Source organism: Notolabrus celidotus, chromosome 16 (genome assembly GCF_009762535.1).
Source record: "Notolabrus celidotus isolate fNotCel1 chromosome 16, fNotCel1.pri, whole genome shotgun sequence".
In the NCBI taxonomy this organism is placed as follows: Eukaryota; Metazoa; Chordata; class Actinopteri; order Labriformes; family Labridae; genus Notolabrus; species Notolabrus celidotus.
In genome coordinates, this window is record NC_048287.1 from 30,582,486 (window position 1) to 30,865,846 (window position 283,361).

At 41.7% G+C, this 283,361-nt stretch overlaps 16 protein-coding genes and 1 long non-coding RNA gene across 47 annotated transcripts in view; 7 read left to right on the forward strand and 10 right to left on the reverse strand.

Moving 5' to 3' along the window:
• Positions 1–11,370: 11,370 nt before the first annotated feature.
• Positions 11,371–22,874, reverse strand: slc39a7 (solute carrier family 39 member 7). 2 transcript variants are annotated; one of them, XM_034704709.1, is made up of 8 exons: positions 22,713–22,874; positions 18,726–19,138; positions 17,139–17,307; positions 15,659–15,736; positions 15,439–15,567; positions 15,238–15,336; positions 12,906–13,102; positions 11,371–12,826 (listed from the first exon to the last, which is right to left on the reverse strand). In XM_034704709.1, exons 2-8 carry the CDS (start codon positions 19,128–19,130, stop codon positions 12,572–12,574), a joined length of 1,332 nt encoding a protein of 443 aa, XP_034560600.1. In that variant the 5' UTR covers positions 19,131–19,138; positions 22,713–22,874; the 3' UTR covers positions 11,371–12,571. The 2 variants fall into 2 exon arrangements, with proteins under 2 accessions (XP_034560600.1, XP_034560599.1); XM_034704708.1 differs by having other exon boundaries at positions 22,690–22,874.
• Positions 22,875–24,068: 1,194 nt separating this feature from the next.
• Positions 24,069–37,300, reverse strand: LOC117827681. The gene is made up of 3 exons (XR_004634263.1): positions 36,889–37,300; positions 34,662–34,727; positions 24,069–24,112 (listed from the first exon to the last, which is right to left on the reverse strand). It is a non-coding gene; the product is annotated as an uncharacterized LOC117827681 (long non-coding RNA).
• On the forward strand, positions 30,951–35,957 carry LOC117827679 (major histocompatibility complex class I-related gene protein-like). The gene is given in 8 exon segments (XM_034704335.1): positions 30,951–31,038; positions 32,603–32,869; positions 33,710–33,988; positions 34,104–34,332; positions 34,334–34,404; positions 34,646–34,747; positions 35,452–35,469; positions 35,566–35,957. Coding segments are annotated over 8 exon segments (1,038 nt in total). The 5' UTR covers positions 30,951–30,989; the 3' UTR covers positions 35,589–35,957.
• A 73-nt stretch (positions 37,301–37,373) lies between the features above and the next one.
• Positions 37,374–112,174, forward strand: LOC117827673 (major histocompatibility complex class I-related gene protein-like). 3 transcript variants are annotated; one of them, XM_034704318.1, is made up of 7 exons: positions 37,374–37,466; positions 107,522–107,788; positions 108,335–108,613; positions 108,729–109,031; positions 111,368–111,475; positions 111,572–111,589; positions 111,677–112,174. In XM_034704318.1, the coding sequence occupies exons 1-7, from the start codon at positions 37,412–37,414 to the stop codon at positions 111,730–111,732; spliced, it is 1,086 nt and encodes a 361-aa protein (XP_034560209.1). In that variant the 5' UTR covers positions 37,374–37,411; the 3' UTR covers positions 111,733–112,174. The 3 variants fall into 3 exon arrangements, with proteins under 3 accessions (XP_034560209.1, XP_034560211.1, XP_034560210.1); XM_034704319.1 differs by lacking the exon at positions 37,374–37,466 and adding an exon at positions 105,726–105,891; XM_034704320.1 differs by lacking the exons at positions 107,522–107,788; positions 108,335–108,613; positions 108,729–109,031; ... (1 more) ...; positions 111,572–111,589; positions 111,677–112,174 and adding exons at positions 41,983–42,249; positions 42,705–42,983; positions 43,099–43,401; positions 43,688–43,795; positions 43,891–44,061 and having other exon boundaries at positions 37,380–37,466.
• Positions 47,487–53,606, forward strand: LOC117827677 (major histocompatibility complex class I-related gene protein-like). The gene is made up of 7 exons (XM_034704332.1): positions 47,487–47,662; positions 50,562–50,828; positions 51,367–51,645; positions 51,761–52,063; positions 52,299–52,406; positions 53,101–53,118; positions 53,215–53,606. Exons 1-7 carry the CDS (start codon positions 47,614–47,616, stop codon positions 53,235–53,237), a joined length of 1,047 nt encoding a protein of 348 aa, XP_034560223.1. The 5' UTR covers positions 47,487–47,613; the 3' UTR covers positions 53,238–53,606.
• On the forward strand, positions 54,630–60,939 carry LOC117827676 (major histocompatibility complex class I-related gene protein-like). The gene is made up of 7 exons (XM_034704331.1): positions 54,630–54,761; positions 56,676–56,942; positions 59,446–59,724; positions 59,840–60,142; positions 60,384–60,485; positions 60,614–60,631; positions 60,728–60,939. The coding sequence occupies exons 1-7, from the start codon at positions 54,707–54,709 to the stop codon at positions 60,748–60,750; spliced, it is 1,047 nt and encodes a 348-aa protein (XP_034560222.1). The 5' UTR covers positions 54,630–54,706; the 3' UTR covers positions 60,751–60,939.
• LOC117827678 (major histocompatibility complex class I-related gene protein-like) lies at positions 63,235–68,850 on the reverse strand. Of its 2 annotated transcripts, none has more exons than XM_034704333.1 (7): positions 68,771–68,850; positions 66,506–66,772; positions 65,315–65,593; positions 64,935–65,237; positions 64,592–64,718; positions 63,646–63,663; positions 63,235–63,549 (listed from the first exon to the last, which is right to left on the reverse strand). In XM_034704333.1, exons 1-6 carry the CDS (start codon positions 68,817–68,819, stop codon positions 63,648–63,650), a joined length of 1,041 nt encoding a protein of 346 aa, XP_034560224.1. In that variant the 5' UTR covers positions 68,820–68,850; the 3' UTR covers positions 63,235–63,549; positions 63,646–63,647. The 2 variants fall into 2 exon arrangements, with proteins under 2 accessions (XP_034560224.1, XP_034560225.1); XM_034704334.1 differs by having other exon boundaries at positions 64,592–64,699; positions 68,771–68,834.
• LOC117827675 (major histocompatibility complex class I-related gene protein-like) lies at positions 69,714–101,917 on the reverse strand. Of its 4 annotated transcripts, none has more exons than XM_034704328.1 (7): positions 101,761–101,917; positions 72,642–72,908; positions 71,839–72,117; positions 71,421–71,723; positions 71,078–71,185; positions 70,123–70,140; positions 69,714–70,028 (listed from the first exon to the last, which is right to left on the reverse strand). In XM_034704328.1, exons 1-7 carry the CDS (start codon positions 101,807–101,809, stop codon positions 69,976–69,978), a joined length of 1,077 nt encoding a protein of 358 aa, XP_034560219.1. In that variant the 5' UTR covers positions 101,810–101,917; the 3' UTR covers positions 69,714–69,975. The 4 variants fall into 4 exon arrangements, with proteins under 4 accessions (XP_034560219.1, XP_034560220.1, XP_034560217.1 ...); XM_034704329.1 differs by lacking the exon at positions 101,761–101,917 and adding an exon at positions 75,968–76,144 and having other exon boundaries at positions 71,078–71,179; XM_034704326.1 differs by lacking the exon at positions 101,761–101,917 and adding an exon at positions 75,968–76,144.
• Positions 77,487–90,434, reverse strand: LOC117827674 (major histocompatibility complex class I-related gene protein-like). 5 transcript variants are annotated; one of them, XM_034704323.1, is made up of 7 exons: positions 90,328–90,422; positions 80,829–81,095; positions 79,638–79,916; positions 79,266–79,568; positions 78,923–79,024; positions 77,974–77,991; positions 77,487–77,877 (listed from the first exon to the last, which is right to left on the reverse strand). In XM_034704323.1, exons 1-7 carry the CDS (start codon positions 90,380–90,382, stop codon positions 77,825–77,827), a joined length of 1,077 nt encoding a protein of 358 aa, XP_034560214.1. In that variant the 5' UTR covers positions 90,383–90,422; the 3' UTR covers positions 77,487–77,824. The 5 variants fall into 5 exon arrangements, with proteins under 5 accessions (XP_034560214.1, XP_034560212.1, XP_034560213.1 ...); XM_034704321.1 differs by having other exon boundaries at positions 78,923–79,030; positions 90,328–90,418; XM_034704322.1 differs by lacking the exon at positions 90,328–90,422 and adding an exon at positions 83,100–83,163 and having other exon boundaries at positions 78,923–79,030.
• LOC117827672 (major histocompatibility complex class I-related gene protein-like) lies at positions 84,005–103,939 on the reverse strand. Of its 4 annotated transcripts, XR_004634260.1 has the most exons (8): positions 103,740–103,938; positions 99,424–99,690; positions 97,840–98,118; positions 97,422–97,724; positions 97,079–97,180; positions 93,442–93,459; positions 93,203–93,345; positions 91,483–91,730 (listed from the first exon to the last, which is right to left on the reverse strand). XR_004634260.1 is itself a non-coding variant. In XM_034704315.1 (7 exons), exons 1-7 carry the CDS (start codon positions 103,909–103,911, stop codon positions 84,303–84,305), a joined length of 1,200 nt encoding a protein of 399 aa, XP_034560206.1. In that variant the 5' UTR covers positions 103,912–103,939; the 3' UTR covers positions 84,005–84,302. The 4 variants fall into 4 exon arrangements, 3 of the variants coding, with proteins under 3 accessions (XP_034560206.1, XP_034560208.1, XP_034560207.1); XM_034704315.1 differs by lacking the exons at positions 91,483–91,730; positions 93,203–93,345 and adding an exon at positions 84,005–84,355 and having other exon boundaries at positions 97,079–97,186; positions 103,740–103,939; XM_034704317.1 differs by lacking the exons at positions 91,483–91,730; positions 93,203–93,345 and adding an exon at positions 84,005–84,355 and having other exon boundaries at positions 97,079–97,205; positions 103,740–103,939.
• A 4,056-nt stretch (positions 112,175–116,230) lies between the features above and the next one.
• Positions 116,231–135,541, forward strand: iffo1a (intermediate filament family orphan 1a). 2 transcript variants are annotated; one of them, XM_034704083.1, is made up of 10 exons: positions 116,239–117,751; positions 126,350–126,410; positions 127,326–127,421; positions 127,545–127,685; positions 127,768–127,949; positions 128,065–128,182; positions 131,665–131,766; positions 132,189–132,319; positions 132,415–132,593; positions 134,726–135,541. In XM_034704083.1, exons 1-9 carry the CDS (start codon positions 116,796–116,798, stop codon positions 132,566–132,568), a joined length of 1,941 nt encoding a protein of 646 aa, XP_034559974.1. In that variant the 5' UTR covers positions 116,239–116,795; the 3' UTR covers positions 132,569–132,593; positions 134,726–135,541. The 2 variants fall into 2 exon arrangements, with proteins under 2 accessions (XP_034559972.1, XP_034559974.1); XM_034704081.1 differs by having other exon boundaries at positions 116,231–117,751; positions 132,415–135,541.
• Positions 135,542–138,374: 2,833 nt separating this feature from the next.
• Positions 138,375–147,309, forward strand: LOC117828142 (vesicle-associated membrane protein 1-like). Its single transcript, XM_034705145.1, has 5 exons — positions 138,375–138,398; positions 141,610–141,721; positions 141,843–142,001; positions 145,801–145,852; positions 146,039–147,309. Coding segments are annotated over exons 1-5 (342 nt in total). The 5' UTR covers positions 138,375–138,396; the 3' UTR covers positions 146,056–147,309.
• Positions 147,310–148,661: 1,352 nt separating this feature from the next.
• Positions 148,662–184,342, reverse strand: LOC117827751 (chromodomain-helicase-DNA-binding protein 4-like). 6 transcript variants are annotated; one of them, XM_034704490.1, is made up of 41 exons: positions 184,021–184,339; positions 183,410–183,567; positions 179,399–179,508; positions 178,485–178,724; positions 173,945–174,063; positions 173,519–173,808; positions 172,114–172,244; positions 171,850–172,000; positions 171,068–171,237; positions 170,154–170,399; positions 169,640–169,843; positions 169,345–169,553; positions 168,087–168,218; positions 167,892–167,991; positions 167,604–167,795; positions 165,491–165,691; positions 165,252–165,389; positions 164,959–165,080; positions 162,378–162,551; positions 162,143–162,284; positions 161,923–162,054; positions 161,710–161,827; positions 161,497–161,621; positions 160,006–160,098; positions 159,743–159,908; positions 159,470–159,639; positions 159,181–159,370; positions 158,972–159,061; positions 157,376–157,467; positions 157,153–157,286; positions 156,875–157,019; positions 155,210–155,363; positions 154,989–155,101; positions 153,124–153,397; positions 152,966–153,031; positions 152,656–152,877; positions 152,463–152,571; positions 152,205–152,337; positions 150,730–150,925; positions 149,085–149,260; positions 148,662–148,992 (listed from the first exon to the last, which is right to left on the reverse strand). In XM_034704490.1, exons 2-41 carry the CDS (start codon positions 183,468–183,470, stop codon positions 148,978–148,980), a joined length of 6,045 nt encoding a protein of 2,014 aa, XP_034560381.1. In that variant the 5' UTR covers positions 183,471–183,567; positions 184,021–184,339; the 3' UTR covers positions 148,662–148,977. The 6 variants fall into 6 exon arrangements, with proteins under 6 accessions (XP_034560381.1, XP_034560387.1, XP_034560382.1 ...); XM_034704491.1 differs by having other exon boundaries at positions 148,671–148,992; positions 171,068–171,234; positions 184,021–184,342; XM_034704492.1 differs by having other exon boundaries at positions 148,671–148,992; positions 171,862–172,000; positions 184,021–184,338.
• Positions 182,878–267,993, forward strand: LOC117827752 (gamma-enolase). 9 transcript variants are annotated; one of them, XM_034704500.1, is made up of 15 exons: positions 182,878–183,208; positions 185,931–186,064; positions 227,765–227,854; positions 253,409–253,494; positions 255,291–255,386; positions 256,965–257,023; positions 257,574–257,643; positions 258,133–258,266; positions 259,508–259,599; positions 259,762–259,892; positions 259,982–260,179; positions 260,258–260,459; positions 264,062–264,170; positions 264,314–264,372; positions 266,992–267,955. In XM_034704500.1, exons 4-15 carry the CDS (start codon positions 253,410–253,412, stop codon positions 267,059–267,061), a joined length of 1,305 nt encoding a protein of 434 aa, XP_034560391.1. In that variant the 5' UTR covers positions 182,878–183,208; positions 185,931–186,064; positions 227,765–227,854; position 253,409; the 3' UTR covers positions 267,062–267,955. The 9 variants fall into 9 exon arrangements, with proteins under 9 accessions (XP_034560391.1, XP_034560390.1, XP_034560392.1 ...); XM_034704499.1 differs by having other exon boundaries at positions 182,878–183,145; XM_034704501.1 differs by having other exon boundaries at positions 182,878–183,145; positions 185,931–186,052.
• On the reverse strand, positions 209,420–227,881 carry LOC117827753 (cell division control protein 42 homolog). The gene is made up of 7 exons (XM_034704507.1): positions 227,750–227,881; positions 224,774–224,878; positions 215,775–215,847; positions 215,550–215,659; positions 212,736–212,933; positions 212,517–212,648; positions 209,420–209,637 (listed from the first exon to the last, which is right to left on the reverse strand). The coding sequence occupies exons 2-6, from the start codon at positions 224,876–224,878 to the stop codon at positions 212,559–212,561; spliced, it is 576 nt and encodes a 191-aa protein (XP_034560398.1). The 5' UTR covers positions 227,750–227,881; the 3' UTR covers positions 209,420–209,637; positions 212,517–212,558.
• Positions 267,994–270,194: 2,201 nt separating the features above from the next.
• tpi1a (triosephosphate isomerase 1a) lies at positions 270,195–278,770 on the reverse strand. Of its 2 annotated transcripts, none has more exons than XM_034705661.1 (7): positions 278,493–278,770; positions 276,641–276,764; positions 276,388–276,487; positions 273,522–273,639; positions 272,880–272,965; positions 272,700–272,787; positions 270,195–270,891 (listed from the first exon to the last, which is right to left on the reverse strand). In XM_034705661.1, exons 1-7 carry the CDS (start codon positions 278,602–278,604, stop codon positions 270,773–270,775), a joined length of 747 nt encoding a protein of 248 aa, XP_034561552.1. In that variant the 5' UTR covers positions 278,605–278,770; the 3' UTR covers positions 270,195–270,772. The 2 variants fall into 2 exon arrangements, with proteins under 2 accessions (XP_034561552.1, XP_034561553.1); XM_034705662.1 differs by lacking the exon at positions 278,493–278,770 and adding an exon at positions 278,239–278,351.
• Positions 278,771–282,204: 3,434 nt separating this feature from the next.
• Positions 282,205–283,361, reverse strand: part of gnb3b (guanine nucleotide binding protein (G protein), beta polypeptide 3b) — a 13,362-nt gene continuing 12,205 nt past the window's right edge. For both annotated transcript variants that reach the window (XM_034704200.1, XM_034704201.1), the window contains exon 9: positions 282,205–283,329. In XM_034704200.1, coding sequence (XP_034560091.1) covers positions 283,223–283,329 — 107 coding nt within the window. In that variant the 3' untranslated portion in view covers positions 282,205–283,222. The remainder of the gene's footprint in view (positions 283,330–283,361) is intronic.

Genomic DNA, 283,361 nt, shown 5'->3' on the forward strand with positions numbered 1-283,361 from the left:
GCAGAAGAGGAGCCTGAACAGGTCTGATGAGTACCTGCGGTAAATAAAGGAGGTATTTGTACTTTTTTCTTTCCCAGCAGAACCTGCACTTAAAGCACCCTAAAGAAAACAGTAAACCCTCTTACACTGTCTTATATAACCCTCAAGTTTAAACAGAGGCCCTCTCTCTGCGTGCTGCACATCGCTGAACGCGGCTCGAGTACAGTCATGGACAAAAGTTTTGAGAATGACACAACTATTAATTTTCACAAAGTCTGCTGTTTCAGTTTTTATAATGGCAATTTGCATATACTCCAGAATGTTATGAGGAGTGATCAGCTCAACTGCAATTAATTGCAAGTCCCTCTTTGCCTTGAAAATGAACTTTATCACCAAAAACACATTTCCACTGCATTTCAGCCCTGCCACAAAAGGACCAGCTAACATCATTTCAATGACACACAGGTGTCACAGATTAACACAGGTGTGGGTGTTGATGAGGACAAGGCTTGCGATCAATCTGTCATGATTGAGTGACTGGACACTTTAAAAGGAAGATGGTGCATGACACCATTGTTCCTCATCTGTTAGCCATGGTTACCTGCAAGGAAACACGTGCAGCCATCATTGCATTGCACAAAAAGGGCCTAACAGGGAAGTTTATAGCAGCGAGTAGGATTGCACCTCAGTCAACCGTCTATCCAATTATCAAGAACTTCAAGGAGAGAGGTTCAATTGTTGCCAAACAGGCTCCAGGGCGCCCAAGAAAGTCCAGCAAGCGCCAGGACCGTCTCCTGAAGGTGTTACAGCTGCGGGATCGGGCCACCACCAGTGCAGAGCTTGCTCAGGAATGGCAGCAGGCAGGTGTGAGTGCATCTGCACGCACAGTGAGGCCATACTTTTGGAGGAAGGCCTGGTGTCAAGCAGGGCAGCAAAGAAGCCACTTCTCTCCAGTAAAAACATCAGGGACAGACTGATATTCTGCAGAAGGTACAGGGACTGGACTGCTGAGGACTGGGGTAAAGTCATTTTCTCTGATGAATCCCCTTTCCGATTGTTTGGGGCATCTGGAGGAAGGCTTGTTCGGAGAAGACGAGGTGAGCGCTACCATCAGTCCTGTCTCTTGCCAACAGTGAAGCATCCTGAGACCATTCATGTGTGGGGTTGCTTTTCGGTCAAGGGAGTGGGCTCTCTCACAATCTTGCCTAAAAACACAGCCATGAATAAAGAATGGTATCAGAACGTCCTCCGAGAGCAACTTCTCCCAACCATCCAAGGGCAGTTTGGTGATGAAGAATGCCTTTTCCAGCATGATGGAGCACCTTGCCATAAAGCAAAAGTCATAACAAAATGGCTCGGGGAACAAAACATTAAGAGTTTGAAACTCCCAGATCTTAATCCCATTGAGAACTTGTGGTCAATCCTCAAGAGGCGGGTGGACAATCAAAAACCCACAAATTCTGACAAACTCCAAGCATTGATTATGCAAGAATGGACTGCCATCAGTCAGGATTTGGTCCAGAAGTTGATTGACAGCAAGAAGGGTCAACACTGCAAATATTGACTTATTGCATGAATTCTGTGTAATTCTCAATAAAAGCTTTTGATACTTATGAAATGCTTCTAATTGTATTTCATTATACCATAGAAACATGACAAAAACACCTAAAAACCCTGAAGCAGCAGACTTTGTGAAAATGTAATATTTGTGTCATTCTTAAAACTTTTGGCCATGACTGTAGAGCTTTGAGTCAATCAGCATTGAGGCGTCTATACTGATGACAGCTGAGAATGCTATAAAAAACAAACATGTAGGTCGAGTCGGTCTTCTTTGTGCTTCAGCAGGTCACGTGCGCCAGTTTATAGAGTGTGTTGCCATATGATCAAAACCTCACAGGTGTGTTTGCGTAGATTGGATGGACTTGTATGTGCTCTGCAAAATGGAGGTGACCAAAAAGGTGACAAAAATGTGTTCCTGACTCTGTTTTTAAAAACACAGTCAGCCTCATGTTTGAGATATTTGTGCTGAAAGAAAGGATGAGCGCTCAGTGGAGAAACCCTCTAATGAGAGGTTTAGCAGCCTATCACGTGACTCCTGATGTCCCCCAAAGCCTGAGATAGAAAGGACAGATGGGGGCCAGCACCTGGACCCTAGCAGCCACCAACACACAACAAGAAGAGTCTGCAGCTAGATATTAGAAGGCAGAGGAGGCAGAGCCAAGATGCCGGTCTAGGCTGCATGCTCTACCTCCCCCCTACTGAATATTTCCTTAAGGCAGAAACCTCCAGCAGGACCAGACTCATGTTAGACACACATCTGCTGAGACCGTGTTGGAGAGAGGGATAGAAGGAGATGAAGAGAGAGAGAGAGATGATAGTGGGGAGACGGATAGTAGTAGTTGTAGCAGCTGGAGTCTGGCACGTCCACAGCAGCAGAGATCTAGAGGAACCTACGAGACAAGGGAGCTCAGGGACTCCAGAAAGGTCTAAGAAAAGAGAGAAGAGAGGGAGACCAGAAGAAAGAAAAAGAGGAGAATAAATGGTGAAGGAATGACAGAAGGAAAGGACGGGATAAGAAAAGGAGACAAAGAAGGAAAGAGAGAAAGAAAGAAAGAAAGAAAGGAAAAAGGAATAAAAGAAAGAAAAAAAGAAAGAAAGGAATAACAGAAAGAAGAAGAAAGAAAGAAAGAAGAAAGAAAGAAAGAAAGAAAGAAAGAAAGAAAGAAAGAAAGAAAGAAAGAAGAAGAAAGGAAAAGGAATAAAAGAAAGAAAGGAAGGAAGGAAAGAGAAGGAATGAAAGAAAGAAAGAAAGAAAGAAAGAAAGAAAGAAAGAAAGAAAGAAAGAAAGAAAGAAAGAAGGAAAGAGAAGGAAGGAAGTAAGGAAAGATAAGGAAGGAAAGAAATGAAGGAAAGAAAGAAAGAAAGAAAGAAAGAAAGACAGAAACACCCAAAAAAGGAATCTACAGCAGAGATCCAGAGGAACCTACGAGACAAGGGAGCTCAGGGACTCCAGAAAGGTCTATGGTTAGTAACTTTAATGGGACAGGAAGAGTTAAAGTAAGAGACAGGCAGAGAGAGGAGAGAGAGGGAAAGACAGGATCCCAGTGTGTCAGTCTAAGCCTATAGCAGCATAACTAAGACCTGGTCCAAGCCTGATCCAGCTCTAACTATAAGCTTTATCAAAAAGGAAAGTTTGAAGCCTACTCTTAAAAGTAGAGAGGGTGTCTGCCTCCCGGACCCTGACTGGTAGATGATTCCAAAGGAGAGGGGCCTGATAACTGAAGGCTCTACCTCCCATACTACTTTTAGAGACTCTAGTACTTTGGAGTTCCTTTATTTTATTTTATTTTTATTATTATAATCATTTTATTTTGTTTTATTATTTTATAATATGTTTTTTCTATTTCATTTAATTAATTTATTATTATTATTATTTGTTTTTTATATATATATGTATATATGTATATATGTCTGTGTCGTTGTGTCTTTCTGTGAAGCACTTTAGAAATAGTTCTGTCGCTCTGAGGCAGGATATGTCTGATTTGATAATTATGGTGTCTACCTGGGGACACCTAAGACCTGAATCTTGAACTAGGAAATTCCTTTTTTGTGTCCTTTTTTAAGAAGAATAACAGCTGACTGTGTTTCGAATACGGGAAGGATAGAAGCTGGTGTAAACAAACGGAAAGCAGTGGACCAGAGTGTCACCTCATGTCTCCAGAACAGAAACCCTCAGTGATATAACCTTGATGTTTCTCTGAATTGTGTCATTTCCCTGAAGAGGAGGGCGTGTTCAGAAGCTCACAGGAGTGCTCGGGGGAGTTTTAAAAAATGACACACACACACACACAGAAACCTTCATCTGTTCCACTTTCTGTCTGAGCTCATCAAATAACCAGGAGGAGCATTATGTAAGTAATCCCGCCGTGTCATCTTTAAGCTGACAAGGAAGTGAACCCACATGAAAAAAAAAAACCCAGACCACTTAAACACACAGCCTCACTGCACCTGAGGCATTCTAACAGCTGCTGCATCTGCACCTGAACATACCGCACCTGTCATCAGGTGTGATGGATCATGTTGGCAGGGAAGACTTCATCAGGGAAATTAATTTATATCAAACATGGGCGTGAAAGTGACCTTTGAATTCAGCTCATCAGGAGGAGTTTATTTTAATTTGATTTCTGTTAAGTGCTCCATTATTTTGTGCTTCTCACAGTCCAACCTTCTTTTTGCTCCAAAGTGAAACCTCAGATTCTCTTTGAGGACAAGTTAAAGTGAAGTTTCATTTCTAACACTAAAAAGTCTTTAAAATACAAATAAAAGGACAGCAGGATAAAGAACTGTAACTCTTTTAACAGATTTTAAAAAATTAACTGAAGTTAAAGTCTTGTTTTGATCACTTACTTCTGTCTTCATTGCACTTGTTATTTAGTTCAGTCCATTTCATTGGCCCGAAAATGTTAAAAAATTATTTCAGGTGTTTTAAGCAACACTTTTACCAAATAGGATTAGAGCTACTTAAAAAAAAATATATTTGTAAGGCAGGCAAGCAAACAACCTGTAATTTATTTCTAATTTGTGAGATTTAAGTCAGAATTTTAATTCAGAATTTCCTTTCAATATTTAGATTTTTTCCCTCATAATTCAGAGATTACAGTTTAAAATAAAATGTTAAAAATAAAAATTCAAATGAATATTTTTTTTCTGAGCTTTTTCTCTTCTGACTTTAATCTCCCAATTCAATTTTCTTTCATAGATTTAAAGTTAGTTGTGACATGCATGTTCAAAATAATAATAATAATAATAATAATAATAATAATAATGACTAATCCTTTAGTTTAGATTTTAAAAGTGCTTTAATAATGACATTAAACTCCAAATTCTAGCCTAAGTCTTAGACTTAAAATTATTTTTTTTTTTAAATTGGACCTTTTGAAAAAAATTTTTAGCTGCCCTAGTTATCTTCCATAGATTTTCAAGTTTGTTGTGTCATGCATGATACAACATAATATTAATAATAATAATAATAATAATAATAATAATAATAATAATAATAATAATAATAATAATAATAATCCTTCAGTTTAAATTTAAAAGTGCTCTAATAACTGACATTAAACTCAAAATTCTGAGAAAAAAAATCTCCAAATTCTGACTTTAAAAATGTTAAAAAATTGGACCTTAAAATAATTGGGTTTTTTTTGTGGCCTTAATCCTCTTGCATATATTTTAGAGTTTGTTGTGTCATGCATGTCAAAATAATAATAATAATAATAATAATAATAATAATAATAATGATTAATCCTTCAGTTTAGATTTTAAATGTGCTCTAATAACTGACATTAAACTCCAAATTCTGAGAAAAAATCTCCAAATTCTTAAGTTTTGGAATTAAAAAAAAATTCAATTAAAAAAAATTGGACCTTAAAAAAATATTTTCAGCAGCCCTAGTTATCTTCCATAGATTTTAGAGTTTGTTGTGTCATGCATGATAAAACATAATAATAACAATAATAATAATAATAATTAACCCACAGTTTAAATTTTAAAAATGCTTTAATAACTTAAATCTCTGAATTCTGAGGAAAATAAATTAAAATGTAAATTATCTCAGATTCTCAAAATTACACCTTACATTTTTTCTCTCTCCTCTTAGTTTTTTTTTTTTTTTTTAGTGGCCCTAATCGTCTTCAGTAGTTTCAGAGTTTGTTCATTTATTCTAAAGTCTTTTATTTTGTGAAAGAGTTTTTAAAGGTCTTTTAATTCCAGTTATCTTCCATTTAAAGTATTTTATTGTTTTGTGGTCTTTGAAGGTTTTACATTTGGCTGTTCAGCACTTTGGTCTTTTTCACTTGCTGTCAGATGACATTTCAAACAGTTTGGGTTTGGAGTATTATTTGTCTTTAAAAGCACTTTGTAAACTCTGCTTTTAAAGTTGTTATTTAAAGCATCTTTCAGTCTGACTAAGTATAAAACTTAATGTTTTTACTGATGACGTTAAAGCACATGAGTTTGCTGTGTTCTTTTAAAGTACTGAAAGAAAACACGTCAATCATTCAAAGTCAGACCGGCTCTCCTTTTTTAGCTTCTTTAATCTTCCTAATTCAACTTCCCTAAACATGAATTAAATTACCTTGTTAGGTTAGTTCCATTGTGATGCCGAAGTGTCCTCCTATGAGTCAGTTCAACTAATCTAATAATAAGAGCTGGTCAGTGAAATCATTTTGTACTTTAAAGTAGCTTTAAGTCACGTTTGAAGTGTGTGTGTGAGTCGAGCCCGAAGGTACACAACAACCAAAAAACAAAACAAAGGTCTGAATCAGTGAAGTCTTTTAAATCAGTTTTTTTAAACCCATTTTAACATTTTTAATTTAAATAAGTATCATTTTTAAAGAAGGTTTTTAATCCAGGTCTGTCCTGATCTCTGATTGGCTCCTGGTTCCTCTCAGAGTTTCCTTTTTTTCACACTTTTAAAGATTTTTAATGTTCTTTATCTTCTATTTTAAAATTGGTTGGACATTACTTTGATCACATTTTCTTAAACTCTGCTTTTTAAGTTCCCTCCTGATCACATTCTGCGTTGAGCTCAAAGTTACACAACAGAAAAGGTGACACAGCAGCTGAGTTTCTTCAGGTGGGGCCTTTCATGCTGTTCATCATATATCAGACAAAGCAGCGTGATGAGTCGGCAGCTTCTTATGAGACAGAAACAAATTAAAAAACAGGCCGCTGCAAGAATGTGAAAATGTTAACCTAAGCTTATGTTCATCCTCAAACTGCTCGTTGTGTTTTAATGTGTGGTGTTTGTGCTTTTTATGCACATTTTGTTCCTTTCACTCGCCTCTTTTTCCCTCCTTAATCTTTTAATTAAAACAAACAAACATTGATGTTTTTCCTTTTCTTTAGTTTGGCTTTCTTGCTTCTGTGTCTGTCAGTAAAAGCGCTCAGCACACTTTTAAAGTTGCTTTCGGTCACGTTTGAAGCCTCTCAAGTCCGGCCTAAAGATGCATAACGGAGGCACCATGGGAGCCAATCAGCAGCTCAGGTTTTCTGATGGCGGGCCGTGCTTGATCATCCAAAATTGGGACTTAAGTCTGAAGGCTGACAGAATCAGTGCAATCTTTAAAGTTGATTGTTTTAAACCCATATTTGTAGATTTTCTCCTCCCTAAGTGTTTCTTTTAAAGTAGGTTTTTAAAAGCTTTGGCTTCCAGCTCTTCATGAGAGTCACTTTCTTTTATTTATCTGATGGATATCTCTGTCTGTAAACACTGTTGCACAATGTCCATCCCTTCAGTGTAATCTCCTGACTCTGCTGACTGTAGCAGGAAGTATTCGGCCATGCGCCGAGAGTTGACGCTAGCCACAGCAGCAGCGATTAAGAAAACAATAAGACTCTGGGTGTGATTTGTCTTGGCATGTATCAGGTATTTGTTGTTGTATCCATCTGTAATATAATCCATCTGTTTTTATAACATCTGAACACCTGCAGACTGTGGGATCTCCAGCTCCCTCTTGTGGTCATGTTTGGTAACAGCAGCTTAAAAAAATGTCACCTTTGTGTTCCATGAAACAAGAAAACAAGCTTCAGATTCACACAGAATGTGTCTTTAGGGGATGGAATGGAACAGAATATAATAGAATGGAATGAAAAGGAATGGAGTGGAGTGGGGTGGAATAGAGCAGAATGGATTGGAATTGAGTTGGATGGAATGAAAGGGAATAGAATGAAATGGAAGACAGTTGAATGGAATGAAAGGGAATAGAATGGAATGTAATAGTCTTGATTTAAAGGGAATAGAGTAGAGATTAATGAAATGGAATGGAATGGAATAGAATAGAATAGTGCAGAATGGAATAGAATAGAATAGAATAGAATAGAGTGGAATGGAATGGATTTGAATGGAATAAATGGAACCGAATGGAAGAGAGGGAAATGGAATTAAAGGGAAGAGAATGGAGATTAATGAAATGGAATAGAATGGAATAGAATAGAGTGGAATGGAATTGAATGAAAGGGAATGGAATGGAAGAGAATGGAATGGAATTAAAGGGAATAGAATGGAGATTAAAGAAATGGAATAGAATAGAATAGAGCGGAATGGAACAGAATGGAATAGACTGGAATTGGAAGAAAGGGAATAGATGGAATGGAAGAGAGTGGAATGGAATGAAAGGGAATAGAATGGAGAGAATGAAATGTAATAGAAAAGTATGGAATAGAATAGAATAGAATAGAATAGAATAGAATAGAATAGAATAGAATAGAATAGAGCAGAATGGAATTGAATGAAAGGGAATGGAATGGAAGAGAATGGAATGGAATTAAAGGGAATAGAATGGAGATTAATGAAATGTAATAGAATAGAATAGAATAGTGTGGAACGGAACGGATCAGAGTGGAATTGAATTTAAGGGAATAGAATGGAATAAAATGAAAGGGAAAAGAGTAGAGTTGAATAGAATGGAATAGAGCAGAGTAGAAAAAAGCAGTATGGAATGAAAAGGAATAGAATGGGATTGAATAAAAGGGAATGGAATTTTAGTGACTGTGTCTTCAATATAAAAGTACTTAAAAATAATCCCTTCAAACTGTGCAGCTTGGTCTCAGCTCTTCCACTTTAACCTTTATTTATTAGCTGTGAGCGTGTGAATATAAATGCATGCACTGTGTGGGTGCTATATCTTTAGAGGCCACAACATTAACTTTTAATTCTGATGATTGTAAAAAATACAAACACTCATTATTTCTCCAAAACAAACAGACATGAGAGGAAGCACAGTGTTTTTAAACCTGTTTGTCACTTCATTTGTCAGGTAGAATTATTGTAATTGCTGAACCGTAATAAGAATCAATGAAGGGGAATGTTATCGGATCAAATGCTGTTCATAAAATGTGCATGTTTGCCAACAACGGCCTCAGACAGTTCTTTGTAAATGTCTGAGAGCATTACCAGACAGACTCTGGGTGTAATTTGTCTTGGCATGTATCAGGTATCAGCTGTCAGACTTCTGTTGTGTTTTTGTAATCCATCTGTAATATAATCCATCTGTTTTTATTACATCTGAACACCTGCAGACTGACGGATCTTCAGCTCCCTCTTGTGGTCATGTTTGATAACAGCAGCTTAAAAAACTGTCACCTTTGTGTTCCATGAAACAAGAAAACAAGCTTCAGATTCACACAGGATGTGTCTTTAGAAGATGGAATGGAGCAGAATATAATAGAATGGAATGAAAAGGAATGGAGTGGAGTGGGGTGGAATAGAGCAGAATGGATTGGAATTGAGTTGGATGGAATGAAAGGGAATAGAATGAAATGGAAGACAGTTGAATGGAATGAAAGGGAATAGAATGGAATGGAATAGTCTTGATTTAAAGGGAATAGAGTAGAGATTAATGAAATGGAATGGAATGGAATAGAATAGAATAGTGCAGAATGGAATAGAATAGAGTGGAATGGAATGGATTTGAATGGAATAAATGGAACCGAATGGAAGAGAGGGAAATGGAATTAATGGGAAGAGAATGGAGATTAATGAAATGGAATAGAATGGAATAGAATAGAGCGGAATGGAATTGAATGAAAGGGAATGGAATGGAAGGGAATGGAATGGAGATTAATGAAATGGAATAGAATAGAATAGAATAGTGTGGAACGGAATAGAGTGGAATTGAATTTAAGGGAATAGAATGGAAAAACATGAAAGGGAAAAGAGTAGAGTTGAATAGAATGGAATAGAGCAGAGTAGAAAAAAGTGGTATGGAATGAAAAGGAATAGAATGGGATTGAATAAAAGGGAATGGAATTTTAGTGACTGTCTTCAATATAAAAGTACTTAAAAATAATCCCTTCAAACTGTGCAGCTTGGTCTCAGCTCTTCCACTTTAACCTTTATTTATTAGCTGTGAGCGTGTGAATATAAATGCATGCACTGTGTGGGTGCTATATCTTTAGAGGCCACAACATTAACTTTTAATTCAGATGATTGTAAAAAATACTAACAATCATAATTTCTCCAAAACAAACAGACATGAGAGGAAGCACAGTGTTTTTAAACCTGTTTGTCACTTCATTTGTCTGGTAGAATTATTGTAATTGCTGAACTGTAATAAGAATCAATGAAGGGGAATGTTATCGGATCAAATGATGTTCATAAAATGTGCATGTTTGCCAACGACGGCCTCAGGCTGATCTTTTTAAATGTCTGAGAGCATTACCAGACAGACTCTGGGTGTAATTTGTCTTGGCATGTATCAGGTATCAGCTGTCAGACTTCTGTTGTGTTTTTGTAATCCATCTGTAATATAATCCATCTGTTTTTATTACATCTGAACACCTGCAGACTGACGGATCTCCGGCTCCCTCTTGTGGTCATGTTTGGTGACAGCAGCTTATAAACTGTCACCTTTGTGTTCCATGAAACAAGAAAACAAGCTTCAGATTCACACAGGATGTGTCTTTAGGGAATGGAAAAGAGTAGAAATAAGCGGAATAAAATGATATGGAATGAAATTGAGCAGAATGGATTGGAATTGAGTTGGATGGAATGACAGGTAATAAAATGGAATGGAGTTCAATGGAAGAGATTAGAATGGAATGAAAGGGAATAGAGTGGAAGGGAATGAAAAGGAATAGAATGGAATGAAAGGGAATAAAGTGGAATGAAAGTGAGTAGAGTGGAAAAGAGTGGAATGGAATGAAAGGGAACAGAATGGAGTGAAATGGAATAACTTGGAAAGGAATGGAAGGGCATGGAATGGAATAGAGTTCAATGGAAGAGATTAGAATGGAATGAAAGGGAATACAGTGGAATGAAAGTGAGTAGAGTGGAATAGAGTGGAATGGAATGAAAGGGAAAAGAGTGGAATAGAGTGGAATGGAATTAAAGGGAAAAGAGAGGAATAGAGTGGAATGGAATAAAGGGAACAGAATGGAGTGAAATGGAATAACTTCGAAAGGAATGGAAGGGCATGGGATGGAATAGAGTTCAATGGAAGAGATTAGAATGGAATGAAAGGGAATAGAGTGGAACGGAATGAAAGGGAATAAAGTGGAATGGAATGAAAGGGAATAGAGTGGAAAGGAATGAAAGGGAATAGAATGTAATAAAAGTGAATAACGTTGAAAGGAACGGAAGGGCATGGAATGGAATAGAGTTCAATTGAACAGATTAGATTTGAATGGAATAACTGTCTTTAATTTAAAAGTGCTTAAAAATAATCCCTTCAAACTGTGCAGCTTGGTCTCAGCTCTTCCACTTTAACCTTTATGTATTAGCTTTGAGTGTGTGAAGATAAATGCATGCACTGTGTGTGTGTGGGTGTGTGGGTGTTCAACACGACTTCTCCCGTCATGAAAATTTGAATGATTTGAGAGGAAACAGGATGCCGTTTCTGACACATCTTTAGAGGCCACAACATTAACTTTTATTCTGTGGATTGTAAAAATACTAACATTCATTATTTTTCTCCAAAACAAACAGACGTGAGAGGAAGCACAGTGTTTTTAAACCAGGGCCCTGTTTGTCTACGTGTGTGAATGTAATCAGGTAGAAAAATTGGCGTAATTGAAGAACCGTTATGGCGAATCCATGAAGGGGAATGTTATCGGATCAAATGCTGTTTGATACATAAATGTGTATGTTTTGCCGCCGACATTCTCAAATGATGTCTAAGGACATTAGCAGACAGACTCTTGCAGAAAAGACCTTCCTGTCAGAGAACTTTCCCTTTTTTTAAAAACAGGTTTCATGGAGGGAGTCTGGAGGTTTGGAGGAAAGCAGTGTTCTGGCTGTTTCTGGTTTCAGGATCCTCTACGAAGTTTGGATAACGTGAGACTGGAAGAGATAAAGTCATGGACTTGAGTCTGGAATGTTTGCACGGAACGATTAAGTTGCAGCATCTAAAGCTTGTTTCAGCGCTGCGGGCTGAAAGCACGTCCAACTATTCAGCCTCATTATGTAAAGACTAGACAGGGCCGAGGTTTAAAATCATCTGCGCTTCACCTGAGAGAAATCAAACTGAACAGGAGGAAACCTTGACGTCTTCCCTGCTCTTGCACCGTAACCGCTCTGAAATGTCGTTTTTTAAAGAGCCAGCATCGGACGAAGCGATCAGAAATACGCAGTGGAGCCTGTCTTGTGATGGGACAGGCTCTCTGTTTAAAGCTGCAGTGACACGAAGCAGAAAGATCCTCCAGCAGAAGCGGAGGGAGAGTGAATTTTTTTGGAGCAGAATTAGTGAAAGATGTCATCCCCTGTCCCGTCCAGGAAACGACACGGCAGTCCTCAAAAAACGTTACCCACAGGTTGTTTCTGTCCAGTCTCTCCTGCTGAGTCGTTTTTAGGAGCTGATAAACAAACAAATACAAATGAAGTGTGCCGCTAAAAAAAAACACAAGACAACAAATATATCCTTTTGTAGGTGGTGTTCGTCCTGAAACACAATCAATAATAAAAAAAAACAAGAGAGCACACCCCGGACTATTTCATCCAGCTGAACCCTGAACAACCGTCTCTGACCTTTAACCTTTCTCCCTTCCTCGTCTGATTTTAAGAGCAGCTTCTTCTTCCCCGCTCCGCTGCGTCTCACTCGTACTCGGCGATCAGCACCATCATGCTGACTCCGAACAGCAGGGCCAGGATCTCCATCAGAGACTGTCCGAAGCTGGAGCGGCCCGCCAACAGTTCCGGGAGCACGGTCACCGTCGCGATGTAAACGAACCCGCCGGCGGTGAACGGGAGGATCCAGGCGGTCGCTGCGGCACCGACGCCCTCGGCCAATAAGGAGCAAGCTGTGCCGGCGAGCGCTCCCAGGGCTGTGAGCAGCTGCAGACACATCGCCTGACGGGACAGAGGATGAGGTCAGAACAGATTATTTCATTCCAGTCTTGTGCAAAACAGCGTGTGAGGACTCGGCTACCTTCTTTTTGGTGCAGCCGGACTGGACCAGGATGGCGAAGTCTCCGATCTCGTGTGGGACCTCGTGCAGAAGGATGGTCAGGGTGGTGACGGTGCCGACTGCTGGACTAACCAGGAACGACGCTCCGATGGCGAGGCCGTCGGTGAAATTATGTGTGAAGTCAGCTGCCAGGTTCAGGTAACCCGACACCTTGATGTCTGCGTTAGCGGAGGAGAAGAGAAGAAGGAGGTTAGACAGTAAACAAGGTCATTAACACCTCAGATCAAAGGTGACACAGGACTTTGACAGGATGATAGCACTCAAAGAACACACTGTATTCACCCATCCTATTGTCTTAAAGGACTATTCGTGTCTGTTTGATGATTGACACGTCGCTCTGATCATTGAGTCTTCCAGCAGCACTCGCATACCTGAGCTGACACGAGCGACTGAAGTGAAGCCAAAACAACAACCGCAGCAGCTCACTCTCACCCAGCGTGTAAACAAGACACTGGATCAAAAGACAACGCGACTTCACTCAGGTCCAAAGACGTGAGCTGTTAATCTGGACCTCACATATGAGTCAGCACTCAGCAGCAGCTTGACTGGAGAGTCAAAGATCACACATCAGTCAAAGGGGGAGGAGCGCTCTGTGGGAGTTTAGTTTGAGGGCACACATGTTAAACTTCAGGAGCAGAGATCCACTTTAAATGAAAATGCTTGGTGCAGTCAAGGAGGTGAAGGCATACAAACATCTGTAACCATTAAACTTCTAACTCTTACTATAAGAGCAGGATGTGACCTCATGTTCCTCAGTATGAGTCAGTTTATTCATTTTCATTCTCTCTACAGACTCTTTCATTAAAAAACTTCCACAACAGACCTGGAACAGTTCAGTGATCATGAGGCTTTCTACAAATATATTACACTCCATTCAGGGCGATTGCATTCCATTCCCTTCCACTGTGTTCCATTCCACTCTATTGCATATCATTCCCCTCCAATCCACTATATTCCATTCTACGCTATACATTCCACTCCATGCAAATCCATTCCCTTACATTCCACTCTATTCCATCCCACTCTATTCCCTTACATTCCACACTATACCACTCCACACCATTCCCTTCCTCTCCATACAATTCCACTCTATTCCCTTCCACTCTATTCCCTTCCACTCTATTGCCTTCCACTCTGTTCCCTTCCATTCTATTGCCTTCCACTCTGTTCCCTTCCACTCTGTTCCCTTCCACACTATTCCATTCCACTCTGTTCCCTTCCACACTATTCCATTCCACACAATACCATTCCACTCTATTCCCTTCCCTTCCACACTATTCTTTTCCACACTATTCCCTTCCACACTATTCCCTTCCACACTATTCCATTCCACTCTATTCCCTTCCACGCTATTCCATTCCACGCTATTCTATTCCACGCTATTCCATTCCACGCTATTCCCTTTCACTCTATTCCATTCCACGCTATTCCCTTTCACTCTATTCCATTCCACGCTATTCCCTTCCACACTATTCCCTTCCACACTATTCCATTCCACTCTATTCCCTTCCACGCTATTCCATTCCACACTATTCCCTTCCACTCTATTCCATTCCACGCTATTCCCTTTCAATCTATTCCATTCCACACTATTCCCTTCCACTCTATTCCATTCCACACAATTCCCTTCCACACTATTCCATTCCACACAATTCCCTTCCACACTATTCCCTTCCACTCTATTCCCTTCCATTCTACTCTATTTCGTTCCACACTATGCCATTCTACTCTATTCCATTCCACTCTATTCCCTTCCACTCTGTTCCATTCCACTCTATTCCCTTCCACTCTATTCCATTCCACACTATTCCCTTCCATTCCACACAATACCATTCCACTCTATTCCCTTCCCTTCCACACTATTCTTTTCCACACTATTCCCTTCCACACTATTCCCTTCCACACTATTCCATTCCACTCTATTCCCTTCCACGCTATTCCATTCACTCTATTCCATTCCACACTATTCCCTTCCACTCTATTCGATTCCATTCTATTCCCTTCCATTCTACTCTATTTCGTTCCACACAATTCCATTCTACTCTATTCCCTTCCATTCCACATTATTCTTTTCCACACTATTCCCTTCCACTCTATTCCCTTCCACTCTATTCCCTTCCACTCTATTCCCTTCCACTCTATTGAGATTGAATCACTAAGAAACACTACGTCATCATCAAGCCTCATCCACACATGGATCAAATCTAAGCAATTCAATAACTGTCCAGCAGAGGGAGCTGTGAGCTCATCAGTTTGTAATCAGCTGAGAGTCAGTGATGAAGGAACAGCTCACCTGTGCTCTGCTCCTCCTTCTTTGGCTCCTTCTCATCTTTGCTTTCTTTCTTCTCTTCCTTTTCTTCTTCTCCGTCGCTGTCCTTCGCTTTAGGAGCATCTGAGAACAAAATCAAATCAGGTCACGGGTGCAGAGGTCGACAGATTTCAGAGAGTTTTAATGTGAATGACTTTTGATTGAATTGGCTGTGAGGACTCGTACCGTGTGAGTGTCCGTGTGAGTGTCCGTGTCCTCCCTTCACCAGACGCACAAACTTCTCTACAACCAGGAAGGCGATGATCCCGCCGAGCACCCACAGACCCACTGACATCATGTGACCGTGGGCGGCTCCTAGAGGACAGAGGGAGCGTGTTAGAGGTGTGACTAAAAGATACATTTCTATTTGCGTCTTTCGTCAGTTTTAAAATCAGTAGCTGTGTACCGTGAGAGTGTCCGTGGTCATGTGACTCCTCACTCTCATGTGAGTGTCCGTGCTCCTCTTCATGGTGAGAGTGCGGCTCTGTGGAGAACAAACACAACACAGACATGAGGGGCAGTGAGCGGAGTTATCTCAATGTTGCATTAAAGCTGCTGAAAGAGTAGCTGTAGGTTATCACATGTGGTGTTTATTCTTTTTATTTTTCTGTTTGTTTTTTTATTATCATTTTCCTTTTGTATTGATTTATTTTTTTAATATTAAAACATTTTTTTATTGTATTTTCACTTTTATTATTTTCTTCTCTATTAATTAGTTTTTTATTTTAAATCATTATTTATTACTATTTTCTATTGTTATATCCATTAACTAATTAAATCAAACAAAAATCACAACTTTATCATTTTTTCCTTTTGTATTTATTTATTATAATATTAGCCTATTTATTTTATTGTAATTCTTTTTTTTCTCTCTATTTGTTTATTTAAATAATTATCATTATTCATTATTATTTTGAAACATGAAGCACTTTATTTACTTATCTACTTTTTTGTTTTCTTTTTCAAAAAAACATAATTTTATTATTATCATTTTCTTCCTTTTGTATTTATTTATTATAATATTAGCCTACTTATGTTATTGTATATTATATCTTCTCTCTATTTATTTATTTTAAACATTATTATTTATTATTATTTCTATTGTTTTTTTTTCCACTTAGTAATTTATTTACTTATCTACTTTTTTGTTTTCTTATAAAAAAAATCAACACTTTATCATTTTTTTCCTTTTGTGTTTATTTATGTATTATAATATTAACCCTTTTACTTTTTTGTTTATTGTTTTTTTCTGTATTTATTTATTAATTTTAACTTCTTTTTTTTTTCCATTAAGTAAATTATTTACTTATCTACTTTTTTGCTTTCTTATACAAAAAACATCACTTTATCATTTTTTTCCCTTTTGTATTTATTTATTTATTCATTTATTATAATATTAACCTATTTATTTTATTGTACATAATTTTTTTTTTTTCATCTATTTCTTTATTTTAATTATTAATATTACTTATTATTTGTATTGTTCTTTTTCATTAACTCATTTATTAACTGATCTACTTTTATACTCTGAGAGTTTGCATCTCTGGCTGCAAGCTGGAGACAGACTGTGGTGCAGATTAGGATATAAATCCATAGTTTGATGCAAATTCAAAGTATTCTCTGTGATCCATCTTTTGAGATGTTAATTACCAAGTACTTATTAAAAAAAACTAAGATCATTCCCACTGAACGGTGATTATCTGCAACAAGAGAAACATCTCAGACTCTCAGTATCCACTTTTCAAACTACTCGTTCTTATTGAGAAAAATGAGCGTGTCAGCAAAATAACTGGTTCTTAAAAAGTCTGAACTAATAAATACAGATCAGACCGAACACACACACACATCGAGTGAAAGTGTGGGATGTTCCTGGATCTACTTCCTACCCAGAGCGTGAGGTATGAGGTGCAGGAAGGCGTCCCCCAGCAGTCCGCCTGACGCGAAGCTGAGCAGCACCTTGAGCAGGTTCTGGTGCTGGTCGCTGTTGGACTGAACGGGGATCAGAAACAGGATGAGGAAAGGCGCCGCGCTGATCAGCAGGGTCGCTCCGATAGCCTGCAGAGATGGAGGGATGGAGGGAGAAGGAAATATGAATGTTAAAAACTGCAGTTCCTCAGGGCGCCATTAGCCAAGCAATTTAAGTGTCCGCCCATGACGTTGCAGTCCTTGTGGTAGCGGTCGCTGGTTCGACTCCCGGCCTGCATGTCTTCACCTGCTCTCCACTCCCTTCATTTCAAGTCTCTCTAAAGGCAAAAATACCCCAAAAACATAACTTTTTAAAAAAACTGCAGTTCCTGAAGTGTCCACTAGAGGCTGGCTGCAGAAGCACTGAAGCCACATACACACCCATTGACAAAAGCTGATCTTTAAAACAAGAATAAAGCTGTTTACATCCGACTTTCCGACTGGTTTTGGTCTGAATCAGTGAAATATTTTTATAACTCGTCACTTTTTAAGATATCAAACTTACGAGTTTCGCATAATTAGGTGCTTAGCTGACTTGACTGACACTGTAGCTTTCAAATAAGGGGCTAAAAGCTGTCTCAACTTCCCCTCTTTACCTCTGAGGTCAACAGAAAGTGTGGTTGAGTCTGCATTTTCAATATGCAGATCATTTCCTGTCTGAGGTCCTGTTTGAACCTGCCACTAAAATCCAAACTAGGTGATTGGATTACAAGAGGAACTCTTCACATAAATGGCAAATTCAACCATCTGTTTCTGAAGCGCTGTTTTGAAGCCAATGGTCGGCGGGTGCCATATTGGAAATGCTGAACTCAACATAACTTCGTCCGAGCTAGTGTGAGGTAAAGAGGCGGGCCTTTAGCCTCCTCACTAACAGCTACAGGGTGCCTGCCTCTTAATCAAGTCAGGCATGTCCTTATTTGGGCAAAACTCGTAAGTTTAGTATCTTACAATAAATTCACCCCCATACAGCGTGAGCTGAGAGAGAAATGAGCTCTTCAGACCTGAACGTTTTTTTGAACCAGGCTGTAAACATGTTTATTTCTGCTGTAAAGATCGTCTTCTTTGAATGGGTGTGTATGTGGTTTCCTGTGTTTCTGCAGCCAGCCTCAAGTGGACGCTCGATGAACTGCAGTTTTTAGCACTTCTGCATGGGCTTCATATTTTCAGACTGGAGGTTGCTGCTTGGATTTAAGACATGATTTGTGATCCAGAGATAGGACGAGGGCGCGGTTTATCAGAGTTTGTAATAATGCAACACAGGAATGACACAAAGACGATCTGTGTGATAACAAAACAAGTCTTATCTGATTCATATGACATCAGTTAAAAACATCCTTTCCCTTTCTGCCTCATTGCATCCTGTCAGTCTGCTCCTGTTATCATGCTTTCATTGTTACAGTCTGATGAAGGCGGATGATGCTCTGCTGTAATTTGCATACAGAGCAGCGAGAGATGGTGATGATGCGATGTGTAAACGTGTGTGTACAAGGCGCCAGATGTGACCTCACCTGCATCCACAGCTGCAGCGTGTCCCTCTTCACCTTCTCTTCTCCGTGCGAGTGCTCGTGAACACTCTCCTCTCTTTTCACTCGGATGAAATCATCCTGATGAGCGTGTCCGTGATCGTGAGAGTGGGCGTGTCCGTGATCGTGAGAGTGGGCGTGTCCGTGATGCTCCTCCTCTTCCTCCAACGGCAGGTTCGCCTCAGCGCTCCACTTGCTCGCCCCGTGGAACATCCTCTCATCGTCTCCGCCGTGGGAATGGGCGTGTCCGTGATGATGGTGGCCGTGGTCGTGGTGGCCGTGGGAGTGGGCGTGTCCGTGGTCCCCGTGGGAGTGGCTGTGACCGGTTGATGGGTGGGAGGCTAACAGGAGTAGTGCAGATGTGAGCACCAGCAGACGTAAACAGCCCATGATGTCGTCTGTGAGGAAGAAAAGAGCGATTCAGTTAAACTCTAAGACACTGAAGAAGTCGTCACGCTCCAGCACGTCACATTTTAAACATTATTTTGGTCATTATTTCATAAAGTTTGGGACTTTTATCTCGCACAAGTTGTTTCCAGAAAGATTATTTGAAGCCTCAGCTCTGCCCAGACATTTTCCTGACACGGGACTTCCACCAGATCTGTGTCCGGTCCGTCTCCGACCCGCTGCAGTCCAGCTCCATGTCTCTCGGCCGTCAACACCCACCAGTTGTGTTTTCAGAACGCAGCACGGAGCAGGACCTCCGGACAGCCGGAGTCATGTGACAGAGGTTCTCCTGCAGTAATCACCGAATCAAGGATTCTCCTCCTCCTCCTCCCCTCATCCATGTTGTCTTTCTGGTCCTCTGAAAACCTCTGACCTGTTGACTCCAGGCCTGGCTCCACTCATCATGACGGTTTGTTGTTGTAGTTAAGTGAAATACGATCTAGTGATAACACAGTGTTTTATTCTGAAAATTAACCGGATGTTTTCATGATAAATATCTTAAAATCAACAAAATGTTCAAGAAATATTTTTAAAAATCACCTTTTGTTTATTTTTTGTGACTAAATTTATGAACCATAAAGACAGAACCTTGTTTTTTTAGCACCAGGCCTTAAAAAGTAACATTTAACACAGAGTCTAATGGGGTCTTACTCACTTCTGGAGTCTGCCTCAAGTGGACACTCGAGGTACTGCAGGTTGTTTAGTGCTTCAGCATGAGCTTTATTTTTCAACACCAGAAGGAGGAGAAAGAAAAAGATGATGGAGGAAAACAGGATAAAGGTAGGGTGGGGGAAACTAGGGATGAAGTTGAAGGAAAGGAGGAAGGGAGAAAGAGAGGAAGCAAGGTAGGGAAAGTGAGGGAGAAAGGTAGCGATGTAGGAAAGAAGAGATGGAACTCTTCCTCTTCCCTCCCTTTTCATTCCCTTCCTCTCCTGTCCAACTTTCTACGCTCACACTTTCCCCAGCTTTTGTCTCATAATCCTCACCCATTTATTTACCTCCCTCCTCTCTCCTTCCCTCCCTCCTCTTAGAGTGTTTTATTCTGAAAATTAACCGGATGTTTTCATTTTGTTTTGGTGAAACCTGACTTCCTGTCCCGCTCCATCTGCTCTGTTGAGATTGATGCGTCGTGCTCCGGCATCCGGCATCAATAGACGCAGCCGGAACGCAACGGAGCGGATCCAGTGGAAGTTAACACATTGACTAGAATAGAAACTTATCAGATCGGGTGCTGTGATGGATCGGACACGGGTCTGGTGGAATTTGGCCGCCAGTTACCAGTTCAAACATATCCCGCTCAGTGTGAAGATTTTGTCGTCACATGAAGGGCCTGGTGAGTCTCCTAAAGCTGGCCGTGACACCATAAGCATGTTGCAAAGTTTTAAGCTACAAACTGCACACATAAAGAGCTAACATTCCCACCTGAGGAAGTTCAATAAAGGGTTATTCCAACACAATAAAAGAAGTGACTCATCAGCATCATGAGTTCTGTAGGAAGAGGCTGGTGCATCATTTTTTTTTTAGCATGCTTTCACTTTTTTCACTTTTTCACTTCCACAATATTTCACATTCTGTCTCAGAGCGACGCAGAAAAACAAGTTTGTTACTTCCAGGTTAGATTACTGGAATTCCCTTTTTTATCAGGCGGCCCCAACAAGTCTCTAAAGACTGCAGCTCGAGTACTGACAAGAACTAGGAAGTGAGAGCACATCTCTCCCGAGTTAGCTTCTCTACAAGGAATACAATTTAAAATCCTTCTTCTGACCTACAAAGCTCTTAATAATCAGACACCTTTGTATCTTAAAGAGCTCATAGTGCCCTATTACCCCTCTACAACACTACGCTCCCAACATGCAGGCCTGCTCATCGTACCTCAAGTCTCTAAAAGTAGTATGGGAGGTAGAGCCTTCAGTTATCAGGCCCCTCTCCTTTGGAATCATCTACCAGTCAGGGTCCGGGAGGCAGACACCCTCTCCACTTTTAAGAGTAGGCTTCAAACTTTCCTTTTTGATAAAGCTTATAGTTAGAGCTGGATCAGGCTTGGACCAGGTCTTAGTTATGCTGCTATAGGCTTAGACTGACTCACTGGGATCCTGTCTTTCCCTCTCTCTCCTCTCTCTGCCTGTCTCTCACTTTAACTCTTCCTGTCCCATTAAAGTTACTAACCATAGACCTTTCTGGAGTCCCTGAGCTCCCTTGTCATTCATTTTTTCTTTTATTACTTTATTTCTTTCTTTCAATCTTTTTTCCTTTCTTTCTTCACTTCTCTCTTTTTATTCTTTCTTTCTTTTATTCCTTTTTCCTTTCTTTCTATCTTCTTTCCATGTTTCTTCATCCTTTATGTCTCCTTTTCTTACCCCATGTTTTCCTTCTGTCATTCTTTTACCATTTACTCTCCTCTTTTTCTTTCTTCTAGTCTCCCTCTCTTCTCTCTTTTCTTAGACCTTTCTGGAGTCCCTGAGCTCCCTTGTCATTCATTCTTTCTTTTCTTCCTTTATTCCTGTCTCTCTTTCTTTTTTACTTCATTCTTTCTTTCTTCACTTCTCTCTTTTTATTCTTTCTCACCCCGTATTTTCCTTCTGTCATTCTTTTACCATTTATCCTCCTCTTTTTCTTTCTTCTGGTCTCCCTCTCTTTTCATAGACCTTTCTGGAGTCCCTGAGCTCCCTTGTCTCGTAAGTTCCTCTGGATCTCTGCTGCTGTGGACGTGCCAGACTCCAGCTGCTACAACTACTACTATCCGTCTCCCCACTATCATCTCTCTCTCTCTCTTCATCTCCCTCTATCCCTCTCTCCAACACGGTCAAAGCAGATGTGTGTCTAACATGAGTCTGGTCCTGCTGGAGGTTTCTGCCTGTTAAAGGAAGTTTGTCCTTGCCACTGTAACTTGCTAAATGCTGCAAAGTGCTCTGCTCATGGTGGATTAAGATGTGATCAGACTGAGTCCTGTCTGGAAGATGGGACTGGATCTGATCCTGACTTGATGCTGGGTCTTTGATGATACTGTGAAAGCTATTTAGATCAAACATTAAAGCATGATGTGCATTCAAAATCATGCTTATATGCCCATGTTTGCTTCCTTACCTGTCCAGCCTTTAAGATTAACTGAGTGCATTAGTACACATTGTACTGCACCCTCACTTAAGCATGCTTACAGTCACTTTTAATGATTATAACTCCAGGGAAGATGTCTTTATTGGCTTATTTAACACTTAATTTGAGTTTGACACAGCTTTATCCGGTTTGTTTATATTTTTCATGCAGCTTCACACATCCAGTGTGAATGCTAAATGCAGATAATCTCTTAACATGTGAAAGTTTCCTCTTTAATCTCACAGTAAACAGTGAAAACCTGCTCTTCAAACATTAGCCAGTGATCCTTTAGAGTCACTAAGTTGTTCAGAAAGCTGCAGGAGCCTGCTAGCTAGCATGCACACAACAAGCTAACGTGTTGCTGCAGCTTCGTCTTTAAATCCCATTTAAACACATTAAAGATACTTACAAGTGAATGTGAGGGGTCAGTACCTGTCTGTTCCCTGGATGTCTCTCTGTCCTGTGTGCTGTAGTGTTAGGAAACCTCTGATATTTCTCTCTGCGTTGATGTTTCTGCTGGTAAGACGTGGCATTTACTCAACTCACCGAAATCTCGCGAGAACTCATTCCCATTCGACGAGAGTGTCTCCTCCCCTTGCTCCCTTTTCTGTATTTATCACATTAAACTACCAGTTCATGTGCGACAAATCACACATATGAAGATGTGAGGGTGATTTTATAACGTTTTGATAAGTTTGCACGCATAAATGCTTTTGAAAGTGATCATTTGTGGTTGTGTAAAGTGGACAAAGGAGGAATGATAAGCAGTCTGATGAGATATCGCGAGATTATGTGAGTTCTCTGTGACTCAACACTAAAGGTAGTTTAGAGAGGAGCATCCTGGAGGAGAGCAGGATCTGACTTTGAATGCAAACAGAGAACAATGAGGTGTTGTCTGGTTATATAACTGTGTATGGGAGGAACATAGATGTAATAGATGTTATTCTTTATATTCAGTTTATTAGTTGAACATATTTTTAAAATTAATTATGAAATAGTTGTCTTCAGAATCAGAGTCAGAAATACTTTATTCAAAGCTCCTGTGAGGAGTTTTGAACTGGCTGAGAAACAGACTGAAAATAATACCGATGCCTCTTTATGACCTTCAATAGCAAACGAGACCATCAGCAGCAACACTGACACCTTCTCTGTTGTCATTTTTAACGCCTGAAACCGCCCTGAGGGGTAGGTGTCAGACCAGATGATGGACATCTTCCTTCAGAAACAGCCTTTATTTGACTGTTTTCATGGACAAGAATCACATTGCCTGATAAAGTTGACTGTTAAAAGACAACAGGATGAGTTTTTTGTTCGAAACACTACTTTTGTATGTATAGGACAAGAGATAAGAGGTATCACTTTGTCCACAAGGGGGCGCCAGAATTGATACAAAACAAAAGTTCCTCACAGCAGCTTTAAGATAAGATAAGATAAGATATTACTTTATTGGGGGGGGGGGGATATAAGTACAATCAAGAAGAAGTTTCAATAAGTAAAATAAAATAAAACAAGATAAGATAAGATAAGTAAAAATAAGAATAGATAAATAAAGCTAGAATACAATTTAGGTATATCAAGGTTCAAAGGTTTTTATTGTCAATTTTCACTGTATATTCGAGACATACAGGAAAAACGAGATGCTGTATCTCTCTTCCAGCTTTTACATATCTGAAATTTGGGGCACTGGTGGCCTAGCGGTCTAAGCGCCCCTCATACAGAGGCTACAGTCCTCGTCGCAGGGGTCGCCGGTTTGATTCCCAGACGGTCAACCATTTCCTGCATGTCTTCCCCCACTCTGTACTCCCCACATTTCCTGTCTCTCTTCAGCTGTCCTATAAAATAAAAAGGCAAAAAGACAAAAAAAAAAAAGATATATATATATATAACTTAAATATCTGAAATTTAAATATAAAATATAATAAAATACAGTTCTATAAAAACATCCTATGTACACAGTGCAGGTAGTGCAGTTTAAAAATGGACAATGAAAATGAAATAGATAACAGTGCAAATGATATTAAGGTGCAGACAGTATTCGAGATAAGTAAATGATTAAGTAAACGGTTAATGTGCAAAAAGCAGCTGAGGTAGAGTCCTTGTGTGTGTGTGTGTGTGTGTGTGTGTGTGTGTGTGTGTGTGTGTGTGTGTGTGTGTGTGTGTGTGTGTGTGTGTTTGTGTGTGTGTGTGTGTGAGAGAGAGAGAGAGATATTTAGTAGTAGTATATATATATTTGTACAATAGCACACTCCCTTAAAGTTGTTAAATGTTAAATCTTAATGTTCAATGTTTAATCTAATTGTCAAATATATTAAATCTAACTGTGTAATGTTAAATCTGAATGTTAAATTTTAAATCTAACTGTGTAATGTAACAGCTCAATGTTAAATGTAAAATCTAAATGTTAAATTTAAGTTAAGTTCTACTTCCTGCTCTTGAGGAGTGCAGACGCTTTTTTGCTTGCTCTTGCTTATGCTTGCATTCTTTTCATTTTAACTCTTTTTTCTTCACTGAGAGACTACAAGCAGTCACTCCAGGATACTTAGAAACCACTGGGACTATAATTTACTGTCGACAAAGTAAACAACTGCCTTATCTCGACATTTTATCGAAACTGCAAACGTGGCCTACTGATCGGCAAAAGCCTGTTAGCAGCTAAGCTAACTGGAACCAAAATGCCTCCTTTCACTGTGGACGATTTTCAGAAGATCCTTCAGAAAATTGCTGTGCTGGAAACAAAGATGCATCGGATAGAAGTGAATGTGGAAGTGAATGGACTATGCGGGAATGACACCACTCTTCCATGGGGTCAGAGCAGCAGACATGTACCTGCTAACACACGGCTAGTTAGCCCAAACAATGACACTCCAAAACAGGAGGACTGTGCAGTTGGGACCAGCTGGAACACTCTTGGCGCTAGGCCTAAAGATAAAACGTTTCCCACGGACATGAGAGAACGGATAACAGGCAGAGCCAAGCGCCCTGAGATTTCTGATGCGACTGGCTGGCCTGCACTCTCATCCAGAAGGAGTGCCGCCTCAACCCCCCTACCAAGGAGGAAACAGCCATGGACAGCAGTAAAAAGTACTAGTAAGAGCAAACCTGTAGAAGAAACAAAGATACATTTAGAGAACAGATTTGCACCACTTTCACAAGATCCTGACTCTCCATCCCAGGACCTGAGAAACCCTGTGTCCTCGAAGACCAAGGGAAGGTACGAGACCAAATCTATAAGCAAAAGGCCGCAGAGGGAGCTGACGACTGGGCCTGAAACACTGATCGTGGGCGATGGTGCCGTGAAAGAGGTCAGTAGCCTCTGTGGCAAGAGAAACACCAAAGTCCTCTGCTTCACCAACGATTCGGTCTCTGACATTTCAGACAAAATTCTGGACATTGTTGCTGACCACACAACGGTGAAATCACTCATTCTTCACACTGGGGCCTTGGATGTTGTGAAGCAACAATCTGAGGTATTGAAACAAGATTTTACTGATCTGCTGCGCAAAGTCAGATCTGTTGATACTGTGGTGTTTATCAGTGGCCCTCTACCGACTGTCCGAAGAGGGGACGAGAGATTCAGCAGGCTGTTGATTTTGAACAAATGGCTCAAAGCTACATGTGCTGCTCAATCAGTGAACTTTATTGACAATTTTAATATTTTCTGGGAACGCAGACACCTTTTTAAGGCAGATGGATTTTGCCTCAACAAGTCAGGAGTAAGATTGTTCACTTCCAACCTATTTTACTCTGTGTATCACACACCAGCTTCCCTGGCCAAGGACAAGAGACAAGACAAAACAAAACAGAAGATAAGACCACATTCTGGAGGAAAACGACTGAGATCGCTGAGCCAGGAGGAGTCTTCATCGCCGCCACCTTCACCCCCCCAAGAGGAGCGTCCTCCAGTGCCGCCAACTTCAACCCCCCAACGAGAGGAGCGTCCTAGATTGCGGCCATCTTCACCCCCCCAACAAGAGGAGTGGCCTCCACTGCGGCCATCTTCCACCCCCCAACAAGAGGAGTGGCCTCCACTGCGGCCATCTTCACCCCCCCAACAAGAGGAGTGGCCTCCACTGCGGCCATCTTCCACCCCCCAACAAGAGGAGTGGCCTCCACTCCCAACAGGAGGAGATTTCTATTCTTCACCACCCCAAACACCAGCCAACTCCCCGCCCTCTCCAGTCACTCTCTCTCCCTCCTCCCCCCTCCTGGATTTTACGGATGAGATGAAAAGCTTGTCAATGTTGGAATCAAGCTTACACCCCGTCCAAATCCCATATTCTCTCCCCTAAATCTACCCCATCGCCCAGCCCCCAGCCCACCACCGTGCCCGAAACCACCATCACAGAAACTTCACAAAGCCCCTTCACCTCCTCAGAATCATCATCATCATAACAATTCTAACTGATATGGGCCGGGTCCAGGCTTCAAAGCTGATATCATTAATGTTTTCAACCAGGAAAAGCCGGGGCCCTGTGGAATTCAGGTAGCCTCCTCAATTCCTCTGTTGACAGGAAATAGAAAAAGGGTAAATCTGCTAAGAAACAGAAGATACTCGACTAAATCTGCCAACTTATTAAATTTAGCTCCACTTCCTCGTCAGCCACAAACAGCTGTAAAAAATAACACAACTGGTTTTAACTCACTAAACTTAGCTTTATTAAATATCAGGTCTCTGGGAGGCAAATCTTTTTTAATAAATGATTTTATTATTAAACACAATCTTAATTTTATGTTTTTAACAGAGACTTGGTTAGACCAAGATAACAGTGCAGCTGTACACATTGAATCATGCCCTCCAAACTTCTCTTTTGTGAGTGAGACTAGAACGCATAAAAAAGGAGGAGGTGTTAGTATAATTTTTAATGAGTTATTCAAATGCAAGCAGGTGTTTTATGGAAATTTCACTTCTTTTGAATATGTGGCTCTTCAGTTAAATACATCCTCTCGGTCTATATTTCTTAATATTTACAGACCACCTAAATACTGTACTGATTTCTTTGATAACCTTGTTGAACTACTGTCTCTTATCTGCACTGACTTTGATTCTGTTTTAATTGTTGGTGATTTTAACATCCATGTTGACAAACCTGAGGACAGAGTGACTGAAGAACTGTGTTATGTCCTTGACAACTTTGGACTCACTCAGCATGTGACGCAGCCCACACACAACAGGGGCCACATCCTAGACTTGGTTATCTCCAAGGGTCTAAACATTTCCAAGGTTCTTGTATCTGATGTTGCTCTCTCTGATCACTGCTGTGTTTTCTTTGAAAGTGATTTATCTGTGAACACTAATGTTCAAACTGAGGTTATCTCAAAACGTTACATTACTGAAAGTACCAGTGATATATTTATTCAGGCTTTCTCTTCCATAACCCCCCTCTCTAGGTTCTCTGCAAATGAACTTGTAGAAGATTTCACTTTAAAAATTACAAACATTATTGATTCCATTGCACCAACTAAATTAAAAGTGGTCTCCAATAAGAAAAAATCGCCTTGGAGGAATACCATGCAGGTCAAACATGAAAAAAAGGAATGTCGAAAAGCTGAGCGCAGGTGGCGTAAAACAAAGCTTCAGGTTCATTATGACATTTATAAAGAAAGACTTCACATGTTTAATCTAGAACTGAAAAAGTCAAGGCAGACCTTCTTCTCAGACATTATCTCCAAAAACAAAGATAATGCACGCGCCCTGTTTGCTACAGTCGACAGGCTAACAAACCCCCCTGTGCCAGTGGCCTCTGAACACTTATCTACCAAGGCCTGCAATGAATTTGCATTCTTCTTCACTGCCAAAATTCAGAAAATCAGACAAGCAGTCAGCACTACTGTACGAGGTACTGGGAATGTGTTATCTGTGTGTCCACCAAAAAACAACTCAATCACTATGACACAATTTAATCCAATAAATTACAAAAACCTACAAGATATAATACAGCATTTGAAATCCTCATCCTGCTGCCTTGACATTCTACCATCACCATTTTTCAAAAAGGTTTCAGACTGCATGACCTCGGATCTGCTTCAAATTGTCAACATGTCTCTTCTTACAGGTGTCTTCCCCCAGGCCATGAAAACAGCAGTAATTAAACCCCTCCTGAAGAAGAACAATTTAGATGCATCAGAAATGAACAACTATAGGCCGATATCAAACCTCCCTTTTTTAAGTAAAATTATTGAAAAAGCTGTTTTTCAACAACTGAACAATTATCTAATGATAAATGACTGTTTTGATGTCTTCCAATCAGGATTCCGATCACATCACAGCACAGAGACCGCTCTAGTCAAGGTCCTCAATGATATTCATTTAAACACAGACAACGGCAAAATCTCAGTTTTGGTATCACTTGATCTTAGTGCTGCTTTTGACACAGTTGACCACAAGATACTACTAGACAGACTTGAAAACTGGGTGGGAATCTCTGGTGCAGTACTAAATTGGCTTAAGTCCTATTTAAATGACCGGGACTATTTTGTGTCTATAGGTAAATACACATCTGAGCGGATGAAAATCGTATGTGGAGTACCTCAAGGATCCATTCTGGGGCCTCTACTATTCAACATCTACATGCTCCCCTTAGGTCAGATAATAAGAAACAACCAAATAAAATACCATAGCTATGCAGATGACACACACATTTACATCACCATATCACCAGGGGATTATAGTCCCATACAAACACTGAGTAAATGCATTGAACAAATCAATGACTGGACGAGCCAGAACTTTCTTCAGTTAAACAAAGAAAAAACTGAAATGATTGTTTTTGGAGCCAAGGAAGAAAGGTTAAAGGTTACTGCTCAGCTCCAATCTGCAATGATGAAATGTTCAAACCAAGCCAGAAACCTTGGTGTAGTCATAGACTCAGACCTTAATTTCAGCAGCCACATTAAGACAATTACAAAGTCAGCCTACTATCACCTTAAGAATATATCAAGGATTAAAGGACTTATGTCTCAGCAGGATGCAGGAAAACTCGTCCATGCATTTATCTTTAGCAGACTAGACTACTGTAACGGGGTCTTTACAGGACTCCCTAAAAAGTCCATCAGACGGCTGCAGCTCATACAGAATGCTGCTGCTCGAGTCCTAACAAGGACCAAAAAAGTAGACCACATTACTCCAGTTCTTAGATCTCTACACTGGCTTCCTGTCTGTCAGAGAATAGACTTTAAAATCCTGCTGATGGTTTATAAAGCACTGAATGGTTTAGGCCCAAAATACATTGCTGATCTGCTACTACTTTATGAACCACCTCGACCTCTGAGATCATCAGGTACTGGTCTGCTTTCAGTTCCTAGAGTCAGAACGAAACATGGTGAAGCAGCGTTTAGTCATTATGCACCACATATCTGGAACAAGCTCCCTGAAAGCTGTAGGTCTGCTCAAACTCTCACCTCTTTTAAATCAAAGATTAAGACTTTTTTATTTACCTCTGCCTTCCTATCTTAGATTATTTTAACTCACTTTAAACTAACATTTTAATGTAATTTTTAATATATTTCTAATTTTCCTTTTCTTTTCTGTTTTATCATATTTGTCATTTTAATTATGTTCTTTTATGCTTGTCTGAATGTCTCCAATGCTTTTAATGTGTTAATGTAAAGCACATTGAGTTGCCCTCGTGTATGAAATGCGCTATACAAATAAAGCTGCCTTGCCTTGCCTTGCCTAAATCTAAATGTTTAAAGTTAAATCTAATGTTGAATTTTAAATGTTGAATTTTAAATGTAAAATCTGAATGTTCAATGTTAAATCTTAATGTAAAATATAAAATTTAAGTGTTAAATGTTAAATCTAAATATACTTACCACAACATAATGACAACTGAAAAAGATATCAAATATTGCTCTAAATGCGATTAAAAAGTGACTTTTAATATATTCAAGAGAGTTTTATTTTCAATGTGTACAACTTTACAAATGGCGCTCCATACCTCATTGTTACATATATTATTATATTATTCATGACAAGGTGTGTGGCAGTTTTATTCCAAACTCCAAACTGTCTGAATCTGGACTGACTGTGTTTGACATATTTGATGTGTAGAAAACATTTCCTTTGTTTACATTAGATTCAAACAAAATCAGGAAAGTCAGGACTCAAGCTTGAGTCCAGGACTCAAATATCACCACACGGCCATCCATTGACAACAGGCAAATAGAGCTGATTACAGACCAACAGCTACCATGCACCCATCTGTCCATCAACTCAGACACACCCCTTAATCACACACATCTTATGTGGATTCCACAGCGCTTGGACCCTGCCTCAAGTGGGCTCTTAAGGAACTGCAGTACTTTTGCACTTTCACATTAGCTTCCTTGTTAGCCCCTAAAGTTTCCACTTTTGATGCACACATGAGTAAATCACATTGTTACCCCTCCTGTCTCCAGGACTCCAGGTCTTAAAGCGTTAGAAAAAGAGATGCTTGCACAAAGTCAAAGTTTTACACAGTAAATAAAAAACATGAGCGACATTAGAATGCAGAGAAAGCTTCCAGCATTCTGTTGCAGAACAGCATGAATAGTTGGTTTGAACTCAAGTCCCGCCTCTGCTGAGAAGGAAATGAGACAATCACAGGTAAGAATTTGGGGCGGTCCTTTCATATATGGAGACAGAATATTGCATTTGGCAGCATTTGGTGTTTTTCAGCATTTGCATTTTGAGGACCGGACTCACCTCACAGAGGAAAAAAAAACAACAACATGAAGGTTTTATTTGTGTTGCTCCTGTTCTGTCCTGCTGCATCTACAGGTAAGAGCACAATGTTATTCTTTCTGACACTTCCTGTTCCTTGTTTTTGTTATTGCCTTATTTTTGCCCTCACTTTGAGGATAACCTGCACTCCATTAAATCATACTGAAAATGTTGTGTTTCTGGGACTACATTCAAACCATAAGATGCAATCCACCCAACTTTGGTAGAAGTAAAACAGCAGTGAAGCGACCTTAGAGTGAGAGAAACTATGTAATAAAAGAATGATCATACAGAAAGTGTAATGTAAGCCCAGTTCAAACAGTGTAATGCAAAGGGGGCAGGGGGTTATGTGGATTAAAGTCCTGACTAGGTGAGCAAGGGTGTTTCATATTTTTCCACAGTGTCAACAGGCAGAGGTGAAATGTGCCGGACTCCTAGAACTGATTTGATTTGACCTTTGTGATGAGGTTTTCTCTGGTGTTGCTTTTGCTGTTGAGGTTATGAACTGTTCTGACCAATCAAAATCAAGTATTCAACACAGATGGTTAACAAGTATTATTAATTAATAACAACTATGACACATGCATTATTGTTCTTTCTTTAAAGTGAAAAAAAAATCAAAATTTCGAGTTTATTCCCAAGAAAGTCACAATTATGGCTTTGTTCTCAGAATTCTAGAATTCCAGGATTAAAGAAAGAGTTCTGTTTTTTTCTAAGAATTCTAGAATCCTGGCGTTAGGGTAAGAATTATGCCTTTTGTTTAGTTCTAGAATTCTTAGAGAAAGTCAGAACTCTTTCTTTAATCTCAGAATTCTAGAATTCTTAGAAAAACTCAGAGTTCTTGTAAATAGTCAGAATATTTGACTGAATCATCAGAAAAATGAAAAGAAAGAAAAATGGGTTGGCCTGGCTTCCTTTTTTTTTTTTTTTTTTTCAGTGGCTCTAATCCTTTTCGATACTTCCTTAAAAAAGTTTGCAGTTTTTCCAGCAGGGTTCAGTTTTAGTAAAGACGCAATGTTGAAGTAAATATAAAAATAGAACATCAAGAGATATTCTTTTATGAGACATATATGTATATTTGAAGGTTGACACCAACAACACATTTGAAAACAGTTGGCACAGGTGCATGTTTACATTGTTTCTCCCTCATCTTTTAACAACATTCCAGCTCCACATTAATCAAGTTTTTTCATCTCATTTCCTCGTGTGTCCTGTCTCGTGTTTATCTTTAATCTCGCCTTTATCTCTATTTTTAAGTTTGGTTACTTCCTCCTTTATTTTGAGAGTGTTGAACCCTTCTGTGCCTGTTCACCTTTGACCCTTGTGTCAGTGGTCCAGCCTTGGTCCTCCTCTTGTTTGCCCTTGAGTTTTCACCACTTTAGTAATGTTTCTGTTGCCTGCACTGTTCTGACTTCCTGTGCGCTGACCTTTGGCTTGCTTGTACAGTCTTTGAACTTTGAAATGTTCTTGGGTCCAATAACTCAGTTCAGTGCTCCAAAGGAGTCCAGTTTCTGGAGTTATTAAAGTGAAATGCTGGATGGGATTTCAGGATGGTCTCATTATTATGTCATTCTTTGCAAATATCTGCTGTTTCCACTTAAAGCCTCTCTTTTTCTCACAGTGAGACACTCGCTGAAATATCTTGACACTGCGTCGTCAGCAATCCAAGACTTTCCAGAGTTTGTGGCGACCGCGGTGATTGATGGAATCCAAATTGGATACTGTGACAGTAACATGAAGACAGCAAAGGCCTCACTGGACTTTGCTAAAGAGTTAATAAAGATTTATCCAGAATACCTGAAGATGTATAGTCAAGACTGTGTTGCTTTGTCACAAATCTTCAAAGCCAAGATTCACCATCTAAAGGAAGTCTTCAACCAAACAGAAGGTAATAAATGTTTTTTTCATATTCATCTTTTAGTGCTTATTATTATATTATTAGCTCAGCCACTTGGTTACCACTGTAACTGTATCATCTGTTAACATCCTATATTTATACTGACTTGACTTGATGTCATTTATGATTCTTTGTTTTGTTTTTTGTACTGTTGAACATATGTTGTTGTTTTTAATTCTGACATGCCAAACAAATTCTGGCAAAGCGATAGGGTCTCCTTTGTTGCATTTTTTGTTTCATTACTTTCCAAATGTTTTCAAAGGGTGACAAGTCAGGACTGCAGGTAGACCAGTTCAGCATCTGGACTCTTCTACTACAGAGCCATGCTGTTGTAACACGTGCAGAATGTGGTTTGGCGTTGTCTTCCTGAAGACGTCATCGTCTGTATGGCAGCATATGAAGCTCCTAAACTTGTATATATTGTTCAGCATTAATGGAGCCTTCACAGATGTGGACGCTACCCATGCCATGGACTCTTATGATCCCCATACCATTAGGGGCGCTGTCCAGTGGGCAGCCCAGGACAGAGCTGACCTTCTTCACCAGTCTGTTCAGCTTCTTCCTATCAGCAGCAGAGATGCTACTTCCCCAGCAGACCACTCCAAAGAAGATGGCTGATGCCACCACAGAGTCAAAGAAGGACTTCAGAAGAGCCCCCCTCCACACCAAAAGACCTGAGTCTCCTGAGTAGAAAGAGTCTGCTTTGTCCCTTCTTGTACAGCGCATTTGAGTTGTCTGACCAGTCCAGTTTATTGTTCAGGTGAACACCCAGGTACTTGTAAGATTTCACAATCTCAATGTCCGTTCCCTCTCCGTCTCTCCCTCTCTCAGGTGTCCACGTTCTTCAGCGCTTAAATAGCTGTGAGTGGGATGACGACACTCAAAAGGCTGTTGGTTTTGACCGGTATGGTTATGATGGAGAGGACTTAATAACATTGGACCTGCAGACGTTGACATGGCTTTCTCCAGAGCACCACATGTCCGCCAGCCAACTTGCATGGGAAACCAATAAAGCTCATATAAGACATAAAATTAATGGCTTCACAGCCGTATGCTCCAAGATGCTGGAAACTTTTGTGCAACATGCAGCGTTCCTTCTGCAGAGAATAGGTAGAATTACACGACCAGATGTACAGATTCATTTTCTGTTTGTCGTACAAAATTCAAATGAAATTAAAACAATATTTTTGTTGCACTTTGTGGATTTTTTTCTGCCTCCCTCCAGACCTCCCCTCAGTATCTCTCCTCCAGAAGTCTCCCTCCTCTCCAGTCACCTGCCACGCTACAGGTTTCTACCCTGACGGAGCCGTGATGTTCTGGAGGAAAGATGGAGAGGAGCTTTTTGAGAACGTGGACCACGGAGAGATCCTCCCCAACAATGATGGAAGCTTCCAGATCAGTGTGAAGCTGAACATTACCTCAGTGAAACCTGAAGACTGGAGGAAGTACGAATGTGTTTCAGCTCTCCGGTGTTAAGGACGATATCGTCACCAAACTGGAGGAAGCAGCGATCAGAAGCAACGAAGGTAAAACTGAATTAGTCTTTAAAAATGGAGGAGATACTGACGTTTATATTAGTTCAGTTCAGTTTTCCCTCCTCGGTGATTGTGTGCCCCACCCTGATTAGTTTCATCTGTGTGTAAACTGAATTGTGATAATTATTCCAGGATTTGCCCATTGAAAAACCTTCCAGTACCATGCAGTGTACAGAAAGGGTTGAAACACTGTGAATGTTCTCATAGTTATGAGGTTGGGTTTTAGTTCCAGGTTCTGGGTTTCCTACCGGTCCGGTCACTGGAGTCATTGTAGGACTGCTGCTCCTGTCAGTCTGCATTGCTGGACTTCTAATCTGGAGGAAGAACAAACATGGTGAGGAACTTTTTCTTTTAACGTCTTGATGATTTCAGGATCAAGTCAATTAATCAATCTTTATTTATGTAGCGCCAAATCACAACAAACCTTATCTCAAGACGCTTTTACAAACAGAGCAGGTCTAGACCAGGTCTATTATCAACAAGGACCCAACATGAAGACCGGATAAGATCCAGTCCCATCTTACAGACAGGACTCAGTCTGATCTCATCTTAATCCACCATGAGCAGAGCACTTTGCAGCATTTAGCAAGTTACAGTGGCAAGGACAAACTTCCTTTAACAGGCAGAAACCTCCAGCAGGACCAGACTCATGTTAGACACACATCTGCTGAGACCGAGTTGGAGAGAGGGATAGAGGGAGATGAAGAGAGAGAGAGAGAGAGAGAGAGAGAGAGAGAGAGAGAAGATAGTGGGGAGACGGATAGTAGTAGTTGTAGCAGCTGGAGTCTGGTACATCCAGACTAGGAGGACGTCTACAGCAGCGACTCAGAGGAACCTACGAGACAAGGGAGCTCAGGGACTCCAGAGAGGTCTATGGTTAGTAACTTTAATGGGACAGGAAGAGTTAAAGTAAGTGATAGGGGGTCTGGAGGTGGGATCACGTCCCATCCTACATATTTTGTCTGGTACTGTATTTATTTTTTAGTTGAGTCCATTCTATGAAAGTGCTGACTTTGATATTTCTCACTTGAATTTCAGGGTTCCAGCTCGTTAACGGTGAGTAATATCCTGGTCACTATAAAGCCTAAATATCCTGCATTATATCCACAGTATGTTTAAAAATGTCTCTTTATCTGCTGCTTGTCTTCATAGGGTGGGCAAGGATCATCAGATGAGGAAGCTGAACTCCAGAGAGTGAGGAGCTAAGAACAACAGATTTAAACACTAACACAATAACATGTCTTCCCATTAGAGCTGGAGCACTAATACTGCAGGTTACCTTTAGCTTAGCATCAGGTGTCTTTGTAGAACTGTTGACTGTTGTGATATCTCCATGTTACATTGTTTGTCATTTTCTATGCACTCAAAAAAAGGAATGAGGTGAGTTATGTATTCTGTCTGTCAAAGCACTTTGTTAACCCTTGTTTTAAAGTTGTTATGTAAATAAAGTAATATTGTTGATTATGAACTGCCAGTTAACTGAAGTAACATGTTAAGATGATTTCTTAAAGACTTTTAATGACAAATAAATGTATTAAAGTCAATATTTTCTGTGTGGATGTTACCTTGTCCAGGATTCTCTCATTAAAGAGTTCTCAAAGGGACTTCCTGGTTCAGTTAAAGTTAAAATATATCATATTGTACCGTATCATTTGAGGCAACTTATCAGGTATTATATCATATCATATTGGGTGTCAGGTAATGCTGGTAAGACGTGGCATTGCTCCAGTGAACTCATCAAAATCCTGTTGGAAGGAATCCCATTCAAAGTGAGGGTCTCCCTCCGTGCTCCCTCTTCAGTTAAAACAACATGTAGTCCAAGTAAACTCCAAGGTAAGTTAACCCAAATACCTTGTAACCCCACTTATATTTTCATGAGGACCTTTACCTCTCCCAGTCGTTTGAAAATCAGGGAGTGACTTCATGCATGGCAAGTGGAAACAGAGCTCCCTGAGCATAAATGAGTAAAGAAAGGAGCCCAAAGTGTTTTGCATCTTCTGTCAAGAGCCCTGCGCACTCTCACCCTTTTTGATAAAGCTTATAGTTGGAGCTGGCTCAGGCTTTGACCAGCTCTTTGTTATGCTGCTATAGGCTTAGACTGCTGGGGGAATTGGCACACTGACACACTGGGATCCTTCCTGTCCCATTAAAGTTACTAACCATAGACCTTTCTGGAGTCCCTGAGCTCCCTTGTCTCGTAGGTTTGTTCTTCTCATATCAAAAACTTGTCAAACATTGCTTTTACAAAACTGGGACCACTTTCCAACCATAGTAAAGTAAGCTGCGAGCTACAACCTGATTTTGATTAGTACGTGCTGTCCTGCAAACTGGGTACTTCATGGTGAACTCTTTACACAGCAGGCTGTGACTTGCTGCAGGGGGACTGTCAACAAAGTGCCTGATAAAAAAAAGCAACAAAAGTAATAAATAGTTTCACCCTGGATGGGTTTTGAAAGTCAACAAAACTCTACTCACTCTTCTCCTGTCCTCCAGTGGCAAATTGTTGCACTGCAGAAACTGATCAGTGTCTGTTTCTGTTGGTTGACATTGTCAGGTTCCAGAATCGTCACAGCAGAGTCAAGGAACACACGGACAACTTTTTCAGCTTTTAGCTCGCTTTTGCAAAAGGGAAGACTGATCCAATGTTCACCACAAAGCGTGGTCGATCATCTTCAAAGTCTCCTCTGTTGCTCAGCTGTTTCATTGAAAGCATAGGCGTGATCGTATTACAAAGGGCGTGATAATATTTCATTGGGTTTGCCCAAAAGTCAGTCACAAGTTGCTGGGCAGAATCACCTTGAAGATGTTTCTCTCAATGTGCTGCTACCTCTTATCATATCCTGAAAGAACACAAAGTGCTGGCTGATGATAAGAAGTTTGCACAGTTCTCACAGACATGGTACGTTGCACTTGGCAGTGAGTAACAGACACGCCCCACATATCAAGGAGACCTTCAGAGCAGCTGGCTGTGTGCTCAGGGCTTACTAACGGAAACACCATGATGAATGTATTGTTCTTCCTGTTCCTCCTGCGCTGTCATGTCGCAACTACAGGTAAGTCTACCTCACTTCCTGTTACTCTTGATCCTGTTAAAACATGTACAAATGTTTTTTGTGTGGCACGCACTTTATGAATTATACTTTCACTTTCACTTTTTAAAGTCTAATTAAACTTGCACTGCAATAGGGACTCTCTTCTTGACATGCAGACACACAAAAGAGGGGGGGGGGGGGTTCCTTAAAAGCTTTTGGAGTGACCCCCACAGATGGTCACAGATCATACACAAACCAGATATAATCCCCCACCATCATGGTAAAGTGGGATGAACTTCTGCTTTATGTTTGTATGCATGTTATTATCAATAGGGCAGAAGTAGATATTGATCAAAAAAATGTTTTGACCAATGTATACCTCGGTAATGATGTCAGCGTTTCCTAAAATCTCTATTTATGCTGTCCACAGTAATGCAGGGGGAAAATTCCACTTTTGTAGATGATTTTAAAAACCTCAGTTTTCAGTGGCCCGTGTGGACATACGGCCAACACGGCGAGAAAAGTAACATTTTCAAAATATAAATGTGGATTTTAGGGCGCTGTTGATAAAGTTGTGCACACTGTAAATAACAGCAACAGTGTTCTACATTTAACTCCAAAACTTCTTTGAAAATATCACAACTCGTTTTTAAGTGAAGTTTTTATCACATTTAGAGCAATATTTGTAACCCTGTTCATATTTATTTTCCTCAGGGGTTCAGTTTTAGAAAAGAAGCAATGCTTAAATAAATATAAAAACAGAACATAAAGATACAGTCCCCTCCAAAAGTATTGGAACAGTGAGGCCAAATCCCTTATTTTTGCTGTAGACTGGAAACATTTGAGTTTGACACCAAAAGATGAACATGAGACAAGAGATCAACATTTCAGCTTTTATTTCCAGGTATTTCCATCTGGATCTGATACACAACTTAGAAGATAGAACTTTTTGTAAAGGAACACCACATTTTTAGAAGAGCAAAACTATTGGAACAGATACACTTAAAATACATTAAAGTGAATAAGACTTAATATTTTGTTGCAAAGCCTTTGCTTGCAATATTGCAAGCTCTTTATTTAACCAGATAAGAGACTCATTGGCTGTTTCCGAAACGGCCTGCTACATACTACTTACTAATGTAGTAGGCAGTAGGTATTGCCTACTATATACTGCATTTGAATTTAGTATGTAGTATGACTGTTCTGTTCGATCTGTCATGCAGCATGCTGAGCCAGACTTCGCTGGATTTCCGGTTTCAGAAAGCGGAAGTAAACAACGGCGAAGCCGATAAATAAAATGCTTATTTAGCATCCATTTATGATTTAAAAAGTTAGGAAGTGGTTTATATGTAATTTGATAACTTTCACAGCACCCAAAAACGGATTTCCTCCCGTCAAAAAATGAGGAAAAAGAAAAAGCAGAACGAGCGCTGTGCATTATGGGAAACAGTACGCGAGGCAGACTGGTCTGATGCATACTGTGAAATTTTCCCGAATCAGTAGACATCCGGGGAGTTTTGGCATACTGCAGATTTTGCTCTTGTTCACATACTACTTACTACATACTGAATTTTGGACATATCAGTACGTACTGCTAGTATAGTAGGCGATTTCGGAAACAGCCATTGAGATTTAAAACCTCTTTTTCATGAGTGACCTGGCCAAGACGGCAGCACAAAATAGGTTACAACCAAGCGGCAACCTCCGGTCTAAAAATATGAGTCCAATGCGGAAGTGTTAAAAGCTGCAGTTCATCGAGGATCCGCTTGAGGCTGGCTCCGGAAGTACCGGAAGTCACATACACATGAATGGGGAAAAGACGATCTTTGCAGCATTAATAAACATGTTTACAGCCTGGTACAAAAGATGAGTGTAGTCTGAATAGCTAATTTCTAGATGTCCTCTCACTGTGAGGGGGGTGAATTTTTTTCTAATTCGGTAATTTAGAAGATATTGAGATTACTAGTCTTCCAATCAGAGGCACAGCTGCCTGTGGGAACACTGCAGCTGTTGGCTAGGAGGCTCAAAGCCCGCCTCTTTACGTCACACTGGCTCGACAGAAGCAATATGGCTGCCGCAGCCGATTGGTCTCAAAACAGCTCTTCAGAAACAGATGGGTGACGTCACGGATACTACGTCCATATTTTATACAGTCTATGGTTACAACACACAAGGACACAAAACAACACAAGTAGAATACGGTCACAGTTTCACAACTTTGATAGAAGTAAAACAGCAGTGAAGCGACCTTAAAGGCCCTGTGAGGAGTTTTGAACTGGCTGAGAAACAGACTGAAAATGATACTGATGCCTCTTTATGACCTTCAATAGCAAGCGAGACCATCAGCAGCAACACTGACACCTTCTCTGTTGTCATTCTTAATGCCTGAAACCGTCCTGAGGGGGTAGGTGTCAGACCAGATGATGGACGTCTGGCTTCAGAAACAGCCTTTCTTTGACTGTTTTCATGAAAATAATTACATTGCCTGATAAAGTTGACTGTTAAAAGACAACAGGATGAGTTTTTTGTTGAAAACACTACTTTTGCATGTTTAGGACAAGAGATAAGAGGTTTCACTTTGTCCACAAGGGGGCGCCAGAATCTATACAAAACAAAAGTTCCTCACAGCAGCTTTAAAGTGAGAGAAACTATGTAATAAAAGAATGATCATACAGAAAGTGTAATGTAACATAATGAGCCCAGTTCAAACAGTGTAACGCAGTGAGCCGTCTTTTGCAAAACCCCGGTCAAGCCAGAAAAATGATGCGTGACTACACAGGGAATTACGGTACGGCTGCTGAGAGCGACCAAAATTACAGAAAAAGTAATAGTTCTCTATATTTTAAGATGATTGAAGTTTTTGAGAAGATTAAGTTTACTTCTGCTCAAATTGCACGCTTTGATATTTTACTCATTTTCATTATTTTATTTTAAAAACTCTGGGAGACAAAGATCTTTCAGTGGATTATTGTTCCTCATGTCCCTGGCTGTCACCCTGAAATTGTCCATCAATAATCCATTGAAAGATCTTAGTCACCTCTCCCAGATTTTTCAAAATAAAATAATGAAAATGAATAAAATATCAAAGCGTCTCAGTGCAATTTGAGCAGAATTTAACATTATTTTTCTCAAATATTATACAGTAAAATCTGCTTTCTGAAAGTCTGAAACTTTTCAGAGTGACAGCCAGGGACTTGTCACCTCTCCCTGATTTCTAAAAATAAAATTATCAATATGACAAAAATATCAAAGCGTGCAATTTGAGCAGAGTTTAACATTAATCTTCTCAAAAACTTCAATCATCTTAAAATATAGAGAACTATTACTTTTTTTGTAATTATTTTCTTTTCTTTTACTGTTCCAAAATAACGATTAAAATTAAAGGTGACATATCATGCAAAATTGACTTTTTAATGGTTCTCTACCTGAAATATGTGTCCCTGTCTACAAACCCCCCGAAAATGAAAAGAATCCATTCTGCCCCTGTTCTGATTTCTCCACCTTTCTGTAAATGTGTGCTGAAACCAGCCGTTTCAGTTTTCAGTGTTTTTCATACGTCACAACACCATTCGGTCTGTAACAGGAAGTCAGAGCTCGGAGCTTGTTCAGCCCATAGACTGTATAAAATACAACTCAACCCCTCCTCCGTTTTTCATTCCCTGCACACATGTGTGCTAACAAGGAGCTTAGGAGGGTGGCATGCTAGTTGTAGGCTGTCTTAATAAACACAAAGGTCGGTTTTACTCCCCACGTCTGCAGATTTGAAGATCTAGTGGAGGATTTTTATTTTTCATGAAAAAGTGCTAGCGCTAGTTAGCATAGCCGCATAGCTACATGTTTGTAGCTGTAGCTGTGTACGAAGACACACGTCGACATACTGACAAATAAAACAACAAGAAACACTAAATCTGTGACCAATGGTTCAGAAAGGTCCTGCTGCAGGCGACTCTCCGTCAGGATCAGATTCTGGATCAGATTCAGAGGGTTGAAGTAACGCGGGTCTGTGAGCAGCCGTGTATATTCAGCCAACATGTAAACATTAGATCAATGTGCCGGAGAGCCGAGGCCACACCCACTTCCTGAGGGGGCGTGGTCAGAGAGAAAACAGCCTGTTCTGAGGAGGACTGAAGAAGAGGGTTTTTCAGGCAGACCAAAATCTGATTTCAAAGTGTTTTTTATGAGCAATAAACTTTAAAGACATGTTTTGGGGACCTCTTAGACCAATATATTTTGATGAAAAAAGCGTGATCTGTCACCTTTAATAGATTTTTTTTTTTTTTTTTTGATTAAAGATATTACAAAAATCGACGAGAGACAGAAATGAATCTTGAAGACATTCTCTTTATAATTTTGTTATACAGTGGCACAGTCCATCATGTGAGATGGCAGGTTTTCCATGTAGTCCAGATAGGGTTGCCACATCTTATAAAAAGTTTTACTCCTATTTCTCAGGCTGTAAGTTATCTTCTCTAGTGGAACACATTTATTAATGTAAAATATCTGCTGTTTCCACTTAAAGCATCTCTTTTTCTCACAGTGACACACTCGCTGAAACATCGTCTCACTGCGTCATCAGCAATCCAAGAGTTTCCAGAGTTTGTGGCCACCGCGGTGCTCGATGGAGTCCAAATTGGATACTGTGACAGCAACACGAAGACAGCAGAGGCCTCAGTGGACTTTGCTAAAGAAGTAATAAAGATCAATCCAGATTACCTGAAGTTGTATACTCAAGATTGCCTTGCTTTGACACAAATCTTCAAAGCCAGGATTCACAATCTAAAGGAAGTCTTCAAACAAACTGAAGGTAATACTTTCTTTCATATTCACCTTTTAATGCTTATTACCAAGTGAGCTCAGCCACTAGGAGTTAGGAGTTAAATGTTACACATGTTTATAAATGGTTTCCTCTTTGCATGGTTCAGTTTCAACCTGCATTTGTGAGTGCAGCCACAAAATGTTCCACTCACACTTTTTTGTGTAAACTTGCACAACACTGCTGTCAACAGTCACCATTACTGAAGACTCCTCCTGGTTGTTTCGCAGCTCAGATCTGGCCATGCAGGTTGAAGAATAGTTTTTAGATTGGAATGGAATTTGATTTTCTCCAGCTGCAGTTGCTCATCTGGTTACTTTCATCAACACTGATCAGATGATTCACTGTGCCAACCTATCAGGTGGATCAGTGTGTCTCTGTGGTAATAACCACCAACTGTGCTGGTACGTCACTGATCCTGTCCTCTCTGTCTCTCCCTCTCTCAGGTGTCCACGTTCTTCAGCGCTTAAATGGCTGGGAGTGGGATGACGTCACTGGAAAGACTGTTGCTTTTGTCCGGTATGGTTATGATGGAGAGGACTTAATAACTTTGGACCAGCAGAAGATGACATGGATTGCTCCAAAGCACCACATGTCTGTCAGGCAACTTGGATGGGATACTAATACAGATCATATAAGACATGATATTGATAGCTTCACAGCCATATTCTCCATGTTGCTGAAAACTTTTGTGCAACATGGAGCGTTCGTTCTGCAGAGAATAGGTAGAATTACACGACCAGATTCACAGATTCATTTTCTGTTTGTCGTACAAAATTCAAATGAAATTAAAACAATATTTTTGTTTCACTTTGTGGATTTTTTTCTGCCTCCCTCCAGACCTCCCCTCAGTGTCTCTCCTCCAGAAGTCTCCCTCCTCTCCAGTCACCTGCCACGCTACAGGTTTCTACCCTGACAGAGCCGTGATGTTCTGGAGGAAAGATGGAGAGGAGCTTTTTGAGAGCGTGGACCACGGAGAGATCCTCCCCAACAATGATGGGAGCTTCCATATCAGTGAGGAGCTGAACATTACCTCAGTGAAACCTGAAGACTGGAGGAGGTACGAATGTGTGTTTCAGCTCTCCGGTGTTAAGGACGATATCGTCACCAAACTGGAGGAAGCAGCGATCAGAAGCAACAAAGGTAAAACTGAATTAGTTTTGGATAGTTGAGGAGAAACTGACAGAAGAATGTATAAAAAGTGCATGTTGGATGTGTGTTGTTCAAAATAGTTTGTTTTAAAACTCTCCTTCAGAGGCCTTAAGTTTGGCATTCTGACTGTCACCATCTTGATTTTTGCTCATTTTAAAATTGACGGCAGCAATAACGTTTCCAAAGATGACAGACACACATCTAAAACATGTTGAAACACTGTGAATGAACTCAAAGGGTGGAGGTTATATATCATAGTTATGAGGTTGGGTTTTAGTTCCAGGTTCTGGGTTTCCTACCGGTCCGGTCACTGGAGTTCTTGTAGGACTGCTGCTCCTGTCAGTCTGCATCGCTGGACTCCTAATCTGGAGGAAGAACAAACATGGTGAGGAAGTATCTGCATATTTTGTCTGGCACTTGTAGTTAAGTTCAGTCTCTGAAAGTGAAGCTCACATTTGGTATTTCTCACTTGAATTTCAGGGTTCAAGCCCGCTGGAGAGAGCGAGGAGTCGATAAACTGAGAGCAGATTTTCTCAAGCTGATGAAAAGTGGAGAGAACTGATGTAACTGAATATTGATCCAAGATGCTCACACTAAAACATGGGTCACGTTATAAGATAAGATAAGATAAGATAAGATGAGATGAGATAAGATGAGATAAGATCAGATGAGATAAGATAAGATGAGATAAGATAAGATGAGATAAGATGAGATAAGATAAGATGAGATGAGATAAGATAAGATAAGATCAGATGAGATGAGATAAGATGAGATAAGATGAGATAAGATCAGATAAGATCAGATAAGATCAGATAAGGTGAGATAACATGAGATGAGATGAGATGAGATGAGATAAGATCAAATAAGACAAGATGAGATAAGATGAGATAAGATGAGATAAGATGGGATAAGATAAGATAAGATGAGATAAGATAAGATGAGATAAGATAAGATGAGATGAGATTAGATGAGATAGGATGAGATAAGATGAGAAAAGATAAGATAAAATGACATGAGATGAGATAAGATAAGATATACTTTATTGGTCTCCCGCTGGGGGAAATTTCTTTTGTTACAGCAGCTTACAACACGGGACAGGGGAATACAACAATTTACTAACATAGTTAAAAAATATATAATAACAGTAATAATAGCAATGACAAGGGTAAAATATAATAAAATAAAAATAAAATAAAAATAAAATAAAGTAAAAATAAAATAAAATAAAGTAAAAATAAAATAAAATATGGCAACTATTACAGATATATGTACACTTCTATCTGATAAAAAGATAGGTAAGTTATTGCAGGATAAAAAATGTTTATTTCATTTTAAAAAGGGATAGCACCATGTAACATGATTTACACCAGTGGTTCTCAAAGTGGGGTCCTGGGACCCCTGGGGGTCCGTGAAATAATTATAATACATTTCTAATAAATTATAAAATTGTGCTGTGTCATTAAAAACAGCATGTATACAGATGAGGGCCATTTGCACCAATTAAACCAGCATTTTGTGCCCATAGAGCGAGGAATACAGTACATCTGCCAGAAAACACAGATGGTGAACCTGACCACAACTTCAGAGAAAGCGCAGAAGGCGTCTTATTTAGTGGCTCGAAGGGATATGTGAGTCTTGCTACTGTTAATTTTCTAAAAGCTTTTAAGATCAATTACTTGAAAAGTATAAATGCTGTCATGTTGAGTCCACAAGGAATGAAATGACCCTCTGTTTTAAAGTATACAAGCGGGATTTACATGATTCAAATTGAAGTGTTATCTGTTTATCACTATGGTACAAGTATGAAGGATTTACATTGATATGTTTTACAATACAAATAGTTCCAAGGGCAGCTAAGAGTGCAAATGGAAGTAAGCATGTGCTTAATCCATGTTACAATTATGAGGGGGTCCTTGGAAGACGTTCTCACCTGTAAGGGGTCCCTGGCCCCAAAAAGTTTGAGAACCCCTGATTTACACATTCAAAAAGGGTGCGCTTCAGTAAGTGTCCATTGGAGGGCAACATCTGCAGGAGTTTATATTATGTCACATTAAGCAGGTTTGTTATAGGTAGATATTCATGTGATGTGTGATTAAGACATCAACAGTTCATACTTAGAGCTGTTGTTTTTTTTTCAGATTTTATTAGTTGTTGGTTTTTTTAAGTTATATTTTGGGGGCTTTTACACCTTCTATTCATAGAGGAGAGGTCAGTGGATAGTGTAGGAAACAGGGAGAGAGTGGGGGAATGACATGCGGGGAATGGGCGCGCAACCACTGATTTGATACTTTTAACTTGTTATACAGTACTGTTTGTTTGTTTGATTGTTTGTGTGTGTGTGTGTGTGCGTGTGGGTGGGTGGGTGTGTGTGTGTGTGTGGGTGGGTGGGTGTGTGTGTGTGTGTGTGGGTGGGTGGGTGTGTGAGCAACGTTTTTACAATGTGATGTTTTAATTGTGACCTGCCAAGGGACTGCAGATGTAAATTAGCTTTAAGCTAACTCTGGTACAATGCATCAGATGGTGACATTTATGTTAAATATTGTACATGGTCCCTTTACAAATAAATAAACTTAACCAGCAGGCCAAGGGCCCAGCGCCCTGAAATGTATTATTTTTAACAGCCACTCAAGACACACAAAAACAGACAAAAATTAAACGAAAAAAAAGAAAATATTTTTTTTAAAAACAGTAAATTAATTATAAATAAATAAATACATATAATAGAAAATATATATTTAAAGGAATTAACTAAAATTAAAAAAAAAATAAAAACAGTAAATATCATACACATTCCCATTCACACAGGAGCACATGTACACATATTAAAGAAAAATAAATAATATATAAATAAAATAAAATTAAGAGGGGGGGGCTGTATTGGTTCTCAACACCTTTAAACATAAGACAAAGACACAAGTTAGAAAAGGGGTTTCTACATCCTATGGGTTCTCCTTAAAGGCTGTTAATATAAAGGAGACATTATTCCCACTTTCAGTAGTATTTGTTTATATTCAAGAAATCTGTTCACACTGGCAGATGGTGTGTGAGATGACTTCCACCATACTTAGAAATGTGAATATATGAATGACAGACTACTAAATTCCAAAAATAGGCTGCTTTAAAAGACAGAAAATGTTAAAGGCCCTGTGAGGAGTTTTGAACTGGCTGAGAAACAAACTGAAAATGATACCAATGCCTCTTTAAGACCTTCAATAGCAAACAAGACCATCAGCAGCAACACTGACACCTTCTCTGTTGTCATTTTTAAAGCCTGAAACCGCCCTGAGGGGGTAGGTGTCAGACCAGATGATGGACATCTTGCTTCAGAAACAGCCTTTATTTGACTGTTTTCATGAAAATAATCACATTGCCTCATAAAGTTGACTGTTAAAAGACAACAGGATGAGGTTTTTCTTGAAAACACTACTTTTGCATGTAAAGGACAAGAGATAAGAGGTATCACTTTGTCCACAAGGGGGCGCCAGAACCGATACAAAACAAAAGTTCCTCACAGCAGCTTTAAGTAGATAATAAATACATTTTTGTCATGTACATTATTCAGGATGAGGGTCAAAAAAAAAGAAGCTTTTTCCTGCTTCTGTTGTTAAAACTTTGCTCATGGTGTGTTTGTTCTGCGTAAATAATAATGGAAAGTCTTCTTTTTGTACAGAGTCTCAGATAACATGTTTGGATTTGACGCTTCAATAAAGATGGATTGATTCATTATTGTTTACTCTCAATAAGTTATTTTCTCAACATAGAAATCCATACAGTTTGCACAGCCTCATGTTCAAATACAATTAATCCCATTATGGGTTCAGTGGTGTTGTTTTTCATTTAAATACTCTCTCTTTTATGTCAGTAGTGACAGCAAACGTTTCGGATAATGTTCCTTTTTCAGGATGAGTTTTTTCTTGAAAACACTACTTTTGCATGTTTAGGACAAGAGATAAGAGGTATCACTTTGTTGCAGAACAGCACAAATAGTTGGTTTGAACTCAAGTCCCGCCTCTGCTGAGAAGGAAATGAGACAATCACAGGTAAGAATTTGGGGCGGTCCTTTCATATGTGGAGACAGAATATTGCATTTGGTGTTTTTCAGCATTTGCATTTTGAGGACCGGACTCACCTCACAGAGGAAAAAAATAACATCAAGATATACATTTGTAGCACTTCAGCCCTGAACTTATTTTTCAGAACAGCATGAAGGTTTTATTTGTGTTGCTCCTGTTCTGTCCTGCTGCATCTACAGGTAAGAGCACAATGTTATTCTTTCTGACACTTCCCATTAATCTGGTTTTTGTTATTGCTTTCTTTTTGCTGTCACTTTGAGGATAACCTGCACTCCATTAAATCACACTGAAAATGTTGTGTTTCTGGGACTACATTCAAACCATAAGCTGCAATCCACCCAACTTTGGTAGAAGTAAAACAGCAGTGAAGCGACCTTAGAGTGAGAGAAACTATGTAATGAAAGAATGATCATACAGAAAGTGTAATGTAACATAATAAGCCCAGTTCAAACAGTGTAAGGCAAAGGGGGCAGGGGGTTATGTGGATTAGAGTCCTGACAAGGTGAGCAAGGGTGTTTCATATTTTTCCACAGTGTCAACAGGCAGAGGGGAAATGTGCCGGACTCCTAGAACTGATTTGACCTTTGTGATGAGGTTGTCTCTGGTGTTGCTTTTGCTGTTGAGGTTATGAACTGTTCTGACCAATCAAAATCAAGTATTCAACACAGATGGTTAACAAGTATTATTAATTAATAACAACTATGACACATGCATTATTGTTCTTTCTTTAAAGTGAGAAAAAAGTCAGAATTTCGAGTTTATTCCCAAGAAAGTCACAATTGTGACTTTGTTCTCAGAATTCTAGAATTCCAGGATTAAAGAAAGAGTTCTGTTTTTTTCTAAGAATTCTAGAATCCTGGCGTTAGGGTAAGAATTATGCCTTTTGTTTAGTTCTAGAATTCTTAGAAAAACTCAGAGTTCTTGTAAATAGTCAGAATATTTGACTGAATCATCAGAAAAATGAAAAGAAAGAAAAATGGGTTGGCCTGGCTTCCTTTTTTTTTTTTTTTTTCAGTGGCTCTAATGCTTTTCGATACTTCCTTAAAAAAGTTTGCAGTTTTTCCAGCAGGGTTCAGTTTTAGTAAAGACGCAATGTTGAAGTAAATATAAAAATAGAACATCAAGAGATATTCTTTTATGAGACATATATGTATATTTGAAGGTTGACACCAACAACACATTTGAAAACAGTTGGCACAGGTGCATGTTTACATTGTTTCTCCCTCATCTTTTAACAACATTCCAGCTCCACATTAATCAAGTTTTTTCATCTCATTTCCTCGTGTGTCCTGTCTCGTGTTTATCTTTAATCTCGCCTTTATCTCTATTTTTAAGTTTGGTTACTTCCTCCTTTATTTTGAGAGTGTTGAACCCTTCTGTGCCTGTTAACCTTTGACCCTTGTGTCAGTGGTCCAGCCTTGGTCCTCCTCTTGTTTGCCCTTGAGTTTTCAACACTTTAGTAATGTTGCTGTTGCCTGCACTGTTCTGACTTCCTGTGCGCTGACCTTTGGCTTGATTGTACAGTCTTTGAACTTTGAAATGTTATTGGGTCCAATTACTGAGTTCAGTGCTCCAAAGGAGTCCAGTTTCTGGAGTTATGAAAGTGAAATGCTGGATGGGATTTCAGGATGGTCTCTTTTACCATATTTTTTTTATCATAATGCACCAAATGTTTTCAACGGGAGACAAGTCAGGACTATAGGCAGCACCTGGACTCTCTCATGGTATCTTCCCAGATATGTAAGCTATTGGTTTATTATGCATCCCGATATACCTTCACAGATGCTGGCTTTTGAACTGTGCACTGATACAAGCCAGATAGGCTGGTCCCTCTCCTCTTTGGAGCGGAGGATGTAGCATCTATGATTTCCAAAATATCCATTTTTGATTCAGCGATGAGTTTTAGAAGTGATTTTGAGCCTATGCAGTAACTCCCACAACAGAGTCATGTCTGTTTTTAATGTCAAAGTCTATCAAGTCCAAAACAGGCTCCCCTCAAGGCTGGGTCCTTTCTCCCCTGCTGTTTATCATGTACACAGACAGCTGCAGAGCTTCTCAAGAGGGCCAGTATCTGGTTAAATTCTCAGATGACACTGCTCTGTTGTCCCTTCTTCAGGCTTTGTCATCCTTTGTCCATTGGTGTGAAAAAAAAAATCTTAGATCTTAATGTGAATAAGACCAAGGAGCTTATCATTGACTTTAGAAAAGACTGCCCAAAACCCAAAGCCAGCATTATCAACGGAGGTGAGGTCCACATTGTGGACTCGTACAAATACCTTGGCACACTGTTCAACTCCGAATTAAAATTCAAGGAAAACACAGAGCTGATTTTAAAACGTGGGCAACAGAGGATACACCTGATGCTCAACCTCAATTCTTTTAGAGTCTCAGAGAACATTTGATCCAGTTTTTATCACTCTTTTATTGAAAGTCTTTGAACCTTTTCTTTTATCTGCTGGTTTCATGGTCTCTCTTTGAAAGACAAGAACAGTCTGAACTATATTGTTAAAGTCTGCTCTGAAATGATTGGTGTACAGCAGCAAGATCTGGGTTCCCTTTGGAGGCACGGCGTCGCCAATAAAGCTAAAGGGATAATAGGCCGACCTGGACACATCATGGCCAAGGAGTTCTCTCTAACGCCCTCAGGGTGGCGCTATCTCGCTCCTCTTAGAAAAACAAACATACTCAAAATCTTTTCTTCCTTCTTCCATCAGACTTCTAAATACTGACAGCAGTTTTTAACAGCTTGTAACAGATTGTTTATGTGAAGTTGTGAAGTTGTGTATTTAAAAGGAGGTTTTTAGTATTTATTCCATGCTACTGTGATTTAAAAAAAAAAAGTTATTTTAGTCTATCTTCATTTATTCTTTTACTCTTTATGACAAGCCCCATCTTGCACTGTTGTTGTCACTGACATGTTGCCTGTTGAGTGTTGTTTGCCTGTTTATTAGTGTTTGTGTTGTTTATTGACAAGTCGGTACATTGCAAACTAAATTGCCCTCTGGGATTAATAAAGTTATCTGAATCTGAATCTGAAATATCTGCTGTTTCCACTTAAAGCATCTCTTTTTCTCACAGTGACACACTCGCTGAAATTGCTTGGCACTGCATCGTCAGCAATTCAAGACTTTCCAGAGTTTGTGGCCACCGCGGTGATTGATGAAATACAGATGGGATACTGTGACAGCAACATGAAGACAGCAGAGGCCACACATGACTTTGCTAAAGAATTCGTAAAGATCAATCCAGATTACCTGAAGTTGTATACTCAAGAATGCCTTGCTTTGGCACAAATCTCCAAAGCCAAGATTCACAAGCTAAAGGAAGTCTTCAACCAAACTGAAGGTAATACTTTTTATCATATTCACCTTTTAATGCTTATTACCAAGTGAGCTCAGCCACTAGGAGTTAAATGTTACACATGTTTATAAATGGTTTCCTCTTTGCATGGTTCAGTTTCAACCTGCATTTGTGAGTGCAGCCACAAAATGTGCTTTTTAGGGGATTTTGAGGCCATGCAGTGATTTCCACTACAGAGTCACATCTGTTTTTAATGGAATGAGTTCCACTCACACTTTTTTGTGTAAACTTGCACAACACTGCTGTCAACAGTCACCATTACTGAAGACTCCTCCTGGTTGTTTCGCAGCTCAGATCTTGCCTTGCAGGTTGAAGATTAGTTTGTACAAGGGAATGGAATTAGATTTTCTCCAGCTGCAGTTGCTCATCTGGTTACTTTCATCATCACTGATCAGATGATTCACTGTGCCAACCTATCGGGTGGATCAGTGTGTCTCTGTAGATTGGATGTGATTCAGTCTGTTCATAACCAGCTGTGCTGGTACGTCACTGATCCTGTCCTCTCTGTCTCTCCCTCTCTCAGGTGTCCACGTTCTTCAGCGCTTAAATAGCTGTGAGTTGGACGACGTCACTAGAGAGACTGTTGGTTTTGACCAGTATGGATATGATGGAGAGGACTTAATAACTTTGGACCTACAGACGTCGACATGGATTTCTCCAAAGCACCACATGTCTGCCAGCCAACTTGGATGGGAAACTGATAAAGCTAAAGTAAACCATAGTATGAATGGCTTCAGAGCCGTACGCTCAAGGTTGCTGGAAACATTTGTGAAACATGCAGCGTTCCTTCTGCAGAGAATAGGTAGAATTACACGACCAGATGCACAGATTCATTTTCTGTTTGTCGTACAAAATTCAAATTAAATTAAAACAATATTTTTGTTGCACTTTGTGGATTTTTTTCTGCCTCCCTCCAGACCTCCCCTCAGTGTCTCTCCTCCAGAAGTCTCCCTCCTCTCCAGTCACCTGCCACGCTACAGGTTTCTACCCTGACGGAGCCGTGATGTTCTGGAGGAAAGATGGAGAGGAGCTTTTTGAGGACGTGGACCACGGAGAGATCCTCCCCAACAATGATGGAAGCTTCCAGATCAGTGTGAAGCTGAACATTACCTCAGTGAAACCTGAAGACTGGAGGAAGTACGAATGTGTGTTTCAGCTCTCCGGTGTTAAGGACGATATCGTCACCAAACTGGAGGAAGCAGCGATCAGAAGCAACGAAGGTAAAACTGAATTAGTCTTTAAAAATGGAGGAGATACTGACGTTTATATTAGTTCAGTTCAGTTTTCCCTCCTCGGTGATTGTGTGCCCCACCCTGATTAGTTTCATCTGTGTGTAAACTGAATTGTGATAATTATTCCAGGACTTGCCCATTGAAAAACCTTCCAGTACCATGCAGTGTACAGAAAGGGTTGAAACACTGTGAATGTTCTCATAGTTATGAGGTTGGGTTTTAGTTCCAGGTTCTGGGTTTCCTACCGGTCCGGTCACTGGAGTCATTCTAGGACTGCTGCTCCTGTCAGTCTGCATTGCTGGACTTCTAATCTGGAGGAAGAACAAACATGGTGAGGAACTTTTTTTTTTTAAACGTCTTGATGATTTCAGGATCAAGTCAATCAATCAATCTTTATTTATGTGGCGCCAAATCACAACAAACCTTATCTCAAGATGCTTTTACAAACAGAGCCGGTCTAGACCAGGTCTATTATCAACAAGGACCCAACATCAAGACAGGATAAGATCCAGTCCCATTTTACAGACAGGACTCAGTCTGATCTCATCTTAATCCACCATGAGCAGAGCACTTTGCAGCATTTAGCAAGTTACAGTGGCAAGGACAAACTTCCTTTAACAGGCAGAAACCTCCAGCAGGACCAGACTCATGTTAGACACACATCTGCTGAGACCGTGTTGGAGAGAGGGATAGAGGGAGATGAAGAGAGAGAGAGAGAGAGAGAGAGAGATGATAGTGGGGAGACGGATAGTAGTAGTTGTAGCAGCTGGAGTCTGGTACATCCAGACTAAGAGGACGTCTACAGCAGCGACTCAGAGGAACCTACGAGACAAGGGAGCTCAGGGACTCCAGAGAGGTCTATGGTTAGTAACTTTAATGGGACAGGAAGAGTTAAAGTGAGTGATGGGGGGTCTGGAGGTGGGATCACGTCCCATCCTACATATTTTGTCTGGTACTGTATTTATTTTTTAGTTGAGTCCATTCTATGAAAGTGCTGACTTTGATATTTCTCACTTGAATTTCAGGGTTCCAGCTTGCTAACGGTGAGTAATATCCTGGTCACTATAAAGCCTAAATATCCTGCATTATATCCACAGTATGTTTAAAAATGTCTCTTTATCTGCTGCTTGTCTTCATAGGGGGGGCAAGGATCATCAGATGAGGAAGCTGAACTCCAGAGAGTGAGGAGCAAAGAACAACAGATTTAAACACTAACACAATAACATGTCTTTCCATTAGAGCTGGAGCACTAATACTGCAGGTTACCTTTAGCTTAGCATCAGGTGTCTTTGTAGAACTGTTGACTGTTGTGATATCTCCATGTTACATTGTTTGTCATTTTCTATGCACTCAAAAAAAGGAATGAGGTGAGTTATGTATTCTGTCTGTCAAAGCACTTTGTTAACCCTTGTTTTAAAGTTGTTATGTAAATAAAGTAATATTGTTGATTATGAACTGCCAGTTAACTGAAGTAACATGTTAAGATGATTTCTTAAAGACTTTTAATGACAAATAAATGTATTAAAGTCAATATTTTCTGTGTGGATGTTACCTTGTCCAGGATTCTCTCATTAAAGAGTTCTCAAAGGGACTTCCTGGTTGAGTTAAAGTTAAAATATATCATATTGTACCGTATCATTTGAGGCAACTTATCAGGTATTATATCATATCATATTGGGTGTCAGGTAATGCTGGTAAGACGTGGCATTGCTCCAGTGAACTCATCAAAATCATGTTGGAAGGAATCCCATTCAAAGTGAGCGTCTCCCTCCGTGCTCCCTCTTCAATTAAAACAACATGTAGTCCAAGTAAACTCCAAGGTAAGTTAACCCAAATACCTTGTAACCCCACTTATATTTTCATGAGGACCTTTAGCTCTCCCAGTTGTTTGAAAATCAGGGAGTGACTTCATGCATGGCAAGTGGAAACAGAGCTCCCTGAGCATAAATGGTTGAAGAAAGGAGCCCAAAGTGTTTTGCATCTTCTGTCAAGAGCCCTGCGCACTCTCACCCTTTTTGATAAAGCTTATAGTTGGAGCTGGCTCAGGCTTTGACCAGCTCTTTGTTATGCTGCTATAGGCTTAGACTGCTAGGGGAACTGGCACACTGACTCACTGGGATCCTTCCTGTCCCATTAAAGTTACTAACCATAGACCTTTCTGGAGTCCCTGAGCTCCCTTGTCTCGTAGGTTTGTTCTTCTCATATCAAAAACTTGTCAAACATTGCTTTTACAAAACTGGGACCACTTTCCAACCATAGTAAAGTAAGCTGCGAGCTACAACCTGATTTTTATTAGTACGTGCTGTCCTGCAAACTGGGTACTTCATGGTGAACTCTTTACACAGCAGGCTGTGACTTGCTGCAGGGGGACTGTCAACAAAGTGCCTGATAAAAAAAAAAAAAAAAAATAATAAATAGTTTCACCCTGGATGGGATTTGAAAGTCAACAAAACTCTACTCACTCTTCTCCTGTCCTCCAGTGGCAAATTGTTGCACTGCAGAAACTGATCAGTGTCTGTCTCTGTTGACATGGTACGTTGCACTTGGCAGTGAGTAACAGACACGCCCCACATATCAAGGAAACCTTCAGAGCAGCTGGCTGTGTGCTCAGGGCTTACTAACGGAAACACCATGATGAATGTAATATTCTTCCTCTTGCTCCTGCGCTGTCATGTCGCAACTTCAGGTAAATCTTCCTCACTTCCTGTTACTCTTGATCCTGTTTAAACATGTACAAATGTTTTTTTGTGGGACTCTCTTCTTGACACACAGACACACAAAATGGGGAAGCTACGTTAAAACTTTTTGGAGCAACACCCACAGATGGTCACAGATCATACACAAACCAGATATAACCCCCCACCGTCATGGTAAAGTGGGATGAACTTCTGCTTTAGGTTTTTATATTTTATACAGTCTATGGTTTGTATGCATTGGTGGTGCAACGGATCATCGTTGATCCGTGATCCTTACGGTTGCCTCTACACGGTTCAGCACAGACGTGGTCCGCGGATTGGTTGATGAAAAAATAAAAGTTCCCCGTGTTCACGTGGTGACCGCATGTTCAATCCACACCCACTGGAGTGCAATTTTTAACTCTCACTTTCATGTATGGAACAGTTCACATATTAGCATTTTGCCAGCTGTAGGACCCTAGAATCCATGAAAACGGTGTGTTCCAAGTTTGCTGCTCAAAGAAAAGTGGACGGTGAAAATCAGAGATTGAAAGAAGAATGGAGTGAAACTTTTGAAGTTGCTCTGCTCCTTCACTTGCCATGCCATGAAATGCAGTGAATGAGGCAGGACTGGGCCCACAGATAGGGTGCTTTGCACATGCAGTAAAGTTTGAGTTGAATGTTGTTTTTATTTAATGGGCAAAAGTTTACAAGTGTTTTACAAAATAAATGGAGGACAAAGTTATATTTGTCTTGTCTTCTTCCTTTTTTTTTTTTTTTTGCTGATTCTAAAAATGATCCGATCCGTGACTCATAACCGTGATACGATCCAAACAGTGAGTTTTTTGATCCGCTGCACCCCTTGTATGCATGTTATTATCAATAGGGCACCTACAGAGTTCAGGGATGGTTGATATAACTAGCAGAAATACCCAGTGAGCAAGTTTAGAATAGCATGGAACAATTTACAACTACTAGGAAGTAGATATTGATCAAAAAAATGTATACCTCGGTAATGATGTCAGCGTTTCCCAAAATCTCTATTTATGCTGTCCACAGTAATGCAGGAAAAAAAATCCACTTTTGTATTTGATTTTAAAAACCTCAGTTTTCAGTGGCCCATGTGGACATACGGTCAACACGGCGAGAAAAGTAACATTTTCAAAATATAAATGTGGATTTTAGGGCGCTGTTGGTAAAGTTGTGCACACTGTAAATAACAGCAACAGTGTTCTACATTTAACTCCAAAACTTCTTTGAAAATATCACAACGCGTTTTTAAGTTAAGTTTTTATCACATTTAGAGCAATGTTTGTAACCCTGTTCATATTTATTTTCCTCAGGGGTTCAGTTTTAGAAAAGAAGCAATGCTTAAATAAATATAAAAACAGAACATCAAGATATATTCTGTTATGAGACATATATGCATATTTGTAGTTTGAAAAGCTTGTTTTTCATCCCCTCGTCTTTTAACAACACTCCAGCTCCACAAGTTGTGTCATCTCCCTTCCTCGTGTTTATTTTGATTCTCTATTAAGTTTGGTTACTTCCTCCTTCCTTACTTTTCCTGCTCCCTCGATCACCTCAGAGTGTTGAACCCTTCTGTGCCTGTTCACCTTTGACCCTTGTGTCAGTGGTCCAGCCTTGGTCCTCCTCTTGTTTGCCCTTGAGTTTTCACCACTTTAGTAATGTTGCTGTTGCCTGCACTGTTCTGACTTCCTGTGCGCTGACCTTTGGCTTGATTGTACAGTCTTTGAACTTTGAAATGTTCTTGGGTCCAATAACTCAGTTCAGTGCTCCAAAGGAGTCCAGTTTCTGGAGTTTTGAAAGTGAAATGCTGGATGGGATTTCAGGATGGTCTCATTATTATGTCATTCTTTGCAAATATCTGCTGTTTCCACTTAAAGCCTCTCTTTTTCTCACAGTGAGACACTCGCTGGAATATCTTGTCACTGCGTCGTCACCAATCCAAGACTTTCCAGAGTTTGTGGCCATCGCGGTGGTTGATGGAGTCCAAATTGGATATTGTGACAGCATCACCAAGACAGGAACACCTACACAGGACTTTGTTAAAGAGTTAATAAAGGTTCATCCAGAATACCTGAAGATGTATACTCAATTTTGCCTTGCTTGGATACAAATCTTCAAAGCACAGATTCACCATCTAAAGGAAGTCTTCAACCAAACAGAAGGTAATAAATGTTGTTTTCATATTCATCTTTTAATGCTTATTATTATATTATTAGCTCAGCCACTTGGTTACCACTGTAACTGTATCATCTGTTAACATCCTATATTCATACTGACTTGACTTGATGTCATTTATGATTCTTTGTTTTGTTTTTCGTATTGTTGAACATATGTTGTTGTTTTTAATTCTGACATGCCAAACAAATTCTGGCAAAGCGATAGGGTCTCCTTTGTTGCATTTTTTGTTTCATTACTTTCCAAATGTTTTCAAAGGGTGACAGGTCAGGACTGCAGGTAGACCAGTTCAGCATCTGGACTCTTCTACTACAGAGCCATGCTGTTGTAACACGTGCAGAATGTGGTTTGGCATTGTCTTCCTGAAGACGTCATCGTCTGGATGGCAGCATATGTTGCTCCTAAACTTCAATATATTGTCCAGCATTAATGGAGCCTTCACGGATGTGGACGCTACCCATGCCATGGACTCTTATGATCCCCATACCATCAGGGGCGCTAGCTCTGAACTGTGAGCTGATAACATGCCGGGTGGGCCCTTTCCTCTTTAGAGCGGAGGACACAGCGTCCATGATTTCCAAAAGGAATGTCAGATTTTGATTCATCAGACCACAGGACAGTTTCCCACTTCCCCTGAGTCCATCTTAAACTGGATCAGGTCCAGAGAAGTCTCTGTGGTCCTGGATCAGGTTTATATATGACTTCCTCTTTGCATGGTTCAGTTTTAACCTGCATTTGTGGATGCAGCAACAAAATGTGCTTACTAGGCGATTTGAGGCCATGCAGTGAATTCCATTATAGAGTCAGGTCTGTTTTTAATGCAGTGACTTCCACTACAGAATCATCCATCCATTCATCTTCCTCCGCTTATCCGGGTCGCGGGGGCAGCAGTCTCAGCAGGGAAGACAACCCTCTCTCAGCCACTTCCACCAGCTCTTCTGGGAGAATACCGAGGCATTCCCAGGCCAGCTGAGAGATATAATCTCACCAGCGTGTCCTGGTACTTCCCCTTAGCCTCCTCCCAGACAGACATGCCTGAAACACCTCCCCAGGGAGACGTCCGGGAGGCATCCTGACCAGTTGCCCGAACCACCTCATCTGGCTCCTATCAATGCGGGAGGAGCAGCGGCTCTACTTTGAGTCTGAGCTCCTGACCCTCTCCCTAAGGCTGAGCCCAGACGCCCTGCAGAGAAAGCTCATTTCGGCCGCTTGTATTCGTGATCTTGTTCTTTTGGTCACTACCCACAGCTCGTGACCACAGGTGAGGGTTGGAACGTAGATTGACCGGTAAATTGAGAGCTTTGCCTTCTGGCTCAGCTCTCTCTTCACCACGACAGACCGGTACAGCGCCCACATCACCTCAGACACCGCCCCGATCTGTCTGTCAATCGTGCGCTCCCTCTCCCCCTCACTTGTGAACAAGACCCCGAGATACTTAAACTCCTCTGCTAAGGGTAAAAATTCTCCTCCGACCCGGAAAGGGCAAACCATCCTTTTCCGACTGAGCACCATGGCCTCAGACTTGGAGGTGCTGATCCACTGTTCCACGGCCAGGACGAAAACCGCATTGTTCCTCCTGCATCTGAGGTTCAACCAACAGCCGGACTCTACTCTCCAGCACCCTGGAGTAAACCTTCCCAGGGAGGTTGAGGAGTGTGATCCCCCTATAGTTGGAACACACCCTCTGGTCCCCCTTCTAAAAAAGGGGAACCACCACCCCCATCTGCCACTCCAGAGGCACTGTCCCCAATGTCCATGCAATGTTCCAGAGGCGTGTCAACCAGGACAGCCCTACAACATCCAGAGCCTTGAGGAACTCAGGGCCTTGCCGCTTTGGAGTTTTTTAACTGCCTCAGCGACCTCGGCCCCAGTGATGAACGAGCCCACCTCAGAGTCTCTGCTTCCTCCTCGGAATGCATGCTGGTGGAATTGAGGAGATCCTCGAAGTATTCCTTCCACCGCCTGACTACACTCTCAGTCGAGTTCAGCAGCTCCCCATCCACGCTGTAAACAGTGTGAACAAAGGGCCTCTTCCCCTCCTAAGCTGTAAGATCAGTTTGCCAGAATTTCTTCTCCCACGACAGAAAGTCTTGTTCCATGGCCTCACCAAACTTCTCCCATGCCTGAGTTTTTGCCTCTGTGACTGGGCGGCGGATTGCTTGGTCCGCCGGTACCTGCCAGCTGCTTCCAGAGAGCTGAGGAGCTATAAGCAAGCCAACACCTGCCCTCTGCCTCTCACCTGGTGCAACTCCAGAGTCTGTGGGAACTGAACTTCGAGCTAGCTAATTTTTTTGTGTGAACTTGCACAACACCGCTGTCAACAGCCACCATTACTGAAGACTCCTGTTTGTTCTGCAGCTTAGATCTGGCCTTGCAGGTTGAAGAATAGTTTGTACATAGGAATGGAATTTGATTTTCTCCAGCTGCAGTTGCTCATCTGGTTACTTTCATCAACACTGATCCTGTCCTCTCTGTCTCTCCCTCTCTCAGGTGTCCACGTTCTTCAGTACTTAATTGACTGTGAGGGGGACGACGACACTCCAAAGGCTGTTGGTTTTGTCCGGTATGGTTATGATGGAGAGGACTTAATGACATTGGACCTGCAGAAGATGACATGGATTTCTCCAAAGCACCACATGTCCGCCAGCCAACTTGGATGGGATACCAATACAGCTCATATAAGACATGTTGTGTATGGCTTCACAGCGGTATGCTCCATGTCGCTGGAAACGATTGTGCAACATGCAGCGTTCCTTCTGCAGAGAATAGGTAGAATTACACGACCAGATGTACAGATTCATTTTCTGTTTGTCGTACAAAATTCAAATGAAATTAAAACAATATTTTTGTTTCACTTTGTGGATTTTTTTCTGCCTCCCTCCAGACCTCCCCTCAGTATCTCTCCTCCAGAAGTCTCCCTCCTCTCCAGTCACCTGCCACGCTACAGGTTTCTACCCTGACGGAGCCGTGATGTTCTGGAGGAAAGACGGAGAGAAGCTTTTTGAGGACGTGGACCACGGAGAGATCCTCCCCAACAATGATGGAAGCTTCCAGATCAGTGTGAAGCTGAACATTACCTCAGTGAAACCTGAAGACTGGAGGAGGTACGAATGTGTGTTTCGGCTCTCCGGTGTTAAGGACGATATCGTCACCAAACTGGAGGAAGCAGCGATCAGAAGCAACGAAGGTAAAACTGAATTAGTCTTTAAAAATGGAGGAGATACTGACGTTTATATTAGTTCAGTTCAGTTTTCCCTCCTCGGTGATTGTGTGCCCCACCCTGATTAGTTTCATCTGTGTGTAAACTGAATTGTGATAATTATTCCAGGACTTGCCCATTGAAAAACCTTCCAGTACCATGCAGTGTACAGAAAGGGTTGAAACACTGTGAATGTTCTCATAGTTATGAGGTTGGGTTTTGGTTCCAGGCTTTGGGTTTCCTACCGGTCCGGTCACTGGAGTCATTGTAGGACTGCTGCTCCTGTCAGTCAGCATCGCTGGACTTCTAATCTGGAGGAAGAACAAACATGGTGAGGAACTTCTTTTTAAACATGGGATCACGTCCCATCCTACATATTTTGTCTGGTACTGTATTTATTTTTTAGTTGAGTCCATTCTATGAAAGTGCTGACTTTGATATTTCTCACTTGAATTTCAGGGTTCCAGCTCGCTAACTGTGAGTAATATCCTGGTCACTATAAAGCCTAAATATCCTGCATTATATCCACAGTATGTTTAAAAATGTCTCTTTATCTGCTGCTTGTCTTCATAGGGGGGGCAAGGATCATCAGATGAGGAAGCTGAACTCCAGGGAGTGAGGAGCTAACTGTTGACTGTTGTGATATCTCCATGTTACGTTGTTTGTCATTTTCTATGCACTCAAAAAAAGGAATGAGGTGAGTTATGTATTCTGTCTGTCAAAGCACTTTGTTAACCCTTGTTTTAAAGTTGTTATGTAAATAAAGTAATATTGTTGATTATGAACTGCCAGTTAACTGAAGTAACATGTTAAGATGATTTCTTAAAGACTTTTAATGACAAATAAATGTATTAAAGTCAATATTTTCTGTGTGCATGTTACATATATTATTATACTATTCATTACAAGGTGTGTGGCAATTTTATTCCAAACTCCAAACTGTCTGAATCTGGACTGACTGTGTTTGACATTTTTGATGTGTAGAAAACATTTCCTTTGTTTACATTAGATTCAAACAAAATCATGAAAGTCAGGACTCAAGCTTGAGTCCAGGACTCAAATATTACAACACGGCCATCCACTGACAACAAGCAAATAGAGCTGATTACAGGCCAACAGCTACCATGCACCCATCTGTCCGTCAACTCAGACACACCCCTTAATCACACACATTCATGCATCAAGAGGGGTTTAAACATTTTGTAACATTGGATCTTATGTGGATTCCACAGCGCTTGGAGCCTGCCTCAAGTGGGCTCTTAAGGAACTGCAGTACTTTTGCACTTTCACATTAGCTTCCTTGTTAGCCCCTAAAGTTGCCACTTTTGATGCACACATGAGTAAATCACATTGTTACCCCTCCTGTCTCCAGGACTCCAGGTCTTAAAGTGTTAGAAAAAGAGATGCTTGCACAAAGTCAAAGTTTTACACAGTAAATAAAAAACATGAGCGACATTAGAATGCAGAGAAAGCTTCCAGCATTCTGTTGCAGAACAGCATGAATAGTTGGTTTGAACTCAAGTCCCGCCTCTGCTGAGAAGGAAATGAGACAATCACAGGTAAGAATTTGGGGCGGTCCTTTCATTTGTGGAGACAGAATATTGCAACAGGTGTTGTATCGAGCTCTGTTTCCTCGTCGAGATTTGTTTCCCCTAGTCCCGCCCCCGTCCGACATGTCCCGAAGGTCGAAGGAAGGGCGCCTTCACAAAAAGCTCGCCCCCCTAGCTGGTGTGCTCTTACCACAGAGGACCTGTGGAGAGAGCTGAGGTTCAAAACTGACTTTTTTAGAGTTTTATCTGAAGATGTTTTATTGTAGAAGGGAAATCCACATTTCATGACTGTCTAGTTCTATTTTTAAACTGGGACACCAGCACATATGTTTGTGTTTCTATGTCTTTATTAACACAACCAACAACTCTTATTTCTATCAATAAAAAATGTTAGATTTGTGAGAGACTTTTAATTTTGAATATAATGGACATTTGGAAGAAAGTGTGCTCACTCATTTATAGGCTAAATATAAATTGCTATTTTATCATATCTGTCTTAAATCCAGCTCCATTATAGCAGGTAAAGCACATCCTGACTGCATGGAATATGAAACTATACTGCTGAAACTATTTATTATTTTTGTTGTTTTTTTTTATCAGGCACTTTGTTGACAGTCCCCCTGCAGCAAGTCACAGCCTGCTGTGGAAAGAGTTCACCATGAAGTACCCAGTTTGCAGGACAGCAAGTACTAATAAAAATCAGGTTGTAGCTCGCAGCTTACTTTACTATGGTTGGAAAGTGGTCCCAGTTTTGTAAAAGCAATGTTTGACAAGTTTTTGATATGAGAAGAACAAACCTACGAGACAAGGGAGCTCAGGGACTCCAGAAAGGTCTATGGTTAGTAACTTTAATGGGACAGGAAGGATCCCAGTGTGTCAGTGTGCCAGTTCCCCCAGCAGTCTAAGCCTATAGCAGCATAACAAAGAGCTGGTCAAAGCCTGAGCCAGCTCCAACTATAAGCTTTATCAAAAAGGGTGAGAGTGCGCAGGGCTCTTGACAGAAGATGCAAAACACTTTGGGCTCCTTTCTTTACCCATTTATGCTCAGGGAGCTCTGTTTCCACTTGCCATGCATGAAGTCACTCCCTGATTTTCAAACAACTGGGAGAGCTAAAGGTCCTCATGAAAATATAAGTGGGGTTACAAGGTATTTGGGTTAACTTACCTTGGAGTTTACTTGGACTACATGTTGTTTTAACTGAAGAGGGAGCACGGAGGGAGACGCTCACTTTGAATGGGATTCCTTCCAACAGGATTTTGATGAGTTCACTGGAGCAATGCCACGTCTTACCAGCATTACCTGACACCCAATATGATATGATATAATACCTGATAAGTTGCCTCAAATGATACGGTACAATATGATATATTTTAACTTTAACTCAACCAGGAAGTCCCTTTGAGAACTCTTTAATGAGAGAATCCTGGACAAGGTAACATCCACACAGAAAATATTGACTTTAATACATTTATTTGTCATTAAAAGTCTTTAAGAAATCCTCTTAACATGTTACTTCAGTTAACTGGCAGTTCATAATCAACAATATTACTTTATTTACATAACAACTTTAAAACAAGGGTTAACAAAGTGCTTTGACAGACAGAATACATAACTCACCTCATTCCTTTTTTTGAGTGCATAGAAAATGACAAACAACGTAACATGGAGATATCACAACAGTCAACAGTTCTACAGAGACACCTGATGCTAAGCTAAAGGTAACCTGCAGTATTAGTGCTCCAGCTCTAATGGGAAGACATGTTATTGTGTTAGTGTTTAAATCTGTTGTTCTTAGCTCCTCACTCTCTGGAGTTCAGCTTCCTCATCTGATGATCCTTACCTCCCTATGAAGACAAGCAGCAGATAAAGAGACATTTTTAAACATACTGTGGATATAATGCAGGATATTTAGGCTTTATAGTGACCAGGATATTACTCACTGTTAGCGAGCTGGAACCCTGAAATTCAAGTGAGAAATATCAAAGTCAGCACTTTCATAGAATGGACTCAACTAAAAATAAATACAGTACCAGACAAAATATGTAGGATGGGACGTGATCCCACCTCCAGACCCCCCATCACTTACTTTAACTCTTCCTGTCCCATTAAAGTTACTAACCATAGACCTCTCTGGAGTCCCTGAGCTCCCTTGTCTCGTAGGTTCCTCTGAGTCGCTGCTGTTGATTGCTTTTTCATTCTTTCTTTACTTCTTTCATTCATTCCTTCTGTTCTTCTCTTTTGTTCTTTTTTCCTTTCTGTCTATCTTCTTTCCATGTTTCTTCATCCTTTATGTCTCCTTTTCTTACCCCATGCTTTCCTTCTGTCATTCTTTTACCATTTATCCTCCTCTTTTTCTTTCTTCTGGTCTCCCTCTCTTTTCATAGACCTTTCTGGAGTCCCTGAGCTCCCTTGTCTTGTAGGTTCCTCTGGATCTCTGCTGCTGTGGATGTACCAGACTCCAGCTGCTACTACTACTACTTCTATCCATCTCCCCACTATCATCTCTCTCTCTCTCTCTTCATCTCCCTCTATCCCTCTCTCCAACACGGTCTCAGCAGATGTGTGTCTAACATGAGTCTGGTCCTGCTGGAGGTTTCTGCCTGTTAAAGGAAGTTTGTCCTTGCCACTGTAACTTGCTAAATGCTGCAAAGTGCTCTGCTCATGGTGGATTAAGATGAGATCAGACTGAGTCCTGTCTGGAAGATGGGACTGGATCTGATCCTGTCTTGATGTTGGGTCCTTGTTGATAATAGACCTGGTCTAGACCTGTTCTGTTTGTAAAAGCGTCTTGAGATAACGTTTGTTGTGATTTGGCGCTACATAAATAAAGATTGATTGATTGACTTGATCCTGAAATCATCAAGACGTTAAAAGAAAGTTCCTCACCATGTTTGTTCTTCCTCCAGATTAGAAGTCCAGTGATGCAGACTGACAGGAGCAGCAGTCCTACAATGACTCCAGTGACCGGACCGGTAGGAAACCCAGAACCTGGAACTAAAACCCAACCTCATAACTATGAGAACATTCACAGTGTTTCAACCCTTTCTGTACACTGCATGGTACTGGAAGGTTTTTCAATGGGCAAGTCCTGGAATAATTATCACAATTCAGTTTACACACAGATGAAACTAATCAGGGTGGGGCACACAATCACCGAGGAGGGAAAACTGAACTGAACTAATATAAACGTCAGTATCTCCTCCATTTTTAAAGACTAATTCAGTTTTACCTTCGTTGCTTCTGATCGCTGCTTCCTCCAGTTTGGTGACGATATCGTCCTTAACACCGGAGAGCTGAAACACACATTCGTACCTCCTCCAGTCTTCAGGTTTCACTGAGGTAATGATCAGCTTCACACTGATCTGGAAGCTTCCATCATTGTTGGGGAGGATCTCTCCGTGGTCCACGTTCTCAAAAAGCTCCTCTCCATCTTTCCTCCAGAACATCACGGCTCCGTCAGGGTAGAAACCTGTAGCGTGGCAGGTGACTGGAGAGGAGGGAGACTTCTGGAGGAGAGACACTGAGGGGAGGTCTGGAGGGAGGCAGTAAAAATTAAATTTTGTACAACAAACAGAAAATGAATCTGTGAATCTGGTCGTGTAATTCTACCTATTCTCTGCAGAAGGAGCGCTCCATGTTGCACAAACGTTTCCAGCAACCTGGAGCATACATCTGTGTAGCCATCAATTTTATGTTTTACTTTAGCTTCATCAGTGTCCAATGCAAGTTGCCTGGCAGACATGTGGTGCTTTGGAGAAATCCATGTCATCTTCTGCAGGTCCAATATTATTAAGTCCTCTCCATCATAACCATACCGGTAAAAACCAACAGTCTTTCCAGTGACGTCATCCAACTCACAGCTATTTAAGCGCTGAAGAACGTGGACACCTGAGAGAGGGAGAGACAGAGAGGACAGGATCAGTGACGTACCAGCACAGTTGGTTATGAACAGAATGAATCACATCTAATCCACAGAGACACACTGATCCACCCGATAGGTTGGCACAGTGAATCATCTGATCAGTGATGATGAAAGTAACCAGATGAGCAACTGCAGCTGGAGAAAATCAAATTCCATTCCTATCTACAAACTATTCTTCAACCTGCAAGGCCAGATCTGAGCTGCGAAACAACCAGGAGGAGTCTTCAGTAATGGTGACTGTTGACAGCAGTGTTGTGCAAGTTCACACAAAAAAGTAGTAGTGGAACTCATTCCATTAAAAACAGTTCAGTCAGACAACTCACGTTTACTTAATAAGTTTATTGCAGCATACAGTATTGTGTTTGGCGTGTGGGCTCCGAATTTCATTACTCCTCGTAGATTATTTAAATGCAGACATTAGGAGCAATGAGAGAGGACTAACCCCCTCGGAGCCCGCAGGTGGAAGCCTGGGAGGAGGTGGGGACAAACTTCACACAGCACTGAGCAGAACAGCAGGAGCACTGCAAGCATAGGCAGAGACAGGAGGCTTGCCGTTTAAATAGACCGCCGAATGAGGATGTTGAGATCAGCTGATGGAGAGGTGGTGACGTGTCAGTATGATGAGCGTGGCTCGAGTTGTCTGCCTGAACTAGCTTGCAGGCGGCGCTCCATATGTGACTCTGTAGTGGAAATCACTGCATGACCTCAAAATCCCCTAAAAAGCACATTTTGTGGCTGCACTCACAAATGCAGGTTGAAACTGAACCATGCAAAGAGGAAACCATTTATAAACATGTGTAACATTTAACTCCTAACTCCTAGTGGCTGAGCTCACTTGGTAATAAGCATTAAAAGGTGAATATGAAAAAAAGTATTACCTTCAGTTTGTTTGAAGACTTCCTTTAGATTGTGAATCCTGGCTTTGAAGATTTGTGTCGAAGCAAGGCATTTTTGAGTATACATCTCCAGGTAAACTGGATTGATCTTTATTAACTCTTTAGCAAAGTCCACTGAGGGCTCTGCTGTCTTCGTGTTGCTGTCAAAGTATCCAATTTGGACTCCATCGACCACCGCAGTGGCCACAAACTCTGGAAAGTCTTGGATTGCTGACGACGCAGTGACAAGATATTTCAGCGAGTGTGTCACTGTGAGAAAAAGAGATGCTTTAAGTGGAAACAGCAGATATTTGCAAAGAATGTCATAATAATCATTGGATCCAGAGATTTGTTTGCTGGGCCACCTTGCTAATTTGAATTTCAAAGATAGCTATGCTATCAAGCTCATACAAATCTTAATGATCATTGCCAAAAAATGCACTGCCTTAAAATGGAAATCAAATGTGGACATTCCTGTCGGACTCTGGCTCTCTGACATTAATAAATGTGTTCCACTAGAGAAGATAACTTACAGCCTGAGAAATAGGAGTAAAACATTTTATAAGATATGGCAACCCTATCTGGACTACATGGAAAACCTGCCATCTCACATGATGGACTGTGCCACTGTATAACAAAATTATAAAGAGAATGTCTTCAAGATTCATTTCTGTCTCTTGTCTATTTTTGTAATATCTTTTTTTTATTTATTTATTTATTTTTTCTATTGATTTTATTCGTTATTTTGGAACAGAAAAAGAAAAGAAAATAATTACAAAAAAAAGTAATAGTTCTCTATATTTTAAGATGATTGAAGTTTTTGAGAAGATTAATGTTAAACTCTGCTCAAATTGCACGCTTTGATATTTTTGTCATATTGATCATTTTATTTTTAGAAATCAGGGAGAGGTGACAAGTCCCTGGCTGTCACTCTGAAAACTTTCAGACTTTCAGAAAGCAGATTTTACTGTATAATATTTGAGAAAAATAATGTTAAATTCTGCTCAAATTGCACTGAGACGCTTTGATATTTTACTCATTTTCATTATTTTATTTTGAAAAATCTGGGAGAGGTAACAAAGATCTTTCAATGGATTATTGATGGACAATTTTAGGGTGACAGCCAGGGACATGAGGAACAATAATCCACTGAAAGATCTTTGTCTCCCAGAGTTTGTTAAACAAAATAATGAAAATGAGTAAAATATCAAAGCGTGCAATTTGAGCAGAAGTAAACTTAATCTTCTCAAAAACTTCAATCATCTTAAAATATAGAGAACTATTACTTTTTCTGTAATTTTGGTCGCTCTCAGCAGCCGTACCGTAATTCCCTGTGTAGTCACGCATCATTTTTCTGGCTTGACCGGGGTTTTGCAAAAGACGGCTCACTGCGTTACACTGTTTGAACTGGGCTTATTATGTTACATTACACTTTCTGTATGATCATTCTTTTATTACATAGTTTCTCTCACTTTAAAGCTGCTGTGAGGAACTTTTGTTTTGTATAGATTCTGGCGCCCCCTTGTGGACAAAGTGAAACCTCTTATCTCTTGTCCTAAACATGCAAAAGTAGTGTTTTCAACAAAAACCTCATCCTGTTGTCTTTTAACAGTCAACTTTATCAGGCAATGTAATTATTTTCCATGAAAACAGTCAAAGAAAGGCTGTTTCTGAAGGAAGATGTCCATCATCTGGTCTGACACCTACCCCCTCAGGGCGGTTTCAGGTGTTAAAAATGACAACAGAGAAGGTGTCAGTGTTGCTGCTGATGGTCTCGCTTGCTATTGAAGGTCATAAAGAGGCATCAGTATCATTTTCAGTCTGTTTCTCAGCCAGTTCAAAACTCCTCACAGGGCCTTTAAGGTCGCTTCACTGCTGTTTTACTTCTATCAAAGTTGGGTGGATTGCAACTTTTGGTTTGACTCATAAAAGACAGAGAAACAAGCTCCATTGGATCTTGTGATTGCACTGTGTAATCATGTAACCATGTGAAACTGTGACCGTATTCTACTTGTGTTGTTTTGTGTCCTTGTGTGTTGTAACCTATTTTGTGCTGCCGTCTTGGCCAGGTCACTCTTGAAAAAGAGGTTTTAAATCTCAATGAGTCTCTTACCTGGTTAAATAAATAAAGAATGTAGTCCCAGAAACACAACATTTTCAGTATGATTTAATGGAGTGCAGGTTATCCTCAAAGAGAGGGCAAAAAGAAAGCAATAACAAAAACCAGATGAACAGGAAGTGTCAGAAAGAATAACATTGTGCTCTTACCTGTAGATGCAGCAGGACAGAACAGGAGCAACACAAATAAAACCTTCATGTTGTTGTTTTTTTTCCTCTGTGAGGTGAGTCCGGTACTCAAAATGCAAATGCTGAAAAACACCAAATGCTGCCAAATGCAATATTCTGTCTCCACAAATGAAAGGACCGCCCCAAATTCGTACCTGTGATTGTCTCATTTCCTTCTCAGCAGAGGCGGGACTTGAGTTCAAACCAACTATTCATGCTGTTCTGCAACAGAATGCTGGAAGCTTTCTCTGCATTCTAATGTCGCTCATGTTTTTTATTTACTGGGTAAAACTTTGACTCTGTGCAAGCATCTCTTTTTCTAAGACTTTAAGACCTGGAGTCCTGGAGACAGGAGGGGTAACAATGTGATTTACTCATGTGTGCATCAAAAGTGGAAACTTTAGGGGCTAACAAGGAAGCTAATGTGAAAGTGCAAAAGTACTGCAGTTCCTTAAGAGCCCACTTGAGGCAGGGTCCAAGCGCTGTGGAATCCACATAAGATCCAATGTTACAAAATGTTAAAACCCCTCTTGATGCATGAATGTGTGTGATTAAGGGGTGTGTCTGAGTTGATGGACAGATGGGTGCATGGTAGCTGTTGGCCTGTAATCAGCTCTATTTGCCTGTTGTCAGTGGATGGCCGTGTTGTAATATTTGAGTCCTGGACTCAAGCTTGAGTCCTGACTTTCATGATTTTGTTTGAATCTAATGTAAACAAAGGAAATGTTTTCTACACATCAAAAATGTCAAACACAGTCAGTCCAGATTCAGTGTGTAGTGTGGAATAAAACAGCCACACACCTTGTAATGAATAATATAATAATATATGTAACATCCACACAGAAAATATTGACTTTAATACATTTATTTGTCATTAAAAGTCTTTAAGAAATCCTCTTAACATGTTACTTCAGTTAACTGGCAGTTCATAATCAACAATATTACTTTATTTACATAACAACTTTAAAACAAGGGTTAACAAAGTGCTTTGACAGACAGAATACATAACTCACCTCATTCCTTTTTTTGAGTGCATAGAAAATGACAAACAACGAAACATGGAGATATCACAACAGTCAACAGTTCTACAAAGATACCTGATGCTAAGCTAAAGGTAACCTGCAGTATTAGTGCTCCAGCTCTAATGGGAAGACATGTTATTGTGTTAGTGTTTAAATCTGTTGTTCTTAGCTCCTCACTCTCTGGAGTTCAGCTTCCTCATCTGATGATCCTTGCTCCCCTGAAGACAAGCAGCAGATAAAGAGACATTTTTAAACATACTGTGGATATAATGCAGGATATTTAGGCTTTATAGTGACCAGAATATTACTCACCGTTAGCGAGCTGGAACCCTGAAATTCAAGTGAGAAATATCAAAGTCAGCACTTTCATAGAATGGACTCAACTAAAAAATAAATACAGTACCAGATAAAATATGTAGGATGGGACGTGATCCCACCTCCAGACCCCCATCACTTACTTTAACTCTTCCTGTCCCATTAAAGTTACTAACCATAGACCTCTCTGGAGTCCCTGAGCCCCCTTGTCGCTTAGGTTCCTCTGGATCTCTGCTGTTTATTGCTTTTTCATTCTTTCTTTACTTCTTTCATTCATTCCTTCTGTTCTTCTCTTTTATTCTTTATTCCTTTCTGTCTATCTTCTTTCCATGTTTCTTCATCCTTTATGTCTCCTTTTCTTACCCCATACTTTCCTTCTGTCATTCTTTTACCATTTATCCTCCTCTTTTTCTTTCTTCTGGTCTCCCTCTCTTCTCTCTTTTCATAGACCTTTCTGGAGTCCCTGAGCTCCCTTGTCTCGTAGGTTCCTCTGGATCTCTGCTGCTGTGGATGTACCAGACTCCAGCTGCTACTACTACTACTTCTATCCATCTCCCCACTATCATCTCTCTCTCTCTCTCTTCATCTCCCTCTATCCCTCTCTCCAACACGGTCTCAGCAGATGTGTGTCTAACATGAGTCTGGTCCTGCTGGAGGTTTCTGCCTGTTAAAGGAAGTTTGTCCTTGCCACTGTAACTTGCTAAATGCTGCAAAGTGCTCTGCTCATGGTGGATTAAGATGAGGTCAGACTGAGTCCTGTCTGTAAGATGGGACTGGATCTTATCCGGTCTTGATGTTGGGTCCTTGTTGATAATAGACCTGGTCTAGACCGGCTCTGTTTGTAAAAGCGTCTTGAGATAAGGTTTGTTGTGATTTGGTGCTACATAAATAAAGATTGATTGATTGACTTGATCCTGAAATCATCAAGACGTTAAAAGAAAAAGTTCCTCACCATGTTTGTTCTTCCTCCAGATTAGAAGTCCAGCGATGCAGACTGACAGGAGCAGCAGTCCTACAATGACTCCAGTGACCGGACCGGTAGGAAACCCAGAACCTGGAACTAAAACCCAACCTCATAACTATGAGAACATTCACAGTGTTTCAACCCTTTCTGTACACTGCATGGTACTGGAAGGTTTTTCAATGGGCAAGTCCTGGAATAATTATCACAATTCAGTTTACACACAGATGAAACTAATCAGGGTGGGGCACACAATCACCGAGGAGGGAAAACTGAACTGAACTAATATAAACGTCAGTATCTCCTCCATTTTTAAAGACTAATTCAGTTTTACCTTCGTTGCTTCTGATCGCTGCTTCCTCCAGTTTGGTGACGATATCGTCCTTAACACCGGAGAGCTGAAACACACATTCGTACCTCCTCCAGTCTTCAGGTTTCACTGAGGTAATGTTCAGCTCCTCACTGATCTGGAAGCTTCCATCATTGTTGGGGAGGATCTCTCCGTGGTCCACGTTCTCAAAAAGCTCCTCTCCATCTTTCCTCCAGAACATCACGGCCCCGTCAGGGTAGAAACCTGTAGCGTGGCAGGTGACTGGAGAGGAGGGAGACTTCTGGAGGAGAGACACTGAGGGGAGGTCTGGAGGGAGGCAGAAAAAAATCCACAAAGTGCAACAAAAATATTGTTTTAATTTCATTTGAATTTTGTACGACAAACAGAAAATGAATCTGTGCATCTGGTCGTGTAATTCTACCTATTCTCTGCAGAAGGAACGCTCCAGGTTGCACAAACGTTTTCAGCAAGCTGGAGCATACGGCTGTGAAGCTATCAATTTTATGTTTTACTTTAGCTTTATTAGTTTCCCATGCAAGTTGCCTGGCAGACATGTGGTGCTTTGGAGAAATCCATGTCAACGTCTGAAGGTCCAAAGTTATTAAGTCCTCTCCATCATAACCATACCGATAAAAACCAACAGCCTTTCCAGTGTCGTCGTCCCACTCACAGCTATTTAAGCGCTGAAGAATGTGGACACCTGAGAGAGGGAGAGACAGAGAGGACAGGATCAGTGACGTACCAGCACAGTTGGTGGTTATTACCACAGAGACACACGGATCCACCTGATAGGTTGGCACAGTGAATCATCTGATCAGTGATGATGAAAGTAACCAGATGAGCAACTGCAGCTGGAGAAAATCAAATTCCATTCCCTTGTACAAACTATTCTTCAACCTGCAAGGCAAGATCTGAGCTGCAGAACAAACAGGAGTCTTCAGTAATGGTGACTGTTGACAGCAGTGTTGTGCAAGTTTACACAAAAAAGTGTGAGTGGAACTCATTCCATTAAAAACAGATGTGACTCTGTAGTGGAAATCACTGCATGGCCTCAAAATCACCTAAAAAGCACATTTTGTGGCTGCACTCACAAATGCAGGTTGAAACTGAACCATGCAAAGAGGAAACCATTTATAAACATGTGTAACATTTAACTCCTAACTCCTAGTGGCTGAGCTCACTTGGTAATAAGCATTAAAAGGTGAATATGAAAAAAAGTATTACCTTCAGTTTGTTTGAAGACTTCCTTTAGCTTGTGAATCCTGGCTCTGAAGATTTGTGTTGAAGCAAGGCCTTCGTGCATATAGAACTTCTGGTAATCTGGATTGATCTTCACGAATTCTCTAGCAAAGTCCACTGAGGGCTCTGCTGTCTTTGTGTTGCTGTCAAAGTATCCAATTTGGACTCCATCGAGCACCGCAGTGGCCACAAACTCTGGAAAGTCTTGGATTGCTGACGACGCAGTGAGACGATATTTCAGCGAGTGTGTCACTGTGAGAAAAAGAGATGCTTTAAGTGGAAACAGCAGATATTTGCTAAGAATGTCATAATAATCATTGGATCCAGAGATTTGTTTGCTGGGCCACCTTGCTTATTTTAATTTCAAAGATAGCTATGCTATCAAGCTCATACAAATCTTAATGATCATTGCCAAAAAATGCACTGCCTTAAAATGGAAATCAAATGTGGACTTTCCTGTCGGACTCTGGCTCTCTGACATTAATAAATGTTACAGCCTGAGAAATAGGAGTAAAACATTTTATAAGATATGGCAACCCTATCTGGACTACATGGAAAACCTGCCATCTCACATGATGGACTGTGCCACTTTATAACAAAATTATAAAGAGAATGTCTTCAAGATTCATTTCTCTCTCGTCTATTTTTGTAATATCTTTTTTTATTTATTTATTTATTTTTTCTATTGATTTTAATCGTTATTTTGGAACAGAAAAAGAAAAGAAAAAATTACAAAAAAATAATAGTTCTCTATATTTTAAGATGATTGAAATTTTTGAGAAGATTAATGTTAAATTCTGCTCAAATTGCACGCTTTGATATTTTTGTCATATTGATAATTTTATTTTTAGAAATCAGGGAGAGGTGACAAGTCCCTGGTTGTCACTCTGAAATTTCTCAGCAGATTTTACTGTACAGTTTCAGAGAAAAATAATGTTAAATTCTGCTCAAATTGCACTGAGACCCTTTGATATTTTACTCATTTTCATTATTTTGTTTTGAAAAATCTGGGAGAGGTGACAAAAATCTTTCAATGGATTATTGATGGACAATTTCAGGGTGACAGCCAGGGACATGAGGAACAATAATCCACTGAAAGATCTTTGTCTCCCAGAGTTTTTAAAATAAAATAATGAAAATGAGTAAAATATCAAAGCGTGCAATTTGAGCAGAAGTAAACTTAATCTTCTCAAAAATTTCAATCATCTTAAAATATAGAGAACTATTACTTTTTCTGTAATTTTTTTTAATTTCACTTTCATATTCAATAATAAATGTTGGAACTACGCCGCTGCTTTCCTCCTTTTTGGTCGCTCTCAGCAGCCGTACCGTAATTCCCTGTGTAGTCGCGCATCATTTTTCGAGCGGCGGCTGGCTGGACCAGAGGGGCATACTACGAAGCCGGATTTGCGGTTATCGAGGTAACTTCAGGGTTAACTCTGGATTTTCAGACTACGAAGGTGGTTCCCGTTTTACCAGGGTATATAACCATGGTTACTCATGCTGAACTCCTAACCTGTATTAAATATAAAACTGAGCGTGCTTATCACTTTAAATCATGATACCGTCAGGACTGCAGCTGAAATATTACATCTAAAACTGTCACACACGAGACAAGATTAAATCAGAGAGAGAGATCACTGTCAGGGAATAAACACAGTCATTATAGTCAGATATATCTAATGATGAATAAACAGAGTTATTATAGTCAGATATATCTAATGATCAATAAACAGAGTTATTATAGTCAGATATATCTAATGATCAATAAACAGAGTTATTATAGTCCGATATATCTAATGGTTAATAAACAGAGTTATTATAGTCATATATATCTAATGATTAATAAACAGAGTTATTATAGTCAGATATATCTAATGATTAATAAACAGAGTTATTATAGTCATATATATCTAATGATTAATAAACAGTCATTATAGTCAGATATATCTAATGATTATTAAACAGTTATTATAGTCAGATATATCTAATGATGAATAAACAGTTATTATAGTCAGATATATCTAATGATTAATAAACAGTCATTATAGTCAGATATATCTAATGATTATTAAACAGTTATTATAGTCAGATATATCTAATGATGAATAAACAGAGTTATTATAGTCAGATATATCTAATGGTTAATAAACAGAGTTATTATAGTCAGATATATCTAATGATGAATAAACAGAGTTATTATAGTCAGATATATCTAATGGTTAATAAACAGAGTTATTATAGTCAGATATATCTAATGGTTAATAAACAGAGTTATTATAGTCAGATATATCTAATGGTTAATAAACAGAGTTATTATAGTCAGATATATCTAATGATGAATAAACAGAGTTATTATAGTCAGATATATCTAATGATGAATAAACAGAGTTATTATAGTCAGATATATCTAATGGTTAATAAACAGAGTTATTATAGTCATATATATCTAATGGTTAATAAACAGAGTTATTATAGTCAGATATATCTAATGATGAATAAACAGAGTTATTATAGTCAGATATATCTAATGATGAATAAACAGAGTTATTATAGTCAGATATATCTAATGGTTAATAAACAGAGTTATTATAGTCAGATATATCTAATGATGAGAAATTAAGACGTCATTTGCGCATTCAAACAGTTGTTCTCTAATCCCTCAGTTCTTCCTTCATGTTTCAAACTCAGCTGTGTTGAAGTTAATCTGGATTATAAATTTAACTTCTTAATTTTTTCTAATATCAGTGCAGTGTTTGAAGAATATGTGGATGTGCTGGCGGCAGACTGTCCGTGTCTGTGATTGGTCACATGTTGCCTTCTCCGCCCCGTTCATGTGAACGCGCTCAGGGTAATTCTGGATTGACTCATCATGTTGATAACCAGCTTCGTGTGATAGATTAGCCTGATCTCCTTTGTCAGGTTCAGTGAAGCCGGATCAGGAGAAGATATCTGGGATATAATGAACTCACTTCGTAGTCTACCCCTCTGGGTTTTGCAAAAGACGGCTCACTTGACCGCAGTCCCCCTTTGCGTTACACTGTTTGAACTGGGCTTATTATGTTGGATTACACTTTCTGTATGATCATTCTTTCATTACATAGTTTCTCTCACTCTAAGGTCGCTTCACTGCTGTTTTACTTCTACCAAAGTTGGGTGGATTGCAGCTTATGGTTTGACTGTAGTCCCAGAAACACAACATTTTCAGTATTATTTAATGGAGTGCAGGTTATCCTCAAAGTGACGGCAAAAATAAAACAAACAAAAACAAGGAACAGGAAGTGTCAGAAAGAATACCATTGTGCTCTCACCTGTAGATGCAGCAGGACAGAACAGGAGCAACACAAATAAAACCTTCATGCTGTTCTGAAAAATAAGTTCAGGGCTGAAGTGCTACAAATGTATATTTTGATGGTTTTTCTTTCCCTCTGTGAGGTGAGACAGGTGTACAGGTGTTGTATCGAGCTCTGTTTCCTCGTGGAGATGCGTTTCCCCTGGTCCCGCCCCCGTCCGAAAAGGAAGCGCGCGTTCACAAAAGGCGCGCCCCCGAGCTGTTGTGCTCGTGCCACAGAGGACCTGTGGAGAGAGCTGAGGTTCAAAACTGACTTTTTTAGAGTTTTATCTGAAGATGTTTTCTTGTAGAAGGGAAATCCAAATTTCATGACTGTCTAGTTCTATTTTTAAACTGGGACACCAGCACATATGTTTGTGTTTCTCTGTCTTTATTAACACAACCAACTACTGTTATTTATATCAATACAAAATGTTAGATTTGTGAGAGACTTTTCATTTTGAATATAATGGACATTTGGAAGAAAGTGTGCTCATTCATTTATAGGCTAAATATAAATTGCTATTTTATCATATCTGTCTTAAATCCAGCTCCATTATAGCAGGTAAAGCACATCCTGACTGCTTGGAATATGAAACTATACTGCTGAAACTATTTATTATTTTTGTTGTTTTTTTTCATCAGGCACTTTGTTGACAGTCCCCCTGCAGCAAGTCACAGCCTGCTGTGTAAAGAGTTCACCATGAAGTACCCAGTTTGCAGGACAGCAAGTACTAATAAAAATCAGGTTGTAGCTCGCAGCTTACTTTACTATGGTTGGAAAGTGGTCCCAGTTTTGCAAAAGCAATGTTTGACAAGTTTTTGATATGAGAAGAACAAACCTACGAGACAAGGGAGCTCAGGGACTCCAGAAAGGTCTATGGTTAGTAACTTTAATGGGACAGGAAGGATCCCTGTGTGTCAGTGTGCCAGTTCCCCCAGCAGTCTAAGCCTATAGCAGCATAACAAAGAGCTGGTCAAAGCCTGAGCCAGCTCCAACTATAAGCTTTATCAAAAAGGGTGAGAGTGCGCAGGGCTCTTGACAGAAAATGCAAAACACTTTGGGCTCCTTTCTTCACCCATTTATGCTCAGGGAGCTCTGTTTCCACTTGCCATGCATGAAGTCACTCCCTGATTTTCAAACAACTGGGAGAGCTAAAGGTCCTCATGAAAATATAAGTGGGGTTACAAGGTATTTGGGTTAACTTACCTTGGAGTTTACTTGGACTACATGTTGTTTTAACTGAAGAGGGAGCACGGAGGGAGACGCTCATTTTGAATGGGATTCCTTCCAACAGGATTTTGATGAGTTCACTGGAGCAATGCCACGTCTTACCAGCATTACCTGACACCCAATATGATATGATATAATACCTGATAAGTTGCCTCAAATGATACGGTACAATATGATATATTATAACTTTAACTCAACCAGGAAGTCCCTTTGAGAACTCTTTAATGAGAGAATCCTGGACAAGGTAACATCCACACAGAAAATATTGACTTTAATACATTTATTTGTCATTAAAAGTCTTTAAGAAATCATCTTAACATGTTACTTCAGTTAACTGGCAGTTCATAATCAACAATATTACTTTATTTACATAACAACTTTAAAACAAGGGTTAACAAAGTGCTTTGACAGACAGAATACATAACTCACCTCATTCCTTTTTTTGAGTGCATAGAAAATGACAAACAACGAAACATGGAGATATCACAACAGTCAACAGTTCTACAAAGATACCTGATGCTAAGCTAAAGGTAACCTGCAGTATTAGTGCTCCAGCTCTAATGGGAAGACATGTTATTGTGTTAGTGTTTAAATCTGTTGTTCTTAGCTCCTCACTCTCTGGAGTTCAGCTTCCTCATCTGATGATCTTGCCCCCCCTATGAAGACAAGCAGCAGATAAAGAGACATTTTTAAACATACTGTGGATATAATGCAGGATATTTAGGCTTTATAGTGACCACGATATTACTCACCGTTAACGAGCTGGAACCCTGAAATTCAAGTGAGAAATATCAAAGTCAGCACTTTCATAGAATGGACTCAACTAAAAAATAAATACAGTACCAGACAAAATATGTAGGATGGGACGTGATCCCACCTCCAGACCCCCCATCACTTACTTTAACTCTTCCTGTCCCATTAAAGTTACTAACCATAGACCTCTCTGGAGTCCCTGAGCTCCCTTGTCGCTTAGGTTCCTCTGGATCTCAGCTGTTGATTGCTTTTTCATTCTTTCTTTACTTCTTTCATTCATTCCTTCTGTTCTTCTCTTTTATTCTTTATTCCTTTCTGTCTATCTTCTTTCCATGTTTCTTCATCCTTTATGTCTCCTTTTCTTACCCCATACTTTCCTTCTGTCATTCTTTTACCATTTATCCTCCTCTTTTTCTTTCTTCTGGTCTCCCTCTCTTTTCATAGACCTTTCTGGAGTCCCTGAGCTCCCTTGTCTCGTAGGTTCCTCTGGATCTCTGCTGCTGTGGATGTACCAGACTCCAGCTGCTACTACTACTACTTCTATCCATCTCCCCACTATCATCTCTCTCTCTCTCTCTTCATCTCCCTCTATCCCTCTCTCCAACACGGTCTCAGCAGATGTGTGTCTAACATGAGTCTGGTCCTGCTGGAGGTTTCTGCCTGTTAAAGGAAGTTTGTCCTTGCCACTGTAACTTGCTAAATGCTGCAAAGTGCTCTGCTCATGGTGGATTAAGATGAGATCAGACTGAGTCCTGTCTGGAAGATGGGACTGGATCTGATCCTGTCTTGATGTTGGGTCCTTGTTGATAATAGACCTGGTCTAGACCTGTTCTGTTTGTAAAAGTGTCTTGAGTTAACGTTTGTTGTGATTTGGCGCTACATAAATAAAGATTGATTGATTGACTTGATCCTGAAATCATCAAGACGTTAAAAGAAAAAGTTCCTCACCATGTTTGTTCTTCCTCCAGATTAGAAGTCCAGTGATGCAGACTGACAGGAGCAGCAGTCCTACAATGACTCCAGTGACCGGACCGGTAGGAAACCCAGAACCTGGAACTAAAACCCAACCTCATAACTATGAGAACATTCACAGTGTTTCAACCCTTTCTGTACACTGCATGGTACTGGAAGGTTTTTCAATGGGCAAGTCCTGGAATAATTATCACAATTCAGTTTACACACAGATGAAACTAATCAGGGTGGGGCACACAATCACTGAGGAGGGAAAACTGAACTGAACTAATATAAACGTCAGTATCTCCTCCATTTTTAAAGACTAATTCAGTTTTACCTTCGTTGCTTCTGATCGCTGCTTCCTCCAGTTTGGTGACGATATCGTCCTTAACACCGGAGAGCTGAAACACACATTCGTACCTCCTCCAGTCTTCAGGTTTCACTGAGGTAATGTTCAGCTTCACACTGATCTGGAAGCTTCCATCATTGTTGGGGAGGATCTCTCCGTGGTCCACGTTCTCAAAAAGCTCCTCTCCGTCTTTCCTCCAGAACATCACGGCTCTGTCAGGGTAGAAACCTGTAGCGTGGCAGGTGACTGGAGAGGAGGGAGACTTCTGGAGGAGAGACACTGAGGGGAGGTCTGGAGGGAGGCAGTAAAAATTAAATTTTGTACAACAAACAGAAAATGAATCTGGTCGTGTAATTCTACCTATTCTCTGCAGAAGGAGCGCTCCATGTTGCACAAACGTTTCCAGCAACCTGGAGCATACATCTGTGTAGCCATCAATTTTATGTTTTACTTTAGCTTCATCAGTGTCCAATGCAAGTTGCCTGGCAGACATGTGGTGCTTTGGAGAAATCCATGTCATCTTCTGCAGGTCCAATGTTATTAAGTCCTCTCCATCATAACCATACCGGTAAAAACCAACAGTCTTTCCAGTGACGTCGTCCAACTCACAGCTATTTAAGCGCTGAAGAACGTGGACACCTGAGAGAGGGAGAGACAGAGAGGACAGGATCAGTGACGTACCAGCACAGTTGGTTATGAACAGAATGAATCACATCTAATCCACAGAGACACACTGATCCACCCGATAGGTTGGCACAGTGAATCATCTGATCAGTGATGATGAAAGTAACCAGATGAGCAACTACAGCTGGAGAAAATCAAATTCCATTCCCTTGTACAAACTATTCTTCAACCTGCAAGGCCAGATCTAAGCTGCAGAACAACCAGGAGGAGTCTTCAGTAATGGTGACTGTTGACAGCAGTGTTGTGCAAGTTCACACAAAAAAGTAGTAGTGGAACTCATTCCATTAAAAACAGTTCAGTCAGACAACTCACGTTTACTTAATAAGTTTATTGCAGCATACAGTATTGTGTTTGGCGTGTGGGCTCCGAATTTCATTACTCCTCGTAGATTATTTAAATGCAGACATTAGGAGCAATGAGAGAGGACTAACCCCCTCGGAGCCCGCAGGTGGAAGCCTGGGAGGAGGTGGGGACAAACTTCACACAGCACTGAGCAGAACAGCAGGAGCACTGCAAGCAGAGGCAGAGACAGGAGGCTTGCCGTTTAAATAGACCGCCGAATGAGGATGTTGAGATCAGCTGATGGAGAGGTGGTGACGTGTCAGTATGATGAGCGTGGCTCGAGTTGTCTGCCTGAACTAGCTTGCAGGCGGCGCTCCATATGTGACTCTGTAGTGGAAATCACTGCATGACCTCAAAATCACCTAAAAAGCACATTTTGTGGCTGCACTCACAAATGCAGGTTGAAACTGAACCATGCAAAGAGGAAACCATTTATAAACATGTGTAACATTTAACTCCTAACTCCTAGTGGCTGAGCTCACTTGGTAATAAGCATTAAAAGGTGAATATGAAAGAAAGTATTACCTTCAGTTTGTTTGAAGACTTCCTTTAGATTGTGAATCCTGGCTCTGAAGATTTGTGTCGAAGCAAGGCATTTTTGAGTATACAACTTCAGGTAATCTGGATTGATCTTTATTAACTCTTTAGCAAAGTCCACTGAGGCCTCTGCTGTCTTTGTGTTGCTGTCAAAGTATCCAATTTGGACTCCATCGACCACCGCGGTGGCCACAAACTCTGGAAAGTCTTGGATTGCTGACGACGCAGTGACAAGATATTTCAGCGAGTGTGTCACTGTGAGAAAAAGAGATGCTTTAAGTGGAAACAGCAGATATTTGCAAAGAATGTCATAATAATCATTGGATCCAGAGATTTGTTTGCTGGGCCACCTTGCTAATTTTAATTTCAAAGATAGCTATGCTATCAAGCTCATACAAATCTTAATGATCATTGCCAAAAAATGCACTGCCTTAAAATGGAAATCAAATGTGGACTTTCCTGTCGGACTCTGGCTCTCTGACATTAATAAATGTGTTCCACTAGAGAAGATAACTTACAGCCTGAGAAATAGGAGTAAAACATTTTATAAGATATGGCAACCCTATCTGGACTACATGGAAAACCTGCCATCTCACATGATGGACTGTGCCACTGTATAACAAAATTATAAAGAGAATGTCTTCAAGATTCATTTCTGTCTCTCGTCTATTTTTGTAATATATATATATTTTTAATTATTATTCTCATTTTTTTCTATTGATTTTATTCGTTATTTTGGAACAGAAAAAGAAAAGAAAATAATTACAAAAAAAAGTAATAGTTCTCTATATTTTAAGATGATTGAAGTTTTTGAGAAGATTAATGTTAAACTCTGCTCAAATTGCACGCTTTGATATTTTTGTCATATTGATCATTTTATTTTTAGAAATCAGGGAGAGGTGACAAGTCCCTGGCTGTCACTCTGAAAACTTTCAGACTTTCAGAAAGCAGATTTTACTGTATAATATTTGAGAAAAATAATGTTAAATTCTGCTCAAATTGCACTGAGACGCTTTGATATTTTACTCATTTTCATTATTTTATTTTGAAAAATTCCGGAGAGGTGACAAAAATCTTTCAATGGATTATTCATGGACAAATTTAGGGTGACAGCCAGGGACATGAGGAACAATAATCCACTGAAAGATATTTGTCTCCCAGAGTTTTTAAAATAAAATAATGAAAATGAGTAAAATATCAAAGCGTGCAATTTTGAGCAGAAGTAAACTGAATCTTCTCAAAAACTTCAATCATCTTAAAATATAGAGAACTATTACTTTTTCTGTAATTTTGGTCGCTCTCAGCAGCCGTACCGTAATTCCCTGTGTAGTCACGCATCATTTTTCTGGCTTGACCGGGGTTTTGCAAAAGACGGCTCACTGCGTTACACTGTTTGAACTGGGCTTATTATGTTACATTACACTTTCTGTATGATCATTCTTTTATTACATAGTTTCTCTCACTTTAAAGCTGCTGTGAGGAACTTTTGTTTTGTATAGATTCTGGCGCCCCCTTGTGGACAAAGTGAAACCTCTTATCTCTTGTCCTAAACATGCAAAAGTAGTGTTTTCAACAAAAAACTCATCCTGTTGTCTTTTAACAGTCAACTTTATCAGGCAATGTAATTATTTTCCATGAAAACAGTCAAATAAAGGCTGTTTCTGAAGGAAGATGTCCATCATCTGGTCTGACACCTACCCCCTCAGGGCGGATTCAGGCTTTAAAAATGACAACAGAGAAGGTGTCAGTGTTGCTGCTGATGGTCTCGCTTGCTATTGAAGGTCATAAAGAGGCATCAGTATCATTTTCAGTCTGTTTCTCAGCCAGTTCAAAACTCCTCACAGGGCCTTTAAGGTCGCTTCACTGCTGTTTTACTTCTATCAAAGTTGGGTGGATTGCAACTTTTGGTTTGACTCATAAAAGACAGAGAAACAAGCTCCATTGGATCTTGTGATTGCACTGTGTAATCATGTAACCATGTGAAACTGTGACCGTATTCTACTTGTGTTGTTTTGTGTCCTTGTGTGTTGTAACCTATTTTGTGCTGCCGTCTTGGCCAGGTCACTCTTGAAAAAGAGGTTTTAAATCTCAATGAGTCTCTTACCTGGTTAAATAAATAAAGAATGTAGTCCCAGAAACACAACATTTTCAGTATGATTTAATGGAGTGCAGGTTATCCTCAAAGAGAGGGCAAAAAGAAAGCAATAACAAAAACCAGATGAACAGGAAGTGTCAGAAAGAATAACATTGTGCTCTTACCTGTAGATGCAGCAGGACAGAACAGGAGCAACACAAATAAAACCTTCATGTTGTTGGTTTTTTTTCCTCTGTGAGGTGAGTCCGGTACTCAAAATGCAAATGCTGAAAAACACCAAATGCTGCCAAATGCAATATTCTGTCTCCACAAATGAAAGGACTGCCCCAAATTCTTACCTGTGATTGGCTCATTTCCTTCTCAGCAGAGGCGGGACTTGAGTTCAAACCAACTATTCGTGCTGTTCTGCAACAGAATGCTGGAAGCTTTCTCTGCATTCTAATGTCGCTCATGTTTTTTATTTACTGTGTAAAACTTTGACTTTGTGCAAGCATCTCTTTTTCTAACGCTTTAAGACCTGGAGTCCTGGAGACAGGAGGGGTAACAATGTGATTTACTCATGTGTGCATCAAAAGTGGAAACTTTAGGGGCTAACAAGGAAGCTAATGTGAAAGTGCAAAAGTACTGCAGTTCCTTAAGAGCCCACTTGAGGCAGGGTCCAAGCGCTGTGGAATCCACATAAGATCCAATGTTACAAAATGTTAAAACCCCTCTTGATGCATGAATGTGTGTGATTAAGGGGTGTGTCTGAGTTGACGGACAGATGGGTGCATGGTAGCTGTTGGCCTGTAATCAGCTCTATTTGCCTGTTGTCAGTGGATGGCCGTGTTGTAATATTTGAGTCCTGGACTCAAGCTTGAGTCCTGACTTTCATGATTTTGTTTGAATCTAATGTAAACAAAGGAAATGTTTTCTACACATCAAAAATGTCAAACACAGTCAGTCCAGATTCAGTGTGTAGTGTGGAATAAAACAGCCACACACCTTGTAATGAATAATATAATAATATATGTAACATCCACACAGAAAATATTGACTTTAATACATTTATTTGTCATTAAAAGTCTTTAAGAAATCCTCTTAACATGTTACTTCAGTTAACTGGCAGTTCATAATCAACAATATTACTTTATTTACATAACTTTAAAACAAGGGTTAACAAAGTGCTTTGACAGACAGAATACATAACTCACCTCATTCCTTTTTTTGAGTGCATAGAAAATGACAAACAACGAAACATGGAGATATCACAACAGTCAACAGTTCTACAAAGATACCTGATGCTAAGCTAAAGGTAACCTGCAGTATTAGTGCTCCAGCTCTAATGGGAAGACATGTTATTGTGTTAGTGTTTAAATCTGTTGTTCTTAGCTCCTCACTCTCTGGAGTTCAGCTTCCTCATCTGATGATCCTTGCTCCCCTGAAGACAAGCAGCAGATAAAGAGACATTTTTAAACATACTGTGGATATAATGCAGGATATTTAGGCTTTATAGTGACCAGGATATTACTCACCGTTAACGAGCTGGAACCCTGAAATTCAAGTGAGAAATATCAAAGTCAGCACTTTCATAGAATGGACTCAACTAAAAAATAAATACAGTACCAGATAAAATATGTAGGATGGGACGTGATCCCACCTCCAGACCCCCATCACTTACTTTAACTCTTCCTGTCCCATTAAAGTTACTAACCATAGACCTCTCTGGAGTCCCTGAGCCCCCTTGTCGCTTAGGTTCCTCTGGATCTCTGCTGTTTATTGCTTTTTCATTCTTTCTTTACTTCTTTCATTCATTCCTTCTGTTCTTCTCTTTTGTTCTTTTTTCCTTTCTGTCTATCTTCTTTCCATGTTTCTTCATCCTTTATGTCTCCTTTTCTTACCCCATGCTTTCCTTCTGTCATTCTTTTACCATTTATCCTCCTCTTTTTCTTTCTTCTGGTCTCCCTCTCTTTTCATAGACCTTTCTGGAGTCCCTGAGCTCCCTTGTCTCGTAGGTTCCTCTGGATCTCTGCTGCTGTGGATGTACCAGACTCCAGCTGCTACTACTACTACTTCTATCCATCTCCCCACTATCATCTCTCTCTCTCTCTCTTCATCTCCCTCTATCCCTCTCTCCAACACGGTCTCAGCAGATGTGTGTCTAACATGAGTCTGGTCCTGCTGGAGGTTTCTGCCTGTTAAAGGAAGTTTGTCCTTGCCACTGTAACTTGCTAAATGCTGCAAAGTGCTCTGCTCATGGTGGATTAAGATGAGATCAGACTGAGTCCTGTCTGGAAGATGGGACTGGATCTGATCCTGTCTTGATGTTGGGTCCTTGTTGATAATAGACCTGGTCTAGACCTGTTCTGTTTGTAAAAGCGTCTTGAGATAACGTTTGTTGTGATTTGGCGCTACATAAATAAAGATTGATTGATTGACTTGATCCTGAAATCATCAAGACATTAAAAGAAAAAGTTCCTCACCATGTTTGTTCTTCCTCCAGATTAGAAGTCCAGCGATGCTGACTGACAGGAGCAGCAGTCCTACAATGACTCCAGTGACCGGACCGGTAGGAAACCCAGAACCTGGAACTAAAACCCAACCTCATAACTATGAGAACATTCACAGTGTTTCAACCCTTTCTGTACACTGCATGGTACTGGAAGGTTTTTCAATGGGCAAGTCCTGGAATAATTATCACAATTCAGTTTACACACAGATGAAACTAATCAGGGTGGGGCACACAATCACTGAGGAGGGAAAACTGAACTGAACTAATATAAACGTCAGTATCTCCTCCATTTTTAAAGACTAATTCAGTTTTACCTTCGTTGCTTCTGATCGCTGCTTCCTCCAGTTTGGTGACGATATCGTCCTTAACACCGGAGAGCTGAAACACACATTCGTACCTCCTCCAGTCTTCAGGTTTCACTGAGGTAATGTTCAGCTTCACACTGATCTGGAAGCTTCCATCATTGTTGGGGAGGATCTCTCCGTGGTCCACGTCCTCAAAAAGTTCCTCTCCATCTTTCCTCCAGAACATCACGGCTCCGTCAGGGTAGAAACCTGTAGCGTGGCAGGTGACTGGAGAGGAGGGAGACTTCTGGAGGAGAGACACTGAGGGGAGGTCTGGAGGGAGGCAGAAAAAAATCCACAAAGTGCAAAAAAAATATTGTTTTAATTTCATTTGAATTTTGTACGACAAACAGAAAATGAATCTGTACATCTGGTCGTGTAATTCTACCTATTCTCTGCAGAAGGAACGCTCCATGTTGCACAAACATTTCCAGCGACCTGGAGCATACGGCTGTGAAGCTATACACATCATGTCTTATATGATCTGTATTAATATCCCATCCAAGTTGGCTGGCGGACATGTGGTGCTTTGGAGAAATCCATGTCATCTTCTGCAGGTCCAAAGTTATTAAGTCCGCTCCATCATAACCATACCGGACAAAACCAACAGCCTTTGGAGTGTCGTCGTCCCCCTCACAGCCATGTAAGTGCTGAAGAACGTGGACACCTGAGAGAGGGAGAGACAGATTATGAACAGATTGAATCACATCTAAACCACAGAGACACACTGATCCACTGGATAGGTTGGCACAGTGAATCATCTGATCAGTGTTGATGAAAGTAACCAGATGAGCAACTGCAGCTGGAGAAAATCAAATTCCATTCCTATGTACAAACTAATCTTCAACCTGCATGGCCAGATCTAAGCTGCAGAACAAGCAGGTGGAGTCTTCAGTAATGGTGGCTGTTGACAGCGGTGTTGTACAAGTTTACACAAAAAAATTAGCTAGCTCAAAGTTCAGTTCCCACAGACTCACCTGGTGCAACTCCAGTTGCACCAGGTGAGAGGCGGAGGGCAGGTGTTGGCTTGCTTATAGCTCCTCAGCTCTCTGGAAGCAGCTGGCAGGTACCGGTGGACCAAGCGACCCGCCGCCCAGTCAGGGAGGCAAAAACTTGGGCGTGGGAGAAGTTTGGTGAGGCCATGGAACAAGACTTTCTGTCATGGAAGAAGAAATTCTGGCAAACTGATCTTACAGCTTAGGAGGGGAAGAGGCCCTTTGTTCACACTGTTTACAGCGTGGATGGGGATCTGCTGAACTCGACTGAGAGTGTAGTCAGGCGGTGGAAGGAATACTTCGAGGATCTCCTCAATTCCACCAGCATGCATTCCGAGCAGGAAGCAGAGCCGGGGGACTCTGAGGTGGGCTTGTTCATCACTGGGGCCGAGGTCGCTGAGGCAGTTAAAGCTAGGGTTGGCAGTCTCGGAAAACTAGCATGAATTTGAATGTAGCATTTCCTCAGGACTCCGTCTAACCCCTCCCCTCCTCCCTCAGAGCTCCTCCAAAACGACGCCCCCGCTCACATGCACGAGCGCCGCTGACTTGCGACCATATGATGGCGACTGATTCAAAACCGGTCCTCACCAAAACATTATCATAGTGAAAGTTAAAAACACAAACAAACATGGCTGCTGTTAGTACTCACAACTGTCATTCTAGCATTATCCAGTTGTCATGGTGACACGATATCAGGAGAAAAGTTATAACACATATATAACACTGTAACAGCTCTACTGTTTGTTAAACCTGTTCAGTGTAGATATTCTTAATTCCTACAGTGTTGACGGTCAGTGAAGGCATCAGGAGAGGTGTAGAGTGTGTGAGCGGGAGAGAGGAGAGACAAGAGGAGAAGTTCTTCATTCATTCAAACTTTGATTGTTGTTTTGTTGGTTGTCGTGATCACGGCCGACAGTGACCGGTTATTAAAACTCAACGTGTTCACGAATCGGCTCGTCATCCCTACAGCGTCCGGACAGACGCTACAGTACATATATATTTTCTGTAGGACTTACTAAATGTCATTCATTCTTCTGCTTGTCAGAGCCCCGTGGTGAGAGCTTTTTAGACTCTGATCCGGACTACAGTCCTGAGCAAAGCACCTCATCGGGTCAGAGGGGACAGGCCCGAGGTTGAGCGAGAGGGGCAGTCAGTAGAGTCAGGGGAAGCAGAGGCAGGGGACTGGAAGTGAACGCCGGGGAAATGTACGTGCAGGAGGAGGGCAGAACGGCAGGAAGGGATTTGAATGGTTTAAAATTTTGGGTCCCAAAAAACGGTGATTGGTTGGTGTTTTCCCAGGTTTACTCCGGCTGTAGATAGCAGCTTTTCTTCACTCTTTTTTAAGAACACATTATGTATTGATTGCCATCAGGACATAAAGATCATTTTAACCAGTATGACAAAAAGTGGATCTAAATCTGACGACCAACCCCAGCTTTAAACAACTCCAAAGCAGCAAGGCCACCCTGAGTTCCTCAAGGCTCTGGATGTTGTAGGGCTGTCCTGGTTGACACGCCTCTGGAACATTGCATGGACACTGTGGACAGTGCCTCTGGAGTGGTTCCCCTTTTTTAGAAGGGGGACCAGAGGGTGTGTTCCAACTATAGGGGGATCACACTCCTCAGCCTCCCTGGGAAGGTTTACTCCAGGGTGCTGGAGAGGAGAGTCAAAAAAGGAGACCCTATCGCTTTGCCAGAATTTGTTTGGCATGTCAGAATTAAAAACAACAACATATGTTCAACAATACGAAAAACAAAACAAAGAATCATAAATGACATCACAAGTCAAGTCAGTATAAATATAGGATGTTAACAGATGATACAGTTACAGTGGTAACCAAGTGGCTGAGCTAATAATATAATAATAAGCATTAAAAGGTGAATATGAAAAAAACATTATTACCTTCTGTTTGGTTGAAGACTTCCTTTAGCTTGTGAATCTGTGCTTTGAAGATTTGTGACAAAGCAACGCATTCTTGATTATACATCTTCAGGTATTCTGAATAAATCTTTATTAATTCTTTAGGAAAGTCCAGTGTAGGTTTTGCTGTCTTGGTGTTGCTGTCACAGTATCCAACTTGGACTCCATCAACCACCGCGGTGGCCACAAACTCTGGAAAGTCTTGGATTGCTGACGACGCAGTGACAAGATACTTCAGCGAGTGTCTCACTGTGAGAAAAAGAGAGGCTTTAAGTGGAAACAGCAGATATTTGCAAAGAATGACATAATAATGAGACCATCCTGAAATCCCATCCAGCATTTCACTTTCAAAACTCCAGAAACTGGACTCCTTTGGAGCACTGACTGAGTAATTGGACCCAAGAACATTTCAAAGTTCAAAGACTGTACAATCAAGCCAAAGGTCAGCGCACAGGAAGTCAGAACAGTGCAGGCAACAGAAACATTACTGAAGTGGTGAAAACTCAAGGGCAAACAAGAGGAGGACCAAGGCTGGACCACTGACACAAGGGTCAAAGGTGAACAGGCACAGAAGGGTTCAACACTCTGAGGTGATCGAGGGAGCAGGAAAAGAAAGGAAGGAGGAAGTAACCAAACTTAAAAATAGAGAATCAAAATAAACACGAGACAGGACACGAGGAAGGGAGATGACACAACTTGTGGAGCTGGAGTGTTGTTAAAAGACGAGGGGATGAAAAACAAGCTTTTCAAACGTGTTGTTGGCATCAAACTACAAATATGCATATATGTCTCATAACAGAATATATCTTTATGTTCTGTTTCTATATTTATTTAAGCATTGCTTCTTTTCTAAAACTGAACCCCTGAGGAAAATAAATATGAACAGGGTTACAAACATTGCTCTAAATGTGATAAAAACTTAACTTAAAAACACATTGTGATATTTTCAAAGAAGTTTTGGAGTTAAATGTAGAACACTGTTGCTGTTATTTACAGTGTACACAACTTTACAAACAGCGCCCTAAAATCCACATTTATATTTTGAAAATGTTACTTTTCTCGCCGTGTTGACCGTATGTCCACGCGGGCCACTGAAAACTGAGGTTTTTAAAATCATCTACAAAAGTGGATTTTTCCCCCTGCATTACTGTGGACAGCATAAATAGAGATTTTAGGAAACGCTGACATCATTACCGAGGTATACATTGGTCAACACATTTTTTTGATCAATATCTACTTCCTAGTAGTTGTAAATTGTTCCATGATATTCTAAACTTGCTCACTGGGTATTTCTGCTAGTTATATCAACCATCCCTGAACTCTGTAGTTGCCCTATTGATAATAACATGCATACAAACATAAAGCAGAAGTTCATTCCACTTTACCATGACGGTGGGGGATTATATCTGGTTTGTGTATGATCTGTGACCATCTGTGGGGGTCGCTCCAAAAGCTTTTAAGGACCCCCCCCCCCCCTCTTTTGTGTGTATGTGTGTCAAGAAGAGAGTCCCTATTGCAGTGCAAGTTTAATTAGACTTAAAAAAGTGAAAGTGAAAGAATAATTCAAAAAGTGCGTGCCACACAAAAACATTTGAACATGTTTTAATAGGATCAAGAGTAACAGGAAGTGAGGTAGACTTACCTGTAGTTGCAACATGACAGCGCAGGAGGAACAGGAAGAATATTACATTTATCATGGTGTTTCCGTTAGTAAGCCCTGAGCACACAGCCAGCTGCTCTGAAGGTTTCCTTGATATGTGGGGCGTGTCTGTTACTCACTGCCAAGTGCAACGTACCATGTCAACAGAGACAGACACTGGTCAGTTTCTGCAGTGCAACAATTTGCCACTGGAGGACAGGAGAAGAGTGAGTAGAGTTTTGTTGACTTTCAAAAACCATCCAGGGTGAAACTATTTATTACTTTTGTTGCTTTTTTTTATCAGGCACTTTGTTGACAGTCCCCCTGCAGCAAGTCACAGCCTGCTGTGTAAAGAGTTCACCATGAAGTACCCAGTTTGCAGGACAGCACGTACTAATAAAAATCAGGTTGTAGCTCGCAGCTTACTTTACTATGGTTGGAAAGTGGTCCCAGTTTTGTAAAAGCAATGTTTGACAAGTTTTTGATATGAGAAGAACAAACCTACGAGACAAGGGAGCTCAGGGACTCCAGAAAGGTCTATGGTTAGTAACTTTAATGGGACAGGAAGGATCCCAGTGTGTCAGTGTGCCAGTTCCCCCAGCAGTCTAAGCCTATAGCAGCATAACAAAGAGCTGGTCAAAGCCTGAGCCAGCTCCAACTATAAGCTTTATCAAAAAGGGTGAGAGTGCGCAGGGCTCTTGACAGAAGATGCAAAACACTTTGGGCTCCTTTCTTCACCCATTTATGCTCAGGGAGCTCTGTTTCCACTTGCCATGCATGAAGTCACTCCCTGATTTTCAAACAACTGGGAGAGCTAAAGGTCCTCATGAAAATATAAGTGGGGTTACAAGGTATTTGGGTTAACTTACCTTGGAGTTTACTTGGACTACATGTTGTTTTAACTGAAGAGGGAGCACGGAGGGAGACGCTCACTTTGAATGGGATTCCTTCCAACAGGATTTCGATGAGTTCACTGGAGCAATGCCACGTCTTACCAGCATTACCTGACACCCAATATGATATGATATAATACCTGATAAGTTGCCTCAAATGATACGGTACAATATGATATATTTTAACTTTAACTCAACCAGGAAGTCCCTTTGAGAACTCTTTAATGAGAGAATCCTGGACAAGGTAACATCCACACAGAAAATATTGACTTTAATACATTTATTTGTCATTAAAAGTCTTTAAGAAATCATCTTAACATGTTACTTCAGTTAACTGGCAGTTCATAATCAACAATATTACTTTATTTACATAACAACTTTAAAACAAGGGTTAACAAAGTGCTTTGACAGACAGAATACATAACTCACCTCATTCCTTTTTTTGAGTGCATAGAAAATGACAAACAACGTAACATGGAGATATCACAACAGTCAACAGTTCTACAAAGATACCCCACTGCTCTTCTCCCTCTACACCAATGACTGCACCTCAGGGGACCCCTCGGTGAAACTCCTGAAGTTCGCAGACGACACCACCGTCATCGGTCTCATCCAGGACGGAGACGAGTCTGCTCACAGACAGGAGGTGGAACAGCTGGCTCTCTGGTGTAGTCAGAACCATCTGGAGCTGAACCCGCTCAAGACGGTAGAGATGACAGTGGACTTCAGGAGAAGCCACCCTCCACTCCCCCCCTCACCATCCTGAACAGAACTGTGTCTACTGTGGACTCTTTCAGGTTCCTGGGATCCACTATCTCCCGGGACCTGAGGTGTGGACCTCCCACATAGACACAATCAGAAAAAAGGCCCAGCAGAGGATGTACTTCCTGCGTCAGCTCAGGAAGTTCAACCAGCCCCAGGAGCTGCTGATCATGTTCTACACCTCCATCATCCAGTCTGTTCTGTGCACCTCCATCACTGTCTGGTTTGGCTCTGCAACCAAACTAGACAAACATAGACTGCAACGGACTATAAGGACTGCAGAAAAAATCATCGGTGTCCACCTGCCCCCTATACAGGACTTGTACCGGTCCCGGGCCAGGAAACGGGCAGGTAGCATCACCGCTGACCCCTCACACCCTGGACACAAATTCTTCAAACTCCTCTCCTCCGGCAGGAGCTACAGATCACTGTGCGCCAAAACAACCCGCCATAAGAACAGTTTCTTCCCCCAGGCTGTCACTCTGATGAACACTAAACCAGAACAGTGTCATACCTGTTGGATCAATACTCTCTGTAAATATACAATGCAACAATTCTCCAAGCAGAATTCCATATTTCTATTTATTTTATTATTTAAAGCTGCTGTGAGGAACTTTTGATTTGTATTGATTTTGGCGCCCCCTGTGGACAAAGTGATACCTCTTATCTCTTGTCCTGTACATGCAAAAGTAGTGTTTTGTACAAAAACATTATCCTGTTGTCTTCAGACAATCACATTTATCACACAATTTGATTATTTTCCATGAAAACTGTCAATAAATGCTGTTTCTAAAGTGAGATGTCCATCATCCAGTCTGACACCTACCCCCTCACAGTGGTTTCAAGCACTAATAACGTCAACAGAGCAGGCATCAGTTTTGTTGCTGATGGTCTTGTTTGCTCTTAAAGGTTATGAAGAGGCATCAGTATCAGTTTCAGTCTGTTTCTCAGCCAGTTCAAAACTCCTCACAGTGCCTTTAACTATTATTTTTATAATGTAATACTCACCACTGCACTATCATATTATTTTAGCCTGTACATATTAGTCAAGCCTTTTTGTTGTTCTTTTGCATTTATAGCTGATGTTATTATTATTATATTATTTTTATTTGTAGGTCTTATTCTTATGCCTTGTACAAAGAGAGCACAGTTTACCAAAGTCAAGTTCCTTGTGTGTTCAAGCATACCTGGCCAATAAAGCTGATTCTGATTCTGAAAGATACCTGATGCTAAGCTAAAGGTAACGTGCAGTATTAGTGCTCCAGCTCTAATGGGAAGACATGTTATTGTGTTAGTGTTTAAATCTGCTGTTCTTTGCTCCTCACTCTCTGGAGTTCAGCTTCCTCATCTGATGATCTTGCCCCCCCTATGAAGACAAGCAGCAGATAAAGAGACATTTTTAAACATACTGTGGATATAATGCAGGATATTTAGGCTTTATAGTGACCAGGATATTACTCACCGTTAGCGAGCTGGAACCCTGAAATTCAAGTGAGAAATATCAAAGTCAGCACTTTCATAGAATGGACTCAACTAAAAAATAAATACAGTACCAGACAAAATACGTAGGATGGGACGTGATCCCACCTCCAGACCCCCCATCACTTACTTTAACTCTTCCTGTCCCATTAAAGTTACTAACCATAGACCTCTCTGGAGTCTCTGAGCTCCCTTGTCTCGTAGGTTCCTCTGAGTCGCTGCTGTAGACGTCCTCCTAGTCTGGATGTACCAGACTCCAGCTGCTATGGACGTGCTGGACTCCGGCGGCAACAACTACTACTAATTAGTATCATCTCCCTCTATCCCTCTCTCCAACACGGTCTGAGCAGACCAGAGTCTGGTCCTGCTGGAGGTTTGTTAAAGGTTCCTCTGGATCTCTGCCGTAGAATGCCTGCTGCTGTCTCACCACTATCCTCTCTCTCTCCCTCTCTCTCTCTCTCTCTCTCTCTCTCTCTCTCTCTCTCTCTCTCTCTCTCTCTCTCTCTCGTGTGCATGCGTGAGTGTTTGCTGAGTGAGTGGTGTGTCGGTGAGTGTTTGGGAGCTGTATGTGAGTTTTTCAAACTTTGTTTTCTTGGTTTCTTGCTCTTGCTGTGTAGTTCATGTGTTTGTGCGTCACTTCTCTCTCATCGTTTGTTGCCTCAGTTGTTTGTTTGTTTTCTCGCTGTGTGTTTCTGGGCGGCCATGGCGGCCCGTGGCGTACCCGGGTTCGAGCAGCTGACTCGCCGGCACGGCATCAAGCTCTCTCCAGCTGTCGGTGTGTCGGTGGAGGAGTGTAGCCTGGCTGTGGGAGCTGTTGTGGGTTACAGCAGTGTGAGGTCTGCCTCTAGGATGAACAGTGCGGTCGTTATTTTCTTAGACAGCACTGAGAAAGTGAACCAGATGATTGAAGCCGGAGTCGTGATCCAGGGATCTCTGACCCCGGTCTTGTCTTTAGTGAACCCCGCTAAGAAAGTAGTTCTCTCCAATGTGCCCCCGTTTTTGAAAAATGAGCTGCTGGAGAAGGAGCTGGCCCGACACGGGCAGCTCGTGTCCCCGCTCAGGATGACTCCTCTGGGATGTAAATCAGCGCATCTGAAACATGTGGTCTCGTTCAGGAGACAGGTCTTCATGATCCTGAAAAGGGGGCAGGAGGAACTGAATCTAGTGTTCAGTTTCCGTATTGATGACTTTAATTACACTGTTCATGTCTCCACTGATAATTTAAAATGTTTTGGATGCGGAGCTGAGGGGCAGCTGGTCCGCGCATGCCCAGAGAGGACCGGCGGCCGTCGGGCTGCAGGCCACCCGCAGGTGCAGCGCACAGCGACGCGCGCACAGACACACAAGCAGAAACACACACTGAAACACACACCAGGCAGGACACACACACAGACACACACGCAGACAAACACACTGAAACACACACCATGCAGTACACACACACACAGGCATGCAGGAGTGTGTGGACAGGGTGAATGGTGGTGTGAATGATGCTCCTTCTGAAGCCTCTGTCAGTGATCAGATTCAGCAGGAGGAGTTCAAGGGGTTCTTTGGGCTGCGAGCTTGGTCTGATTTTTCTAGATTAAGAAAAGGCTTTTGTCCGGGTTGAGCACAGGTACCTGTGGCACACGCTGCAGGCTTTTGGGTTCAGCTCTGGTCTCATAGCCCAGATCCGGGTCTTGTACAGTGGTATTGAGAGTGTACTGAAGGTCAATGGGGGGTTGAGTGCTCCGTTTAGCGTCCAAAGGGGGGTCAGGCAGGGCTGCTCTTTGTCGGGGATGCTTTATTCCCTGGCCTTAGAGCCACTCCTCCACAGACTCAGAGCTCGTTTGTCTGGAGTCTCGCTCCCTGGCTGTGTTGGTGTTTTCAGAATTTGTGCCTACGCTGACGATGTTGTTGTTTTTGTGAACAACCAACATGATGTCGACGTGTTGAACGGTGAACACCTTCAGCCGGCTCTCCTCTGCCAGGGTGAACTGGAGGAAGAGCGAGGCCTTGGCAGTGGGGGACGGACTCAGCCGGTGCGTCTTGCCTGGAGGCCTTGTGTGGCGGAGAGGTGGCCTCAAGTACCTCGGGGTCTATCTCAGTGACGAGACCTTCACCTCCAGGAACTGGGACGGTCTTCTGGAGCGGATTGAAGGTCGCTTTAAAAGGTGGAGGTGGATTCTACCAAAGCTGTCTTTTAAGGGTCGGATCCTGATAGTAAACAATCTGGTGTCCTCCATGCTGTGGCACCGACTGGCATGCACGGACCCTCCGGCGAACCTGCTCTCCAGGGTGTAGGCTGTCCTGGTGGATTTTTTCTAGGATCGGCTTCATTGGGTCCCTCAGAGTGTCCTATTCCTGTCCAAGGAGGAAGGGGGACAGGGTCTCGTCCATGTAGCTAGCAGAGGGGCGGCCTTCAGGCTCCAATACATACAGCGGTTGCTGTACGGACCTGCGAACCTGGTCTGGGGACCTGTGGCTCGGGCCATACTGGAGCGGTGTGGTGGTCTGGGGCTGGGGCTGGCGGATTCGTTATTCCTGATGGATTTAAACGGCTGCGGACTGGATCCCCTCCCGGGGTTCTATAAAGGACTGTTCAAAGTATGGGGGCTTTTCTGTAAGGAGAGGCTGGTGGGCCTGGACTCATTGTTCTGGCTGCTGAGGGAGACGGTGTTTCACTGTTTCCTGGAGTGTGTCCGGCTGGGTCCTCTGTTCTGTTTTTTGGCCCGCTTGTTTGTCCTGTTCGATGAGGTGTTCTCTCGGCAGGTGTTCATCCTTTGGCGCAGGTACGGAAAGCGAGACAAGGTGAAGGGTCAGCTGATGAACTTTCTGTTGGGTCAGGCTAAGCTGGCCATTTATGTGAGCAGGAGGGACCGGCTGGAGCGCTCTGAGGACGTGGATCCTCAGGTCCTGTTTGTGAGGATGGTGCAGGTCAGGCTGAGGACCGATTTTAGGTACTTCAGTCTGACCCATGGCCTGGATGAGTTCACACACCTGTGGGGTCTCAAAGAGGTGCTGTGCACTGTGGAGAACCAGGAGCTGGTGTTTGGGAACATCCTGTGCTGAGCATGTGTTTCTTTATGTGTTGTGTCTTGGTGATCTCGGTGAGCTCATGATCTCTGTTTGTTCTTTTTGCCAAATGAGACAATAAAAGGAGTTTGAAAAATCAAAATCAAAATCTTTCTCTCTCCCTCTCTCTCTCTCTCTCTCTCTCTCTCTCTCTCTCTATCTCTATCTCTCTCTATCCCTCTCTATCCCTCTCTCTCCATCTCCCTCTATCCCTCTCTCTAACATGGTCTCAGCAGATGTGTGTCTAACATGAGTCTGGTCCTGCTGGAGGTTTCTGCCTGTTAAAGGAAGTTTGTCCTTGCCACTGTAACTTGCTAAATGCTGCAAAGTGCTCTGCTCATGGTGGATTAAGATGAGATCAGACTGAGTCCTGTCTGGAAGATGGGACTGGATCTGACCCTGTCTTGATGTTGGGTCCTTGTTGATAATAGACCTGGTCTAGACCTGCTCTGTTTGTAAAAGCGTCTTGAGATAAGGTTTGTTGTGATTTGGCGCTGCATAAATAAAGATTGATTGATTGACTTGATCCTGAAATCATCAAGACGTTAAAAGAAAAAGTTCCTCACCATGTTTGTTCTTCCTCCAGATTAGAAGTCCAGCGATGCTGACTGACAGGAGCAGCAGTCCTACAATGACTCCAGTGACCGGACCGGTAGGAAACCCAGAACCTGGAACCAAAACCCAACCTCATAACTATGAGAACATTCACAGTGTTTCAACCCTTTCTGTACACTGCATGGTACTGGAAGGTTTTTCAATGGGCAAGTCCTGGAATAATTATCACAATTCAGTTTACACACAGATGAAACTAATCAGGGTGGGGCACACAATCACCGAGGAGGGAAAACTGAACTGAACTAATATAAACGTCAGTATCTCCTCCATTTTTAAAGACTAATTCAGTTTTACCTTTGTTGCTTCTGATCGCTGCTTCCTCCAGTTTGGTGACGATATCGTCCTTAACAACGGAGAGCCGAAACACACATTCGTACCTCCTCCAGTCTTCAGGTTTCACTGAGGTAATGTTCAGTTTCTCACTGATCTGGAAGCTTCCATCATTGTTGGGGAGGATCTCTCCGTGGTCCACGTCCTCAAAAAGCTTCTCTCCATCTTTCCTCCAGAACATCACGGCTCCGTCAGGGTAGAAACCTGTAGCGTGGCAGGTGACTGGAGAGGAGGGAGACTTCTGGAGGAGAGACACTGAGGGGAGGTCTGGAGGGAGGCAGAAAAAAATCCACAAAGTGCAACAAAAATATTGTTTTAATTTCATTTGAATTTTGTACGACAAACAGAAAATGAATCTGTGAATCTGGTCGTGTAATTCTACCTATTCTCTGCAGAAAGAGCGCTGCATGTTGCACAAACGTTTCCAGCAACCTGGAGCATCTGGCTGTGAAGCCATTAACAATATGTTTTATTGTAGCTTTATTAGTTTCCCATCCAAGTTGGCTGACAGATATGTTGTGCTTTGGACAAACCCATCTCAACATCTGCAGGTCCAATGTTGTGAAGTCCTCTCCATCATAACCATACCAGTAAAAACCAACAGCCTTTCTAGTGACGTCATCCCACTCACAGCGTTTAAATTGCTGAAGAATGTGGACACCTGAGAGAGGGAGAGACAGAGAGGACAGGAACAGTGACGTACCAGCACAGTTGGTTATGAACAGATGGAATGTTTCATGTTTTTAAAAAAGTACTTCTTCACCTTTCTTCGACCAGATAGTATTTTTTATTTTTATTTAGAACTTTTGGATTTGTGTTTAGGTTTATATTATTTATTGTCCTTACTGTCTTGTTAAGTACCAGTGTTCCATTCAACACTTCAAATTCCTTGTGTGTGCAACAGTGTTGGGGTAGTTACTCAGAAAAAGTAATGCATTACAAATTACTAGTTACTTTTTTAGAAAAGTAATATATTACTTTACTTAGTTATGTTATGACTGTCCTGAATGTAGAAAAGTAGAGGACCCAAAGTTATATTAATATATGCTAGAAATATTAATAAGTAAAATTGCAACACAATTATAGATGCTGGCATCTATCACAATTTTAAACGAGGAGACCTTTTAAGAAAAAAAGCCATGCATATGGGAAATGACATTAACTCTGATTTAACAGGCCCAACACTCGTATGCAGTAGCTCAGGTAGGTTAGAGGGCTCCGCGGGGGGGCGCGCATGAAAAGGGGGCGTTTGATTTGTTATTCTGTACTCCCCTTATTTACACAGTCTATGGTCCTCCTGTAAGGCAGGTAGGTGAAGAGCTTAAAATAACCCATGTAACGAGATCATTATTTGATTAGTAACAGTAATGTAATTACTACATGAGCAAGAATAAGGCGTTACATTACTGCGTTATCCCCAACACTGCTTGGCAATAAAGCTTTCTTGAATCTTGAATCACATCTAAACCACAGAGACACACTGATCCACCCGATAGGTTGGCACAGTGAATCATCTGATCAGTGACCATGAAAGTAACCAGATGAGCAACTGCAGCTGGAGAAAATCAAATTCCATTCCTATGTACAAACTAATCTTTAACCTGCAAGGCTAGATCTGAGCTGCAGAACAAACAGGAGGAGGAGAACTCTTCAGTAATGGTGGCTGTTGACAGCAGTGTTGTACAAGTTCACACAAAAAAGAGGAACTCATTCCATTAAAAACAGATGTGACTCTGTAGTGGAAATCACTGCATGGCCAGAATTGTGTTTGGCATGTCAAAATGAAAAACAACAACATATGTTCAACAGTACGAAAAACAAAACAAAGAATCATAAATGACATCAAGTCAAGTCAGTATAAATATAGGATGTTAACAGATGATACAGTTACTGTGGTAACCAAGTGGCTGAGCTAATAATATAATAATAAGCACTAAAAGGTGAATATGAAAAAAACATTTATTACCTTCTGTTTGTTTGAAGACTTCCTTTATCTTGTGAATCTTGGCTTTGAAGATTTGTGACAAAGCAATGCAATCTTGAGTATACATCTTCAGGTAATGTGGATTGATCTCCATGACTTCTTTGGCCAAGTCGTGTGAGGCCTTTGCTGTCTTCGTGTTGCTGTCACAGTATACAACTTGGACTCCATCGACCTCCACGGTGGCCACAAACTCTGGAAAGTCTTGGATTGATGACGACGCAGTGCCAAGATATTGCAGCGAGTGTGTCACTGTGAGAAAAAGAGATGCTTTAAGTGGAAACAGCAGATATTTGGATACAGGTCACATTATAGACAGTAATGTGAACATGTCAGTGACAACAACAGTGCAAGATGGGGCTTGTCATAAAGAGTAAAAGAATAAATGAAGATAGGCTAAAATAATTTTTTTTTTTAAATCACAGTAGCATGGAATAAATACTAAAAACCACCTTTTACATACACAATAAAAACTGCTGTCAGCATTTGGAAGTCTGATGGAAGAAGGAAGAAAAGAATTTGAGTATGTTTGTTTTTCTAAGAGGAGCAAGATAGCGCCGCCCTGAGGGCGTTAGAGAGAACTCATTGGCCATGATGTTTCCAGGTCAGCCTATTATCCCTTTAGCTTTACTGGCGAAGCAGTCCCTCCAAAGGGAACCCAGATCTTGCTGCTGTACACCAATCATTTCAGAGCAGACTTTAACAATACAGTTCAGACTGTTCTTGTCTTTCAAAGAGAGACCATGAAACCAGCACATAAAAGAAAAGGTTCAAAGACTTTCAATAAAAGGGTGATAAAAACTTGATCAAATGTTCTCTGAGACTCTAAAAGAATTGATGTTGAGCATCAGGTGTATCCTCTGTAGCCCACGTTTTAAAATCAGCTCTGTGTTTTCCTTGGATTTTAATTTGGAGTTGAACAGTGTGCCAAGGTATTTGTACGAGTCCACAATGTGGACCTCACCTCTGTTGATAATGCTGGCTTTGGGTTTTGGGCAGTCTTTTCTAAAGTCAATGATAAGCTCCTTGGTCTTATTCACATTAAGATCTAAGATTTTTTTTTCACACCAATGGACAAAGGATGACAAAGCCTGAAGAAGGGACAACAGAGCAGTGACATCTGAGAATTTAACCAGATACTGGCCCTCTTGAGAAGCTCTGCAGCGGTCTGTGTACATGATAAACAGCAGGGGAGAAAGGACCCAGCCTTGAGGGGAGCCTGTTTTGGACTTGATAGACTTTGACATTAAAAACAGACATAACTCTGTTGTGGGAGTTACTGCATAGGCTCAAAATCACTTCTAAAACTCATCGCTGAATCAAAAATGGATATTTTGGAAATCATAGACGCTACATCCTCCGCTCCAAAGAGGAGAGGGACCAGCCTATCTGGCTTGTATCAGTGCACAGTTCAAAAGCCAGCATCTGTGAAGGTATGGGGATGCATCCTGACCATCCTGAAATCCCATCCAGCATATCACTTTCATAACTCCAGAAACTGGACTCCTTTGGAGCACTGAACTGAGTTATTGGACCCAATAACATTTCAAAGTTCAAAGACTGTACAATCAAGCCAAAGGTCAGCGCACAGGAAGTCAGAACAGTGCAGGCAACAGAAACATTACTGAAGTGGTGAAAACTCAAGGGCAAACAAGAGGAGGACCAAGGCTGGACCACTGACACAAGGGTCAAAGGTGAACAGGCACAGAAGGGTTCAACACTCTGAGGTGATCAAGGGAGCAGGAAAAGTAAGGAAGCGGTCTTGTCTCACCCTGTTGGGATTCTTTTTCCCATAACAACCTGCTAAACATACATTATCCTTTACTTAACCATCTGTGTTGAATACTTGATTTTGATTGGTCAGAATAGTTCATAACCTCAACAGCAAAAGCAACACCAGAGACAACCTCATCACAAAGGTCAAACCAGTTCTAGGAGTCCGGCACATTTCACCTCTGCCTGTTGACACTGTGGAAAAATATGAAACACCCTTGCTCACCTTGTCAGGACTTTAATCCACATAACCCCCTGCCCCCTTTGCCTTACACTGTTTGAACTGGGCTTATTATGTTACATTACACTTTCTGTATGATCATTCTTTTATTACATAGTTTCTCTCACTCTAAGGTCGCTTCACTGCTGTTTTACTTCTACCAAAGTTGGGTGGATTGCAGCTTATGGTTTGAATGTAGTCCCAGAAACACAACATTTTCAGTATGATTTAATGGAGTGCAGGTTATCCTCAAAGTGAGGGCAAAAATAAGGCAATAACAAAATCCAGATTAATGGGAAGTGTCAGAAAGAACAACATTGTGCTCTTACCTGTAGATGCAGCAGGACAGAACAGGAGCAACACAAATAAAACCTTCATGCTGTTCTGAAAAATAAGTTCAGGGCTGAAGTGCTACAAATGTATATCTTGATGTTATTTTTTTCCTCTGTGAGGTGAGTCCGGTCCTCAAAATGCAAATGCTGAAAAACACCAAATGCTGCCAAAAGCAATATTCTGTCTCCACAAATGAAAGGACCGCCCCAAATTCTTTCTGTGATTGTCTCATTTCCTTCTCAGCAGAGGCGGGACTTGAGTTCAAACCAACTATTCATGCTGTTCTGCAACAGAATGCTGGAAGCTTTCTCTGCATTCTAATGTCGCTCATGTTTTTATTTACTGTGTAAAACTTTGACTCTGTGCAAGCATCAGTTTCTCTCTAAACTACCTTTAGTGTTGAGTCACAGAGAACTTACTTAATCAGACTGCTTCTCATTATCATCATCTTAATCTAAATGTTAAATATATACTTAACGTTTATATTTATATTTAACATTTATATTTAACCTTTAGATTTAACGTTGAAAATTTAGATTTAACAATTATATTTAGATTTAACATTTATATTTATATTTAACATTTAGATTTAAATTTAACATTTAGATTTAGATTTGACATTTAGATTTAGATTAAGATTTAACTATTAAGATTTTATTTTGGTATTTCCGCTAGGCAGCAGTGTTAATCTGCATATCAGCTAAATATTTAGGATTACAGAGCAACATCTAACATTTATATTTATATTTAAGATTTATATTTATATTTAACATTTATATTTCTATATAACATTTAGATGTATATTTAGCATTTAGATTTATATTTAACATTTATATTTAACATTTAGATGTATATTTAGCATTTATATTTATATTTAACATTTAGATTTATATTTAACATTTAGATTTATATATAACATTTAGATTTATATTTAACATTTAGATTTATATTAAACATTTATATTTATATTTAACATTTAGATGTAAATTTAGCATTTATATTTATATTTAACATTTATATTTATATTTAACATTTATATTTATATATAACATTCAGATGTATATTTAACATTTATATTTATATTTAACATTTATATTTAACAATTATTTATATATAACATTCAGATGTATATTTAGCATTTATATTTATATTTAACATTTAAATTTATATTTAACATTTATATTTATATATAACATTTAGATGTATTTTTAGCATTTATATTTATATTCAACATTTATATTTACATTTAACATTTATTTTTAACATTTATATTTATATTTAACATTTAGATGTATATTTAGCATTTATATTTATATTTAACATTTATATTTATATTTAACATTTATATTTAACATTTATATTTATATTTAACATTTAGATGTATATTTAGAATTTAGATTATATTTAACATTCATATTTATATTTAACATTTATATTTATATTTAGCATTTGGATTTAACAATTAATTTAACTTATTATATTTTTCACAACAAAATTAAACGTGAAGATGATCACAATTATTCCTCTAAATGTGATAAAAAAAAAAAGTGACTTTTAAAAATTCTCTCTACATTTTTCTTCACAGGTAGTTTTTTATTTTTACTTCAGTCTGACTGTGTTGCTCAAAACTCTGTCTCTTCTAACAGCTGTGTTGTTCAAATGAAAGCTGCCTCGGTAGTGGGGCGTCGTCTCGTGCTGCATTCACTGCAGTCGGTAATTCACAGAAGTGTCCGATGAGGCCTAACTTTTCTTTGAATTAAATCCTGTCAACAGGGGTGTCAAGGCTTTGTTTTAGGGTGGCACATGCCACCTAGATCCGCCCCTGTGTCTGTGTGTCAAGAAGAGAGTCCCTATTGCAGTGCAAGTTTAGTGAGACCGCAACAAGTGAAAGTGAAAGTATAATTCATAAAGTGCGTGACACACAAAATACATGTTTTAACAGGATCAAGAGTAACAGGAAGTGAGGAAGACTTACCTGTAGTTACAACATGACAGCGCAGGAGCAACAGGAAGAATATTACATTCATCATGGTGTTTCCGTTAGTAAGCCCTGAGCACACAGCCAGCTGCTCTGAAGGTCTCCTTGGTATGTGGGATGTGCCTTCCTCACAGAGATGTGTTTCCCCTAGTCCCGTCCAGTTCGACATGTCCCAAAGGAGGCTCACACATGTTTCAAATTCATACTGCTGACTGCAGGGGGAACAGTATCTGACAGTAATATTCCAAGCTGTCAGGATGTGCTTTACCTGTTTTAAATGGTCAAATTTAATGACATCAGCCTGAAAATCACAGGACTTATCTGTTGTGGGGAAAGAAGTCAGTAGTATGAATTTGAAAGATGTGTGAGCCTCCTTTCCTATGGAACAGAGGGGGAACAGTATCTGACAGTAATATTCCAAGTCCTGTGATTTTCAGGCTGATGTCATTAAATTTGACCATTTAAAACAGGGGGAACACATCCTGACAGCTTGATTAATGTCAGACACCGTTCCCCCTCTGTTCCATAGGAGAGGAGGCTCACACATATGGGGCGCCGTTTGTAAAGTTGTGCACACTGAAAATAACATTTCTCCATGTTTAGCTCCAAAACGTCATAAAAATGTTCAGTGAATTTTAAAAGTCACTTTTTTTTTAAATCACATTTAGAGGAATATTTATGATCTTCACATTTAAGTTTGTTGTGAAAAATATATTAAGTTAAAATAATTGTTAAATCCAAATGCTAAATATAAATCTAAATGTTAAATCTAAATCTAAATATTAAATATAAATCTAAATGTTAAAAATTAATCTAAATGTAAAATCTAAATATTAAATATAAATCTAAATGTTAAAAATAAATCTAAATCTTAAAAATAAATCAAAATGTTAAATCTAAATCTAAATGTTAAATCTAAATATTAAATATAAATATTAAATATAAATATAAATTTTAAAAATAAATCTAAATGTTAAATCTAAATATTAAATATAAATCTAAATGTTAAATCTAAATATTAAATCTAAATATAAATGTTGAAAATAAATCTGAATTTTAAAAATAAATCTTAATGTTAAATGTAAATATTAAAATAAATCTAAATGTTAAATATAAATATAAATGTTAAAAATAAATCTAAATGTTAAAAATAAATCTAAATGTTAAAAATAAATCTAAATTTTAAATCTAAATATTAAATATTAAATCTAAATGTTAAAAATAAATCTAAATGTAAAAAATAAATCTAAATGTTAAATATAAATCTAAATGTTAAAAATAAATCTAAATTTTAAATCTAAATATTAAATATTAAATCTAAATGTTAAAAATAAATCTAAATGTAAAAAATAAATCTAAATGTTAAATATAAATATAAATGTTAAAAATAAATCTAAATGTTAAAAATAAATCTAAATGTTAAAAATAAATCTAAATTTTAAATCTAAATGTTAAATATTAAATCTAAATGTTAAAAATAAATCTAAATGTTAAAAATAAATCTAAATGTTAAATCTAAATCTAAATGTTAAATCTACATCTAAATATTAAATATAAATATAAATATTAAATATTAAATATAAATGTTAAATATAAGAAGATCACAAATATTCCTCTAAATGTGATAAAAAAGTGATTTTTATAACGTTTTGAGCTAAATGTGGAAAAATGTTGCTGTTATTTTCAGTGTGTACAACTTTACAAACGGAGCCCCATACACACCTTTCAAATTCATACTACTGACTTCTTTCCCCATAACAGAGAAGTCCTGTGATTTTCAGGCTGATGTCATTAAATTTGACCATTTAAAACAGGGGGAGCGCATCCTGACAGTTATATTCCAAGCTGTCAGGATGTTCATTACCTGCTGTAATGGAGCTGGATTTAAGACAGATATGATAAAGGTGCCTCTGTGGCACGAGCACAGCTCGGGGGGTGAGCTTTTTGTGAACGCGCTCTTCCTTTTCGGACGGGGGGCGGGACAAGGGGAAACACATCTCCACGAGGAAACAGAACTCCAGACTCACCTCACAGAGGAAAAAAAAACATCAAAATATACATTTGTAGCACTTCAGCCCTGAACTTATTTTTCAGAACAGCATGAAGGTTTTATTTGTGTTGCTCCTGTTCTGTCCTGCTGCATCTACAGGTAAGAGCACAATGTTGTTCTTTCTGACACTTCCTGTTCATCTGGTTTTTGTTATTGCTTTATTTTTTGCCCTCTCTTTGAGGATAACCTGCACTCCATTAAATCATACTGAAAATGTTGTGTTTCTGGGACTACATTCTTTATTTATTTATCCAGGTAAGAGACTCATTCAGATTTAAAACCTCTTTTTCAAGAGTGGCCTGGCCAAGACGGCAGCACAAAATAGGTTACAACACACAAGCACACAAAAAAACACAAGTAGAAAACGGTCACAGTTTCACATGGTTACATGATTACACAGTGCAATCACAAGATCCAATGGAGCTTGTTTCTCTGTCTTTTATGAGTCAAACCAAAAGTTGCAATCCACCCAACTTTGATAGAAGTAAAACAGCAGTGAAGCGACCTTAGAGTGAGAGAAACTATGTAATAAAAGAATGATCATACAGAAAGTGTAATGTAACATAATAAGCCCAGTTCAAACAGAGTAACGCTAAGGGGGACTGCGGTCAAGTGAGCCGTCTTTTGCAAAACCCCGGTCAAGCCAGAAAATGATGCGTGACTACACAGGGAATTACGGTACGGCTGCTGAGAGCGACCAAAATTACAGAAAAAGTAATAGTTCTCTATATTTTAAGATGATTGAAGTTTTTGAGAAGATTAAGTTTACTTCAGCTCAAATTGCACGCTTTGATATTTTACTCATTTTCATTATTTTATTTTAAAACTCTGGGTGACAAAGATCTTTCAGTGGATTACTGTTCCTCATGTCCCTGGCTGTCACCCTGAAATTGTCCATCAATAATCCATTGAAAGATCTTTGTTACCTCTCCCAGATTTTTCAAAATAAAATAATGAAAATGAGTAAAATATCAAAGCGTCTCAGTGCAATTTGAGCAGAATTTAACATTATTTTTCTCTAAAATTATACAGTAAAATCTGCTTTCTGAAAGTCTGAAAGTTTTCAGAGTGACAGCCAGGGACTTGTCACCTCTCCCTGATTTCTAAAAATAAAATGATCAATATGACAAAAATATCAAAGCGTGCAATTTGAGCAGAGTTTAACATTAATCTTCTCAAAAACTTCAATCATCTTAAAATATAGAGAACTATTACTTTTTTTTGTAATTATTTTCTTTTCTTTTTCTGTTCCAAAATAACGATTAAAATCAATAGAAAAAATAAATAAATAAATAAAAAAAAGATATTACAAAAATAGACGAGAGACAGAAATGAATCTTGAAGACATTCTCTTTATAATTTTGTTATACAGTGGCACAGTCCATCATGTGAGATGGCAGGTTTTCCATGTAGTCCAGATAGGGTTGCCACATCTTATAAAATGTTTTACTCCTATTTCTCAGGCTGTAAGTTATCTTCTCTAGTGGAACACATTTATTAATGTCAGAGAGCCAGAGTCCGACAGGAAAGTCCACATTTGATTTCCATTTTAAGGCAGTGCATTTTTTGGCAATGATCATTAAGATTTGTATGAGCTTGATAGCATAGCTATCTTTGAAATTAAAATAAGCAAGGTGGCCCAGCAAACAAATCTCTGGATCCAATGATTATTATGACATTCTTTGCAAATATCTGCTGTTTCCACTTAAAGCATCTCTTTTTCTCACAGTGACACACTCGCTGAAATATCTTGTCACTGCGTCGTCAGCAATCCAAGACTTTCCAGAGTTTGTGGCCACCGCGGTGGTCGATGGAGTCCAAATTGGATACTTTGACAGCAACAAGAAGACAGCAGAGGCCTCAGTGGACTTTGCTAAAGAATTAATGAAGATCAATCCAGTTTACCTGAAGTTGTATACTCAAAAATGCCTTGCTTCGACACAAATCTTCAGAGCCAGGATTCACAATCTAAAGGAAGTCTTCAACCAAACCGAAGGTAATCAATTTTTTTCATATTCACCTTTTAATGCTTATTACCAAGTGAGCTCAGCCACTAGGAGTTAGGAGTTAAATGTTACACATGTTTATAAATGGTTTCCTCTTTGCATGGTTCAGTTTCAACCTGCATTTGTGAGTGCAGCCACAAAATGTGCTTTTTAGGTGATTTTGAGGTCATGCAGTGATTTCCACTACAGAGTCACATCTGTTTTTAATGGAATGAGTTCCACTCACACTTTTTTGTGTAAACTTGCACAACACTGCTGTCATCAGTCACCATTACTGAAGACTCCTCCTGGTTGTTTCGCAGCTCAGATCTGGCCTTGCAGGTTGAAGAATAGTTTGTAGATTGGAATGGAATTTGATTTTCTCCAGCTGCAGTTGCTCATCTGGTTACTTTCATCATCACTGATCAGATGATTCACTGTGCCAACCTATCGGGTGGATCAGTGTGTCTCTGTGGATTGGATGTGATTCAGTCTATTCATAACCAACTGTGCTGGTACGTCACTGATCCTGTCCTCTCTGTCTCTCCCTCTCTCAGGTGTCCACATTCTTCAGCGCTTAAATGGCTGTGAGTTGGACGACGTCACTGGAAAGGCTGTTTGTTTTTTCCGGTATGTTTATGATGGACAGGACTTAATAACATTGGACCTGCAGAAGATGACATGGATTTCTCCAAAGCACCACATGTCTGCCAGGCAACTTGTATTGGAAACTGATGAAGCTAAAGTAAAACATAAAATTGATGACTTCACAGCCGTATGCTCCATGTTGCTGAAAACGTTTGTGCAACATGGAGCGCTCCTTCTGCAGAGAATAGGTAGAATTACACGACCAGATGTACAGATTCATTTTCTGTTTGTCGTACAAAATTCAAATGAAATTAAAACAATATTTTTGTTGCACTTTGTGGATTTTTTTCTGCCTCCCTCCAGACCTCCCCTCAGTGTCTCTCCTCCAGAAGTCTCCCTCCTCTCCAGTCACCTGCCACGCTACAGGTTTCTACCCTGACAGAGCCGTGATGTTCTGGAGGAAAGACGGAGAGGAGCTTTTTGAGAACGTGGACCACGGAGAGATCCTCCCCAACAATGATGGAAGCTTCCAGATCAGTGAGGAGCTGAACATTACCTCAGTGAAACCTGAAGACTGGAGGAGGTACGAATGTGTGTTCCAGCTCTCCGGTGTTAAGGACGATATCGTCACCAAACTGGAGGAAGCAGCGATCAGAAGCAACAAAGGTAAAACTGAATTAGTTTTGGATGGTTGAGGAGAAACTGACAGAAGAATGTATAAAAAGTGCATGTTGGATGTGCCTTGCTCAAAATTGTTTGTTTTGAAACAGTCAGAGGCCTTAAAGGCCCTGTGAGGAGTTTTGAACTGGCTGAGAAACAAACTGAAAATGATACCAATGCCTCTTTATGACCTTCAATAGCAAACAAGACCATCAGCAGCAACACTGACACCTTCTCTGTTGTCATTTTTAACGCCTGAAACCGCCCTGAGGGGGTAGGTGTCAGACCAGATGATGGACATCTTGCTTCAGAAACAGCCTTTATTTGACTGTTTTCATGAAAATAATCACATTGCCTGATAAAGTTGACTGTTAAAAGTCAACAGGATGAGGTTTTTCTTGAAAACACTACTTTTGCATGTAAAGGACAAGAGAAAAGAGGTATCACTTTGTCCACAAGGGGGCGCCAGAACCGATACAAAACAAAAGTTCCTCACAGCAGCTTTAAGTTTGGCATTCTGACTGTCACAATCTTGATTTTTTTTTTTTCATTTTAAATTTCACGCCAGCAACAGTTGAAAAAAGTTGAGACAGGGACAGGAAAACATTTAAAAGTTTCTGGAGGAACATCTCCCAAGTATTTAGGTCAGTTTGCAGCAAATTAGAGACTGCCTGAGCAAATGGTTCAATCTCTGTACAAAAGAGACAAGGCCCAAACCAATACTGTGTGGTTATGACCTTCAAGCTCCCAGGTGGCACTGCATTAAAAACAGACATGACTCTGTAGTGGTAGTTGCCTGTGAACACAGTTTGTTGCTGCGTCCATAAATGCAGGTTAAGACTTTACCAGGCAAAAAGGAAACCATGTATAAACATGATCCAGAAACATCAGAGACTTCTCTGAGCCCCAGCTTGTTTAAGATGGACTGAGGCAAAGTGGAAAACTTTCCCATGAGCTGACAAATGGTCTTATTTTAATTCACTGTGCAGCACTTTGGTAAACTTCATTGTTTTTTTTAAATGTGCTGTATAAATAAAGTAGATTGGACTGGAAATCAAATTTTGACATTCTTTTTGGAAGTCTTGGAAGCCGAATCCAATGCTCTCAAAAGGAGCGCAACCAGCTCTAAAGCCAGTATCCTTGATGGTATAGAGATGCATAAGTGACCATCTCATAAATTATGCATCTCTTGCCATTTATGTGTTTTGTACATCAGTTTCAGATATTCACAATCCAGGATAAACATTTTAAATACCAGCAACAGACTCCTTCCTCAAAAAAAGTTTGGAAACGTTTTAGCGGTCAATTAGTTCTCCCTTTAGTAATACCAGCTGGTATTATATTTTATATCGTTGGAAAGCCTGATAAGTCACCTTCTCCTGTCGGTATTCACTCTTGCTTCGAGCTTCAAGTGCTGCCAGGTGTGTGCCAGTCACAGGTGTATGACTGGCACCTGATATCTCCAGAATCTGGGACCTAACTCCATCCTCCATGTGCAAAAGGTTGCACTGAATTGCATCTGCAACCCTTTATTTTGAAGGATCAAAAGGATGTTCAATATTATATCTGCAGATGACTTTTATTTTGAAGGGACAAAAACAGGATTCACAGAGGCCCACCTGCACATCCCCTCAGTCAGTGATGCAGCCAGGGGGCATCTCTCTTTTCTCCTCACCTTCATCCTATTCCCTTCCCATCCCTTTTCACAGTTTTGAGTGCGTCCATAAGATTAAACCACCACACACCTTCACTTTCATATTCACCATCATAAGTAAAAATCAACGTCAAAGAAAATAAAAGGAGTGGAAACCAAAAGAGAGTGTGTCGCCATCGAATATCTTTTCATCCACAACATCCATGTTCTGACCGGACAAACTGTGACGCTTGCAACCCTACAGATAAAATCACCAGCAAGTAGTTCATCTCCCTGAGGTCTAAAGTGTGGCATCTGGTACACCACCGCCTCTTTTACACTCCAGGATGACAACGCTCTCCCCCCACAGAGCCAGGATCATCACAAACTACCCCCAGAGTTTGGGAGGCGAGAGGATGGAATGGCCCACCAGCAGTCCAGATCTCAACCCCACCGAACACATGTGGGATCAGCTTGTGTGTGCTGTACGAGCTATAGTGACCAACATGACCACCTCGTTGTAAAGATGACTAATCAGGCTTTCCAATGATATATAATACAACATCTGTTGGTGTTATTAAAGGGGAGTAGTAAATGACCAAAATAATGTTTCCAAAGATGACAGACACACATCTAAAACATGATGAAACACTGTGAATGAACTCAAAGGGTGGAGGTTATATATCATAGTTATGAGGTTGGGTTTTAGTTCCAGGTTCGGGGTTTCCTACTGGTCCGGTCATTGGAGTTCTTGCAGGACTGCTGCTCCTGTCAGTCTGCATCGCTGGACTCCTAATCTGGAGGAAGAACAAACATGGTGAGGAAGTATCTGCATATTTTGTCTGGCACTTGTAGTTAAGTTCAGTCTCTGAAAAGTGAAGCTCACATTTGGTATTTCTCACTTGAATTTCAGGGTTCCAGCCCGCTAACAGTGAGTAAAATCATGGTCACTATAAAGATTAAATATCCTGCATTATATCCACGCCACGGTACGGCAAAAAATGTCTTGTCTTCATAGGAGAGCAAGGATCATCAGAGGGGGAGGCTGAACTCCAGAGAGCGATGAGTCGATAAACTGAGAGCAGATTTTCTCAAACTGATGAGAAGTGGAGAGAACTGATGTAACTGAATATTGAACCAAGATGTTCACAATTCTTAAAACATGGGTCACATTTGTTTATTTCATTTTTGTCATTTAGTTTACTTGTTTTGTTTGTTTGTTTGTTTTTTCTTTTCATTTTCTGTGTATTGGTTACTAATGTGTATTATGTTTGTCCTGTAGGACCCCCTTGAAAATGAGATGATACATCTCAAGGGGTTATTCCTAATAAAATATTTCCTAGTTTTAAAAAGGGATAGCACCATGTAACATGATTTAGACACATTTAAAAAGGGTGTGCTTCAGTAAGTGTCCATTGGAGGGCAACAGCAGCTCTGCTCCACATCTCCAGGTGTTTATTTCCTGTCACACTAAGCAGGTGCGTTATTGTGAAGTACAAAATATTCATATGATGTGTGATTAAGACATCGAGAGTTCATACTAACGAATCTAACGAGTAAATATCATACACATTCCTTTTCACACAGGAGCACATGTACACATATTACAGAAAAATAATACATATATAAATAAAATAAAGAGGGGGGGCTGTATTGGTTTTCCATCCATCCATCCATTATCTTGACCGCTTATCCCGTTAGGGGTCACGGAGGGCTGGAGCCTATCCCAGCTGGCTTCGGGCGGAAGGCAGGGTACACCCTGGACAGGTCGCCAACCTATCACAGGGCTAACACAGAGATACAGACAACCATTCATGCACACACTCACACCTACGTGGCAATTTAGAGTGATTAATCAACCTGAGCATGTTTTCGGACCGTGGGAGGAAGCTGGAGAACCCGGAGAGAACCCACGCATGCACAGGGAGAACATGCAAACTCCACACAGAAAGGCACCCGCCCGGCCGGGGATTTGAACCAGGAACCTTCTAGCTGTGAGGCAACAGCGCAACCCACTGCACCACCGTGCAGCCCTGTATTGGTTTTCAACACCTTTAAACATAAGACAAAGGTTAGAAAAGGGGCTTCTACATCCTATGGGATCTCCTTAAGGGCTGTTAATATAGAAATTCCCCAAATAGGCAGCTTTAAAAGACAGAAAATGTTAAGTAGATAAATACATTTTTGTTATGTACATTATTTAGGATGAGGGACAAAAAAAAAAAAGCTTTTTCCTGCTTCTGTTGTTAAAACTTTCCTCATGGTGTGTTGGTTCTTTGTAAATAAGAAAGTCTTCTTTTTGTACAGAGTCTTAGATAACATGTTTGGATTTGACGCTTCAATAAAGATGGATTGATTCATTATTGTTTACTCTCAATAAGTTCATTTCTCCACATAGAAATCCATACAGTTTGCACAGCCTCATGTTCAAATACAATTAATCCCATTATGGGTTCAGTGGTGTTGTTTTTCATTTAAATACTCTCTCTTATATGTCAGTTGTGATAGCAAACGTTTCGGATAATGTTCCTTTTTCAGGATTACACAAGTAAAGGAAGTTAAAGGTGACATATAACGCTCTTTTTCATCAACATATATTGGTCTAAGAGGTCCCCAAAACATGTCTTTAAAGTTTATTGCTCATAAAAACACTTTGAAATCAGATTCTGGTCTGCCTGTAAACCCCTCTTTTTCAGCCCTGCTCAGAACAGGCTGTTTTCTGTGTCTGTGCCTTTAAATGTGAATGAGCTCTCTGACCACGCCCCCTCAGGAAGTGGGTGTGGCCTTGGCTCTCCAGCACGTTGATCTAATGTTTACATGTTGGCTGAATATACACGGCTGCTCACAGACCCGCGTTACTTCAACCCTCTGAATCTGATCCAGAATCTGATCCTGACGGAGAGGCGCCTGCAGCAGGACCTTTCTGAACCATTGGTCACAGATTTAGTGTTTCTTGTTGTTTTATTTGTCAGTATGTCGACGTGTGTCTTGGTACACAGCTACCAACATGTAGCTATGTGGCTATGCTAACTAGCGCTAGCACTTTTCCATGAAAAATAAAAATCATCCACTAGATCTTCAAATCTGCAGACGTGGGGAGTAAAACCGACCTTTGTGTTTATTAAGACAGCCTACAACTAGCATGCCTCCCTCCTAAGCTCCTTGTTAGCACACACGTGTGCAGGGAATGAAAAACGGAGGAGGGGTTGAGTTGTATTTTATACAGTCTATGGGCTGAACAAGCTCCGAGCTCTGACTTCCTGTTACAGACCGGATGGCGTTGTGACGTATGAAAAACACTGAAAACTGAAACAGCTCGTTTCACCCATAGACTGTATAAAATATGGACGTAGTATCCGTGACGTCACCCATCTGTTCCTGAGAGCTGTTTTGAAGCCAATCGACGGCGGCAGCCATATTGGAAATGCAGAACTCAAGTGTGACGTAGTGTGAGCCTCTTAGCCAACAGCTATGTGTTCCCGACCGGGAGTCAAGTGAGTCATGTCCTTATTTGGGCAAAAACTCGTAATCTTAATATCTTCTGAACCGTCACGTTAGAAATAAATTCACCCCCGTACAGTGTGTGCCGATAGAGAGATTAGCTTCATAGGGCCAAGCCGTTTTTTGAACCAGGCTGTAAACATGTTTATTAATGCTGCAAAGATCCTCTTTTTCCCATTCATGTCTATGTGGTTTCCTGTGTTTCTGCAGCCAGCCTCAAGTGGATTCTCAATGTATTGCAGTTTATAACACTTCCATATTGGCTTCACTGTTAGAGACTGGAGGTTGCCGCTTGGTTTCAGCCAGGGGTGTCGCCAGACCCCCTTTACTGGGGCACGTGCCTCATTATAAGTGAGCTGTGCCCCAGTATCAGGGGCGGACTGGCCATCGGAAGTAAAAGGAAAAGACTTTAGGCGCTGTTGTTGATGTGTTGCACCCACCGCATTGTTTCCCATACATTCATTAATTCCTAAACAAGTGAAGTCCCACTAACCCCCAGCACTGCTTTGGGTTAAAAAAAAAACCATCATTAAATTCACAATGGTTTGAAAGCTTTCCCTGGTTCTAATATTCTGTGAACAGAGATGCAGCTTTTTGTTTCTCATGTAGGATGTTTGGTAAACACATGAAACATGACACATGTGTGAGCACTGGTTTCACTAACTAGAAAAAAACTCTGGATCTCTTTAGAGGGCATGAGAAAACACCTGCCCATAAAGTGTGTGTGTGTGTGTGTGCGTGTGTGTGTGTGTGTGTGTCAATCAATCAATCAATCAATCAATCTTTATTTGTATAGCGCCAAATCACAACAAATGTTATCTCAAGACGCTTTTACAAACATAGGAGGTCTAGACCACTCTATGTCAAATTATGAACAGAGACCCAACACCAAGACAGGGTAAGACTCAGTCTGACCCCACCTTAATCCATCATGAGCATTGCACATCGCAGTATTTAGCTAGTTACAGTGGTGAGGAAAAACTTCCTTTTAACAGGCAGAAACCTCCAGCAGGACCAGACTCATGTTAGACAGCCATCATGCCTCGACCGAGTTGGGTCTGGAAAGACAGATAGAGGGGAGTAAGAGAGAGAGGTGATAGTGATGAGACGAGTAGTAGAAGCTGTTGCCGCTGGAGTCCAGCACGTCCGTATCAGCTGGAGTCCAGATCGTCCACAGCAGGAGGACGTCTACGGCAGCTCAGAGGAATCTACGAGACAATGGAGCTCAGGGACTCCAGAAAGGTCTATGGTTAGTAACTTTAATGGGACAGGCAGAGTTAAAGTAAGTGATGAGGGGGTTGGGGGGAAGAAGGTGAGCTAGGATCCCAGTGTGTCAGTGTGCCAGTTCCCCCGGCAGTCTAGGCCTATAGCAGCATGACAAAAGCTGGTCCAAGCCTGCAGCTTAACTATAAGCTTTATCAAAAAGGAAAGTTTTAAGTCTACTCTTAAAAGTGGAGAGGGTGTCTGCCTCCCGGACCCTGACTGGTAGATGATTCCAAAGGAGAGGGGCCTGATAACTGAATGCTCTACCTCCCATACTACTTTTAGAGATTTTAGGTACAACTAGCAAGCCTGCATGTTGGGAGCGTAGTTCTAGAGGGGTAATAGGGCACGATGAGCTCTTTAAGATACGAGGGTGCCTGATTTTTAAGGGCTTTGTAGGTTAAAAGAAGGATTTTAAATTCTATTCTACATTTTATTGGGAGCCAGTGTAGAGAAGCTAACACTGGAGAAATGTGCTCCCTCTTCCTAGTGTGTGTGAGGAATAGTAGGGGACCTGTGCCCCAGTAGAGCTTTATGCCTAGCAACGCCCCTGGTTTCAGCACACATTTACAGAAAGGTGGAGAAATCAGAACAGGGGCAGAATGGATTCTTGTCATTTTCAGGGTGTTTGTAGACAGGGACACATAATTCAGGTAGAGAACCATTAAAAAGTCAATTTTGCATGATATATCAGTGTCACCTGTAATACTTCTTTTGCACAAGTGCGCCTCTCCTCTGATCACTACAGCAGCTCAGACAGACTTCCCTCTGCGCTCCTTCTACAGTCATTACGGTAACCAGCCGCCGCAGTTTGTCACTTCTGTTTATTCCTCAGCTCTGCAGCAGCGCAGCTCGACTCTCCCCTCGGACTCACTTCACCTGATAATCTGGTGCCAAAGTTACCATACACTGCTCTGACTGCCAGGTACGCTGTTTAAACCGTCCTCACAGCTTCAGGGATTTTATCAGGAGTTTATTCTAAGGCTTAGAATAAACATTTTGACTGCGCGCGTCTCTGCTGAGATCTCTCGACTAGGAATTTGTGCTGCGTGAAAGTAACCTCGGTGATCTAATTGTGCTGCAGTGTGAGAGTTTACAGAGACCTTGTAGAGATTGTGTTTTTATTCACCTGCACGCTTCCTTGCTGGGATTTATCACTGGAGATTCAGTGTTTTTGCTGCAGTTCTAGGCCCTGAAAGCATCCTTTAACCCGCCTTATCTCACTGAAGCAAACAGCTCAGTCTCAAAGAGTCCATCATCTGGAGAAGTCTGCAGGAGGACTACAGATCCGGGGCTGCTGCGCCTGATTTTGGTTAGGGGGAATCATCAAATTTGAATTATCTATCGAGCTGAACACACAGAAGTCTGGGTTCATGCCGGATTTCGAGCATTTCAGATTTTCCTACTCGAGCATGAATCCGGTCCTGGGGGAGAGCGGTTTTCTGGCCCCTCAGCAGCACCACCAGATGACAGGCCAGACCGACTCCGTCATCCCGGAACCCGGCTACTTCCTGGGGGATCACGGCGGGTTCGGGCCGGATGGATTGTCGGGACTGGATCTGGGCTCCCTCCCACCTTCAGGCCTCGCGTACCTGCACCTGAACGCACCCCTGCACCGCGTCCCCCCTGCGGCCACGGCGCTGCGTAACGACCTGGGATCCAACATCAGCGTCCTGAAGACCCTGAACCTGCGCTTCCGGTGCTTCTTAGCCAAAGTGCACGAGCTGGAGCGCAGGAACAAGGTGCTGGAGAAGCAGCTGCAGCAGGCTCTGGAAGACAACTGTGGAGGGGAGGGACACCAGAAGCCGCAGACCAAAGATATGGGGGTCCAGACTGGATTTATTGGGCCTATCCCTCCCAGACCAGGCCTCATCCCGCTCCATAACGCCAACAACTCAGCCTACCTGCCTGGAGGCCTCCTCTCTCCCACCCTGAACCCTCCTCCTCCTCTCTATGACAACAAATACCTGAACCCCATGACAGACTCCAACTCCAACCTCACCTCTTTGGGGTTCTCCATCAGCCCGGCTTTGAGTCCAACAGACCCGACTAAAACCATCACCAACATCAACGAGAAGTTCTCCTCCAACATTGGGACCAACACCAACACCCCTCCTCCGCCCCCACGCTTCCTACCTGGTACCATTTGGTCCTTCAACCACACCCGCAGGTTTGGCACTGGGAAGGAGTCGTGCGTCACGGGCCCAGGGGTCTCCTGGACGCACCCGGATGGAGTCGGGGTGCAGATCGACACCATCACACCTGAGATCCGGGCTCTGTACAACGTGCTGGCGAAGGTGAAGAGGGAGCGGGACGAGTACAAGAGGAGGTAAGAGATGTTATCAATCATCTTTAATCAAATGTGCGTTCAGTTTTAGAGGACTCAGACCTCTTTACCTCTTTAGTGGGATTGAAGTTTGCAGCAGAATCCCTGCAAGGTGGATCAGTCTTGTATGGGAGGGTACCAAAAACTGTTTTCCTGTAAAGGTTATGAGGTCAGGGTGATCCAAAGTTTACTCCACTTTCCTCTTGAGTCATCTGAAAGGCAGAACTCCTCGTCCACATGGTGTTTTGGCTCTGAAGGTTTTATTATTGATCTCTGTTAAAAGCTGAAACCTGAGAGTTCGCGGCGCTCATTGATTTGAATGTATAACCTCACAAGGATTGAACCTGAATGTCTCTGCTTGAGCTCGGTCATCGAAGTTAGTGCTGCAAATCTTCACACTGACACATTTCTGGCACGGTCACCTTCCAGGGTTTTTAAAATTCTGGTTCAACACCCCACTGCAGTTGCACTCCATGAGCATCCAGTACTTTGCTTTGACTGCATGTGCATGAATACATTTCAGCTGCATCATCTTATATCCATAAAGCAGAAGCAGCCATATCTGCAAAACTGAAGCTAGAGACACACTGCATCATCCAGCGGATCAGGATGAGCTTCAGGCCTAAATTAAACTGCAGACAGCAAACACACATCTCACACAAGTATCTCAAACCCAAACTGAACTCATACTGGATTAAAAGAAACAGTCTGAGCATGTGTGCCTCCTTAAAGGAGGGCCTACTCTGGGATTTTGAGCCTCTACTCTCTTGTCAAACACATCAAACTTGTTCTCCTTCTTTTAAAAACAGAGATTTTTTCAAGCAAACAAATGCAGCACGCTTTTCTAAGATGTAATGTGGTGGATGATTTTGATTTGGAAACCTGCACTCAGCTTTTGGAGCTTCTGTGAATCCTGCACAAAATTGCAGAGCACATAAAAGAGAAAGTATGTCGTAATGTCTTGAACCCGCATCTCGTCTCCAGCGTTTGTTGTCTCGGCGTGCAAATTTCAGCAATCGACCCGCTCCACACTGACGCTCATTATCACACGTTCACCCTCTGCTGCTCTCGGCTCTAAAAACCCCTGAGCTCACACTTTGTGCTGCTGAGACAGGACGACGCTCCCGGTGGAGGCGAACTGTCAGTCACAAATCGATTTCAGGAGCGGCAGGATGTTTCACTGAACGGCAGCAGCTCACACTCTGTGACTCTCTGACCTGTGTGTCGCCCAACCGTTTAAATGAACGCTGCACTAAACTGCATTCAGGGTTTGAATCGTCTGAAGGAGTGACGGTGAGTTTTATTGATGTGCACCAAGAATAAGGCCTGAAACATGAACCCAATGTTTGAAGATACTTTAAAGACTTTTCTTTCTACTGTCTCACAAAGAAGAGACAATCTAATCTCACATCCTTCTTCTTAGAAAACATCATGCTGGTGTTTTCCTCACTGGTCTTCTTTGTAGAGTTGCTCAGTAGGAGGTTTAGGTTGTTTTTTAAATCATGTTGTTTGGTGCATCTTGTTCGGTTCCTTGATTTTGATGCAAAACAAAAAAAAATGCATGCTTGTGAATCCATCAGAGAGCTTGATTCGATGATGAGCTGAAGTTAAGTGCCTCATTTCCTCTAATTTTCTAGCTCTGCATGAAAATGTAGAATCTGAGGGGCAGGGATGGACTTCAGTGTCCAGAGTCTCTCATTTCTGTTAACAGAAGTTGGATCATCCACATGTGTTTGTGTGTTACTCATAATAACAGACATTGTGTGGAGAGCAAGATAAGCGGGCGCAATCCACTCCCATGAAATCTGGAACCAATCGGCAGTCAGCAACTTGCATTCTAGCCGTCAGCTCTCAACTCCATCTCTGTTCCTGTTTCTTAAGTTTTGAGTCAAACTGTGAACATTTACTCAGCTTACTTGGCATCCATTTTTCTTTTGTTTTCCACTTCCTGTATGATCCATAAATGGACGTAGTATACATGACGTCACCCGTCTGTCCTGCTGAACTCAACCTAACCTTGTCCAAGCTAGTGTGAGGTAAAGAGGCGGGGCTTTAGCCTTTACGCTAACAGCTACAGCGTGCCCTCCTGTCAATCAAGCCAGCCACGCCCTTATTTGGGCAAAGCTCGTACATTTAATATCTTTCAAATTAAGGAGTTATAAAAAAAATTCAACCCCGTCCAGTGTGTGTGATAGAGAAATGAGCTCTTCAGACTACACTAATTTTTTGAACCAGGCTCTAAACATGTTAATTCTGCTGTAAAGATCGTCTCCTTTGAATGGGTGTGTATGTGGTTTCCTGTGTTTCTGCAGCCAGCCTCTAGTGGACGCTCGATGAACTGCAGTTTTTAACACGTCTGCATTAGCTTCATATTTTAACATGGGAGGTTGCAGCTTGGTCCATACATGATTTGGTGCATGTCTCTCTCCCCTCATGTTCTGTATCTCTCGGGCTGTCCTACCAAAATAAAAGCCCCAAGCGCATCAAGCTCTGCCCCTATTTTGTAAGCGCTTGCTGAGGTGACTTTGCAAAGATTAAAAGATCTGCGAATCACAGCACAGCATGCTTATTTTATTTTGGAGATGAGTTTATTGAGGGAAATAGTTTCATCCATCCATCCATTATCTTGACCGCTTATCCTGTTAGGGGTCACAGGGGGGGCTGGAGCCTATCCTAGCTGGCTTCGGGCGGAAGGCAGGGTACACCCTGGACAGGTCGCAAACCTATCACAGGGTTAAAACAGAGAGACAGACAACCATTCACGCACACACTCACACCTATGGGCAATTTTAGAGTGATCAATCAACCTGATGAGCATGTTTTTGGACTGTGGGAGGAAGCCGAAGTACCCATGCAAAGGGGAGAACATGCAAACTCCACACAGAAAGGCACCTGGGATTCGAACCAGGAACCTTCTAACTGTGAGGCAACAGCGCTACCCACTGCACCACAGTGTAATAGTTTCATGAATCATAAATGCGCTGCAGGACAATGAAGGAAACACGTTTGGCTTGTGTTTTTGATCTTGGCAACCCCGCCCCTCGCCCCTGTCGTTTGCGGTTCGCGGTTCTAGACCAGCAAAGAGTTGGAGCCGCTCTGGAACCGGTTTTCCCATCCAGGAGCCGTTTCACTTTAAGTGGAAACACGAAAAACCAGGTCTCAATTGAGCACCGGCTCCGCACCGGCCCTGAAACTGCCTCGGTTGAAAAGGGGGTATGAGGAAACCGTTAAAGGAGAACTTGAAACACTCCCTGGATCCAGCAGCTGCTCTCCATCACACCTCTACTCTGCAGACCCGGTTAACAAGAGGAGGTTTATCTGACACTGAATGTTCGTCTGCCTGCAGGGAGGAAGTGTCAGGGGGAAACTTTAACGTGTTGTTTTCACCTCGCACACTCACTCCTTCCCCATCTGGTCCCCCCCCCCCTCTCTCTCTCTCTCTCTCTCTCTCTCTCTCTCTGGCTCTCTCTGGCTCTCTCTCTCTCTCCTCCTGCTCCTCCCAGCTGGGGAGTTTTGCTCTGGTACCTGCAATGCAGCACAGGCCTGTGACCGCCAGCAGTGATGTCACCCAGTGTGCCGCCTCTCCTCTCCATTTTACCTCTCACCCTCTGCCTCCCTGCCTCACTCATATAATCGCTCTTTCTCTCTTTAATGCGCTCTCTTTCCTTCCCTCTCTCCCTCTCTCTCTCTCTGTCTCTCTCTCTCTCTCTCTCTTTCTGAATTGTTTCCTGCTGACTCCTCGTTCATCTCTGCCCTTCTGCCTGCACAGTTTCACCCTCCAATCCGTCACACGTGCAGCAGCAGCTTCTGCAGACTTCATCGCCATCATGTCCATCCCCTTAACCTCACACCCCGCTTTAGAGTTCTCTCTCTTTCTTCATCCCTTCTTCACGGTTAAACCTACATGCATTCATCTGCAGCAGAAGCAACATCCCTCTCTCTGGGGAGGATTCTCCAACAGATGATGAACCTGCCTGCAGGTATTTGCCTCTGAGACTTCGGCCTCAGGAGGAGTGATGATTGTGGATTAAAAACCCTGGCAGGTTTTTATCCCTAAGGTGACGGACTGTTTGAGGTCAGGGTTCCACGCAGGCCGGTCAACTTCTTCACACCAGACTAGGAAAAACATCCTGATGGAGACACAAACAGAGGAGGCTGAAACACTCTCTCACTAATGTCCTCCCTCTCATTTTACCAACGTCACCTCTTAATGCATGCACTGAGGCTGCAGTGACTCATACTGAGGTGTGAGATAGAAAGTGACATCATCACCTTGTATTAAGAACCAAAGAGGCCGCTCTGGCTGCTCGATGCAGGTGCTTTAAGTCTGCTGAATCAGCAATGTTTTAAAGAGGACACACAGCTGGCTCTGCGCTCGGGCTGCAGACGACAGAACTCGTCATACTTGCCGGTTATTTCCCCAAACGGAGATTGATTCCCTCCGTTCCAGGCAGCACACTTTTCAAATCAATACTTAAATCTGGAGTTCAAGAAGTGAGTCCAAGAACGATGAATATTTAATAACAGTGAAATGAGGAAAGGAGAACTGTTTAGAGGCTGTTTTTCTGTTGCGTAATGATCAGGTTTTAAAGTCTGATGGCGACGAAGAGACACATATTTAAACTTTTATGAATGAAGACAAAAGTTATTCTCTGCTGGATGAAAATGGGAGGAGTCACACTTCAATTGAACCTAACTTTCAGTCAGCATAGAATATTATATAAAGCAATAAGTAAAAAAAAAAGTAATAATTCCATCCATTCATCCATCCATCCATCTTCTTCTGCTTAGCTGGGTCCGGGTCTTTGGGGCAGCAGCCTCAGCAGCGAAGCCCAGACACCCCTCTCTCAGCCACTTCCACCAGCTCCTCTGGGAGGATACCAAGGAGCTCCCAGGCCAGCTGAGAGACATAGTCTCACCAGCGTGTCCTGGGCCTTCCCTGTGTCCTCCTCCCAGTCGGACATGCCCGAAACACCTCCCCAGGGAGACGTCCAGGAGGCATCCTGACCAGATGCCCGAACCACCTCATCTGTCACCTCTGGATCCGGAGGAGCAGCGGCTCTACTTTGAGTCTGAGCTCCTGACCCTCTCTCTAAGGCTGAGCCCAGACACCTTGCAGAGAAAGCTCATTTCGGCCGTCAGCTATAGCCGACTGCAAAGAAGCAAGAAACCTTCTATTAATGGATTCAAAGTGTGAAAAAACGGACAGGTTATTGGATTTAACTGTTCTGGATCCTTGAAATGAAGGGATTCCAGCCTCTGGTTTAGCACTTGGAACCCAGGTACAGTTCACCATCAAGTCAGAAAAGCCTGAAGTTGCCAAAACATGATTCTATCCTCACATTAAGGATTAGAGATTTTTAAATCAATACCAGGATTGGCAGATACCAAAGCCCAGGTATCGATATCGGGACCTAAAAAGTAGGATCAGTGCATCCCTAATTTACACCAACAAACAAAAGTAAACCCCTCATGATTCTCAGCACTAGTCTTCCTCCTTGTACCTCATTAAAAATCATTTCTTTACACTTCTTCTTGAACTGAATTATGTTCAGACGTTGCTGCAGACTGTTCCACAGTTTTACTCCACAGACTGAAATACAAAAACTTCTCCTTGTGGTCCGAACACTCACCATCTTTAATCTGAACTCCCCTCTGAAGTTATAACCCCCCCTCTCTTACAAGGAATAATCAGATTGTTAAAGTGTATTCTAATTCTAATTAGTTATTTGATGAGATGAAAAAGCACAAAGCATCATTATGGACAGCTCTGTTGATGAATGAGTGACTTCAGGAGAGCTACTTGCTGCTTCAACATGCAGCTGTTATGCAATGCATGAATCCAGTCAGTCTCTGCAGAGCCACGTGTTGAGACTGACAACAAGGACATCAGTTTCTCTCAGTGACACGCTCCTCTCTGCCGTCTCCATGTCTCTGTGTCTCTGATATCAAACCCATTGCCTCCTCATACGTGATTCACATTTGATGTTTCTCAGCGTAGTTGACGATTCTGTTCACACGGACGCCATTTGATCCGAGGTCGTCCTCCAGGCAGAGACATGATGTCATTATTAGAGCTGAGTCTGGCTGCTGTGAAGGACACAAAGGAGACAAAGATGGACGGACTCCAGAACAGCTGAGATGATTTGGTGTTGGTGTTTTAAAAAAAGGGGATGAATTTGGTTCACAGCCACATGTTTGCAGAGCGTGCAGGACAGGATGTAAGAGCGGGGGGGGGGGGGGGGGGGGGTTTAATAACCTTAGAGGAAGTGTCTGGCAGCAAAAGATGTTGTAACTCAATCAAAGGGGATTTCCTCGTTAGGACATTTCATCAGAGTCAATTTAAAAGGTTAAGCTCTATGTTTGCACAGCTTCAATCAGTCCATGCTTAACCTTGACACCTTCAGCTGTACTCATTCTGCCCTGAGCTGAATCTGAAGCATGCTGCCTGTTCAGATCAAAGTACTGCAGTTTAAGATGTTCTTTTCTAAATGTTTTTAAAATATGGGAAGAAGAAGGTAATGGTATTGGTACTGGTTGATTTTAGCTTCTGGATTAGAATGTCTCACTTCATGGCCCCTCTGCTGCCACCTGCTGGATGGTGGTGGTGTTTCATATCTTTGGGGTGCATTTTTCCTGCACCCCAAAAAGCTCCTATCTCTTGTACTACAGAGAAGCAAAATTGAATTTGCAATGTACACCAGAAACACACTACCAATCCTTGACTTTAGGTATGTTAGGCACACTTTTTATCTACAGTTTTATTGCTGCTTATATATTTAACCCACTAACTTTGTAACATCTATCTAGGGACTTTTGAAAATCTTGCCCAAACTGCAACTCATTCAAAATGCTGCTGCCAGTTTAAACACTTCAGAAGAAAACAGATCACATAACTCCACTTCTTAAAACTCTGCACTCTCTGTTTCTTTTAGATTTTAAATGTATTTGACTTGTTTTTACAATGTTACAACGTTACAATGTCATTTAGCAGACGCTTTTATCCAAAGCGACGTACATACAAGAACAAGAACAACACAAGCAAAGATCTAGACAAGAGGAAACAAGATCAGTAAGAGTAACAAAGAGCTTCAAGTCCATTTGGGTGCAGGTACTGCCAAGCAGTGTAAAGGCAATGCACAAAAGTAAATAAGGAACATCTACAATGAAGCAACCAAACCATTTAAGACCTTCCATTATCATCATCATCAACAATTAACATCACCACAATAATGACCAAAGTACCAAGTGCTGGGTCACTCCAGACCTGAACACAGATTCCCAGAGTAGAGCAGGACAGTGTGAGTCAACTGTAGCTGGAAGACATGATCTGCCACTGGGGACAACAGTGGAGAACAGTCTAGCTAAGTGCATAGTGCTTCCTAAAGAGCTGGGTCTTTAGCTGTCTTTTGAAAGTAGAGAGGGACTCTGCAGATCGAATGGAGTTGGACAATTCATTCCACCATTTAGGGGCAACAGAAGAGAAGAGTCCAGCTAGTGATTTTTTTTAGGCCTTATGTGCTGGAAGCACTAGGCGCTTTTCAGAGGCTGAGCGTAGCGGGCGAGAAGGGGTGCAGTAGACCTGGATGAGGGGTTCCAGGTAAACTGGAGCAGTTTTGGTGACTGCTTTGTAAGTCATGATTTGATGTTTTGTATCTGATGTGAGCTGCAACTGGAAGACAGTGTAGTGAGATGAGCAGGGGAGTGGCATGAGCTGTAAAGATCCCCCATACATTACAGATCTCCTGTCATTTTATGTTCCATGATCACTGAGGTCCTCAAATGCTTCACTTTTAGTCCCTAACAAAGGGGAGAGAGCTTTCTGTTTTCATGCCCCTGAACTCTGAACTCTGAACTCTCTGCATCCGGACATTAAAAGGGCGAGCTCTCTGGGTTTTTGGTATGGGGCCTAATGGGGATTGAGTCACTGTTTGGGGCAGCCTCAAGTGGCCAAACGAGGAACTGCAGTTTTTTGTGTGTGCTTCATTTTTTGGGCTCATGTGGCTGAAAATAAGAGGTTTACCTTCTATCACAGTCACTCTGCATGTGTTTCTTTCTCACACTTCTGTATCACAATGTGAAGCTCTTTGTCCTGCAGTGAGAGCTCAGCCTCCACTTCTCCACCTCTCCTCCTCTCCGTGTTTATTTCCGTCTCCTCTCCACAGAGACTCTCTGAGTGAAGCAGTGTGCTCCTTGTCCTCTGCATGCATGGTTTGGTCTTATGTAACACCTGCTGAGTAATACGAGCGCTGGCTGGAGGAGCTTTGATGCTGCGCTGTGTAGGTCAGTCAGGTGAACACGGTTTGTCTTTAAAGCTGCAGAGAGGACGGTCAGGAAGCAGGGCTTAACACGGCCTGCAAAATCCCTTACACATTTCACCTGACCTGAAAATCACATGAGAACACCAATACTCTGTTGCATCTCTTAAAAAGAGGGTGAAAAGACAGGTGCATGAGAAACATCGGTTGCCTTTGCATCCGTCTGTTTGATATCATGCAGTACGATCATCTTTATTTGTTCTTCTGCTGCAGAGTGCTGACTGTCTGCATATTTCTGCATAATAACATCCCTGCTGTGTGTGTTTGTGTTTGTGTTTTGCAGATGGGAGGAGGAGTACACGGCCAGAATGGACCTGCAGGAGAAAGTGGCCGAGCTGGAGGAGGTAAAGTCACGTCTGCAAAGGTGTTTTTTAAGATGCAGTCTGCTTTAAACTGGAACTACGGTCCACCTGCATAATGTAGGCTGCGTCTCTGTGCTTCAGTTTGACATGACAGATAATCTGAGGAGTTGAAACCATGAGATCTTTTCTCTTTCATGTTTATTTGATGCTCTCTCCAACTTCTCCTCCACAAAGTCCATCACAAGCTCCGGTCCAGAAAACTTGAGATCCTCCTTCCTTTATATGACAGAAGGGAAGCCTCACCAGGCCGCTGTACAATATGATTTCTAACTTAAGATATGTTTCCTCTTGACTCTTGGGCGAGGTGGTTCTCCATCTCTTGGCTTAGCATGCAAGGTGCGGTGAGCTCGGTCCAGCATCAGCCTCTCCTCAAGTCTGAGTAGGTCCTGCAGGAGGTGTGCATTGAAATCCATAGGGCGAGGGCCCTCCAAGCCTTTGGGAAGACCCACCTGGGGATTGTTATTCCATGTAGTGCGTCCCTCTAGGTCCTGACACTTCTTAGACAGACTGCAGTAACAGTAGCTTGGAGGCTAGTTACTTGGTTGTCAACCTTCCCGGGACAAACAACGATGGGGGCACAGGAACCTTTTAAATCCGGGTACAGTAGTTCTGGGGGCTAAAAGACCCTGGAGCTCTTGGTTGAAATGCACCTATAGAGGACATATAACAGCTTAAATCCAGACTTGAGATCCCCAGTAAACTATTTTGCTGGTTAAAATTTGAGAAAAGTCTCTGAATATAGATTAAAAGTGACATTCTCAGGGAGAGACCAAGAGGCACGTCTACATCCTCTGCGTCCCCTCATCCAAACTGAGGTTTATTTGATGCTGTGTGGAGGGAGGGATCTGCAGCTGCACCTTCAGTATGTCACCTCATGTGTGTGTGTGTGTTCTGCAGGACCTCCAGGAGAGCGAGGTGTGTCAGGATGAGCTGGCTCTGAGAGTGAAGCAGCTGAAGGCCGAGCTGGTGCTCTTTAAAGGACTCGTCAGCAACGTGAGTCTGCTTTCCTGTCCCAGCGAGTTCCAGTCTCCAGTGAAGATGATCTAATCTTCATCACAGTTTGAAATAAAGTTAGCTGAGGGGATTCAGTGAAAGACCTCTCTCTGTGCCCTTCAGAACCTGTCAGACCTGGACAGTAAGATCCAGGAGAAGGCCATGAAGGTGGACATGGACATCTGCCGCCGCATCGACATCACGGCCCGCCTCTGCGACGTGGCCCAGCAGAGGAACTGCGAGGACATGATCCACATGTTCCAGGTACGCCTGAGTCTGTTTCAAACGTCCACGACGGACTAACTCATCCAGCTCCGCTTTGATAACTCCGCCTCCTTCCCTGCAGGTGGCCACACCCCCTTCCACTCTGAGCGGCCGCACCAGGAAGCAGAGCGGGCAGTCGGCGAAGGGGGACGGAGATGAACTGAGCATGTCTGAGAGCGAAGGAGGCGGGGCTAAAGAGGAGGAGTCGTGCAGCACGTCGGCCAATCAGATCAACGAGCAGATGCAGAGGATGCTGAATCACCTGTAGGTGTTTGAACCGACAGAGATGTGTAGAGATGATGAGTCTCATGAGTGTGTGTGTGTGTGTGTGTAACTGTGTGTAACTGTGTGCGTGTGTGTGTGTGTGTGTGTTGTCCAGGAGGGAGTGTGAGTTTGAGGACGACTGTGACAGTCTGGCCTGGGAGGAAACAGAAGAAACTCTTCTGCTGTGGGAGGATTTTCCAGGATACCCACTGGGAGTGGAGACACAGGGAGAGGTGGGCACACACACACACACACACACAAACACACACGCACACACACTCTTATAACTACACGGATAGTAGTAGTTGTAGCAGCTGGAGTCTGGCACGTCCACAACAGCAGAGATCCAACCTACGAGACAAGGGAGCTCAGGGACTCCAGAAAGGTCTATGGTTAGTAACTTTAATGGGACAGGAAGAATTAAAGTGAGTGATGGGGAGAGACAGGATCCTAGTGAGTCAGTCTAAGCCTCTAGCAGCATGGTCCAAGCCTGATCCAGCTCTAACTATAAGCTTTATCAAAAAGGAAAGTTTGAAGCCTACTCTTAAAAGTAGAGAGGGTCCCTGCCTCCCGGACCCTGACTGGTAGATGATTCCAAAGGAGAGGGGCCTGATAACTGAAGGCTCTACATCCCATACTACTTTTAGAGACTTAGGGTATAAGGGAGATGAAGAGAGAGAGATATGATAGTGGTGAGACAGCAGCTCAGGGACTCCAGAAAGGTCTATGGTTAGTAACTTTAATGAGACAGGGAGAGTTAAAGGAAGAGGAAGGTCAGAGAGAGGGAGAGAGGGAAAGATAGTCTAAGCCTCTAGCAGCATAACTAAGAGCTGGTCCAAGCTTGATCCAGCTCTAACTATAAGCTTTATCAAAAAGGAAAGTTTGAAGCCTACTCTTAAAAGTAGAGAGGGTCCCTGCCTCCCGGACCCTGACTGGTAGATGATTCCAAAGGAGAGGGGCCTGATAACTGAAGGCTCTACCTCCCATACTACTTTTAGAGACTTAGGGTATGAGGGAGGTGAAGAGAGAGAGATATGTTAGTGGTGAGACAGCAGCGGGCCTTCTAGGGCAGAGATCCAGAGGAACCTACTGGACAAGGGAGCTCAGGGACTCCAGAAAGGTCTATGGTTAGTAACTTTAATGGGACAGGAAGAGTTAAAGTTAGAGATAGGCTGAGAGAGGAGAGAGAAGGAAAGATGGTCTAAGCCTATAGCAGCATAACTAAGAGCTGGTCCAAGCCTGATCCAGCTCTAACTTTAAGCTTCATCAAAAAGGAAAGTTTGAAGTCTACTCTTAAAAGTAGAGAGGGTGTCTGCCTCCCGGACCCTGACTGGTAGATGATTCCAAAGGAGAGGGGCCTGATAGCTGAAGGCTCTACCTCCCATACTGTGTCTGACTCTCTCTCTCCTGTACGTGGTATTTTAAAGACGTGAGATCAGATATCAGGAGAAGTTGAACCTTCAGATCTCTCGACCCAGGTCTCATATTTGTGTCCCACTGACCGGCCTGCTGCAGGATCTCTGGCTCCAGCAGGTGGATGATGTTTGTTGTTCTATGTGGATCTATCTCTGCTGACCTGTAAGCTGACTTTAACGAATTAATCCAGAGAGGTTAACGGGCCGCTTAGATAAGAGCTGAAGGAGACGCCTGAACAGATTACAGACTTTCCCACACACGGACGGTGACGGGGAACTCTTATTTTAGACGCTCAGACCTCAATCTTTCAGGACTGAGGGAACAAACTGTGCCTGATCAACACGTCCGTCACTCCTTTAGTTTAACCACAGGTTCGGTCAAATATCAACAGGTTACAGAAGCAGGATTACAGAGACGAGGGAACTGAGTTACTGGAGAAGGTTTGGTTTTGACGGGGATTTTCACAATAAGATGCAGAAACAAAGATTTTTAATTATTAAAGCTCCTGTTAACACCTAACACAGAATAACAGGGACACTCACATGGAGGCAGATATTTAATGTTGTGTTATGGACACATTTGTATGAATGGACTTTAAATCCTAAAGCTTGTTGGGTTTACATTATGTCTGTTAAATTTTGTAACTTTTTAAAGTAAAATTCAATTCATGACATTCTTAACTCATAGAGGCCTAATGTTAAATCAATCAATCAATCAGACTTAATTTGAAAAGCACTTTTCATTTAATGATATTGCAACACAAAGTACTGTACATAAAAATAATAAAAACAGAATAAATTAAAAATACAAAAAAAGAAGTAATGTTAAGAACATCATTTATATATATGAAAATAATAATAATAATAATAATGATAATAATAATAATAATAATAGTAATAATAAATAAAAAATAGAATAACAATAATATACAAAATAAAAATATAGTAATCATCTTGATAATTATAATAATGACAAAATAAAAATAAAGGAAAATAAAATAAGTTGCTGACAAACGCTGTCATGATTTCTTAATGAGGAAACACTGGATGAAAAATAAAATGTTAAAACTCAACACAGGAAATTAAACTCGCCAAAATAAAATAAATTAATGAGATAATAAAAAACTAAAATATTAAACCAGAATCAGTAAAAAAGACTAAGATACTACACTGAAAGTAAAACAGAGTAAAATTTTAAAATGCTGAGAGTTCATCTGTTAAAATCCTAAAATGATAAGATCTAATTAATAACTGAATAAATAATAAAATAATTCACAATAGATTACAATATAAATACAAATTCAAAAATAACTGAATAGATAATATAAATGAGTCTATACTAATTTAAAATAAGACGGTACATATTTTAAAACTTGACTGATAATAAATAAATAAAGTAAGACTCAGTTAAAGAGAGAATAAAAAAGTTGGTCTTGAGTTTGTTCTTTAAATGTTGATGCTCTGTGCAGGCCTCAGATCTTCAGGTAGGCTGGTCCACAGACCTGGGCCATCATGACCATGAGTCTTTGTTCTTACTTTTGGTCCACTAAAAAGTCCACTACCCAAAGACCTATATTTCTCTTTATTTAAACTTGAAAATCATTGAGGGCAAGCCCTCATTTACAATGACGACGAGTATATAAAAGAAACATTAAAATGCATGACAAGCAAAATAAAAGATATAACCCTAAAAGAATGATGATCAATTAAAAACAGACGACAGTTAAAAGTAATGTTACAACCATTGAAAAAATAATGTTACACAAAGTTAGTGAAAACAGGTACAATCAGAGGTTAAACATTTTAAAACTAATGATTTAAAATGATTAAAAGAAACCAGTGCATTTATTTTTAAAGTGCTTTGCAGGGAGTTCCATGCAGATGGTGCAAATACGCAAAAGGCAGATTTTCCCAGCTCAGAATTAACTCTGGGAACCTGGAGAGTGAGCCAACCAGTTGATATGGTATGTTTTGCCCCAGAAGACCAAACTAGCATCGAAGATAAATATGACGGTAGCATTCCAATAAGTGCTTTATAAATAAACAAGTAAAAATGCAAATCACGTCTTTCTGCCAGAGAAGACCATCCCACCTTTTGGTAAAGTATGCAATGATGAGTGCTGTAACTATCACCAGTAATAAAACGTAGGGCTCTCACAGGCTCACACAACACCAATAAAATAATCTTAAAATGTATTCTAAAGATAAATATAAAACATCTTCCAGCAGTGTTAGAAACAGCTCATTAAAGCCATGCAGACATAGTTTAGTCTTATTGTCTCTGTGTGTGTTTTGTGCAGCTGCAGCAGCAGGAGGAGTCCATCGAGGAGGTGATTAAAGACACAGAGTGTCTGTTCAAGACCAGAGAGAAGGAGTACCAGGAGACCATCGACCAGATCGAGGTGAGGCTGCAGCATCGTACATCAATCAATAATGGAGCTTCAGTTAAAGAGCTGCTTTCATATGAATCAAATGCAATTCAAAGTGTTTCAAAGTGATCGGAAAATATCAAAAATCAAATGTATAATGACCTAAAATAACACAGAAATTGATTTAATTATTTTTAAAATTTACATGAATCAACAACAAAAATTTACATTTAAGAAATAATTAAATTAAAGATAAAACATGATTATTTTAAAAATAAGATACATATTTAAAATATGTAAAAATTTATAATTAGATAATAAAAAATAAAGAGTTAGAAATAAAATCTTAAAATAGAATATTTAAATAAATACAAAGTGATATTAAACTCTTAATAATAAGAATCATAAAGGTGTGATAGTGTTTAAATCGTGTATGTATTGGTGTTGTCTGTCAGCTGGAGCTGGCCACAGCAAAGAGCGACATGAACCGTCACCTGCATGAGTACATGGAGATGTGCTCCATGAAGAGGGGGCTGGACGTGCAGATGGAGACGTGCAGGAGGCTCATCACGCAGAGCGGCGACAGGTGAGCGACGAGGCAAGGCGAGGTGAGGCAAGGAGGAGCGCCTTGAAGCTGAGGTGGTGCACGGTGGTGACTTCTCCTCTGTCCCTGCTCTGCAGGAAGTCCACCTCTCTCATCACGCTGACCGTGGACGACTCCGACAGCGAGGAGAAGGAGAGGAGGAAACCGGCGCTCCCTGCTGACTCTGATAGCAGAGAGACGTACCGTGACGCCAACGCCGCCATCCCCCCGTTCACCTGGAGGAAACCCTAACACACACTTCCACACACACATGCTGGTACTTCACCCTCCACCTGTAGAACAAAAAATAAGACGTCTGTAGATGAATCAGAGTCAATGATAGTCTTCATCAAATATTCTTCTTTTCTTGCAAAGCTTTAAGAGCCTCAGAAGGTTTAAATCTTCCCCTGTTGAGTCAACACTGCCCTCTGGTGGTCTTTAGCTGCAACTGCACCTCAGTGAAGGTCAAACAGAGAAAAAAGCACTGACAAAAAACTACTTCCTGTTTTTATTTTGCACACTGACCTTCCTGTTTAATGCAGGATTTGATAATTTGCACATATTCTGTTATATTAACCTCTCAGCTGCAGGTTCACACCCGAGCTCAGAGAGGCAGACACGCACAAAGAAAGAGTTTGCACATGAACTGTTCAGATGTAACAGTTTAACGTCTTCTTTTTAGCTTATTTTATTCTGTAACTTGTTACCCTGCAGTTTGCAGCAGCTTCAATTTAAAGTTGAGATCTTTAAACACAATTTAAAGTAAAGATTTACAACCATCAAAGCCCAGCTTGCCTTAAGAAGAAATCAAACACACACCAGTTTGAAGAGCAGTTCATTGAATGCATCTTCACCTGTTACATTTCCTTGCTTCCTCTTTGCCCTTCAAAATAAAAGAACCTGCAAAAATAAGCAAACCACAGATGGACGGCTGCAGCTTGATTTTAATGATTGATCATAAAAGCAGTGCTAATAGTTTTCCAGAGCCCGAGCCTTCTCTTATATATTCTGTCAGAAGTCAAAGATGTAACGTTTCCCACCACAGAAGATAAAGAGGAGCGGGAACGTGTGAAGAATAAAGCATGTTGGCTTCAAATCAGCGTTTCATCATCAAAACTACTATAAAGGAAATTTTGCAGGTTTTTAATTCTTCATGTAAAGAATCTCAGAGCTGTTTTATTTTGTTACTCTTAAGAATAACAGGGATGTGAAGGAGCCTCTGAAGTCCTCCAGAGATCATCATTCTTATCTTGTGTCCCAACAAACTTTATCCTCAGACTCTTTCCAAACAGAGCCGGTCTAGACCGTACTCTATATTCTATTATTAACAAAGACCCAACATCAAGACCAGGATCAGATCCAGTCCCATCTTACAGACAGGACTCAGTCTGATCTCATCTTAATCCACCATGAGCAGAGCACTTTGCAGCATTTAGCAAGTTACAGTGGCAAGGACAAACTTCCTTTAACAGGCAGAAACCTCCAGCAGGACCAGACTCATGTTAGACACACATCTGCTGAGACCATGTTGGAGAGAGGGATAGAGGGAGATGAAGAGAGAGAGTGAGATGATACTGGGGAGACGGATAGTAGTAGTTGTAGCAGCTGGAGTCTGGCACGTCCACAGCAGCAGAGATCCAGAGGAACCTACGGGACAAGGGAGCTCAGGGACTCCAGAAAGGTCTAAGAAAAGAGAGAAGAGAGGGAGACCAGAAGAAAGGAAAAGAGGAGAATAAATGGTGAAAGAATGACAGAAGGAAAGGACGGGATACGAAAAGGAGACAAAGAAGGAAAGAGAGAAAGAAAGAAAGACAGAAACAAAGAAAGGATGAATAACAGACCCCAAAAAGGGATCTACTGCAGAAATCCAGAGGAACCTACAAGACAAGGGAGCTCAGGGACTCCAGAAAGGTCTATGGTTAGTAACTTTAATGGGACAGGAAGAGTTAAAGGGAAAGACAGGATCCCAGTGTGTCAGTCTAAGCCTATAGCAGCATAACTAAGACCTGGTCCAAGCCTGATCCAGCTCTAACTATAAGCTTTATCAAAAAGGAAAGTTTGAAGCCTACTCTTAAAAGTAGAGAGGGTGTCTGCCTCCCGGACCCTGAATGGTACATGATTCCAAAGGAGAGGGGCCTGATAACTGAAGGCTCTACCTCCCATACTACTTTTAGATACTTCAGGTACGATGAGCAGGCCTGCATGCTGGGAGTGTAGTGTTCTAGAGGGGTAATAGGGGGTACAACGACCAATGTCCCCCAACCCCCAAAGGATGGATGTGCAGCACAAGACAAAAATGATCACCTTATGGGACTCCTGCGGCCTCGTAGCCACTGAAAAATAAAATGTGTATAAAGCTTATATTCTGTGATAATGGCATTTCTATCCCTTCTTCCATCTCTTCTGTAGATATTCGTTTAAAAGAAGTTGAGCCTGATTCTAAAAAAAAGATGGCAGCAACACAACAGAGACGAGGGGCTCCTTTATTTTGAAGAAGTATAAATCCTATTTTAAGAGAGCTTTATTCTGAAACCTGTACAGTTTGTAAAGGCTGAATATTGTATTTAATGTACATAACAAGGCTGTGATAACGCTGTACCATCCATGCTCCTGTGAGTCAAGCTGAGAACAATGCTACATGATTCCTATTTCATGCTGTCTGTTTAGTTGTAGCTTCGTAAAGGCTTCCGGGGTCAAAGGTCGTCCTCCTGTGGATGAAAGCAGAGATTTAAAGTGTAAATAAGACGGAGAGAGTTGTTTTTTTTATTTAGTGTGTGTAGGTTTTCTCTCTTTGTTGACATGCTACGGTGATTGTTTCTCACAGTTCATGTCTTCAAACACATCTTTATATAAATGAATGTCTGCTTAATCAATAACCCGTCGTATCATCACAAGAACCGCTTCTTTAGAGGAACGCTTTGAGTCCTGAAGTCTACGTCTCTGAGCGGATTCAAACTCTTAAAAACGCCTCTTTCCATGATTCATAATCGTTCCTACAGTCCGCTCAGAGAGGAGGCGGAGTCAAGTCCTTCCTTTAATGTCATGAAGAAACAAAACAACTGCAAGTGTACAATATAGACAATAATAGACCGTCATCACTCCGCTCATCAAACTGTATGCTCTACTGGAACTGTTGAGATCTATATTATCAGAATGTAAATATAACCTGTGAGAGAAGAAGAAGAACTGTAAAGTGACTGAAGCAGAATAAAGACGATGAAAGAGTCTCTGTTGTTGTGAGTTTGTTCTTTACTGAGACTCAGCTGGGACATCGAGACCAGGATCAGATCCAGTCCTATCTTCCAGACAGGACTCAGTCTGATCTCATCTTAATCCACCATGAGCAGAGCACTTTGCAGCATTTAGCAAGTTACAGTGGCAAGGACAAACTTCCTTTAACAGGCAGAAACCTCCAGCAGGACCAGACTCATGTTAGACACACATCTGCTGAGACCGTGTTGGAGAGAGGGATAGAGGGAGATGAAGAGAGAGAGAGATGATAGTGGGGAGACGGATAGTAGTAGTTGTAGCAGCTGGAGTCTGGCACGTCCACAGCAGCAGAGATCCAGAGGAACCTACGAGACAAGGGAGCTCAGGGACTCCAGAAAGGTCTAAGAAAAGAGAGAAGAGAGGGAGACCAGAAGAAAGAAAAAGAGGAGAAGAAATGGTAAAAGAATGACAGAAGGAAAATACGGGGTGAGAAAGAATAAAAAGAGAGAAGTGAAGAAAGAAAGGAAAAAGGAATAGCAGAAAGAAAGAATGAAAAGAGAGAAGTAAATAAATAATGAATGAAGTAAAAAAAGAAAGAAAGACAGGAATAAAGGAATAAAAGAAAGAATGAATGACAAGGGAGCTCAGGGACTCCAGAAAGGTCTAAGAAAAGAGAAAAGAGAGGGAGAGGAGAAGAAAGAAAAAGAGGAGAATAAATGGGGAGAGAATGACAGAAGGACAGGACGGGATAAGAAAAGGAGACAAAGAAGTAAAGAAAGAAAGAAAAAGAGAAAGGAAAAAGGAATAAAAGTCATAGAAAGATAGGAAAGAAAGAAAGAAAGGAATAGCAGAAAGAAAGAAAGAGAGAAGTGAAGGAAGAAAGAAAGACAGAAGGAAAAAAAGGGTAAAACGGAAGAAAGAAAGAAGGAAAGAAAGAAAGACAATACGGTGTAAGAAAATGAGACAAAGGATGAAGAAACATGGAGAGAAAAAAAGACAGAAAGAAAGAAAGGAAGAAAGATTGAAAGAAAGAAAGAAAGAAAGAAAGGATTAAAAGAAAGGCCCAAAAAGGGAATTAACAGCAGCAGAGATCCAGAGGAACCTACGAGACAAGGGAGCTCAGGGACTCCAGAAAGGTCTATGGTTAGTAACTTTAATGGGACAGGAAGAATTAAAGTAAGAGACAGGCAGAGAGAGGAGAGAGAGGGTGTCTGCCTCCTGGACCCTGACTGGTAGATGATTCCAAAGGAGAGGGGTCTGATAACTGAAGGCTCTACCTCCCATACTACTTTTAGAGACTTTAGGTACGACGAGCAGGCCTGCATGTTGGGTTATTTTAGGGCTCAGCAAAGGCTGGCCTGTGTGGAGGGTCTCAGACCAGCTCTCTGTTGCATGGGTCTGATCCCAAGCCTGAAGAGTGTTACCTCAAAGGGATAGTTCAAGCTTGTGGTGATGAGACATGCCGAGCTTCTAACTGCACACTTTGTTTTTGTTTAGTTAACAGGCTCTCCTGCTGCTTTTACTGAACCACAGTCGTTATTATTCATGGTGGATCCACAATGACTCATAATTGTCTCTCTGTACTTTCACTCTTTAGATAATATGAATCATTAGAGCCGCTCTGTCACAGAAATGCTGCTCGTCTCGTCACAGATGAAAAACATCCCACATGAGTACGTTTGTCTTTGTGTGTATTGATCACAAACACTAATTACTTGCATGTATTTCGATTAGTCTCACTTCAGTAACTTCCTGCTCCTGGGTAATGATCAGACATTCGTTTTTTCCTCTTACAGCTCAGCAGGACTCGCTGAAGGGGGGGGTAGAGCAGAAAAACAAACAGCTTCACAGTAAAAATCGATGAAGAGGAACAAAGACAGAAACAGCAGAAGAAGAAAGAAGCTGTGGAGGGTTAAAGAGCTGCTGCCTCAGCATATTGAAGAAAAACGCGGACTGTCCCTTTAAATTACTACTTTTAATAATGACCTCTGAGCCAATAAGAAATATGTTCAAACTATAAACTCAACCTTCCCACCCATGTCTGTATGGGATAGTTTGAGTGGGAGGTTGAAGTTGATTCACCTGAGCAGGTAACCAATATTAACTGGATACAAATGCGCATGCGTGGTGTCTCCAGTCCTATTTGAAGGAGCAGTGTGTTGATATGAAGGACGGACAACAACTTATTAAAGGCACGACGTGAGGGGGCGGGGCCAGTGTGACGCAGATGGTGTTATTTTATTATTAATCCTCGCAGCTGATCTTTATTGTAGTTTTGTAGTTTTTTGGGGGTTTGACAAGAAGAAGAAGAAGAAGAAGAAGAAGAAGAAGAAGAAGAAGAAGAAGAAGAAGAGGAAAGGGTGAAGTCATCCTTCATTTATATTCAACTGGGCTCTCTCTCTCTCTCTCTCTCTCTCTCTCTCTCTCGTTCTCTCTCTTTCTCTCTCTATCTATTTTTCTCTCTCTCTATTTCTCTCTCTCTCTTTATCTCAATCTCTCTCTCTCTCTCTCTCTCTCTTTATCTCAATCTCTCTCTCTCTCTCTCTCTCTCTTTATCTCAATCTCTCTCTCTCTCTCTCTCTCTCTCTATCTCTCTCTCTCTCTTTATCTCAATCTCTCTCTCTCTCTCTCTCTTTATCTCTCTCTCTCTCTCTCTTTATCTCTCTCTCTCTCCCTCCCCCCCTCTCCTCTCTCTCTCTCTCTCTCTCTCTCTCTCTCTCTCTCTCTCTCTCCCTCCCCCCTCTCCTCTCTCTCTCTCTCTCTCTCTCTCTTTCTCTCTCTCTCTCTGTCCGCTCTCTCTCTCTCTCTCTCTCTCTCTCTCTCTCTCTCTCTCTCAGACTCAGGATTATCTCCATCATCCTGCCGCCGAGATGTGAGTACTCCGAGCATTTTTTACATTTTCTACCTTTAAAAACTCCTTTTCTACAGAATATATATAATAAAAAACATGAATTTATGATCCTCATGCTGTAATTTAAACAAATATTTCACTTCATGTACCTTCAGGTGACTAAAACAGCTTACTTCTCATGTTTCTTCAACTAAAAGTGTTTTTTTTTTCATGTTAAATTCAGTTTTTAATTCAAATTTATGGATACAGTCTGGAAAATTCTGATTTGCAGTTGCAGGAATATCACAATGAGTCACAGACTGACTCACCTAAACTCTCCTTTAACACTGTGACTCCTTTAACTCTTTATGTATCATTACTCATCCTGCAGGGAGTCATACATATAAAGCTGAAATGACTCTTAAATCTAAAAAACACCTGAAGGAAGTTTTTAAAAAGAAATGCAACATTTTACAGAGATGATTTCATTTGATTTATTTGCTCTCGTTGGGGGAGGAGGGGGGGTTGAGGTATAATCGCGTGCATGTTTATCTCCCTCCATGTCCAGCCTCTCTGTCTGCTGCACTAATCTTTCTCCATTTTCTGGAACAGCAGCCTGAGAGTGAGAGCAGAGAGGCAGGAGGAGGGAAGTGTGTTTGAGGCATGAAGCCACCTGATGTGTGTGTGTGTTAGAGTCCATCAGAAACAGGTCTGGGTTTATTCAGTTAAAGTGTGAGGCTTTGATTTATGATTTATGGAGGAGGCCAAAGTTTGATGAGTCATGTTTCTATTATTGAATTTTGCTTTTTAATATTCCTGGTGTAGGAGCAGTTCATGCTTTAGAGAGTCACTGACAATGACAAAGATTCACATTCATGTTGAGAGTGGAAGAAAAACAACAATTAGTTTAACTAGATTTGTATTATATGAAGTCTTTAAAGGTCTGTGAGGAGTTCTTACTTTGTTGTTCAACAGATTTAAAAAGATATAGATGCCGTACGATGCACAGCAAAAAAATCACTATTACCCCTTTTCAACCGAGGCAGTTTTAGGTTCCGGTTCAGAGCCAGTGCTCAATTGAGAACTGGTTTTTCATGCTTCGACTGCGAGTGAACCAGCTCCCGGCGATCACTGCAATGCCTTCCTCATCGGGACCCCCATCAAAAATCTCCACAAACTCCAACTAATCCAGAACACCGCAGCAAGGATCTTACTCAGAGTCAGAAGACACGAACACATCACCCCAGTACTTCGCACACTTCACTGACTTCCCCTCACTGCAAGAATCAACTGCAAAATCCCACTCATCACCCATCAGTGCATCTATGCAAACCCCCCCACCATACCTCAAAGAACTCCTCACCCAGCAAACCCCAACCCAGAACTCATGCACTCCACATCAGAACCTCCTCCACCCTCCCAGAACCAAGCTCCGGACCATGGGAGATCTGGCCTTTTGTGCTGCTGCTGCTGCTGCACCACGTCTGTGGAACCCCCTGTCCAGCCACCTCAGGACCCCACAGACCATGGATGCTTTTAAAAAACACTTAAAGACCCTAAAGCTATCTTTAAGTACTGCTTTTTTAAGAAATGTTCAAGTCTGTTTTTACTGTGTGCCTGTAGCTTCTTTGAGATTTCTGGAAATGAAAAGTGCGTTATAAATATCATAAAAATCATAAAACTGGTTCCAGAGCGACTCCAACTCTTTGCTGGTCTAGAACCACGAACCACGAACCGCTTAAGGCAGGGGCGAGGGGCGGAGTTGCCGTGATCAAAAACACAAACCAAACGTGTTTCCTCCATCATCCTGCAGCAGAAAAAAAACAGACTAATAGATTCCAAGGCAGAGCAGCGGTCAGCCGAGGAGACAAGCTACCGTTGTCCGCCACTGTTGTTGTTGTTGTGAGGGAAAGTTCGTGCTAGCGCTGCTGGGAAAGGCGGTCACATAAATCTGACGTCATGACGTGCCTCTTCCACGGGCACGAGCTGGTTTCCAAGTTCAACCAGCTCAGAACCAGCCCGGAAATACAACCCGGTTCACGTTGGTCGAAAAGAGGTACATGAGAGAAACGTGACTGTTACGGCCAAATTCCACCAGATCCATGTCCGGTCCGTCCCCGATCCATCACAGCACCGGATCTGATCGGTTTCTATTCTAGTCAATGTGTTAACTTCCACTGGATCCGCTCCGTTGTGTTCCGGCTGCGTCTCTGATCCGGCAGGTCTGAGTCCTCCGGATCAGATACACTTCAAGACTTCTGTTTTTGCCGGATGCCGGAGCACGACGCATCAATCATCAACAGAGCAGATGGAGCGGGACAGGAAGTCAGGTTTCACCAAAATAAAATGAAAACATCCGGTTAATTTTCAGAATAAAACACTCTGTGTTATCACCAGATCGTATTTCACTTAACAACAACAACAAACCAAAGTCATGATGAGCGGAGCCAGGCCTGGAGTCAACAGGTCAGAGGTTTTCAGAGGACCAGAAAGACAACATGGATGAGGAGAGGAGGAGGAGGAGAATCCTTGATTCAGTGATTACCGCGGGAAAACCTCGGTCACATGACTCCAGCTGTCCGACAGGTCCTACTCTGTGCTGCGTTCTGAAAACACAACCAGTGGGTGTTGACGGACGAGACGGGTTTAGTATCGTGAACACGACAAGATCAGAAGAATGATGCGATGCACTGCTTTGTCCACAGGGGGCGCCAAAGTCAACACAAACCACAACTTCCTGAGGGCGGCTTTAATGTGCATCATTTATTTGTGGTTTATTTACTCACATGTCGAATCTGTAAAGATGCAGAAAATATAATATCATAGCATCATAATATGAAGGTGTTTCAATCCTGCAGAGAAGTTGTACAGTGTAGAGGGAAAAAGAGAGATTGATGCTGTTTCTGAAAACTTTGAGACAATGTGCACAAGGGGCACAAACAAGATCTTAAACCCACAGGTATCATAAGAGACAGCTCTCTTTTTAAATCTGAACAATAATTCATCCAAAAAAGGGCTGAAGTGAAACCAGAACTATAGTGGTTGTGCATGTCTTAACGCTCGGTCAGATCCTTGTTGTTTCAACTCTTTTGTCCTTGAAGAAAAAGACTTTTCAGACTCAGGAAACTTAAAGAGCATCAAGTAATTATCTGTGCAAGTCTTCCTGATGCTGCCTTTTTTTTTTGCTGCCGCTTCAGGGTGCAAAATAATAATCTAAATGCTCAGTGTTCACATCCCCTCTCTGTGTTCGCAGGTCCACTCCAGATAATCAGGGAGGTGCCTCAGAAGATGGGGGCCCGGCAGCTCCGGCCCCAAACCTGACCAGCAACAGGCGGCTGCAGCAGACTCAGGCGCAGGTGGACGAGGTGAGGTAACTTTGAGCTCTCAGTGGACCCCGTTGGTTTTTGTAACAGCTGCATGTTTTTCACTGCTCCTCCGAAAGACCTGAAGGTCTGAGATAGTCAAAGTCTCCGCTCTCTCCATCAGGTGGTGGACATCATGCGCGTGAACGTGGACAAAGTCCTGGAGAGGGATCAGAAGCTGTCGGAGCTGGACGACCGAGCCGACGCCCTGCAGGCCGGAGCCTCGCAGTTTGAGAGCAGCGCCGCCAAACTCAAGAACAAGTACTGGTGGAAAAACTGCAAGGTGGGCGTGTTTCCCTTCAGGTATCAGTCCTCACATGAAACCTGCAGTGAGGCAGTCAGTCAGTGTGCAGGCTTCTTGTGGTGCTGTCAGAGTTTGTAAAGGTGGGTCCCAGTTTATGTGCTGCTGGGGATCTGGGAACTTTGGAATTCACCAAAATGGCACAAAAATGGCATTTCCTGTTCTTAGCTTCTGTACCTGGCAGATCAAATATCGTCACAGTTTGAATAACGACTCTTCCTTTTACCTTGTTGATGTTTTTGAACATGGAAGGTAAAATTAAATCCCACAGCTGATAAATATCACTTAGAGGGTTTCAAGATGTGAAATAATCTGACACCTGATACTCAAAGAGGCTGAGAATACTTAATTAAAGCTAACTTTAAAGGTGACATATCACGCAAAATGGACTTTTTAATGAAAAATACAACTCAACCCCTCCTTCGTTTTTCAACAAGGAGCTTAGGAGGGAGGCATGCTAGTTGTAGGCTGTCTTAATAAACACAAAGGTCGGTTTGACTCCCCACGTCTGCAGATTTGAAGATCTAGTGGATGATTTTTATTTCTCATGGGAAAGTGCTAGCGCTAGTTAGCATAGCCACATAGCTACATGTTGGTAGCTGTGTACCAAGACACACGTCGACATGCTGACAAATAAAACAACAAGAAACACTAAATCTGTGACCAATGGTTCAGAAAGGTCCTGCTGCAGGCGCCTCTCCGTCAGGATCAGATTCTGGATCAGATTCAGAGGGTTGAAGTAACGCGGGTCTGTGAGCATCCGTGTATATTCAGCCAACATGTAAACATTAGATCAACTTGCTGGAGAGCTGAGGCCACACCCACTTCCTGAGGGGGCGTGGTCAGAGAGCTCATTCTCATTTAAAGGCACAGACACAGAAAACAGCCTGTTCTGAGCAGGGCTGAAAAAGAGGGGTTTACAGGCAGACCAGAATCTGATTTCAAAGTGTTTTTTTGAGCAATAAACTTTAAAGACGTGTTTTGGGGACCTCTTAGACCAATATATTTTGATGAAAAAGAGCAGAATATGTCACCTTTAATACTTCGTAAAACTGAAATTGTTGAGTTGTGTGAAAGTTCGTCCTTGTCGGAGGCAACTTGAACGCAGAAATTAGCTGTAGACTCCAAAAATAGTTTAGTACTCCACTTATGAGTACGTTAATTTCTGCCGTAAAGTCGGATATGTTAGTATGAGGCTAATGGGGGTTGGCTCACCTTTGGGACCAGCCTCTAGTGGGCATTTGAGGAACTGCAGTTTTGGGACTTTTTCTCATTAGCTCTGGATGACTTTTCTAGGCACTTTATTTTCAATGCTTTAGTAATATTTTGTGATTTTTGATGCTGTTACTTTTGTTTGTTTACGTTTGTTACCGTTACATTTATTTTAAGCAAACTCACTCAGACTGCAGAGTGAAGGCAGCCGCCATTTTTATCATCTCTCTGTCCGCTGTTCATCCACTTATCATACAACCGACCTCGACAGAGACTATCCATTTTTATCCCAGTGTCTCTTCTCTCAGTGCCCCCCCCCCCCCCCCCCCCCGGCCTTTGATTGACAGGTTTCACATCGTCCAATCAGAAGCAGCCGTGCAGAGAGGCAGGGAGGATTACATTAGAGGAGAGACAGAGACCAGGAAGTCAGAGAGAGAGAGAGGGAGAGAAATCCCAATCTGGATTACAGTGTCGGTCAGGGATTAAAGAGCCAGCTGTGATTTGTGATGTAACTCCGCCCACCTCCAAATACACATATGTGTTTGTATGTCTATACTTGTGAGGTCCTTCTCACCATAAAACCACCTAAGTTGCACTTTTCAGGTGGTTTTTTTTTGGAATGTGTGTTTTTAAGACTTAATTTAACACACACTCTTTATTTTAAACCAGCTGCTGCACCGAATACTGATAAGAACAACAAATGTGGATTACTCCGCCGCTGAAAATCATGCTTGATGCTGCATTGAAGGAAAATTCAATATGACAAACATCCTTTCAGGAAAAGAACAGAGTCGTCTTTAAATCTGAGAGTGTGTCAGGGAATTATGGACAATAAGACAGAGAGAGAGAGAGAGAGAGAGAGAGAGAGAGAGAGAGAGAGATAGAGAGAGAGAGAGAGAGAGAGAGATCAGAATAAGTCTGATGCTTTAATTTGTTGTCACACAAAAAAATCTCACGATCAATTCACAAACATCTGGTTCTGCCTGTCTCTCTCTCTCTCTCTCTCTCTCTCTCTCTCTCTCTCTCTCTCTCTCTCTCTCTCTCTCTCTCTCTCTCTCTCTCTCTCTCTCTCTCTCTCTCTCTCTCTCTCTCTCTCTCTCTCTCTGTTGGCATTAATCTCTCTCGCCCTCCCCCACCGTCAGAGGTGATGTGATTTCCTGTCTGTCAGCAGCTCTGACTCTCATTTCATCATGTGGATTTATTTATGGAGTATTTAGTCAACACATACACACACACACACACACACACAGACACACACACAGACACACACACACACACACACACACACACACACACACACACACAGATTAAGCAAATTTTAAGGTGCTTTTTTTTAAATGAGTAAGAACCAAAACGGAGCATACTTCGACTTCCTGACTTGTTTTTTTAAATATTAAATATTATACTTTGTATTTTTTCATATATTTATCTATCCTTTGAAGTGTTTTGATCCTTTATGTTGTCGTGCTGCAACAAAGGAGACCTAAACTAAAGATTGAGACTTTAGAAGAACAGAATAGAAGAATATATCTTTATTGTCATTGTACATTAAACATAAACAACACACACACACACACACACACACACACACACACACACACACACACACAAGATAAATAATAATAAATAAAAACAAAAGACACATCCAGCATTCAACAGTCAGACATTCATTGATCAAAAGATTGCACAGTCCCATTTTATATTGCATTATTTAGCATTTAGTGACAGTTTAGTGATAAAACTGTTTGTCCTTGTCTGTAATGTCCTGTATCTCCTGCCTGAGGGCAGCAGTTCAAACAGGTAATGTCCCGGGTGTGTTTGGTCCCTGAGGATGTTTTTTGCTCTCTTGAGGCATCGTGACCTCTAAAGTTCATCCAGGCAAGGGGAGAGGGCAGCCCATGATTTTTGAGTCGGTAGTGATGATGACCCTCTAGAGCGTTCTCCTCTCTGCACAGACAGTACGACCAACTCATGAGGAAATCTTTACTGAGAGAAGGGAGGGACGTCTGATTAATTTGTAACCAGTCGCCCCCTGCTGGTCATTTGAAGGAGTGCAGCATCTCTATGTCAACTTCTTAACACTGGATGAAGATGAAGAACGTACTTTATTAATCCCCAGGGGGAAATTCAATTTTTTCACTCATATTATTTTTTGGTCATGCTACACACAGATTTTGGTATATACATACAATGCACACACACATGCAGTGGACATGCACTTAGAGAGATGTCAGAGTGAGGATGCTGCCATCAACCAGCACACCCCAAGCAGTTGGGGGTTCGGTGCCTTGCTCAAGGGCACCTCGGCAGTGCCCAGGCAAGTGAACCAGCACCTCTCCAGCCACCAGTCCACTTGCCAAACTTCATCCATACTGGGACTCGAACCGGCGACCCTTCGGTTCCCAAGTCAAGTCCTGACTGAGCTACTGCCGCCCCTTCACATTTAGAGTCACTGATTCGTCCTGTTTGTGTTTCTTTATGTTGATTTCATCATAAAAAGTGATCTGACTTCATGTTTCAACTTTTTCCAGTTTCTGTCCTGACGTTCAGTTTTGTGTTCTTCCTCCAGATGATGATCATGATGGCCATTATAGGTGTTATATGTGTCGGAGTCGTTTTCTGTAAGTAATCAAACACTTCAAATCAAATCACAAATGTTTGCAAAGGCATGCTTTAAAATGAATTCACCTCAGAGGCGATTAAGTTGAAGAGGTTTGGATTTGATCAGGAGATTCGAGTAACTCTTCACTTTCTTGGATCACTTTATTCTGAAACGTTCCCTCCACGCCTCTGCTCTTCCTCCTCAGTGTACTTCTTCTACTGAGCTGCTCTTCACAGTCGGATGGATGCACGAGTCGCAGGACAAGCACCACCACGCCAAATCCAGCCTCTCCTCCTCCTTCACCTCCTGCCCTTCATCCGTCTTCCTCAGAAGCCTCCCTGCATGGCATGTGAAGAGCTCCAGTCAGTGCCTCCTCTTCCTCTCTCTGCTCCTCTGTGTCCAGTTGGGAAATATTCATGTATATGTTCTTATATTTGACTTGTTGGGTGCATCAGATCTGTTTCTGCATCACGACATTTTAACACAGTGGGGTGAATTTGAAGTTAAAAGGAAAGGAGAGTTGATGCACTTCTACTTCCTGGTTCTGATTTTATTGCCCTTCTTTAAAAATGTCTGACAAGAAATGAACATAAACCTTTTTTTCTGCTGCAGGTTGAAAAGATGAAGTTTGTATGGCTTTATTGTGCATGATGTTTAACATGATGTTATGAAAGGATTGGTGCACGTGAAGTCAGAAGGCATGAATTAATAAGCCATAAATACTCCAAAGTAAAGACCCAATGAGTTAGACTTCTGAGGGGAGGTTTAAAGTAGAAGAAAATGAACATACGACACAAGATGAGCAATTTTCTATCAGTTTTAATTTACATATTCATGTAGAATAAGATTTAAAACCAGGTTCTTGAAGTTGTCGTTGCAGTTTTTGCTCCTGAACAAGCAGGAATAAGTTTGGTGTCGAGTCTGCTGCACAAACACGGAGTCACTTTCCTGCAAACATTCAGACTTTATATTAAATATTGTGCATCAAGAGTTACTCTGCAGATTGAATCATTAGTCAAGCATCACCTCTCCTCACCTGGGTCCATCACTTCCCGTTGTTCCCCTCTCATCCTCTCATCCTGCTGTATGTACATGTAATCATACAGGAACTGCGCCCCCTGGCTGTCAGCGTTGGTACTGCTGGATGCCGCTCTCTTGAGGAATAGGAACTCTCCCTGTATAAATATAATCTGTTCTTGTGTGTCCAGCCTCAGTCTGAGTTCATGTGAATCTCCTCTCTGTGTTTTTAATGTCTCGTGATCCGACCTCTCGTCTTGTGTTTTCTGTGTAACGCTTGAATGTGACTCATCTGTATAAAGAGATTTATGAGTGTGTGTGTGTGTGTGTGTGTGGATATCTAACATGAGATTGTATATATTAAAGGTTTCATTATTTAAAGTGGAAGTAAAAAGTGGTTAAATTGACTTTGAGCATGGATCTAGCCGAGGGGACCCTGGAATGAAAATGAGAAACATTTCGTTTGACATTTAAAAGTTGCAGACGTGTTTGTTCTGATCTAATAAATTCATGTTTGCAAAGGAAATGTTGTGCCTTGTTTCTTATTCAGATGATTTCATAATATCTCACATTTGCAAACAGATTATAATCTGTAGATCTCTGCCTTGATAGATAGGAATTAGCTTTCATAGTATAGTTTCGTAGTATGGGAGGTAGAGCCTTCAGTTATCAGGCACCTCTCTCCTTTGGAATCATCTACCAGTCAGGGTCCAGGAGGCAGACACCCTCTCTACTTTTAAGAGTAGGCTTCAAACTTTCCTTTTTGATAAAGCTTTTAATTAGAGCTGGATCAGGCTTGGGCCAGGTCTTAGTTATGCTGCTATAGGCTTAGACTGACACACTGGGATCCTGTCTTTCCCTCTCTCTCCTCTCTCTGCCTGTCTCTTCCTTTAACTCTTCCTGTCCCATTAAAGTTACTAACCATAGACCTTTCTGGAGTCCCTGAGCTCCCTTGTCTCGTAGGTTCCTCTGGATCTCTGCTGTAGATTCATTTTTGGGGTCTTTCTTTCTTTCTTTCTTTCTTTCTTTCTTTCTTTCATTCATTCTTTTATTCCTTTTCCTTTCTGTCTTTCTTTCTTCCTTCACTTCTCTCTTCCTTTCTTTCTTTTATTCATTTTTCCTTTCCTTCTTCATCCTTTGTCTCCTTTTCTTATCCCGTCCTTTCCTTCTGTCATTCTTTTACCATTTATTCTCCTCTTTTTCTTTCTTCTGGTCTCCCTCTCTTCTCTCTTTTCTTAGACCTTTCTGGAGTCCCTGAGCTCCCTTGTCTCGTCGGTTCCTCTGGATCTCTGCGGTAGATCTCTTTTTTGGGTCTGTCTTTCTTTCTTTCTTTTATTCCTTTTTCATTTCTGTCTTTCTTTCTTCCTTCTTTTACTTCTCTCTTTCTTTCTTTCTATTATTCCTTTCTTTCTTTCATTCCTATCTTTCTTTTATTCCATTCATCCTTTCTTTCATTCCTTTCTTTCTTCATCCTTTATGTCTCCTTTTCTCCTCCCCTCCTTTCCTTCTGTCATTCCTTTACCATTTATTCTCCTCTTTTTCTTTCTTCTGGTCTCCCTCTCTTCTCTCTTTTCTTAGACCTTTCTGGAGTCCCTGAGCTCCCTTGTCTTGTAGGTTCCTCTGGATCTCTGCTGTAGATCTCTTTTTGGGTCTTTCATTCTTTCTTTCTTTCATTCCTTTGTTTTTTTTTCTTTCTTTCTGTCTTTCATTCTTTCATTCATTCATTCATTCTAAATACTTTCTTCATCCTTTCTGTCTCCTTTTCTTATGGCATGTGTGTGTGTAATTTTTCTGAACTGACAAAAGACAACTTCTTTATTACATTTTTTATTTAGGTCCCAAAAAACCATCATAATAACATTATATCAATAATATTAATACAGAACTTGAAAAAAGGAGGAAAAAAATAAAATAGCTTTTCTGTCCACCGCCTCAAACGTGGGGAAGGGATTCGATCCTCCAGAAAAACTCTGTAAAGTCTGTTGTAGGGGGGGAACAAAGTGAACTGGGCGTGACTTCGAACTGGAGCACGCTGTCCGTCATTCTGCTGTGATCCAATCAGGAATGTCGAGGTGAGGCGAGGGGGGGAGGGGGGCGGGGGTTCGAGGTAAGGAGCAGAGTTTGTGTCTACTGCTGCGACATCTGGAGGAAGAGGGAGGAGAGAAAGGGAGTCAAGTCTCTGACGCTGTACATCGTTTTTAAAAACGTTAGAGGATAACATCACACGTCTGTACCTGTTGTGTCTGTGCCTGCGTCTGTGTCTCGGGGCCTCGGCTCGCCAGCCGGCTCAGGATGTTCCTCTCAGACATTTGGAGCCGCACGGCAACTGGCGGTATCCGGGCGATGGTGGCCGGGAGGCGAGTCACGTCAGCCTTCATGTCGCTCAGCAGCTCCTCCAACTGCTTCAGCACTGAGAGGAAGAAACAGAGAGGCAAAGAGTGTTAAACACTACAATCATGTGCTCACTAAAGGTTTGTTTCAGACTTTAAAACAGACTCAGGATGGTTTATTTATAGGGGTGTAACGATTCATCTGCTACATTGATGTATCCATTTATACTCCTATGATCCGACTACATCCATCTGTGCTCGGCAAGTTGGCCTTCCGGCGACATATATCGATCTGACATCGTTTTAAAAGGTAATAAATCGACTGTATGGATGCTAGGAAATAACACATCTGATTTAAGCTCAGCAGACTTTATATGGATGTGGGTTTTTTGCACTTTTAATGATAAAATATCAATATATATTGGTCTAAGAGGTCCCCAAAACATGTCTTTAAAGTTTATTGCTCATAAAAACACTTTGAAATCAGATTCTGGTCTGCCTGTGAACCCCTCTTTTTCAGCCCTGCTCAGAACAGGCTGTTTTCTGTGTCTGTGCCTTTAAATGAGAATGAGCTCTCTGACCACGCCCCCTCAGGAAGTGGATGTGGCCTCGGCTCTCCAGCACGTTGATCTAATGTTTACATGTTGGCTGAATATACACGGCTGCTCACAGACCCGCGTTACTTCAACCCTCTGAATCTGATCCAGAATCTGATCCTGACGGAGAGGCGCCTGCAGCAGGACCTTTCTGAACCATTGGTCACAGATTTAGTGTTTCTTGTTGTTTTATTTGTCAGTATGTCAACGTGTGTCTTGGTACACAGCTACCAACATGTAGCTATGTGGCTATGCTAACTAGCGCTAGCACTTTTCCATGATAAATAAAAATCATCCACTAGATCTTCAAATCTGCAGACGTGGGGAGTAAAACCGACCTTTGTGTTTATTAAGACAGCCTACAACTAGCATGCCTCCCTCCTAAGCTCCTTGTTAGCACACGTGTGTGCAGGGAATGAAAAACAGAGGAGGGGTTGAGTTGTATTTTATACAGTCTATGGGCTGAACAAGCTCCGAGCTCTGACTTCCTGTTACAGACCGGATGGCGTTGTGACGTATGAAAAACACTGCAAACTGAAACGGCTGGTTTCAGCACACATTTACAGAAAGGTGGAGAAATCAGAACAGGGGCAGAATGGATTCTTTTACTTTTCAGGGGGTTTGTAGACAGGGACACAGATCTCAGGTAGAGAACCATTAAAAAGTCCATTTTGCATGATATGTCACTTTAGATATACATATTTGCAAAATTAGCTTCTTGATCAACTTAGCAGTGAATAAAAATGAGACAGAATGTTTTATTTGTCTTTAAAGTTTGACCTTAAGCATCAGAACAGAATAAAGGGATCTCACTGTGATAAAAAAAAACTCCCTGTGATGAGACTAAGCGTCTCTAAAAAGCTTTTAAAAAACGAAACTAAAACAAAGAAGGAAGCCGAGAATGTTAAAATCTGAATCTCATTCGACAGTGATGAAATGAAAAAGCGCCTCACCTTTGTGCAGGACGGCGTTGGCCGGTTTGTTCCCCGACATGGACTCCTTGCTGAGGTGCTGGTGGGACTCGGCCAGACACTCGACCTCGCTGAAGCGCGTGTTCAGGGCCATGGAGGGGTGGGAGGGGTCCTCGGACATGTTGAGGTAGGCGGCGCGGCGCAGCTGCTCCTCGATCACCAGAGCCTGCTCCAACAGCTGGAGGACGGAGGGAGGACAGTTAACTCACTGAACAGCTTCACTGACCTACAAAGCTCTTAATGATCAGACACCTTCATATCTTAAAGAGCTCATAGTGACCTATTACCCCTCTAGAACACTACGCTCCCAACATGCAGGACTACTTAAGTCTCTAAAAGTAGTATGGGAGGTGAAGCCTTCAGTTATCAGACCCCTCTCTTTTAGAATCATCTACCAGTCAGGGTCCAGGAGGCAGACACCCTCTCTACTTTTAAGAGTAGGCTTCAAACTTTCCTTTTTGATAAAGTTTATAGTTAGAGCTGGATCAGGCTTGGACCAGGTCTTAGTTATGCTGCTATAGGCTTAGACTGACACACTGGGATCCTGTCTTTCCCTCTCTCTCCTCTCTCTGCCTGTCTCTCACTTTAACTCTTCCTGTCCCATTAAAGTTACTAACCATAGACCTTTCTGGAGTCCCTGAGCTCCCTTGTCCCGTAGGTTCCTCTGGATCTCTGCTGTAGATTCCTTTTTTGGGTCTTTCTTTCTTTCTTTCTTTCTGTCTTTCCTTATTCCTTACATTCTGTCCCTTCTTTCATTCCTTCTTTCTTCCTTCACTTCTCTCTTTCTTTCTTTTATTCCTTTTTCCCTCTTTTCTTTCTTCCTTCACTTCTTTCTTTCTGTCCATTCCTTTATTTTATTTATTTTCTGTTCTCTTTCTCTTTCATTCCTTCTTTCCTTCCTTCTTTATTTCATTCCTTCTTTTCCTTTATTTTCTGTTCTTTCATTCCTATCGTTCATTTATTCCTTTCTTTCTTTCTTCACTTCTTTCTTTCTTTCTTTCTTTCCATGTTTCTTCATCCTTTATGTCTCCTTTTCTCCTCCCCTCCTTTCCTTCTGTCATTCTTTCACCATTTCTTCTCCTCTTTTTCTTTCTTCTTGTCTCCCTCTCTTCTCTCTTTTCTTAGACCTTTCTGGAGTCCCTGAGCTCCCTTGTCTCGTAGGTTCCTCTGGATCTCTGCTGCTGTGGACGTGCCAGACTCCAGCTGCTACAACTACTACTATCCGTCTCCCCTCTATCATCTCTCTCTCTCTTCATCTCCCTCTATCCCTCTCTCCAACACGGTCTCAGCAGATGTGTGTCTAACATGAGTCTGGTCCTGCTGGAGGTTTCTGCCTGTTAAAGGAAGTTTGTCCTTGCCACTGTAACTTGCTAAATGCTGAGCCCGAGCACAGAGTACGGTCTAGACCTGCTCTGTTTGGAAAGAGTCTTGGGATTTGTTGATGGACCCGCTCCTACCTTGAACCTCCGGGCGAGGAACTTGTTCTTGATTTCCAGGAAGTTCCCTCGGTTCATCTCTCCTTTAAAGGGCTCGTTGAGGATGGCGAACTTGGCGTCGTTCTGGATGTCCTGCCAGCGAGCGTATCCGTGTCTGAGAGGGGAGCGAGGTCAAGGGGAACGAACGGTAGGAGGGCGATACACACACGTCACATAACACTTCACTCAAACACACACGCAGCGAGGAGTGTGAGCAAATCACAGGCGAGGAAAGGATACTGTATGATGCCTGCCAGCAGCCAGTAGTCGTGGCGGCGGTGCCAGATCTCGTTGGTCTTCTTGGTGACGTTGGCGGCGCGCTCCTCGTTCTGCCACAGGGAGTGAAGCTCTGATGGAGAGAGGAGAAGGATGTTGATGCAGCTCTTCTGTTACATCAGTGTGTCTTTGATTGTGTGTGTGTGTGTGTGTGTACCTGTGAATCCTCCGTCTGCGATGTTGAACATGAATCGTGTCTTGGCCTTCTTCTTCTCCTCGCTGATGGTGGCTACAGCGTTGGCGGTGGGCGTGGCGGCAGCAGTAGCAGCAGTTGCGGTAGCGGTGGCAGCAGAGGCTCCGCCCTCTTTGCTGCTGTCTCCGTTCTGCAGTTTGGTCGCCTCCTCCGGTTTCGGCGCCTCCTTCTCCTCCTTCAGATCTGCTGCTCGGGCGTGAAAAAGAGAGACTTTTAGAAAACTGGTGGCGTGAAGGACGAAGACTGAAACTTTGAGAGCGAGGTGTTTGTTTACCTTTCTTTTCCTCTGCTGGAGGAGTGGTGTCCATCTTTTCTGTCTTCTCTTCTTTCTTTTCTTCAGCTGCAGAGAAAGAAGGACCAAATAATCAGATCTATTCTTCACCAAAACTGATCCAACAAAACAAACGGAGGAAACATGAAGAGATGATTTACCTTTGACCTCGGCCTCCTCCGCTTTGACCTCTGACCCCTCCGTCTTCTCCTCTACGGGCGACTTGGTTTCCTCTCCTTCCTCTGGACTCTTCTTCTCCTCCTCCTCTTTCTCTTTCTCTCCCTCCTTCTTCTCCTCCTTCTCACCCTCCTTCTCCTTAGCGCTCTCAGCCTCTCCGTTGCTGGGTTTGTCCGTCTCCATCGGCTCCTCTCCGTTCTTCTTGCTCTCGGCCTCGGCGGGCGGACTCTTCTCGTCGTCGTCCGGGATGGCGATCACCTGGAGGAGAATCAAAGGGTTAAATGAAACATGAGAAAGCAGTGACAGCAGCTGAAAGCTTTCACTAATCATGCTTTAAGGAGCCAAAGTGACTGGACGATTAAAAACACCTGAAGGTGCATTTCAACCAAGAGTTCTGGGTCTTTTAGACCCCTGAACTAAAAGGTTCCTGTGCCCCCATTGTTGTCTGTGTTTTTTTTTCTCTTTCTTTCCTTCTTTCTTTCATTCTTTGTCCTTTCTTTCTTTCCCATTCATTCCTTCCCTTTTTCTTTCATTCCTTTTTGCTTTCTTTCTTTCTTTCTTCCTTTCTTTATTTCCTTCTTTCATTCCTTTTTCCTTTCTTTCCTTCTTCCTTTCTTTCTTTCATTCCTTTTTCCTTTCTTTCCTTCTTCCTTTCTTTCTTTCATTCATTCCTTTTTCCTTTCTTTCATTCCTTCTTCCTTTCTTTCTTACTTTCCATTCATTCCTTCCTTCCCTTTTTCTTTCATTCCTTTTTCCTTTCTTTCTTTCTTCCTTTCTTTATTTCCTTCTTTCATTCCTTTTTCCTTTCATTCTTTTTTTCTTTCCCATCCATCACAGATGACACCATAGAAGCAGACGGACAGGCAGGTATCATTATGAGCAACACAACAGTTAGCCTGTTAGCATGAAGAGACTCAGCTGGTCTGTTTTAGATGGTGCTATATTTCATCACAGATGGATTCACTGAATCAACACGTGAGAGGAGATAAGCGCGAGTAGCAAAGACGTTTCAACACGCTTTAAAATCCTTTTGAACTCAAAAAGCCGTGGCAGAGATCGGCCGGTGTTTTGGTTTAAACAGCGACCCTGTTAACCGGAGACTCTCAGCCGTATGCATCCCTCATAAACGTCTTTAGAAGATCATTACATATCTGATGAGGATATTTTGAAATCTTAATAAAAACTAAACTAGTTTGCATTCCCAGGAACTCCCTCTGTGTTTCAACAGCTGTGTAAACTCCACAAACACTGACACGTTCAGCTGAAGGTCTCCAGTTTACAGGGTCACTTTTAAAACCGGAACACCGGGAGGAGAGACGCATTCACGGTGGGCTGAGAGAAGACTACTGTTACAAGCTGCTAAATCAAGAGAATCACAGCTTCTTCTTTTGAAAAGTACACACACATACAACAAAGATAGAACAAATAAAAACTAATGACAGAAAGAGAAATCAAGAGAATCACAGATGTGTGTGATGTTATTGTGGACGGAGGGAGGAATAAAAACACTGCAGTTAATCTACCAATCAGACACGTTCAGCATTGCAGGCCCTGCCCCTCAAAAGCCCAGGGACCTTTGAAAAGTACTACCCCCCCTAGCAGGGGCTTTTTAGGGGGGAGATTATCTACCCCTGAACTAAATTTAGACCCTGGGTCCACCGGTCGCCTTGAGGTTAAAGAAGGAGAATTATTTTCAAGATGCCCGCTCACTTCAGATTTGATCCACCTCTCTCTACAAACAAAGACTCCTCTCTGTCAGAGACGTGTGAACAAGCTTTGGAAAGTTTGAGGGTCAGAGTGAGATCTGAGTCCTCCTTTTATGTGACGAGTGTTGTCTCTGTGTCCTTACCTCACTGCTGGCCTTCGCTGGCTCCTTGCCGTTCTTCTCCACCGTCTCGCCCTCCTTCTTCACCTCCTTCTCTCCGTCCTTTGCCGCCTCATCGTTCTTCAAGGACTCGTCCACTGCAAGCAAACATTCAATTATTACTCTGTTCTAAAAGGAAACATCTCCAGTGAAATGTGCGGCCCTGAACGTACGTGCGTGCGTGTGTGAGTGTGTGTGTGTGTTACCTGGAGCAGGAGTGTTGGGTTGTGTGTCTGCGGGGGTTCCAGTGGACGGGGTCTTTCCAGGGGATTCGGGCTGAGCTGCGGCCTTCTTGTTCTCCTCCACCACGGCCATCCACGACAACGACCACTGACCGTTCACGTGCTCGAACTCCTGAACCTGAAGAACACAAAGAAAGCATAAAAACACAATCCTGACATCTGAGGTGATTGTTATTGGCCCCAAACACCTCAGAGAGACTTCCAGCACCTCTGCTAGGAATCTAGGAGTCCTATTTGATCAAGATTTATCCTTCAACTCTCAAATTCAGCAAATCTCAAAGTCAGCCTATTTTCACTTGCGCAATATTTCTAAAATTAGACACTTCCTGTCTCAGAGCGACGCAGAAAAACTAGTCCATGCATTTGTTCCCTCCAGGTTAGATTACTGTAACTCCCTCTTATCAGGCTGCCCCAATAAGTCTCCAAAGACTCTTCAGCTAGTTCAAAACGCTGCAGCTCGAGTCCTGACTAGAACTAGGAAGAGAGAGCACATCTCTCCAGTGTTAGCTTCTCTACACTGACTCCCAATAAAATGTAGAATAGAATTTAAAATCCTTCTTTTAACCTACAAAGCCCTTAAAAATCAGACACCCTCGTATCTTAAAGAGCTCATAGTGCCCTATTACACCTCTAGAACTCTACGCTCCCAACATGCAGGCCTGCTCATCGTACCTAAAGTCTCTAAAAGTAGTATGGGAGGTAGAGGCTTCAGTTATCAGGCCCCTCTCCTTTGGAATCATCTACCAGTCAGGGTCCGGGAGGCAGACACCCTCTCTACTTTTAAGAGTAGGCTTCAAACTTTCCTTTTTGATAAAGCTTATAGTTAGAGCTGGATCAGGCTTGGACCAGGTCTTAGTTATGCTGCTATAGGCTTAGACTGACACACTGGGATCCTGTCTTTCCCTCTCTCTCCTCTCTCTGCCTGTCTCTTACTTTAACTCTTCCTGTCCCATTAAAGTTACTAACCATAGACCTTTCTGGAGTCCCTGAGCTCCCTTGTCTCGTAGATTCCTCTGAGCTGCCGTAGACGTCCTCCTGATACGGACGTGCTGGACTCCAGCGGCAACAGCTCTACGACTCGTCTCATCACTATCACTTCTCTCTCTTACTCCCCTCTATCTGTCTTTCCAGACCCAACTCAGTCGAGGCATGATGGCTGTCTAACATGAGTCTGGTCCTGCTGGAGGTTTCTGCCTGTTAAAGGAATTTTGTCCTCTCCGCTGTAACTAGCTAAATACTGCAAGGTGCAATGCTCATGATGGATTAAGGTGGGGTCAGACTGAGTCTTACCCTGTCTTGAAGTTGGGTCATAATTTGACAGAGTGGTCTAGACCTGCTCTGTTTGTAAAAGCGTCCTGAGATAACGTTTGTTGTGATTTGGCGCTATACAACTAAAGGTTGATTGATTGATTGATTGATGATCTCCACACGACACAGAACGTGAGACTCAAACTGAATGAAGGTTATTTTACAAAATTAGACGAGCTGCAGATCGATGTAGGGACAAAAATGTAAAATCAGCAGTGTTACATTTTTCTTTTTAAAAGGGGGAGCCTTCATTTCCTCTTGGTTTTCTCTCCTCAGATGAATTCACGTTCAGAAACTCAAAGACAAAGCTGCGTTCGTTACCTTCTTACGGATGAGCGACATGACGCCGATACGCGTGAGGACGTGCTGTCGGGACAATCCTTCTCTGGGGACGCCGTCAGCGAAAGTCTCCGCTCCGTCGGCTCCGGGCTCACAGAGGTGACGCATGAACAGAGAGACGTACGCCCTGACAGAGAGAGGAGAGCGGAGAGCGAGGGGAAGAGGTTAGAGACGACTACAACAAACATCCTGCAGCATCTCCTTTCTTAAAGAGCAACATGAACATTTAAAGACTTCATAGTTAGTCAGATTTTCCTTACTTGAACTCTTTCTCAGATTTCCCTCGCAGGTCTCGGACGAGCCACTGAGTGGTGAAGGCGTCTTGCGGAGGCATCCCGTAACGCATCACGGCGTTCAGGAAGGCCTTCCTCTGCCGGGAGTTGAAACCCAACACCTGAGAAACACAGAAGAAGAGTTGAGTTTTGAGTTACAGAAACTAAAAAACACGATGATTCTTCTGAGGAGTCTGAAGCTGCAGCTCACCTCGATGTTGCCTCCCACCCTGGCCAGCAGGGGGGGCAGTGGTTTGTCTTTGTCGTTCCTGAGGCCCCTCCTGTTCGGCCTGCGAGAGTTTGCTGCAGAGGAGAAACACACGAGATGATGAGGGAGACGTTTTCAACTTTTCTGTTTCGAAACACGCAATTAAAGCATCTACGTCTTCAACTTTAAAGACTCTGGAACCCAAATCAACAAAAACCTTCTACCTATGATATGATATGATGATTTCAGACCATATGTAAATATTAAAAACAATGTACAAATATTAAAAATCAACATCGATCTATTTTTCCAAATATGTTCAATTCAAGTTCACACTGGACCGGTCCACTAACTTTCCCCAGGACCGGTCCACTAACTTCCCCCAGGACCAGTCCAATAACTTCCCCCAGGACCAGTCCAATAACTTCCCCCAGGACCGGTTCAATAACTTCCCCCAGGACCAGTCCAATAACTTCCCCCAGGACCGGTTCAATAACTTCCCCCAGGACCGGTTCAATAACTTCCCCCAGGACCAGTCCAATAACTTCCCCCAGGACCGGTTCAATAACTTCCCCCAGGACCGGTTCAATAACTTCCCCCAGGACCAGTCCAATAACTTCCCCCAGGACCGGTTCAATAACTTCCCCCAGGACCGCTTCACTTACTTCCCCCAGGACCGGTTCACTAACTTCCCCCAGGACCGGTTCACTAACTTTCCCCAGGACCGGTTCACTAACTTTCCCCAGGACCGGTTCACTAACTTTCCCCAGGACCGGTCCACTAACTTCCCCCAGGACCGGTTCACTAACTTTCCCCAGGACCGCTTCACTAACTTTCCCCAGGACCGGTCCACTAACTATCCCCAGGACCGGTCCACTAACTTTCCCCAGGACCGGTTCACCAACTATCCCTAGGACTGGTTCACCAACTATCCCCAGGACTGGTTCACTAACTTCCTCCAGGACCAGTTCACTAACTATCCCCAGGACCGGTTCACCAACTATCCCTAGGACTGGTTCACAAACTATCCCCAGGACTGGTTCACCAACTATCCCCAGGACTGGTTCACCAACTATCCCTAGGACTGGTTCACAAACTATCCCCAGGACCAGTTCACTAACTATCCCCAGGACCGGTTCACCAACTATCCCCAGGACTGGTTCACCAACTATCCCTAGGACTGGTTCACAAACTATCCCCAGGACCGGTTCACCAACTATCCCTAGGACTGGTTCACAAACTATCCCCAGGACCAGTTCACTAACTATCCCCAGGACCGGTTCACCAACTATCCCTAGGACTGGTTCACAAACTATCCCCAGGACCGGTTCACCAACTATCCCCAGGACTGGTTCACCAACTATCCCCAGGACTGGTTCACCAACTATCCCCAGGACTGGTTCACCAACTGTCCCGAGGGCTGGTTCACCAACTATCCCCAGGACTGGTTCACTAACTTCCTACAGGACCGGTTCACTAACTTCCCCCAGGACTGGTTCACTAACTATCCCCAGGACCGGTTCACTAACTATCCCCAGGACTGGTTCACTACCTGACCAGAGGCTTTAAAGTTCTCCACAGAACCAAAACGTTCCTCACCTTCTGATCGCTCATCAAAGTCTTCATCTCCTTCCTCGGATGCCACGGAGTAATCTGATTGGCCGTCAGACTGGTCGTCCTGCCAGTCAGCTGTGAATGGTAAAACAAAGACCCAGGTTTTAACTCACAGATTCCAGAGAGCTGCTGTGTCCCGTGACTCCTCCAGCAGTGGATCATATTTTCGGGTGTGATATGTGATAAAAAGTCACCTCTTCTCTCCCCTCTGTCCTCCTGGGAGCCGTCGTTGTAGTTGACCTGTTTGCGGATACGCTTGCCTTTGCCGAGGTTTCGAGCCAGGTCCTCCTGCTGCTGCTCGTAGTGATGACGCAGCAGCTTCTCCCAGTAGTCCGGATCCACGCTCTCCTCCTGCTTGATGATCTCACGCTGCACCTCCTCCTCCTGAGATAGAGAGAGAGGAGAGGAGAGGATGCTTTGTGTTAAAAATGAATCCACACACACACACAGAGAAGAGGAAAACAAGAAGACTCCTCAGCTCACCTCCTCCTCCTCGTCTTTCACCACGTACTGAGCCACCTTGAAGGAGCTCAGGTACTCGTTCATGCTCTGCAGCTCCGTGTCGTCCGTGGCGTCCTGGTTCCTGTCCAGCAGACGGTCGATGGCCTTGTCGTCGTAGTGAATGATGCTGCTGTCCTCCTCCTTGTTCTCACCTGCACACGGGTTTTCATTTTGTTAGCAAAACTTATAACAATAAATGAGACTAAATCTAAAATCTCACACACATCTTTAAAAGGAACTGAAATCGTTTCTCACCTTTCATGCCTGCGAGTTTCCATCTCTGTCGTTCCTCGTCCTTGAAGAGCGCCTCTGTACCAAACTTGAGGATGTCGTCCAGCTCTTGTTTGGACATTGAGCCCGTCTTGGATCCGAGGCCGGGTCGGACCACCAAGTGAGTCAGCATCATCTTTTTCTTTGCGACCTGAAGGGAGACGGACCGATGGAGGGATCAGGTTATGTTTCCAGTCAGGCATGATCTTGGTTCAGTCGAGTCTCTTATATAAAGCTTGTGATCTTACCTGAGTGATCCTCTCCTCCACTGAGGCCTTGGTGACGAAGCGGTAGATCATCACCTTCCTGTTCTGACCGATACGATGAGCTCTGCTGAAGGCCTGAAGACAGAGGACGAGAGTTTAGATAACAACTTTAACACAGTTTATGAAGAAACTGAGACTTTTGAGGTTTCAAAAGTGCATTAAAAAGATTCTTAATGTGGACCAGACACCAGAAACTTTATAAGATGATATAAAACATGACAGTTAGACTCCAGGCAGCTTAGACCGAGGAGTTTCAGGAGCAGAAGAGTCTTAACTTCTACAAAACTAGATTCTCAGACCTCTCATAGCGCCCTATTACCCCTCTAGAACACTACGCTCCCAACATGCAGGACTACTTAAGTCTCTAAAAGTAGAATGGGAGGTAGAGCCTTCAGTTATCAGGCACCTCTCCTTTGGAATCATCTACCAGTCAGGGTCCGGGAGGCAGACACCCTCTCTACTTTTAAGAGTAGGCTTTAAACTTTCCTTTTTGATAAAGTTTATAGTTAGAACTGGATCAGGCTTGGACCAGGTCTTAGTTATGCTGCTATAGGCTTAGACTGACACCCTGGGATCCTGTCTTTCCCTCTCTCTCCTCTCTCTGCCTGTCTCTTACTTTAACTCTTCCTGTCCCATTAAAGTTACTAACCATAGACCTTTCTGGAGTCCCTGAGCTCCCTTGTCTCGTAGGTTCCTCTGGATCTCTGCTGTAGATTCCTTTTTTGGGGTCTGTTATTCATCCTTTCTTTCGTTCTTTCTTTCTGTCTTTTATTCTTTCCTTCCTTCCTTTCATTCATCCTATCTTTTCTTCTCTCTTTCTTTCTTTCCTTCCTTTTTCTTTCTTTTAAGCTTTCCTTCCTTCCTTTCATTCATTCATCCTTTCTTTTTCTTTCTTTCTTTCCTTCCTTCCTTTCTTTTTTCATTCCTTCTTTCTTTCTCTCATTCCTTTTCCCTTTCATTCCTTTCTTTCTTTCTTTCTTTCATTCCTTCCTTCTCTCTTTGTTCTTTCCATATTCCTTCATCCTTTATGTCTCCTTTTCTTATCCCGTCCTTTCCTTCTATCCTTTCCTTCACCATGTCTTCTCCTCTTTTTCTTTCTTCTGGTCTCCCTCTCTTTTCTCTTTTCTTAGACCTTTCTGGAGTCCCTGAGCTCCCTTGTCTCGTAGGTTCCTCTGGATCTCTGCTGCTGTGGACATGCCAGACTCCAGCTGCTACAACTACTACTATCCGTCTCCCCACTATCATCTCTCTCTCTCTTCATCTCCCTCTATCCCTCTCTCCAACACGGTCTCAGCAGATGTGTGTCTAACATGAGTCTGGTCCTGCTGGAGGTTTCTGCCTGTTAAAGGAAGTTTGTCCTTGCCACTGTAACTTGCTAAATGCTGCAAAGTGCTCTGCTCATGGTGGATTAAGATGAGGTCAGACTGAGTCCTGTCTGTAAGAGGGGACCGGATCTTATCCTGGGTCTTTTACCTGGATGTCGTTGTGAGGGTTCCAGTCAGAGTCGTAGATGACGACGGTGTCGGCGGTGGCCAGATTGATACCCAGACCTCCGGCTCGTGTCGACAGCAGGAAGGCAAACTGCTGAGCGCCCGGAGCTGAGGGACGGAGAGAACAAGATTTGAGTTTTGGAAGACAGGAAGGAGAGATAGAGACAGTGAAACAGAAAGCTGACGCGAGTCTCACCGTTGAAGCGATCGATGGCTTCCTGTCTCATCCCTCCAGTGATTCCTCCGTCGATCCTCTCGTATTTGTAGCCCTCATTCTCAAGGAAGTCCTCCAGCAAGTCCAACATCTTTGTCATCTGCAGCCCGAACACAGAGGAGAGAAGATTTACATGAAGGAGGAGAAGGTTTTCAGGCCAGCAGAGTCTGACTGACTGACTGACGCGTCTCTGACCTGAGAGAAGACGAGCACTCTGTGTCCTCCGTCCTTCAGCTTCCTCATCATCTTCTGAAGTAAACACAGTTTCCCAGCAGCCTTTGTGAGGGCGCTGCCATCGTACATCCCGTTGGGCATCTTTGGAGCTTCCTACAAGGAGAAGAAGAAGAAGATCAAACGTTAGGATTGGTGCAAACTGTGACGTCTGCAGAGAAACCTTTAAGGAGGTTAAACTCACTATAGCAGCCGCGGGGAAGAGGTAGGGGTGGTTGCAGCATTTCTTGAGGTCCATGACGACGTTGAGCAGAGAAACCTGGTTTCCTCCTCCTTTGGTGTTCAGAGCCTCAAAGTTTTTCGTCAGGATGAACTTGTAGTACTTCCTGCAGAGAGAGAAAGTGACGCACATTAACCTTCTTTCTTTCTGTCTTACACCTTCATAACTCATCCTCTCTCTCTCTATCCTAGCGACCTACTTCTGCATGGGGCTGAGCTCCACTCGGACGATGAGCTCCGTCTTGGAGGGCATGTGTTTGAAGACGTCGGCCTTCAGCCTCCTGAGCATGTGCGGACCCAGCATGTCATGCAGCTTCTTGATCTGGTCCTCCTTAGCAATGTCGGCGAACTCCTCCAGGAAAATCTCCAGTTTGCTGCAAACAGACGGACAGGTGAGCATTTCAACTCAACACAGATATACAGGATGCTGCTCCTGGAGGCCTCCTGATTCCTGCAACATGCAACCTGCAGCATCACATCTATCTCCTGACATGTGTAGATTTAATTAAAGAGGATGTGTTGGCTACAAAACAAGCTGTGGTACTGCTTTTCTTCAGCCCAGATTTAAAACAACGGTGAGGAAGATAACTTGAGTTTGCAGGAATCAAAATTCCTTCAGAGAAAAGAAGAGAGCTTTTCAGAGAATCAGGCTCCTGATGCATCCTGTTTTCTTTCTGTTTTCCATGTCCAGTCCTTTAATGGCCCTCTCACACCATGCCGATTTAGTCAGTGTTAGCAGACGTATCAAAACGCCTTTAAATGCTGACATACGCTGGTGTTCTTTTCAGTTTTGGGCGTATACATATTCATAACTTATGCCTGACTATAGTCCACTCGTGCAAAAAGACAGACTTTGCCACAACAATCTATCCATCTTTAAATAATTCATGTAGTCGATCAGATATCGGTATCAGGGTTTTAAAATCGTCAACATTTCACTCTTTTAACACTTTTGCTTTTGTAATATCCTAAGTTACCACCATGTCTGATTCTCTTGATTCAAATAAATATGCCATGAACGCAAAACACAGCTCAGCATTGCACTTTTACGACGGTCCCTGAATGCACCTGCAGTGACAGTCAGCTGACGGCACTCTTTGATGACGAGGAGTTGATCCAAACTTACTAAATGTGTCTGATGTTTCACCAAACTAGATTAAATCAAGCTCTAGATCTGAGCTTTTTACAGTGAGAGCGGCAACAACGGCAAACCTCAAATATTAAACAGACGTCCCCCGGTTGTGTCTTTGTCACTAACGCACACCAGGGAGTAAAGATCCTCAATGAAGAGGAGACTGGTTCAAACAGGACACCTGCTGCAGGTAGAGACTAAGCTAACACTGAGCCCCTCAGATAATAACTCAGCTTGTCACAGGAATGCATAGCTTTAATTTAAAAAATTAGACGCACAGCCGAGGGACAATATATGAATTGATAATGTCCGACGGTCCTTCTTAAGTTTTCATCTGAGTTTGTATCATCAGTGATGCACTTTAACTCGTCATAGTCTCGTCTTCGTCTTGAAAAACCGAGTTGTTGATGAACATTTATCGTATTAGAACTCTGCCATGCGATACAGAGAGCAGATGATCATAATGACATCCCATCATGTAAATAAGATAAACAACATAAGGATATTTAGTCTGTTTAATAAAGAACAAGTTTAAGACCTGATCTATAAGAGAGGTAACACTGAATTACTTCTGCTGTGATCTGGCGCTGTATAGAAAATAAAATTTACTGAACTTCCAAGGAGGGCAGGGGGCCGCTGTTGGGGGGGCGCCCCTGGTATAATGGTAGGGGAAACACTGATATGCATGCACAACATTTTTCGACTTACTCGCCGTACTACAACGTATACCAGAGTGCTTCAGCGTGTTCTTAACTTATACAAAACGTATAGCTTATGCGACGTACGCAAGCGTACTCGCCAATTTCTTTATACGCCGGCACACGTTGGCTAAATCGTCAAGGTGTGACAGGGCCATAAGAGTCTTGCAAACGTATTTTACTTTCTTCTTTTCTTTTCTTTTTGTTGAACATTATACCATATACTCTACATACAGTTGGTACACAATGACTGAGTGTTTCTTCTATCTTCTTTTACAAATGCATTACCTTTAACTTAAACATGACACTCATAGACTTCCTCAGTCTTTTACTTTAAATCAAAATAAAGTGACCGTATCTTTTCATGTACAGAAATAAAATTATGCCCAGGACATAGTGGTTATTTACATTCTACCATGTATTTTAACCAGTTTGACTAACAGAATTTTACTATGATGCCAGTGTAGCTAATGTAGTAAAAAGTGAAAAATGAAATAAATAAATGAAATCAAAAGAAACAAAACATTCCAACTTCTGTAGCTATGAACTAGGGTTTCTTCTCCACAATTGACATCTCAGATAAAATCTGACCTAATTGGTTTTATGTACTCCATCCAGTTTTCCCAAATTCTTTTAAATCTATCCGCCTCCAGTCTCAAAGAAAAAGTTAGCTTTTCCATCACATATATATTGTGTATTACCTCAACCCAGTCCTTAACCTTAGGTGCCTCATTTGCCCTCCATTTTCTGGTAATTGCTTTTTTGCTTGCAATCAGCATTATTCTATAAACATATCTATCCCCAAATCTTGTAAAGTTGATGTCCAATTTCCCCAGGTATAATACCTCAAATGTGTGTGGAAGATTCACGTATTTTACTTTCATCTAAATGAACTCTTTTCTCCCCAAACAAGCAACACCAAACCTAATACAACTGTGTGTGTGCACCTACCTGAACCTCTCTGGTGTGAGGAAGTTGAGCAGATGGAAAAGCTCCTCGAGGTTGTTCTGCAGAGGAGTTCCAGTCAGCAGCAGTTTGTGTTGCAGAGGGTAGTTGTTCAGCACGCGGAAAAACTACAGCAGGAGGAGAAGAAGAAGAAGGAGGAGAACAGGTTTATAAGAGCTACAGAAAGTTCAGACCAGTTTCTTTCATGCTTTAATAAAGAAAAAGGACCAATGATTGCGTCGCTGGACTCCTGATCTCATCATCTATCCTGCAGGATTTAGGGTGTCTTTCTGTCATACCTTGGACTGGTTGTTCTTCAGTCTATGGGCCTCGTCCACCACCAGACAGGCCCAGTCTATGGAGCCCAGGATGGCCATGTCGATGGTGATCAGCTCGTAGGATGTCAGCAGGACGTGGAACTTGATGGACGAGTCTTTCTGTTGGAGGAAAACCGACATGAAAGAAGTCAAACCTCTGAGTTCAATCTGGACGTTTGTTCATTCCTCTCCTTCGCTGTCTTCCTCCGCCTGCTCCGCACCTTCATCCTGGACGCCTTCTTCCCGCCTCGGATGGCGTTGTCCTCGAAGGAGAACTCGTTCTCTCGGATGACGGCTCTGCTGTCTTTGTCTCCCACGTACGTCACCACGTACATGTCGGGGGCCCACATCTCGAACTCTCTCTCCCAGTTGATGATGGTGGAGAGCGGGGCGCTGACCAGGAAGGGTCCCTTAGAGTGGCCCTGAAGGTGGAAGGAGAGGAGACGGGTTAGTATGTAAAAACACTCGCCATGTGACGCCTCAAGACCTTCAGACAGCATCACTCTCACATGACAGATCTGGTTTTATTTCTCAGCTGACTCGGACCCAAAAAGCAGCTAAACCATGATCCAAGACTCAAAACTCTCTTCACTTCAGATGTGAAGGATCTGTTTTTGTTTTCTGTTTGAAATGACGTCGAAGGAACTTAAAGAAAGCTCAGACTCAAGGACAGTTTTCCTTCTTTAGGCCAAAGCTTTGTCTACTTCTGATTGTTCCTGCTGCTTTAAAATAAACTCCATGTTTCCACTTTAACATCCTCATGAAGACACATTTACTTCCTGGTTCCTCAACCCTGTGAAGCTTGAGTTGTAGGTGATCTCCTTGCAGCTAAGGACTAACAGTCAGCTGAAGAATTCTTCTGTTATCAAACTTTACAGAGACGCGATACAGGCACAAGAGAATCCCAAAAGGAGGTCTCCTTTAGGCCACAAGAGGAAGCAAACATGCTCACACTCCAGATTGGGTTTGAGATGTTGGGAAACACTCATGACACACTGGGATCCTGTCTCACCCCCTTCCCCCCCAACATTTTTGGAGTCCCTGAGCTCCCTTGTCTCGTAGGTTCCTCTGATCGGCCGTAGACCTCCTTCTGCTGTGGACGTGCCAGACTCCAGCGGCAACATCTTCTACTACTTGTCTCATCACTATCACCTCTATCATCTCTCTCTTCATCTATCCCTCTCTCCAACACGGTCTCAGCAGATGTGTGTCTAACATGAGTCTGGTCCTGCTTGAGGTTTCTGCCTGTTAAAGGAAGTTTGTCCTCTCCACTGTAACTAGCTTAATACTGCGAGGTGCAATGCTCATGGTGGATTAAGGTGGGGTCAGACTGAGTCTTACCCTGTCTTGGTGTTGGGTCTCTGTTCATAATTTCACATAGAGTGGTCTAGACCTGCTCTGTTTGTAAAAGGGTCTTGAGATAACGTATGTTGTGATTTGGTGCTATATAAATAAAGATTGGTTCAGTAAACCTGGTCTTGCTTGTGTCTCCAAAGTGAACTGAAACCTCAATGCTTCACTCAGGAAGTGAACACATCAGACAAAGTGACTCATGCGCTGAAAATCTAGAGGAAGACAGGGTTGAGTTTTTCCACGGTTGTCAATTTGGCGATTCTGCACAGGCACATCAGGGCTCTGCAGGATCAGGTCTGGTCTGCAAAATGTTGCACAGCTGAGCCAATATGGCTTCTACATGGATGGGAGATGATGCATCTTAAGTGCATTGAGGCCGACTACATGAGGACTAAAGAGACGATGAGGCGATGGCTGAAAAATGGCTGAAAAAACAGCTATTTTCTACTTTCATAAACAATTTTTTTGTAATTCTGAGAGAATTTTCTCTCCTTTTTTCTGTATATGATCACAGAGAACTTCTCTAGAGCTTCACTACGTTTTAAAAAGTGTGACTATAACAAGTTAAGAGACAAAAGGAGGAGGCCCTGTGAAGATTTCCTGCTGCTCTCACAGGAAGTGCATTCTGACCTCCAGCCTCTAGGTGGCAGCAGCCTCACACGTGATCTCCCTTCCTGGGGATGTTTACTATTTGAGATCGAACTTAATGTCGTCAGATTTCACCTGACTTATACAAAATGGCTGGATGGCTGCCGGCCAACAGGACTGCAGCAGGAGGAGGAGGAGGAGGAGGAAGAGGAAGAGGAAGAGGAAGGCTGAGCCACTTATATTAAATAAAGGATGGATTCATATTTTTAGGAATACATTAATAAAATAATAAAAGAGGGAAGAAGTAGAAGTCTTATTTAACTTAAAGTGTCTGATCTGAGCTCCTGCAGGACTTCACATAAGAAGAAGCTTCATCATCTCTCTCTCTCTAACCTCTTTATACAGCGAGTAGAGGAAGACCGCCGTCTGCACCGTCTTTCCCAAACCCATCTCGTCGGCCAGGATGGTGTCGGTGCCCTGAGCCCAGGAGAAGCGCAGCCAGTTCAGACCCTCCAGCTGGTAGGGGTGCAGGTTCCCGCCCGTGCTGTCCAGGTAATCCGGCTGACGCTCGAACTTTATCGTCGGCTGGAGACGGAGAAGAGAGACGAGGTGGGTTTTATTTCATTTAGCATCCTTAGAAGAACAAGAGTGGAAAAGCAAGGATTCAAAATTTGAGCTTACATCCACCACGGGGTTCTCTGGAGGTCTATCCGGACGCTTCACTCGTCCCTTCACCTTAATCTTCTTCCCGGGTTTGCCCTCGTCTCCCATCATCAGCTCTCTGAAACACACCAAAAGTTCACACACTCGAACTTCAAAAACACACACACACACACAGCTCAGTGTGAAAAGCTTAATCCGGGGTCTGTATCTCACCTGTGGTTCCAGTACTGCACCTTGTAGACGTCAAACTCCGGGACGTCCATGTCGTCGGCCTCCCAGGTGGCCTGATCGTACGCCAGCTCTCTCCACTTGATCAGGTAGTGGCAGTTGTTCTTCCTGTCCACGCTGGAGAGCACAGAGGAGAGGGAGAGGGGTTCACTTAGACCTGAGGCTGCTGCACGAGTGCATCTTGTCTTCGTCCGGGGGTCAAACAGCTGAACGTCATCATTTAAAAGCATCTAAACCTTCAAATACACCCTTTAAAATATCCAAAGAGAGCAGCTACTAACTGCTGCTCTGATTGGAGGATGGCGTGACAGCAGTAGCAGCTGCAGCAGCCATTGGAAGGCGTTCCTGAACAGGAGCTGCATTTGCACGGCTGCAGGATGATGTAGTTACATGGTTAGAGCTGGCTCAGGCTTGGACCAGCTCTTAGTTATACTGCTATAGGCTTAGACTGTCGGGGGAACTGGAATACTGGGACCCTGTCTTCCCCTCTCTCCCCATCTCTTACTTTAACTCTTCCTGTCCCATTAAACCTTAGACCTTTCTGGAGTCCCTGAGCTCCCTTGTCTCGTAGGTTCCTCTGGATCTCTACCGTAGAGTCCCTTTTTGGGTCTTTCTTTCTTTCTTTCTTTCATTCATTCATTCCTTTCTTTCTTTCTTTCTTTCTTTCCTTTTTCCTTACTTTCTGTCCTTCTTTCCTTTCCTGTTTTCTTTCTTTCCATTGATTGATTGATTGATTTCTTTCTTTCTCTGTCTCCTTTTCTTATCCCATCCTTCCCTTCTTTCATCATTTATTCTCCTCTTTTCCTTTCTTCTGGTCTCCCTCTCTTCTCTCTTTTCTTAGACCTTTCTGGAGTCCCTGAGCTCCCTTGTCCCGTAGGTTCCTCTGGATCTCTGCTGCTGTGGACGTGCCAGACTCCAGCTGCTACAACTACTACTATCCGTCTCCCCACTATCATCTCTCTCTCTCTTCACCTCCCTCTATCCCTCTCTCCAACTCAGTCTCAGCAGATGTGTGTCTAACATGAGTCTGGTCCTGCTGGAGGTTTCTGCCTGTTAAAGGAAGTTTGTCCTTGCCACTGTAACTTGCTAAATGCTGCAAAGTGCTCTGCTCATGGTGGATTAAGATGAGATCAGACTGAGTCCTGTCTGGAAGATGGGACTGGATCTGATCCGGTCTTGATCATCAAACTTCAGCTCTGTGAAGTTCAAAGTGTGTGTGTGTGTTGTGTGTTTGTGTGCTGACCTGTGGTTGATGATGCGGTGGATCATCAGCCACTCCATCTTGATCCCGAAGCGGAGGTATTTCTCGTCCAGCTGAGCGTACATGGGGTCCTTGTTCTTCCTCTTCACGCTCTTGTCCTCCTCTCCCTCGCCGAAGTCGATGGGCGGCGGCTCGTCCATGTCGTTCTTCCTCTGATAGTTCCTGAACATCACCTGACAGTGCAGCTCCAGCTAGACGGGCGAGAGAGGAAGGTTAATACAGAGACTTCAGCGTGTGTGTGTCTGTGAGAGAGAGAGTGTGTGTAGACGACGCCCACCTGGAGCTCGGTGACCCAGGAGCAGTGCCAGTACGACATGTTGGACCACTTGGCGAAGAACTCCCTATCCGGACGTCCGGCCAGTGGGGCGGGATCGGGCTGATCTGCGGGGAGGTCTGGAGGGCGGAGGACGGGTGTGGGAGCGGGGGGGTCTCCCCAACGCCACGTCAGGATCTTCTGGACTTTCCCTTTCATGGAAGGACACTGAGGAGGAGGAGGAGGAGAGAGAGGGAGGGGGAATTCAGACGCTTCCTTTTTCTCTTTCATTTTATGTCGTCTAAAAAAACTTTATCAGATTCTGGATATCAAATTTTAAAGAATAAAACATAATTTATCTTCATGGATAACAAGAGGCAGATCTTTATATTTGAGACGCTGGAAACAGAAACTGTTTGTATGAAAACGTCCTGAAGGAGTGACGCTCCAGTTTCAGCTCTTCTTCTTATCACAACGTGTCTGGTGCATGAGATGTGCTCACAGAGGTGGTGGATGTAACCCCCCCCCGTGGACTCACCGTGCAGCGAGGGCAGATCCACTCTCCGTTGGGGATCTCCGGCAGCGGTGGATTCAGACAGTGGATGTGATAAGACGAGGGGCACGAGTCGCAGCAGAGCAGCTCTCCTCCGTCTTTGCACACCCTGCAGAACTCCATGTGGTGGTCGTCCTCCTCCATCTCCCCGGCCTCCACGTTGTCCTCCTCGACCTCGGCCTCGCCCTCCGAGCCCTCCTCGCGGGCCTCCCACTGGATGCCCTCCTTCTCCTGCAGAGGAGGAAGAATCACACATTTCAGGACCTGTACTTCAGACTTGTTTTACACGGGTGGTTTTGGGGGGAAAGTGAAGCTACAGCAGCGTCTGACGAGCTGCTTCAGAGGCCTGAGAGAGCGTTTGAGATCTGCAAAGTGGCTCTTAGGACGGAGCGGTTTGCTCCATCGCAGACGACACCTGTGGTCAGCTCGGTAGGAGGAAATCTCAGGGTAGGCCTTCTGCCTCGACAGCCGGCTGAATGCTCGGCGACTAAGGATCATGACGAGGACGTTTTAGAGCTTTGATAATGAGCATGTGTGTCTCCTCTCGGCTGAGTCACTGCACACTTTTAAACATCAGATTTAAGACTTTTTCAGACCTTTTTTTAGATTGATTATCCAATTTCTGTGCAGCAGAACAGCCACTAACACCAGCGTGGGATATTTAACACTGCATGCAAAGTTTGAAAGCTTTTCTTGCACATCTTGCAAGTCGCCTGCAATCATAGTTTTTCTCTTATTCAGTGCATTATTTAATCTGGAAGCCAAATTTCCTCCTCCTCCTCTCTTCTGTTTGCACATTGTCCAGAGGTGAAGTCATGTTAGGGTTCAGGGACCTGCAGCCTGGTTTTAGGAGCAAGTTCTACCTCTGAATGATTACTGTTGGTGAGCATTAGTCTTACACAGTGCGGGCAGCTCCACGTCCCCTCTGGTGCCTTCTCCATGTCAGGGTCCAGGCAGACCATGTGGTACGCTCGGGGGCAGGTGTCGCACAGGATGATCTCGCCGCCCTGCTGGCACACCTCGCAGTAGTCCTGGTGGTCGGTCTCATAGCCGTCTCCCTCCTCAGCTTCTGGATCAAAGAGAAAACAAAAAAAAGACATCCACTCGCTCTGTGAGTCATTATCCCCTTCAAGGACAGGCGCAAACCTGATGATCTCACAGCCTAGTTCAAACACATCAACGCAGACTCTTAAAGCAGACCAAAGTGGAGCTAAAACACTTCAAGAAAACGATGCGTTTGAGACTCTGGAGCCAAGAGTTGGTGTATTTCTGCAAACTCTCCAGGCTCACTTATCAGTAACCTCTCTAGCCTCTCACATCAGAGGTTTATCTGAAGGGATCTCCTCCCTGAAGACTCGTTAACCTCTTCAGGTCTGATCCAGGACTCTGCGCACAGAGAGAGAAGACGCAGCAGCAGGAGACGACTCGAGCCGAGATGTCTTCCTGCTAAATTTACCAAACTCTGCTGACTCAGCCGTAGTGACTAATGTGTGTGTGTGTTTGCATACACCCCCCTCATGCTGTGGTGCATTCAAGACTTTCAGTGTTTAACCCTGCCTGCGCTTATTCTAATCCTCAGCTCTGTGTTTGAGAAGCTCTCTGCAGCATCAAACGAGTCCCTGTCACGTGACAGCTGGTGAAATGAACCCGGGGGAAAGGATCGGCGAGAGAGGAGAAGCACCTGAAGGCGCACCTTTCTTCTTCTTGGGTTTGCTCTTGGACGCCTTCTTTTTGCTGCGGCTGCTTCGGCTGTTCGACCCCTCGGAGACGGAGACGCTGTTCATGCTGCCGTCGTCGAAGTCGCTGTCCACGTCGGGCTCGTCCTCCTCGCTCTGCGGGGGGGGGGGAAACACAAAGACACGTTCATGAGTGAAAGCGCTTCACCAACCCGGGAGTGTCTTTAAGTTTGCAAACAAGAGCAGTGAAGCAGGGAACGGGGTCGTACCGAGGAGCGCTTCCGTTTGCTGTTGAAGCCTCCCAGTTTGATTTTGAGAGGAGCTACTTTCTTGGTCTTGGCGTTGTTCTTCTTCTCTTGAGGTTTGGCCGCAGGTTTGGACTTCTTGCGGGCGTTCGGACCTGTGGACACGAAACAGAGGGTTGGGAGGTGAGCCATGCACAGAGGTGAAGAACAGTAAAGGGAGTAGGGGTGACCCCAAATAGTCGAATATTGGACGATTCGTTCTAACGAGCCATAGTGGAATATTTGCATATGAAACGTGGATCATTCCATTCAAACCATGGGGGTGCTCAATGTCTAATTTTACATTATTTTCCTGTTTCCCGTAAAAACAGTGTCTCATATGTGTCTTATATAATTATAGACTTATTGAATGTAATTCTGAGAACAGCTCTTGAAGTGTTAAATCTCCTTAAAGTGGTAATTAAATCTCCCCTGGTAATTAAAGTTGGACTCTCCCATTTAGGTGGACCTGTGGAGCAGACGTACCTCAGCTGGCCTTTAAATCTTTCTATGTTCATGGCAGCTCAAAATGTCAGGAAATAAAACTTCAGTTGATCCTAAAAACTAGTGATGAAGATGAGGAGCAGCTTCATGAAGAGGGCTGTGAGATCAAGGATTACCGGACCACACAAAAACTGTACGGGGCCAAAAGAACCAGGAGGGATACCCCAAAGCTGTCTGAAGCCCCAAAAACAATCCACAGCATCCCATCCACCTCCACACCATCAGAGAGGATATTCTCAAAGACAGGATTTACAGTCAACAAAGACAGGAGCGCACTTCTGCCCGTACACACGATGGTTTTCCTCACGTACAGTTTGAAAAGACTCACGCGGACAAAGACGAGATGAAAGACTGTTTTAAAAGGTTCTGTTAAGAGATTTAAAAACCCTTTAGCTGGTTCAGGTTTGATTTTGAACATTATACAAATGTTTAGCCTTAAGTTGGACAAACTACCCTCTGCAGTGCTGCTCTCTGCTGTGTGAACACTGTTTAAATATCTCCTGATTCCTTACTCTATAGTGGAGCCTTGTTCCATGTTTAACTGATGGTGGCCTTATTTGAGTTTTCTCTCCTTCATCGCCTCGTTGTTTTTGCAACATAGATTTAAAAAATCTAAGTTTTATACTTATAATATTCTGTTGTCCCTTTTACTTTAAGCTATGAGTCTCTTAATTGTAAAGGGTTATGTGTAATATTGTCATGCGGTCACCATCATGCAGACTTTGGGTCAATAAGGAGAAACAACAAACATTCCACTATTCATCCACTACGGGCAAAATCTGATGAATCAGATTCCACTAAGCAAATCCTTAGTCGGGCTCACCCCTAATAAAGGGAGATCCACAAACTGTTTTGACTCTGACTCCTCTAAGCATCCTAGCCGTACCTTTGCCCTCCTTCGTCTTGGCCTTGCGTAGCGGCGGTGGAGGAGGCTCCTGAGGCTCAGGAGCTGGCGGTGCAGCTGCAGGAGCGGGAGCGGCAGCAGCAGCAGCAGGCGGGGCGACCTCGGCCACCATGTTGTCTACGGCTGCGGGGACGTTGGCGGTGGCCAGTGCGGCGTTGGCGGCAGCCGCTCCTCTCAGAGGGTTGTTGGTGCTGAACTCTCGCCACTTTGCTCCCAGGACCATCATCATCTTTGAGACGGCGATCTTGGGGTTCTTTGCGGCGATGAGAGGCCTGAAGGGGGAAGAGGGGAACTCATCAAGCACCCAAACATGTCACATATTTCAAAGTTTGCTCCTCAAACGTCTGGGAGAGGCGAGGAGAAGAGCACATTAACGCCTCTTTGAGTGAGAGTGTGTGTGGCGTCTACCTGACGAACTGGCTGAAGGCCTTGTAGTTGGTCAGAGAGCGGTAGTCCTCCTCGGTGAAGACATGGTCGATGTCCTCCATGCCCCAGTCGTCGAGCAGCTGGGACGAAGACTTCGGCTCCTGCAGGGAACAACAGTTCATTAATGTCAGGAAGAGGAAGAAGACTGAAGGAGAAGATCGCTCTCTCTTTACTCGGTCACCAATCTGACATGCAGGTTGTGCAGAAACGCTGATCTCCTAAAAACACAGCACTGCTCCTTTACTCTCCACCACCTCTACCGGGTGAGCGAGCGCTTATCAATACTAATCTGATCAATCGATCAGTGCGTGGAGCGTGGAGGAGAGGAACCAGATTTAACAGACAAGCTCAGACGTGTGCAAACCTGCTCTGCATTCAATCGATACGCGCTAAAGAGATGACATGTAGGGCGACATGTGGAGCGTTCACAACAACAAACAATCAGCTGATCACTCGCAGACGGAGTGACCGACGTGTGGGACCACGACGGCGACTCACCTGCTCGGGTTCATGCAGAGTTTTATAAAAGCTTTGAGCGTCAGAAATAAAACTCTTTTGTTCCCGTCCTGCCTGCGGACAACGACAGAATATAAACGGGGACGGAGAGTCTTTCATCGGGTGTTGCACAACAATCTGTTCACCACAGTGTTTGGAGAATCTGCAGCAAGAACTCAGTGGTTCACATTTTTTTGATTTCCAGCAGCCTGAAAATAATCTTAAAGTTGTGCTTAATTTTAAAACTTACAAAACAAAGAATCAAAAAAATCTGGATGTGCTCAAGATGAAGAAGCTGCTTTCATTCTGCTCTCATTCAAGGGTTTGTATTTACTGTAATTATTTGAAACACTGTGGATTGATATCAGAGGCATCAAAACTATGAAAGAACATATGTGGAATTATTTAATTCACAAAAAAGTGTTAAACAAATCAGAATATGTTTTAGATTTTAGATTCTGTAAAGTAGCCCCATTTTTCCTTCATGACAGCTGCAACCGCAAAACGTTCATGACAAAAGAAACGCAGATTCATTTTTTGAAGTGGTTTCAGTTCTGCAACTAAAGATCATTTGTGTTGATTTTGGTTGCGGTAACATTCATCTCTTTTGTCATGCATCTGTTAAAAAATGTGCAATTAACAGCAATCTATCGTCTTCTTTTGTCCAGAACTCACATTTATACTGAGAAACTTTCATATTAAAGCCACTTGAATCCCAGAATCATGATTTTTTGTATCATGTTTGGGATTAAAGAGCTGATTATTAACCCTTGCAGCTCCTGTATGAAGCTCACTTTGCAGAGGTCCTGAGATCAGGTCACATGGTGTTTAAATAAATCTTCATTGGGGTGCCATTGGCATAGCGGCAGGGCGTAAAAAAAATTACTTTAGACCTCATCTGCCATTGGCTAGTGACCTCCAAAAATGTGAAATCAAATTCCTGCCACATCTTCCTTGAAACGCTCTTCCCGCCGTGCTTCTTCAAGCAAAGGGAATGAATAGAACTCCAGTAGCTGACGTCACGCTGTTCCCGACGACACAACACAATCACAACACAAGTACGGCGCGCCGCGAGGGTCAAAACAGCCTGATAGTCTGCAGAAATGGGCGAAAGTATGCAAACAAAACCTCACATGCAATACAACATTTTCCATCGGTCACTGGCGGGTGTGTGTTTTTGTTTTACAGGCCAAACTAATCTGCCATTGGCGGGTGTTAAATTTACACCATGCATAGCGGTGTAAGTGCGTGCCCCCATGTACAGAGGCTGTAGCCCTCGTCGCAGAGGTCACGAGTTTGATTCCGGCCTTCACCATTTACTGCATGTCCTCCCCCTCTCTCTACTCCCCACATTTCCTGTCTCTCCCCAGCTGTCCTGTCCACTGAAGGCAGAAATGCCCACAAATATAACTTTAAAAAATAAATAAATGAATCTTCATTCTTAGATGAAGTTTTATTGCTACACATAAAAAAAAACGTTGCGAGTAAAAGCGACTTAGTGAAAGGTAAAAGGCCCTGAAGCAGGTGAGCAGCAGTGATTCTAAACCACTAAGACCAGTTAGAGGTAAAGTGGGCCAGCCTGCGCCTGCACCTTCCTCCTCCTCCTCCTTCAAAAAGCTGCTTCCTCGTTCCGTTGTCTTACAGCCCGAGCTGCAGGCAGGATTGAGGGCGGCTCTGCCGATGAATTAAAACGTGTTTATCTAACCAAAAAAGAAAAAAAAGGGTCAAGAGCGCAGTGCGGAGAGGCGCTAGGCGGGGTTACCATGGCAACAGCATATATGCCTTACAAACCCAGCCCTAACACACACACATACACACACACACACACACACACACAGACACACAGAGACACAGAGACACAGAGAGAGAGAGAGAGGCTTAGACACCCCCACTCCACCCCTTGTATAAGTGTCATTAACCACACGAGGCCCCCTATTGGCCGCCCGGGCTGCGAGTCCAGCAGACGCAGCTCTTTGTTTGAGCGTCAGAGAGAGACAGACGGCAGGTACACGCTTTACACGCTGTACACGGATGGGCTGAAGGCGCTCGACGTGGAGAGACGGCAGAGCTTTCACAAAGTTATAATCAAAGAAGGAGGATATTTCAGAGGAGTCAAAGAGTTACTTCAAATATTTTCTCATTTTAAAAGTACAATTTTTCATTGTTTCTACTGGTGCGTGGTTGTAATACGGTATTCCCGCCAGACGGTGGCTATAGAGCGTCTTAAAGCTGTTTGCTAACCGCATTAAATAACAGAAGAAGAAGAAGAAATGTGAACACACGCTCCACGCTGCGTCACAGAAACACCGACATAAAGGTCGAGAAAGACGCTGAAAGTGCCCGCAACTAGCAGCACCTCGTCCTGCTGCTGGTTAACGTGACTACCACACAAACGGGCTGTTAATGGGACAGGTGTGTGTGTGTGTGTGTGTGTGTGTGTGTGTGTGTGTGTGTGTGTATTTTGGCTTGAAATGCCCATCCCTAGTTTAAACATCTGAACCACAAACACGACTCCCGGCGACTCTGCATCGTGCTCGTCTGCAGAGGATTCAGAGTCTTAAGAGTTCCACTTTTTACACCCAAGAGCCAAAATCAACCTCTCTAAAAGGTGTGTATGTGACTCACAGCCCAAAACAAGGACTCCTCTTTTTATATCAAGACAAAGAAGCTCAAGATAAATGCAAATGTTTGATATTTGGCGAGTAGCTGACGTTAATCAGTTCTGGGGTTCCGCAGGGAGCGCCAAAAGGATCACTGAGGTTCTGCTGTTTTTTTTTGCTTTTTAACCTGAAGTCTTGTCAAGTTTCTGTAAAGAGGTCTAGAAAGTCAATCTATTAGCAGAGGAGACCTTTAGCTTCGAGCTGCGCTAACCTCGGATGATACTATACGTCTAACCACTATCATCTCTCCGTCTTCATCTCCCTCTATCCATCTTTCAAACCCCTAATCCCATTAAAGTTACTAACCATAGACCTTTCTGGAGACCCTGAGCTCCCTTGTCTGGTAGGTTCCTCTGGATCTCTGCCCTAGAAGGCCCACTGCTGTCTCAACACTATCATATCTCTCTCTCTCTTCACCTCCCTCATACCCTAAGTCTCTAAAAGTAGTATGGGAGGTAGAGCCTTCAGTTATCAGGTCCTTCTCCTTTGGAATCATGTACCAGTCAGGGTCCGGGAGGCAGACACCCTCTCTACTTTTAAGAGTAGGCTTCAAACTTTCCTTTTTGATAAAGCTTATAGTTAGAGCTGGATCAGGCTTGGACCAGGTCTTAGTTATGCTGCTATAGGCTTAGACTGACACACTGGGATCCTGTCTTTCCCTCTCTCTGCCTGTCTCTTACTTTAACTCTTCCTGTCCCATTAAAGTTACTAACCATAGATCTTTCTGGAGTCCCTGAGCTCCCTTGTCTCGTAGGTTCCTCTGGATCTCTGCTGTAGATTCCTTTTTTGGGTCTGTCATTCATTCATTCTTTTCTTCTTTCTTTCTTTCTTTCCTTCTTTGTCTCCTTTTCTTATCCCATACTTTCCTTCTGTCATTCTTTCCCCATTTCTTCTCCTCTTTTTCTTTCTTCTGGTCTCCCTCTCTTCTCTCTTTTCTTAGACCTTTCTGGAGTCCCTGAGCTCCCTTGTCTCGTAGGTTCCTCTGGATCTCTGCTGCTTTGGAAGTGCCAGACTCCAGCTGCTACAACTACGACTATCCGTCTCCCCACTATCATCTCTCTCTCTCTTCATCTCCCTCTATCTCTCTCTCCAACACGGTCTCAGCAGACGTGTGTCTAACATGAGTCTGGTCCTGCTGGAGGTTTCTGCCTGTTAAAGGAGGTTTGTCCTCTCCCCTGTAACTTGAGATCAATGAGGCTTCTTGAATTCTCTGGGTCTGAGTTTTTGTAACTGTTTCAGGTCTCAAAGCGTAATCAGAGGCTCACAACGAGTCCTCCATGAAGACCATGATCTACGACATGTTGGTGTTGGGCGATGACGTTGTTGTGTGTTCATGTATGCGTGCTGCGTGCTTCATTTCCCCTCACCATGCCATCGTCGTCATCATCCTCGTCCTCTTCCTCCGGCTCGGGCTCTTTCTTCTTGGAGGACCCCCTCTCGGCTACCGAGCTGCTCCTCTTCTTCTCTTTGCCGCTGCTGCCTCTCTTCTTCTTCTTGCGTCCCGGAGTGTAGTCGCTGCCCTCGCTGTCGGAACGTGGGACGGCTCCTTCCTCCGTCTCCCCCGTGCCGCCCACCTCCATGGGCTCCGGGGAGCTGATGGCGAGCTCCTGGAAACGGTGAGAGAAGACGGATAGAAATCAGGGGATGATGACAGGACAAAGAGATTGATGGATAAAATGAAGCATGGTGTAAACGGACCTGGGGAGGTGGTTCTCTTAGGATCTTAAAATCTGAGTAGCGAGCTTGTTCTTTTCAAACTTCAAGAGGAGTTTTAGATCTCTTAAATCTTACAAGATCGCCCTCCTGTACCCCTCACATTCATCTACTTCTTAAAGCTTCCTTCTTTCATGTGTGACAGGACAGATGAAACAAGAACTGAAACGTGAGGAGTAGAGGAACAGGGAAGACGTCCAGCAAAGGGTCGAGACAGTAAGCCAACAAGTCCATGCATGTTTTTAAAGGCGAGGGTCGAAATTAGCTTCCAAAGAGAAGTGTAAAAACAAACAAACACTTTGGTTTATTCTGTTAAAAGTCTAGCAGGGAAATAAACTGCAGACTTGTTTAGTTTGGACGGGTGTTAGGTGTGTAAACAGAGCTGGATCTGGTTTAGGATACACACCACGACACGGGCGATCTCAACTACGCCCCTGTTTATTAGAGCTAACAGCTGTTGTTCCTACATGAGAGGATAACAAGACAACGTGCCCTCTAAGGTCTGAAATACTGAACCAATCTGGAATGGAGTTGAGGTTTCCTTCAGTTTTTGAGGTGACCACCTTACCTCTCTGCGCGACCGCCTCTTGCTGCCTTTGCTCTCTTTGCTCTTCTTGGCCTTCTTCTTCTTCTTCACCTTCGGAGTATCTGTTTCCGAGATCTCCTCTTCCTCCTCATCTGCAAAATCGGGGGAGAAGAGGACATGTTAGGGTTCAGGTACAACTCAGAGCACGGCGTGGTTTTTATTTTCCAAACAGAGGGCTGTGAAGACAGGATGCATATGAAAAGTGACACCCTTGTTTGTTTACTTCTGAAGGTTTAACATGAACCGACTGTTTTATTAAATTCTGCATTAAGTGGATAACTCAATTACTTGTTTCCTACAGAATCTCAAACACTTGGACGTGCAGAAGTGACGGCCTCAAATGTCTTGTTTGGTGAACGGCTCGCTTTAATGTCAAGTCAGGGAACAAAGGAGTAAACATTTGAAACGATGCATTCACTGACTGCAATCCAATCTAAGAACATGTAATAAAAAAATTAGATATATCAAATCATCTCATCTTCTGACCACTTGTCATTTCTGTGGTTTCAAACACAAGATGGCCTCTTTTCTTGCAGACTGTGATTAGATGACTACAATAAGTGGTTGAAACTGCAACCCTTCAGTCCAACTTCTTGGCACAAAGAGCTTATTAATCTAATTCACTACAGTAAAAATAAAGTGAATGGCAAGCTGCCATGAAGATGCACCTGGTGAGGAGGAAATCTAATGTAATGAGCTTTTTGGGGTCAAATAGAGGAGACCAAGCTGTGTGGCTGTAAATTTGAATATATGGGATAATGTGATGTGAGTCCATGAACTCACAGGAGGTTAAAGATCTTTCTGGCGTCCAAAACTCAATGATGTGAAAGCTAGACTTGGGACTTGAGTTCAGTTTCCATGGTTTTATCATTGCTCTCTCTCTCTTATTCTCCTCTATCCTTCTTTCAAACCCCCCATCTCAGTCTCAGCAGATGTGTGTCTAACATGAGTCTGGTCCTGCTGGAGGTTTCTGCCTGTTAAAGGAAGTTTGTCCTTGCCACTGTAACTTGCTAAATGCTGCAAAGTGCTCTGCTCATGGTGGATTAAGATGAGATCAGACTCTCCTCTGTCTGTCACATTAAAGTTACTGAGTCCCTGAGCTCCCTTGTCTCGTAGATTCCTCTAGATCTATGTCCTAAATGGCCTGCTGCTGTGGACGTACCAGACTCAAGCTGCTACAACTACTATCAGTCTCACTGCTATCATCTCTGTCTCTTCATCTCCCTCTATCCAGTATGGCTGTCTAACATGAGTATGGTCCTGCTCGAGGTCTCTGCCTGTTAAAGGAAGTTTGTCCTTGCCACTGTAACTTACTTCAAGGTGCAATGCAGACTTAGTCCTGTCTGTAAGAGGGGACTGGATCTTAGCCTGTCTTGATGTTGGGTCTTTGTTAATAACAGAACATAGTAGTGTTGTAGTCAAGACCACATTAACCTAGACCAGGACATGTCCAAGACCAGAGTGCACCGGGACCAAGACAAGACCAAGACATTTAGGGATTGAGACCGAGACAAGACCAAGACCATATATATCAAATACTGAGTCCTCCCAGTCCGAGACCGAGACAAGACTGGTTAAAAATGCTTTCGATTCCAAGACGAGACCGAGACCCTTTGTGCCCACCGCCATCAGATTGTTAAACAGTAACGGAGGCCACAGACTGCATCACGCTGACCACCATCATGCTAACAGAGCTAACACCGGACACGAACACCACATTGGAAGGATTTCACCTGCTGTAGGCGGACAGGATACAGGAGAGTAAGACTGAACTAACTGGGGAAGAAGGCCGGCTCAGTCCTGGACCCTGTGGAGGTGGTGGCTGACAGGAGGATTATGGCCCAGCTGTCGTCTCTGATGGACTTTTTTTAATATATATATTCTTGTTGAAATTCTTGTTCTGTACACCTTTTTGTTTGCTGCTGTAACCATTTTTAATACTGGCTGTAATTACTTCTATCTAATCTAAATTCCATTGTAACATTGTATATATCTAAATTATATATTTATTTTTACTTATTTTATTTTACTTATTGACTGCTTTTACTGCTTTTTGCACATTAACCGTTTACTTAATCATTTACTTATCTCGAATACTGTCTGCACCTTCATATCATTTGCACTGTTATCTATTTTCATTGTCCATTTTTTAACTGTCACTGCACTACCTGCACTGTGTACATAGGCTGTTTTTATAAAACTGTATTTTATTATATTTTATTGTATTTTATATTTAAATTTTAGATATTTAAAAGCTGGAAGAGAGAAACAGCATCTGGTTTTTCCTGTATGTCTCGTATATACAGTGAAAATTGACAATAGAAACCTTTGAATCCTTGAAACTTCTTCTTGATTGTACTTATGTCTGGGTTGCTGTAACAACTGAACCCCCCCCTGGGGGATCAATAAAGTAATATCTTATGTTATCTTTATCACACCATATCAACCTGTCACTACCAGTGGCGGAGCCAGACAGTTTGGACTTTGGTGGCCAAACTGGGGCACTGACTGTTGAAGGGGTGGCCAAAACTTAAGAGCTTACCCCAAACCTAAGAGGGTTACTTCCAATAATCACATCTACTTTAACTTCTTTTATAAAATCATTTTATCAATCAATATTACATTTTAGTAGATGGCCCACGTTGACATTAAAAATGTAACGGTACAGAGTGTCAACATTTAAATCTGCTGAACTCTTTAAAGGACTCAAAATGAGGATGATTGTCCAAAGTCAAAGCATCAACAAAAATAATATTCAAATGCAAAGAAACTAGTTTATCTGCAGCTTGTTGAAACACAACAACACAATAGCTGATTTCAGTATAAGTAATGTCTCTGACATCGCAAATAGCCAATCATGTTTAAGAATTTCAGGGTGGCCACAGGGGTGTCCAATCAGTTTTCAGAGGTGGACATGGCCACCCCCTGGCTCCACCACTGGTCACTACTGAATCATTTTTAATACTGCCTGTAATTACTTCTATTTAATCTAAATTCCATTATAACATTGTATATATCTAAATTGTATTCTAGCTTTATTTATTTTTACTTATTTTATTTTACTTCATCTTGATTGTACTTATGTCTGGGTTGCTGTAAAAACTGAATTTCAAACAAAGTAATATCTTATCTTATTTCCAGTCATTATTATTTCTATGAAAACCCTTATTGTTCGATTAATCGCGTCGAAAGTCGAACAAATTGTCCTGCTCGGATGAATAATGACCTTTATTTGTGCGTAGGTGTAAAACAATTATCACGTTTTTGGAGGGTAACCGTTCCTGCATCTATCCTGCTTTTGTTTACATGACTTCACGTGATGTGTGGTTTAATTAAACTTTTACATATTTACGAATAATAAAAAGCAGCTTTAATGTCGACTTTAGCACTCTAAGCTAACTTGTGGGACTATTTGTTCTCACTGTTTTAACATTCGGAGCGCGTGCTCGTCGGATTGATACAAAATGTAACAATGCGTGGTTCGGCTTCACACCAGAAACGGGAGAATATACAACAAAGTTAAGCTAGCAGGAAGATAAAAGACGAGTTTTTACATTTAAATGTGATTATTTTCACTTATTTATTAACTGAAGGCGCCGGCCATGAGGAGGGGGAATGATTCAGAACGTCATCCGCCAGCTTCCAAGCTAACTGGCTGCCTCCATCTTGTCATCGACACGTAAAGAATACACCGGTAGCTGGCTAACGCTAGGCCCCGGGAACATGCCGGTCAGTCGGCGTGACTTTACTACAATGCTTCTACTATCTCCACAACCTCTTATTTTACATTAGGTAACACAGAATGATTCATTTAATGTGTTTAAGAGCAGCGCCTGCGCATTAATAGCAACTTTCCCAACACAGCTGCTAGCATTAGCTTCATTGACTCTTTGCTAATGATTGATATGAATGTCAGAAAACATCTGCTCATGCTAGCACACACAACCAAGCCTGAACGTTTAGCATTCTGCAAGCTAACAAAATGAGTCTTACCGTGCAGTAACCGGTCATCAGGGGCTCCGTAATCATCTCTGTCATCCTCGCTTCCAGACATAGCAAACAAGCAGCAAACTTTCTATTTAGTTAGCTAACAGTTTAGCTAACTAAATAAAGTTATTTATCTGCAGGGTAATCCAGAGTTCTGACCCAGTCTTGAGGTCGGGTGAGAGGTAGTTTGTGTGAGAGAGGGCAGCCGGCCAGGTTTCAACAAGAGGGGGGAATAAGAACAAAAAAGAGAAAACGGAAGTGATTTTTTAAGCAGGAAAAGAAGACCCAGGACATATCAGAGAGAAACACACAGTGTGTATGAGCTTCTCCTTTATCCTCAGACACACACAACTTTATTCATGTGTTAAGATTAGCACCCTGAATCACTCCATCTCTGCTGACATCTTGCCACTATCGTTTGTTCTGTGCTATTAGCATTAGCTTCAGATTGTAGCCTACACTTCAAGAACCGAGCATCACACACTAATCACTAATAACGACATAAATCACCTGCATCACACACTCTTCCTCTCCTACCATCTTTTAACCTGACTCTTCACAAACAATAAAACACACACACACACCAAAAAAAAAAAAAAAAAAATGTAGATACTCACAACTTGATTTTACACAGCTTCCAAAAAACAGCAACTCCAGGCTCACTTTATAAATCAATCAATACTTAGAAGGTTCTTTTTGTTTAAAGCTAACATGTAAATACAATTTAAATATATTTCCGTGTTTTTGTGGCAGCGTGTGTGCACGACGCCGTCTCCTCTTTCTCTCTCCCTCGCACACAACACACACCCCGCGCGCGCGCACACACACACAAAGAGATCAGGGGGCAGGCATCCCATAATATCCCCCCCTCCACACACACACACACATACACACACACGCATACACACACTCCTCAGTCACCCCTCCCCCACTCTGCATAGTTACCTTGCAACGTACAGACCATAATAGTCAACTCACCCCTCCCTCTCCTACAGTCTCTTCCCCATTCCTCCATGCACACACCACCCCCTCGCACCTCCACCCCCTCCCTTAGCAACCATTACCATGGAGACGCCCCCCCCTCCCCCCGCCCATACCCGTGACATCCCATAATAGTAATGAGCGCAGTCACTGACATCCCTCAATGAGCATAACTCCAAAAAGAGAGAGATAGGAGAAAGGAGGAGGAGGAGGAGGAGGAGGAGGGGGGGGGGGGGGAGTCGTCACATGGCAACTGTGTGTGCCACATGACTGCTTAACTTGAGTGTGCATGTTTGCATGTTTGCATGTATGCGCAAGGCACCGCACTGTATATGAGTCTGGCTGCCACAGAGTGCACAGGTTGAAGATGCAGTGCGAGGGGCCCCCACGGCGCCCAAAGGGCCACGAAAAAGTGGGATGACACCCGGTGACCTGAGAGTAGCCCCCCATATGATGCATCCTGGCGTTAAATTCAAGGCGTCTTTATGTACATGACTCGCCAAAAAAACTGCGACCGTCCCGTCAGCGCATGCAGACTGGATGAGTTTAGAGCAAAGTTACAGGAGGGTAAAGTTTTCAAGCACAAGATGAGTGTGAGGTTAAAAAGTCAGGGTACATGCAGGGAAGGGGGTCACAGGGGTCAAACTGTAGTCAAAACCTTGAAGTCTGCAGCCATAACCCCCCCCCCCGCCCCCCCCCCTCAAAACAAGAAACAGGGAGCCCAGAAGTACAAGAGCCAAGCCAACAGCTGAGTTAAGCTGTCTGCACACACACACACACTCGCACACACACACATGGGCTTGCTCCACAGGCTGTTGGAAATGCATTGCAGTCAATGGTGGGAAAAACGTCTGGGTCCTAGACAGTATTTTCCCACCATTGACTGTCAGTACTACATTCAGACTGTGCAGAGAAACGCAGAACTGTGAGTGCCTAGCATGGCGGGGAAGCTTGTGAATGACGTTTAACCACATGGGAAATCAACAGAGTACATGTCGGCTAATGGGGGGCTCGGTATTTGGGGCCTGTGAGGCATCAGAGTGAGTTATTTATTGTTATTGTTGCACTGCAGGACCAATCTGCTCTCCTGATGTTGCTGCTGCTCGAGTTAGAAGACTAAATTCAACAGCTGTTTACCGACTAAAGTTCAGATTATTGCCAAAAGTATGTGGACGGCAACACCTGCACATTAACTACAACCCCCTGAGCCTGATAACATCTCATCCCTTAGATAAGAGATAGAACAACTGGCTGTTAGATGGCATGTTTACATATTTATTTGTTTACTTTGAGGAGGGGGGGCTTTATTTTAGCCTTTTTCATTATGCACAAACAATACAACTTATAGATGAACCGCAAGAGTCCTGCAGAAAAAGTATAGTTATACTAATAAGGTGTCAAAAACTATGTTAATGTAATGTAACAAATGAGATATTGCACGATTCTATACATCCATACATTTTAAGACTACTCAGACTCTGGTTGGCTGACTCACCTTTACATTTTCTGATAATGCTGCATTTCTGTTTTTATTGTTTCTACTTAGAAAGACCTGCAAATGACTCGCAAGTCCAGAGTACAAAGTTTGAGAAGCCAGGTGCAACATCTCAGAACCTGGTGAGGGAGTCATGTCGTGGAACCAAGAGGACTTCTTGAGGTCTGACACAGGTGATTAAAAAGGTATGAGGGCAGTTTAGCTATACAAAACTGTACAGCTGTCGTAGCCTATTTGTAGAATTTGTACTCTAATTTATAATTATTTATTTTGGAGCCCCTGTCACCATACCATATCCTGTATAATATATGGACATAGTATCTGTGACGTCATCCATCTGTTCCTGAAGCGCTGTTTTGAAGCTGTTCGCCAGCCATATTGGATATGCTGAACTCAGCAACTCCGAGCTAGTGTGAGGTAAAGAGGCAGGCCTTTAGCCTTTACGCTAACAGCTACAGGGTGCAAGCCTGTCAATCAAGTCAGGCATGTCCTTATTTGGGCAAACTTCGGAAATACCGAGTTATAAAAAAGTTCGGCCCAGATAGAGAAATTATCTACTCAGACCCAAACTGTTTTTTTGAAACAGGCTGTAAACATGTTTATTTCTGCTGTAAAGATCGTCTTCTTTGAATGGGTGTGTATGTGGTTTCCTGTGTTTCTGCAGCCAGCCTCAAGTGGACACTCGATGAACTGCAATTTTTAGCACTTCCACGTGGGCATCATATTTTAAGACAGGAGGTTGCCGCTTGGTACGTACCCAAGTGGTCTCATTTACGAATGAGAGAAGAAGAGGATCTGAACACATAGCCTTGTTAAAGTAATCGGACACTGGTGTTGGATGAAACACCTTGCTTGCAGTTTGCATTCCAGGTAATCCTGATTAGGGTCAAGGTCAAGGCTCCACACAGGCAACACCCAAACGATGGGAACAATATCGAGCTGGCATTGTTTGCATGTCATGCACACTTAGACATAAATGTTTGCTGTGGCCATGGTATAAGTGCGAAAGGGCTAAAAACTGCAGTTCCTCCAGCGTCCACTTGAGGCTGGCTGCAGAAACACAGGAAACCACATACACACCCATTCAAAGAAGACAATCTTTACAGCAGAAATAAACATGTTTACAGCCTGGTTCAGAAAACTGTTTAGGAGTGAGTAGCTAATCTCTCTTTCGGGGCCAAACTTTTTTATAACTCTGTATTTTACGAAGTTTGCCCAAATAAGGACATGTCTGACTTGATTGACAGACGGGCACCCTGTAGCTGTTAGGGAAAAGGCTAAAGGCCTCTTTACCTCACACTAGCTCGTACAAAGTTAGATTGAGAAAATCTGGTTTGAGAGGAGTCAGCAGAGGCAACAGCTGCTTGTAATTTCCCAAAGTGAGAGCGCTTTATTCATTCATCTTGAAAGACAGATTAATCATCACATCGCAATGCACACAAACAACGTTGCATCATTTCTCCTGTGATACCGGCGAGTTAATTTCCATTGAGTGATTGTCTGGTCATTAAGAGGGTTTCATGAATCAAGTAACAAATTATTCATGTCAGCATATTGTTGCAGTGCCCTGACACTTTGGCTTCTAACCCGCTTCAAGCTGTTCCCCTCTCTCCTCTCCTCTCCCGGGTTCTGTCGAGGCCTCGCTGCCTCTTGGCTTCTTCCCTTACAGTTGACTCTGACTCAGCGCCACCTCGCATTTGGATATTTTTCTTTCTCCTCTGGTCTTTTCTTTGTCCCACTGTTGAGAGCAGCTTCCCTCTTTCCGTCCCGCTCACACTGAGCGCCTTAAAAAAAACCCAACTTCTATCTTTCTGTGTCTGCCCTCTATTTTTGCCTTTTTCTATTTCTCCCTGTGTTTACATCCCCCCCTCCCCCACACTTCTCCTTTCCTTGACTATGGACAGAGTGTTCATGTGTGCATTTGGGGAGGAGGAGGAGGAAGGGGGGGGGGGGGTAGGATGAAGGGGGGGGACATCCCATAATCACCAATCAGAAGGATACTTGGGGCAGTTGTCATAGAAACCTCGTGCACGGCTCTTGACGCCCCTCCCACCCCCACCAGACTTGCAGAATTGCATATCACATAATGATAATAATATCATTTCTGAGGCAAAAAGAAAAAAAGGAAGGAGGAGGTGGGTGAAGAGGGGCGGAGGACTACAGACCATAATAGTGTTCCTGTACTGCAGGTTGCTATGGAGAAAAACAGGGGGGGTGGCAGTCTTGGTGGGGCGATGGGGGGGTTATAGGCAGGGTCAGATTATCATGTAAGTCAAAAAGCATACCATAATGCCTCCGGACCTCCCCCCTCCCTCCCTCCGACTCAGACACCATCTCTGCTCCACCTCTCCTGCCCCGCAGCACACGCTGTGACACTGCACCAGATAACAAAAGTGCAAATGGATTTGATCAGACCCAACATGTCTGCCGCATGAGATAACACAAAGCAGCGTTTGACAGATGGAGGGAATGAAAAAAAAGAGAAAGATTGGATTCCACTGAGGTTGTCCGGATGTCCCAGACGGCTTGAACGAGCGGGTGACGTCGAGTTCAAACCTTCCTCGTGTCCATTTCATCCCCCGTTATCTTTCCCAAACAGTGCCCTCTTTTAAACTTGGTCCATCCAGGACAAGCGTTAAAGTAGGGATTGTTTTGTTGAATCAAACCACATATTTAACCTCCACACAGCCGGACCCCCTGTCCTGTTTGTTCACGGTATGGACCAGTAGTCTGGAAGTGATGTGGGATCACTCACACTGAATGTAAGCGTGGAAACTCGGCTTGTTTGCGGAGGTAGAGGAAGAGGCTGCTTGACCGAGTTCAGACAGATTTCCACCCGGTCTTTTTGAGGTTATTGAACTGAAAGTGGTCTAGTTGCACTGGTGGCCTAGCGGTCTAAGCACCCCACATACAGAGGCTATAGTCCTTGTCACAGATGTCGCCCGTTCGACTTCTGGCTGCGGCAATTTGCTGCAAGTCTTCCCCCTCTCTCTGCTCCCCAATCTTCCTGTCTCTCTTCAGCTGTCCTATCAATAAAGGCAAAACAGCCCCAAAAATATACCTTAAAAAAAAAAATGAAGGCGGTCTTAGTGCAGTCGAGTCATTTTTAAACAAACAAGACATCTGGCAGTGATGTGGAGTTGTTAAAATTAGCTCTTCTGCAGTCATGTTGTGCACAACCAGTGATATTGGCTATCTAACTTTGCCATGCCAAACATCCGTGCATCATTTTGGACTACAAGCCATGGGAACTGGATGTTGACCTAGCTACCTAGCCTAGCATCCCACTACTATGTCACATGATTTGTTGCTTTGGTTGGTTGTAGCCTCCAGTGGTGTTTTGGCTATCCTCATTAGTAACGCTCCTTAAAAATGAAGTGGTTCCAGACTACTTTGCGAGAGCAGACCGCTCTTGAATTGAGGTCTATGTCCCAGTTAAAACAAAAGACTACAGTGTGTTGCAAATCTTTTTACAGCTGTCCGAGAGTGACTCACATTACACAGCTGCAGCACAGCTGACCAACATTAACGACACGCGAGTCATATCACTAGATTAATCGGGAGTTTGACTTGCTAAATGCAAACACATCTGGCAGAAATGACACTGATTGTAAAAGAATTTGGCTCGAGACAAGTGGGTCATATTCAGGCTAAACTCAGACAGGATATCAGATGATAGCTAAGTGCTAATCACAACATGCGGACAATGTCAATGCCAACATGTCCGTCATCGTGGTAGTGTCGTCTAGCTGTTGCACCTCATGTAGGGAGGCTGGTCCTTGTTGCAGCAGTCACTGGTTCAAATCTGAGTTTCCACAAGGTCCCAATTTGGGATCATTTAAAAATCCTCAATCCATCCGAACTTCTACCAAGCTTTCTAACTAGATACAAATTAAAGAATCACAAACGTTATGAAGGTCATCTTCTGTGATGGACGAATGAAAGAAATATCAATGATTTTCCTCCTCATTCAAAAAAAATTTGAAAAAAAAAAAAAATCTGACAAAAAAATACAAATGGATTTTTTTTTTTTTTAATTTTTAAAAAAAAAAATATGAAGAAAAAAAAAATCTGACAAAAAATAAATAAATATATATATATATATATTTTTTTTTTTTTAATTTTGAAAAAAAAAAATTGAAAAAAAAAATTGGGAAAAAATTCCACCATGAGCAGAGCACTTTGCATCATTTAGCAAGTTACAGTGGAAAGAACAAACTTCCTATTGACAGGCAGAAACCTCCAGCAGGACCAGACTCATGTTAGACACACATCTGCTGAGACCGTGTTGGAGAGAGGGATAGAGGGAGGTGAAGAGAGAGAGAGAGATGATAGTGGTGAGACGGATAGTAGTAGTTGTAGCAGCTGGAGTCTGGCACGTCCACAGCAGCAGAGATCTAGAGGAACCTACGAGACAAGGGAGCTCAGGGACTCCAGAAAGGTCTATGGTTAGTAACTTTAAAGTGACAGTAAGAGTTAAAGTTAGAGACAGACAGACAGACAGAGAGAGAGAGGGGGGAGATAGGACTTGGACTTGAAAACTGAAGACTGAGGACTCAACTTGGACTTAAAGTTTGGTGACTTGACTACATCACTGGTACTTGTACTGACTATAAAATAATTTCAACTTTAAGAAGTGGCAGATTTTACATCGGACTTCCACCAGATCTGTGTCCGGTCTGTCTTTGATCCGCTGCGGTCCTGTTCCGTGCTCTATCATTTGTCAACACCCAGAACGGTGCATGGAGCAGGACCACCGGACAGCTGGAGTCATGTGACCGAGGTTTTCCTGCAGTATTCACTGGCTAAAGGATTTTGCTCCTCATTCGAAAAAAATTGAAAAAAAAAAAATTAGAAAAAAAAAAAAATTAGAAAAAAAAATAATCTGACAAAAAAAAAAAAGAAATTTTTTTTTTGAAATTGAAAAAAAAAATTGAAAAAAAATTTTTTTTGAAAGTTTTTTCCTTTTTTTTTAATTTTAAAAATTTGAAAAAAAAAATTTGAAAAAAAATTTTTGGAAAAAATTCCACCATGAGCAGAGCACTTTGCAGCATTTAGCAAGTTACAGTGGCAAGGACAAACTTCCTTTTAACAGGCAGAAACCTCCAGCAGGACCAGACTCATGTTAGACACACATCTGCTGAGACCGTGTTGGAGAGAGGGATAGAGGGAGGTGAAGAGAGAGCGAGATGATAGTGGGGAGATGGATAGTAGTAGTTGTAGCAGCTGGAGTCTGGCACGTCCACAACAGCAGAGATCCAGAGGAACCTACGAGACAAGGGAGCTCAGGGACTTCAAAAAGGTCTATGGTTAGTAACTTTAAAGTGACAGTAAGAGTTAAAGTTAGAGACAGACAGACAGAGGGGGGAGATAGGACTTGGACTTGAAAACTGAAGACTGAGGACTCAACTCGGACTTAAAGTTTGGTGACTTGACTACATCACTGGTACTTGTACTGACTATAAAATAATTCAATGACTATAATATCATTTCAACTTTAAGAAGTGGCAGCTTTTACATCGGACTTCCACCAGATCCGTGTCCGGTCTGTCTCTGATCCGCTGCGGTCCTGTTCTGTGCTCTATCATCCGTCAACACCCAGAAAGCAGCATGGAGCAGGACCACCGGACAGCTGGAGTCATGTGACTGAGGTTTTCCTGCAGTATTCACTGAATCAAGGATTTTCCTCCTCATTCAAAAAAAAAAAAAAAAAAGATTTTGAAAAAAAAAATAATCTGACAAAAAAAAAAAAGAAATTTGAATTTTTTTTGATTTTTTTTTTTTGAAATTGAAAAAAAGAAAAAAAATTGAAAAAAAAAAAATTGAATTTTTTTTTTTGTTTGTTTAATTTTGAAATTTTGAAAACGAAATTTAAAAAAAAAAAATTGAAAAACAATTTTGGGAAAAAATTCCACCATGAGCAGAGCACTTTGCAGCATTTAGCAAGTTACAGTGGCAAGGACAAACTTCCTTTTAACAGGCAGAAACCTCCAGCAGGACCAGACTCATGTTAGACACACATCTGCTGAGACCGAGTTGGAGAGAGGGATAGAGGGAGGTGAAGAGAGAGAGAGAGATGATAGTGGGGAGACGGATAGTAGTTGTTGCAGCTGGAGTCTGGCACGTCCACAACAGCAGAGATCCAGAGGGACTTCAAAAAGGTCTATGGTTAGTAACTTTAATGGGACAGGAAGAGTTAAAGGGAGAGACAGAATCCCAGTATGTCAGTCTAAGCCTATAGCAGCATAACTAAGAGCTGGTCCAAGCCTGATCCAGCTCTAACTATAAGCTTTATCAAAAAGGAAAGTTTGAAGCCTACTCTTAAAAGTAGAGAGGGTGTCTGCCTCCCGGACCCTGACTGGTAGATGATTCCAAAGGAGAGGGGCCTGATAACTGAAGGCTCGACCTCCCATACTACTTTTAGAGACTTTAGGTACGACGAGCAGGCCTGCATGCTGGGAGCGTAGTGTTCTAGAGGGGTAATAGGGCACTATGAGCTCTTTGTAGGTCAGAAGAAGGATTTTAAATAAACAAACTGCCAACAGTTAACCAACTCTTGCTCAACATAAGCGAGGACTCTGCTTTCTCTTTATATCCCTGTAAACGGTCTTCTTTCTGAGTCTCCAGGCGCGTGTAGCTTGATTGCACAGAGATGAAAATCTTTCCAAGCCACCAGTCTGTTGTATTATTTCTCTGGCAGGGTTACAGCACCCTTGTCCCTCCTAGTCACAATCTGACTGGTCCCAGTGCAGACATTGTTGGAACATCAGTCAGCTGGGCCATACGCCAAATTTCCAGTTGTGACATCCCTTTTTTTTTTTTTTTTTACTTGCAGCTTTGATTCAATAACGATCAAGTCTTCGTATCATGTTACGTAAAAACTCCCCTCGAGATCGGATCAGCGGCTAACTGGAGTGAGCGTAATGTTTTAATTAGCACTAAAGGACGTTGCTGAGGATGTACAGCAGTTAAAGAGGGCAAACCCTGCACAGAAACACGTCGGCTGCTGCGTCTCCGCCTCAATAATTTACATTACAGGGGGGGCAGGGAGCGTATTGTGCTCACTGTGCTGCTCACATAGTGAAGTTTTTTGATGAATTCCCAGCTGCCTCTCTGCCTCGGCGTCTTTGTGCTGCCTCCTCTCTGGGGCCTCGCTACCTTCTTGTATGTGACTCACGCCACACCTGAAGATAGATACTATTTCCCTGATATACATCATAGCGTGCGCACGGGAGAGCAGTCATAAAGCTCGTGATGGGTGCACACAAAAACAGACCTAGGCCAGACCAGACCATGGTATCCCCCCCTCCTTCCACCCCCCCTTACACACACACATACATTACTTTATTGCCCCTCCCCCACCTGACAACACAGACATCCCATAATAAGCACCCCCCCCAACAAACCACCACCTCCTCCTTTCTTCGCGGCTTGGCCTGCCACTCCGTAATAATCACACTGCTAATTCTCCTCCTTTCTCTCTCTCTCTCTCTCTTTGGCTCGCTCCCCTCCCTCCCCCCCCCCCCCCCCCCCCCCCCCCCCCCCCCCCCCCCCCCTCTCCGCCATCATCATTTCCTGTCTTATAGGTTCCTGAAGTGCAGAGTACAGTATGTCTCTCCAAACAGCAGCCACTTAAAGAGGCTCAAAATACCCAGCGTTTCCTATCTATGACGTCTCATCGCACTCCATCAACCTGGGTTTCCTCTCTCTCTTTCTCTTTCTCTCTCTCTCTCTCTCTCTCTCTCTCCACCTCCTACACCCACACAGACCGTCAGACTTACAGAAACAAGAAACAGCCTGTTTAATCATCAACCACAGGGAGGAGAGATTGTCTTATTGTCTATTTGCATCAACTGTTGACCACAAAAGCAAACCAAAGATAACTTTGTGCAGATATCAACGAAGCATCCTTTGTCAGGGGTCCCAAGATAAACTTCACAGGATGTTCTTTTTGAAACATTACTCACACTGATGATGATTCATTTGCTTGTTCTCTCAGGTGTATGTCAACTAACTACATCTTGTTGTTCGTAGATTGCCTAATGAGAAAATTTGATGTACTATCGTTAAGAATCTTGTATCTCGTCTGGTCTGTTGTATTTGAAGCAAGCGGCAACCTCCGGTGGAAAAATATGAAGCCAATGCAGAAGTGCTAAAAACTGCAGTTCATCGAGCGTCCACTAGAGGCTGGCTGCAGAAACACCGTAAACCACATACACACCCATTCAAAAAAAAAAGGACCATCTTTGCAGTTTAGGTCTGAAATGCTCATTTCTCTATCGGGAGTGAATTTTATTAGAACTTGTAATTTTCTAAGATATTCAACGTGCAAGTTTTGCCCAGATAAGGACATGCCTGACTTGATTGACAGGCGGGAACCCTGTAGCTGTTCGCGTTAGGGGTGAGCCCGACTAAGGATTCACTCAGTCGAATCTGATTCATCAGATTTTGCCCGTAGTGGATGAATAGTTGAATGTTTGTTGTTTCTCCTTATTGACCCAAAGTCTGCATGATGGTGACCGCATGACAATATTACACATAACCCTTTACAATTAAGAGACTCATAGCTTAAAGTAAAAGGGACAACAGAATATTATAAATATAAAACTTAAATTTTTTAAATCTATATTGCAAAAACAACGAGGTGATGAAGGAGAGAAAACTCAAATAAGGCCACCATCAGTTAAACATGGAACAACGCTCCACTATAGAGAAAGGAATCAGGAGATATTTAAACAGTGTTCACACAGTGGAGGGTAGTTTGTCCAACTTAAGGCTAAACATTTGTATAATGTTCAAAATCAAACCTGAACCAGCTAAAGGGTTTTTAAATCTCTTAACAGAGCCTTTTAAAACAGTCTTTCATCTCGTCTTTGTCCGCTTGAGTCTTTTCAAATTGTACGTGAGGAAAACCATTGTGTGTACGGGCAGAAGTGCGCTCCTTGCTTTGTTGACTGTAAATCCTGTCTTTGAGAATATCCTCTCTGATGGCGTGGAGGTGGATGGGATGCTGTGGATTGTTTTTGAGGCTTCAGACAGCTTTGGGTATCCCTCCTGGTTCTTTTGGCCCCGTACAGTTTTTGTGTGGTCCGGTAATCCTTGATCTCACAGCCCTCTTCATGAAGCTGCTCCTCATCTTCATCACTAGTTTTTAGGATCAACTGAAGTTTTATTTCCTGACATTTTGAGCTGCCATGAACGTAGAAAGATTTAAAGACCAGCTGAGGTACGTCTGCTCCACAGGTCCCCGCTAAATGGGAGAGTCCACCTTTAATTACCAGGGGAGATTTAATTACCACTTTAAGGAGATTTAACACTTCAAGAGCTGTTCTCAGAATTACATTAAATAAGTTTATATTTATATCAAAATAAGATATATGAAACACTGTTTTTACGGGAAACAGTAAAGTAGTGTAAAATTAGACATTGAGCACCCCCATGGTTTGAATGGAATGATCCACGTTTCATATGCAAATATTCGACTATGAGATTGGCAGTCGACTAAGGCTCGTTAGAACAAATCGTCCAATATTCAACTATTTGGGGTCACCCCTAGTTAGCGTAAAGGCTAAAGGCCCGCCTCTTTACCTCACACTAGCTCAGACGGAGTTTGGTTGAGTTCAGCATTTCCAATATGGCGCCCGCCAAGGATTGGCTTGGAAACAGCGCTTCAGGAACAGATGGGTGACGTCACAGAGACTTCATCCATTTATTATACAGGATATGATTTGAGGTCACTTCATTCATTGTGTCAATCCTACTCTGTACGACATTACATTTTTGAACAACACCATAGTAGAGATTAATCCCTTGAGTGATGCACTCCCAAGAGCCCAGCTGATTTAGCCTTTCTATCCAGCTGATCCAGAGTCTGTTGGTCATATCAGTGTCTGCATTGAGAATACTTCTTCTGTGATAAAGTGCCTGGTTTAAAAAAAGCCCTAGATTGGTATTCAAAGTTTACATTTGAATGACATCAGCCATGACCTCAGTGAGTTTTTTACGGCTATTATATTTTATTTATTTATTCGGTCACTCTTCACCTTCTGTCTCATAGACCAGTCTCACCAAACTTGAGATCCACAAATATACAAAATCATTTTTCCCCACTTTTTCCATTTATTTATTACAATTAATTCAATCTTATCCATCATTTTTCCATGTGTCAGCTACTCCTTTTTTCCCATTTAAAGTCCTTCAGGTGGGACTGGGTAAGGGATGGGGTGGGGGGGGGGGGGGACTTGAAAGTAAAGGACAGGTTTGTTGAAGGAAAAGAAAGGGAGGGAGTGATATCCCCCAAGGAGCCTCCCCTTGTGAGGAGTTTTTTTTTTCATAAGCTATGTGAGATTTTTTTTGTTCTGCGTTGTTGCTTCAGGGACAGTGTACACCCATTTAGTTGTACCAGAGTAAGCTAGCAGCTAATTTACATCTGTAGTCCCAGGGCAGGAGACAGAGGGGATGCCTCTGTTAAAAACAAATAGTACATCATTTAAACAGCTACACAATAATACACAACTACTATAAAACAACAGGGATACATTTACATCAAAACTACCAACACAATGATAAAATATAAATAGCTAAAAGCACTACACTATGAAGGTCGTTATATTTAAGTGTGATGAGGACATGACTGGGTTGATTTTAGTCATGATTTCATCCTGGACTTAAATTCAGCAAACCTGCAGCACTCTCTGATTTTACTCAGTAATGAGTTCCAAGAAGTTGTTGCTCTAATAGAGAGGGCTGATTTACCAAATTCAGTGGATCTGTGGTGTATGACACAGTCACCTCTATTTGCTGTCCTAGTTGATCTTCCATTATCTTTACGCAGTGATATAAACTCTTTTAATGGGGGAGCAGCCAGACCATTTATCACTTCACTCTTCAGTTCTCCATCATCTTCAAAACAGTCTTCAGGATCTTCCCAGAAACAGCACAACACTCCTTCTATCATGATCCGCCTCATATTTAATCCCAATCTTAAACAAAGCAGCATTTATCCTCCGGACGCCGTCGATGTGACTTAATCATGTGTTTGCAGATGCATCAAAATGTCAAAGTCACGGCGCAAGGACGTACAGAGCTGTACATACTGATGGCTGAAGAAATCAATGGCAGAGTGGCTGATGGGAAGTCGTTCTGGCATGGAGCGGTGACACTGTGTGATGTCTGCCGTGTGTGGAGTGTGTTGTCAGCGAGTTAGGGAAAAAACTTTTTGTACAGTTTCAGCCAAAGTAAGATTAAGTACCAGTGGTTTGTCCCAATTTTCCATCCCTGGAGATGTCAGAGGTGGTTTTATACGACTTTTAAACGAGGGCCCAAAAACTTCATTTCTTAGAGCTTCAATTCATGAAGTGTGGTATGTTGATTTTACGCTCCTTATTTGACTAATTACATTTACTTCCTTGTTCTTTTCCATTTCTGACCACTTTTTTCCATCTCACAAATGAAGCTGTGACTTTTGATTTGTTTTTGGTGACTGCTGTGTCCCGTTGTGCATATTAAGACTTTGTGGTTTTTTAAATCTACAATACAACAGAGACTTGATTCAGATTCTTCCAGGCTAAAGGTGACTGTTACGCAGAGAGGGGAGGCGACCCGGCGCTATTTCCATCCCAGTTCTTCTTCAGACACTTATCAGACGTTGTTTGATTGAGGTCAGAACATGGAGGGAAAATTAAAGTCAATCAGGGGGACGATGACTTTCAGATATCCGGGGACAAACTAACTCTGTTTGACCTCTAGTATGCTTGGATCAATAAATATGCAAATAGTCTCTAACTGCAAATCTACACTGCCGCTCATCTTTGGCTTGAGGTCATTGTATCTCTCTTCACAACTGAAGGCATAAACCTTGAACTTGATCACCAGCTCTGACACGTTGAAGTGAAAGTGAAACCAGACTTTAAAAAATGACAACACCAGGTCTTTCAGTGATCGTAGGTGTTCCCTTTGTTCCTCGCTGCTTGGACAGACTTATACATTAGTTACCCGCTAAGCCCAAGTCTCTGCCCTGTACAGCATTAAGCCAGAGACATTTAAACCCACAGTCAGCTGTCAAAATGTTAAAAACTTTATTTATATAACACCTGTAAGAACAAATGTTTACAAAGTGCTTTGACAGACAAAGCATGGAAGGATTCAGATGACAGAATAAATCTTTAACAGACAGAGAGAAATTCTAACAATGCAAAAAACAAAATAGAGAATAAAGTGATGAAACAGTATGCCAATAAATCATTCATGTAGAGGTTAAAAAAATGAAAAATAGAAAAAAAAATGAGTAAATAAAGGCATTAAAGGATAATAAGATAATAAAAATAATAATAAAGAGATATATTAACAACATTAAAATAATTAAAAAAAAATAATAAGACATTAATTAGTTAAATGAAATAAATAGATAAATACAAAAAACAGAAAAAATAAAATAAAAATAAGGTATTAGTTAAATAAAAATAATAATAAATAAATAAATACATACACATTTAAATAATCAAATCAAATTTAAATAATTTATTAGTTAAATAAAATAATAGATAAGACATTAAATAATCAAATTAAATAAAAAAACAATGTATTAGTTAAATAAAACACAATAATAAATAAATACATACATAAAAAACAGTCAAATTAAATTTGAATGATTTATTAGTTAAATAAAAAAAATACACAACACATTAAATAATCAAATTAAATGAAAAATAATGTATTAGTCAAATTAAAATAAATAAATAAATACATACATGAAGTATATAATCATATTAAATTAAAAATAATTTATTAGTTAAATAAAATAAATACATAACACATTAAATAATCAAATTAAATTTAAAAAAATGTATTAGTTAAATTAAAAAAATAAATACATACATAAAAAAATAAATAATCAAATAAAATTCAAAATAATTTATTAGTTATAAAAAAAAAAACACAACACATTAAATAATCAAATAAAATTTAAAATAATTTATTAGTTAAATAAAAAAAAAAAACACAACACATTAAATAATCAATTGAAATCATTAACATATTTGGACGATCAGCTTAAATTTGATGTGAACACTGAGAGGGGTCACCAGAGGATTCATGTTTGAAGGAATATGAACTCTTTTTAAGCCAGTCCTGTAATTCTTTGTCATTTTTATCAGTCTTTTTTTGAGAGTCTTTCTTTTTTCTGCTGGTTTCACAGCCGACCATATTATCTGCACAGGGAGATCTCACTTGTCATACTGGTAGCTGATCTCCGGGGACTTCCTGCATGTATTTATTTTCTACAAAGCTTATTATTGTATTTGTATAACTTATTGTGTATATAACAACTGTAATGACTGAATTTCCCCCTGTGGGATAAATAAAGTATTAATGATATTTCCAATTTCAAATCCTGTCTCAAAACACATCTTTTCAAACTCTGCCCTGTACGGTGACCTTGAGCGCTCTGAAAGGCGCCTTTAGATAAAGTGTTTTATTATTATGATTATTATTATTATTATTATGATTGATGTAAGACACGATGGTGGTGGCAAAGTTGTTCTGCTGCTGAGCCAGCAAGATGTCCTTTCATTTTTTCAATAAGGTTCAAACTAAACCTGGACCCAGACATGATCTTTAACCTGTGTGCAGGTTTTACTCGCTCAGATCCTTTAGCTTTATGTTGCCATGTTACCACCACATATTCACTGTTTTAATAACAATGAATAAACCAATAAACCAAGACAACAAACAATACTCTGTTAAATATGACACTTTAAAAAAACAACATGTGATTAAACGGTTCATTGAGTTCCGATCATGTGAGCAGACTTCTGAAAAGAACTTTGAAATCCACCTGAGAGGCCCGCATGCACGCACACACCAGCCGCCATTTTATCTTACCCTCTTACCTTCTCAAAAAACACATGCATGAACTCGCTCACTCCCTCTCATGCACACATTATATGCTCGCACGTCTGCGCAGACACGCACACCCAACCCCCACCCGGTCCTCCGCTCGTCTCACACACACATGCAAACACGCACACACCCTTTCTTTTCCCCCTCCACACACACACACACACACACAGACACACACACCTCCCCCTCACACTCACACACGTAGCCTGCCCCCCCCCCCCCCCCCCCCCCCTCAAGCACACACACACACACACACACACACACACAGGCTCATGCACGCTAACACACACCCACCCTGTTCCCCTCCCCCCTCCCATTCCATACCAGGGCACATCGTGACAAAACAAAGAACACCCCATAATAGTCGGAGTCGCACAGTATGCATGGTAACCAGTTATGTCAGAGATGAAGGCATTGAGTGTGAGTGTGTGTTCGACTGTATATAGGAACACACATACACACACACACACACACACACACAGAAATATACATGCAGCAGTGTGTCTGCAGATAATGCTCACTTCATACATAAATAAACACACACACTGAAGATACACAAAATTACACAGACATTCCACAAACCCACACTCACACACACACACACACACACACACACACACACACACACACACACACACACACACACACACACACATGAGAACATATACACTCACACAAAATTACAGGCTAACTCCAACACATCCAGCCACATGTACACACACAGAAACACACACACACACACACACACACACACACAAAAGTCCATATACATAATGACACTCATGAAAGAAGAACACAGAGAAAAGCACACAACTACACACACACAAAACTACACACAGGGGCGCAAACAAAGACCCCCAAACAAAAAAAAAATGACAGAAGAGCCCCAAACACGAGGCTCAGAGAGGAAACACACAAAAGACTCCAAACATGCATCAGAAACGTGGACACACTAAATAAATGAACAATGTACAGGTTGGCTTCTGTTGTGTTACACACACACACACACACACACACACACACACACACACACACACATGAACGCAACATTTACATCATACACACATTGGGACTTTTAAGATACATCTTCCATCCTTCCTTCTGTCCTTTGTTCTTCCATGTCCCTCTTCCTTCCATCCTTTCTCTGTCCTAAATTCTGGCATCCTTCCATCCTTTCTTCCTTTCATTCTTCCTTATGTCCTTTGTTGTTAAATTTCATTCTTTCTTCCTTCCTTCCGTCCTTTTTTTCTGTCCTTAATTCTGTCCTTCTTCCTCCCTGTCCTTTCTTCCCACCTTCCTCTTCTGTCCTTTCCTCCATCCTTCCTTTCTTTCTTATGTCCTTCCTTTGGTCCTTTTGTCCTACCTTTCTTCACTAATTCCTTCCTTCCGTCCACCCATTCAACCTTCCTTCTGTCCTTTGTCCTTCCATGTCCTTCTGTCTTTTCTTCTGTCCTTCCATTCATTCTTCCTTTCTTCTTTCCATCCTTCCTTAATTCCTTCTCTTCTGTCCTTCTGTCTTTTGTTCTTCCTTTCTTCCTTCCTTCCTCACTCATCCTTCCTTCCTTCCATTCTTCAATCCTTTCTCCTGTCCTTCCTTTCTGTCTTCCCTCAGTTCGTCATTTCTTCTGTCCTTTGTTTCTTCCATCCATTCTTTTGTCCTTCTTCCGTCCTTTCTTCCTCCTGCCTTCTTTCTTTCCTTCAGTTTGTCCTTTCTGCCATTCTTTCTTCTGTCCTTTTTCTACCATTCCTCCATTCGTCCTCCCTTTCTTTCTGCCATACTTCCTTCTGTCCTTTCCTTAATTTCCTCCTTCCTTCCATCCTGTCCTCCATCTTTCATTTCTTCCTTTCTGTTCTTCCTTCCTTCCATCCTTCCTTAATTCCATCTTTCATCCTTCTTTCCTTTTGTCTTTTCTTCTTCGATGTCCTTCTTGCTTCCTTCCTCCCATCCTTTCTTCCTTCTGTCATTCTTCCATCCATCCTCACACATCCTTACATCCTTCCATTCTTCAATCCTTTCTCCTGTCCTTCCTTTCTTTCTTCCCCCAGTTTGTCATTTCTTCTGTCCTCCCTTTCTTCCATCCATTCTTTTGTCCTTCTTCCGTCCTTTCTTCCTCTTGTCCTTCTTTCTTTCCTTCAGTTCTTCTTTTCTTCTTATGTCCTTCCTTCAGTTTGTCCTTTCTACCATTCTTTCTTCTGTCCTTTTTCTACCATTCCTCCATTCGTCCTCCCTTTCTTTCTGCCATACTTCCTTCTGTCCTTTCCTCTATCTTTCATTTCTTCCTTTCTGTTCTTCCTTCCTTCCTTCCATCCTTCCTTAATTCCATCTTTCATCCTTCTTTCCTTCATTCTTTTCTTCTTCGATGTCCTTCTTGCTTCCTTCCTTCCTTCCTTCCTTCCTTCTGTCATTCTTCCATCCATCCTCACACATCCTTACTTCCTTCCATTCTTCAATCCTTTCTCCTGTCCTTCCTTTCTTTTTTCCCCCAGTTCGTCATTTCTTCTGTCCTCCCTTTCTTCCATCCATCCTTTGGTCCTTCTTTCTTTCCTTCAGTTCTTCTTTTCCTCTGTCCTACCTTTCCTCAAACCTTCCTTCTCTCCTTTCCTTAATTTCCTTTGTCCTACAGTTCATCCTTTCTTTTGTCCTTCCTTCTGTCCTTCTATCATTCTTCCCTCCTCCCTCCTTTCTTTCCTCCTTACTTCCTTCTGTACTTTCCTTTATTTCCTCCTTATATCTTTCCATCCCTTCCTCCATCTTTCATTCTTTCTTTCTGTTCTTCTGTCCTATCTATCTATCTATCTATCTATCTATCTATCTATCTATCTATCTATCTATCTATCTATCTATCTATCTATCTATCTATCTATCTATCTATCTAGTCGTGGAGTCGCTCACTACATGTAAACTTGTTTTGTGTATTTTGATTTAAGTTCTTTGTCACTTTTACTAAAGTTCCACTTTCACTGTGGGACTCTGACTCCTGATGGAGGACTGTCACTCTGGTGTCGACACTCATACTGCGGTTTAACATTTTATACTTCTGTCGTCTGTCAGCATGATCATTAAAGTACACACACTGACACACACACTGTTGTCTTCCATGACAATAGTGCTCAGTGTGTTGTTGTGTTTTTGTCTTGTACATTCAGTTATAAACAAATGTTGTATTGTTGTTCTCACGCCACATCATGATCCTCCTCCTCTCTTATGTATCTTTGTTTAGGGTAAATCTGTGTGTGTGTGTGTGTGTGTGTGTGTACATATGTGCACGTGTACACATGTGTATTAGTGCACGTGTGTGTCCTCTGAGCAATGAGGAGACAGAAAAAGGAAGGAAAAAAAAGAGAGAGAGAGAGGTCAGGTTTCTATCCCATGATGCAACTCTTCTCCCCCCCCCCCCTCCTAGCCCCTCCCCTTCTCCTTCTCCTAGCTGGTTGCCCGTGGCAACACACTTATAATGAGGTCAGATGGACATCCAATAATATTCACCAGCCAAACCAGCAAGCAGCGGAGAGCGAGGCGTGTTGGGACAGACAGCAGTCAAGTGTCAGGAGGCTGAATCAGCAACAAGACAAGATGGCCGCCATGTAAACACAATAAGTTGGCTCTGAATCACCAAGTTACACAAAGTTAAAGTGAGGGAGGTTTGGGATCAGCTGGCAAACTCTGGCTCTGCCTGGTGTGTACCTGGGACTTAGGTTAGTCTGGACGTCCAAGGAGCGAGACTTGAGGGTTTAGTCGAGAAATCAAACTCAGAAATTAAGTAAGATTGAGAGTTAGGAAACGTAAACAAATGGATTTCATCGACCAAAACCAATCCAGTTTGAAGCCTTTAAAATCTTTACTTTTTACTCGCTGAGAACAGGAGTTCATTGGACACTCATGAGTCACATGAAGTGATGAAAAACAAGGAAACATCCTTCACTGATTGGCTAAAACTTGAAGAACCAAAAGTAGGGACACTCATTCTGATGATGGTTGAAGAAAGTAAGAGTTTGTCTCTTCTCTCCAGTGGAAAAGAGGTGTAGCTCTGGACGCATCATCTCTAAAGAAATCATCTTTTTTGGCATCAAAGTGTTCGAGTAAACAAAAGTGAATTCTTTCCACCTCTGTCACGACACAAGACACAAAATACATCTGTTTTAAATTAACCCGTTACTCGCAGAGAAGGAAACAGGATCTCACACCAGCCCTGGGTTAGGGGTTAAACTTCACTTCAATGATGTAACCAAGCTTCTCCACGTGTCCGGAGACTGTTGGCTGTTGATTTGATATTACAAGAAGCAAATAAATGGGAACCAAGTGCAACCTGGAATTATAGGGAAGAGACATTAAGAGGAAGCAGTTTAGACCATTGATTACATCATGTGTTCAGTGGCTACTGTCCATGTATGACCAAGGCTTAAATCTGACCTTTGGCCCTTTGCCCGATCCACTGTCTTATCTCTTAATAAAGTCATAAAAAAGCCCCAAATATAATCTTTAAAACAGGGTCATATAGGTAGATGTTGGGGAGTTCTCCATGGAAATTAAAACTGTGCATTATTTCACAAATAATTCAATCAAATTCCAATTTTTAGAACTTAAAAACGTCCTTACAAACTAAATATTTCCTCACGAAGTCTCATCAAGTTCAAGATCTTCTCTTAAGAATTAATTCCAGTCAGATGAGGCGGCATCTGACATTAAATTCAGTCCGATTACAAGTCAAAGAGTGATGATTAATGGGTATTAAAATATTAAATGTTACAGTTTTTCCTCAAGAGATTACTTTGGGTACAAAACAATCAAATTAAAATGAATCAGAACTCCCCTGCTCACTCCTCCAGTCGGTGACGCTACGGTGGCCTTCAAGGACAACATTTAAAACTGACTTGTTTTACAAATATTTGAATCAAAATCTCCTTTTTAGAGCAAGAAAACATCCTTACAATCTAAATATTGTCTCACAAAGTCTCATTCAGTTCAAGATCTTCTCTAAGAATGAATTTCAGTCACATCAGCGCAACAGCTGCCTTTAAATTCTGCCCGATGAAATGAGACATTTGGACCTCAGTGCGGCGTGGCGACAGTGAAAGGATGACGATGATGATTGGGAGATAGAATATGAAATGTCACAGTTTTTCTCAAGTGAGTTCTTTGGGAACAAAACAACCAAACAAAACAAAATAACATAAATAGTAGAATCTAAAACAAGACTCCCTTGCTCACTCCTCTCATTGGTGACGCTACAGCGGCCTTCAAGGGACAAGAAGCTCCTGTACTGCATGATAAGTGTGATCCACCGCTTTTCAAGCTTTTACCATCACAATGTCTTTAAATACAAATTATAGGCATGCAACAACCTCTCTCTTCTTCTTTGTCTTCCAATCACGCCGCCTCTCACTGAATACAAAGACGTGTATGTTGCTAGTTTGGCGTTCTGTGCCGCTGTAGAAACATGGCGGAGCAAGATGGCAGCCTCTATGGATGGGGTGTGCTCCTTATATTAAAGGCTCATTCTAGGTTATCTAACACAGAATATATTCAGGTGATTTTACACTGATTGAAACATATTTCATTCCTTTAAGTAATGCTGAAAATTACACACTGCAGCTTTAATTTTTGTGAATATGATGCATCAGTTCATGATGACAAACACTCTTAAAAATACCAACACTGAGACCTTTGAGCACTTAAGGTTTTTGTGTACTAAAAGTGACTTGAGGTTTGAGGCCTCAATACTCAAAAACCTCAAACCAAGCAGGAAGAAGGAGAGGAAGAGTGAGGCATGATGGGAAAAAAAAAAAGCAAGAGTGTGATTGTGTCTGGTTTTGCGTCTCCATCTGTTGTGTCTCGATCTCTGCCGTCAGTCAGACAAAGGATCCTCCATGCCACGTCGGTCTCCAGGATCCATTTTGAACTGCCAATCAAAGAGAACCCGGGTCATTTACATACTGTATCTGCTGTGGCCTGTCAGAAACTAGTGGGACATCTCCCCCTAGTGTTCACTGTCAAGTACTGCTCCACATTTAGGGAGTCGTGCATGAATGTCTAAAATGCTGGAATAATTGTAGATAAATTATAAAGATGATAAATTATGAGCTGGGGTATGTCGGTGAAATTAATGTACACTTTAAGACGTGATGAAGAGGTGATCTTTTGAAGACCCTCAGGACCAAAACCTCTCACCACAAGACCGGTTTCTTCCCTTCCTGTCATTTTTAAACACTCATCACCATCTGCACCTCTGCATCTCTACTTCTGAGTAGAAATAGGGTCCAAAATTTAACATTTAGCGGTTTCATAAAGCGTAAACCCTGATTTAATGTGTTTCCAATATAAATGTGACTTTTGGTGGAGTTTTTTTTGGGGGGTAATTCTTTATTTTTGTTATTGGAAAGTAGACTGTTGACATATAAGAGAGAGAATAATGTTAATTTCCTCCGCAGTCCTCTGTTTTTTATGATTATTAGAACTATATACAACCTGGAGGAGACGATATGTACAGTCATGGCCAAAAGTTTTGAGAATGACACAACTATTAATTTTCACAAAGTCTGCTGTTTCAGTTTTTATAATGGCAATTTGCATATACTCCAGAATGTTATGAGGAGTGATCAGCTCAACTGCAATTAATTGCAAAGTCCCTCTTTGCCTTGAAAATGAACTTTATCACCAAAAACACATTTCCACTGCATTTCAGCCCTGCCACAAAAGGACCAGCTAACATCATTTCAATGACACACAGGTGTCACACACATTAACACAGGTGTGGGTGTTGATGAGGACAAGGCCAGCGATCAATCTGTCATGATTGAGTGACTGGACACTTTAAAAGGAAGATGGTGCATGACACCATTGTTCCTCATCTGTTAGCCATGGTTACCTGCAAGGAAACACGTGCAGCCATCATTGCATTGCACAAAAAGGGCCTAACAGGGAAGTTTATAGCAGCGAGTAAGATTGCACCTCAGTCAACCGTCTATCCAATTATCAAGAACTTCAAGGAGAGAGGTTCAATTGTTGCCAAACAGGCTCCAGGGTGCCCAAGAAAGTCCAGCAAGCACCAGGACCGTCTCCTGAAGGTGATACAGCTGCGGGATCGGGCCACCACCAGTGCAGAGCTTGCTCAGGAATGGCAGCAGGCAGGTGTGAGTGCATCTGCACGCACAGTGAGGCGAAGACTTTTGGAGGAAGGCCTGGTGTCAAGGAGGGCAGCAAAGAAGCCACTTCTCTCCAGTAAAAACATCAGGGACAGACTGATATTCTGCAGAAGGTACAGGGACTGGACTGCTGAGGACTGGGGTAAAGTCATTTTCTCTGATGAATCCCCTTTCCGATTGTTTGGGGCATCTGGAGGAAGGCTTGTTCGGAGAAGACGAGGTGAGCGCTACCATCAGTCCTGTCTCTTGCCAACAGTGAAGCATCCTGAGACCATTCATGTGTGGGGTTGCTTTTCGGTCAAGGGAGTGGGCTCTCTCACAATCTTGCCTAAAAACACAGCCATGAATAAAGACTGGTACCAGAACGTCCTCCGAGAGCAACTTCTCCCAACCATCCAAGGGCAGTTTGGTGATGAAGAATGCCTTTTCCAGCATGATGGAGCACCTTGCCATAAAGCAAAAGTCATAACAAAATGGCTCGGGGAACAAAACATTAAGATTTTGGGCCCTAGGCCAGGAAACTCCCCAGATCTTAATCCCATTGAGAACTTGTGGTCAATCCTCAAGAGGCGGGTGGACAATCAAAAACCCACAAATTCTGACAAACTCCAAGCATTGATTACGCAAGAATGGACTGCCATCAGTCAGGATTTGGTCCAGAAGTTGATTGACAGCAAGAAGGCTCAACACTGCAAATATTGACTTATTGCATGAATTCTGTGTAATTCTCAATAAAAGCTTTTGATACTTATGAAATGCTTCTAATTGTATTTCATTATACCATAGAAACATCTGACAAAAACACCTAAAAACCCTGAAGCAGCAGACTTTGTGAAAATGTAATACTTATGTCATTCTCAAAACTTTTGGCCATGACTGTATACACTTATTGTGAGCCAGAAACATTTCAGAGAGAGATAAGTGACAGAAAATCACACAGAGAAAACAAATAAACATGTAATTAGCTAAGACAGGACAGCATGACTGGGTCCCTGAGTGGTATCATCCACAAAATCTGTCTGTAGGGGTTTTACATAGTTAGTCCACTTGGTCCAGAGTTTTATGAATACGTCCTTCTGAAGTCGTAAAGAGAAAGTAATCCTTTCCATAACATAAATATCATTTACTATATCGATCCACTCCTGTATTGTGGGAGGTTCAGGAAGCAACCAGCGCCTCGTAATGACTTTTTTACAAGCACAACTCAAAATGGCGAACAGGTATTTATCAACAGGCCTCGCCTGAAAATCTCCTAAAAATACTGCAGTAAATTGTAGGGGCATGTCAATATTAAATATACTTTTTAATATTCTGTTGAACTCTATCCAGAAGGGTCTTAAGACTGGACATTCCCAGAATATATGCCAGTGGTCTGCTTCCTGAAATCCACACAACCTCCAACACTTTGAATCCCCTCCTGTAAAATGAGCTTTCTGCTTCGGTGTGATAAAGAAACGAATCAAACACTTCCATCCAAACTCACCCCAAACATGAGAATTGGTACATTTCCACTGGAGTCTACACACATCTAACCAAACCTCATTTGGCATCAACAAATTACCCTCTTTCTCCCATTTCTCATCAATATATCCTGTGGTTTGTTTCTTTACCATAAATCCCTTATAAAGTTTAGAAATGACTCCTTTATTTGAGTCATTTTGGTAAGACTTGGTGGAGTTTAGCCTTTAATTAAATGTATCTATGGATTGTTTTAGTCTTTGTGGTGTGCATTTTATCCATTCAAACCTGTGTGTATCCTCTCTGCCACCAACACAAATTAATGCAGTAAATTAGAGGTTGTAAAATTGGATGTAACATTTTTGTTTGATGTAGTTTTTCCATGCACGTCCATTCATTTATTTCCAAAAACAGTCCACTGATATTTGTAAGTGTTGTATCATTGTTCACAAGTTAAAACCAGCTTCATGGAAACCTTCTGACTGCCATACAGGACTGGATGGATGACAGTTTCCTTCAGTTGAACACCAAAAAACAGAGGTCCTCATTATCCCCTCCTACAGCCTGTAGTACTCAAAAGCAGAATGTGAATAATCACCTCAATATAGGAAAATAACATGTTTTTGTGAACTCAGATTGAGCCTTTTATATCTACACCATCTTGCACCGGCATGTTTTAACAGTAGCGATCGAACAGGTAGATGAATAACAGCCAATGCACGTTGTTGTATTTAATGAGAGGTCGTCTGAAATATCCTGGATGTATGAAACAGAAGATGAGAGTGGTTGTTTAATGCAAAATAATTTGTACTGATAGAAGGTTTTGATAGTGAAAGGTTGGTAAATGGAGGAGCATCCAGCTTCTTGTCCATCCCTTCTAGTAAGGGTGAGCAAGTGAGCGTCTAAATCCAGAATCTGACTTCTAGATATCCTTGAATACATGCCAAGACCTAATGGATAATAAAGGAGGAAGCAGAAGAGCGAGGAGAGAAAAAAAAAGTAGATCAAGAGTGAAATCAAAGAAATAAAGCCACGTCAGGTTGAAGCAAAAATTCAAGTTTTGTTTTTATTTTTCCAAACACCCACCAGGTCCAACATTCATCTTTCAATACAGAGCACTTTTTCACATCTCTACTTATTGCTCACATGTCTTTGTTTTGCTGCTATTTGAAGCTTCTCATGAGGGTGGTTTATTTCATCAAAGCAGGGGCCGGTGATTCGCTCACGCTGTTGGCACTCAACCGTCAAGTAAAAACATCTAAACAAGAAAAAAACAACTCAAGTTTCAAATCCAAAAAGCTAAAATATTGTTCCCCCGAGACACGAGAAAGCAGAGGAAATATCTTTATATAATACTTGTAAGTTATCCATATATTAACAGAGGACACGGTTAGCTCTGAAACTGAGGAAGAGAAGGATGAGCGAAGTAAAGGTTAAGGAGTAATCTCAGTTTAAAGGTTTGGGTGTTAAAAATGTTAAACCCAGCTGAATGAACCGTTGTTGATTGAGTCTATGTCCACAGGATTTGGTTTGAAGTCTAAAAAACTGATTTACTCAACAAAAAGAAACACAAGAGAACCTTAAAACTGAGCGTAGTTCCTGTGTGTGGCCTCTAGGAGGTGCTATCACACCAATGAGCACTTGAGGTTCAAGGAGAGAAACAGAAATGAAGTCACTGCGGTGGTTATTAAATAGATTTCTAAACCGGATTTTGCCTTCTTGTTCGTGAACTTGAAGAAGACACTGTTACACGTGTGTGTTGCTTTAAGACAGCGCAGTAAGGTCTGTAAACTGAGGCCAGGAGATAAGACCCCTGACTGCATGAAACTCACATCCCTTGACAGAGAAGTTTAAATTTATAGAGTGAAATGAGGAGTTTAATGCAACAACAACAAAAAAAAAATGCAGTTCCTGGAGTGTCCACTAGAGGCTTGCTCCAAACATCACAGAATCCCCTTTAGGTCTCATGTTTAAACCATAGACTGTGTAATAAATGGATGTCACCCATCTGTTTCTGAAGCCAATTGGCGGCGGCAGCCATATTGGAAATGCTGAACACAACCTTACTTCGTCCGAGCTAGTGCGAGGTAAAGAGGCGGACGTTTGGCCTTTTCACTAACAGCTACATGGTGCCCGCCTGTCAATCAAGCCAGCCACGCCCTTATTTGGGCAAAATTCGGAAGTTTAATATCTTGAAAATAACGAGTTATGAAAAAATCCATCCCCCGTACAGTTTGTGCCGAGGCTGTAAACATGTTCACTTCTGATGTAAAGATCGTCTCTTTGAATGGGTGTGTATTTGGTTTTTGGCGTTTCTGCAGCCAGCCTCTAGTGGACGCTTGAGGAACTGCAGTTTTGAGCACTTCCGCATGGGCTATATATATTTTTAGACTGGAGGTTGCCGCTTGATTCAGACTTAAACTGTTATTTGAACCAGGCTGTAAACAAGTTTATTTCTGCTGTAAAGATCGTCTGTGGTTTCCTGTGTTTCTACAGCCAGCCTCTAGTGGACGCTCGAGGAACTGCAGTTTTTAGCACTTCCGCATTGGACTCATATTTTTAGACTGGAGGTTGCCGCTTGATTCAGACTTAAACTGTTTTTTGAACCAGGCTGTAAACATGTTTATTTCTGCTGTAAAGATCGTCTGTGGTTTCCTGTGTTTCTACAGCCAGCCTCAAGTGGACGCTCTAGGAACTGCAGTTTTTAGCACTTGGACTCATATTTTTAGACTGGAGGTTGCCGCTTGATTCAGACTTAAACTGTTTTTTGAACCAGGCTGTAAACATGTTTATTTCTGCTGTAAAGGACCGTCTGTGGTTTCCTGTGTTTCTACAGTCAGCCTCTAGTGGACACTCAAGGAACTGCAGTTCTTAGCACTTGAACTCATATTTTTAGACTGGAGGTTGCCGCTTGATTCAGACCTGAACTGTTTTTTGAACCAGGCTGTAAACATATTTATTTCTGCTGTAAAGATCTTATGTGGTTTCCTGTGTTTCTGCAGCCAGCCTCTAGTGGACGCTCGAGGAACTGCAGTTTTTAGCACTTCCGCGTGGGCTTCATCCTTTAAGACCGGAGGTTGCCGCTTGGTTTAAACGCCCAACCCATGAATTTATTGATGCTCAAATTTGATGTTTCACACCTCAAACACTTGAAGAGAGTCGTTCTGTTTGTGTCCACAGTGAGACGGCAGGAGAGAAAAAGAGGCAGCATAAAAAAGAAGTTCTGCATAATGATGATAAGACATGTTTGAAAAAAGTGACACAGCCAGCTAGTAATATTAAAAAGAAAAGATGATTCATGAACAAACAGCATCACATTCAACAAGGCAAGGATGTGTGTAAGGTGAAGTCTGCGTGTAGGCATGTGCAAATCAGAAGCCGCTCAAGCACCACTGGAAACCAGACTGAAGGGAATGTTCCTTTAAATTCTCTGAATAAAAAGCAGCTCCGTTTTTATTTCAAGGAATGTTTATTTCAGGACGAACTTCCCCTCTTTTTGTTTGTTCAGTCAGACTTAAAGGCGGGCGGCAAATATCACGATACGATAGTGGAAGAAAGCGAGAAAGACTTTGAGAACAATGACCGCGGATGAACGCTTCAGCTTTCTGATTCTGTCGGGGTTTTAGGTGTGACCAGGTTTGAAGACCTGGAGAAGTTTTTAATGGCCGCTAAACATGGAAGTTTTTAAGCGGGGGTATAAGGCTGACGGAGACATTTCTGAAAACTGCAAATTATTTCGCCACACATCGTTAAGATACTCTAACCTGTGCAGGATCTAAAACCTTCCTCAGAAACCGTCTCACACTCATGTTCTTAAATTTGAGTCAGAAGACATTCAAGTCTAAATCCAGATCCCAGCTGTTCTCGGGACTACATCATCTCTTTGTATCTCTCTGTCCCACCCGCCTCCTCCTCCTCCTGGAGTTAAACCCGCCTCCTGGGCGTTGAGGACTGTTGTCCACATGTTAGTCATTTTAAAACGACACGTTAAATGATGAAAATAAAGCCTGTTTTTGTCCAAAAACCACGCCCACATGAAGTCACTACGGCTGAAGGCACTGTTAAAATATGTCGTCCCCCTTTCCTCCCCTCCCTCCCTCGATCCCTCGATCCCATCTGGGTTCATCTCTCCCCCACCTCCACCTCCACCTCTTCCTCTTCCACGCTCTGTTGTGGCGTCTATAGCAGCACGCAGCGTTTCTTGGGTTTGGTGTCTGGAGGCTCCAGAGCAGCCAGGATGGCCTCATCGAACACGTTCTTCAGTCCTTTCTGAGAAACACAGACGGAGAGACGAATGAGAATGTAGTTCAGAATCTATGAAGTGGTCATCCGTATTGACTCCGCCTCCGTGCGTACCTGCGTGAGAGCCGAACACTCCACGTATTTGACGGCCTTCAGCTCCCGGGCCAGCTTCTCGGCAGCCTCGCAGGTCAGAGCTCGCTGCTTGTTCTTGGCCAGCTTCTCCAGAGTGTTGCTGTCATCTCTCAGATCCACCTGAGTCCCGACCAGCAGGTAAGGCGTCCGCGGGCAGTGATGTGTGATCTCTGGCACCCACTGTGGAGAGAAACGGTGAGAGAGGGATGAGGAGTGAACACGTTTTGCCCTAAATCAAAGTCTGTGAAAATGGAGGATAGAAACTGGCAACCGGAGATTGTTGTGTACGTGATCCAACCATAGACTGGATAAAAAAATGGACGTGGTCTCTGTGACGTCACCCATCAGTTTTGAAGCCAATTGGCGGCGGCCATATTGGAAATGTTGAACTCAACCTAACTTTGTCTGAGCTAGTCTGAGGTAAAGAGGCGGGCCTTTAGCCTTATCGCTAAAAGCTACATGGTGCCTGCCTGTCAATCAAGTCAGCTACGCCCTTATTTGGGCAAAACTCGTAAGTTTAGAGTTATAAATAAATTAACCCGGTACAGTGTGTTCCGATAAAGAAATTAGCTATTCAGACCTAAACTGTGTTTTTGAAAAAGGGCTGTGAACATGTTTATTTCTGCTGTAAATATCGTCTCCTTTGAATGGGTGTGTACGTGGTTTCTGCAGTCAGCCTCTAGTGGACGCTCGATGAACTGCAGTTTTCAGCACTTCCGCATGGGCTTCATATTCTAAGACCGGAGGTTACAGCTTGGTTCCAACAAAATATATGAAACACAGAGACTTCATTCTTCTTCCTCTATCTTTTGCATCACAACTTTCGTACATATATATTATTCCGGACATATTGACGCTCAAATACTCGCCTCTAGTTCCTGACATCGTCAAACAAGTAACAGAGAGCACGCAGTGGGAGATGTTGTTGTTGTGTCACTCTGTTTAAACTGATTGAAGATAAAAACCTGGACGGCTTGAGTATGACTTAGCAGAGAAAACTCTGGGTGTACAGATTTTAGGAATATAAGGCATTTAAAGGCGCTCATTGAAATTACATCCTAATAAACCAGAAATAAAAGAGAAATGTACAATAAGTTCTTCTTTTTGGGCTTTTAGCCTTTATTTGATAGGACAGCTGAAGAGAGACAGGAAATGTGGGGAGTAGAGAGTGGGGGAAGACATGCAGGAAATGGTCGACCGGCTGGGAATCTAACTGGCGACCCCTGCGACGAGGACTGTAGCCTCTGTGTGTGGGGCGCTTAGACCGCTAGGCCACCAATAAGCTTTCTTTATTGAGAAAACATTTCATCCATCATTCGACATCTGGAATTGTCTCAGATCTTTGTATTTTTTATACTATGCCATCATTTTATTACACTCTTCAACTATCGTACTTTATTAATGTTCATTAATGTCATATTTTAGCTTGAGTTTTAAAGGTGACATATCATGAGAATTTGACTTTTTAATGGTTCTCTACCTGAAATATGTGTCCCTGTCTACAAACCCCCCGAAAATGAAAAGAATGCATTCTGCCCCTGTTCTGATTTCTCCACCTTTCTGTAAATGTGTGCTGAAACCAGCCGTTTCAGTTTTCAGTGTTTTTCATACGTCACAACGCCATCCGGTCTGTAACAGGAAGTCAGAGCTCGGAGCTTGTTCAGCCCATAGACTGTATAAAATACAACTCAACCCCTCCTCCGTTTTTCATTACCTGCACACATGTGTGCTAACAAGGAGCTTAGGAGGGAGGCATGCTAGTTGTAGGCTGTCTTAATAAACACAAAGGTCGGTTTTACTCCCCACGTCTGCAGATTTGAAGATCTAGTGGATGATTTTTAGTTTTCATGGAAAAGTGCTAGCGCTAGTTAGCATAGCCACATAGCTACATGTTGGTCGCTGTGGACCAAGACACACGTCGACATACTGACGAATAAACAACAAGAAACACTAAATCTGTGACCAATGGTTCAGAAAGGTCCTGCTGCAGGCGCCTCTCCGTCAGGATCAGATTCTGGATCAGATTCAGAGGGTTGAAGTAACGCGGGTCTGTGAGCAGCCGTGTATATTCAGCCAACATGTAAACATAAGATCAACGTGCTGGACAGCCGAGGCCACATCCACTTCCTGAGGGGGCGTGGTCAGAGAGCTCATTCTCATTTAAAGGCACAGACACAGAAAACAGCCTGTTCTGAGCAGGGCTGTAAAAAGAGGGGTTTACAGGCAGACCAGAATCTGATTTCAAAGTGTTTTTATGAGCAATAAACTTTAAAGACATATTTTGGGGACCTCTTAGAACAATATATGTTGATAAAAAAGAGCATGATATGTCACCTTTAAAGGATTATATGTGTTGTTCTTTGGATGAATGCATTTGAAAATACTCCAAGAAACATCTTAATCACAACCGTCCTGCTAATTATCTTGGGACATCCTGTAGTTTTAAAACTTGTCATTTTGTTTTTATGCAAGTACCTGCCTCAGGACTACGGATGAAAATGAGCTATTGTGCTAATTCCAACATATTTGCATATATTAGTGCATTGTCCTAATCAAATCAATTTAAATTATTTAAGTCTTTTTTCTTCTAAATGTCCATCCTTAGTCTTTGTGACATTTAAAAACAAAAAAGGCACAGATGAGTGAGGATGGAAGTTATCAAATCAAAAGCCTTTACTAAACAATCCCTGACATGTTTTCTTTAAAAGAAAGTCTGTGGGTTTCAAACCAGTCTGACTTCTTGTTATCACCTTCACATCTTATCACCTTTAACTCTGACAGAGTGATGAAACTCACCTTCTCTCTGACGTTCTCAAAAGATGAAGGCGATACGACGGAGAAACAGACGAGGAAGACGTCGGTCTGAGGGTAGCTGAGAGGTCGCAGCCTGTCGTAGTCCTCCTGACCTGCAGGGGGAGACAAACCAGAACTTGTTACCTTCAAACAAACTGTGTAAAATTAAATGCTGCCGACAATAACCTTCAAACTGTTTCATCCAACATGAACAGGCGTTATTTTTACCTGCAGTGTCAAACAGTCCCAGAGTGTACGGCTCCCCGCCGATCATCACTGTCACTGCATAGTTATCAAAGACCTGAGGGAGGAGGAAGGAGGAGAAGAACAGAAGTTAAAATGACTTATAAGGACCAGCGTTTCATGACCAGAAACCCTGACATGGATGTAATCCTGAAACCTGGACCTCATTCTGAAACAGTCTTTGGAGAAGTAAAAACAGAAGAGCCAGGGTCGTCTGGAGCTTCATGAAACGCTCTCTCTCTCTGCAAAGGTCTAAATGTTACACTCGCACAAAGACACAGAGCAGCAGGTCTCACAAACTGCAGCTCTTCTAACTCAGCGGAGGTCTGTTGCTCTCAGAGTGACCTTTAAGTTCAAGATGCTACTTCTAATACAAACACACATTTGCCCTTTGCTGGACTAAAGATTTGACGATGAACTCGAAAGGTTAAAGACTCGTTCCAGCGTGGGAAAGAGGTCAAACAAACACAGGGACATTTGTGTTTTTCATATCGCAACATTACAAACATCTTCCCTCTCTCTTATTCGCTCAGGTCAAAGGTCAGAGAGCTCCAACAAGAACAAACATGAAGTGTTGGAGACGATGGTTGTCACATTCGGGTGCACACCTATCAGCTGATTCACGGCAGAAACCCGCTCAAGGCCATAAATGTTTTATGACAGACTCACACCCTGCATCCGTTCTGAACACCTTTAATATGTTTTTAATAACACGTCGCTGCTCCACAGACATGTGCTGCTTAGTGCAACTCGTCAGCTGTGTTTAGTGACCTTTAACGTGTGTGTAGTGGAAAAGAACAACACACTCATTTCATCTTGATATTCTGTTACTAGTTTTTAAGGCGCTGCATGGCCTCACACCAGACTACATCTCAGAGAGGCTTTTAGTGTCTGAAGCAGGAAGTCACCTGAACCTCAGGTTCCTCTCTTTTAGCCGTTCCTCAGAGAATCAATCAATCAAGCTTTATTTATAGAGCTCCTTTCATACAAACTAACAGAGTTCAAAGTGTTTTAGAGTGATTCAAAAAATAAGAAGAATTTAAAAAATAATAATAAAAAAAAAACACAAAAAAACAATAATGACAATAATAATAATGATAATAATAATAATAATAATAATAATAATAATAAAATACAAGTGAATAAATAATAATAATAATAATAAAATACAAGTGAATAAATAATAATAATAATAATAAAATACAAATGAATAAATAATACTAATAAAATAAATACAAATGAATAAATAATACTAATAAAATGAATGCAAATGAATAAATAATAATAATAATAATAATACAAATGAATAAATAATACTAAGAAAATAAATACAAATGAATAAATAATAATAATAATAATAATAAAATGAATGGAAATGAATAAATAATAATAATAATAATAAAATACAAATGAATAAATAATAATAATAATAATAAAATACAAATGAATAAATAATAATAATGATAATAATTAGATACAAATGAATAAATAATAATAATAATAATAAAATAAATGCAAATGAATAAATAATAATAATAATAATAATACAAATGAATAAATAATACTAATAAAATAAATACAAATGAATAAATAATACTAATAAAATAAATACAAATGAATAAATAATAATAATAATAATAATAAAATGAATGCAAATGAATAAATAATAATAATAATAATAAATACAAATGAATAAATAATAATAATAATAAATGCAAATGAATAAATAATAATAATAATAATAATAATAATAATAATAATAATAATTAAATAAATACAAGTGAATAAATAATAATAATAATTATACAATTATATTAATACAAATCTAATATATCATGACTTGTCATATATATTATCATCATGCAATGGTCATGATGGTTTAAGGTGGGGTCAGTCTTACCCTGTCTTGGTGTTGGGTCTCTGTTCATAATTTAACATAGAGTATGGTCTAGACCTGTGTTTGTAAAAGAGTCTTGAGATAACGTTTGTTGTGATTTGGTGCTATATAACTAAAGATTGAGTGATTGATTGATGACTAAACATAAAGTAGAAATGGATATAAAAGTAGAGACTAAATAGAGACCAATGAACACCAAGTGTAATAAAATGAATATAAATAAACAACAAAGGGAAAAAGTTAATAAGTAAATAAAAGATAAAATATGACTAGTTCAGACGATAATAAAAGGTTAAGATAAAAGTCTAAGATAAATAAAATAGCAATGAAAAATAGTCATAAAATAATAAAACATTTAAGCGTTAAAAATAAATAAAACAATAGAATCTTTAAAATAAATATAAATCCAGACTAAATAGATGGGTCTTTAGTTTACGTTTAAAAATCTCAATATCTGTCAGCTCCTATCTGATCCTCTGGTAGTCTGTTCCATCGACTCAGAGCGTAGCAGCTGAAAGCAGCGTCATCAAAAGTTTTTGTTGTGCTCTGAGGAAAACCTAAAAGAGACTACAACAAAAAGTTTTGGTGACGCTGCTTTCAGCTGCTACGCTCTGAGATGATGGAACAGCCTGAGAGGAGCTGACAGAGATATAGAGACTTTTAAAAAGTTAGCTAAAAAAGTATTTATTTAATCTGGCTTTTATGTAGTGATTCTTTTTATAACTTCTTCTAATTGATCATTTTATATTTATTTTAATATTCTATTGTTTTATTTATTTTTATCTCTTCAATTTGTATTATCTTTTATTTATCTTAGACTTTTATCTGTACATTTTTTATTGTCTGAACTCATCATGTTTTATCTTTTTTTACTTGTTTCTTAACTTTTTCCCTTTGTTCTTTATTTAAATACAATTTATAGAAATCAGTGTCATTAGTCTCGACTTCTAAATCCATTTCTGCTTCATGTTCAGTCATTAAATATAAGATTTTTATTTTTCTTATTATTATTTACTATATTATTAAGTATTATTATTAATATTATTGTTTTTACTATTATTCTTTTATTTTATTTATATTTATTTTATTTTTTATCAATCACTTTAAGGCTCTTTGAATTGCATTTGTTTTTTTTATGAGAGGAGCTCTATAAATACATCTTGATTAATTGGTTTCATTTGTTCTTCTGTAGCTATCTGGCACAGGATCTTGATGCATGCTCCAGCTAGCGTGCTAAATAAAGCTCTGATCATGTGTTAACCCGTTTCACAAACCGTGTTACACCACAGTTAGAGAGAGAACGACAGCAAACACGAAGAATCAGAGGCGAGGGCCGGGATTCACAGATCTGCTCCAACTCGTCAAAACGTCAAAGTCAGATCAAGGAGAGAGCCTCAAAGATGAAGCTAATGTAGAACGATCTTAAACCTGCATTTTCCAACCAATCCATTCTTTCACCAGCGTGAGGAAATGTGCAAATGTGCAAATTCAAACATGGACGAATCTGAGATGTAGGTGATATAAATGTATCCAAGAAATCAGCCTTCTGGAGATGTTTAGATTATCATGCAGGTGGAAAAAGGGCCTGTTTTTTTAAAGCACAGAGAGGTCCATAAAAACACGGTTGGACCAGTTTGGTGTGGAGGAGCTGGATCAGTCCGCAGAGAGCTCTGACGTCAACCCATGCTGAACCTCTGAGAGGAGCGAGGTCGTCATGTAGGAGCCAAACCCTCTTATCTAACACAAAAACATGATCTCAGAAATCCTCCTCTTGGCTTTCATTCCCACAAAAACTCTGCGACTTCACGGTCACGTAAAACTCCCCTCAGTGGAGGTGGTTTTTTTGTTTTGCTGCTGTTCAGGTTATCAGACTCTTTGTCAGCCCGTCTCCTCCCTCCTGTTTCATCACTTCTGTACCTTCAGGCTGCTACCACGCACAAAAACACAGTCCCAACACGCCTGCTGGCCTCAGCGGTGTGAGAGTCGGAGAGGGGTCTGAAGCAGAGAGGGAGTGTTTTATTGCCGCTCTCCATGCTTGAATACACAGCGCGGTTACAGCACGTCGACTTGCTCTAGCCTGCAGACACGGGCCGGTTTTAATGAAGCTCAGTATGCACAGACAGGTCTCAGATACACTGGAGGATGTAGCCTGCAGGAGAGGAAGCTGCACGGAGTATTTCAAACATGAAGTCAAGCTGGGTTCACTCCTGTTTCTGTCTAATCTTTATTTAAACAGGCAGACTCTCAGCAGGAGGCGGGGACCACTTGTTGTACGAAATCTCCCACATTTCAAACTGTACACTGAAGTACTCTCATGACACTTCATATTAAATCCTCAAGTATTTAAATCAGGCTGTTGTTGTTTAGCTGAGGGCGTGGACAGGCGATGATGTCATGCTTGTTGACGCGAAAGACTAAGACGTCCTCATACGTGTTTCAGTGATACTGAAACAAGAACAGTCACCATTACTTAACACCCCCCCCCCCCTGCATGCTCCGCCACAGCACTGGATCTGATAGCTTTCAATTCTAGTCATTGTGTTAACTTCCACTGGATCCGCTCCGTTGCGTTCCAGCTAAAGGGTGTTTTTTGATCGCAGGGACTTTACCCCAGAACTATGTGCGTTTTGACCGGTGGACCCAGGGTCTAAATCTCCCCCTAAAAAGCCCCTGCTAGGGGAACAGTACTTTCCAAAAAGCCCTGGGACTTTCGGGGGACAGGGCCTGCAATGCTGAACGTGTCTGATTGGTAGATTAACCGCAGTGTTTTTATTCACTTGATTTCTCTTCCTTTCATTAGTTTTTATTTGTTCTATCTTTTTTGTATGTGTGTGTACTTTTCAAAAGAAGAAGCTGTGATTCTCTTGATTTAGCAGCTTGTAACAGTAGTCTTCTCTCAGCACACCGTGAATGCGTCTCTCCTCCCGGTGTTCCGGTTTTAAAAGTGACCGTGTAAACTGGAGACCTTCAGCTGAACGTGTCAGTGTTTGTGGAGTTTACACAGCTGTTGAAACACAGAGGGAGTTCCTGGGAATGCAAACTAGTTTGGTTTTTATTAAGATTTCAAAATATCCTCATCAGATATTTAATGATCGTCTAAAGACGTTTATGAGGGATGCATCCGGCTGAGAGTCTCCAGTTAACAGGGTCGCTGTTTAAACCAAAACACTGTCCGATCTCTGCCACGGCTTTTTGAGTTCAAAAGGATTTTAAAGCCGTGTTGAAACGTCTTTGCTACTCGCGCTTATCTATTTTCACTTTTTTTCATGATTTTCTGCTTTTGGAGCACAATTTCAAAATTGAAGAAAATGAATTTTTCTACAGGCTCTGGGTCAACTTTTTTGTCAAATTTTTTTTTTCATTTTTTTTTCCCCCCAATTTTTTTTTTTTCAAAAAAAATTTTTTTTTTCAAATTTTTTTTTTGAAAAAAAAAAATTTCAAATTTTTCTTTTTCAAATTTTTCTTATTCAAAAAAAAAATTTAAAATTTTTCTTTTTCAAATTTTTCTTATTCAAAAAAAAAAAATCAATTTTTTTTTTTTTTCAAAATGTTCCATAAACCATTCACAGTCAGTTTTTTCCATCTGTGATGAATGGCATTCGTCTTTGTTTCACTTCCCTCTACTGGTCTGGTGGTGTAGTGCATCTACTTTTTTCTCGCTCCATACGATGCCTGTGCTGGTTCCTCATTGCTCTGGTGGAGTGGTTATATGTCAGTTTAAACAGACACAGCTTACATACAACCTTATCTCATTTAGTAGATCAACACTGACAAACCACATAGTGCTACGAGACAACATCTGTTATCTGTGGTTGTTTACATCCGGGTAGTAGAGCATCGTGACTCATATCCTATGTGGGTTTTGTGTAAAGTACATCCTTTGTTATTTCTTTCACAACTTTTTGCGTCTATGTAGTTTGTTCACTGATATCATCAATCAATCCATACAGCGCCAAATCACAACAAACTTTATCTGAAGACAAACAGAGCAGGTCTAGACCGTACTCTATGTTCTATTATCAACAAAGACCCAACATCAAGACCGGATCAGATCCAGTCCCATCTTACAGACAGGACTCAGTCTGATCTCCACCATGAGCAGAGCACTTTGCAGCATTTAGCAAGTTACAGCGGCAAGGACAAACTTCCTTTAACAGGCAGAAACCTCCAGCAGGACCAGACTCATGTTAGACACACATCTGCTGAGACCGTGTTGGAGAGAGGGGTAGAGGGAGATGAGGAGGGAGAGAGAGAGAGAGAGAGAGAGAGAGAGAGAGAGAGAGAGAGAGAGAGAGAGAGAGAGAGAGAGAGAGAGAGAGAGAGAGAGAGAGAGAGAGGAGAGAGAGGGAGAGAGAGAGAGAGAGAGAGAGAGAGAGAGAGGAGAGAGAGAGAGAGAGAGAGAGAGAGAGATGATAGTGGATAATGCTTAAAGCTTGTGAACACACTGAAAGAAGAACTCCATGACCCCAGAAACTGGAGCATGTGAACGCATCATAACTTCCTCTCTCCTGATTTCTTATTGTCACGTTCATCAGCTGACTGACAGGAAGCAGCTCGACAACACGCAGCAGCACTGTTGTTCCTGCAAACACACGTCTGTATTTTAATGAATAAAGCAAGCCTTCCTGTCATAGTTTAAAGTCACACATAATGAAATTAATAACTGAAGGTGATGAGACGGTTTTCTGGTAAATGCAAACCAAATGTTTAAAAGCGATGATGGGGGGAGGGACGTGTGAGCGACAGACGGTCAGACAGGAAGAGGAAGAAAAAGATTGAGTCAGCACTGTTGGTTCTGCAATCCTCTGATCAAACTGTGCTGACTGCTGACAGAGAGAGAGACAGAGACACTGAGAGAGAGAGGGGGGATAGAAAACAGTAGAGTATTACTCATCAAATTTCACTCAGCAGTCGGTGAAGCGGCCTGTCAGTCAGAGATTTCTGAGATACTTCCAGCAGGACGGTCTGCCTGTCAACAATCACCCGTCAGATGTTTACCCACAGACTCAGAAATCAGAGAATTTGGAAGCGCTTCGTCACGCTGCAGTTTCAACACTTAAAAACCAGCGTACGATCCAAAGGGGACGGAGAGTATTCTCAAATATTCTAACATGCAGGAACACGAAAGAAGCAGAAGCAGCATGTGCACAAACTGCACGCATCTTACAGAGAGCAGTTTCATTTCAAAGTTTCACTGCTTTTGATCCTTCCACTGAGTTTGAAGCGAACACATCAAGAGCACAGACTATAAATAATGGACGTAGCATCCGTGACGTCACCCATCTGTTCCTCCGGTCTAAGAATATGAGTCCAGTGCTGAAGTGTTAAAAACTGCAGTTCATCGAGTGTCCACTAGAGGCTGGCTACAGAAGTACTGGAAACCACATACACACCCATTCAAAGAAGCCGATCTTTACAGCAGAAATAAACATGTTTACAGCCTGGTTCAAAAGACGAGTGTAGTCTGGATAGCTCTTGATCGGCACACAAACCGTACGGGGGGTGAATTTTTTCATAACCTCTCAATTTCAAAGATATTAAGATTACAAGTCTTCCAATGAGAGGCACAGCTGACTTGATTGACAGGCGGGAACACTGTAGCTGTTGGTGAGGAGGCTCAAAGCCCGCCTCTTTACGTCACACTAGCTTGACCGAAGTTATGTTGAGTTCAACATTTCAAATATGCCACCGAAAATTAGCATCAAAACAACATTTCAGAAACAGATGGGTGATGTCACGGATACTACGTCCATTATTTATACAGTCTATGGGCAAAACTTGTAATCTTGATTGTAGACCAAATCAGTTTTTTGAACCAGGCTGTAAACATGTTTATTTCTGCTGTAAAGATCGTCTTCTTTGAATGGGTGTGTATGTGGTTGTCGGTACTTCCCCAGCCAGCCTCAAGTGGACACTCAAGGAACTGCAGTTTTTTAACACTTCTGCATTGGCTTCAATTCTTGGCTTTCAATTCTTGCCGCTTGGCTATGCACCATCACCAAATTAAAAAAACAATTCTCTACCATTCAGACCTTCAGAAAGTCATTCACGCGCTCATCTTCTCAAGACTCGGTTACCTCTTTACCTCACACTAAGCTTGGTTGAGTTCAGGATTTCCAATATGGCTGCCGGCAACGATTGGCTTCAAAACAGCGCTTCAGGAACAGATGGGTGACGTTATGGATACTACGTCCATTATTTATACAGTCTATGCTTTTAACTGGCATGAACAAAGAAACACTCTCCCGCCTCCAAACAATCCAGAACGCAGTAGCTTGACTTCTTACTGTTCCTAGCAGACGGCATCACATCCCCCCAGTCTTAACCTCCCTCCTCTGGTTCCCTGTTAGTTTTAGAATCGATTTTACAGATCACTTTTAAAGCATTTCCGGGTCTGGCTCCAAGCAAGATATTCAAACTTTTACACCCCCTATGAGATGATCTGCAGCCTTAGATCCACGGGTGAGAACCTGCAAAGTCTAGACTTAAATCTAACAGGGACAGAGTACTTTCAGGAGGCCCTTATCTTAATTGTAAGATGTTTTTTAAGGATTTTATTAAATGCAAGGAGAGGAAATGTGACCTTCTGTTTGACTTAGGGAAGGTTTGACATCCTGGGACATCAATTAAATACTTTAAAGGTGTTTGTCACTTCTAGACGCACCAAGGCTAGCTGTTCCCCTCCTGCATCCAGTCTTTTAATGCTAAGCTAAGCTAAATATGTCTTGTCTGTACCTTCACAAGTAGCACAAACATAAGAGCAGAGTCTGTTAGCATTCATATAAAGTGGGTTCATTTGACAGTTCCTTTAAAAGACGACCCTGCAGTCAAATATCTGGAATCTAAGACTTCTACCTCTTCTTTAACGTGTTCAACCAAAGTGTGTTTTTCTCTCTTCGATGTCAGATCTCTCCTTGTGAACAACACAGTCCTTTTGACACACATCACCTCCTGAGTGACATTAAAGAGCCACAGCGCCGCGCCGCTCGCCACTGTACGTTTCCACTTTCATGTCGGCTGTGGTCGCTCTGCTGCAGAGAGTAAAAGTTTCCGTCGGTCGGTTTTATGCTCTCTCAGAGTTACTCACCGTGGGGACGTATTCGGAGGGGAACTTGTTGGTGGTGTAGGAGATGAGCAGGCACGTCTTTCCAACGGCGCCGTCGCCCACCACCACGCACTTTATGGTCTGCATCTGGAGGAAGACGGAGGAAAAGTGGATCAATAACGGACAGATTTATCAGCAGCAGAAACACTTTGTGGTTTGAGCCCTTTAGACGGCGCTCTACTTATGAATTCGGTCTTGCTCAGGGGTTCTACCTGTCAAATCAAGTAACATATAGTGTGCTTGTTGCTGGATTAACGTCAGGTCTCTTCAAATCACACATCTGAGACCTTCTCTTCACGTAAAGTGCATGAGATCACTGAGATTTGGGGATGTTTATATGAAGACTGAGAGACTGAGCGGTCGTGAGCTTTGGGACGGACCAAAATAACTGGATCAGGATTGGATCTGGACATCCAGAGGGAGCTTGGAGCAGATGTGGAACTCCTTTGGATTGTATTAGAAATTCTTGATTGTCCCTAAGGGGTAATTTGGTTTGCATTGAAATAAGTCAGCTAAGGTGGGTCAGGTATTAGGGTTTGGATTCCTCCTGGACACCTCTGGAGGTTTTCCAGGTGTATCCATCAGAGAGGAGGTCTGGAGGATTGAATATGTCATCTAGCCAACGCCTCAGGATCCATCAGAAGGAGCTAGGAAGTGAGTTGACATGCTCAGTCTGACCTGACCCCAGATAAGTGGACTAATGAAGGCCATTTTTCTGCTGGTCTCGTCAGTTTCAGGCAACAAGCAGCGTTCGGCCTGTAGCATCAGGTGGCAGGTAGACTGTGGAACACACTGTTTCCTCCACGCTGTCCCGGAGATCCTGTGACCTCTCAGACACTGAACGGCTAACAAACCCCGGGCTGCCTCTTCATTAAGGAGGACAATGGTAAAGGGTATGGGGCTGCCACTTCATCACTGCCTCTTTGTCCGGAGCTGTTTGGCAGAGGCAGCGCTCAGCTGATGAGTCAGGGGCCAGTTAACTGCTCATCAGCAGAGATGCTGCACCACTTCATTTACTTCAGTTGGGCAAAATGTTGTTTAAAAACCTGCAGTCTGGTTTCTTTTACATGCTGATATTAGCATCTTATGGTGCTGTTTTGTTATCCAAGGCTTTGGGGTGTGCAGTAACTGGTTACTTTGCAGAACAAGGTGAAAAGTCCTTCCTCCCAGAGCCCAAAGTGAACTTTAAATTATTTATTTTGTCAATCCAGGAGTTAAAACATTTGACTTTTTGTTTAAAATATGAGAAAGTGAGCAAATCTTGATGTTTTTACCCATAAAATCCACAAAAAAAGTTAATTAATGATGAAATGACTGGCTTTAATGCATCTTTTTGACCATTTTGCATTGCAATTCTTCATGCAATTAAAAATACATTTTATAGATATATAATTTTAAGCATTTATTGCATTATAAGCATATATTTATGTGATCTAATGCTTTTCAACAGTATATTTTGGTATATAATAACCATAATAACTGAATGATTACCATATTTGCATCTTACTGGTGCTGTTTTGTTATACAAAGCTTTGGCAAAGAGGCGCTGTAACTGGTCACTTTGCATAACAAGGTGAAAATGTAGATTTTTGTAAATGGAAAGCAACATAAAAAATGTAATTAAAGATTGTTACGTCTATAAAATGTTGGAAAATCATTCAAAATAAAAAAGTATTTCCTTCCAGAGCCCAAAGTGAGCTTTAAATGATTTATTTCATTAATCCCGGAGTTAAACAATTTAACTTTTTTGTTTAAAATAAAAGGAAAGTGAGCGAATCTTGATGTTTTTACTTGTAAAATACACAAAAAAAAGGTAATTAATGATGAAAGTACTGGCTTTAATTCATCTTTTTGACCATTTTTTTCATTGCAATTCTTCATGCAATTAAAAATATATTTTGTAGATATATAATTTTAAGCATTTATTAATCTTAAGAAGGAAAGCGCCATCAAAAAAACTAAATTAAAGATTGTTACGCCTATAAAATGTCAGAAAATCATTCAAAATAAAAAAAAATCCTTCCTCCCAGAGCCCAGAGTAATCTTTAAATTATTTACTGTCAATCCAGAAGTTAAAAAAAATTAAATTTTTGTTTAAAATATGAGAAAGTGGGCAAATCTTGATGTTTTTTACTCGTAAAATCCACAAAAAAGGTAATAAATTATTAAAACACTGGTATTTTTTACCTTTTCCCTGCATTTCTTCATGTAATTAATAATTTATTTTATAGATATATAATTATAAGTATTTATTTTGTCTACTACATGTTGCTTTATATTGAAATGACGTCATTATTGCCTATTTAATAACCATAATAACTCTTATTACCCTAACGCCTCTAATACATCCGGGACATTTTCCAAACTGAAGCTTACGGCTCATTTTTATTACTTTTCAGTCACTTCCGCATCCAAAACTGTTGAAATCACTTTAAAACAAACCTAGCCTTCGTCTTAACCTGAAACCAACTTAACACTAAAGTCTTTATCTTTATTTTTAAAGTCATTCCAAGTTGTTGACAACAGCTTTAGAGAACTTTCGCTGCTGCTTGTTGAAAAGTTAACTCGGAGTGAAGCTAGTGAAGCTAGCTGTGTTAGCCGAGTTGGGTCGGGTAGGTGAAGTTACATCCGCCAGACCCCCACCCACAATCCAGAAAAGAGCCTGTGGGGAAACTAAAACAGCGAGGAAACAACAACTCTGTGGACTTTTAGCTCGAACTTAATCTCACAGTTTATCTCCTTTACTGATAAATCATTAAGTTAAGTTTAAACAGAGATTCAAACAGAAGGAAACCGTTTGTTTTGACAGCTGCCGGTTAGCAGAGTTAGCAGATAGCACGCTAACACTCACAGTTTTTAAACTGAAACAACTCAATCCTAAGTTTTCCTCTCCTTCTCTGCTGTTTGTTCTGTGTATGCTGTCTGTAAATCTCAGTTAAAGTCAATGACAGCTCTTACCTCGTCTGTTCTCAGCCGCTGGAGTGCCTGTAATGGTGTGGTGCGTTCAGGTGCTTCCCGTCAGCTCCTCTTCCCTCTGTGCGGAAGTCGGAAATACAGCATATGGTAGGTTCATGTTCCTCTGGTTTCTGTTGTTTTCTATTGTTGTTTACAGGGTGTGTGTGTGTGTGGTGATTTTATGGCTTCATATCGAGTTATAGATGTTCACTTTTTTTTTTCCAAATCTAGATTTAATTATTTGTGTTGTAAAATTCTTTAAATAGTATAACCTTTACATTTAGGCAGCAGGGGCGTGTCCAGACTTTTAATGTTAACAAATATTCAGACCCTTTATCTTCACTTATAGAATAGAATAGAATAGAAAAGATTGTACTATTAAGTTATACAAATAATAATAATGACAACAACAACAACAACAAAAATAATAATAATAATAATAATGGTAAAAGTAAATTAAAATTGAATAAAAATTAAACAAAATTAGATCAAACATTGATGTACATATAGATTAACTACTTCTATAAATAAAAATGAGCATTCATTTATTTTTACATTATTATTCAACCGCTTAAAAAAAGCTACAACAGGGGATTAGGGCCATGAAAAATAAAAAAATAAATTCAATAAAGTGGTAAATGTATTCCCATAAACTTACGACTTTATTTTCCGAGGAGAATAAATTCGTAAATTTAGGAGAATAAAGTCGTAAATTTATTCTTGTAAATTAACAACTTTAATCTCCTAAATTGACGACTTTATTCTCGGAAATTGACGACTTTATTCTCCTAAATTTATGAATTTATTCTCGTAAATTGACGACTTTATTCTCCTGAATTTACGAATTTATTATCGTAAATTGACAACTTTATTCTCCTGACTTTCCGAATTCATTATCGTAAATTGACGACTTTATTCTCCTAAATTCATGAATTTATTCTCCTAAATTGACGACTTTATTCTCCTAAATTTATGAATTTATTCTCGTAAATTGACGACTTTATTCTCCTGAATTTACGAATTTATTATCGTAAATTGACAACTTTATTCTCCTGACTTTCCGAATTCATTATCGTAAATTGACGACTTTATTCTCCTAAATTCATGAATTTATTCTCATAAATTGACGACTTTATTCTCCTAAATTTATGAATTTATTCTCGTAAATTGACGATCTTATTCTCCTAAACTTATGAATTTATTCTCGTAAATTGACGACTTTATTCTCCTAAATTTATGAATTTATTCTCGTAAATTGACGACTTTATTCTCCTGAATTTCCGAATTCATTATCGTAAATTGACAAATCTATTCTCCTAAACTTATGAATTTATTCTCGTAAATTGACGACTTTATTCTCCTAAATTTATGAATTTATTCTCGTAAATTGACGACTTTATTCTCCTGAATTTACGAATTTATTATCGTAAATTGACAACTTTATTCTCCGGAATTTACGAATTCATTATCGTAAATTGACGACTTTATTCTCCTAAATTTATGAATTTATTCTCGTAAATTGATGAATTTATTCTCCTAAATTTACAAATTTATTCTCGTAAATTGACGACTTGATTCTCTTTTTTTAGTGTGGCCCTAATCCTTCTTCATAAAAAGCAACCTTAAAGCAGTTACTTAAAGTATTTCTTCACTCATCCTGACTCTCTGAGGACTACAGACTGTAAGTGCTTCAGTGACCACCAGAGGGCGATAAAGCCCAGACTCTCTGTGGTGTTACAACGATTGGCCTCACAGGAAAACACTAGTTAAATGGAGTGTAATTCATTTAAGGCAGCACTGTTACTATCAGTGAAAAGTATAACTCCTCACAGAAGGTTTAATTTGCTTTAGCACTGACAGTCTGATGGATCTGATGTGTGGATATCATCTAAACATAGCATGTCGTATTTTTAGATGCATGAAAAGCCTTTAAAAGATGATTGTGTGAGCTTTTTTAGATGCTTAATTTTGGCCGCACTAAAAATAAAGGAGAATATTTAGACTCCCGGCTGAGTCAGAGAGTGAGACGCAGGGATGGAGTGATAGAGATCTTCTGTGTGGTGATATTTCTTTCTTTGACCTGGTTGACAGCGGAGAGGTGGAGGTGGAGGTGAAGGCAGGTGGAGGTGAAGGCCGCTCGACCTTCAGTGCAGAAAATGAGATGATTACAATGCACACCGCTCCTCCGCTCCCTCTCTTTCTCACACTTCACAAGCATTTGATCACACTTTGATCTCCCTCGCTGCTCTTTCTTCTTCTTCTTCTTCTTCTTCTTTTAGTTTTTGCCTTCAGGTTTTTTTCCTCTCACTCCCTCTCTCTCTCTCTCTCTCTCTCTCTCTCTCTCTCTCTCTCTCTCTCTCTCTCTCTCTCTCTCTCTCTCTGCGTACGAGTGTGTGTGTCTCTATCAGTCGCTCACCCGTAACTAACCGGGGGGATGGATGTCAAGGACGTTGTGCTGCGTGTCTCCCAAAGATAATCCCATTAAACTCAGGAATTTAATTAAAGATTATCTCACACACTCACACACACACACACACACAGATGTACACACACACACACATATCTATAAACAGTACACCTGAAGGGAGGAAAATCACACAAATACTCAGAGCTTATTCCCAAATTAACAGCCGCCTTTGCAGAGACATTTTATAACACACATAAGTAACACACACACACACACACACACACACAAACACCAAACACACACTGGCTTCACCCCGTTGCCCTGTCAATGTGTATCAGTGTCACCCTCCAGTCGGCTTTAACAACTTCACCAGTCTGTTTACGCCGAGGACTCAGCTCGGCTTCATTCTGGAGTAAACAAAGGAAGAAGACACCAAACTCTAACAAGACCGCGTCGATGTGGAGGAATCTGGGGTTCGAGTAGAGGTCGTATTTATTGGGGAGTTAGATGAACTGTGTTTGGTGCTGATTGAACCACTTCATGAGGTCACATGAGGTCACCTTAGAAGGATAAACAGCCACCCTGCTGACTACAATCAATCAATCTTTATTCTTATAGCACCAAATCCCAACAAACGTTCTCCTCAGACGCTTTCCAAACAGAGCCGGTCTAGACCGGACTCTATGTTCTATTATTAACAAAGACCCAACATCTAGACCGGATCAGATCCAGTCCCATCTTACAGACCGGACTCAGTCTGATCTCATCTTAATCCACCATGAGCAGAGCACTTTGCAGCATTTAGCAAGTTACAGTGGCAAGGACAAACTTCCTTTAACAGGCAGAAACCTCCAGCAGGACCAGACTCATGTTAGACACACATCTGCTGAGACCGAGTTGGAGAGAGGGATAGAGGGAGATGACGAGAGAGAGAGAGAGAGAGAGAGAGAGAGAGAGAAAGGAAAGAGAGAGAGAGAAACGAAAGAGAGAGAGAAAGGAAAGAGAGAGAGAAAGGAAAGATAGAGAGAGAGAGATAAAAGAGAGAGAGAGAGAAAAGAGAGAGAGAGAGAGAGAGAGATGATAGTGGGGAGACTGGAGTCTGGCATGTCCACAGCAGCAGAGATCCAGAGGAACCTACGGGACAAGGGAGCTCAGGGACTCCAGAAAGGTCTATGTTTGGTAACCTTAAAGTGACAGGAAGAGTTAAAGTAAGAGAAAGGCAGACAGAGGGGGTAGATAGGACTTGGACTTGAAAACTGAAGGTTGAGGACTCAACTTGGACTCAAAGTTTGGTGACTTGACTACATCACTGGTACTTGTACTGACTATAGTCATGATACAGATGTTATTCCTGCGTGAAATTATTTCAACTTTAAGAAGTGGCAGCTTTTACATCGGACTTCCACCAGATCTGTGTCCGGTCTGTCTCTGATCCGCTGCAGTCCTGTTCCGTGCTGTCTCATCCGTTAACACCTAGAGAACGCAGCACGGAGCAGAACCGCCGGGCAGCCGGAGTCCTGTGACCGAGGTTTTCCCCGCGGTAATCACTGAATTTAAGGATTCTCCTCCTCCTCTCCTCATCCATGTTGTCTTTCTGGTCCTCTGAAAACCTCTGACCTGTTGACTCCAGGCCTGGCTCCGCTCATAACACAGAGTGTTTTATTTTGAAAATTAACCGGATGTTTTCATTTTGTTTTGGTGAAACCTGACTTCCTGTCCCGCTCCATCTGCTCTGTTGAGACTGATGCGTCGTGCTCTGGCATCCGGCAAAAATAGAAGTCTTGTGTATCTGATCCGGAGGGCTCCGACCTGCCAGGACGCAACGGAGTGGATCCAGTGGAAGTTAACACATTGACTAGAATAGGAACCTATCAGATCAGGAGCAGTGACAGATCAGAGACAGACCGGACACGGGTCTGGCGGAATTTGGCCTTAACAGGGGTTGCTTGGTTTTTGCAGCCAGCCTCAAGTGGACACTTGAGGAACTGCAGATTTTTGCACTTACCATATTTCATCATGTGAGGTTTCCACTTCAGTGAAACATAGACTAAATGTTTTTTTTTATGTATTTCAACCAAGTCCCATCCCTGATTTTGCGAAAACCCACTCATGGTTTAGGACTTTGAACGGTGGTTCAATCAGATCTGAAGGGGGGCCCTCTGGACCTGCTCCTGCCTGCACCGTCTCTGGATCAACCTGGAGGGTTCATTGAGGATAAACAGCCATGACAGGGTTAACCGTGGAGCCTGGACCATCACAGTTCAGAGGCATTCTGCTGCTGCATTGTTTTCAGAGCTTGTGTGTTTAAATGCTCACACACACACACACACACACACACACACAGAGCATCATGATGCCTGTGTGTGTTGATGAAGGATGGATTATGTAACTGTATATACATGGACTGAACCCCACTGCAGCAGCACAGACACACAGGGAGACACAGAGAGAGAAGGAGAGAGAGAGAACCCGTCCTCCCTTCATCTATTTTTACCTCCTCTGTCGGACGACAAGCCTCTACACCCCGTTCTTATCCCTTCATCCCGCCCCTCGGTCCATCTCCTCCTTTTTAATTAACCCTCCTCTTCTCCTCCTCTTCCTCTCTCTATCTCTCTCTGAGTCATCTCCCCTCCCCCCTTTCTCTGTCACACATCTCACCCCCCCCCCTCCTCCTCCCCTCCTGTTTTCCTCTCTCTCTCTCTCCATCTCTCTCTCTCTCTCCTCCTCTCTCTCTCTCTCTCCTCCTCTCTCTCTCCTCCTCTTACTCTGCCTCTCCAGTATTTTCTCGGTCGCCCTGAAAGGCAGAACGCACACACACACACACACGCAGGCGGCAGGTAAGGCATCACACACTCGAGATGTTTGGTGATTTTACATTCATCGTTCTGTTTCCTCTTAGGGTCTCATTCTCATCGGCTGCTAGTTGATGTAGAAAAGATGCATGATGCTGTGTGTGTGACTGTGTGTGTGTGTGTGTGTGTGCGTGTGTGTGTGTGCATGTGTGTGTGTCATAAAAATACCTCCGATTTGTGTGAGTGTGAGCTTCTATTTTATGCATTTTCCCTGGTCCCTTGGAGGATAGCTGATAGGAGTGTGTGTGATTTTTTTGTGTGTAAAAATGATGCAGGAAAGCATATGTGTGTGTGTGTATGTGTAAGTGTGTCTGTATGTGTGTCTGTGTCAGTCTGAGGTGTTGCTGTGGGTGTGTGATTTTGCTACATGGCTGTCAAATCTGTGTGTGTGTGTGAGTGAGAGAGAGAGAGAGAGAGAGAGAGAGAGAGTGTAGGATGGGTGATGTATTTTAATATTGCAGGCACAGGAACGTGTGTGTGTGTTTGTGTGTGTGTGTGTGTGTGCACATGAATGTGCTTTCTACATTTCCTCTGATTATTTGAAAAATGGCTGAGTGTGTGTGTGTGTGTGTGTTTTGGCTGCAGAAATCTGTGTGTATGTGTGGGTGCATGTGTGTGTGTGTTAAAGCTCATGCAGTGGACTGATATTAACATGTGTGTGTGTGATTTTGCTGCACGTTTTTTGTGTGTGTGTGTGTTCCTTGCAAGAAAAATCTGCTGTCAAATACAAGTGTCTGGTGTGTATTAATGTGTGTGTTTTGGCGGCATGAATTGAATGTGTGTGTTGATAAAGAAGCTTGTGTGAGATTTCTTTGAAAATGGTGGTCCAGTGTGTAGTTTTGTGTGTTTTTGTGTGTGTTTATCTGAGTATAAATATGTGTGTGTTGGCTGCAGAAACATTACTACATCCTGTATAAAAATATGAGTCCAGTGCGGAAGTGCTAAAAGCTGCAGTTCATCGAGTGTCCACTTGAGGCTGGCTCCGGAAGTACCTGAAACCACATACACACTAATTCAAAAAGCCGATCTTTACAGCAGAAATAAACATGTTAACAGCCTGGTTCAAAAAACGAGTGTAGTCTGGATAGCTCATTTCTTGATCGGCACACACTGTACGGGGAACACAACACTCCTGATGCGTTACAGGAAAGAAAACGCTTAAAGCTAGGGTTGGTAGCATAGACTGTATGAAATATGACGTCACCCATCTGTTCCTGAGAGCTGTTTTGAAGCCAATCGACGGCGGCAGCCATATTGGAAATGCGGAACTCAACTAGGCATATTGTGACGTAAAGGGGCGGAGTTTGAGCCTCCTCGCCAACAGCTATGTGTTCCCGACCGGGAGTCACGTCAGTCATGTCCTTATTTGGGCAAAAACTCGTAATCTTAATATCTTCTGAACCGTCACGTTAGAAAAAAATTCACCCCCGTACAGTGTGTTCCAAAAGAGAGATTAGCTTCATAGGGCCAAGACGTTTTTTGAACCAGGCTGTAAACATGTTTATTTATGCCTCAAAGATCGTCTTTTTCCCATTCATGTCTATGTGGTTTCCTGTGTTTCTGCAGCCAGCCTCTAGTGGATTCTCTATGTATTGCAGGTAATAACACTTCCGCATGGGCTTCATCGTTGGAGACCGGAGGTTGCCGCTTGGTTGGTAGTCACGGAAAGCTAGCATGAATTTGAACGTAGCATTTCCTCAGGACTCCGTCTAACCCCTCCCCCCCTCCTCCAAAACAACGCCCCCCCGCTCACATGCACGAGCGCTGCTGATTCGCGACCATATGATTGTGACCGATTCAAAACCAGTCCTCAGCACATGGTTTGTGTTTTGCATTATGCCCCCAAACAAAAACCCCAAAACATTATCATTTGGCTCCTGATGGCAGGGATTGGTTGGTGTTTTCCCAGGTTTACTCCGGCTGTAGATAGCAGCTTTTTTTTTACCTCTTTTTTAAGAACACATTATGTATTATGAAGATCATTTTAACCAGTATAACAAGAAGTGGATCTAAATCTGACGACCAACCCCAGCTTTAAAGAGAAACATGAAATGTACGCTCTGCAGGAGGCGGGCAGAACGGCAGGACGGGATTTGATTGGTTTCATAATTCACCAGCCTTCGGTCCCCCATGCAGGTTAACGTCCTCATGCCTGTGCTGGTTCCTCATTGCTCTGGTGGAGTGTTTATATGTCCGTTTAACCAAACACAGCGCTACGAAATCCCAACTATCACCTGTGCTGGTTTACATCCGGGTAGTAGACCGTTCTGAAATTATGCATTAATTAAAGTTAGCGTTGGTATTAGTATTTGTGTGTTTGACTGCATAAATGTGTGCATCTGTGTGTGTTAGAGCTCCTGCAGTGACTTAATAATGTGTGTGTCTTTTTGTTGCATGTTTTACCTCATGAAAAATGGCTGTTAAATGTGTGTATTTTGTGCGTGTGTGTGTGTGTTTGGCATTCTCTTTGAATTTTTGAAAGATGTGTGTGTTGGCTTTCTGTGAATGTGTGTTACAGTGTAGAAGTCAGACTTTATCGATCATGTGTGTGTGTGTGTGTATTAGATGTTGTGTGTTTTGGCTGCAGACAGGTGTGTATGTGTGCAGTGAGTCAATACATCTTGTGTGTGTGTGTGTGTGTGTGTGTGTGTGTGTGTGTGTGTGTGTGTGTGTGTGTGATTTTGTCTGATGCATCCTCTCTGATGTTCTATGGAGAATAGCTGTCAAGAGTGTGTGTTGAAGTGTGTGAGCTCATAATTTTTGGTGTGCTTGCGCTGCAGAATTATGTGTGTATGGTTGTGTATGGAGCTTATGCAATGATCAGTGTGTGTGTATGTTTTAGTATTGCAGGTTTTTTGCAAATAAAAAGATGGCTGCTAAGTGTGTGTGTGTGTGTTTGTGTGTGTCTGTGTGTGTGAGTGTGTGTTCTTGAAAATTGCCATCAAGTGTTCGTTTTGGTCGAGTTCTTGTTACAATGTTTGTGTGTGTGTGTGTGTGTGTGTGTGCGTGTGTGTGTGTGTGTGTGTGTGATAACTTTAATGGCTACAGTTGGAACATGTGTGTTTGTGAAACCTGAAAGTAATCTGCATGTTTGTGTGTGTGTGTGTGTGTGCGCGCGCGTGTGTGTGTGCGTGTGTGTGTGTGTGTGTGTGTTTTGGCAGCAGGAACACTGAGTCATTGATCGCTGAGTTCTTGTTACATCAAGTGTGTGTGATAGATCAGAAATGTGTGTATTTATTTATTTGTGTGAAGTGTGGGTGGAAGTGAAGTGTGTGTGTGTGTGTGTGTGTGTGTGTGTGTGTGTGTGAGCTGAATTACATTGTGTGTAAATGCAGACACATTATTAGCATTACGTATGTGAGAGACTGCTTCACCTTCTGTGTGTGTGTATGTTTGTGTGTGTGTGTGTGTGTGTGTGTGTATGTTTGTGTGTGTGTGTGTGTGCCATTCCTGTGATGATGAGCCTTCTGTTCCTCCTCCTCCTCCCTCTCTTCATCCCTCCTCTCTGCAGTCAAACAGGGTCATTTAATTATTTAACTCTCTCTCTCCATTTTGTCCTCCGTTGCTCCCTCTCTCCTCCTCCTCTTGCTCTCTCTTTATATATCCATCTCTCTCCCTCCTGGCCGTGCTCTCAGTCTCTCTCTCTCTCTCTCTCTCTCTCTCTCTATCCTTCTCTTTGCATTAATTTATTTTGAAGCCAATATTCCACCACTCATTCCTTCTTTTCGTCTCTCTTTTTCACACTCCCTCTGTCCGGCTCTCTAAAAGCCTTCTCATTTTGTCTCTCTTCCTCATTATTCCCCACTCTCAACCCCTCAAAGTAACATTAACATTTCTACCACAGTGTCAACAGGAAGAGGGGGAATGTGACAGACTCTTTTGATATGACGTGTGTGATCAAGTTGTCTCAAGCATCCCTAGTGCTGTTGAGAATTAATCACTGTTGTTATGGGGTTTTGACCAATCAGAAGCCTTCTATTCTGTTCCAATCCGTTATACTTTGATGTGTTCCAATCCATTCCATACCATTCTAATAATAATACATTTTATTTAAAGGCGCCTTTCTCTACATACACAAATTATAATACACACATTAAAGGTGACATATTCTGACCAAAGTAGAAGAGAGAAAGAAAGAAGAACACTGAAGGCCACATCTGATACGTCTTGTGTAAGGAAGTCGACCATGTTTTTGATGTCAGCGAGGTTGACCAATGAGAGCTCAGAGCGCTCGTAAACAAACAAAACAGTGAAGTTTTTGCTAACGGACAAATTCCACCAGATCCATGTCCGGTCCGTCTATGATCCGTCACAGCACCGGATCTGATCGGTTTCTATTCTAGTCAATGTGTTAAAGGTGACATATTCTGCTCTTTTTCATCAAACTATATTGGTCTAAGAGGTCCCCAAAACATGTCTTTAAAGTTTATGCTCATAAAAACACTTTGAAATCAGATTCTGGTCTGCCTGTAAACCCCTCTTTTTCAGCCCTGCTCAGAACAGGCTGTTTTCTGTGTCTGTGCCTTTAAATGAGAATGAGCTCTCTGACCACGCCCCCTCAGGAAGTGGATGTGGCCTCGGCTCTCCAGCACGTTGATCTAATGTTTACATGTTGGCTGAATATACACGGCTGCTCACAGACCCGCGTTACTTCAACCCTCTGAATCTGATCCAGAATCTGATCCTGACGGAGAGGCGGCCTGCAGCAGGACCTTTCTGAACCATTGGTCACAGATTTAGTGTTTCTTGTTGTTTTATTTGTCAGTATGTCGACGTGTGTCTTGGTACATAGCTACCAACATGTAGCTATGTGGCTATGCTAACTAGCGCTAGCACTTTTCCATGATAAATAAAAATCATCCACTAGATCTTCAAATCTGCAGACGTGGGGAGTAAAACCGACCTCTGTGTTTATTAAGACAGCCTACAACTAGCATGCCTCCCTCCTAAGCTCCTTGTTAGCACACATGTGTGCAGGGAATGAAAAACAGAGGAGGTGTTGAGTTGTATTTTATACAGTCTATGGGCTGAACAAGCTCCGAGCTCTGACTTCCTGTTACAGACCGGATGGCGTTGTGACGTATGAAAAACACTGAAAACTGAAACGGCTGGTTTCAGCACACATTTACAGAAAGGTGGAGAAATCAGAACAGGGGCAGAATGGATTCTTTTCATTTTCAGGGGGTTTGTAGACAGGGACACAGATTTCAGGTAGAGAACCATTAAAAAGTCCAGTTTGCATGATATGTCACCTTTAAAGGAAACAAAAACAAAATCCAAATAAATGAAAACAATATAAACTAACAAAGTGGTCAGGAAATAGAATCAATGAAAAGTGACGTCAGACGGAGTAGGCAGTTTTAAACAGATGTGTTTTGAGTTGTGATTTGAAATGGGGGAAAGAATCAGTGTTTCTGAGTTGAGGTGGTCATGAGTTCCAGAGACGGGGAGCAGAGTGGCTGAATGCTCGGCTCCCCATAGTGGTGAGACGGGCGGAAGGGACAGACAGGTGTATGGAGGAAGAGGATCTGAGGGAGCGGGAGGGAGTGGGAACATGGAGGAGGTTCGGACAGATATGGGGAGGGGGGCGAGGTTGGATGGTCTTGAACGTTAACAGGAGGACTTTGAATTGAATACGGAACTGAACAGGGAGCTGGTGGAGCTCTTGGAGGACAGGAATGATGTGGTGGATGGAGGGGTTCGGGTAATGACACAGGCAGCTGAATTCTGGACCAGTTGGAGTCGAGAGTTAATTACTACTGTTGGGGAGTTCCGGCCAATCAGAGTCAAGTATTTAAGGAACCTAATTTAGGACTCAAAGAAAACAAGTTGGTGTTTTCATGAGGATCAAAAAGAAACCCCCAGAATAAATCCTGGAAACTCTTTCCTGTTTTGCAACATGTTTTTATCTGATGTAATCTGAAGTTGTGGAGTGAACACTGCAGCATGAAGTTGAGAGGTTTTTCAAGCAGACAAAGGGAAAGTTTGAGAGAACTGAGAGAGTCTAGACCCTCCAGTATCCACAGCAAGTCGCTCCCTTGTGTCCTTTTTTCTTTTCAATATGCAGAATTAATTAAAAGTCTGGACGCTGTTTCTGGGGAGCTCAAACATCCAGCGTCCTATTCTTCCTTTCATGCAACTCATAACGTCTTTTGTCGCAGCTTTCTAGCAGGGTACATGACAACGTATTCCTAAGTCTGCTGCAGAAAGAAAGGCGGAATCAAACTGAAGCGCTTTGAATCAAGAGACGGATAAAGAGATGAAGCATTTCTTCTCTGGGCTTCATCTCCTCCTCCTCCTCCTCCTCCTCTCCTCTGATGGAACGATAATGTTTATGTTGTCCTCTCTGTTCCGCCCTCGCTCCTTGCGTGCCTTCATCCCTCTCTCCTTCGCTCACCCTCTCACGTGTTTCTTTTTTTTCTTTCTTCCTGTGCTGGTGTATTTTCTGCTGAGCACTGCAGTCTCTGGTAGGTGTGGTGCGTTCATGGGTGTCCTCCCTCTCCCTGCTGCTGCTGCTGCTGCTGCTGTAGAGCTTACGTAACTCTCAGCAACCAGCACGGGCAGCAGAGAGGATAGAGACACAGACAGAGGAGGGGAGAGAGAGATAGAGAGATGGAGATGGAGATGGAGATGAGAGTGAGGAGATAGAGTCATCGAGGTTGAGTCGGATAAGAGAGGAGGAAGATGTGTTTGTGGTGTGCAGGAAATATTGAACAAACACTCTTCTGGTGTCTTTCTCACTGATGTCAGCAACGTATAGAGTCGGATCTCAGTAATACCACCAACATTAGTGTTTCCAGAGTTTCTTCAAATGTGATAAATTGCTCGTTGATGGCCTCGGTTCTGGGTCGGTTCTCTAGCTGGTTTCCAAATAAAGGAACTGGGCTGACTAGAACCCCACCTACAGAAAAAACAGACTATCCCTTTAAAGGTGACATATCATGCATAATGGACTTTTTAATGGTTCTCTACCTGAAATATGTGTCCCTGTCTACAAACCCCCTGAAAAGTAAAAGAATCCATTCTGCCCCTGTTCTGATTTCTCCACCTTTCTGTAAATGTGTGCTGAAACCAGCCGTTTCAGTTTTCAGTGTTTTTCATACGTCACAACGCCATCCGGTCTGTAACAGGAAGTCAGAGCTCGGAGCTTGTTCAGCCCATAGGCTGTATAAAATACAACTCAACCCCTCCTCCGTTTTTCATTCCCTGCACACATGTGTGCTAACAAGGAGCTTAGGAGGGAGGCATGCTAGTTGTAGGCTGTCTTAATAAACACAAAGGTCGGTTTTACTCCCCACGTCTGCAGATTTGAAGATCTAGTGGATGATTTTTAGTTTTCATGGAAAAGTGCTAGCGCTAGTTAGCATAGCCACATAGCTACATGTTCGTTGCTGTGTACCAAAACACACGTCGACATGCTGACAAATAAAACAACAAGAAACACTAAATCTGTGACCAATGGTTCAGAAAGGTCCTGCTGCAGGCGCCTCTCTGTCAGGATCAGATTCTGGATCAGATTCAGAGGGTTGAAGTAACGCGGGTCTGTGAGCAGCCGTGTATATTCAGCCAACATGTAAACATTAGATCAACGTGCTGGACAGCCGAGGCCACATCCACTTCCTGAGGGGGCGTGGTCAGAGAGCTCATTCTCATTTAAAGGCACAGACACAGAAAACAGCCTGTTCTGAGCAGGGCTGAAAAAGAGGGGTTTACAGGCAGACCAGAATCTGATTTCAAAGTGTTTTTATGAGCAATAAACTTTAAAGACATGTTTTGGGGACCTCTTAGACCAATATATGTTGATGAAAAAGAGCAGAATATGTCACCTTTAACACATTGACTAGAATAGAAACCGATCAGATCCGGTGCTGTGACGGATCGGAGACGGACCGGACATGGATCTGGTGGAATTTGTCTGTCAGCAAAAACTTCACTGTTTTGTTTGTTTACGAGCGCTCTGAGCTCTCATTGGTCAACCTCGCTGACATCAAAAACATGGTCGACTTCCTTACACAAGGCGTATCAGATGTGGCCTTCAGTGTTCTTCTTTCTTTCTCTCTTCTACTTTGGTCTTCTCTTCGTCTCAAGTGGACATCCTGAGAAATGTTGTTACAGGAAGTGAACTAGCAGCGTAACGCCATCATGAGTACTAAGCTTCACAATGGCTAACATGGCTGTCCACACTCTTGTTTGTAATGAACTTTCTGCAACATTTAAACAGATACTTAATGTCTGGGTTCTTTTTTTAGACACTGAGGCGTTCTGACAGAACAGTATCAGGGCATGAATACTAATGAATGTGCTCGTGTTCTCTGTAACGACGGCGGGCCTGGAGGACGCGTTCAGGACTAAAAGAAAGCAGAAACTGCAGAATTTGTGATCTGAAAGTGTCTGCAGGCGTTCTGTGTGCTGCTGCTGCTCTAACCTCAGGAGGAAGACTTCAGAGAACTGCAGCACTCCGGGGTGGGGCTTCAGAAGAGCCGGAGAAAAATGATAGAGAGAAAAAACAGCCGTAAAATGTATACAGGCAAGAGGAGAAATCAGCCACGCATCGTTCTCCCTGCATGTGTGTGTGTGTGTGTGTGTGGAGGTTTCTATATGCAGGCGGCGACTCAGCCACCTTAAATCCTCTTTCTTATGCTGAGCACCGTTTATACACATTTTGCTGACGCTTTTATCCCTTTCGACTCACAATGAGAGCGAGCACTGAGTAAGCATAACTTTGCAGGTCGTGGACCTGGTAATCGACCGACAGCGAGGGGAACAAGGTTCAGAGCTGCTGTGAAAACGCAGAAATGTCGCTCAGAAGGATCGCGTACGATAGAGTAGCGCTGAGCGAAGGAGTCAGAGGATGGAGGAGGAAAAAAAGAGAGAGAGAGAGAGGAGGAATAATGAGATTCTGCAGGAAGTTAAAAGCAGCACAGGTTGGGGATTTATCTCCCGGAGGAGGAGGAGAAGAAGAAAGACGACAGGGAGGAGAGCAGAGGAAAGAGAATGTGGAGCGTTTAATGTCTTCAGGGAGGTTTTTTACGTAAACAGAGAGGGTTTGAATACAGGCAGAAACACCGGAGGGGAATTAAAGAGGAAGTACGACAACTTGAGAACAAACAAAAGCACCACAGTCAAAGAAATACTCTTAAAAACAAACATTTGAACGTAGTTTTGATTTTTATAAAGATGCATATGGCCGACAGACAGAAGAAAAACTCAATGAAACAAGTAGAAACAAATCAAAACATTAGAATGATAAACAGTAAACCACTTAAGGCTGATTTATACTTCTGCGTTGAATCAACGGCGTACCCTACGCCGGGGGTTGACGCGGACATGAGCCCCACATACTTGTGCGTCGGTGTGTCCGTGTCGCGCAGCAATTCTCCGCCGAAACGCTTGAGGGCAGTGCGATCTCTCTGATAGCCGGCCGCCTGCTTCCGGTCCCGTTACGATCTCTGTTTACTTTTCCACAGAGATTCAGAGCGTGTTCTGTTAATCTACAGCTGATACATGTTGCTGTTTATCATACAGACATGATTACATGAAGAATAGAGAGGAGGAGATGAAATACACGGCCCATGTGTGGCCGATGTCCGGGATCCCGGAAGTGTTGTAAATGCGGGAAAGACAAAGCCGCTGAGCGGACCAATCACAGGGCTTGCGGTCCGCGTTGGCTCTACGGGGAGTTACATTTTGGAGGAGGTGCACGTCAGCTACGTGCGTAGGCCTCGGGGTAGGTACGGGAGCTACGCGGACCCCCGACGTAGGGTACGCCGTTGATTCAACGCAGAAGTATAAATCAGCCTTTAGAGACAGAAGATGGAAGTAAATCAGGTGACAGCGCCCTCTATTGGTGGTGCTTGAAATGCTGAACACAACCTAATGTCTGTCAAGCTAGTGTGAGGTAAAGAGGCGGGCCTTTAGCCTTTTCGCTAACAGCTACAGTACTCCCCTCTGTCAATCAAGTCAGCCATGCCCTTATTTGGGCAAAGCTTGTGACTTTAATACCTTTGAAAATACAGATTGTGTGTCAATAGAGAAATTAGCTATTCAGACTTAAACTGTTTTTTGAACCAGGCTGTAAACATGCTTATTTCTGCTGTAAAGATCGTCTTCTTTGAATGGGTGTGTATGTGGTTTCCTGTGTTTCTGCAGCCAGCCTCTAGTGGATGCTTGAGGAACTGCAGTTTTTGGCACTTCTGCATTGGCTTCATATTTTAAGACCGGAGGTTGCCACTCGGTTTAAAGAGTGACTAAATCCACGTAGGACAGCAAAGTATCAATATCAATCAATCTTTATTTGTATAGCTCCAAATCAAAATAAATGTTATGTCAAGACGCTTTTACAAACAGAGCAGGTCTAGACCACTCTATGTCAAATTATGAACAGATACCCAACACCAAGACAGGATAAGACTCAGTCTGACCTCACCTTAATCCACCATGAGCATTGCACCTCGCAGTATTTAGCTAGTTACAGCAGAGAGGAAAAACTTCCTTTAACAGGCAGAAACCTCGAGCAGGACCAGACTCATGTTAGACACACATCTGCTGAGACCGAGTTGGATCTGGAAAGAGGGATAGAGAAGAATAAGAGAGAGAGGGAGCAGTGAAAGTGATGTCTACAGCAGCTCAGAGGAACCTATGAGACAAGGGAGGTCAGGGACTGGTAAAGGACTTTGACTCCATGCCGGGGTGTAACCTTACATCTGACGTGACGGCCAATTTCAAGTGAGACTCAAGTTAGTGTCACACCTGGGTGGGAGCAGGTATAAGTTTATGAAGTCAGACAAGTCGGCCTTGACAAGGTGATAAAATGAGAGAAGTAAAAGTTGTTTACAGGATGATTCATAAAGGGTGTGAAGACTCGGAGCAGAGAGTCTGTGATCAGACACGACTCAGACAGTGAGCGCTCTCCACTCGACCGCAGCGTGTCGGGCAGAAACGAGGAGCTGTCCTCGTCCTGCAGGAGCCGACCGCTCTCTGGTTTTATTTAGATGAGGCTGTCGGCTCTGGACTGTCACAGTCGTGCAGTACAGTGGTGGAGAGGGAATTCTCTACAGACATATCAATGATTATGATACTTGTTGATGTTCAGTTTGATCGGAATCAGAATCAGAAATACTTTATATATCCCAATTCAGTTATTATTACTGTATGCCCTTATACACAGTTTGTAAGTCAAAATATTAAGAGAAATAAGGAATAAAATAAGATAAACATACGATTAAAGATCAAATTAAATTGAATTAAATTAAATTAGTTAAAATAAAATAAGATCAAATTAAATTAATTAGTTAAAATAAAATAAGATCAAGTTAAATTAAATTAGTTGAAATAAAATAAGATCAAGTTAAATTAAATTAGTTGAAATAAAATAAGATCAAGTTAAATTAAATTAGATGAATTAAGATTAAATAAGATCAAATAAAATAAAATTAGTTAGACTAAAATAAGATCAAATTAAATTAAATTAGATGAATTAAAATAAGATAAGATCAAATTAAATTAGATCAATTAAGATAAAATAAGACCAAATTAAATTAAATTAGATTAGTTGAAATAAAATAAGATCAAATTGAATTAAATTAAATTAGTTAGAATAAAATAAGATCAAATTAAATTAAATTATATTAGTTGAAATAAAATAAGATCAAATTGAATTAAATTAAATTAGTTAGAATAAAATAAGATCAAATTAAATTAAATTAGTTGAAATAAAATAAGATCAAGTTAAATTAAATTAGATGAATTAAAATAAAATAAGATCAAATTAAATTAAATTAGATTAGTTGAAATAAAATAAGATCAAATTGAATTAAATTAGATTAGTTAGAATAAAATAAGATCAAATTAAATTAAATTAGTTGAAATAAAATAAGACCAAATTAAATTAAATTAGATGAGTTAAAATAAAATAAGATCAAATTAAATGAGAGGAATTAAGATAAAATAAGATCAAAATAAATTAAATTAGTTAGACTAAAATAAGATTAAATTAAATGAGATGAATAAAGATTAAACAAGATCAAATTAAATTGAATTAGTTAAAATACAATAAGATCAAATTAAGTTAGATTAGTTAAAATAGAATAAGATCAAATTAAAATAAAATAAGATCAAAAGTTTGAGTCAAAGAGTTGGTCATAGCTAAGAACCATGTAAGAGATAAGACCAGTTTGGTTTATGCACTCAGCCTCATGACGATAAAACTCCTCTCACTGCATCAAAGTTGTTATTTTACCCAAACTCCAGTCTTTTTATCATCCTCAGCAACTTATTTAGTGTCCTAACTTCATGAAAACTTATAAATAGGAAAGGGAAATTATATAAGACCCATTATTTTTATGCGTTTAATACTTTTTTTTGACCTTCTGAAAGCATTTATGAAGCATATCCTCGGATCAATCAAAACAAAGTGCAGCAGCTGTCGCCGGGATGTTACTTGCCAAAGTAATTTAATTTGGCCTGCATGAAACGTTCTGTCATGCACTTATCAACCATAAAAAAGGAGACAGCTTCACAACGTTTAAATGAAGCCAAAACACTTAGAGCTCCCCCTGCTGGCTGTGTGCAGTTTTCATCCTTCTTTATATAAGTAGATGGGACATGGGTCAACTTTAAAAAAAAATCCAAGTACAGGTCTTATAAATTCTACTTGAGCATGTTTCTGCCATCACAGTTAGTTCAGATCATGATGAGTTATGTCCAAGTGTTCATGTTTCACACATTGGCACATTGATCTGTTCTGCATGATACAGTCCGTATCATGATGTGTTTGTGGTCAGAGGACGGGGCAGAAAATCAGCACTGCAGCGTTTCTCAGCTGTAAACTGGAAGTCTAGCCTCCTGTTCTTTGCACGCAAAAGTTTGAACTATTACATTTTTTTTAAACACTGCATTTCCAAAAAGTTTGGACGCCATAAAGAGCTCATGCATCTCTTTGATTCCTTCCTCACTGTCCACTTAGAAATGTCCCCAAGCTGCTTTATCACCACGTCCCAGCTCTCACCGTCTGCTCTCCCCCGTACGGATGATGAGGACGGTGGCATCATGTCAAGAACATGACGTCAATACAACCCCAGTGATGAGCACGCTGGCTTTACTGGCACTCCTTAATGGAAGTGAGCTATTAATTATGTAATGACTCTCTCTCTCGTATTTCTTGCTGATATCTCAAAATCTCTGGCTGGAGGACGCTCCAAAACGTTGTAACCTATTAAAGATTCGACTTTGGTTCAGAGTCAAGCGAAGTTTTGGACTGATGAATGTTCACTAAAGAGGAGTAAAGAGCTGGCACGCCGTCCGCCGTAAATCTCTCTCTCTCTGTGGATATAAAAGCTCAGGCTGAGTACAGAGGCAGCTTCCAGCGAGCCATATTTAGCTCCTCACGGATCAATAAAGTATTCAAACGGCGCAGAGACGAGGACGGCATGAAAGGGTTTTGTCTTTTTTTTGACATAGCGTTGCAGTGTCGTGTGTTGGGAATAATAATGAGGCAAAAAAAAAAAACACCCACGGAAGGGATGATGACGGGGAGAGAGGAGCTGCTGATGTTTGGTGGATGACGTCAGGGGTGGTGCAGAAATTTTAAAACAGCATCTTCAAACAGAATTCATGAGTTTGAGGGTGGAGCGGGTCGGCTTCTCTCTCACAGCCGAGCGGAGAGTGAACGAGGCCTTTCACGTCAGCATGGAAAGCGAGAAATTTACAGCCTTGATATAAATCAGCCGCTCTTAAATGTAAATCTTAAGATCTGAGGTCTGGCCTTGATCAGATCTGCCCTGATTATGTCTGCAGATCACTCTTTGGTTCGTGTTATTGGTCTGATGATAGATTGGACAGCTTACAGACTCTGTGATGTTAACAAGACGGCCCAGAGACATCACAGTGGAAGTCAAAAAAACACCTCAGAATGGTGAAATGATCTGACCATGAGTTTCAAAATGTCATGTGACACCCTGCTCACCCCCTCGCTATCATTACAGCTGCTATATTGTCAGATATGACATGGAAATCAGCTCCATACCTCGAGCAGCCCCAGGGTGTAAACTCTTCAGTACGTAACACTAAACAGAAAAATGTTAGGGTTGTTAAATTTGCTTCAAGTTAAAGTTAAAGGTGACATATCATGCGAAATTGACTTTTTAATGGTTCTCTACCTGAAATATGTGTCCCTGTCTACAAACCCCCTGAAAAGTAAAAGAATCCATTCTGCCCCTGTTCTGATTTCTCCACCTTTCTGTAAATGTGTGCTGAAACCAGCCGTTTCAGTTTTCAGTGTTTTTCATACGTCACAACGCCATCCGGTCTGTAACAGGAAGTCAGAGCTCGGAGCTTGTTCAGCCCATAGACTGTATAAAATACAACTCAACCCCTCCTCCGTTTTTCATTCCCTGCACACATGTGTGCTAACAAGGAGCTTAGGAGGGAGGCATGCTAGTTGTAGGCTGTCTTAATAAACACAAAGGTCGGTTTTACTCCCCACGTCTGCAGATTTGAAGATCTAGTGGATGATTTTTAGATTTCATGGAAAAGTGCTAGCGCTAGTTAGCATAGCCACATAGCTAGATGTTCGTAGCTGTGTACCAAGACACACGTCGACATACTGACAAATAAAACAACAAGAAACACTAAATCTGATTAGATCAACGTGCTGGAGAGCCGAGGCCACACCCACTTCCTGAGGGGGCGTGGTCAGAGAGCTCATTCTCATTTAAAGGCACAGACACAGAAAACAGCCTGTTCTGAGCAGGGCTGAAAAAGAGGGGTTTACAGGCAGACCAGAATCTGATTTCAAAGTGTTTTTATGAGCAATAAACTTTAAAGACATGTTTTGGGGACCTCTTAAACCAATATATGTTGATGAAAAAAGCGTGATATGTCACCTTTAACGTCTTCACTCAGCAAACACTTAAGGCTGAGGTCCCGTACTTACGCAGAGGCCTACGCACGTAGCTGACGTGCACCTCCTCCTACGTCGAATTGGCGCGGACTGCAAGCCCTGTGATTGGTCGGCTTAGTGGCATTGTATTTTCAGCACTTCCAGGATCCCCGCTCATCAGCCGTGTATTTCATCTCCTCCTCTCTATTCTTCATGTAATCATGTCTATATGATAAACAGCAACATGTATCATCATGTATGTAGATTAACAGAACACGCTCTGAATCTCTGTGGAAAAGTAAACAGAGATCGTAGCAGAGGTCGGAAACAGGCGACCGGCTATCAGAGAGACCACACTGCCCTCAAGTGTTTTGGCGGTGCACAAGTATAAATCAGCCTTTAAAGCTCCTGTGAGGGGGAACTTTTTGGATTGTGTGATTTTGGCGCCCCCCTGTGGACAAAAAATCTCCAAACTTCTCTGCAAATGCTGCTCTGACAAATTCGAAAAAGGCTGTTTCCTGAGGCTGCCGTTAATCGCCTTTTCTGGCAGTGAATACAGGCGTTAAAATATTCACCCAGAAAGATTAAAGCTTCTCACTTAAGACCTTGTATTTTTTTTTGTCATACAGAGGGAACAGCTTTAAATTTAGTCTACACCATCCAAGAAGTCCTCACAGTAGCTTTAAGTTATGATCAAGTGGCATCTTTCAGTGCCGATCAATTAAACAAGTTGCAGTTCCTCAAGTGACCACTTGAGGCTGGCTCCAAAAGACAAGAAGCCCCATTTGTTCTCATGCATACATGAATATTTTCATAACTCGTCTGTTTTTTATCGTATAACGCTGATAGTTCTGCATAATTCTGCAGGATCAGGTGGATCTCAACCATAGACTGTATAATAAATGGACGTAGTACCCATCTGCTCCTGAGAGGTGTTTTGAAGCCAATCGTTGGTGGGTCTGAGCTAGTGTGAGGTAAAGAGGCGGGCCTTTAGCCTTTTCTCTAACAGCTGCAGGATGCCCGCCTGTCAATCAAGTCAGCCATGTTCTTATTTGGGCAAATTTTGTAAGTTGGAAGAAGAAGTACGACAGAGGAACAAACAAAAAGCACTACAGTCAAAGAAATACTTAGAAACAAACATTTGAACGTAGTTTTGATTCTTAAAAGGTTAAATGACTGTCAGACAGGAAGAAAAACTCAATAAAACAAGTAGAAACAAATAAAAACATTAGAATAATAAACAGTAAAGCACTTAGAGACAGAAGATGCAAGTAAGTCAGGTGACAGCGCCCTCTGTTGGTGGTACTGGAAATGCTGAACACAACCTAACTTCGTCCGAGCTAGTGTGAGGTAAAGAGGCGGGCCTTTAGCCTTTTCGCTAACAGCTACAGGATGCCCGGCTGTCAATCAAGTCAGCCTTGTCATTATTTGGGCAAAACTCTGAAGTTTTACATCTTCAAAAATTCTGAGTTATATAAAAATTCCCCCCCCCCGTACAGTGTGTGCTGATTAGCTACTGAACTGTTTTTTGAACCAGGCTGTAAACATGTTTATATCGCTGTAAAGATCGTCTTCTTTGAATTGGTGTGTATGTGGTTAACGGTGTTTCTGCAGCCAGCCTCTAGTGGATGCTCGAGGAACTGCAGTTTTTAACACTTCCACGTTGGCTTCATATTTTACGGTGAGGTTGCCGCTTGGTCTCAACTCTACCTCTTGGTCACCATCTTTGGGCTTCATAACCAAGCAGCAGCGTCCTGTATCAAAAACTTCAGTTCCTTCTGTTTGAATACAGAATTGGAAATAGATCAGAGCAAACATTATTGATACTGGTTTCATTGAAATGCAACAGAGCCTGCATAATTGCTGCTGCTCTCTAACCTACTTCAGCGAATCCTCCTGTGGTTGAGCTGTTTTTCAAAGTGCAGAGTGGCACCCAGAGATGCATCTTTCCTGCATTAGAGCTGCAGGATTTTCCACGCGGGTTTCCCCTGGGAGAGAAGACGCAACAGCAGCAAACAGCAGTGCAGAAAGAAGATGTGAGGAGGAGCGGAGTGAGGATCTGGCCTCTTTGCAGATTTTCTCCCTCTCTGATATTTGAAGAAAAGACGAGCTGTGCTGGTGAATGATTTTAGGCGGTAGACCTCTTGAGCGGAGGACAGAGGTCTGGTCTTTGGACGGGCTGTCGGGGCGGAAACATGACACAAAGAAGATGTTGTGACGGGAGTGTTTGGACGTTAAGAAGGAAAAAGTGACATCAGTGTGGACCAGTGTACGTAAATAACTAATCAAATAGGATCAATCAGAAAGAAGAAGTTACAGAATCTCAAGTCTTGACGCTATTGGTTCAGGTTTTAGAGGTGTGCTGGTTTTGTTTGCATCATGTGCATTATTACAAACATATATTTCAAATGCAAACAAAGCAGAAGCAAATGGAGTATATATGAAAACTAGTAACTGTATTTTGCAGGGATTGAAAACCCAGGATGATAATTCTGTGACTTTAAAGAAATTTAACAAAAGTGAAAGTACACTTCTTCTAACACTTCTGCATGGGCTTCATCAGAGGTTGCCTCTTGGGGGGTGATGTACCGTACGCCAAATCATGTCAGGGGGTCGATCCTACGACCAAAACAACGACACTCAGGGTGTCCGCTCCACAGCTGAGCCAAACCGGCACTGCAAGATGTAGATTTAATCCACATGTGGTGCTCATGTAAGAATGTCCAACTCATAGACTGTATAAATAATAGACGTAGTATCCGTGACGCCACCCATCTGTTTCTAAAGCGCTGTTTTGAGGCCAATCGTTGGCGGCAGCCATATTGGAAATGTTGAGCGATTGTGAAGTAAAGAGGTGGGCTTTGAGCCTCCTAGCCAACAGCTACAGTGCTCCCGCCTGTCAATCACGTCAGCTGTGCCTCTCATTGGAAGACTTGTAATCTCAATATCTTTGAAACTACCATGTAATAAAAAAATCAATCCCCCCTACAGTGTGAGCCGATCAAGAAATGAGCTATCCAGACTACACTTCAAAACTGCTGGGTTATGAAAAAACTTCACCCACTCCATCAAGACTGAACTCATTTTTAGGAACATGTTTATTTCTGCTGTAAAGATCGGCTTTTTTGAATTGGTGTGTATGTGGTTTCCGGTACTTCTGGAGCCAGCCTCAAGTGGACACTATGGATGCACCGATCCCACTTTTTGGGTCCCGATACCGATATCGATACCTGGGCTTTGGTATCTGCCGATACCGATACTAGCCGATCCGATCCTGGTGTTGCTTTAACAATCTCTATTCCTTAATGTGAGGATAGAATCATGTTTTGGTAACTTCAGGCTTTTATGTCTTGATGGTGAACTGTACCTGGGTTCCAAGTGCTAAACCAGAGGCTGGAATCCCTTCATTTCAAGGAGCCGGAACAATTAAATCCAATAACCTGTCCGTGTTTTCACACTTTGAACCCATTAATAGAAGGTTTCTTCCTTCTTTGCAGTCGGCTCCAGGTGCCGTAACCTTCCTCCTTTGGGCTTCCATTGTATTTTTCAGCGTGACGGCCATCCGTCGACACATTACCGCTGCACATGTTGAGAGTTTCAAGCGGCGTTGTTAGCAAAAGAAGCGTGACATGCAGCTAAACTGCAGATCCTCTGAAGTTATCCTCCATCATGCTCCACCGGGCGGCACTGATGAAGCAGGATACGCACAGAAAGAAAGAGGGAATAAATTAAAGAAAGAAGGAATGAATGAAAGAAAGAAGGAAGGAAGGAAAGACAGAAAGAATGAAAGAAAGAAGGAATAAATTAAAGAAAGAAAGAATGAAATAAAGAAGGAATAAATGAAGGAAAGAAAGAAAGAAGGAATGGATAAATGAAAGAAAGAAGGAAGGAATAAATTAAAAAAGAAGGAAGGAATGAAAGAAAGAAACAAAGAAAGAAGGAATAAATTAAAGAAAGAACGAAGGAATGAAAGAAAGAAACAAAGAAGGAAGGAATGAAATGAAAGAAGAAATGAAAGAAAGAAAGAAATGAAGGAAAGAAAGAAGGAGGGAATAAATGAAAGAAAGAAGGAATGAAAGAAAGAAAAGAAGAAAGAAAGAAAGAAAGAAAGGAATGGAAGTAAAAAGGAATAAAATGAATGAAAGAAAGGAAGAAAGAAATAATGAAAGAATGAAATGAAAGAATAAATGAAAGAAAGAAAGAAATGAAGGAAAGAAAGAAAGAAGGAAGGAATAAATTAAAGAAAAAAGGAAGGAATGAAAAAAAGAAGGAATGAATGAAAGAAAAGAAATGAAGGAAAGAAAGAAAGAAGAAATGAATAAATTAAAGAAAGAAGGAAGGAATGAAAGAAAGAAGGAAGGAGGGAATAAATGAAAGAAAGAAGGAATAAATGAAAGAAAGAAAGAAAGAAAGAAAGAAAGAAAGAAAGAAAGGAATGGAAGTAAAAAGGAATAAAATGAATGAAAGAAAGGAAAAAAGAAATAATGAATGAATGAAAGAAAGAAGGAATGAATGAAAGAAGGAATGAAAGAAAGAAAAGAAGAAAGAGAGAAAGGAATGGAAGTAGAAAGGAATTAAATGAATGAAAGATAGAAAGAAAGTAAGTAAGAAAGAAAGAAAGAAAGAAAGAAAGAAAGAAAGAAAGAAGGACTTGTAAACACAGAAAAGCATAGAACTGAGATGAATAGATCTGCCATATGGATCGGCACTTTCTATCAGCCCCTTGTCACCGATATCCGATCTAGCCTTTTGAGTCCGATCTAGCCGATATCCGATACCAGGATCGGATCGGCTGCATCCCTAGTGGACACTGGAGGAACTGCAGTTCTTAGCACTTCCACATTGAACTAATATTTTTAGACCGGATGTTGCCGCTTGGTCTGACTACAGGATGGTGTGTTTGTGTTTAACATTAACGTCCCAGTGTGTCTTCATTCTGCTGTTCATACATGCTTATATAGAACACGTGTCAGCAGGTTAGGTTCACTGTAGTTCTTTGTTGACAATGAAACAAAACACAGAATATTCCCGACGCACATCTGGGTGAAGGCGGGATGGAGAAGTGATGCATAATCAACTCTGCTACCGAAGACACTCACTGCAGCCTGCTGCAAGGAGCACCAAAGACAATGCAGAGTGTGTGTGCGTGACACAACCCAGTGCTGTGTGGTGAGCTTTGACTTTCAGAGTGAATCTGCAGTGGTTTTATTTCTGGAGTGTGTGTGTGTGTGTGTGTGTGTGTGTGTGTGTGTGTGTGTGTGTGTGTGTGTGTGTGTGTGTGTGTGTGTGTGTGTGTGAGAGAGATCTGAATTCATCCTGCATCCAACATCCCCAATATAACTGTGAAGCATGAACCATATTTCAGGGAGGGTAAACAAGACGTCACTGTGAAAACAATCATGTCCTATCTCTCTCTCTTTCTCTCTCTCTCTCTCTCTCTCTCTCTCTCTCTCTCTCTCTCTCTCTCTCTCTCTCTCTCTCTCTCTCTCTCTCTCTCTCTCTCTCTTCCTGTCTGTGTCTCTCAGGATGTCGATTGTCAGCGTCGTTGCCAGGGAGATCTTGGACTCCCGGGGAAACCCGACAGTGGAAGTGGACGTTCACACAGAGAAAGGTGACTGCGGACGAGCCTGTCGGAAAAATATGAGTGGAGAAAAGTCGTACAGCGCTCAGCAGGGAGATGTCTGAGTTCATCATGTCAGACAGGAAGCTCCTCGGCACACCAGCATCTGTGCTGTCCATGTAAACTGTCTGAATGAATCAGCTGTCAGGGCTTAGAGACTCCTTTTAAAGAAGATTTTCTTTACCCCTCTGAGATCAAAACAAACCTTAAAACACTTCTTACAACCACTACTAACCAAACTAAAACTTATCTTTGGCTGATTGGGATGATGAAAAACTAAAAGACGACTTAGTTTTAGGCTTTTTGATCATTTTGGAATCATTAAACATCCTGGAACGCTTCTGGCTTTTCAAAATAAAAGATCCTGGATCCCTAATTGAAAGAGTAAGCAGTAGGGCAGTCAGGATATCAGATTTTAAGGGCATGGTGGAGGGAGGGGCTGTGGGTACCAGCAGGGTGGTATTTATCAGGCCTGGCTCTGCAAAGGGGACTTGCAATTTGCAGAGTCAGGCCAGATTCAGGTGCATATATATGGGGAGGCCACCAGACCAGAAATCCCCAAAAATCCCAAACTAGTGAGGTTTTTTTTTCTCCAGTTGGAGGTAGATAACCTCACTTTAACGTTCATCTTCTCTGATATGATTTGCGCTGCAGTAGTAGCCACACAATGCTGTAATTCAAGCTAGCTAGCTGGTTACTGAGTCTTCTTCTTCTGCTGCTGCTGAAGAACTGCAGCCCCCTGCTCAGTCAAATTAAGGAAAGGCGAGACAACTTCATAAACTTAACTAATGAAAGCAAGCGACTTACTTACATGTCATCATCTGATTCTAATGACTTTCAAATTTATGTTTTATCCACGTCACCATCACCGAGACAGGAAATACTCACCGTCTTCTTCTGCATTACAAGTCAAAAATCCCCAAAATTCCCAAACTGGGGAGGATTATTTTTTGGGATGCAGATAGAGAACCTCACTTTAACTTTCATCTTCCCTGATATGATTTTCGCTGCAGTAGTAGCCACACACTGCTGTAATTCAAGCTGGCTAGCTGGTTACTGAGTCTTCTTCTTCTGCTGCTGCTGCTTCTTCTTCTTCCCTCTGTTTCATGGCAGGTGGCAACCAGCTAAAGAACCACCGCCCCTTGCTGAGTCAAATTAAGGAGATAGGTTGAGATAGGATCCCAGTGTGACAGTGTGTCAGTTCCCCTGGCAGTCTAAGCCTATAGCAGCATAACTAAGATCTGGTGCAAGCCTGATCCAGCTCTAACTATAAGCTTTATCAAAAAGGAAAGTTTGAAGCCTACTCTTAAAAGTAGAGAGGGTGTCTGCCTCCCGGACCCTGACTGGTAGATGATTCCAAAGGAGAGGGGCCTGATAACTGAAGGCTCTACCTCCCATACTACTTTTAGATACTGTAGGTACAACAAGTAAAGCAAGGGTTCCCAAATGTTTTAACCCTTGATCCCCAAAATAAAGGTGCCAAAGACTTGCGATGTACTTCAGTGTGGGTGTAAATAACAAGCTGGAAATTATTGGCAGTCAGTTTGATATTTGCTTATTTGATTAAAGGATAACACAACATTATTTATTGATTCAAAAATCAGACGTTACAAATAAAGAACAATACAGTCAAAAACATACAATACAGAAGGGACATCCAAACATATCTAAGACTGTTGGACAAGAGGGATTCAAAAATGTCTTCTTGATATTAGTTTTTCCTCTCCTCTGTCCACTCCAAACGTTTTAACTCTAACGTCTTTCTCTGTCTGTCGGTCTGACTCCAGGTCTGTTCAGGGCTGCGGTGCCCAGCGGAGCGTCCACAGGGATCTACGAGGCTCTGGAGCTCAGAGATGGAGACAAGAGCCGCTACAAGGGAAAAGGTACAGAGACTTTGTGGGGCTTCTGGTGTAACCAAGAGTTAAGCCTGGTTTATATCCCTGCGTTGACTTGAAGCAACAGTGGTCGACGCGGACATGAGCACTACATACCTGTGCATCGATGGATCCAGGAATAAATGAAAGAAAGAAGGAGGGAGTGAAAGAAAGAAAGAAGGAAGGAATAAATGAAAGAAAGAAGGAAGGAATACATGAAAGAAAGAAGGAAGGAGTAAATGAAAGAAAGAAGGAAGGAGTGAAAGAAAGAAGGAGGGAATAAAGGAAAGAAAGAAGGAAGGAGTAAAATGAAAGAAAGAAGGAAGGAATAAATGAAAGAAAGAAGGAAGGAATACATGAAAGAAAGAAGGAAGGAGTAAATGAAAGAAAGAAGGAAGGAATACATGAAAGAAAGAAGGAAGGAGTAAAATGAAAGAAAGAAGGAAGGAATAAATGAAAGAAAGAAGGAAGGAATAAATGAAAGAAAGAAGGAAGGAGTGAAAGAAAGAAGAAAGGAATAAAGGAAAGAAAGAAGGAAGGAGTAAAATGAAAGAAAGAAGGAAGGAATAAATGAAAGAAAGAAGGAAGGAATACATGAAAGAAAGAAGGAAGGAATAAATGAAAGAAAGAAGGAAGGAATGAAAGAAAAAAAGAAAGAAAGAAAGAAGGAAGGAATAAATCAAAGAAAGAAAGAAGGAATGAATGAAAGGAAAAAGAAAAGAAGGAAGGAATGAAAGAAAGGAAGAAAGAAAGGAAAGAAAGAAAGAAAGGAAAGAAAGAAAGGAAGAAGGAATGAAAGTAAAAAGCAATAAAAGGAATGAAAGAAAGGAAGAAAGAAGGAAGAAAAGAAAGAAAGAGTGGAATGAAAGTAAAAAGGAATGAAAAAAAGGAAGAAAGAAAGAAGGAAGGAATAAATCAAAGAAAGAAAGAAGGAATGAATGAAAGGAAAAAGGAAAGAAGGAATGGAAGAAACGAAGAAAGAAATGAAGGAAAGAAAGAAAGAAAGAAAGGAAAGAAAGAAAGGAAGAAGGAATGAAAGTAAAAAGGAATAAAAGGAATGAAAGAAAGGAAGAAAGAAGGAAGAAAAGAAAGAAAGAAAGAAAGAAAGAAAGAAGAAAAGAAAGAAAGAGGGAAGGAATAAATCAAAGAAAGAAAGAAGGAATGAATGAAAGGAAAAAGGAAAGAAGGAATGGAAGAAACGAAGAAAGAAATGAAGGAAAGAAAGAAAGAAAGGAAAGAAAGAAAGGAAGAAGGAATGAAAGTAAAAAGGAATAAAAGAAGGAATAAAAGAAAGGAAGAAAGAAGAAGAAAAGAAAGAAAGAAAGAAAGAAAGAAAGAAAGAAAGAAAGAAAGAAAGAAAGAAAGAAAGAAAGAAAGGAATGAAAAAAGAAGGAAGGATCCTATTATTGTGTAAAGGCTTGAGCTGTTGTGAACTCTTCTGAACATAAACACTGAAGTTTGTTAAATCTTTGTGGTAAAGCTCTGACAGACGGCCTCCCTTCAGCTGGAGTTTTGTCTCCATATGATAGAATATCTCAGAAAACTTCTTTTCAGACTCACCTCTCTTTATTTCCTCTTTTCTTGCAGGTGTTTTAAAGGCAGTCGGTCACATCAACGATACTCTGGGTCCCGCTCTCATAGCCTCTGTAAGTCTTCCTACTGTACATTAATCAATACTCATAGTTATAGGTAGAAAGTCAGTTATCTTTGGGGCTCCATCATATTAGATTGAGTCAGAAACATTCAGACTCAGCAGGGCGTTTCAGTCAATTTCAGCTTCAATAAATAATTATTTTATGTATTTTTTATGTTATTTCTGATCATTTCTTACAGTGTGTTTTTATGTGTCTTCAAGTATTTTTTAAAGTGTTTTAATTTGATAATTTTATTTTTTAACAGTGTTTTATATTCTTTGTTTTCACTTATTTATCCTCACTGTGCAACTTTTTAAGATTTTTTAAATTTGCTTTATAAATAAAGTTGGATTGGATTGGAAACTGAAAATGATCACATGGCGTCATTAACAGAAACAAATTACTCCAAATATTTGTATATTTGTTTGTTATATAATCCATATTTCTTATTACTTGATGGGGAGAGTAAAACTTGTATTAATTTATGAATTAAATTACATTTACTCCATCTGTGCATGTTAGCATTACTACAGTGTGTTTTCATATCTGTGTGTGTCTGCAGGGCATCAGTGTGGTGGAGCAGGAGCAGTTGGACAACATGATGATTGAGATGGACGGCACAGAAAACAAATGTGAGTCAAACACCGGGTCATCAGAGTGTCACAGAAAAGTGTCTGAACCGAAGGCACGTTCGTCACAAAGCTGCAGCGGGAGGAAGAAATACAGACGAGAACAGGAAGGAGTGATTACATTTCCTACTTTGGCAGGATCCATCCTTCATAAACAAATGCAGCGTTCATTTATTTTGATCCACAGTCATGCCAAATAATCATTCAGGCTGCAGCGTAAACAGCTGGGGTAGGAAATTAATTCTATCTGGCAAAGAGAGAAACTGCAGTCAAACTTTATCATCAACAGAATGATGGTGCCACTTTTTGAGACATAAGAAACAAAGTCACGACAATAAGGATGTGATATCCTGAAATCAGAATTGGTGAGGGCCTCTAGTGGCCATAAGATGTATGACAGGCAGTGCAACACAAATATGTATATATTATAGGAAATGCAGAAATGTAAGATAACTTCTGACTGGAAGAGCTAATAAGAAGGATTTCTTACAGCTCAGTTTGGAGCCAACGCCATCCTGGGAGTGTCTCTAGCCATCTGTAAGGCCGGTGCAGCAGAGAAAGACGTCCCCCTGTACCGCCACATAGCCGACCTGGCCGGGAACACAGAGCTGGTGCTTCCTGTTCCTGTAAGTCACAAACTCACAGCACTGCAAGTCCATCACAACAACAATTGATGCAATGTAAAACTAATTCATATTTCATTGCTTAATTTATAGCCATGTTGATAATGTTGATAATACAGCAGGTATTTATTTGCAGATCTGTCCATTATAATTTATTAAATTTCAAACATTATGCATTCAATAAAACAACATACAGTCTTTTTATTATTTAAAGGTGACATATCATGCAGAATGGACTTTTTAATGGTTCTCTACCTGAAATATGTGTCCCTGTCTACAAACCCCCTGAAAAGTAAAAGAATCCATTCTGCCCCTGTTCTGATTTCTCCACCTTTCTGTAAATGTGTGCTGAAACCAGCCGTTTCAGTTTTCAGTGTTTTTCATACGTCACAACGCCATCCGGTCTGTAACAGGAAGTCAGAGCTCGGAGCTTGTTCAGCCCATAGACTGTATAAAATACAACTCAACCCCTCCTCTGTTTTTCATTCCCTGCACACATGTGTGCTAACAAGGAGCTTAGGAGGTAGGCATGCTAGTTGTAGGCTGTCTTAATAAACACAAAGGTCGGTTTGACTCCCCACGTCTGCAGATTTGAAGATCTAGTGGATGATTTTTATTTTTCATGGAAAAGTGCTAGCGCTAGTTAGCATAGCCACATAGCTACATGTTGGTAGCTGTGTACCAAGACACACGTCGACATACTGACAAATAAAACAACAAGAAACACTAAATCTGTGACCAATGGTTCAGAAAGGTCCTGCTGCAGGCGCCTCTCCATCAGGATCAGATTCTGGATCAGATTCAGAGGGTTGAAGTAACGCGGGTCTGTGAGCAGCCGTGTATATTCAGCCAACATGTAAACATTAGGTCAACATGCCGGAGAGCCGAGGGCACATCCACTTCCTGAGGGGGCGTGGTCAGAGAGCTCATTCTCATTTAAAGGCATAGACACAGAAAACAGCCTGTTCTGAGCAGGGCTGAAGAAGAGGGGTTTACAGGCAGACCAGAATCTGATTTCAAAGAGTTTTTATGAGCAATAAACTTTAAAGACATGTTTTGGGGACCTCTTAGATCAATATATGTTGATGAAAAAGAGCAGAATATGTCACCTTTAAGATTCATTCATACTTTAATCGACCGCACGTCGATTAAAAATACAAATGTGCACTTGTTTACTGATATTGTTATCATTTTAAAAAGCGTTTAAAGGTGGCGTCTCTTCTCCTCTCTCCTCTCCTCTTCAGGCCTTCAATGTGATCAATGGAGGATCTCATGCAGGAAACAAACTGGCCATGCAGGAGTTCATGGTTCTGCCTGTTGGAGCTGAATCTTTCAAGTAAGACTTCATCTCCACAATACTTACAACACCTTCATATCAGGGGAGCCCTCCAGGTCGCGCCGTAATAAGTCAGTGGTTTTAGATCTCACTCTCCTTACTGATGACGTCTGCCATGTTTTTGTGTTTCCGCTCTCTGATGTTGGCGCCCCCGTGTCTCAGGGAGGCGTTGAGGATAGGAGCGGAGCTCTATCACACACTGAAGGGAGTGATCCAGGAGAAATACGGACAGGACGCCACCAACGTGGGAGACGAGGGAGGATTCGCCCCGAACATCCTGGAGAACAGTGAAGGTGAGTGTCTTTAAGAGAGTCTATCTTCATTTTCATCTTCTCCGTCTCACCTTAACTTCCTGTGTCTTCCTCTCCCCCTGCGTCCTCAGCTCTGGATCTCCTGCAGACGGCCATAGAGAAGGCTGGTTTCACGGAGAAGGTGGTGGTCGGGATGGACGTGGCTGCCTCAGAGTTTTACCGTGACGGAAAGTACGACCTGGACTTTAAATCTCCTCCCGACGCAGCGAGACACATCTCCGGAGAGGAGCTGGCCGACATCTACCAGGGCTTCGTCAACAACTACCCAGGTGGAGGACGCGTTTGTTGTGTTTTTGTCTTCAGCCGTAGACAAACACAACGCTTAACCTGTCTTCTCTCTGTTTCAGTGGTTTCCATCGAGGACCCGTTCGACCAGGACGACTGGGAGGCCTGGTCCCGTCTGACGGCTCGGGTGGGGATCCAGGTTGTGGGCGACGACCTGACTGTGACAAACCCAAAGAGGATAGAGAAAGCCGCAGAGGAGAGAGCCTGCAACTGTCTGCTGCTCAAAGTCAACCAGATCGGCTCCGTCACCGAGGCCATACAGGCGTACGTAATCTTTCATGAAGACTCTTTCCAAACAGAGCCGGTCTAGACCGTACTCTATGTTCTATTATTACCAAACACCCAACATCAAGACCGGATCAGATCCAGTCTCATCTTACAGACAGGACTCAGTCTGATCTCATCTTAATCCACCATGAGCAGAGCACTTTGCAGCATTTAGCAAGTTACAGTGGCAAGGACAAACTTCCTTTAACAGGCAGAAACCTCCAGCAGGACCAGACTCATGTTAGACACACATCTGCTGAGACCTTGTTGGAGAGAGGGATAGAGGGAGATGAAAAGAGAGAGAGAGATGATAGTGGGGAGACGGATAGTAGTAGTTGTAGCAGCTGGAGTCTGGCACGTCCACAGCAGCAGAGATCCAGAGGAACCTACGAGACAAGGGAGCTCAGGGACTCCAGAAAGGTCTAAGAAAAGAGAGAAGAGAGGGAGACCAGAAGAAAGAAAAAGAGGAGAAGAAATGGTGAAGGAATGACAGAAGGAAAGGAGGGGATAAGAAAAGGAGACAAAGAAAGAAAGAAAGAAAGAAAGAAAGAAAGAAAGAAAGAAAGAAAGAAAGAAAGAAAGAAAAAGAGAGAAGAAAAGAAAGGATGAATGACAGACCCAAAAAAGGAATCTATTGCAGAGATCCAGAATCTCAGGGATTCCAGAAAGGTCTATGGTTAGGAACTTTAATGGGACAGGGAGACTTAAAGTGAGAGACAGGGAGGAGAGAGAGGGAGAGACAGGATCCCAGTGTGTCAGTCTAAGCCTATAGCAGCATAACTAAGAGCTGGTCCAAGCCTGATCCAGCTCTAACTATAAGCTTTATCAAAAAGGAAAGTTTGAAGCCTACTCTTAAAAGTAGAGAGGGTGTCTTCCTCCCGGACCCTGACTGGTAGATGATTCCAAAGGAGAGGGGCCTGATAACTGAAGGCTTCACCTCCCATACTACTTTTAGAGACTTTAGGTACAACGAGCAGGCCTGCATGCTGGGAGTGTAGAGTTCTAGATGGGTAATAGGGCACTATTGTGTTAGACACACATCTGCTGAGACCGTGTTGGAGAGAGGGATAGAGGGAGATGAAGAGAGAGAGAGAGAGATGATAGTGGGGAGACGGATAGTAGTAGTTGTAGTAGCTGGAGTCTGGCACGTCCACAGCAGCAGAGATCCAGAGGAACCTACGAGACAAGGGAGCTCAGGGACTCCAGAAAGGTCTAAGGTTAGTCAGGACGTTGTGGTCTCCTTGGATTTTGCAGCCAGCCTCATGTGGACTCTGTTGGAGCTGCAGTTTTACCTGGAAACCTTAGGTTTCTGCTTAGTAATGCAGCTCTCAGAGTGAGCCGCTGCTCCCTGAATGAGTGACTTTATGATGGCAACAAATTCTCAGCTGACGCTCCGGCCCAGGACGATGAAGCCGTTTCAGTCTGACACAGAGCTCCTGAATGTAGCAGCAGCTCGGATGATTTATCGCCGTGATGGCTCGGCTTGATTAGGAGGCCAAACACAAACTCGTCGCTGCCACTCCAACATGTTGTAAACATGATTCACACACGTGGAAGAAACAAACATGGCCGCCTCAGGGAGGCTGGTGAACTTGAACCATCTTGATCTCCATCTCCAGGAGACGGAGAGATCCTGCAGCCCTGCTATCAGTCACACACTCACACACACACACACACACACACACACACACTCACACACACACACAGGCGCAGTGTGATGTCAGTCACATCACTCGTTACCTGTCAGCCATGTTGACCTTGCGCCTGGGACGAGGATCTTTACAGGAGATAAATATAGGAGAGGAAGCGACAGCAGCTTTTAGGTATGAAGATGAGCTGTCAATCAAACACACGGATGCAGCTGACTGAGACCGCGGCGTCACAGTCACCTCGTGTTTGTGTAGAGATGTGTGTGTTCCTCAGTGTTGTGTCATCAATCTCAGCCTTCACCAAACGTCACTCAGGGTTATGAAGAGATCGGTCCTGACAGTGCGACCGGATTATAGCGGGAGGGTGTCAGAGAGGATGAAATGATAGAAGCACAGCTGACGACAGGAAAGGTGATGCACTCTGCCCCGTCACAATAAAAGCCCTGTGAGCCGTTAATCTGAGATTTTCTTCCAGAGAAGAATTGTTCACTTCTTTGTGGGTAGAATGTGATCCCAGGCGTCCAGTTGCTTTACAGATTAAAACCTTGTGTGAGCTGTGAGTACAAATAAATCACAATCAGTCTAAGAATGATCTTTTAGGTCTTGTATTTGAGGTCATTTCTTTGTCTTTAGGTGTAGATACAGAAGGATGTAGATTTACAGACGAGCATCTTATTATCTGTAAATCAAGAAAACACATCCTTATGCAACCAGAACATGACACAGCTGTCTTTGTGTTCAGCTTGAAGCTAAACTGGCTGGTGAGGAACAGAGAGGATTCTTTCAGGCTGGTTCAGACGAGTTTCATTCCTTACTCACAACAAAGCTGCAGAGAACTCTCTCAGTGGAGAGAGTTTCTGACTAGGATGGTTTCAGGAGGAAACAGATTTAAAGCTCCAGTGAGGAACGTTTGGTTTGTGTAGACTTTGGCGCCCCCCTGTGGACAAAATTATACCTGTGATCTCTTGGCTGATTTTTTCTGTTAGCCTGCAGCTAAAAATATTTAAATTAATTTTATTTAACTTAACCTTACTTAATTTAATTTAATTTAATATAGATTAAGTAACTTTAATTTAGTTGAATTTGATTTAATAGTTTAATTTGATTTAATAAAGTTTAATTTAATTTACTATAGTTCAATTTAATGTAATTGTATTTAATTAACAGTAAATTAATTTAATTTAATCCAATGAAATTTAATTTAATTTAATTTGGTTAAGTTTAGATAATTTTAGTCTAATTTAGTTTCATTTAAAGCTCCAGTGAGGAATGTTTGGTTTGTGTAGATTTGGCGCCCCCTGTGGACAAAATTATACCTGTGATCTCTTGGCTGATTTTTTCTGTTAGTCTGCAGCTAAAAATATTTAAATTAATTTTATATAACTTAACTTAATTTAATTTAATTTAATATAGATTAAGTTACTTTAATTTAGTTGAATTTGATTTAATAAAGTTTAATTTAATTTACTAAAGTTCAATTTAATTGAATTGTATTTAATTAACAGTAAATTAATTTAATTTAATTTAATTTAATAAAGTTTAATTTAATTTAATTTAATTTGGTTTAGTTGAGATAATTTAAGTTTAGTTTAATTTAATGCTCCAGTGAGGAATGTTTGGTTTGTGTAGACTCTGGCGCCCCCTGTGGACAAAATGATACCTGTGATGGCTTTGCTGGTTATTTCTGTAGGTCTGCAGCTAGAAATGTCTCATAAGAGCTTTAAATAAAGATGTGTGGTGCCATAAATAGAAGACAATAGAACAACTAATACTAAACATGAATTCAAGGTCGGCGCACACCAGAAATATTCTGATAATCAATAGAAAAGCCATCTTTTCACATATTTTACCTCCTGAAATCATCACGTTGTATTTCCCTTTGTTTGATGAAGATAATAAAAACGTTAGATGTATGATGTCTTATCAGTTCTGTTTGTTTCTGTCTCTCAGGTGTAAACTGGCCCAGGCGAACGGTTGGGGTGTGATGGTCAGCCATCGTTCAGGAGAGACAGAGGACACCTTCATCGCTGACCTGGTGGTGGGACTCTGCACTGGACAGGTATCACATACAGAATGCTTGAAGTTGCTCCTGAGCAGCATAGAACAAAGAGATATTTTCATAACCCCTGGTTATTATTTTTAAATGTTCTACAAATACAGAGAGAGTTATATGGGTATATTTGTGCTGTCTCTGTGTTGCAGATTAAGACTGGCGCCCCCTGCAGATCTGAGAGGCTCGCCAAGTACAACCAACTGATGAGGTCAGTGCACCACAGACTGGAACTGCATTCCAGAGTTAATACTATATTCAATTTAACTTAATTTAATTTATTACATTTAGTTTATATTCATTTAATACAGTTTAATTTAATTGCATTTTATTTTATTTACAGTAATTCAATTTAATTAAGTTTAGTTTAGTTTATTATAGTTTAGTTTAATTTACTGCAGTTTAATTTAATTTAATGTAGTTTAGTTTAATTTGGTGTATTTTAATTTAATATAGTTGAATTTATTTGTATCTAATTTAATTGACAGCACTTTTAATTTATTTTATTTAGTTAAGTTTTATTTAGTTTTATTTTATTGAATATAGTTCCATTTAATTTACTTTAGTTTAATTTAATTTAGTTAAGTCTAATTCAATATAGTATCATTTAATTTTATTGGATTTTATTTAATTTATAATAAATTAATTTAATTAATTGGTTTTAGTTTAGTTTAGTTTTATTGATTTAAGTAAATCAAATTAAATTAAATTAGTTAAATTTAAATTGAATTTTAATGTATTCATTTTATTTTATTTTTATTTTAGTTTTGGCTACAAACATTCTTAATCCTGCTGGATAAATTTGAAACTTTAATCTGAGCTCTTACTGGTAAAGACTCACTTTTGGTTCCAGCCTCCAGTGGCCATTGGAGGAACTGCAGGTTTTTCATATTGTATATATATATAAGTCAAACTTGAAGTCGAGCCTTTTACAAATCTGAAACTTGGGAACTTGCCATCAACACTTCATATTTCAGCTTTCCCCCTGAAGGTCAGCGCAGCTTTATTTGAGTTCTCTCACCTTTCTTCACTTTTACGTTTGTTGCTTCTTTTTGGCTTCAAATCTGGCAGCAGCTCCGCCTCTCCAGGCGCCTGCTCAGTCCTAGCATCACAGTGCTAATTGACATGACATGCGACAGCAGTGCTGGTGTCACCTCATGTGTCCGAGCCAGTCAGCAGCAGCAGGAGGAGGAGGAGGAAGAGGAGGAGGAGGGGAAGGAAGGGTGGGGAGGAGGGATGAGCTCAGCGTTGTAATCCCATTGCATTGCTGAGGAGACGCAGGAGGGGAGGAGGAGGGGAGGTGGAGGAGGGAGAGACTTACAGGAGCTTTAACCGGCGACAAACGCTAATCAGTGCAGTCAAGCATGCACACACGTGTTCAGAGGAAGCACAGAGACGTTTACTCTGCAGACAGGTTTCACACACTGACAGCAAAGGGGACGTTCAGAGGTTTTGAAGGATTAAATGTTGCAGGGGGGGGAAATGTGAGGGGCTGCAAAATGAAACAAGGAAAATGTCTTGTAAGAAATAAACTCCAAAAAGGTCCACAGATTTGATTATAAACTGTCATCCAAGGGAGCAATAATTCTGACTCCTCTGCATCATTTCTGACAAAACACTGAGTAAAACAACAAGCCAGGCGAGGTCAGCACGGACACAGATATCTGCTGATTAGTGCTAACATGCAAATGAAACATGCTTTAATTAAACTCAATTTAAAGAGTCAAATTCAGATTTCTTGGATAGAATAAACAAACAGCGATGAAGAAAGCTGCAGAGACCAAAACCAGGTCCTCAACATGTTAGTTAGTTTCTGCTGTTTGACTTTTTATTATGGAGCTTAAAGAAGATTGACTCACTTTTGGAGCAAGCCTCCAGTGGCCACTTGTGGAACTGCACTTTTTGGCACACACTCCAAAAAATTCACCTTCATGCAACTGATTCATTTTTTTAATAATGAAAAATAATTTTAAAATATATTATTTTGTATTATTAAATGTCTAAACATAAATATAAATATAAGTAAATATATATAAATTAAAGATTATTAAATTTGGATGTTATTAAATTATGATAAATATATATATAATAATAAAAATAAAATATTAATGCAACAGTTGAATTTTTTGATTATCAAAAATATATTTAAAAAAATATTATGTTTATATATTTCTTTATTAATATATATATATAAAGATTATTAAATGTTTATATAAATTAAGTAACTATATATAAATTAAAGATTATTAAATTATGATGTTATTATATTATAATTCATATTTATGTATATATAATAATAATATTTAAAATTATGCAACTGTTTCATTTTTTGATGATCAAAAATATATTACAAATATTATAATACTTATACTGTTTATATATTTTTATAAATATAAATATATACAGAATATATCATAGATTCATAAATGATGTGTATTATTATAATATAATAATAATATTTGAAATTATGCACATTTTTAATTTTTTTTATGATCAAAAATATTGAGAAAATTTAAATAATTACTTTACAATAAAATATATATATAAACAGTATATAATAATTGTATTAAATATATATATTATAAAAAATAGTAATAGAATGATATTTAGAATTATGTAATTATATATACAAAATATTAATATTTAAAATTATGCAACTGTTTCATTCTTGTGACTATCAAAAATATATAAAAAAATATTATAATAATTACTTTACAGTAATATTTATAACTATATATAAATATATTTTTAATATATATATATATTATAATAATATTAAAATAATGATATTTCAAATGTTAAATTTCCTCTTCTCTTGTGTCCTCTGCAGGATCGAGGAGGAGCTCGGCGACCAGGCTCGCTTCGCAGGCCACAACTTCAGGAACCCCAGCGCCCTGTGAAGCTGACAGACACATGAATGATTCACACAAACACACACACTCTCTTTCTCACACACACACACACACACACACAAACACACGTAAACTGACGGACACGACACACACATGCAAGAGCCATGTACAGTGAATGATCACACACAGACTCATGAAGACACACAGGAGCGACAGAGCCAAGCAAAAAAAAATACAATAAGATAGAAACCAATCAATTATGCACTGGACTTAAAGGTAGGGAGGTGATGCTGTATGCACACAAACACACACATTTAGATAGAGAACACGCGCTCATGCACATGCAGGGGAGTACCATCAAAATGTCAAATCTACAAGCCAGACATGCACTGTTACTGTAGTTTTAAAGGGATAGTTCATGTACAGCCAGAGGACTACAACAAAGATTATTGATGTACAAACAGAGATTAATACGTAGAGATATAATAGAAACATGTAGACTGACGCACGCAACTGAAAGAGACACACCAAAAGAGGACGATGCACCTGCAGAGAGAAACACACTAACAGCAGTTTCAGGGACTGAGTGAAAAACCACACACACACCTGAACACGTCACAAACCTGCACTCTCACTCCTGTCCTCCTCGCTCCCTCTTTTTGTCTCCTTTTCTTCTTCTTCTTCTTCTTCTTCTTCTTCTTCTTGTCGTGTCCATATCTGAGTTCTCCCTCCCCGCCCCTGATGTGAATCTGATGATTTGTCATTTCTGCTTGAAGTCCAAAAAAGAAAAAAAAAGAAGACAGATGAAACCCTGAGTCCCTCCTCCGTCCCCCCTCCGCCCCCCCCTCCGTCCCTCCTGAATGTCCATAGATTAGCCGTCGAAATAAAGAAGAAAGAGAATAAAAAAACGGAACGCTTGTCATTGAAAATAATGTGAAAAAATGTGAAATAAAAAGATGTTAATTTACAATTTCAATCACAGCTCATTTGTTGAAGTCTTTTTTTCGGCGCTTTCATACTTTCATGTCTTTATCAGACTTCTACATCAAGATTTGAGGGCTTCAACCACTCAGTGCTTTATCAATTCAATTCAATTCAATTGAATTAAACTTAATTAAATTAAGTTAAATTAAATTAAATTAAATTAGTTTATACAATTTCATGTCTTTATTCCACTTTCTCCACCTCAATTTGAGGTCTTCAATGACTCAGCATTTTGTCTTCATACCAAAAATAAAAATTGAAGGTGAGATAAAACCAGGAACTGTCTCACCTGAGAGACGAAAGTTTGAATATGTAGCAAACATTAGTTTTATTAAATTAAATCAAATTAAATCAGATTAAATGTAGTTAAATTTAAATGTAAAATAATTGAATTTAATTGAATTTATTTAGTTTTATTTTATTTTTGGCTGCAACATTCTTAATTCTGAAGTCTTCTTTCTGTGCTTTCCTACTCTCATGTCTTTATTCCACTTTCTCCATCTCAATTTGAGATCTTCGATGACTCAGCGGTTTGTCCACATACCAAAAATAATAACTGAAGGTGAGATAAAACCAGGAACTGTCTCACCTGAGAGACGGAAGTTTGAATATAAGATAAGGTAAGATACTCCTTTATTCGTCCCACAACGGGGAAATTCATGGAGTTACAGCAGCGAACAAAAAGGTGTACAGAACAAGAATTTAACAAGAATAAATATAGGAAAGAAATGTTCATCAGAGACGACAGCTTGGCCGTAATTCTCCTGTCAGCCACCACCTCCACAGGGTCCAGGACTGAGCTGGCCTTCTTCACCAGTGTGTTCAGTCTCTCTCTCCTGTATCCTGTCCGCCCACAGCAGGTGAAATCCTTCCAATGTGGGGTATGTAGCAAACATTATTTTTATTAAAGCTGCTGTGAGGAACTTTTGTTTTGTATCGGTTCTGGCGCCCCCTTGTGGACAAAGTGATACCTCTTATCTCTTGTCCTATATATGCAAAAGTAGTGTTTTCAAGAAAAACCTCATCCTGTTGTCTTTTAACAGTCAACTTTATCAGGCAATGTGATTATTTTCATGAAAACAGTCAAATAAAGGCTGTTCCTGAAGCAAGATGTCCATCATCTGGTCTGACACCTACCCCCTCAGGGCGGTTTCAGGCATTAAACATGACAACAGAGAAGGTGTCAGTGTTGCTGCTGATGGACTTGTTTGCTATTGAAGGTCATAAAGAGGCATCGGTATCATTTTCAGTCTGTTTCTCAGCCAGTTCAAAACTCCTCACAGGGCCTTTAAATTAAATTAAATTAAATTAAGTTAAATGTAATTGTTAAATGATTCAATTTAATTTAATTTATTTTATTTTAGGCTTCAACATTCTTAATTCTGCTGTAAAGTTGGATTTGTTGAAGTCTTTTTTCGGTGCTTTCCTACTTTCATGTCTTTATCAGACCTCTACGTCCAGATTTGAGGGCTTCAACAACGCAGTGCTTTGGCTTTTCCTCCTTTATTAATTAAATTAAATTAAACTTAGTTAAATGTAATTGTCTGCACGGTGGTGCAGTGGGTAGCGCTGTTGCCTCACAGGTAGAAGGTTCCTGGTTCGAATCCCCGGCCAGGCGGGTGCCTTTCTGTGTGGAGTTTGCATGTTCTCCCCGTGCATGCGTGGGTTCTCTCCGGGTTCTCCGGCTTCCTCCCACAATCCAAAAACATGCTCAGGTTAATTGATCACTCTAAAATGCCCATAGGTGTGAGTGTGTGCATGAATGGTTGTCTGTCTCTCTGTGTTAGCCCTGTGATAGGTTGGCGACCTGTCCAGGGTGTACCCTGCCTTCCGCCCAAAGCCAGCTGGGATAGGCTCCAGCCCCCCGTGACCCCTAATGGGATAAGCGGTCAAGATAATGGATGGATGGATAAATGTAATTGTAAAATAATTGAATTTTATTGTATTTGTTTAGTTTTATTTTATTTTTTGCTTCAACATTCTTAATTCTGCTGTAAAGTTGAATATGTTGAAGTCTTTTTTTCTATCCTTACCTACTGTCATGTTTAGATTCAACTTAATGACTTAAGAGTTGAGGGCTTCAATGACTCAGCGGTTTGTCTTCATACCAAAAATAATAAACAAAGGTGAGATGAAACCAGGAACTGTCTCACCTGAGAGATGAAAGTTTGTGAATAAGAAGCAAACATAAAACACCTTTTTTTAATATTCACTATTTATTTAGTTCTTCCATGGTGACGTCCTCCTTCATCCAGTGTTAAACATACAGGAACAATTATATTAATCACAACTTCCTGACTCCTAAAACACATCCTACGTCTCATACGTCACATCTTAGAGTACTTTCTAATCCCAGCTTTTATTGTGAAGGGCCCTGAAGCAGTAGTTAGTGCAGGTGTGAGTGCATCGTTAATACAAAGTGACAAACATGCAGGACAACCCGGACTGACTGATCCTCGTGTCTCCTCAGGTAAACAGCTCTCAGCTCTCTTTTCCTCTTTAAGCCTTCCAGAGACAAAAAAGTGCAGAACAACAAGAACGTTTTCACTGATCTAACAAAATAAAAGTGCTTCATTCTCAAACTATCAAGCCAAACAGCAACAGAAGTATCCCTCCCTGTGTTTACGTCTCTGATAAGTATTCTGCAAACCAAACCGCCCTCATGAGACACGTGACATCATCACATCAGTCAGCCCGGTCTGCAGAAACAAGGCAACACTCTAAACGGCTGTTTTTTTCTTTTCCTTTCATCGATCCCGATGTCGTCGGCGTCTGTTAAGCTTGTGCGTTGATGATGTCGACGAACTCCGGTTTCAGAGAAGCTCCGCCCACCAGGAAGCCGTCCACGTCGTCCTGAGACGCCAGCTCTCTGCAGTTTGCTCCCGTCACCGAACCTAAAGGACGAAGAGAGAGAAGCGCTGTTTTGAAGCCTATCGTTGGCGGCAGCCATATTGGAAACTCAACCTAGCTTCGTCCGAGCTAGTGTGAGGTAAAGAGGCGGGCCTTTAGCCTCCTCGCTAACAGCTACAGGGTACCCGCCTGTCAATCAAGCCAGCTGTGCCTCTCATTATGCAATCTTGATATCTTCAAAACTGCTGCGTTATGAAAAAATTCACCCCCTCCATCAAGACTGAACTCATTTTTATGAACATGTTTATTTCTGCTGTGAAGATCGGCTTCTGTGAATGGGTGTGTATGTGGTTTCCGGTGCTTCTGGAGCCAGCCTCTAGTGGACACTGGAGGAACTGCAGTTTTTAATAATTGTTTAGCATCAAACAGCCAAATTCCACCAGATCCGTGTCCGGTCCGTCTCTGATCTGTCATTGCACCCGATCTAATCGGTTTCTATTCTAGTCAATGTGTTAACTTCCACTGGATCCGCTCCGTTGCGTTCCAGCTGCGTCTCTGATCCGGCAGGTCGGACCCCTCCGTATCAGATACGCAAGACTTCTATTTCTGCTGGATGCCGGAGCACGACGCATCAATATCAACAGAGCAGATGGAGCGGGACAGGAAGTCAGGTTTCACCAAAACAAAATTAAAACATCCGGTTAATTTTCAGAATAAAAGACTCTAAGAGGAGGGGAGGAGGGAGAGAAATAAATGGGTGAGGATTATGAGACAAAAGCTGGGGAAAAGTGTGAGTGTAGAAAGTTGGACAGGAGAGGAAGGGAATGAAAAGGGAGGGAAGATTCCATCTTTTCTTTCCCTACCTTGCTTCCTCTCTTTCTCCCTTCCTCCTTCCCTTCCCTATTTTCCTTCAACTTCATCCCTAGTTTCCCCCACCCTACCTTCATCCTGCTTTCCTCCATCATCTTTTTCTTTTTCCTCCTTCCGCTGTTGAAAAATAAAGCTCATGCTGAAGCACCAAAAAACCTGCAGTCCCTCGAGTGTCCACTTGAGGCTGACTCCAAAAGTGAGTCAGACCCCATTAGACTCTGTGTTAAATGTTACTTTTTAAGGCCTGGTGCAGAAAAACAAGGTTCTGTCTTTATGGTTCAGAAATTTAGTGGCAAAAAATAAACAAAAGGTGATTTTTAAAAATATTTCTTGAACGTTTTGATGATTTTAAGATATTTTTAATTCCACCAGATCCATGTCCGGTCTGTCTCCGATCCGTCACAGCACCAGATCTGATCGGTTTCTATTCTAGTCTATGTGTTAACTTCCACTGGATCCACTCCGTCTCTGATCCGGCAGGTCGGAGTCCTCCGGATCAGATACACAAGACTTCTATTTTTGTCAGATGCCAGAGCACGACACATCAATCTCAACAGAGCAGATGGAGCAGGACAGGAAGTCAGGTTTCACCAAAACAAAATGAAAACATCCGGTTAATTTTCAGAATAAAAGACTCTGTGTTATCACCAGATCGTATTTCACTTAACTACAACAACAAACCAAAGTCATGATGAGCGGAGCCAGGCCTGGAGTCAACAGGTCAGAGGTTTTGAGAGGACCAGAAAGACAACATGGATGAGGAGAAGACCTCGGTCACATGACTCCAGCTGTCTGACGGTCCTGAAAATGCAACCAGTGGGTGTTGACGTACGAGAGAGCAGCGGATCGGAGACAGACCGGACAAGGATCTGGTGGAAACTGACTCATACTGCTTTCAAAAACTACACCAAGGAGACGTTCATCATGAGGATGAAAGTTAGAAACGTTGAGACGGAGGTAAGACTGATTCTACGTCACTGACCTCCGTAGATGATGCGCACAGAGTCGGCAACGTCGTCTGACACGTTGGCTCTGAGCCACGCCCTCAACTTCTCATGGACCTCCTGAGCCTGCACACACACATTGAAGAGAAACATGCATTTAAAGGATAACAGCATGCTTGAAGTTGAAATCCTGGGAAGTTTGACGATGTCGGTGTTACCTGCTCAGGTGAAGCTGTCTTTCCTGTGCCGATGGCCCACACGGGTTCATAAGCCAGCACCACTTTCCCCCAGTCCTTCACGTTCTCTGCAACACAAACATCATCCCTCCATCAGGCAAAGGAACACTTTGGCTTCCCTTTTTTATACAACACATGTCATCCATTCTCAAGCACAGTCAGTGGTCTCAACTCTTACTAAGAGTTTCAGAGAAGGAAGATGAACTCGTGCTGCAAAGATCTATTAACGCTGCGGTGGATTCTAGAGACCTCTCAGAGGAGGGAACGACTCCTCTATAGAGACGTCTCCATCAGCAGAGACCGCTGACCTACTTGCATTTTAAATCAGCGCGATGAAGCCTACTTTGAGAGCAGAAGTAGGCTGCATGAGGCAGAGAGAGATCATCAATAATGCCTTTAATGTGTGACTGCAGACTGAGTGGGAACAGAAGCAAGCGGAGAACAGCGTGTGGAATATGACGAGAATATAAATCAGTGTTACAAAAAGGCAGAAGAGCCGGCTGCAGAAACTAGAACTTTATGTTCTGCAGGAAATCAATGAAACATCCAGGGCTGTACGAGAAACTGAAGGATGAGTTCACAAACTCAGACGCAGGAAAGGTGGAAAAGTAAAGAAATACTCACCTGCGATGACCTGAGTCTGATTGTAGACGACTTCTTCTGTGGTGCCGGACTCTCGCTCCTCCAGCGTCTCCCCGATGCAGGCGATCACAGCCAGGTCACTCTCCAGAGCGTGAGCCACCTGAGAACAGACCGAGCAGTCAGACCTGCTCTCCTGATGATGAGTGGGCAGGGAAGCTACATAGACAGGGTTTTAATTCACGGGATGCTTTGAGAGATCGTTGGTGGAGAAGTGGCATCAAGATTTACGCTTGTGTACTTTTTAAAGAGTGGTTAGAAATTCTTCTTGTAACTTGTAAGCATGTATATATGAGAGTTTAGATGCTGGAGCAAATTAAACTTCCATGCAAAACTTTTCCATCCAGTGACTGAAAATATGTTTTCAGTCATTGGATGGAAAACACATCTCCTACACCACCCGTCACACTATAACAAAACATGTTTTATAATAATAATAATAATAATAATAATAATAATAATAATAATAATAACAATAATAATAATAAAAAAAATAATAATAATAAAAATAAAATAACAGCATTAATTACAATAAAAAAAAATAATAATAATAATAATAATGGTATAATAATAATAATAATAATAATAATAATAATAACAATAATAATACAAATAATACAAATAATAATAATAATAATACTAAGAGTAATAATAATGATAATAATAATAGTAATAATATTAATTATGGTAATAATACTACTACTAATAATAATAATAATAATAAAAATAAATAAATAATAATAATCATAATAATAATAATAGTAATAATAATAATAATTAACAAATACAAATAAATAATAGTAATAATAATAAAATGAAAATATTAATTACAATAATAATAATTTAAAAAATAAATAAATACTAATACTAGTAATAATAATAATAATAATGGTAAAAATAGTAATAATAATATTAATAATAACAATTCTAATACAAATAATGGTAATAATAATAACTATAGTAATAATGATAGTAATAATAATAGTAATAATAACAACAATAATAATAATTAAAGCCGCAAGCGGCGATGAACCGGCCCTCGCACACCCGTAGCCGCCGCCTACGCGAGCCACCGCCACATGTAAACCGTTGTCTGATATTTGCCACCACATGATGCGAAAGCAAGATCTGAGAGTATATACTGCCTCAGGTGGTGCAAATGTTCCAAGTTTTTGGCAGATTGCCAAGAAAACCTCCAAACTTGACAGTGTGCCACGGCCACAATTATAGTCTGAACAGAATTCCGTTAAAAATAATTTAATCGTCAATATGTCTGCTATAGAATGTGCCTTGTTTGGACTGAAACAGAGAAAAACCCTAGGAGGAGCTCTCAAAAGTATGCACCCTTATTTTGGCCTCATTCTTTACATTCAAAGCTGTATGTGCGTCTGATGCACCACCTCAACGCATGCCACGCCCACAATTTTTTTCTGGAAAAAAAAAAGTTCTGATCATTTTTTCTCGTTAAGGTGTCTGCTATAGGTTGCCCTTGGTTTGGACTGAATCGGAGAAAAGCCTTCGGAGAAGATAGCGAAAGTACGCACCCTTATTTGGACGCCATTTTTCATGTTCAAAGCTAGGTGGCGCTCTTTCTGTTGAGTTTGGGATATGGGTGCAAGAGGCTTTTTTATGCGTCCTGATGCCATGAATATGCGTATTGATTTTCAAGCATGTAGCTCAAAATAACCCCTATGGGGAGGGGTTTTTGAAAACTGTAGGGGGCGCTAGTGAGCACATTTTTTCGACTTTTTTTGCGCCACCCATAAAATGTCGCAATTTTCCCCAGGCCTGATGACTGTGTTGGATGAGGTGAGATAACGTGCATTTTCAAGTCACAAAAATCAATTTTCCGACATTTTTTTTTTTTGATGCCCCGCCCCAAAGTCTGACACGCCCACAATTTTTGTCTGAACGGAATGCCTTTACTTTGTATTAATCGTCAATGGGTTTACTATAGAATGTGCCGAGTTTGGACTGAATCGGAGAAAAACTCTAGGAGAAATTAGCAAAAGTATGCACCCTTGCAGGGACCCATTTTGGCCCATTTTCATGTTCAAAGCTAGGTGGCGCTCTTCCTGTTGAGTTTCGAATATGGGTGCCAGTGACTTTTTTGTGCGTCCTGATGCCATGAATATGTGTGGTATTTTTCATGCATGTAGCCAAAAAACTCCATGCGTAGGGTGTTATTTTTACCTCTAGAGGGCGCTACTGAGAATTTTTTTGCGAGACCTATAATAACTTGCAATTTTCACCAGACCCGATGAGTGTGCAGAAATACTCACGCTTTCATTCACGTTCAGGGGTCCAAAACTGCAATCTCCTATAATAATAACCCTTAGGGTTACAATAGGGCCTTCGCCACCAGCGGTGCTCGGGCCCTACTTATAGTAATTACAATAGTAATAATAATTATACAGTACTATTAGTAAAATAATATTAATAAAATAAATAAATACTTTCTAATTAATTAGTTAAATAAAAAAATAAATACAATTAAAAATGAATTAAAAAGTCACATGAAAGCAAGTTTCTAAAAGTGAGTTTTAACCAGAGATTTAAAGATGTCACTGACTCTGCAAGCCTTATCTCCTCAGGGAGGTCATTCCAAAGTCGAGGGGCCTCTGAGCCTCGACTTTGGAACAACCAGAAGTGCCCCACCTAAGGGTCTAAGGCCTCTAGATGGCTCGTATGGTGTCAGCATTTCCAACAATGTAGCAGACGAGCTATAATAGAGGAAAGCAAAATCTTATAATCTATTTTAAAACGGGAAGCCAGAGGAGAGAAGTAAGGACAGGAGTGTTCATCTTTTCATACAGTCTATGGAGAGCCAAAGCAGAACAAAGAGACTCACCTTCTGACCGATCAGCTCGTCACTTTCTCCAAACACATGACGGCGCTCTGAGTGTCCCAGGATCACCCAGTCCACACCACAGTCCTTTATCATGGCCGGACTGGACAGAGAGAGGACAGGTATTGAAGACAGATGCATTTTATTTTGTTTTTGACAAAAATTCTGCACATTTAACACCAATGACATGAAGTTATTAGAGCATGCTTAATTATTAATTATGCTTTCATCAGAAATAATTCAGAGGGTGAGATACCTGATCTCTCCTGTGAACGCTCCCTTGGCCACCTTGTAGCAGTTCTGGGCAGCAACCCCGATCCGTGGATCCAGACTGGACCGAGCAAAGTCCAGGTAGATGGAGGGAGCTCCACACACCACCTCTGAAAGATTGACACCTTTTAACATTTAAATCCCCTGAACTAATCACTACAGTTACTCATTGATATGTGCTGAAGAGTTCAGCCCTTTATAACAAATATGTGACGTTCATGGGGCACTGATTTGCAGAATTTAAAATGTGTAATTATTATTTTTAATTATCTTGCATGCAGAAACTAATCTGTTGTGCGCACACAATATTTCTGAACGGTGCACAAAGTCATTGTTTGTGCAATTAAGATAACTGTATGTGCAAATGTTATTTTCTTGTGTGCAAAATATTAAAAATTATACTTTTTTGTACCATTTCTTTTGTATTTTTAGCCCCGGGTTTTGTTTTTATTTATTTTTTATCATTATTTTTCAATATTTTATTGTTTTATTCCTGCAGTTTAAGCTAATTATATTTAAAAAATATTTGTCAGGTAGTAAAATGTTAATGTTCATGTGTTTAAAAGTTATTTTTTCTGTATTTTAAGTGTTTTGACCTACAAATACCTGGGTGTTCACCTCAACAATAAACTGGACTGGTCACACAACACCTACATCATGTACAAGAAGGGCCAAAGTCGCCTGCACCTGCTGAGAAGACTGAGGTCCTTCGGAGTGTGCAGGACTCTGTTACAGACATTTTATGACACTGTGGTAGCGTCTGCTTTCTTCTATGCAGTGGTCTGCTGGGGAGCTGGGAGCACAGACAGGGACAGGAAAAGACTTAACAAACTGGTCAGGAGGGCCAGTTCTGTCCTGGGCTGTCCTCTGGACTCCATAGAGGAGGTGGGTGAGAGGAGGGTGTTAGCCAAGATGACATCCATCATGGACAATCCCTCTCTCACCCCCTTTATGAGACTGTGGGGTCCCTGCAGCTCCTTCAGCAGCAGACTGAGACGCCCACCCTGCAGGGCGGAGCGCTACCACAGGTCCTTCATCCCATCTGCAATCAGACTGTTTAACACCAGCACTGCTGTGTCCCGTTAATCAGCTGTTCTCATCTTTCATTCCACTACATGGAAGTTACTATGTGACTTGGCACATTCACAAATAACTACTGTATCCATCTGAATCGCACTGTTCTTCATACTGTGTATGTTTGTTTAAATAACCTGGTGCAATTTTTATCGTGCAATAACTTACCTTATCCATTTATCAGATAGAAGTGTACATAGTGTGTATATATCTGTAATAGTTGCCATATTTTATTTATTTTTTTATTTTATTTTATTTTATTTTACCTTTATCAATGCTATAATTATTGTTAGTATATTTTTTAACTATGTTAGTACATTGTTGTATTCCCCTGTCCCGTGTTGTAAGCTGTAAGCTGCTGTAACCAATAAAGTATATCTTATCTTATCTTATGTTTTATTTCAGTTTTTTCTGCAACTTTATGTGTTTTATCAAATAAGTTAAGCTGAGAGTTTCCACCTCTTGCAAAAACATGAAAACACTTCCTTAAATTATAAATAAGTAGAGTACCTGCTGAGTGCATGTTCTTAGATATCATGCCCCTGTGAGGAGGATAAGACAGGTGCGTCAGAAGCCATTACGCAACTCATCCGGATCACATGACCTCCAATGTCACCGTGTCATCTGAGCTGCAGCATCCCTCCCCCTGTCGGTCTGACTCCCACTTTACTGATCACTTTTATTGATCAATAAAAACACTAACACCTGTAATCTAATATTTAATCTCTACTTTATACATGGAGTTAATACATTAAATAAGTTACCTGTGTTCTCGTCCAGGCCGGCCGTGTTCAGGGTGCTGATCAGCTCTCCAAGACTCTCCTTGGTCCCGTTCATCTTCCAGTTTCCTCCAACGAAGAACCTCCGGAGCGCCATGGCCGGCTGAAGGTGGCAGAGACCCGGGGAGGAGAGGCGGATGGTCGGCTCAGATGCGGAGGGGGAAGAAGAGTCCTGGTGGTGGAGGTGGTGGTGGTGTGTATGTCAGGTGCAGTGGGAAATATCACAACTCAACAACAGCAAACATATTGTTCTTCGTGGGTGTGTTGGTGGAGAGACAAACAGCTTTAGGGAGCAGTACTGCCACCTGCTGGCAGCAGGGGCGGATCTAGAACAATATTTATGGGGTGGCAAGAGGGGGGCAGGACATCCAATCCATTTTATTTATATATATTTTATATTTTATATAACACATTTTAAAAACAACAAGGTTCCCAAAGTGCTTCATAACAAATACAAACAGTAGAAATAAATAATAGTCAAATTTAAAATACAGTATATTAAAAGACAAACAGAGACCAACATAAACTGTCATGCTGTATGAAAGGCCAGGGAGTAAAAGTGAGTTTTAAAGGTGACATATCATGCAAAATGTTCTTTTTAATGGTTCTCTACCTGAAATATGTGTCCCTGTCTACAAACCCCCTGAAAAGTAAAAGAATCCATTCTGCCCCTGTTCTGATTTCTCCACCTTTCTGTAAATGTGTGCTGAAACCAGCCGTTTCAGTTTTCAGTGTTTTTCATACGTCACAACGCCATCCGGTCTGTAACAGGAAGTCAGAGCTCGGAGCTTGTTCAGCCCATAGACTGTATAAAATACAACTCAACCCCTCCTCTGTTTTTCATTCCCTGCACACATGTGTGCTAACAAGGAGCTTAGGAGGTTAGGGTTAGGGTTAGGGTTGTTATTAGGGTTAGGGTTAGTGTTGGGGTTAGGGTTAGGTTAGGGTTAGGGTTAGGGTTAGGGTTAGGGTTGGGGTTATGGTTAGGGTTAGGGTTGGGGTTAGGGTTGGGGTTAGAGTTAGGGTTAGGGTTAGGGTTAGGGGTTAGGGTTAGGGTTGGGGTTGGGGTTAGGGTTAGGGTTAGGGTTGGGGTTGGGGTTAGGGTTAGGGTTAGGGTTATGATTAGGGTTAGGGTTGGGGTTAGGGTTAGGGATAGGGTTGGGGTTAGGTTTAGGGTTAGGGTTAGGGTTAGGGTTAGGGTTAGGGTTAGGGTTGGGGTTAGGGTTAGGGATAGGGTTGGGGTTAGGTTTAGGGTTAGGGTTAGGGTTAGGGTTGGGGTTAGGGTTAGGGTTAGGGTTAGGGTTAGGGTTAGGGTTGGGGTTAGGTTTAGGGTTAGGGTTATGGTTAGGGTTAGGGTTGGGGTTAGGGTTAGGGATAGGGTTGGGGTTAGGTTTAGGGTTAGGGTTAGGGTTAAGGTTAGGGTTGGGGTTAGGGTTAGGGATAGGGTTGGGGTTAGGTTTAGGGTTAGGGTTAGGGTTAGGGTTAGGGTTGGGGTTAGGGTTAGGGTTAGGGTTAGGGTTAGGGTTGGGTTTAGGGTTAGGGTTAGGGTTGGGGTTAGGGTTATGTTTAGGGTTAGGGTTGGGTTTAGGTTTAGGGTTAGGGTTAGGGTTAGGGTTAGGGTTGGGGTTAGGGTTAGGGTTAGGGTTAGGGTTGGGGTTAGGGTTAGGTTTAGGGTTAGGGTTAGGGTTAGGGTTAGGGTTGGGGTTAGGGTTAGGGTTGGGGTTAGGTTTAGGGTTAGGGTTAGGGTTGGGGTTAGGGTTGGGGTTAGGGTTAGGGTTAGGGTTAGGGTTAGGGTTAGGGTTGGGGTTAGGGTTAGGGTTAGGGTTAGGGTTGGGGTTAGGGTTAGGGTTGGGGTTAGGTTTAGGGTTAGGGTTAGGGTTGGGGTTAGGGTTAGGGTTGGGGTTAGGTTTAGGGTTAGGGTTAGGGTTAGGGTTAGGGTTGGGGTTAGGGTTAGGGTTAGGGTTAGGGTTGGGGTTAGGGTTAGGGTTGGGGTTAGGTTTAGGTTTAGGTTTAGGGTTAGGGTTAGGGTTAGGGTTAGGGTTATGATTAGGGTTAGGGTTAGGGTTGCCGTTAGGGTTAGGGTTAGGGTTAGGGTTGCCGTTAGGGTTAGGGTTAGTGTTAGGGTTAGGGTTGCCGTTAGGGTTAGGGTTAGGGTTGCCGTATATTTTACCTTAACTTTGCAAACACTAATGGTTTGTGTGTTAGAACCCTTTACGTACACGGTTTTTATGAGAAGCCTTTTAATTGGCCAGTTTAGTGCCTTTTTTCATTTACAAAACCATTCTTACTTTTTTTTGTATTTTAATCGAAATTTTTTATTGCACAAATAAACCAAAAACTGCAAACATATCCACAGAACCAGAACCAAACTCAAGATAACAGAACCAGAACCAAACTCAAGCAATCAGAAGCAGAACCTGTTTGCTTAAGTTGGTTCTGGTTCTGTTTGCTTGAGTTTGGTTCTGGTTCTGTTTGCTTGAGTTTGGTTCTGGTTCTGGTTCTGGTTCTGGTTCTGTTTGCTTGAGTTTGGTTCTGGTTCTGTTTGCTTGAGTTTGGTTCTGGTTCTGTTTGCTTGAGTTTGGTTCTGGTTCTGTTTTGTGGATATGTTTGCAGTTTTTTGTTAATTGTACAATACAAAAGTTTGATTGATTGGGAGCCGAGTCAAAAGAGCCGGGTCTCTGAAAAGAGCCCAACTTCCCATCACTAATTCACTGCAGTCGGTAATTCACATTCAAGTGTCCGATGAGGCATAACTTTCCTTTGAATTAGATCCTTCCAACAGGGGTGGCAAGGCTGTGTTTTGGGGTGGCACTCCCTCTATCCCTCTCTCCAACACGGTAGGTGTCTTTCTTTCTTTTGCCCTTTCCCTTTCCCTTTTCCTTTCATTCCATTCTTTCTTTCTTTCTTTCTTTCCATGTTTCTTCATCCTTTATGTCTTCTTTACTTACCCCGTATTTTCCTTTTGTCATTCTTTTACCATTCATTCTCCTCTTTTTCTTTCTTCTGGTCTCCCTCTCTTCTCTCTTTTCTTAGACCTTTCTGGAGTCCCTGAGCTCCCTTGTCTCGTAGGTTCCTCTGGATCTCTGCTGCTGTGGACATGCCAGACTCCAGCTGCTACAACTACTACTATCCATCTCATCTCATCTCATCTCATCTCATCTCTCTCTCTCTCTCTCTCTCTCTCTCTCTCTCTCTCTCTCTCTCTCTCTCTCTCTCCTCTCTCTCTCTCTCTCTCTCTCTCTCTCTCTCTCTCTCTCTCTCTCTCTCTCTCTCTCTCTCTCTCTCTCTCTCTCTCTCTCTCTCTCTCTCTCTCTCTCTCTCTCTCTCTCTCTCTCTCTCTCTCTCTCTCTCTCTCTTCTCTCTCTTCATCTCCCTCTATCCCTCTCTCCAACACGGTCTCAGCAGATGTGTGTCTAACATGAGTCTGGTCCTGCTGGAGGTTTCTGCCTGTTAAAGGAAGTTTGTCCTTGCCACTGTAACTTGCTAAATGCTGCAAAGTGCTCTGCTCATGGTGGATTAAGATGAGATCAGACTGAGTCCTGTCTGGAAGATGGAACTGGATCTGATCCAGTCTTGATGTTGGGTCTTTGTTGATAATAGGACACAGAGTATGGTCTAGACCTGCTCTGTTTGGTGCTATATAAGTGAAGATTGATTGTTCCCTGGTTTGACAAACACAATCACACAGGCTCTGACATGGTGTTAATGCAGAAGTCTATGTTTATTAGAAAGGTTTTCAACAAACATTCGGTCTTTTTACAGAGGAACTGCACAAGTGTAAAAGTACTACAAAATGCAGCTGAACCCAGGGGAGTAAGATACAGTTTACAGGTCTTTACAGAGTGTTTGTAACGGGTCAGAGCGCCGGCTTTAACTTCTTAACCTCTCTAGTCTGGGTACTGGGTCACCGGATTGTCATGGTCAGACCGGGTGGTGGAAACGACGGCGGCCATCTTGGATCAAAGTCTGCTGGTTGTTAGTCTGCAGAGGAGCCAGAATGGAAGCTCTACCATAAATACACATATACTCTGGATACGTGCAGCCCCCCCCCCCCCCGCCCCCCAAAAAGGAAAAAAAAAGAAAAATAAAGACACTGTACATCAACTCTCCACGCTAAAGTGTTTAACTATAAAATATAAATAAATGTACATATGGATCTTTCATCTAAATAAGTGCAGGGCTCTTTTACAGGTCAAAGATCTCAAAGACAATAAAAATAAATCTGTAAACCTACAGTCTTATTTTCAATATTCACGTGTTCTTTCTCTTTTTAGTGTCAAAAATCTATTCGTGTTAAATTGACATTCTCAGTAAGAGCTTCTTTTTTTCTGCTCAGTTTGAATAATGCGCTATTTTTTTATGCTTTTATTTTTTTTTTTTCAGCGTTTAAAATCGTCTGGACAACAATAAAACTCTCTTGCACATTACAGCGGGATGCATCGTGCACCGTTTACCTGATGCCATTTACACAACGTGACTCACTCGCAGCCTCTCATTATTTGCATACAAGACTGAGGAAGAAGAGCGGAGGGAGAGAGGAAGAGGGGAAGACCTTGGGCGGCGGCGGCATCATCATCCTCCAACCTCATCGTTATTTCCCCATCCTTTTCTCCTTATCATATCTTCACCACCACCCCCCTTTTTTTCCCCCCTCATCTTCCTCTCCTCCTCCTCCTCTTCCTCCTCCTGGTGTTCTCCTCTGCACGGGGCACGCCTCAGTTCCACAGTTTGAGGAAGCTGTCCCAGGATCCTGTGCAGACGCCCATGCCGTCTTCAGGGACGCCGGTGCAGCTCACCCTGTTGTCGTGGCCGGACAGCACACCTGAGAGGAGGAGAGAAGGAAAGCAAGGGGAG

Bases quoted from the DNA above. Each gene is read 5' to 3' on its own strand.
- slc39a7 (XM_034704709.1), bottom strand. From the start codon at position 19,130: ATGGGCTGTTTACGTCTGCTGGTGCTCACATCTGCACTACTCCTGTTA. The intron at 17,308-18,725 runs GTGAGGTCACAT...CCATCTCTGCAG, and splicing joins CGCTGCAGCTGTGGATGCAG to GCTATCGGAGCGACCCTGCT. The intron at 15,337-15,438 runs GTACGAGTCCTC...TTTTGTTCTCAG, and splicing joins CTCACACGGACACTCACACG to ATGCTCCTAAAGCGAAGGAC.
- LOC117827673 (XM_034704318.1), top strand. From the start codon at position 37,412: ATGATGAATGTATTGTTCTTCCTGTTCCTCCTGCGCTGTCATGTCGCA. The intron at 108,614-108,728 runs GTAGAATTACAC...GCCTCCCTCCAG, and splicing joins GCTCCTTCTGCAGAGAATAG to ACCTCCCCTCAGTGTCTCTC. The intron at 109,032-111,367 runs GTAAAACTGAAT...GTTGGGTTTTAG, and splicing joins AGCGATCAGAAGCAACAAAG to TTCCAGGTTCGGGGTTTCCT.
- LOC117827677 (XM_034704332.1), top strand. From the start codon at position 47,614: ATGAAGGTTTTATTTGTGTTGCTCCTGTTCTGTCCTGCTGCATCTACA. The intron at 47,663-50,561 runs GTAAGAGCACAA...TTTTTCTCACAG, and splicing joins CTGTCCTGCTGCATCTACAG to TGACACACTCGCTGAAATTG. The intron at 51,646-51,760 runs GTAGAATTACAC...GCCTCCCTCCAG, and splicing joins GTTCCTTCTGCAGAGAATAG to ACCTCCCCTCAGTGTCTCTC.
- LOC117827676 (XM_034704331.1), top strand. From the start codon at position 54,707: ATGATGAATGTAATATTCTTCCTCTTGCTCCTGCGCTGTCATGTCGCA. The intron at 59,725-59,839 runs GTAGAATTACAC...GCCTCCCTCCAG, and splicing joins GTTCCTTCTGCAGAGAATAG to ACCTCCCCTCAGTATCTCTC. The intron at 60,143-60,383 runs GTAAAACTGAAT...TTTTGGTTCCAG, and splicing joins AGCGATCAGAAGCAACGAAG to GCTTTGGGTTTCCTACCGGT.
- LOC117827678 (XM_034704333.1), bottom strand. From the start codon at position 68,819: ATGAAGGTTTTATTTGTGTTGCTCCTGTTCTGTCCTGCTGCATCTACA. The intron at 65,238-65,314 runs GTAGAATTACAC...GCCTCCCTCCAG, and splicing joins GCTCCTTCTGCAGAGAATAG to ACCTCCCCTCAGTGTCTCTC. The intron at 64,719-64,934 runs GTAAAACTGAAT...ATGTTCTCATAG, and splicing joins AGCGATCAGAAGCAACGAAG to TTATGAGGTTGGGTTTTAGT.
- LOC117827674 (XM_034704321.1), bottom strand. From the start codon at position 90,382: ATGATAAATGTAATATTCTTCCTGTTCCTCCTGCGCTGTCATGTTGCA. The intron at 81,096-90,327 runs GTAAGTCTACCT...TTTTTCTCACAG, and splicing joins CTGTCATGTTGCAACTACAG to TGACACACTCGCTGAAATAT. The intron at 79,917-80,828 runs GTAATACTTTCT...TCCCTCTCTCAG, and splicing joins AGTCTTCAAACAAACTGAAG to GTGTCCACGTTCTTCAGCGC.
- LOC117827675 (XM_034704328.1), bottom strand. From the start codon at position 101,809: ATGAAGGTTTTATTTGTGTTGCTCCTGTTCTGTCCTGCTGCATCTACA. The intron at 72,118-72,641 runs GTAATACTTTTT...TCCCTCTCTCAG, and splicing joins AGTCTTCAAACAAACTGAAG to GTGTCCACATTCTTCAGCGC. The intron at 71,724-71,838 runs GTAGAATTACAC...GCCTCCCTCCAG, and splicing joins GTTCCTTCTGCAGAGAATAG to ACCTCCCCTCAGTGTCTCTC.
- LOC117827672 (XM_034704315.1), bottom strand. From the start codon at position 103,911: ATGTCGAACTGGACGGGACTAGGGGAAACACATCTCTGTGAGGAAGGC. The intron at 97,725-97,839 runs GTAGAATTACAC...GCCTCCCTCCAG, and splicing joins GCTCTTTCTGCAGAGAATAG to ACCTCCCCTCAGTGTCTCTC. The intron at 97,187-97,421 runs GTAAAACTGAAT...GTTGGGTTTTGG, and splicing joins AGCGATCAGAAGCAACAAAG to TTCCAGGTTCTGGGTTTCCT.
- iffo1a (XM_034704081.1), top strand. From the start codon at position 116,796: ATGCCGGATTTCGAGCATTTCAGATTTTCCTACTCGAGCATGAATCCG. The intron at 127,686-127,767 runs GTACGCCTGAGT...CCTTCCCTGCAG, and splicing joins ACATGATCCACATGTTCCAG to GTGGCCACACCCCCTTCCAC. The intron at 131,767-132,188 runs GTGAGGCTGCAG...GTTGTCTGTCAG, and splicing joins AGACCATCGACCAGATCGAG to CTGGAGCTGGCCACAGCAAA.
- LOC117828142 (XM_034705145.1), top strand. The intron at 141,722-141,842 runs GTGAGGTAACTT...TCTCTCCATCAG, and splicing joins CTCAGGCGCAGGTGGACGAG to GTGGTGGACATCATGCGCGT. The intron at 142,002-145,800 runs GTGGGCGTGTTT...TTCTTCCTCCAG, and splicing joins ACTGGTGGAAAAACTGCAAG to ATGATGATCATGATGGCCAT.
- LOC117827751 (XM_034704490.1), bottom strand. From the start codon at position 183,470: ATGTCTGGAAGCGAGGATGACAGAGATGATTACGGAGCCCCTGATGAC. The intron at 178,725-179,398 runs GTAAGGTGGTCA...CACCGTTTCCAG, and splicing joins AGAGGCGGTCGCGCAGAGAG to GAGCTCGCCATCAGCTCCCC. The intron at 161,622-161,709 runs GTGAGACTCGCG...TCCGTCCCTCAG, and splicing joins AGCCATCGATCGCTTCAACG to CTCCGGGCGCTCAGCAGTTT.
- LOC117827753 (XM_034704507.1), bottom strand. From the start codon at position 224,878: ATGCAGACCATAAAGTGCGTGGTGGTGGGCGACGGCGCCGTTGGAAAG. The intron at 212,934-215,549 runs GTGAGTTTCATC...TTCTCTCCACAG, and splicing joins TTGAGAACGTCAGAGAGAAG to TGGGTGCCAGAGATCACACA. The intron at 212,649-212,735 runs GTACGCACGGAG...TGTGTTTCTCAG, and splicing joins AGTGTTCGGCTCTCACGCAG to AAAGGACTGAAGAACGTGTT.
- LOC117827752 (XM_034704497.1), top strand. From the start codon at position 227,736: ATGACAGCTCTTACCTCGTCTGTTCTCAGCCGCTGGAGTGCCTGTAAT. The intron at 227,855-253,408 runs GTAGGTTCATGT...TGTGTCTCTCAG, and splicing joins AGTCGGAAATACAGCATATG to GATGTCGATTGTCAGCGTCG. The intron at 264,373-266,991 runs GTCAGTGCACCA...TGTCCTCTGCAG, and splicing joins AAGTACAACCAACTGATGAG to GATCGAGGAGGAGCTCGGCG.
- tpi1a (XM_034705661.1), bottom strand. From the start codon at position 278,604: ATGGCGCTCCGGAGGTTCTTCGTTGGAGGAAACTGGAAGATGAACGGG. The intron at 276,765-278,492 runs GTAACTTATTTA...TCAATCTTTCAG, and splicing joins CGGCCTGGACGAGAACACAG to AGGTGGTGTGTGGAGCTCCC. The intron at 272,788-272,879 runs GTAACACCGACA...GTGTGTGTGCAG, and splicing joins AGACAGCTTCACCTGAGCAG to GCTCAGGAGGTCCATGAGAA.